Genomic DNA, 262,102 nt, shown 5'->3' with positions numbered 1-262,102 from the left:
CCTCCAGGATGATGTGACCAGCGACGCAGACAGGCCTTGGAGCTCAAGACAGATTCCTGTGGGAGGCAGGAGAAACCCTACCTGGGTTTTGACTTTTGCTTTCTAAACCAGCTCTTACCAGAGTCCTAAACTGTAGAGGACCGATTCAAAAAGGAGCTGCGGTCTCAGACTCCACCGGCTTGGACTGCTTTGTCCCTGCCACACGAAAGAGCGGCAGCACCGTGACCCAGTCCACTCAGCCACACCGGGGCATGTAGCAGAGGTCCTGACGCTTAACTGCCTTGGGGATTTGCTCTTCACCAGCCCCTGGGACAGTGAAGCCACAGCAGGGGCAGAGAGTTGGCAGGGCTGCTGGCCGCCTTGGGACCTTGGGGAGGAAGATGGATGATCATGCTGGAGTCCAGCCACCCCCAGGCTCTTTGGGCCCAGCCCTTTTAGGAGCTTTTGGGAGTGGTGTTGGGAGATGGGGAGACTTCATTTAGGAAGTAGCGCTAAAGCAGGGGCTCTGTCAGCTGGTGTTAAAAAGTGACCTCTCCCAGGGTGGCATGGCAGGAACCAGGGGCCTCCTGCCAGTGACCACTGAGGGAGCCCCAGCCTTCCTTTAACTGACAGGGGTCCTGGCAGATGCCCTGTCCACAGCCCTGTGAACCATTCGGCTGTGCTAATTCCTGACCCTTGGATGGGGGTGAGATGAAGCTGGCTACTAAGTGTAGTGGTGATATGTCACACAGCCATAGTAAACTAACAAAATCACCATGCCTAATCCCCACGCCAACCACTGCAGGAACTCTATTTTATTTATTTAAATCTACCTTTTGTTTTTTGGAGACAAGGTCTCGCTCTGTAGTTCAGGCTGGCCTTGAACTCACTATGTAACCCAGGCTGGCCTTGAACTCGTGGTGATCCTACTGCCTCAGCCTTCTGAGTCTGGGATGACAGGTGTGCACCACCATGCCCGGCTCAGGAACCCTATTTTATAAAGAAATGAATTTGAGGGCTGGGGATTTAGCTCAGTGGTTCCACCGCCTGCCTCACAAGTGCAAGGTCCCAAGTTCGATCCCCGGTACCAAAAAAAAAAAAAAAAGAAAAGAAATGAATTGGAGGAGGTTATATACTTGGTCTAGTCTATGGTAGGCAGCATAATGGTTCCTCAAAGATGCGTACATCCCTGGAATCTCTGAATATGTTAGGCTCCCCGGGGAAGGGTGAGGTCTTAGAAGGAATTACACTTGCTACCCTTGATTTTGAAACAGAAGCTTGGGTTAGCCAGGTGGGCTCAGTATAATCCCAAGAGTACTTAAAGGGAGGTGACCCGGAAGGATGCTGGTGTTGGCTTTGAACTGGGAGGAAAGGGGCCTGGGCTGAGCAGTGGGAATGACCGTTAGAAGCAGGAAAATGGGACAAATGGAGTCTCTGCTTCAGCTTCAGGAAAGGACCTCAGCCCCGCTGACCACCTTTCTTTTAGCTAAGTGAAAGCTGAATTTAACCTACAGATAGATACAGTAACACATTTGCATTGTCTTAAGCCACTGAGGTCAAAGTAATTTGCAGCAATAAGAAACGAATAAAAGTCATACAGCTAGAAAGCGGTAGAGCAAGGCTTCAGCCCAGTCTGACCTAAAGCCCCCACCTCTTCCATCTTCCTCCCACCGCCCTGGCGTCTAGAGCCAGAGACTCTTCCGTTTTCTGATTTATTGGTCATTTGCTCAGCGGTCCCTGTGACGCACCAGCCATTGTCGCCTGTCCTATGAGGGTTCAGCGATGACCCGGAGGAAGCGTCTCGTTCTGGTGGAGGCTGCCCTCTAGTGGGCAGGACAGGCGCAGCCTCACAATATCCCTGCCACCATCACCGTAAGGGTTGCATCCAGGCCACGTCCAAGGCCGGGGGTCGGACCCCACACTCTAATCCCCAATCCATGAGCGGGATCCATGGTGTCACTTGTGCCAACTTGTGTTGCAGAACTGAGACTGGTACCTCCCTGGGTGCCACAAACAGCCGGAACATGGACATCCCTGGTGGTAAAACTAGGAGAGGAAACACTGGGTCTGGGAAAAATAGGAAGCCAGAGAGTTGTACCTACCTCCAGGTGTCTAAACGTCTCACACGAGGAAGGCGTGAGAACCAGAACATAACAGACATCACAGACGGGGTGCCACGAAAGGCTGTGCGGGGGAATGGGGTTAAATGGAACTCAGGCTGCAAAACAGCCCACCTTAGGAGCCCTGCCCCTTTCTTGGGTAAAAAATGTACATACAGGGATATGGAAAAAAAGGCTGTGTCCGTGTTCGCTAAGGTGTAACTAGGTAAAGGGTACAGAGTTGTCAGATTTGCAAGTAAAAATACAGGACAGCCAGTAAAATTGGGATTTTATTATTTTTTCTTTGAGACAGGGTCTTGCTGTGTAGTCCAGGCTGGCCTCAAACTCATGGCAGTCTTCCTGCCTCAGCCTCCCAAGTACTGGGATTACAGGTGTGCAGCCTTAAATTTGGATTTTACATCACCTGCATTTTTTTTTTAATCTCTGATTTTTTTTTGCCATTTTTTTAGAAGAAGCACACCATGCATTATTTGTTGTAGATCTGAGATCCAAATTTAATTGCTTCTCAGCCTTATTGGCTAAGATCAAAGTGTGAAATCCAAATTGAACTAGCTGTCCTGTATTTTTATTCGGCGACTTGATATGAGTTCTCTTTTTACCTTTAAAAAATAATAAATTTACCTTACTTCTTTTGAATTAAAAAAAATTTAAGCTGATACATAAAGACATAAAAATCGTACGAATTGATGAGGTGCTATGTAGTTCATCACTTCTGAGATAGAAAAGGGAAACTGCAGCAAGTGATCCCAACAAGGGAAATATTGTAACTCCCAACCTGCTAGATATCTGGAACACGAGTTCGTGTTCTCTAAAATCAAAGAATGAATTCTAGGAACAACGGAGGCTAAGAGTAAGAATAAATTATTGAAAGAAAGAAAGCTTCTAAGAGAGACAGAAGTGGGACCAGAAAGTGAGTTGCCCGCCCACCCCGATTCTCAAAGGCGTTTCACTGAGCAAAGCCACAAGGTGAGGTCCAAGGAGGGACAAAACTAAAGGTGACTAATAAGACCCAATGGGAGGGGGCCGGGAATTTAGCTCAGTGGTTCCCAGTCTGCCTCGCAAGCACAAGGTCCCGAGTTCGATCTCCGGTACCAAGAAAGAAAGAAAGAAAGAAAAGAAAGAGAAAAATCCAATGGGAAGTCACATGGTGGACATAAGGTGGGACAAAACTATGATCAACCAATAAGATTACAAGTACAGTCAGCCAGGTAATATTGATAAAATGGGAAAGCTAGTCACGTAGCAAGTGTACAAGGAATTTCTGGAAAAAGAATGGGCTAGGGAGATTGATGCGAATATCAATCACTGCTATTTTTCCCCAGGGGAAGTACTTCTCTTTTAATAATCTAACCAGTAGTGAATGTGTCTCAAATTTTTTTTTTTTTTTTTTTTTTTTTGGTACCAGGGATCGAACTTGGGTCCTTGCGCTTGCAAGGCAAGCGACGGAACCACTGAGCTAAATCCCTGGCCCAATGTGTCTCAACTTTTTATGCTGAGGGCCCAGCTTTGTCTAACCGCCTTACAATAATTTCTGACTAACTTAGCTATCTGCAATAAAACGAACTGAAATCGTTCCTTGTGTAGGAGGAAACGGTAAGAGGTGTGCTGGGTGGATTTCTGGATGCCGCCGAGCCAAGGCAGATAACTAGAAAATAATCTTTCCTTCCCTGGCCTCCTGAGGCGATTCCCGGCGCTGGCAGAGCCATATCCACCACCAGAGGCCGCTGCGGGAGCCCAGATCTGCAGACTGGCAAAGACGAACTTCACCTCTGATTGGGGTGGGCGGGGGCGGTCCCCAGGGGCAGGGCCGTTGCAGAGAGCTGGGTGTCACCTTGGAACTCTCTCCCAAACGCTCCTGCTCCCGTTCCCGCTGTAAAACTCGGAACAGCGGTCACTGATGGGAGTTCCTGGCTAAACTCAGGGGCGGATGCAGGACAAATACAGCTTCCGGCCTGTGAGATGGCAAATGTGCCGAGATTGTGGTCGCGAACCGAACGAAGACATTAGGAGAGTTTTATTGGAAATAAGGGGAAGAAGAATAGTTCCTGAATCTCCAAGTGGAGTCCCAAGTGGGTGCCCACGGAGGTCCTCGGTCAGGTAATTTATACAGCAGAGTCACAACATGGGTACAATGTGGGCCAGATTACCATCAACCTGTAGAATTACAAGGATCGCTTAGCTACTATTGACCCAATAGGTTCCAGTGGACCAGGCGGTGCTGATCACAATGCCATCTCAAGCTGCTGTTGATCTCCAGGAGGCTCTAGGCCTGGCCACTGGGTCTCCGTCTTGCGGCCCCAGCCACAGGCTTGACATCTTTATTTTTGGTGCCCCTGGCCCCCTCGACTGTGTATTAATTTCTATCTAACCTAGCTATCGGAGGATCAGCCAGCCCCGACCTCTGCCTGTGTGACCCGTGGCATCCTCCACTCTGACTCTGCTCTCTTTTGCCATGGCTCAGGGGACCCAGGCCCTGTCCTGGGACACAATTCTGGGCATACTCCAGCAGAGTGGAGGGAGAATGACTCCCACTCTCAGGAGCCCCAGGCAGCGAGAAATGAAGGGCATGCACTTGGGGAGAACACCAGCCACTGAGAATCGCCTCAGGGACTGAGCTTGTGTTTGTGTCTACACTGTGTGTGCTGAACAGCAAGCCAGTGTTTCTCATTCAATTAACAAACACTCTGAGGTCCTCCCTGTGCCAGGCCCTGGGCTGGGCTCTGGGCTCTGGCGCTCATATTGTCCTGCACACCCTCAGCTGAGGCTGGCTGTCCTGGCTGGGAAGGGAGGAGCAAAGATGGGACAGACAGAGCCCCTTGCCTCTGAGCATACCCTTCGACCCCCCACCACATGTAGGAGGGGCTGCTTAGGGAAACTGAGGCATCAGGAGCCCTTGAAATGATGGGACCCAGCTCAGAGTGCTCCGAAGCCAGCGGATTCTGTAGGCCTTTTACCATCTTGTCACAACTTTTGAAACTCCTGCTCCCTGACGGAATTCAGGACTTTACAGAACTAGTCCAAGCTGGTGGCCAAATGGGCAGGACTTTCCACACATGCCCGAGGCCTGATGCAGGGTGGGCAGCCAGTGAATGCTTGTCAAGGGATTCGAAGAAGCAAGATCAATGCCCAAGGTCATAAATCTGACAGGGCTTAAAACATTTGGGGCCTGGGATGGCGGCCAAAGCAGGGGTTTTGAGAACAGGCCCAGCCGAGGGGTCATCTGTGTAGTGGGGCAGGAGGTGGTGGTCATCAGCATTTCCCAGAATGCTTTCTGTTTTTCATCTGCACCGCGGGGCAGAGGTGGGCACCCAGCCACATTTCCCAGAATGCTTTCTGGTTTTTTTGGCTGTGAGAGCCCACAGTGGGGCTTGGGTTTCTCAGCGAAGTTGCAGAATGAGTGGCCCTCACCATGAGCCACTAGTGTCCAGTCAGAAGGAAAGCAAGCCTAACCACTGCCGCCCCCTCCACGGTCTGAGAAAGTTGTGTTCTGCAGGGGCTCCAGGGTGGCCCCCCTAAGGCTCTGTCCCCAATATAATTCATGAGGTCTGGAATGTGACTTTATTTGGAAAAAGGGTCTGTCCAGATATAATTAAGCACCTTGAGATGAAATGATTCATGGGCTTGTTGTCTGGACCAGCCCCAAACCCAAGGACCAATGTCCTCCTAAGAGACAGCCGAGAGATGCACAAAGAGGAGGAGGTGGCAGTGAGAAGGGGGAGACAGAGATTAGAAAGTGGCCATCATCTGGAGCCACCAGCCGGGAGAGGGAGAGACAAGGGACAGGCTCCCCAGAGCCTTGGTGGAGTGTGGCCGTGCTGACTCCTGGATTCAGGTTTCTCCCCTTCAGAGGTGTGAGTTCCTGTTGTTTCCAGCCCCAGGTTTGTGGTCCTCTGTCACAGGAGCCCCAGGAAATGAAGCCACCAACTAACCCACATTTTCTAATTCCTGAGGCTGTCCACTTCTGGGCCCCTTGTCCACACACACCGATTTGCCCTTGTGTCCTGTGTCTCCCTGCAAGGGAGACTCCATTCCGGTGATGCACCGCACACACTGTACTCCCACCAAGAATTTCTAATTATTTTGCAGTTGGTGGACGATGGAGTTAGAGGAAGGGTTCCTTCCATCCCTCAGTATAAGCATGGGAGTTTCGCTTGACCAGATTCGGAATAATACAGTGATCTGTACCCTTTACAGAGCTCAGCAGACACCTGTGGGCCGGCAAATCCCGAAGGAAGAAGTGTGCAGATGAGCGCGTGTGATCGCGTGTGCATGTGTCCCCAAACTGCTCCCTCCCTTGCTCCCCCTCCACACACACCTTGCTTTTGGGACACAATGGAAGAGGACCCTCCCTGCTAGCAAGCCAGAGGACCCTTGTCCCCTCAGTGTGCAGGATGCTGCCCAGAATTTGCCCTTGAGAACAGCGGAGAGTGAAGTAAAAGGAAGCTGCCCAGGGCTGGAGGTGTGCTCATTCTCCTTGTTTTCCTGGGAGTGGTGGCAGTTTCTGAAGGAGAGGCAAGGTGGGCCCCTGCCCCACTTAGCTTCCATGGCCACCAGTCCACAGGTAACTTGTACACCCACAGCACGGCCCCTCCTCCACGTGTCCAGGGGCCTGCACCCCCACCTCCATTGCAGGGTTCTTTCAGACATTCCAATGGAGGCCACTGCCACCTACCCAGTTTTTTTTGTTTTTTGTTTTATATCAGGGATCAAACTCAGGACCTTGTGCTTGTGAGGCAGGTGAGGGTGCCACTGGGCCAAATTCCCAGCCCCACCTACCCAGTTTTTAAAGCCAGACCCCTGGGTGTCCCTTAACATTTTCCTTCTCACCATCCCCCAAATCCACCCATCCCCAAACCCAGTTGACTGTGTTCCTGCTTATGTTGGTCCATTTTCTGCTGCTATAGCAAAATACCTGAGCCTGGATACTTACTAAAGAAAAGAAAGTAACTGAGCTCACAGTTCTGCAGATCCAAGAGTATGGCTCCAGTGTCTCATGGCTCCAGTGAGGGTCTTCTGGCCATATCCAACATAGCAGATGATGTCATGGTGGACTCCTGGGAGGAGAGAGAGATCACATGGTGAGACAGAAAGCCAGAGAGATTCAGGGGCCAGGCTTGCTCTTTGATAACAACTTACTCTTGCAGGAACAAACCAGGCTCCCTCCAGCACGACATCAGTCCCTTCTCAGGGTGGCACCTCCGTGATCCCACCGCCTTCCACCAGTCCATGCCTCTTAGAGGTTCCACAACCTCCTCCCACCATGCGAGGCCCAAGCTTCCAGCACACGAGTCTGGGGGGACACACTCCAACCACATCCAAGCCACAGCACTGCCTGTCACGCAAGTGTCACCAGCTTGATGGCGCCTTGTTCCTCCCCTTCGAGCTACTTGTCACAGTTGCGATTTGCCTGTGAGCTCTGTGAGGGCAGAGAGCACAGCTGCTTGTTCATTTTAGTCTTCCTAGTGCCTAAAACAGTGTCATGTGCACTGTTGGTGCTTAAGAAATACTTGTCAAATCCTGGGATAAATGAGTGAATGAATGAACCCGTGTGGTTCTGAGCCAGCGTGGCACAGAGGAGGATGGAGGCCAGGTGTCCTGGATGAGGAGGGAGGAACCCTGGCTTGGTACTGGACTCTCCCCACTCGGCATGGAGCACCGGCCGGGACCAGCCTGAGGCTTGGAGCAGGGTGGTGGTGGCAGTGGGGATCCGCCAGCCGCCAACCATCAGGAAGCTCTTCCCCTCTACCTATTCTGGCTTGCCAGGCGTGTCTTCCATTCCTCAAAGTGGGGTTGTGTTTGGTGTTCACAAGGCCTGGGGATTTTACTGGGTGCTGAATGGGCACAAAGAGTTTGAGGAAAGTGCCAGAGCCCTTGGAAAGGAGCCCCGGTACTCTGACTTAGAGTGCCCTTCTGCACTCGGGTGGGTGGCGGGTTGCTTGGGTTTGGCACCAGCTCTGCTACAATCTCCTCTGCCATCTTGCGCCTCCCACTCCCTCCAATATTTTGTTTTGAAATGTTCAAACCTGCAGAAGAACTGAGAGAGGAGGGCCCTGAACCTGCCCTCCCTCGATCGTCCTGCTCTTAACACTTGGCCATAGTTGCTACGTCTCCCTCTGTGTGTCTCTGTGCACTTGCAAGCACTTTTATTTTGCTGAAGTTTGTGAGCAAGTTGCTGGCACCTTAACACTTCTAAATATCTCAGCATCTCCTAATAAGGACTTTCGCCCTCACAACCACAGCACCATGGGCACCATCAGCGCGGCAGCCAGCGCGCCATTTGTGCTCAGTACTACAGTTCTCCCCCGTTGTCTTCTACAGCTAGATTTTTTTCTCTCTCCAGATTCCGATCAGGATTCATGTGTGGTATTTTGTTGTTATGCCTTTAATCTCCTCTAAGACAGCCTCTGGCCTTTTTGTTCACGGTATTAGTATTTGTCTGTGTTGGTGACATTTACACTTTTGAAGAGCTCAGGTCAGCTGTCTGGTAGAATGTCCTGCATGTAGCATATTCTGCTTGTTAATGCATGATTTGTGCTTAATATTCAACACCACATCAGCAGCGAAAGTTGGGCATGCGTTGTCCATTTCCTCAATTTGTGAGGGTTGATTTGTGGATTCCTCACGCAGGCAGAGATCAACTGAATATCCCGTTTACCCCGCCATTGGACCTTTCGTCAGTGTTTGCCTAAAGATCGGAACCGTGGTGGTTGCAACATGGTGATTTTATATTCTTTTATTCCTCCTGCATCTGCCACGTGGCATTTTTTTCCTCTAAGATTTTCCATTTTGTGGATTAATCATTGTGGATTTATGGGTTTTAAAAAGGTGTTAAAATCAAATAGTACTGTTACTATACTGATGTTCAAATTGTCCTACCTTTGAGAATTAAGAGCCCTTAGGTTGGCTTCTGAATCTCTTTGCCACAGTCACCTTGATATTTAAAAAGAATTTTGTTGTTTTTGTTTTTTTGAGTCAGGGTCTCAAGCTGCAATTCATGCTGGCCTCGAACTCACAGCAATCCTCCTGCCTCAACCTCCTGAGTTCTGGGATTATAGGTGTGAGTCACCATGCCTACCTCATCTTGATGTTTAAGTCCTTTTTTTTTGCTTTGTGATGTGACAAGATATTCCAAGCTCACACTGTACATTTCCAGCCCTGGACCCAGAACCAACCACTCCACGAGGGGTCACCTCAGGGCTCTGATTCCTTTAGTGGCCAGTGGCACAGGGACAGCGGGAGCTTAGGGTTATCTGTACTCAGCGTCACCAGAGCGCTATAGGCCCTGAGCTCTTTAGTGGACAGAACTAAGAAATCCATTTTGAAAAAATCACAAGTTTAAACTGATAGTTCCAACTCAAACTTAACATTACAGGGTTTTTCTGTAGTAACTTTTACTTATTACAGGTATCTTTTTTTCTCTTCCAGTAAAAAAATGCCTTTGCTTATTTGCTTTATACTAATTGTATCATGCATAAGAGTTTCAGAATTACAAGATCAACATTGCTACTAACAGTAAATTTACTAAGTATGAGGGTTTTTTTGTAGTTCTTTAGTTCTCAGAACTTTTCCCACTGTGTTCGGAGGACAGTATTTGAAGCAATCCTTCCTTCCATGATGTTTATGAAATCAGTTGGCTACAATATCAGCGCATTTGCTTCCATTTTCACTCTGTTGTGGGTTTTGCTTTCTCCTATCCTTTACACATTTTAGTTTTTGAATATGTAAACCTTTGCGAGGTTCGGAAGTTGCAATGATGCACAGAGCTGTAGGAGAGAAGCCTCGTGCCATGCCTGTCGCTTCCCGTTTTCACAGTGAACTCCTTCCATTAGTTTCTGTTATAGTTTCTGTATTTTTGTCACAAAAAGTGCACCCATGCATTCTGATTTTCTCTCATTTCTGTATAAACCACGGTAAAGCACACGTGTCCTCCTTTGACGAAGGCCCCTCCCTGGTGCTGACTTCCATCCCTTCCTATGTCAGAAGCTTCTGCCTTCTCACAAAACCATCTGCCACGGAGTTTTGCCTGCTCTGTGGCTGTGGAGTCCTTGGGAGACTGGGACACCATGATGGGGTGCGGGGAACACTCGGGCCCCTCGGGAACCCGACACCCTCCAGATGTTGAGACTGAGAAGACAAAGGGTCCAGCTTCCGGGAGTTCGTACCGGGCTAAGCCCTCCTGCTGGGACTCTCTTGGGTGTCTTGGGAGTTGGGTGGCTTTGGCGCGGGTTTCTGGAGGGGCCCTGACACAGGGGCAGTAGGAACACTGCCAGGAGCGGGTCTGTTCTGTGCCTCACACTTGCCGTAGTCCAAGTACAGTACAGTCAGTAACACCTCGGTAGGAGAACGCTCCTTTTTGCCAACAATTTGGTTCGCAAACAGAAGCGGTCAGCAAAATCTTGCTTCCATTCGTGAACTCCGCTTTGGGAGACATTGAACCTTATAGGGAAATTTGATTTGGTTCTCAACCAATTCAGCTCATGACCAAATTGGTGAAACCAACTAAGTTTGTGAACTGAGGTACCACTGTATCTATTTTTCAAAATTAACCATTTCATGGGCTGGGGGTGTAGCTGTGACACTATGCCTGCCTGGTAAGCAGAAGGCCCTGAATTTGATCCCTGGTACAAAAACAAAAAAACCAAAGAAAACCTTTTTTTGTTTTTGTTTTTGTTTTTGGGTTTTTTTGGTACCAGGCATTGAACTCAGGACCTTGTGCTTATAAGGTAGGCACAGTGCCACTGAGCTAAATCCCTGGCCCCTTAACCATTTCTTTTTTGAGACAAGGTCTCCTCAAGTAGTCCAGGCTGGCCTTGAACTAGCAGCGATCCCTCTGCCTCAGCCTCCTGAGTGCTGGGATTACAGGTGTGCACCACAGTGCCTGGCAAAATTCACCATGTTAATGTATATTCAGCAGCTTTTATACATTCAGCACGTTGTGCCTAGATCACATGTCTGTCACCCCCAAGGGAAACATTACCCTCACTGAGCAGCCCCCCTCAACCCCTGGCCACCACGAATCTACTTTCCATCTCCACAGATTCGCCTGTTTTGGTGTTTCACACATGCACACGGAATCACACCATCGTGTCCTTTTGTGCCCGGTTTCTCTCACTCGGCGTGGTGCTCTAAGCTTCACCCACACGGCCGCTCGTTCTGTCGGGCCCTCCTTGCTGTGACTCCGCACCCCATCCGCTGGCAGCTTCCATAGTTCAGTCTGGTCTTGCTGCGAACAGTGCTGCTCAAACATTCCTAGACAAGTTTCCTAGACAAGTTTTAGTTGGAATGCCAGTTTTCTGTTCTTTTGGGTAAATATCTAGGGATGGGATTGCTGGCAACTCTGCTGAACTTTTGGGCAAAGTGCCAATGTGTCTACATCCACTGCACCTTTTTACATTCCCACCAGCGGAGTATGAGGGTTGCATTTTCTCCACCTGCTCAGCAAAATTTGTCATGTTTTTCTTTTTTTATTATAGCTGTCCTATTGGGTATGAAGTGGGCAACATACCCTACCCCTTTCTTTTCTTTGTTGCAGGATCTTGCTGTGTAGTCCAGGTTGGCCTTGAACTTGTGATCCTCCTGCCTTAGCCTCCTGAGGGCTGGAATTACAGGCAGGTACTACTTTGCCCTGCAAAATATCCCCTTTTTGACATAAACTTGAAATGTCACATTAAAAGCTCTAATGTCCTTTGGCTTCCTGATGCTACCTAACTTTTTCAATTTCTTGTAAATAAAATTAGTCTTTGTTATTATTATATTGACTTGGTGATTCCAGGGCTCACGGTTATAGGAGGGAAATTCTGTTACACACTAAGCAAGGCATTAGCTGAATGTTAGCAAATCCCACTTCATATAGCACCGGCCAGAGGTGGTAGTGTTAAGGGTGGTGGGGGAGGTGTGAAGTGATCCATAGGACAGGTGACCTTTAGGGCTCTTTTTAACAACTATGTGCTCAAGATAGCCTGGCCCCAGGGGCTGGGACTGCAGGCCTCCTGAGGAAACCACATGAATGAGAGTGCAGCCCTTCTCACGATCAGGCCCCCGGGGGAACTGTCAGCCAGGCCTCTTGTGTTGTTCAGGGCTCCCAATGCTAGTGAGCCCAGGCCCTGGGCCGGGGCACCCCCGTGAGTCACAGCTGAGACCAGTGAGGGTGAGAATTACCACTTCCTGTATATGAAAAACTCAGATGAATTGTTGGCTCCCACCACTGCCAAGCAGCAAATCAAATTAATTCTCCATGCCTCGGGCTTAAGTCCACCCACTGAGTGAACTCCTGAAAAAAACGAAAGGCACTGCCCAAGGAGCTTGCAAGGGGAGGTCTGGGTGGCTTCTCTTGCATTGATTAGTGATTTCAATTTTGAGAGTTTTCAGAGTTGCCAGCCAAGCAGATTGTGGTAGCCAGCATTGTGTCACTGTGATTAAATACCTAAGAAACTAAGCTTAAAGGAGACATAGGATTTATCTTGGCTTACGGTTTCTGAGGCTAAGGTCCATGGTTAGCCCAGCCCTTGGAGACTCATGGTTAGACGGGTGCTTTACCAGGAAGCAAAAGAGAGAGGAAGGGCCCGGGGTCCCATGCCCTCCTCCAGGCCCTGCCCCTGTGACGTAACTTCCTTTCACTAGGCTCCACCCACATCCTAGTGTTTCTGCTACCTTCCAACAGCGCCACTGGCTGGTGACCAAGCTTTTAACATATGAGACTTTGGGGGAGCTCCACAGTGTAACACAGATGTTAATTTACATTAAGCAATGAGCCTGGGTCTTAGCCGAGTGCTAGGTTGTGAGGGGTGTCCCCAGAGTCCATGTGTTGGAGACTTAATTCCCAATGCTACTGTGTTGGAAGGTGCAGCCTGGTAAGTGAGGAAGTGCTGAGTGATGCAGTCTATTCAGGTCATCCTAGGGTGGGTTCATTATGCGAGTGAGTTCTGCCCTCTCTTGCTCTTTGGCTCTTACCCTCCCCTCTCTCCCACCTTCTATGGGGCTGACACAGCAGGAAGCCCTGGCCCCGGGCTGGTGGCTTGGATTTCTGCAGCCTTCACAATAGCGAGCCAAACACATCTCAGTTCATTATAGAGACTACCTTGTTGACATAAATTGGACTAAAAGCCCAGAAAGATGCCAGAAAAACTTGGCAGGATAGCCAGGCATGGTGGCACAGGCTTAAAACCCCAGCAGTTGGAAGGTTGAGGCAGGATTGCAAGTTTGAGTCTTGCCTGGGGAACTTAAGGAGACCCTATCTCAAAATAAAAAATTTTATTTTAGCTCATTAGGAAGGCCTTGGGCTCAATCCTCAGTAGTAGAGTAAGAAATTCCACAGGGTTTGTGGTGGATTAGGAAAGGTGAGTGCAGGGCACTTGCCCTAAGCCTAACTTAAGGTTGGATGGGATTGAGGTGGAAGAGGAGTAGGGAGCTAGATTGGGCGAAAGGAGGAAGCTGGGATGCTGCGATGCTGGCCTCCCGCTGACAGCTGAGCTCAGGAACCGAGCATTGGGCGAGGTGGGTTATCCAGGCATAGCATGGACTTCTGAGGTGAAACCATAAATCCAAAAATTACTGAGGTAGTTTTGCTTTTAAACATTTAGTGGCCAGATTTAAAAAGTTCTGGAAGAGAATTACTACTTGGCAGAGTTAATCATGAGTATCTTCCGCTGACTATAAGACACTTTCAACTGAGCTCAGTGGAGAAGCAGGAAATCCTGGGGAGACCTGGGGTATCCTCTTTACCACTGGGGTTCATTGTAGTGTTTAAAAGCATTCACTTTCACCCCAGTAGTGTCCCAGCTTGGACAATATATGGTCACTGTCTTTATCATAGAGATTAAAATTATTTATTTTTTTAATTGTAAAATATACATCACAAAGTTTACCATTTTGACCATTTTAAGTGTACACTTCTGTGTTCATTACTAGTTCATAGGAAAACAATGGACTTTTGAATATCTACTCAGTGGCCTGAAACCTTGTCATGAGTATTTATTAGTTCTAGAGGCTTCTTTGCTGGTTCTTTAGGGTTTTCTACATAAATTACTGTGCCATCTACAAAGATGATTTTATTTCTTACTTCCTTATCTGGGTACCTTTTATTCCTTTTCTTATTGTATTAGCAAAGTGTTCTAGTATGATGGTGAATAAAAATGGTGAAAAAGGACACCCTTGTTTTGTTCCTTTTTATTTTATTTTAGTTTTTGGTACCGGGGATTGAAATTCAGGTCCTTACACTTGCAGGGCAGGTGGCAGAACCACTGAGCTAAATCCCCAACCCTCTTGTTTCTTATTTTAGGGAAAAGTATGTATCTAGGTTTTCACCATTAAGTCTGATGCCAACTGACGTGTTTTTTTTTTTTTTAGATTTTCTTCATCAGGTTAAAGATATTCCTAGTTTGTTTTTTATCATGACTGAATGTTGGATTTTGTCTACTGCTTTCTCTGCATCTATTGATATGGTTATATAACTTTTCTGTTTTAGCCTGTTGGTATGATGAGTTACATAAATTGATTTTCTAATGTTGAACTAGACTTGCATACCTGTAATAAATCCTAATGTTGGACAAATCCAACATTGCTGGATTGTATTTGCTACTATATTGTCTTAGTTACTTTTCTTGTTGCTGAGACAAAATACTTGAGACCCAAGGTTAGAGTGGAAAGATTTATTTTGGCTCACAGTTTGTAGAGGTTTCAGTCCCTAATCAGCTGACTACAAGGCAGAGGGGCATCACAGAGGAGAAACAGTCCATGGCAGGGAAGAAGGCAGCAAAAGGAGCAAGCAGCAAGTGACAAGCAGTAATAACAACAGTCTTCTTTCTGTCCCTTATATTCTATCAAGGCTACCAGCCCTTAAGGTAAGTAGCACTCACACCCAGGGTGGGGCAGCCTTAATCCTAGCATCCTAGCAAGAATCAATCCTAGCATCACATCCTTGATCCCAGCATCACACACACTAGACCCAGCTACCTCTGAAAAACCCTGCGTATGACCACATGAGGCCCCACCTAGGGCCACATGGGACATCTAGAAGCTAGCCATAACACATTCTTCAGGATTTTTGCTTTTGAAATGTATGAATTTTTTTTTTTTTTTGGTACTGGGGATTGAACTCGGGTCCTTGCGCTTGCAAGGCAGGCGGCAGAACCACTGAGCTAAATCCCCGGCCAATTTTTGCTTTTTACATTTCTGAGAGTTTGTAGTTTTTTATTTCTTGTAATGTCTTTTTCTGGTTTGGTTGTAGGGTAATACTGGCCTTATAGAATAATTTAGGAAGGGTTTCCTCTACTTCTTCTTCTGGAAATGAATTTAGAGAATTGATATCATTTTCCTTAAATATTTGGTGAAATTTACCAGCGAAATCATCTGAAATCAATGTTTCTTTCTGAAAAGTTATTTAATTATTGATTCAATATTATTTATAGATACAGGTATTCAGTTTATCAATTTCTCCTTGTTTAGGTTTTGGTAGATTGTATTACTCAAAGATTTTGTCCATTTCATCTAAGTTATCAAATCTGTAGGCAGAGTTTTAAAAAATTTTTTATTTTATTTTATTTATCTATTTTTTCCAGTACTGGGGATCAAACTCAGGACCATGTGCTTGCAAGGCAGGTGCTGCACCACTGAGCTATGTACCCAGCCCTAAAATTTTGTATTTTCTCTTTAGTGACTACCCTTCTACTTTTAAAAATATTTATGTTAGTAATTTGTATCTTCTCTTTTTGATTAGCTAGAGTACACGTTTATCAATTTTATCTTTTCAAGGAACTGTCTTTTGATTTTAATTTTCTGTATTGATTTTCTATTTTGAATTTCATTAATCCTTTTGTTTTAATGTTAACCTCTTTTCTTTTGCTTGGTTTGGGTTAATATTGCTTCTTTTTTCCATAGTTACTTCGGGTGGAAAGTTAGATTGATTTTTAGATCTTTCTTTTTTTTTTCTTCCAGTGTGTGCATTCAATCCTGAAATTTCCCTCTAAGTATTGCTTTTGCTCCATTCTGCAAATTTTTTTCCCTGTACCGGGGATCAAATTCAGGACCTTGCACTTGTCAGACGGGCGCGCCACCACTGAGCCACACCCCTGGCTCTCTATTCTGCAAAGTTTGATAAGTTGCACCTCTCTCACCCATTCTCTCTTTCTCTGTCTCTCTATTTCTCTCTATCTCTGTCTCTCTCTCTTCTCTGAGGCAGGGTCCTGCTGCATTCCCTAGGCTGACCTCAGACTCCTGGGCTCAACTGATTCTGCTGCCTCAGCCTTCAGAGTAGCTGGGACTATAGGCCTTACCCGCTTTCCTGGCTTAATAAATTGAATTTTCATTTTTGTTTAGTTCAAAGTACTTTAAAACATTTTTAGAGATTTTTCCCCCCAGGTTTTATTTAGAAGTGTGTTGTTAAATCTCCAAATATTGTGGGATTTTGCAGCTGTCTTTCTGTTATTAATTTCTGTTAATAATTTCACTGTGGTCTGAGAACATGCTCTGATTTCTGTACTTCTAAATTCATTTAGGTTTCCTGTATGACTCGCAGTGTGATCTGTTTTGGTGACTGTTCCATGTAAGCTTGAGAAGGATGAATTCTGCTGCTTTTAGATGAAAAATTCTATAAATGTCTATTGTATTGATTATGTGGCGCTGCTCAGCTCAATTTTCCTTTCCAACTTCCTGCTGCTGGGTCTGCCAGCCCCTGATGGAGGGCATTAATGCCTCCCAGTTGTGGGTTTATCCATTTCTCCTTGCAGTTCTATTAGTTTTTCCTTCATATTTTGACACTATTAGGTGCACACACATTAGGTTTTTAGGTTTTCTTGGAGAATAGACCCCTTGCTCATGATGCAGTGTCTCTCCTTATTCTTGATCATTTTTCTTGTTCTGATGTCTGCTTTATCTGAAATTAATGTGTCCATCCCAGCTTTTCTTTGATTGGTTTGAATGCACATGCATCTCTTTAATTTCCTCCAATCCTTTAAAACAGAAAATATCTTTATTGTGGTAAAATACCAATAATGTAACTGTGTTCAGGTGCTCGGCTACTCAGCATTCAGAGTGGGCGGCCAGCAGCACCTGGATTCGTGTTGGAATTTCTCAGAACTCTTCTCGCCTTGCAAGATGGAAATGCCATGCCTGCTAAACAAAATTCCTGCACATTCTCTCGCTCCTAGCCCCTGGCAACCACCATCCCACTTTCTGTTCTAGGACTCTGACTGCTCTCGGTGTCCCTTGGAAGTGACTCCCACGTCAAGTGTCCTTCAGCTCATTTACTTGGCGTGACGTCTTCAGGGTTCATCTAGGTGGTAGCAGGTAACACAGTTGCCTTCCTGTTAAAGATTTTCTTCCCTTTATTGTTTAATCTATCTGTACCTTTATGTTAAAGTGGGTTCTTATAAACAACATATTTTTTATCCACTGTTTTCTTTTTAATTGTCCTGTTTTGACCATTTACAGTAATTCTTGGGCTGGGGATTTAGCTCAGTGGTTCCACCGCCTGCCTCACAAGTGGCAAGTGCAAGGTCCCGAGTTCGATCCCTGGGGCACCCCCCCCCCAAAGAAATTCTTGACAAAGTTGCATTCATAGCTACCCCATTTGCCACTGTTTTCTATTTATTGCACTTGTTCTTTGCTTATTTTTCTAAACTTTCCTCCCTTTTTGTACTGTCTCTGCTTTTGACCGAGCATTTTACATGGTTCCATTTTCTCTCCTCTCTTAACACAGCAGTTAGACCTCAAATGCCACTCTGGCATTTGAGAAAACAGCAGAGGAGAGAAGTTCACATTCATGTGCTGCCTGTCTCTTTCTCCCTGACCAAGAGCTAGCAGTTGGTGGGTACAGCTTATCGACCTTTCCTTTCAAACAGCTCCACACTGCTACCCTGGGTGCACAGATAACCTAGGGTGCTCCCGGTTCCTCTCTCCTCTGCCTCCAAACTTTGCTGTCACTCTTTTCACGTATCCACAAGCTATAGCCACCCAGTACATTGTTCCCAATGACTACCATTAGCCCAAGTAAGAGAAAAGGAAAAGATTCCATTTTACCTTCATTTATTCCTTTTCTAAGGCTCTTTTCTTTATGTCAGTCTGAGTCTCTGACCTGTTGTCATTTTCCTTTTCCCTGTAGACCTTCTGCTAAGATTTCTTGTAAGGCAGGTCTACTAATGATAAACTTAGTTTTGTCTGTCTGAGAAAGTCTTCATTCTCCTTCACTTTTGCACTGGATGTCAAATTCACCCAGTGGGCTTTTGTTGGGGAGTTTTGGTTTTGTTTTGTTTGCTTGCCTGGTTTTTTTTTTTGTTTTTTGTTTTTTGTTTTTGGTACTGGGGATCAAACTCTGAACCTTGTGCTTTCCAGGCAGACACCAGAACCACTGAGCTAAATCCCTGGTCCTGCTTGCCTGTGTTTAACTGATGACGTTCAGGACATGTTACCTCACAATATGGCAATGTCTTAGTTTTGGCTGCTAGACCAAAGTACCTCGGGCTGGGTAACATATACACAACAGGAATCTGTTTCTGACAGTACTAGGGGCTGGGCAAACCAAGAGCAAGACAACTTTGCAATGACTTTGGTGTTTGGTGAGGCGGGCTCTCTACTTCAAAAATGGTTCCTCCTAGCCACCCTCTTCCATGACAGAGGGCTCCAGACACTGTGTCTCCATGGAAGGAGGGCTGGACACCTACTTGCTCCGTTTACCCATTTTATCAGGGGGTTGATCCCATAATCTCTTCCCCATTGACCCCACTTCTTGATATTGCCACAGTGGGGACTGGATTTCAGCATGAACTTTGGAGGGACGCACTCAGACCACCTCAGCACTGGAGAAATGGCAGAAGTGAGCAGGGTATTCTGTTCACCTCTCCAAACCCCTCCTTCTCCCTGGAAGCAGGTCCCATAACCTCACCAAGAGAGGCTCTCCCTGCACTCAGAGGAAAGGAGTGCCTGTATTTCCAAGAAGAAACTGAACAGAGGCCTTCCGGGTCGCTCCCATTTACCATTCCATCATACTCTGTCCAGCTGTGTTTCCTCACCACCGTCTGCTCTCCATCAATCCTGGCACTAAACAAACATATTTAACTGTTTCTTCTGTATGGTCTTTATTTTTTTTATGAAGGCTCCTGTGTCATGTAAAATTTATATTAAGTTTGTATGCTTTTCTTTTGTTAATCTATATTTTGTTATAAAGCCCTTAATCACAAACCTATAAAGAGTAGAGGAATGATCTCTTTCTTCCCCTACGCAACATTTTAAATATTTCATATGCTTTTTGCTTGTGTTGTTTACATTGTTTTGGACAAGAAGTCCAATGTCATCTTGTTCTTATTCTTCTCTAGGTAGGGATTGTTCCCTTTGGGTTTTTTTCCTCTGAGATTTTCTCTTTGTCATCGAAGGAAAAAATGGAAACATAGGTTTTGTACAGAAAGGAGGTGGGGAAAGGGGGAAAAAAAGAAGAAGCAAGATATATCATGCACTGGTACAAATTCCCTATAATGAAAGTTATCATTATATATATCTAAAATGTACCGATAAATATTTTGCTAAAAAAACAAACCATATAAAGATATATATATCTTTAAGATTAGAATTTATGGGCTGGGGATTTAGCTCAGTGGTTTCATCACCTGCTGCGCAAGCGCAAGGACCCGAGTTTGATCCCCGGTACCGAAAAAAACAAAAAGATTAGAATTTATATAATATTAAAAACACTTTTTATTTATACACTAAAAAAAAGATTTTCTCTTTGTCTTTGCTTGTCTGCTACTTAGGACATAAAGAGGTGTGGATTTATTTGCTTTTGTATTTCTCTGTGCTCCCCGGATCTGTGGTTTCATGTTTATCATTAATGTGGAAAATCTTCCCTCGTCATTACTTCAAGTACTTCTGCTCTTTTCTCTCTTCTCCTTTGGATAGTTTCATTACACATAGGTTAGATCTTTTAGTTTCTCTTTTGTTCTTGGATATGCTGTTGAGCTTACTTCATTCTCTTCCTTTGCATTTCAGATTTGATTTCTAGCATTTCCTTTTGGTTTCCATCTCTGTTTTCATTACTCATCAATCCTTGCACTTCGTTTTTCCAGTAGCTCCCTTAAGGCATTCATCTACTTACCTTAATCTCCCAGCTGTACCATGTCAGAGTTTAGCTCCAATGCCTGCTGTGTCTCTTCAGATGGAGATTTTAATTGCATGCCTTGTAATTTTTTGTCGAATGCTGGACATATTGCCCAGGTAACGGGACCTGGGCTCATCAAGGCTTTTTTTTTTGGTACCGGGGATCGGGTCCTTGTGCCTGCAGAGCAGGTGGCAGAACCACTAAGCTAAATCCCCGGCCCTCATCAAGGCTTTTAGTACAGGTTTTATGTCAGTTTGACTAGGAGCTGAGCTTTGTTTGATGTCTACTGTAGGTGCCATAGACTTCAGTTTTCTCTGGCTTTAGGTTGTTTTTTTTTTTCCTTCTCTGCTATTTTTGGGTTTTCCTAAGAATATTCTTAAGAGTCTGTGGCTAGTAGCTCTCTTGGTTGTAAGGTGGTTTTATTATACTGGAGTCTGTTGATGTGGTTTTAAGTGTCTTCTCAAAATTCATGTTTACTTGGAACCTTAGAAGTGAGCTTATTTGGAAATAGAGTCTTTGCACATATAATTAGTTAAGAGGAAGTCATACTGGGTTAGGGAAAGTCCTAAATATGATGACATATCTTTATAAGAAGACAAAGTATACAGAGATGAAGACACAGAGGTGAAGGAATTCAGCACCTACCCCCAAACATGCCAAATTGGCATAAGGATTATTTTGAGTTCAGTGCACTTACGAAAACAGCAGCAGAATACTGTAACCATCCCCTCTTTCTTCCTGAAAGCAAGAGATAAAAGCTGTCTTCCCCATGTTAATGCTGTCCTCCCTCCAGGAGGAAAGTAACATTCTTATCATCAAGGACAAAAAATTGAAGTGGAACAAATCTTTACAAACAAGTTGTTTAACTCATCTTCCCAGTTGCTTTTCTATCTAATTAGCTATCCTAGCCCATGCCCCTTTGCCTAGTCACATTTTCACACCTTATTATCTTTACCCACCTGGGTATGTGTTTGATTCTGTTTCTTTGGGTCATTTCTGCTTTGGTCTGAAATCTCCCCCAGAATTCATGTGTTGAAAGCTTAATCCCAAAGGCAGAAGTGTTAGGAGCTGAGGTCTAAGGGGTGATGCACCCTCATGAATGGGTTAGTGCACTTTCAAAATGGAATCTGGTGAAAGGCTTCATCTTCTTTTGCTTTTCTGTCAGCTGAGGACAGGGGATTCAGGGCGCCATCTTGGAAGCAGAGACTGGATGCTCATCTGACAATAAACCAGTCAACACTTTGATCTTGGACTGCCTGGCCTCTAGAACTGTGAGAAACAAATTCTAGTTCTTTATAAATTAGCTAGTCTGTGGTATTTTATTATAGCAACCCAAAGTGAATCTAGACAATTTCCTTATGAAGGCTCCCATGTCCCATAACATTTATATGAAACACATTTATATGTGTTTCTCCTATTAAAGTATCTAGGTGAGTTTAATTCTTAGGTTTAGCTGAAACCCCCAAGAGGGTAGAGGTAATATTTTGTCTCCTTTTACAGAGGAGAGGCCATGTGATGATGGAGGCAGAAGCTGGAACAATGCAAATGCAAGCCAAGGAATGAGTAGATTGCCACCAACCACTGGGAATGGGAAGAGAGAAAGGAAGATCCTTCCTTAGTTAGAGAGAGAGAGAGAGAGAGGGAAGAAGAAGAAGAAGAGGAGGAGGAGGAGGAGGAGGAAGAGGAAGAAGAAGAGGCTGTGGCCCCGACATCTTGGCTTTGGACTTCCAGCCTCCAGAACTGTGGAAGAATACATTTCTATTGTTGAAGCCACCTAGGTTTTGGTGTTTGTAAAGGCAGCCTAAGGAAGCTAATACCATAAGGTACTGGGGAGGGTGGGGTGTTCTATAATCCTACGATAAATCTCACTGGGCCCAAGTCCTTGTACTGTGGCCCTTAAAATCAGATCTTGTCCCTTTTTTCCCTGCCCTGATGTGAGCCTGGTAGGCTAAGAGGGGCTGGAGCTGTCTCCTTGCCCTCTGCTAGGGAAGATAAGGCCCTGATAAAGCAACATCCCTTCCCGGCAGGCCTTGGTCAAGGAGAGTAGAATGTTCTGGACTTTGAAAACGGTTACTTTTCTCTGGGCTTATTACTGTGAAATGGTTACTTTTTCCCTCCCTTGCCTGAAGCCTGGGGATTTTTCTCCCATCTTCAGAGAAGACCTGGTGGGGCACTGGGGAAAACTCCAGGAAAGTGTGGGGACCCGGGGAGTTTGTAACTTCCAGTGTCAGCCTCCAGCAATTCCTCACAGGCCACTTAAGGGCCCTGAGCCTTCCCACTGTCCCAGGTGGCATCTGTACTGGTAAGTCATGATTGTCTGCCTTCTCCCGTCCCGTGTCTCCTGTTTTCAAGGTGGGCAGTTTGCTCCATGACCTTGATTCTCTGAAGGATCTAAGATAACTTTTAGGTTTTCAGTTTGTTTGGATGATGGAAATAATGACTTACAGGCTTTTTATTGTCTTATGGTGGCTTTTTGTCATTTAGAATTATACATGGTTTTGTAAAGGATTTAATCTCCCTGTCAATTCCTATTTTTCCTTTTCAAAGGCTTTTTTTTCATGCTGAGGGCTATAGGGGAACAAACATAGAATAACAAAAATAAGAAACATAGGAACACTCCAAAGGCCAAGAATCTTACAAATCCCTCCGCGTAATAATGGTCTCGTCTGCAATTTTGACTTTCCTTCTAGAAATTTCTTAAATCCTCAGTAACCTCTCCAATGTCTTACCTTGCAGTCCTCTTCTGCTAAAGAGAATTTCTGATCTCATCCTTTCCCACAATTTCTTCCTGTGAAGTTCCTTATCGTGCTCTTACTTTGTAAACAACATGAAGTCCAAGGTTCAGGCTTCTGTGGCCTTGATAACTGTCTGGAGTCTTGCAGAAAGCCAGCTTGTGGTTACGGCTCTGGAAAAGTGGGAAACTGGTTGGTTTGGCGTAGACTGGGCCATATATTGTACATTGCTGTGGTCACTTGCTAGCACCCGAGGCCTAGATGTGCCCAGGGGTCCACCCTCTCTGGTAGTGGCTCTAATAGAGACAGGCAGACCCAGGAAGAGCCTTTCTGAATCTGACATCTAGAAATTTGCTCAATGCCCTTTTCCTTTTTAAAAGCATTATCCACATCTATCACAGCTGTGGTGTATGTTCATTGTAAAAAATTTTGGAAATATAAATAAGTATATTTTAGTATACGTGCTGCCGGAGCAAGCACATAGATAAGTTTAAAGGGAAAGCCCACAACCTCATATTTTATTTTGTTGCAATTTCTCTGACCTTTTAATTATGTACTGCTAATACTCAATTGTTTGACAATCAATAAACGCCAGCGATTGCTGTGGTTGCTGTATATGTCTGTAAAGGAATTCAGTAGTTCAGGAATGTGGCCCAGCAGGAACACGACCTTTGAAGTCCCGGTCCAAATCCCAGGTCTGTCACTGGGTGACCTTGGGTGAGTTGCCTTTCTGGGTGTCATTTTCCTCATCTGGAAAATGGAACTGATGGCACTGAGCTCCCAGCACATGAGTGACTAACTGATCTTGAAGAGCATAGAGCTCTTTAAGTCAGCCTTGGGAGCAGATGTCAAGTTGTGGAGCAGCTGGAAGGAAAGAAGAGTAAGGAGGAGGAGGAAGAGGAGTGAGGACCACAAATATGGCAATTTCCACTGTCTGGAAACTCTCTGGTCCTTTCATATACATAGTACATTGTGCTTACTATTGTATTTACAGTGGAAGATTTTTTTCTGTTTTAAATATAATTAGCAACAGTTTAAAACCCAGATTTCAGCTTGTCTTTACAGAAGAATGCCAGCTAATGAATAAGAAGGAAGGATGAATTTGATAAACAACATTTTGTAAAGACCCTAAAGTAATAGGATGTGAATGCTGTTGTGTGAAAGATTGCTGGGTGTGGGATATAAGCACAGTATCTGATGTCACAGATTTTATATTAACTATAGGGAGGAGATGTATTGGACATCACTTTAGCCAAATGATCAGAATTAGATTTATAAATAATGGGACAAACTAAACATTATGTGCCTCTTGGTTTGATCTATTAGGGGTGATACAACATCCATGTATTATTTTTGCCAAAAATGGTTAATCTGCATTGCCTCAAGAGGAAGCTAATTAGGTAAATAGAGATTAGGGAATAGTCCATAAGACTTCAAATATGTTAATATTATGAAGGACAAAAAGAGATAGGGAGACAGCTCCAAATGAAAATATATCAAATAGTCAAATATAATGTGCCAACCTTGATTGAATACAGGCTAAAGTTTTTTAGGCTGTAAAAGACGTTGGGGAAATTTGAATAAGAACCATCTATTATGTGATATTATTATATCTATGTTAGATTTCTTGGCTGTTTGTTATCTCAACTGTTCAGGAAGCAGAGGCAGAAGAATTGCAAATTTGAGCTCAGCCTGGGCAACTTAGCAAGAACTTGTCTCTAAAAAAGGGGGGTGGGCTGAGAAATGGGGGTACAGCCTGACACTCCTTTGGTGTGATGATAGCATTGTGGTTACAAAAGAGAATGTCCTGTGAAGAAGAGATGCAGGTTAATGATTTAGGCATGAGGTGACCTTTCATCTGCAACTTACTCCAAATGGCTTAGCAAAAAAACGTGCATAGGGCCAGGGATTTAGCTCAGTGGTTCTGCTGCCTGCTTCGAAAGCTCAAGGTCCCAAGTTTGATCCCCGGTACCAAAAAAAAAAAAAAAGGTGCATACACACTTTTCTTCAAGCTTGACATTTAAAAAATAAAAGTTGGGAGAAAAATCCTGCCTTCAGATGAATGCCAGAGCAAGAATTCTCACTGGCCTTACCACTGACAGTCCCTCCTGGCCCCTGGGAGAATTAGGAATCTTCTAATTAAAAAAAAAAAAAAAAAAAAAAGTCAAGACCAGCATGATCTTTTCTATCTACATTTTTTCTATCTGGACATCTGGTCTACCATGGGTAAGTGTAATCATTCCCTACACTTGAATTATATTTGGTTTTGCTTTACAGTTCTAAGAAAATTCCACTGAGCTAATGTTTAATAGCTTCCTGAGTGTCAACACTACTAATGTGCCATTGATTTTAGACACCAGGGCTGTCTTGAATAGGTTGGAGAGAATATGCATGAGAAAGATCTTTCCTGTGATTAGAGTGTAGGAATTTGGCAATTTATAGAAGGAGAGCAAGGCACTTGTATGAAAGCCTCTTTCTTTCCTAAGAACATCTGATCTGTCCTCACACCTGCCCATAAGCAGGACTGGACCTGTTGTCTCATTAAGGAAATATGGAAATCAGGAAATCAAAACCAGACTGTGCAATTCCTGAGAAAAATCACACAAAATCATTAAAAAACTCACAGCATAGAGTTTAAAAAAATTCTCTTACATGGGGCCAGGGATTTAGCTCAGTGGTTTCGCTGCCTGCTGTGCAAGTGCGAGGACCCGAGTTCGATCTCCGGTACCAAAAAAAAAAAAATTCTCTTACATAATCTCAGTAGTGCAGTGTGAATTACTCTTTTAGGTGCTGCTTGGAGCAGATGGAGACATTATTTCACAGAAAGGATGTATGCAGCAGGATGCCAGCTCTCGGTGACAGAGGAAATTACTGTCACAGAGTAAAAGGGAGGAAAATAGGGGGAGGAATTCAGAAGACAGATCCGTCTCTCACTGCAATTGCATCAAGAGATGCCACGTTTCTTTCCACCTGCCAATTCTGATTGTTTCACCGCCACTGCCTAAAGATAGTGTTAAGAAGGACTTACTTCCGGGGTCCTCCAGGTTCAGGGAGAAAGGATGCCGGCCTTGATTAGTGATGTCTGTTATGATTTTTTAAATTTCCCATCTTTGAACTCCCAACCACAAACTAAATCAGATGCTTGAAAAACACTAACGCCTTCAACACAGCATCTATTAAGGTAACGATCATAAGAACAACTTATGTTTATGAAGTGCTTGCTGAGCACAGACAGCTCTCAGTGCACCTTGTGTGTATTGACTCTTTGATCCTCAGAACACCTCAATGAGGTGAGTGGACTGTTACCGTCACCCCCGTGTCACACATAAGGAAGGGCAGGCACCTCATGTCATATGCTTACCTCTGCAGCCTGGCCTTCCTGGTTGGTCCAGCATTTCAGATTTCAAGCCTACTGCCTTTGCTCTCAATCCTCTTTCCCTGCTTTATTTTGTCTTTGACATCTGTCACCAGCTGGCCTTCCATCTGTCTTAGTGATTTGCCAGTTGCCTGTCTCCTCCCACTAGGATGCTAGCACTTGGGGAAGGGATTTGTTTGCTCTGCTTTCTGCTGTATCCCTAGCAGCTTCCCTCAGTCAGTTTAGCACATAATAATTGCTCAGTAAATACTCATAGAATGAAGGAATCGGCCTCAGAGTAGTTCGGGGCTTTGCCAGAAGTCTACTTCTTATGGCTACTTCATGGTGACAGATGGGAGGGGGATTTCATGGTTAGTTTCTGTTGAGAAAGTTCCACGTGTGACAAAAAGAACCCAGAAGCTGCACAGAATATGAAATTTACAGATTTTGAGAGTAAAACAAAATGGGAGCCGAAGAAGCTTCCAGTCTGACAGAGTAGTTGCTCCGGGGATGTGAGATGTTGGGTCTCAACTTTCTTGGGGCCTCCACTGCTGAGAGATGTGGTGTGATTGCAGCCTGCTGGGATGGTGACAAAGCCCAAAACCTCCCACAAGGGACTCAGAGCCACCTGGGGCCTGGACTGGTCGCAGCTAGGCCTTTCTCTCCCAAGATGCTTTGGTTCAGGAACAGGCAAGTGGAGGGGTGCTGTTGGGATGCAGCAACTACTGGGAGGTGTCTGCCAGTGACAGGGAAGGAAGGGAGAAGGACTGTGGTCTAAACACTGAGCTTTGACACCCTTTCAGATGGCAGAGTTGCTCCGGTGTTGCAGGGGTTTGATTGTCATTGTAGAAACTGTCACAGATGGAGCACTGGCCGTACCACCTCCACCCTGCTAGGGGCTGGGGCTTGGGGAGACCAGGCCCAAGGGTGCTTGCAGTCTTCCCGATGCCAGCTGGTACTGTTTGGGCTTGGGGAGGGGACTGGGTAGCAGAGGCTGTGAAACATCCTAGTCACAGAACTTTCTCAGAAGCTTTCTGGTTATGACTTGGCTTCTCGGGTGTCTTGGCTTGAGTGAGACAAGGCCTTATCTATGAAAAGGCAGTGGGCTGCAGCCTTGGAAGCTGTGGTTCTCAGAATGAGCTCAGCTAACGTGACCTGCTCACCAAAGCCCATGAATCAGACCGCTGAACCTCCTCAGCTGAGGACCTGCCTTGGGAATCCCCAGGGAAGGGGGTTCCGGGAGCCCCGGGGCCTCTCCCCCTGATTGCGTACACTGCACAGTCGCACTTCCGAGCCTCATGGTCCTTAGCTAGATCCATATGCTTCTGGCCTCCACAGCTTCCTGGGTTGGTCCTGCCCCTTAGTGCCTGTTACACCCAGCTGAGGCCCATACTAGGAACACAGGATGTTCCCGCAGGACCCCTAGCAGGTCCTCTTCCCCTGAAAAGCTAGCTTAGTTTCCCGTTGCTGCTATAACATTACATTTCCAGTGACTTCGAATGACACAGATTTATTATGCCACAGTTCTGCATGTTGGAAGTCCAACACAGGCCTCCCTGGGTTATATCGGGCACAGGCAGGGCTGAGTCCTTCTGCAGGCTCGAGGGGACACCTGCTTCCTGTTTCTTCCAGCTGCCTTCCCTGCTGTCTTCAGCTCTTTGCCCTGTGACTGTCACTCTCTTCTGCCTCCCTCTCTGCCTCTAAGAACTCTTGTGAGCTGGGTGTTCGGGTACACGCCTATCATCCCAGCACTTGGGCGGCTGAGGCAGGAGGATTGCCATGAGTTCAAGTCCAGCCTGGAATACAGAGTGAGACCTTAACTCAAAAAAAACACAGCAAAACAAACAAACAAACAAACCAAAATAATGAAAGAACTTTTGTGAGTGCATTGGTCCCATCCAGGTAATCTGATTGCCTGTTGGTAACAAAAAGGTTAAAACCCTTAGTGGTCAAAGTCTGCCATGGAAGTCATCCTGCCCTGCGTGCGTGTTCTAAGCAGATATAGGGACACTAACCAAACCACCCAAGATATACACAGATCTCTGGTGCACATAAGACCCATTCATTGCTCCCATGGAGCCCTAACCCACCTCTTCCCAGAGCTAATGGATAGAGATGCCCTATCTAAAGCTAAGAAAGGCCTCTTTGAGGGGCTGGGGATTTAGCTCAGTGGTTCCGCCGCCTGTCTCACAAGTACAAGGTCCTGAGTTCAATCCCCAGTAACCAAAAAAAAAAAAGAAAGAAAGGCCTCTGCGAGGCCCAAACAGCCTCATCAAATTCCAGTTATGAACACGTAACTTCAGACACGATGCAGGTGCTCTCGGAAGACCTGCAAGGAGCTAGATGACCCAGAAAAAGACATCCTTGAGATGATTACATTTGCTGCCTGGACCCCTTTTCCTTGAACCCCTATAAAATCCTCCATCTCTAGCCACAATGGTGTGATTTCTGTCTTGGAAACTTGCCTGCTCTTCCTCTTGACAATATAGTCCTCCAACCTGAATAAACTCTTGTTCTCATTTTGGTAAATTCTTTTTTTTTTTTTTTTTTTTTTTTTCTGGTACTGGGGATCGAACTTGGATCCTTGCGCTTGCGAGGCAGGCAGTGGAACCACTGAGCTAAATCCCCAGCTCCCATTTTTGTTTTTTTTTAGGAGACAAGGTCTATGTAATTCAGGCTGGCCTTGAACTCACTATGTAGTCCAGGTTGGCCTTGAATTGGAGGCAGTCCTCCTGCCTCAGCCTTCCAAGTGCTAAGACTACAGGCAGTGCCAACCACAGCAGACAACCTAGTAAATTCTTTCACCCCCCACATCACTGGCCCTCCATACGCCATCTCGTGTGACATAATCCAGGAAAGTCTCCTAATTGTTAGGTCAATTGTTAGCAGTATAATCCCATCAGCAACTTGAATTTCTGTTTGCCACTTTGTTTATCCTATTCACAGACTATTCACAGATGCCGGGAATTAGTGCCAGGACATACTGTGGTGCAAGCATTGTTCTGCCTCCCTCTAGGCCCTGCAGGAGGTCCCGGATCCACACAAAACCTTCTTAATCGCTGCTGGTCACTGCAGAAAGCCGCTCATCCTGCACCTCTGGCCTCCTCCGGATGGCTTTTCTGGTGTGCACACTCCACTGCACCCCAGGTGGGGAACAAGCATCATCGCAGTTCCCCAAGGCAGAGTTGTAATAGGAGAGAGCCTCACACTGTCCCATGGACACCGGGAAAGTCTCGGGCCCCTGTGGGACACCTGGTAGGGCTGGAAGAGCCTGAACTGCAACTCAGGGCTTCCTTGGCTCTGAGGCAGTGACAGAGAAGGTGGGAGAGGGCAGCAGTGCCAGCAGTTGGCCATGTGTGGCAACCCTGAGGACATCCCTGGGACAGGGCAGCAAGCCGCTGTGGCAAGGGAGAAGCCTGACTGATGATCCTGTGTGTGTCTCTGGGATGTGAAATCCCCATCTCTCTTCGGTCCTCAGACTTTGGAAATGCCCGCAGCATGGTTGGCAGGGGGCAGGGGGTATGGAGGGGCTGGCAGCTGAGCCCTGGGAACTCAGAAAGCCCGGGATGGAACAGGACAGCTCGGGAGGGCAGTGCCAACACAGGGGCCTGGCTCCAGATGAGCCAACCTCATCAGCGTCCGAGGCAGGGCCAGGCTGCAGCTGACTCCCACATGGCACAGCTAAGGCTGGCCGGCATGTCTAAGTCAGACATTGCTGCTATAGACCTGGAGGCGACGAGAGAGCCTGTCTAGGTAGTGAGGAATGCTCCAAAACGCCCACCAGGTTTGCAGCCCCTGGAACCAGGTTGTGCTGCCCACAGGCCCTCCTGTGCCCCTTGGCTCCGCCTGCTGCCCACTGCAGGGCTGCTCAGGTCCCGTGAGCTTCCTGTGACCAGGCCGTGTCTGACCTCAGATGCGACTGCCCTGGGCTCAGTGAAGGAGGCAGAGTGTCCCCTCCTGCTCTCAATTCTCGGGGCCCCGGTGACTGAGCGGCCAGTGGTGCCAAGAGAAACTGTCAGCCTCTCTCGCTTCTCAGGGCCAAAGGCTCTGCTGTTTTCAAGGCCCTCGGTCCACGTTGCCAAACTGCCTGCTGGAAACCACTGGGGACGCCTGCCTCTCCGAGCACTGCCATTTAGGAAATCTCTGCTAGCTTGATGCGAAGAGAACAATTTCATTCTCACTTTCAGTTCTTTGATTACGTGTGAAGCTGTGTTTTTAAAATATGCGCATTACTTATTTTTGAATGGGATTAGTAATAATGAGAAGCCCATTTCAAATGCCATTAAACCTCTGTTTAGATGTGAGAAGAAATTTCATTTCATACGAAGAAAGGAAGGTTTGTTATCTGTATGGCTTTTGCTTTGAGAGTTGAGGTTTGGAGAGGGGAAAGAAAAGAAAAACCAAGGAGAAAATCCAGGAAGAGGGGAAAGAGAAGTGGAGAAGAATACAAGCAGGAAAAAGAGGGAAAAAGGAAAGCAAGCACCTTGCTTTGCACCTTGTCCAGGGGCTATGGTCCAGAGAGCCTTGTGTTTTTGTTTTTCTCTGTAATCATTGAGAACAAAAATAAGGGCCCCCCACAGCACCCCAGCAGTGTGGTGTGGGGTGAATAGAGCTGCTGGGGGCGGGAGTCTGGGGACCGAGGGTGATCTCAGCTCCCAGGATCCTTTGAGAAGCAGCTGTCAGCTGAGGCTGGCGGAGGCGCAGAGCTGGGGTGGAAGCCTGTGCGGGAGGGGAGCGGTCTGGGCAGCCTGGCCCGAGCTGGGGAGGCTGTGTTTGGAGTGAAGGAGGACTTGTTAAACTTGAAAACCAAAGTACTTTGAGAGCAGCACTAAATCAGTCATGAAGTTGAGCAGCAAAGTCAGTTTTATTGGGAAAGGGACAGGAAGTATGGAATGGGTTTGTTCCCTGGAGCTAAAATCCCTTATTACATTTGCAATTTAGATGCAATCTTCTAGATTTTTCGCATGCTCTTTTTTTTTTTTTTTAGTGGTATTGCAATGTCTGTTTCCTTTATTGGTACTTTGGAACTGTGAGGGTTACAATGGACTCTCATGAGGAGTAAAAAGCAGCCAGCTATGCATTACACCATGGTTTCACACAAAGCAGATAAATATCAGAATGCCTGATTTTCTGTTTATAAAATTCCTAAGGGCATATGGCAGAAGAATGCTAGAAAAATCAATGTGGGAAGAATACGCATAAAGATGTGTTTCTTACATCAAGAAAGTCCCAAGAATCACAAAATCTGCAGAAGCTTGGTTAATCAAATACTGCAGGACTGATTTAATCAGTATAAAATTGAAAGAGCTTTAGATCTGTAATAAAAATCCAAATTTGGGGAAGGGCAAACTTTAAAACAGCAGCCAAGTAGGGAGAAAAGGTGGGGTGAGGAGGGTGAGAGAACAGGCCTTCCAGCATGCTCTTTAATTGTACTCTTTCCCTTCACTTGGATCGTGCAGCTGGCTGAGGCCCAGGTGCCGTGGAGTCAGCACACCTGGCGACTTCCGTCTCTGACTCACCTCTGTTAAGGTCATTTGGTGTCCTTGGTAGCAACACTTTCGCCCTCCCCCAACTTCCATTCATGATCATAAAGAGCAAGGACTGCTGGGTGTGGGTGTAGTGGCAAACGCCTTCATCCCAGCATTCTGGGAGGCCAAGGCAGGAGGGTTGCCAAATTCTAGCCCAGCCTGGGCAACTTAGTGAGACCTTCCCTTGAAATTTACAAAAAAAAAAATTTGGGCTGGGGCTGAAGCTCAGTGCAAAGGCCCCAGGTTCAATCCCCAGTAAATTGTGCACACTGAGTTAAACGTAAAATTGACAGTAGGGTTGAGCTGAACCAGGTTCAGCGTGAACCTATGAATAGTCTTATTTAATCCTCGAATAGGATGTGACTACGATGTTCTGCCTTCCACTTTGTGGGAGCACCCGGAAGAGCCACAGTAGAGTCCTAAAGGGCCATGTGAACTGGCCACATCCACAGCTGCCAGCCCGGAGGTCCCTGGGCCCAAGGGCTGGGAGCAGGTGGGTGACACAGCAGGAACCCTGCCCTCCGCATGGGGGCGCCCTGCTCAGGCCCACAGCATCTCCTCCTCCTCCTCCTCTTTCTCCTCCTCCTCCTCCTCTTTCTCCTCTCCCTCCTCTTCCTCCTCCTCCCCCTCCTCCCTCAGCCAACAAAGCTGGGGCATAACTGAAAAAAAGTGCTTGTGTTTTATGATGCACAGTGTTATGTTTTGATACAGGCACCGCTGTGAAATGACCAAATCAAGGTAATCAACATCATCTATTACCTCACCCACTTACTCTTCTTGGTGGGGAAAACATTTAAGATCTGCTATCCTTAGCAATTTTCGAGTCTCCACTACATTATTACTATTATTATTATTTTTTGGTTTCGTTTTGCTTTTTTGAGATAAGATCTTGGAACATAGTTTAGGCTGGCCTTGAACTCACTATGCAGCCCAGGCTGGCCTTGGAGCCCTATCGATCCTCCTGCCTCAGCCTCCCAAGTGCTGGGATTACAGGTGTGTGCCGTCACACCCAGCTCCAAAACATTATTATTAATAATGGTCACCAGGTTGTACAACAGAGCTCCAGAGCTCATACTTTTATCTTCTGAACCCACCCCCAGCCCTCCAGCCCCAAGCCCGGGCAAACACTATTCTGTCCTCTGGCTCTGTGAATTTGACTTCTTTGGAGTCCATGTGTAAGTGCGGGCATGCTGTGTTTGTCTTTCTGTGTGGGGCTTATCTCACTGAGCGCATGTCTTCTGAGTTCACACGTATTGTCTCAAATAAGATTTCCTTTTATAAGGAAGAAAGGTTTTATTTTCTTTATCCATTCAACTGTCAGTGGACACTTGGGTGACTCCAGGTCATGGTTATGAATAAAAATGGCATGTTTTTCTTTTTTTTTGGTGTGGCACTGGGGATTATATCCAAGGCTTTCACACTGCACTACACCCCCTGTACTGTTTTATTTTATTTTATTTTTTGGTACCAGGGATCAAACTCAGGACGCTGCACTTGTGAGGCAGGCATGGTATATACTTTCTAATTTTAATTTTTTATTTTGAGAGAATCTCTCTAACTTGCCCAAACTTGTGCTCCTCCTGCCTCAGAGTGCTGGTATTTACACCACTACACCCAGTTTAAAAAGGACACTTTATTGGGAGGCTGAGGCCGGAGGATGGCCAAGAGTTCGAGGTGAGCCTGGGCTACATAGTGAGTTCAAGGCCAGCCTGAACTACATAGTGAAAGCTGTCTTAAAAAAAAAAAAAAAAGAACACTTTTAAAAAATGCCACTACTGCTCCAGTCTCACAACTAACAAACTTAGAAGACAGTGTTTACACTTTGATAATATAAACATTTATGACCTCTGTAAATCTAGTCAGAAATCACTTTAGGTTTTCTTGGGTAAGTTAATTAGTTTATGGGAAGCAGAGTACTGGGTACTAGTGGTCCAAAGTGCGATAAAAGACTAAAATAAAATGCTAAACCTTGAAAGAAACCAATTTATGCACTAAAAGTTTGGGCTTTGGTCTGATATTGACACAATATCTGTGTAAAATGACAAAGAAACTGTTGAGTCCTGCTGTATTTTTCCTCTTTTGGATCTCTCAACACTAAATGTGTTCTTTCCAGGAAGTTTGATTGAATTACTGTGCACACTCGCTGTGTTACTGACAGACAGGGGAGTCACGTCATTGTTAGCGATTTCAGAAATGAAAATGAGAAACAGAAGCTTCAATTACTTTCCTGTCAAACCGTGTTCCTCGGAGTCACATTTCTGTGCTGGCTCTCTGCTCTTGGATTTGATGTGCTTGGCTGAGCAGTGTGGTGGATCCCTTCCACTTCCGGGCAGGCCCTGCTGTCCCCACACTGTGATCTGCCTGTGACAGCTCTGCACCAGACCCTCTGGTGGCAGCCAGCGGCTCAGCCACACACTGAATTAGTCTTAGTGCCGGTGCTGAAAGCCCTTCAGCGTGATCCTTGAGATTTAAAAGTTGTTTAAAAATTTTGCAAGCGTCAAGTGCCAGATGATACACTAGTGAGTGTTGAATCTCAGGCTGTAGGTATACTTCCTTTGTAGATTTTCCAGTTCTTTGCTAATTTTACTGTAACTGTTTCATTTAAATTTCTTACACACTAACTTCGTCCGTGCAACTGAAATAAATCGTGGTGTAAAACAGTCAGTCGTGGATGTCATCCATATTCAGACCCCTCTGTGTCAGAAGTGTTATTTTATGGCTTTGTTGAAATTCACACCCAAGTAGAGAACTTGTTCCTTCCTTTAACAGTTTCCCTTTCTCTCCCCTCTTCTCCCTTCCCTTTGGGATTCATTTGGTTTTTTGCTTGTTTATTTGCTATTTGTTATGTTTTGTTTTTTTCAGACAGGGTCTCACTATGTAGTTCAGACTGGCCTTGAACTCACTGTGTAGCCCAGGCTGGCCTCAAAGTCATGGCAATCCTCCTGCCTCAGCCTCCTAAATGCTGGGATTACTGGTGTGCTCCACCACGTCTGGCAGGTAGCCACACATTTTTAACACACAGCAAATACCTGCGCCCCTCTACTCCTTCTGTTCTGCCTGCTCTGTCTGTGACCAGGACCTGTAGTCGCAGAGGAGCAACCTGAGCTCAGGACCTGAGCCCACAGAGGATGCTGGGAAGAGAGATGGCAGCTCCCACAGGCACACACAGGCAGGCTGGCGGGGGGGTCCCTGCTTCGTCATCAGGCAGGGACGCCTGTGGTTGGAGTGGTGTTTGGTTCTTTGCTACATCTGCAGGGCCTGGTGCAGGGCCTATCACCTGCAGGAAGAAATCTTGGTCTTCCTGAGGACAGGAAGTGGGGCTTCTATGGGGGTCTTTGTGGCGCAGGCCTGAGGAGTCCTGGTGAACAGGATGTGTACCTGTAACAAGCACTCAGTGATGTTCTTTCCACTCCTCGTATGGCAGCATTTCTGAGTCACTCTTAGGGCTCCACCATGCGGCTCCTCAGTCTCAATCTGACTACCAGTGCGTGCCGGGTCACAGTCATCTCCTCCCTGGGAGCCAGCCAGCCTCGGTTACGGGAATCTCGTCCCCTCCCAGGCCTCTCTGCTGCTCCCTCCCCACCTCGAGCGCATTCTGGGGTTTTCCTGGGGTTCCAAGTCAGCTGGTGCAGACTCCATGCAAAGGACCGGGCCGCTCTAGTTTTCTAGGTCACTGAGCTTGCGACGTCCCTCGGAAGTCCGTCCCGTCACACGGGGGAGGACTGTGGATTTGCTCCTCCCCACACCAGCCTGCCCAGTCCTGTGCCCACAGCTCCTCCAGGCCTTCCTGGGGCCCCGACAGCAGAGCCGGCTGCTGTGAGTGACAGTGCTGACAGGGGCTTCTTGCCTGGCTGTTCTCTCGGCTTCTGATTTGGGGCTCAGGCCGGAGAGAACAGGGCCAGCCTTGGGGACCCCCACGCCATACTCCGGGTGTACCCCTTCCTGGGACAGACCTCAGTAGGAGGCTCTTAGCTCCCCAACTCTTGCTGCCATAGAGTGGGTCACGTCCCTGTGTGGGGGTACCCAGAGACAAGCTCAGGTACCCCTGCTCATTCCAGGGCCCTCTGGGCTCAGGGACTGGCTGGGCCTCAGGAACCTCTGTGGGGGTAGCAGAGGGTGTGACCAGGAGGAGGGCACCAGCTGGCAGTGCCCAGGGAGGCTGCTAGTGGGATGCTGTCTGTGGGCCCAAGCCGGGCCTAATGCAGGCTGCTCAGGCTTCGGAGGGCCCTGCCCTGGCTCTGGGCCCAGCATGGCTTCTGACAGCTCCACCAGGGCCGCAGTTTCCACACCTGTATGATGGGCACGGCTGTACTGCTGCAGGACTGCTGGGGCACGCTGTCTCTCTCATTTACCACTCAGACCTCGCAAGGACAAGTCGGAAGGGACCAGGACTGGGACACACTCAGGTGTCAGAGCCCTGGGGTCCTGCTCCCACCTGACACTGGCAACTATGAAGCAGAAGCAGGTCTGCTCCATCCAGCTGCCCCAGCCCCGCCCTTCCATGCCCTCCCCCTGCCTTCTGCAACCCATCCTGGCCCTCACTTGCAGGTCTCCCCTGACAGGCTCCTGTCTCCTGCCCACTGCCTCCTCCTCCTCCTGCAGGCCCTGCCCTCCCTCTGACTCCTCTGCTCTCCCCTCTTCCTCTGCCCTCCACCTCCCTCTGGGCTCCTCTACCCTCCACCCCTGCAGACTCCTCAGCTACTCCTACCCCTCCTCCTCCTGCCACCCCTGCCCTGGGGCTTCCTGCCACTGCCCAGGCCCGGGTCCCTGCCAGGGTCACCCGGACCTCTGGGAGCTTGGGAGTCAGGAGCCAGCGGCACATGATGAGCAGTCTGGCAGGTCCCCAGGTGCCCCAGGAAGCCCCTCCCACAGTCCTCAGCCGCCTGGGGGTGTGGCCTGGTCCCTGGTGAGTGGCCTCCTTGGATTGACCTGCAGGCCACAGAGAATGGCATGACTTCCTCTTCTGTCCCCTCTCCTGCTGGCCGCTCAGGGCTCCCAGGGCAGCCTGCAAGGCCTGGGCTCCGCAGCCTGGGGCCTCTGCCCTTGCAGCCCCTCCCCTCCTTCCAGCAGGAGCAGCAGCAGCCTGTGCCTGTCCCCTCCTGCTCCCCCAAACAGCTCCCCCACAGCAGCCTACTCCGGGAAGGGGCTCCCTTTGTTGGGCAGCCTGCCAGGTGAAGCCTGGCTGCATGGCGTTGGGGTGCAGCTGGTGCCTGGGTCCCGGCAGAGGCTGTCTGGGATCCTCCCTGCCCCTAAATTGTCTCTTGGCTGAGGTGTCCGGAACTGGAATTCATACTCTCACTCTCTCTCCCCTGCTGGCCTGGTGACACTCCCTGGGGACGGGCCAGGGGGCCAGGCTGAGGTGGAAGGATGCAGAGCCCCTCTGATCTGGCGGCAGTCTCAGAGGGCTGCAGCCCTGGAGTGTGGCCTGACAGGGGGGACCCCTCTGCACAGGGCCATGTCCCCCTAGGTCCCTGCAGGGTCCCTCCTGCCCTGTCTGGTAAGGAGTGGCACCTTCCTCCACTTTGGTCTCTGGGGCTCTCCCAACCCTGGGAAAGGCCATACCAGGCCCACGCCCTTGGGCTACAGACCCATGGGCCATCTGGTTACTCATCTAAATAATCATTAAACAGAGAAGACATGATCCCTTAGAGCTTGTAATTCAGAGAATCAAAAAGCACACAAATCCTCAACATGTTTAAACTATTTAAATATCACAAGTTTTTTTGTCCCGGTACTGGGAATCGAATTCAGGACCTTGCCCTTTCGAGGCAGGCATGGTCCAGCCCTTTTTGTTTTGTATTTTGAGACAGGGCCTTGATAGGTAGCCAGACTGGCTTTGAAATCACAGTGATCCTCCTGCCTCAGCCTCCTGAGTGCTGGGCAGGTGTGTGCCACCACGCCCAGCATAAATACCACAACTTTTGTAGGAAGATAGAGGCATAAACTGGTAACAGAGCCCCCTGGCTCAGGTTGGGGGTCAGGGAGGCGTCCCTGGGGATGTGACATTCAACCTGAGACCTGAAAGACGGGGGAGGCAGCTGCTTGTGACTCAGAGCCAGAGGGGACACTGCCCCCACATTTGTCCCTGAGCTTCCCCAGCCACGGTCAGGGACCTATGAGGAACGAGGGCCCTGTGTTCCCACGAGAAACGGCTGCCATGCAGAGGCAGCCAGGGACACACATGTGATCCAGGCTGCCGTCCTGGTGATGCTGCCCCAGTCCAGGGTCAGATGCTGCGCTCAGGCCCATTTCCGTGGCTCAACACAGCCCGAGCAGGAATGTGGACAAGGTCTCTGTCTGGTGCTGCTCCAAGATCCACGGCATTTGTGTCGGGGAGCCTGGATCGCTCCCATGGATGGTCAGTTTGCCGATGACTCAGAAGTGAATGAAGCTGGTCTGGAATCCCCAACCTGGAGTCTGAATTTTGTTGCTAAGAGTGAGTGCCAGGCAGGAGGTGGGTGGGGTGTAAGGACCTGTCCTGCTGCCAATGAGGCCCCGCTGCACAGGTGCCCTCTTTCTCTTTCCCTTCCTCTGGCCCTGGGCACTGGCCCAGGCAGGAGACAAAGTGAGCAAGAACTGGGTCTGGGTGGCTGCGTCTGCCCCAGGCCATTTGCACCCACTTTTGGGGCCCCAGATTGCAGGGTCCAGAGGGTGCTGTCAGCTGCGGGAGAACAGGCTATCTCTGGAGCCTGATGGGACACTGCGGCCCTGCGCCTGCTGGCCATGGCTTTGTGTGTGTCTCCCAAGCCTGAGGTCTGACCTCACTTTAGGCCTGATCCAGCCCAGGAGCTGCTGCCTGGGAAGGGATTGTGGCGCTGGCTGTCCGCCCTCCTCTGACCCAGTGCCCAGGCCCTGGGTGGCCTATTCACCTTGCACACTCCCCCCTCACCTGCACACACGGGCTCCTCCTTCCTCCCTTTGCACCGTGCGCTGCTCTGCACCTGGCTTCTCCCCTTCTCCCCCGGATAAACCCACATATTTGGGCTGGGGATTTAGCTCAGTGGTTTCGCTGCTTGCTTTGCAAGTGTGAGGACCTGAGTTCAATTCCCGGTACCAACAAAGCAAAACAAAAAACCCACATATTCGGCCCCATTGCTGCTATAGATCTGTGGACACCTGTACCTGGGGTTGCAGGTTCCACCGGCTGCCTGCTCGTGGGTTCTCAAAGATTCTGTATGAGTCAGAGGAGCCTGTGGCCAGCGAATCGGGCAGCCCATGGGACCATCCCGGGGCAGCAGAGTGGACCAGCTCTGTGAGAACACCCCAGGCCACCTTCACCTTTTGATGATTTGGACACTGCCCTGGGAAACATCGGGGCTCCTTATGCCCTGCCTCCAACTTGCCCCACTCCTGAGGGCCCTCTCTTCTCTCTGTGACCCGTAGCTTCTCCCTCCTTCCCTGCGGCCAGCACCTCAGAGTCGACTGAGGCAGGACTGTGCCATGTCTACCCAGAGAGGAAGTTAGTGACCCCGCTCCTGGAGCTGCTGGAAAGGATCTCTGCCTCTCAGGGGCCCCCCAACCCTCCTGGGGATAAGGGTAAGTCCTGGGTTCTCCGAGGCTTGGCCCAGGTCCCAGAGCTATGGGGACAACGGAGAAGTCTGGGGGAGGTTGCTGGGAGTGCTCATTGTCAGCTGTTCAGGCCCATTGGTCGCCATCTTGAAAACTTGCCATCTTTTATTCTGGTACAGGGCATCAAATCCAGGGGTGGTCTACTACTGAGCTACGTCTCCAGCACTGCACCCCTTCCCTTAAATTTTGAGACAGAGCAGCTGTCTAAATTTCCCAGGCTGGTCTCAAACTTTCTACCCTCCTGCCTCAGCGTCCAGAGTAGCTAGAATTACAGGTGTGTGGCACTGTGTCTGGTAAAACTCTTAGTGGAGCCTTCCATGCTACCCTACCCTGCCACCTCCAGGGGAGCTGGCAGAGCCAAGCTGTAGTTGACTTTTCTGAAAGTGCTACATGGGGGCAATGTGGAAAGGCTCTGAAGGATGTGCCAGGCTTCTGGGGGTTGTTTACAAAGACTCCAACAAGACAGAGCTGGAATCAAGGTTTTCATGAACAAATTACTGTATGGAGAGCTTTTCTCCCATCTCAAATGGCATCCTTCAAACGCCCACAGGGAATGGACGAGAAGCACCAGGATGGGTGCTTGGTGCTCCGGAGAGCATCTCATATCTTCCAGAACTTTCCAAATGAGCACCTGGCGTCTTCATTTATTCTCTGAATGCACCCTCCTCAGCCCCAGCTGAGGTACCCTTTCCTGTCCTTCAAGTACAAAGCTGTTGGGAAACAGCAATATTCCTCAAAGCAATAAAATATTTGTTAAAGACATTTCACAGGAAAACAAGGTAAAAGACCAGGTTATGCACGGCTAGCTCAACTTTTTGTGGTCATCTCCTTACAGAAAGAGAACTTTGTACTTCTTACATAGTTTAGGAGTAACAGGCATTGTATGACCTTTAAAGAAAATTGATTCCGCACAAAGCTCACCCTACCAGCTTCAGTTCCTCAATCAGCAGTTGAGGAAGGTCCTTCCCCGCCAGCATCTTTTTATGTGACATTTGACAAAAATTCCAATTCTTAATATGAGAGTGAGTCTAACCAAATTTTAAAATCTTACTGAGTGAATTTTCTCTTTTATTTGGCAGTCCTGACTGCATCTATTTTCATAGTTGACAGAATTCAAGAAATTTGAATTAGTGTTTCTTCTTCTAAATGAGACAAAGGCTTTGTCACGTGGGGTCTTTTTGAATGAACTGGGGCAGGACACTTTTCAGTGGTGACATTTTTATCCAGACTCCACAAAAAACAAATACAGTAATTACATTTTATCATAGAATGCATTCTAATTTAATGTTTCCACCCCAAAAGCCCAATTTAAAATCAGGAACATCTTATGCAAGGAAACTAATTGTGTCTTAAAATTTGTTAATGCAGATATGACTAGGAATGCAAAAAGAAAACTAAGTAGGGAAATGACACTTGGCATAGGAAATCTGGCTCAAGTTGGACTGAAAGAGTCCTCACCAATCCCCTCTACGTATAAGCACAGGAAACAGCGTCATGAATATTAAGTTCTTTCTGCTTGGGTTCCAATCTAACAGCTTCATCAGCCTTTGGTGACCTGACTGATGACCAAATGAGATTCCAGTAATTCATTTCTGCACTATGACTGCCCTCCAGAGGTTTATCTCTGGGATCATCTCCGACTGAGAATCCTTACAGGCAGCTGACTTCCGAGGGATGAAATCCATGTGGTATCTGCTGCTCTCCTTGGTCACCATTGGCCAGCTCCTAAAGGTAGACCGTCTGCAGACCATGCTGCCACCCCTCAGTTTGGTTCCCGTGTCCCCCTCAAGATCCAGGACTGGCCATGGATCACCTTCAGGTCTCCCGAGTCTCCCTCTGGCTTGTCCGGACTCTCCCTTGGGCTCGAGTTGCTTGCAGTTCTTCTACCTCTCACCAACTCTTCAGTCTTCTGGACTCCAGTCTCTGCCAGCCATGTTAATGTTGCTCTTTTCCAGAGTTTGCTCCTTGATTGCTTTCCTACGCTACAAGTAATTTCCTACAGACCCACAAGCTCCCTCCATGCTTGGCAGGGACTGTCCTGATTTAACACTGCACGTCCTGCGTCTCCCTAGGAGTCCTCTCAGTCCTGGACTGACCTGAACAAATGGTCACCCTGGCTTCATCCCAGGTAGCAAATGGGGGCCACACGGAGGAGCCCTGACGCTGAGCCTTCCCGAGTGCAGGCTGGGAAGTGACCTCAAACCTGTGTGTGGTGGGATCCGGGCCGGGGCCCTGGATCTTGCTGACCACCTTGCTTCCAGAGGCTGGCTTTTCCCTGGCTTGTCGGGCCTTTGTCTACCTTTCCCTTGGTATCCAGAGCAGCAGGTTGGGGCTTTCAGCGTGGACTCACTGAAGAGGAAAGAAAGGATGGGAACTCAAGCGTCCAAGCAGGTTTGGTGCTAAACCTGAGAGGGACCTCCCTGTGTGAGCAGAACGAGGTGTCTCTCACAGGCGAAGAGGCTTTTTATAGCATTTCTGGGCGGGCTTTTGAGGGGGTGGGTCAGAGAAACGGCGGGCCTGTGGCTTGCTGATTCCTCTGCAACCTGCTGACGTGTCCTCTGTGCCCTAGGTAAAATGAAACCTACATTCCTCTAAGATGGTGGCTAGGCTCCTTCGAAGTGCTGGTGTCCCTGTCCGGGCTCTGTCACTCACCCTGGCCGCCTCACATTTGGCCTCTGGGGCTGTGTCCCCAAGGGTCAGGGAAAGCTGGGGTTTGGGTTGGGGGCAGAGAGTGGCCAGGAACCCATGACCCACTGACATAGAATTTGGGCCCTTTCCAGTAGTTTCTGTGAGAGGAGTGTGGGAAGTTGACCTTTGTACTCTGAGGATTTGTGATTCCAGAGCCCAGGCTGTCCTGGAAGTCACCTGGCTGTCACAGAGGAGGGAGGCAGTTGGCCTTTTGTGTGTTAGGGTGCAGGTGGAGAAACAGCCAGGGCATCGAGGGGCCCAGAAACAGTGAGCCTCTACACCAAGGCCGGCGGCCCGTGGTGCCAGCCCAGTTTGCCAGCACCAAAGCCGATAAGGTGGGCAGGGACAGTGGTCTGACCCCATGTCGGTACGGGCCGGAGGGACGAGAGGTGGCCAGGTGGAATGACCAAGCCTGACTCCGAACTTCGGGGGTTGCAGGAAGCTTTGAAGTGGCTCAGATGTAACCTCGGAAACCCAGCCCAGACTCTGGAGGCCAAGTTCTGGAGGGCAGGGCCTGGGACCTGCTCCCTTAAGGGACACAGTCCCTGGTCTCCACGTCCAGTGCCCCATGGTGGGGCTTCCCCTGGTCTCTGATATGCAAAGGGACCCCCATCTTTGTCTCCTGGGGAGGCCAGTTTCGGGGAGCAGGTGGATACTGCTACTTTGCTGGAGGGAGGGGGCTTCCAGGGGCACCTGGAGACCTGCCAGACTGCCCACCACGTGCCGTCCCCTGTGCCCAGCAGGCTCCTGACTCCCAAGCTCCCAGAGGTCTGGGTGGCCCTGGCAGGGACCCGGGCCTGGGCAATGGCAGGAAGCCCCAGGGCAGGGGTGGCAGGAGGAGGAGGGGTAGGAGTAGCTGAGGAGTCTGCAGGGGTGGAGGGCAGAGGAGCCCAGAGGGAGGTGGAGGGCAGAGGAAGAGGGGAGAGCAGAGGAGTCAGAGGGAGGGCAGGGCCTGCAGGAGGAGGAGGAGGCAGCGGGCAGGAGACAGGAGCCTGTCAGGGGAGACCTGCAAGTGAGGGCCAGGATGGGTTGCAGAAGGCAGGGGGAGGGCATAGAAGGGGGGGGCTGGGGCAGCTGGATGGAGCAGACCTGCTTCTGCTTCATAGTTGCCAGTGTCAGGTGGGAGCAGGACCCCAGGGTTCTGACACCTGAGTGTGTCCCAGTCCTGGTCCCTTCCAACTTATCCTTGTGACTTCACAAAAAACTGAAGCCTTGGAGGTGCTGTTGGAGGCAGCAGAGTCTGGTCGGGAACTGGCTGTGCTTTGTGGCCCTGGGAGGCCAGGAGGGGACCTTAGGGGAGTGGGGGGAGAGTCTGGACCAGCACAATGGGGGGGGGGGTTCCGCAGCAGGAGGAGTGGCTGGCAGCCAGAGGGTCCCAATTCTCCTTGTCATTCACACCTCCTTCATCTGGAGCACTGGGGTAATCAAGAGGCCTCCAGGGCTTCATCTTATAAATATGCATATCCAGGTTCTTTTCGTTTGGAAGTATGGATCCAATTGCTCTTATGAACATTGAAAACTCTCCCTTCTGTAATAGCTCTGCCTCCATACCCCATTATTCCCATTATGCAACAGAATTTAATGTACTTTCACAGAATCTCTGCAATTTGGACATTATGTAATAGGGAAAGGAAGACTTCCGGTCACCTTAGGTTATAGATGATATCCATCCATTTCGGGAGCCATTTTCTACCTTCAAACGAAGCCATCTGTAGTCTTGCAACATCTTCTCATATTTCCTCTGGCCCAGGCCACCCCTACGCAGCAGCGATACCCAGAAGGTACAGGTTCCCGCCTCTGGGAAGACGTGGGTGTACTGTGGCAAGCGGGCTTCAAAGGGCAGGCACTCAGGAGGACACAGAGAAAGGGGTGTCCCCACCCCAAACCACCATGGTCCGGAATGGCTGTCTTTGTCTAGGTGGCCTGAGAGTTCAGAGGAAGGGTGGTCTGAGCTGGGCAGCGTGGAGGGTGCAGGCCAAGGGGCTCCACCTGTGCCTGGAGGGAGGAAGACGGGAGCTTCTTTCATTTTTAAAAAATGGACACGAAATAAATAATTGTACAAATCATGAGGTTCAATGTGAAGTTTCAATGCACAGGTCAAATCAGGAGGATGAGCACATCCACCGCTTCAAATACTGATTCTTCATGGTGAAACATTCAAAAATTCTCTCTTCTGGCTGTTTTGAGATATTCACTGAGGATAAGGATGTCGCTCAGTGGTAGAGTGCTTGCCTAGAGTATGCCAGGCCCTGGGTTCCACTCCCACCCCACCCCCAAAAAGAAATGAGTCCTTTTTTATTGATCCAGTCACCCTACTGTGCGGCCCAGCACCAGCACGCACTCCTCTTAGCTAACTGCAACTTTTAGACATTGACCAACCTTTCCCTGCCCCCCTCCCCCTCTCCCTCCCAGACCCAGGAACCTCATTTTAGATTCCACGAAGGGTGAGGTCCTGTGGTATTTGTCTCTCTGGGCATGGCTGTTCCACTTAACCGCCAGCTTCCACTTCCACCCATGTTGTCGCAGTGCTAGGACTTCGCTCTTCCTTAAGGTCAAGTGGGTTTCCACTGTGTGTGGGAACCACATTTTCTCATCCATGCATCCACTTCCATGACTTAGAACTGCAGATGTCTCTGTCATCGAATCTTGAGGCCTTTGGGTGCATTCGAAGTCCATGCTTCGCTTCTAATTTTAGTATATGTGCTGCCTAAGCAAGCACCATGCTTCGCTTCTAAGCCAGCACCTCAGGCAAGTTGTTGAGCCTTTCAATGACTGCATTTGTTTTCACACCTGTAAATGGGGGTGCTCATGGCCTTACCTCATTGGGTGGCATGGTGAGGATGCAGTGAGGAGGTGCAGGTGTGTGCTCAGCACCAGGCAACAGATGCAAGTCTACACTGCCATCCGAGCCGGGTCTGAAACCCACCTAGGAGCTGTGAGTGTGGTGCACATCCGGGCACATTACAGGAGTCCTCTGTGTCTCAGTTTCCTCGTGGAGGCCATTACAGTGTGCACCTCCCGGCTGGCGTGAAGGAGGAAGTGCTTTTATTTGGAAAGTCTTTGCCCACTAAGCCTTAGGATGCACCATGCAAGTCACAGAGAGTGTCCCCATACTCATTAATGACAAGCCCTTGAACAGTCAGGATGGCCAGGGTGGAGATGAAGACTGAGCTCTGTGTGGGAGTGGGGTGTGACCAGGAGGAGACTGATAACACTGGGGAGCAGAGCTGGGGGCTCTGGGGGCTCTATACCGGTGCAGAATCTTTAGCCTCCACTGCATGGTTAAAATAACCATCAAAATCCAATCAATGATTTCCAGGAAGGAAGGAAGTACCATAATTACCCTAAGTGTGGAGGCCCGAAGATGTCCTCCTTTGACAGTTACCGCAGTGATTCTGGGGAACAAAAGGACAGCTCATTCTGCCAGAATTAAGAGTTTCCCTGAAGCCAAAGGAAGATAAAAATGTAAATATGCAGGGGAAGACTGGCTGGGATGAAAGCACTAGCAATAACTAAGTAGAAATTTAGGGCAGGGATGTAGCTCAGCTGTAGACTGCTTGCCTAGCATATGCAAGGCTCTGGGTCCAGTTCCAAGCACCAAATTAAAAAAAAAAAAACATTAACAGCCCAAGTGCAAAAGAAAGAAAATAGTTGTCTTGGGCTGGGGATTTAGCTCAGTGGTTCCAGCGCCTGCCTCGAAAGCTCAAAGTCCCAAGTTTGATCCCTGGTATCAAAAAGAAAATAGTCGTCTTTAGGCAACAGGAAACCTAAAGAGAAAATATATCTTTCAAAAAGGCCCATCACCTGTTCACCTGTGCCTCCTGTCCCCAAGAAATTAACAGGAGTAACTTAGAAGCTGTGACCTCAAATACTGTCAAGAAGGGGACAGAGATGGCTTGGACAAAAAGCCACAGGGAGGCCAGGGGTAGAACTCAGAGGAGAAGAAGCCCCCGGGGCCCAGGTAGGAGGAGAGCCAGGGGCTGAGGACAGGCAGGAAGCTCAAAGAGTGCTCGGCCCAGGACCCTGTCCTCACGAGAGCCAGGCCACAAGGGGCCCTGGAGAACCTGGCTGGGGCAAACTCAGCTGTGTCGAAAGAGTCCAGAGGCTCCGTTCAGGGGGCACGGGGAGCCCCGGGACACAGTGGGCTTCCCCGATTCTGTTAACATGGAACACAGAATTCTTCCCTACCCTGAGTTCAGCAGCAGGGCAGCTTGGATGTTCGTCTTTTCCAGAATCTTCACGGGGAAAGGTCCCCTGCCCCATGCTGTGGACTTCCGGTGCTGGCAGAGCCACAGCTTGGAGAGCCAACTCCTGTGCAATCGAGGGACTGCTGGCGCCATGGGGACCTTGCACAGCCACAGGCTGACGGCTGCAGGCAGGAGCGCCAGGCTCTGAGTGATCAGGGTAGGTCAGGACAGGAACAGGAGGCGAGCCCACACATAGAAGGCTCAGCACCAAGGACTTCCTCCTTTGGCCTGATAGTTGCATCTCCAGGGAGCAACGGAGGGGAGTGGCGGCTTCTAGAAGGCTGCAGGCCCCTGGGTGTTTTACTCCTCCCTGCCTTGGCATTCAGCGTCTTGGATTGTGGTGCATGCCAGCACCTGTGAGACCTCCTCCAAGGAGGCTGGGCATCTTTGATCCCTGCCGGTGACAATCAGGGTCCAGATGCCTTGTGGACAATCAGGGCACAGGACAGGGGCTCGGGACTTGCCAAGGGGCCATTCAGGCTCAATGCCAGGCTGGGGCCTGAGGAAGCCCGTGTGGCAGATCCTGCAGGTTTGGAGCAGAGGGTGAGACAAGCAGCTACCATGGGACATAAGTCTGCTTGAGCCATCGTCCTTTCCTTCCTCAGTTTCCCCTGCCCTCCTCTCTCCTCTCTTAGCTGACACCTGTTATGAGTGTTGCTCTTTTCCTGGGGTCTCTCTACTGCAGAGGCCATATCGATGACGAATGAGGTCTCAGGATTCCAAGGGCAGGTACTCGGTGGGTGCTCTGAGCCCCCTCGTCCTGCTGACGACTCCGTGTTTCTGTGGCAGATGCTGCATTTGCCGTGACCACTGCCATCTTCAGAGTAGGTGACCAACCAGCATTTGTTAATGGACGAACTTGTGACCCCAATTTCTAGATGAGGAAGTGGGCTTAGAGAGTCAGAGAAGCAGAGACTCTCCAAGGGCAAGGCCACTGCGGGCCTGCTGGGCTGTCCCCGGGACCAGGTTCCCTCAGCTGACCCAGGACCCCTTTGCTCAGACACCCTGTCACCCCCTTCCTGTCCCGATCCCTTCCTGTTGTGGCTGTTGTCCTCACCTCAACCTGCCCCCTGCTCCCCGCATGGACCTACCCAGTGCTGTCCCTGAGCTGCCCCACCCCACTGTGATGGATTCTGAGTCACACAAGACCAGTGATTTCTCTCGTGGGACAGCTTTCTGCATGACATCCCTGCACAGTGTGTGTGTGCTCCTGGGGATGCTGGAGGGGTCCCTGCCCCTGAGCCTCCACTCACCGTTCCCTGGCTTGTCCCCTGCAGGGACAGGCGGGCAGGTTTCCCCTCTGGAGGGGCTGCACAGCTGGAGGCCCCATGGAGCTGGCGTCAGGAGAGGATGTGGTGAGTCCCCAGGTGTCGAGGAGCCCTCTTTGGCGAGCTCAGTCAGAAGGGCTTGGTCCCCGCCCTCTTGAAAGAGCTGGTTCCTAAGCATCCAGGCTGCCGGTTGGTGACACTGGAGGTATGTGCTCTTGTCCTCTGCTAGGGTCCCCATCTGGAAGGCAGCAGGAGCCTGCCTGGGTTCCCAAAGCCTCTAGTTTGTCCTAGATGGTGATGGGATGGGCAGGAGCCGGTGGCAGTTCCGGGAGGCCAAGGGGAATTTTCTGAGAAGTCTCTTCTATCTGACTGTCCGGTGTTTTGGTGGGGATGGCTGGGAGGGGCTGGATGGAGAGTGTCAAGCTGTGGGGTGAGTGCCCGGGCAGGTCCCTGCCTGGCCACCCTGGAGGCCTCAGGTCTTTGAGACTCCCTGGACCACGGGAAGGAGCTGCATTTAGGGCAGCTGGCCAGACAGTGCACCAAGCCTCTCAGCGCTGGGTGGGTAAAGCCTTCGAGGAGCGGGGCTGAGCTGTGACACTGCTTTCTGCAGGGGGCAGGGGTCCCCACCTGTCCAGGGCCCTGTCTTGATGTCCAGGCTTGAGCGTCACGTCCTGGTGCAAGGAGCAGGCTTGGAGGCACCCACGGGACCAGTTCCCTGTGACCAGAATCCGTGGCAGTGAGGCAGAATAGCTGTCATGGTCTTGTCAACCTCTTCCCCGAACAATGGGAGCCAGCGCTCTGGAGGGCCAGGCAGCTCCCGGCCGTCACCCTCGGGCTGCTCCTCATGCAGGGAGGACCCACGCAGATGCATCAGCCAGGCCCACCTCAGGTAGTTTCTATTTCTGTAGACACTTGAAAGTCACAACACACGTGCCTCATAAAAAACAGCCCATGCCAGGGTCCTCCGCGGGGCCCCCAAGAGCCTCCTGGGCCTGGCCACTGCCCCTGCCAGGCTGAGTCAGCCCAGACTGTCCTCGCTGCCTAGGATCTGTGAGGGTCCCTGCCGAGAGCCACCAGAGCTCTCCGCCCTGGAGATGGGAGACCCCGGGGCTATCTCTGCTGACCATCTACATAGACCTCTGCAGGGCCCACAAATCCCCGGCTGGCTTCTGGGACTTCCCAGCACCCCCTCCTTTCTGTTCCCCATCTCAAACTGCTGAAGTGCTAGGCCTCATGTTGGCCTTTCTCAGATGCTTGCTGTCCCTGAGGGATGCTGCTGTCTCCCTTCTCTTCCAAAGACTTCCAAGGCCTTCACACACAAACACACATACACTTGTGAGCCCGCAGACTTGAGCAGTTTTTGGTTTTTGGCTGGGCAGGTGTGCAACCCTTCCAAGAGACTGCAGAGTGCAGGTCTTCTTGCTGGAAGTGTGCTCCCCACGCCCCACAGTGGGGTCCACCCAGATGGCAGGGACCCCGCTGAGCTCCTCTCTACCCCCAGAAACAGTACCCTCAGCCACACAGGCTGCCGCAGAGCCATTTAGGAGCCTCCGGCCCCACCCCCTCAGTTTACCCGAGGAAGTTCAGTCCCACAGAGGGGAAGTGGCTCTGCCCGACCAGGCAGGTGGCCAGGCCTGGAGGAGAAGTGACATGGCCCAGCTCACTCAGCTGCACTGGATAGTCCACAGGTAATAGCCTAGAGGCCATTTAGGGAAACTGAGGCACGGAGCCTCTGATCTGACCTTGCTCTTGTTAGATAGACACTGGGAGACCTTCCTGAGGTCAGTGGGGCTTTGTGGGGCTCTGTGCCACCTGGCCCGGTTCAGTGGGCTGCTCCCCAGGACGGGACAGTGGCAGTCCCCACCCGCGCTTTGTGACAGCAGACTTGGTTTGTCCCCAATCATGGGTGACATTTTTCTACGAACCCTCAACTTTCTCTTGGTCTGAGTCAGGGTTTCAGCAGGAGTTCAGTAGGGGAGCTCTGGCGGGCAGCCCTGGAACTGTCCCTTGGGGCTGGCTTTTGTGCCAGCACCTTCCCCAGCCCTGCCCCTCCCTCAGCATCTCTTGGGAAATCACCAAGCACCCTCAGGGATCGTCCTGCGGCCCTTGAGCAAGATGCCGGTGGTGTCTCGGGGATGTGTGTGGGAGTCAGGCCCAGCCACTCACCAGCTGTCACTTCCCTAGCCTCAGTTTACCTCTGTGGGGAATGGAATGGTATTGGTTCCTCACAAGGCTCTTGAATTCAGTAAACAAGGGGGCTACTTGTCCCCTGGTGAGCACCTGACCAGCTGTGCTTGCTGTCATCTAGTGATTGCACTTTTTTGTTTTGTTTTTTGAGACAGGGTCTCACCGTATAGTTCAGGCTGTTCTTGAACTCACTGTGTAGCCCAGGCTGGCCTCCAACTCATGGCAATCCTCCTGCCTCAGCCTCCAGAGTGCTTGATTACAGGGGTGGGACACCATGCCTGGCCTAATGATTGCTCTTGAGCCCTAGCACAAGGTGTCTTGGAGATGCTGGGAGGGAAGATGGAGCAGGAGTTAGAACTCGGAAAATTCCAGATTTGTCCTGGACAGTGAGGACACAGTTCAGGAAGCATGTGCTGGGCTGTGCTGGGCTGGGCTTTGTGGGAGTTTTCTCCATGGAGGGAAGATACATGTAAGCGGAAAGAGGAGCGGGTGGTGGGGCCAGGCAGGCCCAGGAGTGAGGAGGACACAGAGCCTTGGGCGCACGGATGCTTTGCCGGTGCTGCTGTAGGAGCTGGGGGCGCTGGCGGAGGACTCAGGACGTGAGTCTCAGCTGGTCCTTCTCCGCCTGTCGGACCTTGGGGAGTCTCTTCAGCATCCCCATCTGTAAAATGGGTGCAACGATAACACCCCAGGAGTGTGCCCTTCCCCTCCACGGCGCACTTAGCATGGAGCCAGTCACGCGTCCAGTCCCCGAGATGCCCTTCACCCTCCCTACGCAACTCCAAACCTGCCATTCTCCCACAGAGGCAGCATCAGGAGCCTCTGTCCCTGTGCTCCATGTCCGTTGAGCCTTGTGCCTCCTTGCGTCGTGGCCCGGATGCCCAGTTTAGGCGCAGACCGATGGGTTATGCCCACAGCCGTGGCAGGTAACTGCAGCCCAGTGGGCATCTGCACCCAGCTTCAGCTTCCCGCACTGCAGCCCCAAGGACAGAGGGAAGAAGACTGGATGGGGCGGCTCCCGCCTGGGGCAGGTTCCAGGCCCCCCAACTGCACACCTGCTTTGCTCTCCCATGGTGGGGCACGACTGTCTCTGAGTGGGTGCCCTGCACAGATGGGGTTCTGCATCCGAGCTGTGCTCTCCTGTGGTCCGGCTTCTCTGGAAAACCCAGGCCCAGGGAAGGGGGTGGAAGGAAGGCTGGGCTGGTGCTGAGCCACACAGCTGGGTTTCGGGGCCTCAGCTGTGCATGAGCAACCCGGCAGCTGTGCCAGATGGGGTCTGCCCAGGTTGGGATGCTCAGGGTACCTGGAGGCACAGGTGCCACAGTGCCTGGAGACTGCACCATCCAGAAGATGGCAGCAGGATTGGCAGCAAGAGCCAGCGTGGCAAGGCCAGCACCAGGTGCCCAGGACACTGCAGATGGGACCCCAGGGACCATGTGAGAGAGCCTGCAAGATAACAAAGCCTTGGAGTCCAGTTCCTTCCATTCACGGGACAGTTCTCTCCTCTTCATGAAAAAGAGCGAAGCAGTGATACTTTGGAAGAAGATTCCATTTCAGGGTTAAAAACAAACTAACAAAAGCCCCCTCCAGGAAGATCCTGCTTCCTATGTGAATTCCCTCTACAACATTCTGGACAAACAGGTCTCCATCATTGCTTGTATACGTCTGGTGACAGGGAGCTCACTACATAGCAAGGCCGCGTTGTCTGATAGAGACATAGGTCTGCTCACGGCAGGACATGGACCATGTGTGTTTCCCTCTGTGGATCATGAGTGCCCCTTGTGTTTTCTGCCTCTTCCTGTGTTGTGGTCCCCGCCAGCTTCTGCACATGCAGTCCCTGCAGCCAGCCGGCCTCAGGGTCAGAGAGATCAGAGCCACACAAGCACTTCTGCCTCTCTGCTAAATTCTCTCAGGGTAGCCTAGGTTCCCCTCATTTCTCACTTTCCTGTTTACAGGAAGCACACACACACAAACACACAAACACACACACACAGAAATTCCTATTTTCATTTCAGCTGTGGCTGCATCTGTATTTTGTGCGTAAATATTTGTTCCTTCCCAATATTTCAGCAATTCCCTTCTGATTTTATCTCTGACTCATACGTTATTTAAGAGGCTGTGGGAGAGATTGCCTAGAAATGTCTGCTATATGTTAGTAATATCAAGAAGCTGCAGCAGAGCGGTTAGGACTGATAAATAGCTGTTTTCTCTGTGGTCTGAGAATGTGGAGTAGAAAATGGCCTTTGCCTTTAACGACTTTGGGCCGGCCCAGAAATGGGATCAGTTTTGTGAAAGACTTTCTATCCTCCTGCAGAGCATGTTCCCTTGATGAATGATTTCACCGTCCACCCCATCTGCTTGTTCTCTTTATTAATTGGACCATCCAGGTGTCTAATTTCTCTCTTTGATCGACAATATGTTAAGAGAGCCGCACTAAGGTTTCTAACTACAATTATTTTTCCACTTCCGCTCACTTCTTTTTGCATTTCTGGCCTGTTACCACCATGTTCAGCTCTGCTGTGCTCATTGGAACATAAATTGCAAGTTCCTATTTTCCTTAACTTTTACAATGGTAGCATCTCTGTAATCATCTCACTTTTCACTACAAAAACCTATATTGTCTTGGGCTGGGGATTTAGCTCAGTGGTTCCACTGCCTGCCTCGCAAGCTCAAGGTCCCGAGTTTGATCCCCACTACCAAAAAAACCCCCTGATATTGTCATATTCCCTTCTTTTCTAGCATAGCATACGCCTGATAAATCATAGATTATTCATCATTTTGCTGTGCTGTTTCATTTTCTCTGTCTTTCTTACTGACAAAAGATGCTTGGATATTTTTAAATGGATGCTCCTTTTATAGGCTCTATTAATATTAAATTTAAAAATAATATGTATATAGACCTCTATGGAGTTGCTCCTCTTTCTATATTGAGATGTTGCAATTTTCACTTTCAGTTTCTATTGTAAATTTTCTCTTCTTTTTGTCCCTTTAAGGTAGGGAAGAGAATTTAACCTAAATATCCAATTTTAAAAATGTTAGTTTCAACTTCTGCATTTATTTATTTCTACTAATAGTTCACTGAGCTTTGGAACAATTATAGTTTACATACTTTATTTTTGCCTCCTCTTCACTGTCAACCTGGCATTTGGTATCTTTTATTTTGTTTTTTATCCATGAAGGCTGACCTTTTAAAAGTTCCTTTTAGGGCCGGGGGTTTAGCTCAGTGGTTTTGCCTCCTGCTGCGCAAGTGCAAGGACCGGAGTTCGATCCCCGGTACCAAAAAAATTAAAAAAATTTAAAAAATTAAAGTTGCGTTTAAGAATCACAGGTGGGGTTCATGCTGCTGCATTCTCGTCTCCTAGCGGGATCTGCTTTCTGTCTTGATGCTTCTAATTCTCTCTGCTCCTTTATGCTTTGCTCCCAAATTCCTCAGCCAGTACGTCTTAAAGGGTTCACTTCTGACCTGGCAGGATTATGTCTCAGCAGCTGGGCTCTGGTTAGCCCAACACATTTCTTTTAATTTTGTGGAAACCTCACACTTCGCCTCAAACCCATACATGACTACGCTTTGTTTCTTTAATATTTAAGGGAAAATCTAAAACGATTCTTATTATTTTCTCCCTGTGTTTGATATATCTTTAAAGAATCTTAAGTTGCTTTTGTATTTCGTGTGTCTGATGATTTAATTAGAAAAATACATAAAAATCAAGACAAAAAGATAAAAGATTCAAAAACCACTCATTATCTAACTATGTTAGAATGCAACATTGTTTGGTGTATGGAAATTTTTTTCTAGGTTTTTTTTCTTCTATGTGTGGGTTTTTTCAATCATAGTTAAAATCATTCCGAATATATAATTCTATAGTTTGTGGGTTTTTACATAACCTAGTCAGCATAAACATAACATAGAAGAATTTTCCATTGAATAGATTTACCCTAGTAAAAGTAACCTCTTGTTGGCATTTAAAAATGTATATGTACTTTTTGGTACCAGAAAAAAGTACCAAAGTAGACATATTTTTATATATGGTTTTCTTTCTTTTGCATATTTGACATAAGATGAAGTCTAAGACTTATTGGATGAAAGGGTAATGTAGTTTTTCTGGTCATTGTTTAAAATGACCCAATCCCAAACACGTTATTCCTTTTGTATACCGATGAGAGCATACACTTATCAGTATACCATGAGACTCTGCCCAGATTCTTTACTAAATTTGAGAAGCAAAAGTTTTTATCTCTTTTTAAATCCTCTTCTGAGAGCTATGTCCTCTGCCTGTTTGTCTATTTTGAATCTCTTCATAGAGAAAGAACGTAATTTATTCAACATTTTGCCAGCGTTTTGCTTCTTCCAGTGTATTATTTGATGCTTAATTTTTTTAAACAACAAAAAAAATCTCTATTTTTGTTTGGTCAAGTCTGTTTCTTTTGCTTTTTAATCATCCTAAGTTAACAAAGAGCTTTTCCCTCCAGTGCCTTTCATAAACAGATTTTCTATTAAATTTTCATCTAGTTGTTTTATTGTTTGATTTTTTTGGAAATGTAATTCCTTAATGAATTTGGAATTTCTCTTGCTGTGTGGTGTGAGATGGAAATCTAAGTTAGTTTTTACCCCAGAACTGTTCAATGATAGTATCATCATAATTTATTGACTAAACCTTCCCTTTATATTATTGATTTTTTTGGGGGGGAGGGGAATGCCTCATTTTTTCTTCTTATTTCTGTTAAATGTCTTAGTGCATTGTTTGGGGCTTCTGAGTGTTAGTGACTGATTTCAACTTCAGTGTCTTCATTATTTTATCATTAAATATGAAGTTACTGTGCTATAAGCAAGTTACTCTTTATCATGTGTAGAAAATAGTTTTCTATTCCTTCATTTAAATACCTTTTGCAAAAAAATGTGTTGATATAATCAGATGGCTTTTCATTTTTTTTTGCTTTAATGATATGATGCATCATATCAATAGATTTCCTAACATTGAAACTATCTTACATTTCTATACTAAACCTGATTTAGTAACAATGTTTTATAATTTTAATGTCCTGAATTCTACCTAGTAATATTTTAGGAAATATATATATATATTCCCAACTGCATTTAAGTAATAGTTTTTCCCCTGTCATGCCTGATATTTGGATAAGTTTGTTTGATGGTAGAAATTCATTAATATTAGCTTATTTTCTGAAATAGTTCACAGAACATGGGAATTATCTATTGCTTAAAAATTTGAAATGAAGGGCTAGGGGTGTAGCTCAGTGTTTCGAATGTACTTAGGGCTCTGTATTTCATCCTCAGGCCCAAAAGGAAAAAGGAAGGGGAGGAGGAGGAAGAGGAGGAGGAGGAGGAGGAGGAGGAGGAGGAGGAGGAGGAGGAGGAGGAGGGCTGTTTTAAGTTTAAGAGTGAAGTAATTATTTGGTAACATTCTCAGCGTCTTTCTTGATTATTGGCGTATTAACACTTTAACTTCCGGTGTCAACTCTTCCTTCAGTTGTGGTAAATTGTGTTTTGCCCCCAAAGCATCGATGATATCAAGGTTTGTAAATGGAGTGGTGCCCAGCATGAGGCAGTTTCTTACTACTCTGGGCCCCTCTCCACGTAAGCTTAGCCTCTTCTTTTGTATTTCTACTTATGACTATTTGCTTCTTTTTCTTGGCCATAGTTAGAGATCTGCATGGTGGACTGTTTCTGTCCACAAGGAACTACCGATTAAATATATTGATTCTGGTAGTTCTTTTTAAGTAATTAATTTATTTCTGATATTATCTTTATATTTTTTGCGTGATTTCCTGAAATGTTTTGGTCCTTCTTTTCCCTTCTCCTAAGTGATCAAGTGGAATGCTTAATTCATTTATTTAGTTTCTCTCCTCCATGCAAAAATAAATTAAAGCAGTTAGAATGCTGTATTTATCCCATAGGACAGTTTCAGCTGCATCCTGGGAATTTTTTAAAAATAGCCAATCCAAAAGTTTCTTGTATTCTTTTTTTTTTTGGTACTGGGGATCAAACTCAGGTCCTTGCACTTTCAAGGCAGGTGGCAGAACCACTGAGCTAAATCCCTGACCCCTGCATTCTTGATTATGTATCAAATTTTGTTTCCTACTTCTTATTTTATTTTAAAATAATCATCTCTATTTTTTTATTTCCTAGGTTTTTGTGTCTGTGGTCAGAGAATAAAGCCAACATATTTTCTGCCTTTTTTTCTTTAATGGGAGGCTCTATTCTTGCTGGTAGAAAATTCATTTTGGCAACTATTTTTTGGTTACATGAGAAAAAAATGAATTCTCTAAACCAAACCCCAAAACTATTAAGTAAATGGTATTAATTATATTATTTATGTAATTATATGTCCTGATTTATATTGTGTCCATCTGATTTATTCTAAGCTATAATATATTAAAGTTGTCCACTATTTTTATTTTGCCAGTTGCTCTATGAATTATATTTTACTTTATATGCCTTTTTTTGGAGGCAGGATCTCACTATGTAGTCCAGGCTGGCCTCAAACTCATAGCGATCCTCCTGCCTCAGCCTCCTGAGCGCTGGAATTATAGGTGTGCACCACCACGCCCAGTTTATATGCCTTTATACAGTGCCATCCAATGGGTAAAATTCCTATACATCATTGACCTTCACAATTTTGTTTTTCTTTCATTAATAGAAAATAACTTTCTTAATCCTGGCGAGCGACTTTATTCCTAAATCTTGCACCACTAGTCCTGTATATTGCCACCTAGGGCTTCAGTTTATATTTGCTTTATCATCTGGGTCTTTTACACTGAAAATTTCTGTGTTGTTTCAGTGAGCCCTTTATAAAAGCAGAGTTAAATTATATTTCTTAATTGAACTGAGTATGTTGGCAAAGGAAGTTTGAATTTTTCATTTATTGTTGTATTTCAGGGCTTAGTTTCTTTTTCTGTGGTCTTTACTCCTTTGTTATCTAGTCCAATGTTTTTACTTATTTCTTTTTGTCTTTGGGGATCTTGAAGACACATCCTTTCCTTTGCAGTCAGTGCTTACTTTAAGGTTTTAAAACAACCTGACCCTTATGTTTCTGTAATCATTAAAGTAAAAACAACAACAAAAGTTCTGGTGTTCTGCAGCATGGCGGGGCAACTGCAGTCCATAATAACCTACTTTCTCTTTTATGAACTCTGCAAGCTGGAAGGCTCCAAACATAAAGAAATGGTGGAGCAGGACATTTAATGACCTGATAAGACCCGTGCTGTCATGTGCGGGTGTTAAACTATCGCACTGTGCCCCATGAATAAGTATGATTATTACATTAACCAAAAGTAAAATTAAATTGAATTTTTAGAGAGTTGGAGATCAAGCGGATTAAAAAAGACCTTGTGATTCTCCTTTATGGGACATTAGCTGTGCAGCCATGTGCTTCGCTCCACGTTCTGTTACGACCCTCATTCCCGCCTCCTGTTACTCAGTACGTTTTTCCTTCTGTGTTATTTATCTACAGTCTTATAGTAGTCCCTTATCCGCAGGGGACACAGTTCCAGCGCCCTGTGGGAGTCAGAAGCCTAGGATGGTATGGAGCCCTACACACGCTATTTTCTCGTACATGGGCCTCTCCGCTCTCCCCGCGGCTCTGGGGCTCTCTCTCACTTGTGTGCTCCCTTTACAATGCTATATTCGTAACTGTATTCGTCTTCCGCGAAGTCTCCCTTCATAGTTTCCTGCTACCAGTGCTCACCTCAACGTCTCCATTCTGCCTTCTGTTGTTATCTCTTGAAGTCTAAAATTTGGACGGAATTTCTTTCTAGAGGCCACACCAATATGAAAATGGGTTTCTGGTTTCCCCTGAGCCATGACCTGGCCAGCTAGGAAATTCTTCTGTCCACGCACCCTCCCTTAGACCTCTTCTGTGTTTTTATTTTTTAGAGAGGTTTCCAAGGAGCTTGGCTGGGCCATTCTCAGATGTTTGTAAGTCGCTACATTAATGGCATTAAAAATGGCAGCAGACATCTGGGATCAGTTTTCTTTCCACAAATTTTGCATGAATCCTGGCACCTCATCTTCTCTATTGTTTTCATTTTCTCAATTCAATTTGTTCAATTCAGCCCTGCCCCTTGGGCTCCAGGCTGCTGGGGACCAGCTGAGGTCGCCTTGGGCTCTTCAGCTGTAACCACTGACCCTGTTTGCTCAGCCCATGACCTTGCCCTACTCAATTCGTTGTTCTTCCGGCTGGGATTGGGCTCCATTCAAATTCTTTAGAAGAAAAATGAGCCCATCCATCCCTTGTGAAGAAAGGTGGCTTGTTGCTGATGGTGCTTTGGGCCTGGCAATTGGGAAGGTCCCTGTTGCTGCCTGTGACAGACACTAAACGGATCCCAGTGTCATGGGAGGAAGCATCTGGGTGGCCTCCGTGGTGGCCAGGCAGGAGAACCTGCTGCTGGGACCAGTGGGGACACACAGTGCCACTCAGCCCCTCCAGGGCCTGAGCCCAGCAGAGCGGCCAGGCCTGGTGACCCTGCTCCATGTGGGACTTCTGGGACAGGCAGCTGAGGCTCAGCGATGACCAGGGCTTGGGCAGGGCGTTCTCAGAGTCAACTGTGAGTGGAAGCTCTTCCTACCCCACCTTCCTTCCCTCTCTCCTTCTGCAGGGACAGGAGTGCAGGTAGGGGCTGAATGTGCAACCTCCCACTTCTGCTCCCCTTCTCCTAGCCAGGCTGTGGGTGTCCAACATCATCTCAGTATCTGCCTCTCAGAGGCTTCCAGGGACTCCGGCACCTGCAGCCTGACTGAGGGATTGGTGTGGACCCCTGGGTCAGCCGGAGCTGGAGCTGCAATGGTTAGGGGCCCTTGTTTGAGTGAAGCAGATGTTGCCCCCACACTGTATGGACTGGTGCTTCTGAGGGGCCCTTCCTGTCCTCACAGGAACACCGGCTTCCCTTCTGACCGCAGCCTGGAGTGCATTTATGCCTCTTCATCTTACCCCGTTTAGTCCCTGGTTTTTATTTTTAAAGAGTCTTTAAAAGATCCTTTCCTAGACCTTCAGAAGGAATTCAGAGGATTAATATTTCAGGCTCTCTGCTCACTCTGCCATTAGCTGGAAGTATTTTTTTTCAACTGAGTTTCCTTTTGCCAGTCCATAGAATGAGTGCTATCTCTGGCTTCAAAGATTACCACATGAGTAGCTTGTTTGAAGTCCGCCAGCGATGCCGGCATGCCCTTTAGGATAGAGCGTCCTCTCAGAGAGGCCTGATGGCCGCAGTGGGTCTGTTTCCCTCACAAACTCCTGCTGTGGTCCAAGTACACACATTCCAGCTCCCTAGGCCATTTGCTTCCGGTCAAGTCATTTTTTTCCCCTTTGTTATTATTCTTTTGTTTTTTCTAATTCAGCCATATTTGGGCTTGGGTTGGTCTTCGAGTATCATTGATTTTATTCATTTATTTTGATATTTTGAGACAGGGTCTCGGTGTGTAGTCCAGGCTGACCTCAAACTCTTGGCGGTCCCCCTGCCTCAGCCTCCCGGTGGTGGGATCACAGGCATGTGCCACCACACCCCTTCATCCACAGGGTTTGCCTGAGCATGACCCAGCCCCAAACAGATGAGCTGAGTTCCCTTTCTGAGGTTTTCTTGGGGCGGGGGTGGGGGTGGGAGGTGTTGTTGTTAAGCATAAACTTTGTGCTTATCTTTCAGTTCTTGGTTTTCTATTGTTGTGACTTTTCTAAGCTTCCTGCTTTTTGATATTGTAACAGTGGTCATTTAGTCCTGTGTTGCACATGGGCCTGCTTTTCTCATCAGATAAAATTTATCTTGTGGGTGCCTGGTTATACTGGCTATTTTTTGAGACAGGCCTGTGGGTATTTTGTTTCATCTAGAGGAAGCAGGCCAGTCATCTGCGTGGACTCTGTCGCCCCCTGTAGAAGCAGTTAACGCAGGGCCCAAGTTTGGGACTTGCCTCACCAGAGATTCCAGCGCACAACCCCAGGGGCACTGTTCCACACCCTGCAGTATCCTAATCTTTAAACACCAGGAGGTATTTTCTCCCAGATTCCTGAGAGAAGTTCACACATAGGAAAGCACAGACTCTTAGAAAGCCACCACATCAAACAATGTACGTGAAATGTTCAGCACGGAGCACTCTATATGTTTACAAACATCAATCTACTATATACGATTTTTTCTTTTTAATTAAGGGTTAAAAGGGTTTGGGAATGGTATTTCTTACAGGACCTTAAAAATGCCAACATTTTCTCTTCTCACTGGCACTCTAGGGAGCTGTAGGGATGAGAAGTAATGGAACAGGAATTCTCTGCAATAACTATGTAGCAAAGATATAAGTCTCAGGGACATTACTGTGGAATTTTTTTGTTTCCTAGTAAAACATTAAGCTTATTAATAAGCTACTATGAGTTATAGTGTCTCCACACAATAGAGTACAATGAAACTATTAGACAGAAAACGTTGCACTGTGTATTGGGCATGGAGGCCCAGGCCTGTAATCCCAGCACTCAGGAAGCTGAGGCAGGAGGATCAGAGTCTAAGGCCAGCCTAGACTACATAGTGAGACCCTGGTGTGTGTGTGTGTGTGTGTGTGTGTGTGTGTGTGTGTGTGTGTAGAACAGGAAGATGGCAGGTTTGAGCCCAGGCTGGGCAGCTTAGTTATTTAGCAAAGACCTTGTCTCAAAATAAAAAATAAAAAAGGACTAGGGGGTGTAGCTCAGTGTGAAAGCCCTGGATTGAATCTCTAGTACAGTAATACCACACACACACACACACACACACACACACACATGGGGGGGGACTGAAATGATATGCAGACATCTCCACCAACTTACAATAGTTTGACTTATACTTTTTCTACTCTAAAATGGTGGGAAAATGCACCCAGACAAACATTGCTCTACACCTTCAGTACTTTATTCAAAAAAGTTGCATGAGATAATCAACACTCACTTATAAAATAAGCTTTGTGTTTGACAGCTTTGCCTGACTACAGGCGAATGTGCATGAGTGTTCCGCACACGTCTAAGGCATCCTTGGTGCTCGTAGGTTAGGTGCATCAAATATATTTTTTAACTTACAATTGTTGTACCTTGTGATGGATTTGTCAGAACATAACACCGTTGTAAATCAAGGACCTCTGCATAAAAAGGTAACGATGTCTCTCCCAGGGCAGCGCGATTAGGAGTCATTTTCCTGTTGTGTTGTCTCATTGTGGTCCAGTGAGCAGGAGCTGTGTGTGACCCAGGGAGGTGTCCATGACCCCTGACCAGGTTGTTTGAGTCCATCACTTCCTGCCCTTGACCTTGCAGGGAAGAACATGAGCCAGCACAACGCAAGCAGGAACTGCTCGTTCAGAGACGTGGATGAGCTGATGCAGACCGTGCAGATGGCGGTCCACATCCCCACTTTCCTCCTGGGCCTGCTCCTCAACCTGCTGGCCATCCGAGGCTTCAGTAGCTTCCTGAAGAAGAGGTGGCCCGACTACGCGGCCACCTCTATCTACATGATCAACCTGGCTGTCTTTGACCTGCTGCTTGTGCTCTCGCTCCCGTTCAAGATGGCTCTGTCACACGTGCGGCCCCCGTCGTCTGCCTTCTGCACGCTGGTGGAGTGCCTCTACTTCATCAGCATGTACGGCAGCGTCTTCACCATCTGCTGCATCAGCCTGGACAGGTTCCTGGCCATCCGGTACCCACTCCTGGCCAGCTACCTCCGCTCCCCTACGAAGACCTTTGGGACCTGCTGCATCATCTGGCTCTTGGTGTGGACCGGGAGCATCCCCGTCTACAGCTTCCATGGGAAGGTGGAGTACAGGTGCTTCCACAACATGTCCGACGGCACCTGGAGTGCCAAGGTCTTCTTCCCCCTTGAGGTGTTTGGCTTCCTCCTGCCCATGGGCATCATGGCCTTCTGCTCCTCCATCAGCATCCACATCCTGCTCGGCCTCCGGGACCGCCGCTACCGAGCCTGCATCTGGACCATCGCGGCCAGCCTGGCCGTCTTCGTGGTCTCCTTTCTTCCGGTCCACCTGGGTTTCTTCCTTCAGTTCCTGGTCAGGAATGGCTTTATCATGGAGTGCAGAGCAAGGCAGGGCATCAGCTTGTTCTTGCAGTTGTCTATGTGTTTCTCCAATATCAACTGCTGCCTGGATGTTTTCTGCTACTACTTTGTTATCAAAGAATTCCGCGCGGACATCGTGGCTCGCCGCTTGTCCCGGGTCCAGCTGGTCCGTCAGGACACCATGATTACCAGGGGCTGAGGGAGGAAGGAAGTCCCATCCCCAAGTTCTCCTAAGAGACATCCTGTTCCAGCTGGTGTCCTTCCCCTTTGCTGCCACTGAACATCATCTTTGCTCTTTGTATCCTAAAGACTTTTCCAACAGTGTCTAGTCAGCTGGAGGTACACCACCCCGCATTCGGGCTTTGCTGAAGAACCTAAGGGCCGGGTGAAATCTTCATTTCTAAGTCCAAAAAAGTAGGAAGCAGAAGACTTGAAAAAAAAAATGCATCTGAAAAAGGCTGTTTCTCAACTCTCCCATCCTTCTGTTTGCTTAGAAGTTTCTGGGAAGACAGAGAGGAGAGAGGAGTTAGGGAAGGAAGAGATGGATGGGAGGGAAGGCCAGTCCTGGGATGGAGGAAACTCGCACTTTCCAGTCCCTTCTCGAGCTCCGCTGGTACCAGTCTCATGGAGACAATGACACACAGGGGCTGGGAGATATTCATGCATAGTCCCATTTCCTTTGGGCCTCAGAAAGGCTCAGGAGGAAGCCGATCCCTCCTACACTCGGAGAAGGACACGGAGAGGCTGAGTGTGGCTGTGTAGACCAGCCCAAGGGGGGAATGTTAGGCACTGATGGGCCAATGGGGACAGAGTGCAAAGGCATTAGTGATACCCTAGAGCCGCCAGGATATCCCTGCGGGAGGAAGGACATGGGGCTGGAAGTGGACTCTCTCATTGCCACTGGGGTGTCTAATACGGGTGTCAGCGCTGGTCTGGAACACACTCAGCTTCCTGTCTTGGACAGAGAGGGAAGTTGTTCCTTAGACCTAGTATGAAGATGGAGAGAAAGAATCAGTCTCGACTAGGGGCAGCCATAGCAGATGAAGGAAGTGTTTGTCGTGCTCCCCTCGGTCCTGTTGGGCAGCTGGCACTGGTGGCAATGCCCAGGAAGCTATCCCTCTCTGGTGGCTGGCAGGGAGGAACTGAGGGAGCTTGCAACAGACAGTGAGGGGGCTTTGGCAGTTCCAGAAGGGGCACGGTTTGGATCCCTCCATGGGCTCCGGTAATGCTCCTCAGAGGGTGCAGGAGGGGACAGCCTAAAGCCTTCTGACGACTCAGCTGTTCCAGGGTGAAGCGATTCAAAGGATAAACTGTGAGGCAGTTTGCAAGAGGGAGGGAGTGGAATGAGAGAAACCACAGGGGCAGTATGAACAAGCCTAAGGTCTGTAGGAGGAGAAGTGACCGAGACCAACCTGGAGGATGAGAGGCTTTGGCTGAGGGCCTGGAGGAGGTACGGCTGTGCGGGGGACCCGCCATGAGGGGAAAGAGGAAGGTCTAGATGAAACCTAGGACCTGCCTAAAACGGGGAGGCGGCAGAGGAGGAGGGGGTTGAGAGATTGCCCTGCTGCTCAGGCTTGAAGGGAGTGGGCGTGCGGTGGGCAGGAAGAGTCCCTGGGAGGGCTGCTTCCTGTCAGACCCCCCCCCAGACTGAGAGCCACTGAAGGATGGGGTCCCCCAGCACTCCCGTGTGGCAATATCCAGTGGCATTTTAGGTGGCTGGCGGGAAAGGTTAGGGAGAAAGCGGCTCAGGAGGGTAGAAGTGGGTGTGGAGGATCATGGGACCAGGACCAGAGCTCCAGACCCGGCACCCACAGCCAGGGCTCTGCAGACCCAGGGGTGAGGCCGTGCCCGCCCTGCTGCCCCAAGCCCCGGACTCCCCTGCCCTGCCTATGGGGTGCACCATCCCAGGGCCATCCTGGACAGAGACACCCACTGTGAGAAGGCCATATCATCACACAGAACAGGGCATCCGGGGCCGGTTTGGGTGAGACTCTGGTGGAGTTGGGGCCACCCCTTGTCCAGTTTCTCTTTGCCTGGGGGGAGCTGGGAGGCCTCCTCATGGCGCTGAGCAGTGTCCCTCATGCATACTTGGGCCTACCACATGTGTAGGGCTGGCAGTTCCCCAAGAGCAAAGGCCCAGCAGCCCGAGCATCCGTCCTCCGTGGCGATGCTCAGGGCTAAAATCTCGTCTGTGTAGTGTGACTCCGTCCACAACAATCAGGGGGCCCTGAGAGCAGAATCATCAAACAGGAAGGGAGTCTAGAGCCATAAACAGTGTAACTGGAAGAGGTTGGTCCTTGGGGGCTCGAACAGCTTGAGCTGGATGTGGTGACCATGGGCCCTGGCCCCATCTCAGTGCAGGGTGGTCCTTCTCTTCCTTCTCGGCATGGGCACTTTTGCCTGAGGGGCTGTGGGAGGGTCAGGTCCAGTGTTACAGGTGTGTGTGGCTACTCTCCTGGAAGGTCCAGATGCTGGGCCCATACCCAGCAGTTGGCTGAGCAGCGCAGGAGGGGACAAGGGCAGGCAGGGTTAGGGTCAGGGCTAGCACTGGGGTGGGGGTAAGGATGAAGATGGATCACAGGGCACCCCCTGCAGCAAATGCCAGCCAGTGAGTCAGGGAAGCAGGAACACAGCAGTGGAAGAGCCTGAAATCCCTACTGCTGAAGCCATGGAGGTTGAAGCTGTCGTTCTGCCATAAATGTGACCTCATTTGTTCTCCCAGCCTGGAAAGCCCCGAGACGTGCCTGCTCTATGTACATCCATGGAACCAGCACAGTGACTGGAAAAGCGATATGATTCATGTGATTTACTAAATAAACAGATTTGTACAACGCAGTGTGGGCTTGTCTTGGGCTACCCTTTGTCTTGGGCTGGCCTCTGATGGCCCCTGCCAGGAGACCCAATGATCCTGGTCCTTTCAGTGGCCTGGATACTAAGTCTGATGCTGCAGCACGCCTGTCTCCGAGCAGGTTAGAGCTGAGCTTTCTCCTGGACTCCTCATATGGGAGTCTCGGAGGTGTGAAACCCTTGGTAGATGGCTTCCAGCCTAGGCCACCCCTTCCTCCTGAGCCGGCCTCCCCCAGTTCTGAACACAGCACAGTCATCCCCTGGCTGCCAGGGCTGATCCTGGACATCCTCCCTCCTTGACAGTCATTTTCTGTTAACCCTCGAGGCATTGAGTGATTCCCAGGGTCTCGGGAGGATTTGTCTTGGAGGAGGACCGTCCACATGCAGGGCTGCATTTGTCAACTCTGTCTCTTGCTCCCTCCTTGGGGACCCTACAGAGCTGAAGTCATTATCTTAATGCTGAGTAGTTGCTACAGGATACTAAGAACTTCCACGTGTCAGATTTCACCCTCGTAGCAAGTTGCCACAAATCAACAGTTGCTGCAAAGATGCTTGAAATGACTGAAACCCACTGGGCAACTGTAGAGGCCTGTGGGGATTCAAAAGGGTTGGTTCAGGGGTCAGTGGGGAGGAAACTGGAGGCTGTCTGCGTGGGTGTGAGGAGAGCACATCGCCCCGCGGGGAGAGAGGGCAACCGCGTGGAGACGCCCCTGATTCATCATCCTCCACACACCTGGAGAGGCGGCCATGCTCCGGGGCCACCGTGAGAACTCAGCTCTGAGGAGGCCTCCGCGGGAGCCCCAGTCTGGGGAAGTTGGCAGCTCAAACACCCACATCAGTGCTGCTTGAGGGATGGCCCTCTCTCACTTTTCCCCTCCAGGGTGGGGGCCCCAACAGAGCCAGGACCGGCATCTGAGGGAGTGGGGACTTCAGAGCAGACAGAGGTGGGCCTGGAGCTGGGAGCTGAGGGACACACTGCGTCGCACCCTGTTTAGTCCGAGTGTCCCTTCCATCAGGAGCCTGAGCAGCGAGGGGCAGGGGTCCCCTGATGGGGAGCCGCAGTCTGGGGGAGGCAGCACCAGCCGCACTGTCACTTCAAAGGGACCTTGGGGCGGAGGCTCTGAGTTCAGAGCCTTTGTTCTGGGGCTGTCACTCATGAGTGCAACCAAAACAGGTCTCTGTGGGTGTAGCACAGCCACACAAAGGCCTACTGAGAAGTGGGTCCCCTCTGAGAAGCCCCTCTTCGCTGAGATGGCTCAGGGCTGTACATCTGTGCAGAGAACCACACACACACACACACACACACACACACACACTTGCGTTTCTCTCCGTCAATCCGTGTCTCACAGATCAAGGAACTTGGGAAGGATGGACCCGACGGGGCTAAACCCAGATGATCCGAGTGGCCAATTCTCACAGAGACGGTGAATTTCGGATGCACTGAACAGTGCTGACCAAGGTGTAGGCCCAGGGGAAGGTGGGTTTCCCCAGAAGGACTGTGGGATGGCCGGCAAGCCAGAGGGCCTGGATGCTTAAGGACAGGTCCAGAGGCCTGGCCTGAGGGTGGGCATGTTGGGGGGGGGGCTCCAGGTAGCCCTTCGTAGTGGGGAGACCTCCTGCCCCTGAGATGGACTGGATATTATGGGGCACTGAACCAAGGTCAGGGACCCGGGAATGCTTGGGGACGGGAACGGGGTGGATACACGGGCGTCCTGCATGGAGAGTGGGCCACAAGTCACCCTTCCTTGAGTAGTAAAGAATCCGGCAGCTGTGACATCTACACGTGGGGACAAATGGAGCTGAGACTTGATGGGTAATGAAGCTGCAAAATGTCCCTGTTTCCTCTCCGGGGTTGCACATTGCAAATCAAATGGAATTGCTTGGGCTCAGCTTCAGATAGACCAGCTCGGGTGGCCCCAGGCCCCTCTGAGTTCTAGCAGGGTGTTGCCATTTGCAGAAATGCCCATTTAGGGTCCCCGCCCTGGTGCCCGTTGACAGCCCCTCCAGTGATGGGGTCCATGTCACCCTCGGGCACAAGTTTCCCTCCTGCTGCCCCAAGCCCTCAGGGTCCCATGCTCTGGCCCCTTCAAGCCCATCTCCCTTCAGCTGAGCCGAGTGCTTGCCTGGGCTCCTCCAGGGACCTCGAGAGCCCTGCCCTTCCCAGGCTGGGGTGCTGCACTCTGAGCCCCCTACTCTGGCCATCTCCCCAGCCAGCACGATGCTCCACCCCTCCAAATCCCGCAGTCTTTCTCTAGCCAGCCTCTTCGGGAAGGGAAGGAGCGATGCTGAAACCATCCAGACTCCACTGATGCACAGTCCTGCCACTGACTGGTCCGGGTGGGCAGTGCCTGCTGCTCCACACACAGAGGAGGGAGCAGGGCCACCGGGTCAGGGTCACCCTCAGTGGAGGAGACAGTTGACACCTTCAGGTCAACTCAGCTGGCATCACAGCCCCTGGGCAATTGCTGTGTGCTCAGTCTCTGTGGGACAAGAAGGGCAGAACAGGGGGCTTCAGCCCTCCGAGAGAACAGTGAGTTCCTGGGAAGGGAAGAACGGGTCAAGTCACCACCTGCGGCACCTGCCATGACCCAGGCTGTCTTTCCTGGAGCTAGTATTCAATAAACTTCCAAATAATCGCCTTGCAGCAGGGCATGGCAGTCTGATACACAAGGATAAAAGAGGAGTTCGGTGGAAGGGGGACCCCAAGCTGCACCCCTACCTGTGGCCACTTGCAGAAGGCCCTCCTGGTCACCAGCTGCAATAATCTGAGTGCCCAGCAGCAGCCTGTGGTGTGAGTGGAGCCATGGGGTCCAGGCTGCAGCCCCAGCCCCTCCTGCGCCCACCCCACCCTGCCTCCCAGAGACCCTGGCTGGAGCACCGAGCTGCTGCAGCAGGCTGGGCTCTTGGAAGGCCCCCTGGAGACAGCGCCAAGCTCCGGAGTCATTGTCTCCCCTCTGCATTGAATGAGAGTCAGGACCTCAGGCCTGAGTATGGCCTGGGGCTAAGAGCAGCAGGTCTGCCCTGAAGGGGGCCCAGGTTGACCTCATGGCGTCCCTGGGGGCAAGTGGCACAGCGTGGGGTCAACAGCTACCGCAACTTGACTGAGTCTATGGGGTGTGATCAAAATTTATGGTGAATGTTTAGATTTAAAAGATTATTATGGTAATAGACACTTTGCCATAGTCACCCTTAAAATCCTCCACCTTGTTTGGAACACTCATCCCACCATTCTTGCCACTTTCTGAAGCAGTTCTGGAGTCCTCTTTCCTGAGTGTCTTTAGGAGTGGTGATCAGAAATCCAGTGAACGCTGCTGCCAAGTGGCATCCAATGGAGAGGCAGCTCATAAAAACAAGACTCTGTCCTCATCCACCTTACTCACTGGTCCTGGCACTGTGTGACTTCTGGCTCTTCCCCAAAGTCAAAATGACCCTGAAAGGTCAACATTTTGAATGGGTTCAGGACATACCGAGGCAGCCGTGGACAGCACAACTAAAGACCCAAAGCAAAGAGGACTTCCAGAGCTGTGGGAGCGGTGACCTCCAATGGCTTCCCAGGGATTTCATTAACTGAATCCAGGGCAGGTGGAGACTGCAGGCTTTGGACACCTGCACCAACATGGTCGCACGCGGTCGCCCTCTTTCTGGCGTAAAGAGAATCACTTACAAACGCTGTCCGGTCAGTGGGCCCAGCGGACTGGGTTCCCGGTACTGTGTGTTCTCTAAGCCCACTGAGTTCCCCTAAAAACCATTAACTGTTCCCCTGAAAATTGCCTACGTTCCCCACTGCGCCCTGTAGAAACAGAGTAGACGATTCTGAACAGTGCTGAGTTCTGGGTCCTCACACTCCTTCGATTCCTCGATCTGCTGGTCTTCCCCTTTCCCATATTGTAAATGTGTTGCCTTATCTCCCATTTCATGTCTTTGCCAGTTTGTCAAGGGCAGAGGGCAGATTGCCCCCGCCCACAGGTTGCCAGGTACATGCAGGGGTGGGGAGGCAGGGAGAGGCAGAATTGTGTGGTTTCCCTGGAGGGTCCTCAGGATTCTTGTGGACGATGTAGCATGAAATCACATACCCTTCTGTTCCAGCAAAGAAAGGGGCCCATGAGCCTGAGGAGCTGGGGGGGGGGAGCAGTAGGTAACGAGACGTTGCTCGGAGGCAGCTGTTGTACAGATGTGAGCCTGAGGTCCACGGGGGTGTGGGCGGCACCAGCTTTCTGATTCCTAAGCGTGATTCTGTGCAATTTCTACTTGGCCCCTGCCTGATTCCTGACATTCCGCTCCTAGAGGCCTTGGGATTCCCATGCTGAGAAGGGTCTCTTCCTGTGGGTGACAGGTGGGAGACGGGCAGCCCTAGGTACTTTGGGAGAGGGGCGGAATGCTGAGTCAGTCACCAGTACTCCATGATTTAATCAATCGTGCCCCCTGAGAACCCCAAAAGGACAGGTTCAGGAGCTTCCAGATGCTGCCCAGGTGGGGGTTCCTGGAGAATGGTGCACCCGTGTGTCCTGTCCTCTGATGTCCACGGTGACCTCTGTAATACCCTTTGTTTGTAGTAACTCTGTAAACCCAAGGAAATGCTCCTGGGTCCTGGGACCTGTTCCAGCAAATGAACTGCGCCTGAGAGGGGCTGTGGAAAGCCTGCTTCACAGCCCACTAAGGGGAGCACAGGTAAGATGCCCAGCAGCGTGCAGCTGGGGTCTGGATGGGGACGGGTTGGGCCATGAGTGTCAACCTGTGGGATCAGACATGGGCTCCCCGTGGGCTGCGTCAGAACTGAGTCGAATCAGAGGATGGCAGGTGGGTGGCGACTTCCACGCGTGGTCCCGGAAGTCTCCATGAAGATTGCTGAGTGACAGCATAGGAGAACCAGGTCTGCAGGGGTTTCCTGCTCTCTAAGTGACATCGCCTGGCCCTGCTGGGTCTCTGTCCCCTGTGTCCTTCCACCGAATGGTCCTCTGAGGCCCTTAGAGGCACCGACCCCAGGTGTGGTCCCCGTTCACTTCTCAGCACTTCCCCCGTGAGGCTCAGTGCCCTCACAGTGGAGCACAGGTACCTGGTGACTAGACTTGGTCCCACCTCCACCTCAGGCCACGCTTTGTTTGAACCAGGGGACAGTTGGAAGCTCAGCTCCTGGATCCGGGCCGGGAACACTGCAGCACCTGCTGAGCCCACATTCCAGTCACCTGGAAAGTCTCATTGTTCGGAAGGCTCAGTGCAGGAAGGGGCTCTGTGGCTCAGGATGAGACTTCCGGTGACAGTGCCATGAGAAGTACTGACTGCAGCTGAGACAAGAGGCAGGCCATGTCCCCGGGAACCCGCAGGTGACCTGAACGGTAGCTCAGGGGCAGTGATGAGACCTAGGCCCACGACGCAGGTGGCAAGGTGAGAGAAATGTTCTGTGACATGTGAAAGTGGAAGGAGTAGAATTTCCAGACTGACATGTTAGTTACCTTCTTTGGAATCAAAAATAGATCTTTCAGACCCATATGCTAACTCTATGCAGCGTTTAAGCCAGTGCACGGACACCCTTAATAGTTTGTATATTCAAGTTGAGTCTTCTCATTGGAAAAAATGTTTCTTTGTGTTTTCTTTCTTTCCTTCTTTCTTCCTTTCTCTCTCTTTTCTTTCTTTCTTTCTTTCTTTCTTTCTTTCTTTCTTTCTTTCTTTCTTTCTCTCTCTTTCTTTCTCTCTGTGTCTTCACACTGAGCTATATCCCCAGCCCTCTCTCTTTTTATTTTAAAACAAGATCTAAGTTGCTAAGCCTCTCCTGCCTCAGCTTCCTGAGTGCTGGGATTACAAACTCCACCACCATGCCTGTGCATCTTCTCAATGGCCAAGTGGGAGATGCCTCATCTTACCCTCAGTGTCTCTGGTGTGTCCTCTGGCCCCTGGAGAGGGTCACATGTGGGTGGGTGGAGAAACCCAGATTCCTCTAGCAGGATGTGGATGCAGAGGGGGTGGCATCTTCCAAAGCAGTGTCTGGCCCCCGGCCCTGTTTCTTGTCACTGAGCGACCAAAGGCTCCAGGCTAAGGACCCTTGCAGCACCCAACTCTGCTGCCTGCTTCTTTCTGCCGGGAGGGAAGTGGGGGAGGCCCGAGGCTGCACTGGTTGCCCAGCAACCCTTTTCCCTGCTCCACAACCCTGGAGGAGCCCGGCTTCCTTGAATCAGCTCTAGCTGGTTTCTCTCACAGGCAACAAAGAACCCTACTGTTAGCAAAGCGATCATTCTGTTCCGCTCCAGAATGAGAGGGCTGGCTGCTGGAGAGGGGGAGCAGGGGCTCGGGTGTGGGTGGACCCTGACAGCCTCTGTTCTGGGAGGTGACAGCCTCATGGCCAGACCTCACCCCAGCACCTCAGAATGACAGCTGTTGGCTTCTGTGATGATCCCATTTGCCTCTGGATTCTTCGGAACCCCGGCTGCCCTAGGGGTCTTCCCTTCCCCCAGCGGGGTACTGGAGGGGCCACGTGCCCTCGCCACAGACCCCAGAGTGGGCCGAGGCTGTGTCTCCGACACAGGAGCGTGGTGGGCCCAGGGGCTGGGAGCTGGGGACAGCCCTGGATGAAGGGTTCTGTCCACACCACGCCTGCAGCATGGAGCACCTGGCAGTTGCCATTTAAAGGTCAAAGGGATGATGGGGCCCCTGCCCCACACCCCAGGATTTCTCACTCAGCCTCACCCTCGGGGCTCCTTGGGAAGCCCTCCCTAGCCCTGGTTAGGGTTCCTGCTCGCGGTCCCCAGGGCATTTTGGCTTCCCATGGGGTATAGGGGTGGATGAGAGTATTTTGATGGCAGGGAACTCATTCTCCCGGGTCCCTTCAAGAAAGGCAGGGCTGTAACAGAGCCTGGGTGGTGATGAGGGTTGCACAGCTTCATAGATTGACTAAAAGTTACTGAAGAAAGCAAGCAAGCAAGCAAGAAAGAAAGAGAAAAAGAGAGAAAAGAGAGAGAAATAAAGAAAAGGAAAGAAAAAAAAGGAAAGAAAGAAAGAAAGAAAGAAAGAAAGAAAGAAAGAAAGAAAGAAAGAAAGAAAGAAAGCGAGCGAGCATTTTTGTTTTGTTTTGTTTGAGACAGAGTCTTGCTATGTGGCCCAGACTGGCCTTGAACTCGTTGCAATCCTCCTGCCTCAGCCTCCCGAGTGCTGGGATTACACACACCTGGCTGGGAAGGGGCTATCTTATGCACAGATATACCCATGAGAGGTTGGCTCCAGGACCCTGAGACACCAAAATCCACAGATGCTCTGGTCCTTTGTGTAAAATGGTGCCGTGTTGGCATAGAGCCTGTGGCCACCCCTGGGTACTTGAAATCGTCCTAGGTGACTCGTGATATACAATATAATCAATGCTATGGAAATGCTGCTGTGCCATAGGATTTAGGGAATGACGACAGGGAAATGTCTGTACATGTGCAGTACGGCCACGACTGCTTCCCCAGGACCAGTTTCTGTTCTGGGTGAATCGTGGATGTGCAGCCTGCAGATGCAGGGCGCTGACTGTACCTGGAAACAAAGAAGACGAGGCGCTCAGGTCCAGGCAAGGCTGCCCAGACCCCAGGCCAGGACAGATCCCCCCAGATCTCCCTAGCTGGGGCTCCTGGGGCTGGGGCACAGCTCCGGGTTGAAGGGCTGCGGCGCCTCAGAAAGCCTGTTGCTCTGCTCTACCCTTCCGGGCTTCAGTTTCTGTCTCTTGCCACCCTTGTTTCAGCCAACAGCCACCTTCTCTACTGGTCTGTTCATGTGTGACGATCGCTGGCAGCCTGAGGACAGGGCGCCCGTGGGTCCAGCCAATTGCCAGTCACCTGTGAGGGAGATGGGCTCCTGCATGGCCGCATGAGGAGAAACCACCTTCTCACAGGTGTCCTGAGGCCTGGAGTCTGGTGCTGCACCTGCTCCAGCACCTGCAGCCCATGAAGTCTCAATGGCACCTGGTCACGCATCCATGCTGTCTGTGACTGCTTTCAGGGGCCATGGCGGAGTCAGGTAACTGAGACAGACTGGTTCCCACAGCCTCACAGACTCATGACCTGGCTGAGGGAGAGACTTCCAGGACCACCGCTCGAATGACCTCTTGTCTCAGTTGTCCCCAGAGTCCCAGCCCTGCAGAGAGCTGACTGGGAGCTCCACGAACTGTGTGAGGTGGGCAGGCGGGTGGGCTCTGGGCAGAGGCTGTAATTCTGTGCCTCTTGCTCCGGAAGGGGGCTTCTCCAACACAGCACCCTCTCCTCATGCTCCTACCCGTGGAACAAGGTGACCAACTGCCCCCATTTGTCCAGGACTGAGGGTTTTCTCAAAAGCGGGACACTCAGTGCTAAGGTTGGGAAGTCCCAGGCAAATGAGGACAGAGTGCTCACCTTGTGAGGGACTTTGGCTTCCCTCGCTACAGAAGCGCCTGCCTCCCCTGTTTAGCCAGTGAATCCACCACAGGTTTCCTGGCAGAACTTATGCCCAGCAGAAATGGGCACACACGTCACAGCTACACAACATGACAGTCTCAGACAGCAGCAAGGCGGTGCTGACAACAGCAAGGGGACCCAGGGGACGGTGGTGCCCGAGACTCCGGAAGTTACCGAATAGCAGCTGAGACTGGTGGAGCTGGGCTGATGGAGAAAGGCCTGCTGGGAGCTGGGGTCCTGGGGTCTTGACTGGCTAAGGACAAATCCATCAGTGGCAGAGAAGGTGCAGCCTGTGGTGCTATTGGTGTAGGAGGCCCCTGGTGTCTGTAAATCGTGACCAACACTAAAGTTGGTCACATGGCCATTCTTGAGCCAAGTGCTTTGGCTGGGGAACAAGGCGTGACCAGGTGGCCTGTGTTGTGCCCATCTCAGAGGGGTCAAGAGGGACTGACTGTGGCACCAAGAGGACCCGTGGGGTGGGAGAGGAACTCTGGGAGGGACTCGAGGTGGCTCAGCTTGGGTCCCCTGAAGGACAGATTGGAAGTGGAGGCTCCCTGGCTCCTCCTTTGTTGGGACAGGTGAGGCAGGGGACAGGGTGAGGGAAAGGCAATGTGGCTGGAAAGGGCCTGTTTTGGAGCTGGCCGTGGCTTGGTAACAATCGCTAGTTGTCAGTCTCACAGGACGTACCTCTGAGAAGCTGCATGAATTTTCTCAGCACAGCCCCTCTGGAGAAAGGGAGAAGAATCTGCCCTCAACTCCCATCTTGCTTTGGCTCACTCACGAGGCATCCATTCCCTGGATGTGCTGGTCATGCATGGGTAGATGCAGCGTCTCACCCCCAAACGGCCAGAGAAGCCCCAAAGGTAAGGGGTGCACCGCCTGGACCCAAGGGCCGGGGGCACTGGGGGCTCCCGAGTGAGGGTGGTCTGAGTCCATAGTTGGTCTCAGCAGTGGCCTCTCTATGGGCTTTGGTGGCCAAGAACAGAAAGACGAGTAAGAAGTTCGGTTCGCCGTCCCTAAGAGGGGTCTGAAGCGGGGAACTAGAGCCTGGGTCAGATAATGCCAGAGGCTCCCCAGCCCTCCTCAGGACTGACTGAGAGGTGCCTGTACGAGGGTCGCCTGGAGAGGTCCCTCCCTGTGGAATCTGGAAAGGTCCCGGGGAAGTGACTCAGCAGATATCTGATGAAGCTGAAGACGAGTGAGACTTGCCAGGCCCTTGTTTTCTTGCTGTAGCCCAGAGGTCCTGCAGCAGTGGAGCAGGCCTTGGTGGTGGCGGGGGACTCAGTAAACCAGCGGGTTTGCACTCAGAGGGTCCAAGAGCGTTTCTCACCCACTCTTTCCCAGTCCATCCGGGTCTGCAGGTGGGGTGACCTACAGGGGGAATTTCTCTCAACAGCTTGGAGACTGAAGATACTAGTGCAGGGCAGAAGTGGGGGTCATGGGTGGGGTCCCTGTATCATTGGCCTCCAAGGGGCAGGCCTGGGGGTTCTCACCTGTGGAATACCTGACTCCCGAGCCAGGACATCGAGGGCGGCCGAAGCCCTGGGGCTTGGCAGAAGTCACCAAGATGCTGTTCTTTCCACCCCGTGTTTGATTCAGTTCTGGTAAATTTGAGTTTTATTACCAGCAACAAAAAGACAAAGTTGGAGAAGCTCCAACTGGAAGCCTTCCTGGCCGCGGAGGCTGGGCCAGGCTCGGCACAGTCTCACCCGGGGAGCCCTGGGGACAGCGGTTTCCTTGGTAACAGTGGACCACACTTGGGAACTCCAGCCCTGCTGTGCGGGCAGCTCTGCTTGCGAGGGGGTCTCCTAGGGTACAAATGACCCGGGTGGGCCGGGGAGGTGAGTGTCAGGGGCCAGGATGCCCTCCGTGATGCCGACAGCAGGGGGCTCCTGGGACAGGACGCGCCGCGCCCCCTCTGGCTCCACTTTCGCAAGACTTCCAATCACCACCGCTCATGAGCACCCAGGGCTGCTCCCCCCTCCCTCAACAGAGCACTCCCGAGCACCCAGAATATCGAGTTTTCCCATCTCTTTCCAAATAGGAAGAAAGGACTTTTGCTCCCCAGACTGGTTAGAGGTGTCCCCTGTCCCCAATTACCCGGTACTCTATCAGAATGCTGTCTAACCTCCCGGATCCTGAGCAGCCCACAGCCGATGCCCCCAGGCTGGTTCACTCCGCCCCAGCCTCCGGCAGACACTGATCGGCGGCCAGGGGGCTGGGCAGCCTGTGGTGAGAGCTCGGCCCTTGTGCCCTGCGCTAAGGAGCGGCCTGCTGCGGCCTCGGGCTGGGCTGGCGCAGGGTGGTCCGCATGTTTCAAAGCCCAAGACTCTCCACTTCTCTCTCGCTTCCCTTCCAGCTAACTTTACCACGAAGGGAAGCCCTGTGGAGGCCCGCGAAGGTCAGCTAGAGGTTTGAAGCCATAAGAGGCCAGCAGGTGGGAGGCGGGAGCTTCCGGAGGAGGTTGTCAGCATTGTCCCACAGGGTGGGGCCAAGTGTCCAGGGGGAGAAGGAGAGGAGAGCCCTAAATATGTTGGGGTGCAGATATCGGGCGTGGGGAGGGGACCAGACTGAGAAGATGGCCGATGCTCAAAGGAGTAATGGAAGTGAAAATTTTCCACCATCTTCTGGGTAGAAAACATCTTGTGTATCTCAGGACTAATATAATTTTGAATTCTTTATATATATATATATATGTGTATGTGTGTATATATATATATATATATTTTTTTTTTGGTACCAGGGATCAAACTCAGGACCTTGTGTTTGCGAGAAGGGTGGTGGAACCACTGAGCTAAATCCCCAGCCCTATTTTTGTGTTTTTGAGACAGGGCTTCACTAGGTAATTCAAGCTGGGCTTGAATTCACTATGTAGCCCAACCTGGCCTCGAACTCATGGCGATCCTTATGCTTCAGCCTCCCCAATCCTGGGATTACAGATGTGCACCACAACACCCATCTGGCTGTACTTATAATACAGGTACATTCTTCTGACTGTTGTGAGCTGAACTTGTAAGGAACAGGGGAAGGGGACGTTACCAGAACCTCTGCAGTGAGTCCTAGTCTCCTGCGAGCCAGGGCAGCACAGGGCGAATTACAGGAAAGGTAGACAAATGAGACTGAGAAGAAGCTGAGCTTTGGGTCTGATCAGTGCTGCTCTGGGCAGCAAAGACAAAGCCCCCTAGCTTGCAGCACCTTTTATTCAGTACGTGGGGAAACAGATGTAACAAGTGCACTGCAGAGTTCAGTACTTCACATTGGGATAAACAAGGTGTAAAAAGACTGGGGGGCAGTGGAAATCTGAGAACAATGAGGAACTACGCAGATGAAGATTTGGTTCCTCCCTGGCATCTCCCGCAGGCGTGGTCTTGTCCTGGAGCATTACAGCATCCGGGGATCACTGAGGTCTCAGTTGTGACCTGAGGCCAAAATGGAATTATGTCTCAGAATGCCACGGCTGGCCTGTAGGTGGAAGAACTAGGCCTAATCAAATGATTTTTCCCTAAAATTATGTAGCATTGCTCCCAACATCAACTGAGATCTTTAGTCCTGCCAACAACCAGTAGATACATTCATCCCTCAGTGTTCTTAGTGGATTGGTTCCAGGAACCCCCGTGGATATCAAAATCTGTGGATGCTTGTCTCTTCTATGAAAGGAGTAGTATTTGCATACAGGTTAGCCAGCTTCCTCTGCTATGATAAAATACCTGAGACAATCAACTTGTAGGGACCAAAGGTTTTCTTAGCTCATGGTTCAGGGGTTTCAGTCCATGGTCTACTGGCTTCCTTGTTTTGGCCCTGTGGCAGCACAATACATCATGATTGAAATGCATGGTAGAGGAGCTGCTCACCTCATGATGACCAGGAAGCAAAGAGAAAGGGGGTGGGGGTGGAGTCCCAGTAAGGCCATGCCCCCAATGACCCAACTCTCTCCCACTAGGCCCCACCTCCTAAAGTTTCCTCCACTTCCCAGTAGCACCACAGGCTGTTGGCCAAGCCTTCAACATGTGGGCGTAACAGCATATAACCTAGGCAGATCCTCCTGTGTTCCTTAAATCATCCATCCCTAGATTACTCAAAACACCTAAGGTAATGTACATCCCATGTGAGTCACTATTATATTATATTGTTTGGGGGGAATAATGACAAGAAAAAAAGTCTATACCTGCAACCATCATAGCCCTAACTACACAGTACATGAAGGAGACAAGAGGTGGACAACAATCAAAAAACAAATGCCAGAGTCAGACGTTCTGGACCTGGTGGTGGCTCCCAAATGGTGTGCCCACCCATCACTACATTCTCCTCAATTCCCAGTGCTTAATGTGCAGCAAATTCAAGGTCTTCAGCAAATACAACTATTTGGATTATTTTTTCTAAATATTTTTGCTCTGAGGTTGGTCAAACCCACGGATATGCAAAGCCAAGTTCATAGACTTGGTGACATCTCATAACTGCCAAGTTTGCTGTGGCAGCTAGTATCCCAAGGGGCCCTGGACAACCTCACCCCTTGCTGTGCAGGTGATCCACCATTTCTTCCCCTGAGGGTGGTGCTGAACTTGGGTTGGACCCATAACTGCTTCAACCAGTAAAACGTAGAAGACACAATGTTCCGGGTTACTTCTGCTTCCCCCTTGGGAACCTAGCCTCCATGTTGGGGGAAAGCTCAATCACCCAAGTAGAGACACCAATCTGAGGAATTGAGGCTCTTGGCTGACAGAACCAACTTAGCCCTGGACTGATGTGAAGATCTTAGAAGCAGATCTTTTTGTTCCCATTGGAAGGGCTCACCCAACATTTGGGAGGCTGAGGCAGGAAGATGGCAAGTTTGAGTCCCACCTGGGCAACTTGGCAAGACTCTGTCTCAAAATAAAAAGTGAAAAGAGCTGGGGAAGTACCCCAGTGCAAAGGCCTTGGGTTCAATCCTCCCAAAAAACAAAACCAAAATTAGATAAACAAAACAATTGCTGGCCAATAAATGGAAGAGGTAGGATTCTGGTCACCCAGAGTCCACTGTCCCAGTGCCATACCCTGGGGACGAACTGTCATCGCTAGTGGGTTAGGGTGTCATCCAAAGGTTGGGCCCTGCACCCTGAAGTGGGGCTGCGTAGCCTTCCTTTCACATCCAACATCCAGGTGAAACCCTCCGTCCCTGGGAGCCCTGGAGCACTCGAATGCCTGGACCCCAGTGCAGCAGTCCGAGGTGTAGAGAGCCAACCCCATGGAGGACTCCCCACTCCAAGCGATCCTTGGCTCTACAACTAGCTGCCTGGATGCCCCTGGGGACCACCTGGCTAGTGAGACTTTTCACCCTTTCCCTTCTTCCCACACCTCCTCCTCCAGGTCTAGATAGGCTTCACAGGTCAAGGGAAAATGAGCCGAGAGGCTGGCAGTGTGGCTGAGGCAGAACCCTGGGTCCTCCTGCCTCCATCTCCCGAGATTGGCTCCAGAGAGATTTTTAGCACCTTAGTCTGTGTTCTGTTGTTATAACAGAATTCCACAGGCTCGATAATGTATAAAGAAAAAAGGTTTATTTAGCTCACAGTTCTCGAAGTTAGGAGCATGGTGTCACATCCGTGTGGCTTCTGGTGGCCTGCTGGGCCATGGTGTGGGGAAAGCATCACACCAAGAGCTGAGCAAGCCACCCCGAAAGGGCTGGTTTTATAACAGAGCCACTCCCTTGCTAACCTATTAATCCATGGGCTGGTTCATCACCCTCAAAGGCCCCACCTCTGTCTCCTCACAGTGGGGATTACATTTCAACATGAGTTTTGGTGGGGACACTCCAACCACAGCAGTATCCTTCGGAGATCTGAGAAAAAGGGGGTGATTATACCCTATAGTCCACAGCAGAGGACTTGCAGAGGGGCCCCAAGCTGATCCTGCCTCTCCCGCCCTCCCTCTCTTCCTGGCTCTCTAGCCGAAGGCTGCTTGGAGAGAACACTTCTACGCAGAGGATGGCCGGACAGTGCCACCTACCCCCTTGTCCCTCATAGAGTGGCCTCAGGGGACAGCCTGTAGGCTGGGTACCTGGCCCCCACCTCTGGGCCCTGTGCACACCTGCGCTTCACAGTCCTGGGGAAGCTAATGTGAGAGGCTGGTCTGTGGCTGCTGCGCAGGGGAGAGGTGTGTGGCCGGAGCAACTGAGCTGCTGCAGTGTTTAGCACCAAGCCTGAGCGAACATCTCAAGCTGCTCTGAGCTACTCAGAAATGGGCCAACAAGAGCCAGGAGCTGAGGCAGTGGCAGAGCCTCAGGAGTAAAATTGGTCACACCAGACAAATTTAACAAAGGAAGTGGGGGAAAACAATTAAGTTGCTTTCTGATTTTACCCAGTAATCAGAATGCCCTGTTGCTCCTTAAAGCAGTTACACAAGCAACAGGAACAATTCTGGCTCACGCAGGCAGAAAGGAAGCTCCCAGAGGAGCCCGGCAGGCTGAGCCCCTGGGTGAGCTGCAGCAGCAGCTGAGGTGGTTTGGAGTGACATCTTCTGCCACCACATGAAGTGGGGATTTGAACACTAGATGGTTCTACAAACTAGATGGTTATGGAAAAATAAAACTTTTTTTTTGGCATACATGAGTTAGTTTTTGGTTATGAAATTAAGACTTGCCCAAGACATTGCATTAAGAAGCAAATGAAATAAAGCAACAAGAGTCCCCCACGGGCATTAACGCGCCAATGTAGCCCTCATGCCAGGAGTGTAGACAAGGATGTTGGTCACCGTCACTGTATTCCCCCTCCACCTCTGGCCTTTATCTCATCGCTGCCCGCTTCCCCTGCAGCAGTTCTCCGTCAGGGCCACACGGGCCACTTAGCTTCCCTGTGTGTCACAGCTGGGGGTGGCCCAGGGACCTTCATCTGCTCCTTCTTCTCTCCCTCTGCACTCTGGAAGCTCCAGGATGCAGTGAGGACCAAGCGATGCCACTGTGGGTGGCAGTGACCCTCCTAGGTGAGTACTGCCTGTCCCCGTTCCTCCCAGCCCTGGCCTCAGTCTCCCTTCCTGTCCCCAAGCCTATGCTCAGGGAGCTGCAGCCCTGGGGGGTGTCTCCTCTCATGCTGACCTTCTCTCCTGCTGCCCCTGGCCATCCCGGGCGAACTCCTCTTCCCATTTCATGCCCCCCACTCCCTGCCAGTCCTCCTCAGCTCCAAAGCCTAAGTGAACCCCAGGACACCCTGGCCACTGTTGATGTCTCCTTTCTCAGAACCCCCCATGTTCAGGCCATAGGCAGACCACACTATGAAAAGACTTTCAGAACGACTTAGTCCAAACTCCCCATTTTATAGAAAGGACAGTGGGTCCAGTTCCCAGGACCTCCAGACAAGGATCCCTTGCTCTACCCTGGGCCGCTGCATACCCTGCCTTGGGTGTGGCTTCCCCTTCCCTCCAAGGCAGGAAGCAGGTGGTGCCCAGAGTCCCTAAGCGGGCATCGTCAGGGTGGGCAGGGGCAAGCCCCCGTCACCCCCTAAACATTTTTGAAGCCCCATGGTCCCTGGATAGCAAGACTCCAGCAAAGGTGGGCAGCAACTCCTCCAGACAGAAGGCTGAAGATGGTTTCCATGGAGACCGCTCTGGCTCTGGTTTCCAAGGCAACACTTGCAGGAGGTTACCAAGCTTCCTATTTATGTCAACTTAACCTTTCCAACTGCTTTATTCTTCTGACCAAACCGGGGGCTAATGGAGGGCTTCCTTTCAGGGACAGCGACAAGCCTCAAGAGCCAGAGGGGAAATAGATGAGACTGAACAGTTAGCAAGAGGGGAGGACACGGCAGCCCACAGCTGCTGCCAGCCCAGCGTTAGAAAGTGCAAAGACAAAGGCCTGCAGTGCCCTGCTATCCTCGCTTCCGGGGGGCCCTGGTGTTCCCCAGCTTTGAAGCTCCTCCCAGAAGCAGTAGATGCTGCTCCATAGAGCTGTCTTTCTAAAAATTCCCCTTTATATATGCCACCTGCTTTAACCTATTTGTAGATTTTGGAGAAATATTATACATCAGCACAAATACAGCTACCTCATTCTTTGTAAGGGGAACAAAATAATTGTACTTATTTTTTAACTAAGTCTCTAATTGAGGGACTTTGTTTTTAGTTTGTTGCTAGCTCAAAAATAAATACCTTTCTAGTACATGTATTTTTGAATACCTGTTTGGGAAGATTCATAGGATAAATTCATAGCAGAGAAATTTCTGGGTCAAAGATTGCATTTTGAAATTTGATACTGTGAAACCAATTGAATACCATTACTAGCACAAGAAAACTTGTAGACTAGGTGAGAAAACTGGGTATTAAACATTAAGAAAAAAAAAACAGGCATGGTGGTGCACTCAGGAGGCTGAAGCAGGAGGATTTCTGTGAGTTCTAGGCTAGCCTGGGCTACATAGTGAAGTTCAAGGCCAGCTCAAACTGGCCTGTCTCAAAACAAGCAAACAAACAACAACAACAAAAACCCCAGAAGATCAATTTTCCAACTTAATCTATGCGACCAAAAAAACTTTAACATAAATTCTTAACAAGGACAGCATGAGAATAGAAAATTATACACCAGAGTTACCAATAAACACATACCCCAAACTCCTACACAAGATATTAACAAATGGGATCCAGTAGCATAGAAACACATTATGACCAAACCAATTATTAATTTTTCACATTAACAGATTAAATCACAGAAAACCATTTGATAAAATGAGCCATCAATTCTTGATTTAAAAAGCATTTGGAAAAGAAGAGAGAACTTCTTTAATCTCAAAAAAGAATCTTCTCCTAACATCTAAAGCCAAAGTACATTCCAGATGAATTTCTCTTAATATCAACAATAAAACAAAATTTGAGGCCATCACCACAGTGTCTGAGCTCCTAGCCAGTGAGATTGGACAAGAAAAAGAAGCTTTAATTATTAGAATGGAACAGGGTTTACACATCATCAATGGAATTGCTTACATAGAAAGCACAAAAGATTCCTCAGTTAACTTCTTGGAATAAGAAAGACAGGAGGATGAATTTGCTGTACTAATGCTAAAAAATAAATCACATTTCTACACACTAACAATAGTCATAATTATTATTATCACAACAAATATAAGAAATTTAAGAATCAATCTAATGAAAGATTTGTCAGACTTCTATTCAAGCAAGTATAAAACTGTATTGGATGACATTAAAGGTCCGATAAATTTTTTGTTGTTTTTTGGACACAAGATCTTGCTATATAGTTCAGGCTGGAGTTAATTCACTTTGTAGCTGAGGCTGGCCTCAAACGTGCAGAAATCTTCCTGCCTCAGCCTCCCGAGTGCTGGGACTACAGCTGTGTGCCACCAAGTCCAGCCCAAATAAATTTTAAAACTACGTTCATGGACTGGAATGCTTGGTATTATGATTTCAATTCTCTTCAAATAGATTTATAGATTTTATATAAGTTTAGTAAGAGCTTCAAGAAAATTTTTCATGAAACTTGTTAACTGTTTCTAAAATGTGGATGAACAAAGGCGAAGAATGGATATGGTCCTGCTAGAGAAACACTGACAGAATATAAAATATAAAATATATAAAGCACACCTAGAAATTAGAGGACAGCAAAAGATCCTGTAGAAAAACAGGCAAAAAAACCACTAAGAGGCGTAGTAAGGACATCTGAAGGTTTGAAATCACATGAAACCTGCCCCACATTCCCGCTAATCCGAGACGAAATTCAAACCATAGTGAAAACCATTTTACTCCTGATTCATTGGCAAAAACTGGTCGGGACAGTCAGCACAGACCGTAGAGCAGATGCGGAGGGAGGAGGGGTCCTGTGCAGTGCGGGCGGAGGTACAGGTGGCTTCAGCTTCCTATAAAAACGAATCGGGCAGAATTTGGTGAGCTGAACATTTGCACGCTGTGTGATCCAGTGGTTCTACCTCAGGGTGTGCGCGGTAAGAGAAACCCTTGCCCAAGTGCACCAGAGGCCCCGTCACAAACGCTTGTGAATAAGATTGTAACTGTAAGAGTTCAGAAAGAACCCAAAGAGTCACTGTCCATCATTGTTCACAGGTAATCGAGGTGTATTTTCATAGGATGGGCTGTTATGCAGCGACAGGGATGGATCTTAGAAATGTAAGATCGAGGGAGAAAAGCAAGTCGGAGAATAAAACATGTACACATTTTCTCACCACTTTAACACTACTTAAATCCAAACAAGACTATATTGGGGCCCCTTATATATGGGGTACACTATGAATTATCTCAGAAAAAGGGTAAGAGTGAATCTGGACTGGCTAGTGGATAGAAGGTTGATCAATAGTGGAAAACTGACATACATATTTTCAAGACTGCCTTGGATCTAAGGATAAGCGGGTCTCTGTACCAGTTCAGGTCTGGACCAGCCTTTCCAGGCCATGGAGGTGGGGAGATGGGGGGCAGAGGCTGGGGTGAAACTGGAGTCTCCAAATAGGCTGCCAACAATTCCTTGCATGCCCGAGCATGGATGACCCACGGCCTCTTCTCAAATCTGAGCTGGTTTTGTGATTTGCTTTGATCAAGAGAATGTGACCAGGTGACATTCTGGGACTTCTGCTCCAGGCCTTAAAGGATTGGTAGCTTCTGCTTCCCCACAATGGAGCTGTTTCAGGGTGCCGGTGGCGACTGTGAGGGACCAGAGGGCACGTGGATCATACCCTGGAAGGCTGAGGCAGCTCCCAGCTGAATGCAAAGCAGGGCACTCAGCCTGCGAGGAGCTGATCCGCCAACCAGAACCAGGACAATCACAAAGTGTTGTTGGGCCACGAAGTTCTGGCCCGGGATCAGCAGGCCTGTCCCACAAGTGGGCTGGTGGGTTTCAGAACTTACCCTACCTTCCCCAAACACGAGTGACTTATAGTGTCATGTGTGATAAATGCCTCACAGCAGAAAATAAGAAAAAAACCCTAACAACCCGAACTTGATGCGTACAGGTCATCTCCCAGGTTTGATTTGTATTTTCTTTTTAACACGACTGAACACCAGTTCAGTGGTAATTATTTATCCACTTCCATTTATCATTCTGTGAATAGTCTCTTCATATTCTTTGCCCATTTATCTATTGGGTTATTTATTTTTCACGATTTATAAAAACTTTCCATTTGGAGGAAAATGGCCTAACTTTCTGCTTGAAAATCATCTCATTTCCTGATCATAAACTTTTTCACCTCATGGTACATTTTGCTATTATAAATTTTAACTTTTCATCTATAAATTCTAACTTGGTATCATGTTCAGAAAGGCTGTTTTTCCTCCAAAACCATTTTAAGTCATCTTTTCTTTCAAATACTTTGTTTTTTTTTTTGAGACTGGGTCTTGCTGTTTCCCACGCTAGGCACGAGCTTCTGGGTTCAAGTGATCCTCTGGCCTCAGCCTTTGAGTGCTGGCCCAGCTTCAAGTGTTTTTATGTTTTCATTTCTTAAAACTTTGTATTCATGTGGAATTCATTTTGTACAAGGAAGAATTCAGGTTTGTTGAAAAGGCTGGTCAGTGGTGCCATTAAAAATAACCCACACAGCCCCCCTGAACTGACATGCCACTCTACCCACAGATCAGATAGCCCTGCAATTTAAATCAATTTCTGGGCGTCCTGTGTCCCATTGACCTCTTCCTTTGCTACTCCAAATTCCTTCCTTATATTGTCTCTGGGAGGCTTGTGCTAGGGAATGACGCTGGGACTTTTGCCTGCCAGGCAAGTGCCTGCTCCACAGAGCTGCGCCCCACCCTCCTTGCTGTAATTCACCTTGTGGTACACCAGAAGGGCACCGCTTTGCCTTACCCGGCTGGTCCCCATGTTTACTTTTCCCAAAGAACTGACTGTATCAAGCTAAAAAGCAAATCCTGTTGGCATCTGAATTGACTGCACTGCATTTAACTCACTATGTAGCCCAAGCTGCCCTCGAACTCACAGCAATCCTCCTGTCGCGGCCTCCTTGCTGCTGGAACTGAGGCTGTGAATGTGAGCTTGGGACCATCACACCCAACCTCAGTTCTGCTCCACCAGGAACGGTGACTAATGGCAGACCATGTGGAGAATTCAACACTGTCCTTGTGCTGAAGGATGCACACTGATGATGTCATCTGCCACACTCGTTTTTGGCATTAAAAGCAGTGTGACCTTGGGCAGGGTGCCCAAGTCCTAGGGGCGCTGCTTTCCTCCCTCCTCACCTGTCACACGTGAGCCCTGCCTGGCTCAGTCCCCAGGAGACCATGCAAGGGACTTGGTGCCCTCTTTGGGGCCCAGGTGCCAAGGTCTGCAGCCCCCTCCCTGCCCTCGCGTCCACCCCCCACTCCGCCCACCAGCCCCTTCCTGCCACACCCGGCTCAGTCAGAAGTAAAAGATTTTTATTTTCTACAGACACTTCTAGAAAGAGATCTAACAGAGAAAATATACAAAGCATCTAAGAGCTTCCCCTCCAGGCAGCACCCAAGTGGGACTGAGGTAACGGACCCCTCCCAGGCTTGGGGCTGAGGACAGTCAGGGGTGGGAACATCAGTAAACACATGCAGAAGTGAGGAGAGCTGAGCAGGCCCCCGGGAGTGGGGGACGGACAGGTTTAGAACAGGGGGAGGGTGTCCGTACCAGGTGGCCTCCCCTCCCCTGCCCCCACTGGTCACAGAGCTCCAGGCTGGAGAAAGCAACTCGCCGCCTGCCCCTCAGAGGCCCCTGCCCCCCAGAGGCCCCTGCCCGTCCCGGCCATGGGGACCGGGTTTGTGCGCTCAGGAGCCAGGGTCGGGCCCTGCTCCGCAGTTCTTTGGCTCCACTCGGAGAAGGAACGTTGTGCTGAACTGATTCCTCCCACCCTGGCCCCGGCGCCTTCTGGGGGAGGGGGGCTGAAGGCACTGACAGGAGTCCTGGGACCCCAGGACAGCCACCTTCCCTTGTGCTCTGGTGGGTGCAGCCCCGGGCACCCCCCATCTTCCGCCCGCGCCTGGCCACGCATCTGTGCGTCCCGGGCAAACACCTCAGCAGACCTTGCCGCCCGTGGGGACGTCTGAACCCTCGGCCGCCCCCACCCAGACTTCTAGCCACGCCCCTCGGCCCGGACTCTGGGACCCAGAGCCCAGCGTGGGGCATCCCCCCCACACCCCGGGAGGTCAGCAGAGGCCGGCCCGGAGAGGTCACAGCCCTGGTACAGGGAGGCAGGGGGCCGGAAGGGAAGGGGACAGGTCACAGCTCAGGGAAGGTGTCCACAGTACAAGCTAAGCGAGGGCAGGGAGGCCAGAGAGCGGCCAGAAGGAGAGAAGCGGGTGGCAGCCTCACACCACCCCGCAGATGAGGGTCTCCACCACGAAGGTGTTCTCGAAGTGGCGGATGGCGTTGCACTTCTGGGCCCCACGCTTATTGATTCCTGGGAGGAAACAAAACAATCCCAGTGAGCCCTGCATTCAGGCCTGAATGCCAAGGTCCTCAAGACCTGGCTAGGGGAGAGGGCAGGCGGGGAAGTGACACGGAGTCACAGCATAGGGGAAGTGGCGAGGGCCCAGAATCCGGAGTCAGAATGCCTGTACCGGCCTCCTCCTTGCTGTGTGTGTGACTTAGGGCTGTTACTTAACCTCTGTGCCTCAGTCTTTAGAGACAACTAGAACAATAATGACTGACGATGACGTTGGTGACTGTAAGGCAGTGCCTGACACACTGTAAGTGCCTGCTTAACGGGAATCTGTTAAGTGCTGCTGTTTGAGCTCTCGGACAGCGGGGCCAGGTACTGCTGGAGAAGGCAGGGGTCTGGTGCCCAGGGCGGGGCCCATCACTCACGCCTCCGGGTGGCCCGGCGCCGCAGCCGGTAGGTGTCCTTGCCATTGCACAGGTGGTAGATGAAGGAGCCCAGGGCCTGCTTGTCGCTGACGTGCTCCGTCACCACCATCTCCTCCTGCATGATGTAGGTCTGTGGGAGGTAGGTTCCTCTCTGCGTGGGGGCGGGGCGGCATAGCACAGGTCAGCACCAGGGCCCCGGCTGCCACTCCCGCTCGCCCCTCTTTCAGCTAAGGACCCCGCGGGCCCTTCTGACGCCCCCAGGTCCCCATCCCCTGCACCAGGCCTGACCTCCGTGGGGAGCCCTGTTCACCTTCACGTTCATGAGGAGCTCCCAGAAGTTGCGTGGGGGCAGCACGATTGTGGTGTTGAGCTCGATGATGTAGCACTTGTCCAGGGAGATGTCGTGGTAGGCGGTGAGGCCCTGCACAGGAGAGACCATGCTGAGCCACAAGAGGCTTTCAGCCAGCAGAGCCCGGACCCCAGGGCTCCGGGAGTAGTGGCCCCCAATTTCCTAGACAACTGCCCCGCTCAGCCTTGGTTTGTGGGAGGGGCCACTTCACAGCTGAACCCCACCTGCCTATCCAGCACCTACAAAGTTCGCAGCACTGGGTGAGGTTTGGGGATGTGGTTTTGTCCCAACTGTGTGTTTCACCCGACTCATCCCAGGGGCAGCCTGGGCTTTGGAGATGCCCTGCCCCAGGCCCCTGTGGGCCTCTGCTGTGGGGCACCCAGGATGTGGGGAGCAGGGTTAGGGGCCCAACCTCTACCAGGCTTTGGGAAGCCATATGGGGAAGAGGGCGGGGACCTGTGCTTTGCTGGCCTCAAAAACAACCGCAGAAGAGGAGTCACCTTGACGGGGAAGGAACCGACTGGGAAGGGCGGAAGGGAACCTTCCAGGGTGCTGGCAACATGCCAGACCTCGGCCTGTGTGGCGCTGCACAAACCCACAGAGCTGCACACTCGGCAGTGGTGCCCCTCTGTCACATGTGAGCAGACACGAGGACCAGCGGCCTCACCACCAGGCACCCCACTCGGGTCAGCCGATGAGGACAGTGTAACCAGAGCCACACAGCACCCCACGGGCGGCCTCACCCTCTGGAAGTCGTGGATGATGTCCGCAGGGTCCCCACCACCAAACTGGGGCACAGGGACGTTGATGCGCTCATAGTTCTCTTCCAGGTAGATTTTCACGTCCTCCTCCAGCTCCATGTGAGTCCGGACCTGCGACAGGGAGTCCTCGTACAGCACGCCACAGTGGAAGAAGTTGTCTCGGGCCAGCTGAGCAAGGCAAGGGGGCGAGGGGGACAGGTGGTGACGCAGGGCACTGGGCACGGCCACGGCCGCCTACCTGTCCACTTCACGGCCAAAGGGCTCTGGCAAAAAGGTGAGCTGAGGCTTCGAGAAGCGATTCACGGCTGCACAGATGGAGGGGAGGACGCTCAGGGCTGCTGGGTCCTAGGGGGAAGCCTCAGTTTCCCCGTCTAAAGCATGATGATGTCTAACATCCTTTCTGGCCTCAAAGTCCCTGAGTCTGTGAAGTGGACCAGCGGGAAGAGGACTGACCACCCCTGTGCCCTTCGTGGAGGAGCCTCCAGGACAAACCTGAGCTGGACAGGCCGGCCAGGAAGGGACCCCTGGGAAGTAGGTGGGGTGCACAGGTGGATGCAGCACAGGTAGACTCTAGTGTCCCCTCCGCATCCGACCTGTAAAGGGCAGCGTCCCCCTCCCGGGTCTTGTGCAGCTCTCCCAGGGGAAGGAGATTCCCCATTAGAAGCACTTAGGCTTATTTATCCTCTTGAGCTACTTCCAGTTTAACAACCTTCCGTTCCCGGGTGTGGTGACACTCTTCCCTCCCCAGGTCTCCTGTGGGCCAGCCACGGCCCCAGGGTGTGTGACCACAGGTGAGGCAGCCACCCCGGCAGCCCACCCTCCTGCCCGGGAGTCCTTCTGCCTCTCTGGGTCTGTGTCCATGTACAGAATGGAGTCAGATCACCTTTACCAGACTCGTGGGTGCAGAGTCCCAGCTCTGGAGGGGACCACAGAGTGCCAACTTCTGTGGGATCTGAGTGACAGTGTGAGAGGGACCCCCAGGCCTGCCGCTGGGCCGGTTACCTGAGCCAGGAAGAAGTATCTGTAGATATAGACGGAGGCAAAGACGAGGCCCATCAGCAGCACGACCATGCCCATCGACAGGTAGCACACACCGCCCACCGAGGCCTTCTTGGAGGGGTGGTAGGGGGGTCGCTCCTCCTGTGGACAGCAGGGCCCGGTCAGCCAGCTGCCCCTGGTGTGGGTCTGTACACTGAAATCCCCCTTTCTCTAAGGGAGGCCACTCTCTGGTTTCAGAGGTGCTGCCCACCGTGCCCAGGCCCCTCTCCATGGTGCCCAGCAGGGCCAGGCAGACAGCAGGAGGGAGTCTGCAAAGAAGGCCAGGCCCGGTGTTTGGTCAGTCAGACCTGGCCAGATGCAGCCACACCCGGTTCCTGGCCTCACATGTCAGGCAGGGGCAGAAAGGTGAGTGTGAAACTCAGGAGAATGCTCTGCCCGGAGCACTGGACCGAGGGGCAGCCGGGTGACCTGCTCAGCTTGGTCTGTCCTCCCCAACCCCGGCCTAAGCCTGCTCAGCTCGCCCTGCTGATGCTGCCTGTCCCTGCCCACAGCGCCTGCCACACCGCCCCTCCTTGGCATCCAGATCTGGTCCCCACAGACCCCCATCTTGAGACATTGAGGCAGCCTGGGGGAAGGGCAGGGGCTCCAGCCCAAGGAACCCGGAGCATCTCACTCCAGCTCTGCCCCTTGTTGGGCCTGTTTCCCCAACTGCAAGGCCAGCAGGTCAGACTGAGCTCTGGATGTTTCCTTTCTCCTGCTGCTCTGGAGAAGCGCTGGGAGGGAGGGTGTCTGACCAGCTCAGGATAAACCCTCATCTCTCAGCAAGGCAGGGGGTCCTGGGCTAATGGGGGCACATGTGGGGTGTGGGCCCTGGCAGGGTGCTGATCCCTCCCTTCATAGTATGTCCCCCAGCCCCCCAGAGAAGGAAGCGCTTCCGGACCGGCACTCGCACCAGCAGGCTGGGCGCCTGGCCCCCATAGTGGGTGACCGGGGAACACCACAGCCAGGCACTGCCGGTGAGTGTCTCAAAGGAGCAGGCCACCAGGGGCTCCGGCAGGCCCGGTGCTGCCCCTTCCGCTCTTCCAGTGGTCTTGAGCAGATTTTAAGGTAGCCGAGCCAGACCAGCCAGGTGCCCACACCAGCCCAGGGGCCACAGTGCCCTCCAAAGGCCAGAATGGATTTAGGGGCCCAGAGCTGAAAAGAGTCTCGGGCGCCCAGCGGGGCACTACAGCTCCCCCTCCTCAGTCTCCTACCTCCCACCAGGGCAGGTTTTGTTGCGATTAAAACAGACAAAGAACCTGAAAGCCCTTCTCAGAGGATAAAGTGCCAGATAAAAACAGCAGCTCCAACGTCAGCCTTTCCTTTTTAGGGTGGGCCCAGACAGCTGTTGGGGCTGCCCAGTGGGCTGTGCCACTGCTGCTGCATTTTGGAAAACCAGAGAAGCTAGCTTGAGAAAACTGCTTAAAAAAAACCAAAACAAACAAAAACAGAAAGGAAGAGATAAAAACTCAAGGGGCTACAAGCATGCGCCTGAGGGCCTGCGCCTCTACAGCCAAATGTGTGGATAGACAAGGGGTCAGGAGACTCCACGCTGAGGGGCTGATCACAGAAGCCCAGAAGGGAGGTGGGGGGAGGAGGTCGGGACCACGGGGCTGGGAGCTGGGAGGAGGTGGCGCTTCGGTGGTCCTGAGACAGGCAGAGGCTCCAGCCAGTCCCTGGACTGTGAAGGCCGGCAACCCCGCCTCGCCCCTCTTCATCCTCTCGCAGCCCAGGAGGATGAGGGACATAAAAACATCCCTCTCAGATCTATTTGGCACATTTCCAGTAGGTTATTCCGAGAGACCGCAGACTTCTGCAGATGCAGGCAAAGCAGGAAAAGCTGCCCTTCCTGAAAAAGAAATCTACACGTGCGCACGAGGAAGGTAAGCAGGATGCAGACAGACCTCCCCGGATCCCGCTCCTGCCTAGGACCTTCCAGGAGGGCTCCAGCAGGGGTCATCTGGGGCCCACAGGACCGCTGTTCCCTGATCCCCTACCAACCCTCCAATCACCTGGCCACATGCCAGGGGCCCCTATGTCTTTCTTGTGTTTTTGAGACAGGGTCTCACGAGGTAGTCCAGGATGGCCTCGAACTCTCCTCCTGCCTCAGTGCTGGAATGACAGGCATGCGCCACCACACTTGGACCCTTATTTCTTTCTTTCCATAGCTCACCATACTGTTTAAGCTTCAGCTCTGTGGTCCTTTCCCTGAGTGCTAAACTTTATATGTGGCTCCCGTGCCAGTGTGCATAGTGAACTTGACTCGTTCCTCTTGCTAAGCTGTTTACTATCAGTTCATCTCAGAGACTGAAACGATCAAAACTTTCAGATGGAAAAAGGCCACGTGAAATCTGACAAAGGGCTCTCTTGCTTCCTGATGCTGACACCCGCCAGCACCCTCTGGGGCCAGGTCCTCCCTGCTGTTGCAGAGCCACACTCAGAAGCCTGAAGGCGGAGCAGCAGGGCTGGCAGTGAAGGGAGGACAAGGCAGGAAAGCTCCGAGGAAAGGCCCAGAGCTGCTGGTGCCTCCAGGACCCAACACTGCAACCACCAAGGTCAAGGGTCAAACACCAAAGCCCCGGGACACTCGTCCTTCTTGGGCCCTGGAGGAAGAGGAGCCTGACAACTGTGAGGCAGCAGGGAGCTGCCAGGAGGCCCCAGGAAATAATGCTCCCCACAGGGAGCAGTTACCAACAGCCCAGCATTTGGGGGCTTCCGGTTAGAAAGAAAATATGCATACTGTTTCCAAGGCGACGGGCTCTCAGACCAAAGTGCCTCATTGCACACTCGTGTTTGGGGGACCCAAGGGGGTGTCCCTGGGGTCCACAATGGGGCTTATGAAATGATTTAGCAAAGCCAGGAGCGAACTGGAGGGGAAGCCACCAACCAGAGGGTTAACTCAGCAGACCCCGAGGCTCGAGGGGGAGCTGCCCGGCTGCTGTCCCTCCAAAACAATGTCCAGATTAGCCTCAAGCAGACTAAACTAAACCGAAGGCTGCTCGGCGAGGCCGAAGGCTGGGGGTCAGGGTGGTCTCATCTCCCCACACCCCAGGCGGGCTGGCTCTTTTCTTTCCTAGGCTGCAGGCCCCAGCTGGGAGGGGAGGTGCCTGACCATCAGTGTGTCTGAGACGGAGGCCTGGCTGGGGTCAGTGGGTGAGCGAATAGCAGGCCCCCTGTGTGTGTGCACAGCACAGTCACTTGCGTGCGTGTGGGGATTCACCATTAGTGGGTCCCCCTCCTGTGCACCCTGCGCTCTGCCCCTGCGAGTTCTCTTCTCTGTCCCTGACCGGCAGGCTGTCTCGAGCTAGCAAAGCTCTGGGCTGGAAGAGCTCTCCAGCTCTCTGGACTTGGGGGGGTGAGCGACGGCAACAGGCTAGACGGTGGTAGAAGGGGGCGCTGCTGGTGCCACTGTGATTTTACCACAAGTACAGGGGAAAACCCATCCTCTCAGCTGTCTGCTGGCAGCCTTGAACCACGCAGGGGTGGGCGAGAGAAGAGAAAAGAGAATCAGAAAAGCCAAGACCCCAGGTCAGGCTGGAGAGTCCCCACCGCCCTGGGGAGACTCAGGAACAGGGGCCCAGAGCAGGCGAAAGAGCTGGCCAGGCCTGCCCTCCAACTGCCAGGGGACCCTCCCCTCCCCGAGCCTCCTGCCAAGGGCTGGAGGCCAGGATGCTGGGAAAGTGAAATCGGATCCGCAGGTATGCAGGTTGGGGGAGGGGGCCACACAGGGGCCATTAATCAAAGGCAAATGTCAAGGAGAAAAATCAGAGCTGAGGCGACGACTGTATTTAGCATGTTTCTCTCCGCATGTAGCCCCCACCCTGTGAGTCTGTACACGCCCACACCCGCCTGTGCACACACACACACACGTGTGCACACGCAGGTAGAATGTGGGGAGAGGACTGGGCTGAGGGACGTGCTGCCATCGCCCCAACACCATGTGGGGAGGTTGGGCCCCACCTGCCCCTTCCCTGGCCCACCAGGGACTTCCTCCCAGCCTCAGGTGCGGGAGGGAATCGCCCTAGCCCGTGTTTGCTCAGAAGCGGTGGGGGGGGGGCAGTCCTTGCTGAATCCGGCACCCTCTCCCAGCCGGTCGCTTCTGCCCACTGGCTCTGCACCCTCTGCTCCTTCAGTGGTCCTTCCAGGGATCACTTTTGAGTCCTTGGCTTCGAGCCCAGTTCAGACATCAAGAAGTGTTCTGGGGTCACCACCGGCCAGAAGAGACTGGAGACCGGGAAGCCATCCTGTGCCTCACCACAGGTATGGGACAAATCCCAGTGCCCTGTCCTGCCCCCTTCAAGCTGTGCCCCAGTCCACCTCTCAGTGCCCAGCAAGGGCTGGCTCTGTCCTGCGCTACAGCTGTGAAATGGGGTTCCTGCCTGCTCACCATTGGGCAGGAGGGCCGGAAGAGCCCCACAGGCACAAACCGACACCCACGTGTTTGGGTCCAGGGGCGATGGCAGGGCCAACATGTGGCACCTACAGGCTCCTGTCCTCCAGCTCAGGGCCTCAGCAAGCCCCAAGAGCTCCCCAATACAGTCTTTCTGTCCTAAGGGTGCTGGACTTTAATTCTCTCTTCTGATAGCGTGGCCTCAAGCTCTCCATGCTAATTAGAAGGGGGCGCACTCAGCTGGGTCCCACTATGATGTTGATATTTCCATTTCATGCTGGGTTGAGGCAGCAAGAGAGGCTGCTCAGTTTCAGAGCCCAATGAAACTGGATGTCAGTCACTGCCCAGGCTGCACGGTAAGGTAGATCAAAACAGACCACCCCTAAACAGGCTGCTTCAGCATATTTCCAAATGGCCATTCAGAGGGGCCTCAGACAAGGACTAGCTCTGAAAAGCTGTCCCTTTGTGGGAAGATTTGCATGTGCAGAGAATTTCAGTCCTGGGCCGGGGATTCAGCTCAGTGGTTCTGCCACCTGCCTCGAAAGCGCAAGGTCCTGAGTTTGAGGCCCAGCACCAAAAAAAAAAAAGAATTTCAGCCCTAAGTGAACAGTGGGCAAATGGATGAAAGCAGGCTTTCTCCAGCCCTTCCACTTGCGTGCGTGCGCGTGGGCGCGCACACACACACACACACATACACACACACACACACACACACACACACACACACACACACACACACACACACACACACACACACACACACACACCCCTGGCTGTCTAGGAAAGATCTTGCCTAATGACACCTGGGGTGGAACTCCTGGCCCACACAGAGATGACCACGTACTGCCTCCAGGGGCCTCTTACCTGGGAAGCTTCCCAACCAGCTCCCTGCTGAGTCTCACACTACATATATGTGCTAACAAATTTGCAGCTTTCTTCCCTGCTAATCTGTATATTGCTAGTTTATTTCATACACTAAAATCATCAAGTATTCGGAGGTTAATGAGAAAACCTGACATCTCCCTCCTGGGGTTCAGCCATCCTTCTAACACCATGGGTAGGCTGCCACCCAAAGGTGCCACCCTTGCAGATTCGGGGGACCTTCGGATGGAGGTGGAGTCATTTAGCCCCCCTATCTGGCTTGGTCCGTTTTCCTCCCCCAAATCCTGTGGCTCTCAGCAGCCAGGGCCTGATTCCCAGTCTTAGCTGGGTGCCTGCTCCTGGGAGAAGCAGCTGGGAAGGGACAAGCTGTCTCTGGCCCTCGGCCCGGGCCCACGTTCTCAGAGGGAGGGGAGGGAGGAGACTGGCTCCCTTTGGGAAAGAGAACCAGGTCTGAAGAGCCCATGGCAAACTTTGAAAGCTGCAGACCAGTGTCTTCCATACAGGGCGCACCCTCTCCAGCCTGGGATGAGGTGGTCGCTGGATTCTGGTCGCCAGAGATGCTGGCTGCGGCTGTGAGCATCACAGGAGGGCAGGAATGCAGCCCAGCGCTGTGGCATTCCTCACCCAGGGTCTCCCCCACCCGTGAGGCCCCTCTCCAGCTCCCCCTCCACACCTCCAGGCAGGACTGAGCCAGCCACGGAATCTGACCTGGGAAGGAGTCCCGCCTCCAGGGGGTGGTAGTGGGGGGTGTGCCCGAGACCTTCGCCCCGGTCCTGGCCCCCCGGGGCCCCTCCGTGGACACTCCATGCAGCGCAGCCAGTTTTCCGCGGCGTAAATGCCTCCACTCCCTCAGGCCAGAGCGCAGACGGGGGCACCGAGGCCCACTCCCGCAAGGCTGGCGGCGGGCGCCTCGGGGTGCCATCCCGAGGGCACTGGGGCGGTGGGGGAGCCCTCTCGGGGAGGGGGCGCCCAGCGTGTGAGCCGAGATAGGAGGCCGCGTGCGGGGGGTGGGGTGGGATAGGAGCTCCTGGCCTCGGACCCGGGATCCCTGGAGGCACAGCCGGGCCGGTCCCGGTTTATTTCCATTCCATCACTTTCTGGCCTGCCAATTTCAGTGAGGAAGAGCAGCACATCCTCCCCCACTTTGGAACGAAATCTCAGTGACCTCTCTCCCTTCGTTGGCAGCCCCCCCCCCCCCATTCGCCAACCAATCGGATCCCACCGCCCTACTCTGGGGTAACTACGTCCAAGCCGCCCCCACCCCCGAGCCGGGGACTGGACTCGGGTCCCTCCCCACTGATTGGAACCAGACGCGAACCCAGACCGGTACTCCTCGCCCTGGCGCGCACCAGCTCCGGTCCCTGGCTCTGAAGCGAGGCGCCCTGGGGCCCCTCCACTTTTAGAAGAGATCTTGCGCGCTTTCCCACGGAAGGACAAGGGACCGAGGACCTTCTGCTTTGGGCAGCCGCTTTAGGACAGAACCCAAACCTGGTCCCCACTTGGGGATGGGTCACCCATCAGAGCCCTCTCTTCCCCGCTCCGCTCGCGGCTCCGGGCTCCCCGTCCCCGAGTTCCTCGCCGCCCACCTCTCTCACCCGGGCTGGCGTCAGCAGGATCTCGGTGGCCGGGCCGGGCGCCGGGGCCTGGGCCGGGGCCGGGGCGGAGGCCGATGCCTTGTCACCCTTGTCGGCCTTGACACCGGCCACAGCGGGCTGGAAGCTGATTTTCACCATGGCTGCGCCGGCCCGCGAGTCCGCCCTGCAGCCTCCGCCGGTGCAACCTCTGAGAGCTGCCGCGGATCAGTGCGCTGCAGGCACCGGAAGTTTGGATCCCGTGTGCTTCCCGGCCTCTAACCCCACCCCCAGCCAGCCCCGCCCCCGGGGGGCCCTGGCGCCCGCCGCGCCTGCGCCCCCTGCCCGCCGCGCGCCAGCGCGACGCTTTCTGCCCGGGGCTCCCTTCGCCGCGCGCGCGCGCGCGCGCTCACCAGCCATGCTGGCATCGCCAAGGGCCCAGTCCCTGGCAGCCTAGTCCCTTCCCGCTTCCCTCCACGACCCGGTCCGCTCGACTGAAGCCTACAACAGCGGGACCAGGTCCCGTCCCCGCCCGCTGCAGACTCCCTCTTTGGAGACGTGAGTCTCGGCCGTACCTGCTCCACTGGCCTCCTCCTCGGACCCGTCCGTGGCGCGGGAGAAGGCCTCGAGGCCATGTGCTGGGTGCGGGCCTCCATCCCGAGCTCTGAATTCATCCCGCCTCCTTCCTTCTCCCCCTGCTTCTCCCTCCGTCTCCTTCCTGCGAAAGCCACCCGAGCGCCCTCGGTCGCACGTGGAGCCGCCAGAAGGCAGGTGCTGCTCGGCTGCCTGTGCCAGCCCTGCTCGGCCGCTGCTGGAGGCAGGTGGTGGGAAGTGAGGGTGGGGAGAAGGAGAGAGCTCTAACTGATGCAAGGCCACTAGCCTGGGGAACTGGGTGCGGGTATGGGCAGGAGGGAAAAGGTTTGGAAGACATGGGGAGGAATTGGGCTTGGACCAGAGCTCGGAAGGAAAGTGGTTTCGACTCTCAAGCTCCCAGGTGAAGCTGGGTGTCTGGTAAGTCGAGTCTGAGACTTCCTGAGTGACCCAGCAGCACCCACCACCTTGTGTTGCCCCACTCTGTTTCCCAAGCGCCCCAGTGTGTGAAGCATTGTGTTAAGCTGTGGCAGGAAACAGAAACACCCAAGACTTAATCCAGCCACCAAGGACCCGATGTTGTTAAGCCTTCGTCTGCTGCGTTACCTCATTCATTCATCACAGCCCCTAAAACCTGCACATTGACCAGGGTAGTAGAGACAATTGTGACTCAACCTAGGGCACTGAGCTGGCAGACGGCGGGCCTCTGGCAGGCGAGCAGGACCACCTGCATGCCAGAGGTTGGCAGGTGTGAGCCCCACTTCCTCTGCAAGGCCTTCCCTGCAGCCCGGGGCAAGTCCCTTTGCCTGGGTGCCTCTCCTGGTGCCTCCCCTTGGCCTTGGCCAAGGCCTCTGCCAGGTGAGTGCTAGGCACACATCCCAGCACAGTGATTTATAAACATTCCAAACAAAGGGCTTAGACATTTACTGTCAGAAATTAAAACTCAGCTGGGTATGGGTGTACACCTGGAATCCCAGCTATTCTGGAGGCAGAGGCAGGAGGATCGAAAGTTCAAGGCCATTCTGGTCAATTTAGCCAGACCCTGTGTAAAAGTATCACAGATAGGTAAGTTAATTAGATATCTTGTAGGCAGTTAGGGCCAGCCCACGCCATGGAGCCAACACGGAGGACAATCAAGACACATTCACTGAAGGCCGGCATTGTAAAGGAGAGAAACTACCACACCCACCTAGGATGAACAGCAGTGACTGATATTCTCAATAGGTACCAATCACCCGGGTGGGGGGCCAAGGCCTTCCAAGATCCCTGACCCACCCCTTTCCACCGAAAATCCTTGCTCATTCCTTGTACGCTTGCTACGTGACTTGTTTCCCCATTGGATCCCCACTTAATCAATATTACCTAAGCAACTATACTTGTCATAATCTTATTGGTTGCTCATAGTTTTGTCCACCTTGTGATTTGTCATTGGATCAATATTACCTAAGCAACTGTACTTGTAATCTTACTAGTTGACTATAGTTTTGTCCCACCTTGAACCTGCCTCACCTCACAGCTTTGTCCCATAAAACACCTTTGAGAAGTTGGGTGAGCAGGCAACTCACTTTCCAGTCCCGCTTCTGTCTCTCTTACAAGCTTTCTTTCTCCCAATAAATTTTTCCTACTCTTTAACCTCTGTTCCTAGAATTCATTCTTCGATTTTAAAGAACACAAACTTGTGTTTCGGTTATCTAGTAGGTTTGGGAGCTACATCTCTTCCCCTGTATCAAAAGGACTGGGAGTGGTGTGGTGTAGCTCAATGGCATTGCATTTGCCTAGCATGCATAGGGTCTTGGGCTCAATTCCCAATGGCCCTCATATGTGAAATTAAAATTCAGAAAAAGGGCCAGGGATTTACCTCAGTGGTTCCAGAGCCGTCCTCGTAAGCACAAGGTCCTGAGTTCGATCCCCGGTACCAAAAAAAAAAAAATTCAGAAAAAATTTAAAACACAAGACTGTACATATTGTTAGGCAGGAGGCGGAACCATTGAGCTAAATCCCTGGCCCTTCCAATGATCTTTAAAACAATGGGACCATATGTGTAGCCCCGGGTGGTGGTGGTGGGGCCATGTTCCACTGTATGCTAATAGATCGAGACCGAAACAGACAAGTAATGTATTAGTGTATTGCTAGCAGTTCTGACCTTGTCGACTTGCTGAATGGACTTGGAGTCTACTAGGGTCTTCAGATTACACTTTCAGCACCACTGCTCAGGTAGATGCTCAAGAATCCATGCGCACGGATTCTTAGATACCCCTCTTGTTTATAGTTTAGCACCTCTGAAATTATTACATCTTTCGCAGTTATAATTAGCACTGATTGTTCTTAATGTACCCACGGTACAGCAGCTTGGATTTGGTGGAAGACAGTGAGTCTGGTCAGTTATCCAAGGAGCTGCAGGGCCATGTGGGGTTCGCCATTGCAGCAAGCTCTGTGGGCTCAGGGAAGGACAGGGCCGAGGGTGAGGAGGGGTCGCAGTGCAGCTGAGGCTCCAGGGAGATGGGTTTTGGGTGGGAACCAGAGACAGGTGTGGCGGGGGACTGGGAGAGGAGAAGGCACCCTGGGAAGCGGGGTGAGTGAGAGCCAGGAGGCCTCTGTCCCATATCAGAGCCCCTCTCTCCAGCCCGCCCACCTGTGTCCCATGTCGCTGTCCCAGGCATACCCAGGGAAACAGACACCATCTGGCCTTCTACAGTTTGGATGAGCATCCCTGAAAGGACCCCGGGGCCTGGTGGCAGGCCCTTAGGTCACAGGGCTGTGCCCTGTAAGGGGATGATGAGACTTCAGGCGCCTCTCTTCCATTCCCATTTTGTATCCTGGCCTCAAAGCCAGGGGCTTTGTCACACATTCCCACTAGTAGGTGTTGCCTGGCCCGGACCCAAAGCAATGGGGCCCATGGGTCACAGAGTGGAAGCTACAAAATGGAGCCAAAATAAACCTTTTCTCTTACTAAGTTAATCGCCTCAGGTATTTCATTGTAGTCACAAAAAGCTGTCCAGTGTAAGGCCCTTTGGGGCCCCTGTGCTTCCTCCTCTTGGGGGCACTCAGTACTCAGAAGAACCCTTCTCATGAGAACTAGCCAGGACCGTGGGAGAAATACCATAATTCCTTCTGAGTGCAGGGTCCCCAATGACCTAAAGACCTCCCGCTGAGCTCCACCTCTAAAGGTGCCACCTCCCAACACTGCCACCCTGAGGATGCAGCTTCACCACATGACATCCGCGGACGCACTTAAGCTACATCCCAACTGTGGCATCCGTTTTCTCATTCATGTAGTCCCTTCTACTTTCAGTTCACTCTGTTCGCTCCCTGGGTTCTTGTTATCAAAACCTGTCATTTATTTTATTTTTAATTACAAATTCTTCCAGCAAGGACCACTAACTGTTTCCTCATATCCATTTCCCCTTTCTTCTTCAGTAATAACAATTCATTTGGCTGAGCTTATTGCTACCTAATTTAAAAGACTACATTTCTTAGCCTTTGCTTCATCTTTTAGAAATCACTAGAATTTTTCCAGTTTGACATCTGCCTCTTCATTTTATTCTTGGTATTTTCAGAGATGTAAATACATCAAATATTTTCTCACGCCTGTATACTTATGAGCTCCCCTTTTAGACTTTATATTACCCAGTTTTCTTCTAGCACTATTATTTCTGTTACATTGCAAGCTGCAGTCATCATTACTTCTTTTCCTTTAAATTCTTGGCAATGGCAATGTATTGGCTTTTGAAGACAAATTTTAGAATTTTTTTTTTTTTTACTTATCTGCAAAAGAAATCTCTTAGGGTTTTGATTGAATTTGATTAAATTTGAGAAGTAATTGACATTTTTATAACCTTCCCTTTCAAGATTATAGTTTTTCTCTCCATCCATTTGTGCTTTAAAAGAACCAGTAGGATTTGAGGCCTTTCTTTCTTTTTCTTTTTTTTCTGGGGATGGAATCCAGGGCTTTATGCATGCTGGAAAAGTGCTTGTTATGGTTTCTATATAGATGTTCCCCCAAGGCCTCATGCACTGCTAGGTGGGGCTTTGGGGAGGTGACTGGGTTGTAGGGTGCTCTATTCGTCAGTGGATTGTCCACTGTGACTGCACAGCTCTATGCGATGTTGGGTGGCGAGGCCTCAGGGGACTGGGGGTTGGACAGTGGTCACACACTGTGTTACTTTCCTCATTGCCGGGATAAAATACCTGATACCCTCAACTTACAGGAGGAAAGGTTTATTTTGGCTCAGTGTGCAGAGGGTTCAGTCCATAGTCAGCTGGCTCCAGGGCAGGGTGGTCTAACAGACGGGCTTGGCAGAGGAGAAACTGCTCATGGCATGGCGGTGGGAAGCACAGACAGAGATCAAAGGAGGACAGGAGGGAGCGAGATCCTTCCAGGCCACATCCCCAGCGACCCACCTCCTCTACCAGGCCTCACCTCCCAACATCAAGTGTAGATTTAAGCAAATTCAAAGGAGTGCGTACTGTAACACTGACTGATTGATGCAGTACTGGGAAGGGGACCTAGTGCTTTCACACTGAGCTACACCCCCAGCCCCTTTTATTTTTTATTTTAAGACAAGGTCTCACAAAGTCACCACATTGCCTAGGCTGGGCTCAAACTTGTGATCTTCCTACCTTTGCCTCCCAGAATGCTACAATTATAGGCATGTCCCACCATGCCCAGCTTATACAGTTTTATTATATGAAATTAAAGAACAGACAGAACTTAATCCATAGAGAGAGAAATCAGAAATGTGGGTGCCAATCAATGGAGGAGGGATAAATTTATCTTAAGGGTTGGAAGGGACTTTTTTGCTTTGTGGAAATGTTCTATATCTTGCTTGGTATGTTAGATATCCATATCTTGGTCAAAATTGGTTTTTAAAAAATTGTACCTAAATTTTTTTTTTGGTACTGGGGATTGAACTTGGGTCCTTGCGATTGTGAGGCAGGTGGCGGAACTGAGCTAAATCCCTGGCCCCTATACCTAAATTTTAAAAAATCACCTCACCTCAAATTATTGAGCACCCAACAGGCTCTTCAATGAAAAAGGGGGTGCTGAGAGGGGCAGATGGAGATGAGAGAGGCAGAGGCACAGCTGGAAGAGGCATCGTTCCCATGCTGGGTAGGGCCAAGCTCTCTGTACCTCTCTGGCTTCTGATTTTTCCAGGTGATCTGTCCTTATCCAGGCACTCCTACAGAGATGGATACAGCCAAGACAGCCCTCACCAGAGCTGAGCTAGTGGCAATGCATGCCCTTGAACCACCAAAACTGTGAGGTAAATAAACCTCTTTTCTTTAAAGTCATCCCACCTCAGGTATTTTGTTACAGTAACAAGGAACAGATTGATACAATGAAAAAAGCAGAAGAGCTGATCAGTATATTAAGAAGTAATTTTTTTTGTTCTGTTTTTTTGTTTGTTTTTGAGACAAGGTCTCACTGTGTAGCTCAGGTGGTCTTGAACTCGTGATGATCCTCCTGCCTCAGCCTCCTGAGTGCTGGGATTACAGGTGTGTACCACCACACCCAGTTAGAGGTAGTTGTTTGAAAGCAACTAAAAAAGACACATTTCTGGAGTACATAATTAATAAGCAAGAGAGAAAATATTAAAATAATAAGAAAGGGTATATAATTAGGTATGGTGAATAAGACAAATTATAAGGCTTTTTAAAAAAAACATAGACTCTTATCTAATAAATATGAATATTCTGGAGTGGGTGATTTTATTGAAAAGTAGAAATGGCCAAAATGATCTGGAGAAGTAGTAGAAAAGCATAATGGCCTATAATCAAGAAAACTGTTGAAAAAGTTCTCAGGCAATTATCTCCAAAAAAATGGTTCAGAACAGCCAGCCCATTTAAATGGATGGTTCTTTCAGATAAAAGAAACAGCTAATTCTATTGATGCTTCAATTAATTTTGGGCATAGACTATATATTCTGACAGCTCTGACAAAAGAGAAAAACATCACTTTAACTATGAATAGACACAGAAATTCAACAGTACATCAAAGAATCGTGAAGTGGCAGTAGAAAGAATGTCTTCAGAAAAAAGACATCGATTCCATATTTGAAAATCTATTTGGGGAGAAATAGCTTTGTAAAATAATGCTGAAAGGTAATTGCTATTCAACTTAGAAGGAATAGAAAAGTATAAAGGAAAAAACAGCTAGGGCAAAGTCTATGATAACCATTATTCATTCTTCATTATTTTTCTTCCAATATTTTCTACTTTACATATATATGAGCGTGTGTGTGTATGTGTGCATGTGTGGGTGTGTGGGTGCGTGCACCTCATTTTTCTCTCAGAATTAGGGCCACACTGTGTGTGTGTAGACTCGCATTCAGGGGTGATTTTGACCTGCTCCAAATGGGACATTTGCCAAAATTGAGAGACACGTCCAGTTGTCTCAACTGTGTTAGTGTGTTACCGGCCTCTTGCTGGTATGGCCAAGGACACTGCTGAATGTCTTACAATGCACAGGACAGCCCCATACAAAAGGCTTGTCCAGTCTAAAATTTCAACAGCGCCCCCGCCAATGTCAGTAGACCCCAGGCTGAGGAACTTTGACCAATGTTATTGTTTCTGTCCCCCAAAGTCTCTGAGCTCATAGGTGGAGCTTTGGGGAGATGACTGGATCCGGGGCGTTACTCGGTGGATTCATGCCTTGATGAGTTCGTAGCTGACATGCTGTGCGGAGGGGGGGCCTGGTGGTGATGAAGCAGTAATGCACCATAGGACCGGCCTTTGCTTGGCCCCTGTGTTTTTTTCCCGTAAGATGTTCTGTACCAGAAATATAACTGTGCTGCCTGGTATTCGCACCCAATGTATCAAAATGTTCTGTGACTGTGCTCCACCATGTACCTGCTCAATATATCAAAGGTGTTTTGTTCAAACAGTGTAACTTTAGTACCTGATGTTTCTACCTAAGTTTCCTGCTTCTAGCTATGTTTCCACTCCAGAAGGTTCTTCTCAACTTCCTTTCCCCAACTGTATAGAAATGGACTCTTACTACTACTCAGAATTCAGAGTGAGCAAACTCCTCTGAGCCAGTGGTCTAATGAAAGGTTTTCTCCATGTCTTCGAGTGCCTTTTGGATTCTCGAGTCTTCAAATGGCTGCAGCTGTAACACTTGGCTGTGACACTTGGCTGTGACACTGAGCTGTACGCTTTGCCACATTATGATCACGGCCTGGAAGTGTTTCTTTCCCCTCCTCCTTTCCCTCTCTCTGCTTCCTGTGGCCCATGCCTTGAGCAGCTCTCTTCTGCTAGGCCCTGACTTTTAGCCATCAACTATGGACTGAAACGTGAGCCAAAATAAACTTCTCCTCCCTTAAATTATAGGTGTTGGGTATTTTGTCCCACCAACTAGGTAAGCAACCAAGATAGTATCCTGCTTTCTGATTTAGGACAATTTCTCCGTTTTCACGTCACATGGTTCAGCCCCAGTGTCTCCCCAGGATGTCCACCTGATCTCCAGAGCCTGTGACTGGGCCACCTTACATGGCGGCAAGGACTTTGCCGATGTAATGAAGGCCATGGAGGTAAACACAGATTGCTCTGCCCCAGATTGCTTCATGGGTCCAGTCTGAGCAGCCCTGCAGGCCTGGAAAGCAGAGACACTTCTCTGGTAGAGGAGTAAGGCAGGAGGAGAACTCTGCAGTACCATGGAGGAGATGGAGGAAGCAGGCCAGGCGACAGGGGACACAGGTCCCAGCTGACACTCGGAAAGAAAACAGAGACCTCTGACCTACACCACATGGGATTGAATTCTGCTGACAACCTGAACAAGGCTGCGGCAGATCCTCACCCCAGAGCCCCCAAATAGGAGCCTGCGTTGGCTGACACCTTGGTCTTGACCTTGTGAGACCAGGGGCACTGGGACAAACAGAGCCACCTATATTGTTTGTTGACCTGAAATAAATTCATGTTGTGGTAATGTTTACAGCAACAAATGCAAAGCTGACTTGATTAAAAATTCTCTCAGAAGGGCCGGGGATTTAGCTCAGTGGTTCTGTCGCTTGCTTCCCAAGCACAAAGTCCCAAGTCTGATCCCCGGTACCAAAAAAAAAGAAAAAAAAAATTCTCCCAGCTGGGCCTGATAGCACACACCTGTAATTTCAGCACTTGGGAGGCTGAGGCAGGAGGGTCACTGCAAATTTGAAGCTAGCCTGGGCTTCATTGTTCAAGACCAGCCTGAACTACATAGTGATACTCTGTCTGAAAACACCAAAATTCTCTAATTTTTTCAAATATCTGTCCCCATGTAAATATCTGGCCTCCTTTCATAGTCCTGCTTATAAACATCACCATGTATTCCAGAAACTTTTTTCAGTTTTTCATCATATTTGAGAGGACTTCTTACATTCAGTATTTTTTTTTCTTTTTTTTTTTTGGTACGGGGGATCGAACTTGGGACCTTGCGATTTCGAGGCAGGTGCTGGAACCACTGAGCTAAATCCCCGGCCCGAGGACTGCTTACAATATGCCCTTATGAACAGGTAGTGAATTTACTTAAAATATAGCCTTTAATATAAGTAAAAACATATATGTTGATAGTGTAATATTTTGTTAATATTTTGTTCCAAGAATTTTGAAGTGTCAGGTATTTGTTAATCATATATTTCAAAGAATGGCCTTTGGGAAGTATTGATTCTGTATTTTTCTGTTTTCTAATTCCTTTATTTTTCCCTTGAAAAACATTCTTTCTTTTGTGTTATGTTCTTTCCTGTGTTTAAAAATTGCTAATGAAGGTGAACTTTTAAAAACAAAATCATGCTAATTATGTCTCTGTACAATTTGGGGAAATATCCATGTGATTAAATAATGATAAAATAATATTAAGATGAAATGAGGAAGTTTGAGAACCCCAATAACTTTGTGCTGCTGGTTTTCTGAAGTGCTTCTGGCTGTCACCATGATAAACAATGGACAGACAGTGGACATCCTCCGTCTTCACTGAGGACACCTGGCCACTCCCAGTAGCACGTCTACTACTGCTACTTCCTGCAGCCTCTCTAGCAGGGCTGTGGATATTTTTCAATTTAAAACATTTCTTTAAAAAATAATATTGCTTGGGCTGAGGATTTAGCTCAGTGGCACATGCCTGCCTGGCATGTACAAGGTCCTGAGTTTGATTCCCGGTACTGAAAAAAAATAATATTGCTGAGTGTGGTGGCTCATGCGTGTAATTCCAGCTCTCTGGAGGCTGAGGCAAGAGGTTTGCCATGAGTTCAAGGCCAGCCTGGACTACATAGTGAGATCTGTCTCCACCAAAAAAAAAATTGTTTTTGTTTTATCTGCATTTTCAGAAGACCACGCAGAAAATAAAAATATCATCAACAGAAATACAAATTTGAAATGCATTTGGAAGCAAGTTGTTTTGGCCCCCTTTAGTGATATCAGAGAGCTTAGTTTTTAATTAGAAATTTTTATGTAAGATGGATGTGAAAAAAAATAAAATGGTTGTGATGTAGGAGACTGGGCCAACCTGCCAACTGAAGAGGCTTGTTAATCACAGGTGCAGAGCGGCAGCTAACGAGCCCTGAACCTGGTTCCAATCTTCTGACACAGCTCAAGTGGAGCCTGGCACCTGATGCAATTTCTAGCAGGTGCTCAGGTGGGACGTCAGCCTGAAGCAACTACCAAAGAAGACAAGGATGGCAGCAGCTCAGTGCGGCTCTGCCCTCTCTGTCCTCTTGTCCGTTCTGCTGGCAGGATGTAGCTTCTCTTTTTGCTACCAAGAGCCCTTTTCTCCCTGAACACATCTTTCCCCTTCCTTCTTATTTTTGAGCTAAATAAATGCTAATCTTTTACATTCACCAGTTGCTCTGACCTAAGAGCCTAGAAAGTGAGGCTGCTCCCTGCAACACCTGATGACAGACTTACTATGTTTCTGTGAGCAAGGGAAATGTATAGATAGATAGTACAGAAATTTCACACCGCGCAGGAAGTCAGCATTGCTGGTAGGGCTGCTTTAACAAAGCAACCTGAATAAAGGAGCTCAGACCACAGAAATTTGTGGTCTAGGCATTCTGGAGCTTGGGGCAGGAGATTGGTTCCTCCCAAGCCTCTCTTGCAGCTTCTGCTGGTTTAAGGGCCACCTCTGCAGTTCCTTGGGTTGGACAAGCATCACCAGACCTCTGCCTTCATCTTTTTTGCTTTTTTTTTTTGGTACCGGGGATCGAACTCAAGTCCTTGGGCTTGCGCAGCAGGTGGTGAAACCACTGAGCTAAATCCCCAGCCCAAAGAATTTTTTTTTTTTTGGTACCGGGGATCGAACTCCGGTCCTTGCACTTGCACAACAGGCAGCGAAACCGCTGAGCTAAATCCCTGGCCCGCTTTTGCGACAGGATCTTGCTATGTAGCCCAGGCTGGCCTCAAACTCATGGCAATCCTCCTGCCTCAGCCTCCCGAGTGCCACCATGCACAGCCTCTGCCTTTATCTCCACACAGTGTTCCCGTGTGTGTCTGTGTCCTAATTTCTCCTTTCATCAGAACATGGTCATATTGGAACAAGGCCTACCCTAATGAACTCATATAAATAAAGTGCAATATAAAAGACAGACAAAGGCCCATAGATTTAACTCAGTGGTTCCATCACCTGCCTAGCAAGCGTAAAGTCCGGAGTTTAATCCCCTGTACCAAAATAAAATAAAATAAAATAAAATAAAATAAAATAAAATACAAGACAGACAATAGGAAAATAAAAGAGAAAAGTTATTGTAATCCAGCGTGGACAATGTATCTAAAAATGTACCTTGATTTAATAGAATTGTCTTATGTGTTTTATGTATTTTTTGCCTGGCTGTTAATCTGTATGTATGATAATTAAGTCTGTAGGACTTAAAGATAAATAAATGAATCCGATGCCGGCCAAAAAAAGGGGACTGGAGGGGAAGGGGTATAAAAGGACTTCAGATGAGTTATGTACTCACGCCAATTCCCTACAATGAACGTAACCGTTATGTTCTTTTGCTAAATTTTTGGACTGCTAAAATTTTGATCTCTAGTTTTCAAGGCTATTTTCCAGCTAGGTCTTATTTTCGGGGAAATAAGGTAAAAAAAACCATTTTGTGTCTTTCTTTACGCAGGTCACACACTTCCCCCTGGCCTGGTATTTGCCGCGTTTCTACCGCCAACCTCTATCCAGGAACTTCGGAGAGGGCCAGGCCCCGTCCTGACTGGGGACCTGGACAGACTTGCAGGCCCGTGCGGTTCGGGATTGGCCCGAGACGAACAGGTGCCGCTTGCGCCCCCTGGTGGCCACCCTGGCTGAGCGTCTGCGCGGACCTCCCCTTCCGGGTGTCCTTGCCTATAGATGCTTGAGTCGCCGCCTGTTTTGGGGGCTCTAAGGGATATATATATTTCTATTGTTATTATTGATGTCTACACAAAAGAGCAAGCCTGGGAATCTGTAACACTTGGCGTTCTGACTACATCATGTCCTTTAAAGGCCCCAGGTCCTGGGTGGATACTTAGTCCCCCAAACCTCAGAATCAACAGGCTGATCTTGAAGTCTGCTTTGAAATGTTCTCCCCTATTGTGACAAGGTAAATTCGCTCCAGGTCTGCTACTTGGTGAACATTAAATTTCTTTTTCTTTGAGACAAGGTCACACTATGTACTTCAGGGTGGCCTTGAACTCACTATGTAGCCTAGGCTGGCCTCGAACTTGCAGTGACCCTCCTGCATCAGCCTCTTGAGTACAACCGTGAGCCACCACGCTCAGCCTTGCAATTTCTTTCTCTGTAATTCAGGAAGAACAGGAAGTTCCTGCTAGAGCCAGTACCCCTCCTACACCCCCTTTCTGGGTTCCCTGATCTCAGAGAAGACGTCTTCGCTTGTAGACGTCATATATGAACACCTGATTTCGCGTCCGTTCAATTTCTTTTAAAGTGTCCTACAGGAACTGAGTTGCGCGTTTTTTCATCTTTTGACTCCTCTCCGGGGAGCCGTCGGTTTTGAACGTGCAAGTCACACCCAGTCCGAGCTCCGGCGCCCAGGCTGGCGTCCCCTCTTCAGGCCCAGGACCCCTCTGCCCGCACTACCAGCTCCGTGCAGCCTCCTAACTGGTGCTCGTGAAAGCAGCTTCGTGCGTCCCTGGAAGGCACCGCTCACCACCAGAGCACCCTGCGGCCCTGTCCGAGGTGATTTTCTTCTTTCTGATGCGGTCCGAATCCCGAAGCCCGTTAGGGCGACAGGTCCTTGACATGGATGGGTTCTGATGCATCTTCCAGAGATCGCCTGTTGAAACACCAGCCATCGGCTCAACTTGTTCTGTTTAGGTTTCTCTTTAAGTCTTTCCCCCAAGCCTCTACTTTAAGCCCCAACGTTGGTGATTCTCAGCTCCTTATCCATGCCCTCTGGTCTTCGCAGTGCCGATCAGTGGTGCGCATGCGCTGAGCCCCAGCAGGCCCTGCGCCCCCGCCAGTTTGTTCTTCAGCCCGGACGCCGTTAAAGTTGCCCTGTCCGGCATCATGTGTCAGGCCCAGTGTGGCACAGAGCGTCACCCCCGTCAGCCGACCCTGCGTGGTGGCCCCGAAACCACTTCAGCGTCCCTCAGGCTGCAGGGACCTGTGGGCACAGCAGACCAAGGAGGAGAAGAAGAATGCGCCGCCCGGGCCGGGCCATCCCAGCAGGCGGGCAGCCTCAGAGCAGGAGGGGCAGAGGACAAGGCCAGTGCGCCTTCCCCTTGATTTTTCTTTTGAGACAGGGCCTCACCGTGTAGTCCAGGGTGGCCTTGAACTCACTACGTGGTCCTTTCCTATTTGTCACGGCCAGATTTGCTGAGAAAGCCCCGCCCACAAGCTCAGCCGCTGCCTGAACACCAAGGGACTCCACTGCCCCCCAGTGGACTTTGAAAATATGACTGCTTTTCCAAAAACATCCTATTTTAGATCCTCAAGCATGCTTAAGTAAATACAAAAAATTAAAACAATCCCCTGCCTATCGTAGCGGAATGAAGGTAGAAATAAACAGCAAAATGGCCGGAGGTTTAGCTCAGTGGTGCCGCCGCCTGCCTCACAAGCACAAGGTCCTTAGTTCGATCCCCAGTACTGGAAAAAAAAATTGAGAAAGATAAGGACATATGTGGCTGCAGGAGAAAGGACGGACTTGGGTGGCCAAGGGGCAGGCCCGGCTCCACACAGACCTAGCTGGCCCTTCCCCAAGGTCCCATTCCCTAATTGTGTTATCACTCGTTAAGGCCATCCTATAGCTTTCAAAAAAGTTCTTTCTGGAAGGGGCAGACTGTGAGAGAACCGGGAGTTTCTCAGCGTTGTTAGCATGTTTGATGACCACGAAGGACAACTGGAGGGAGAGCTGTGGGTAGGTGTGCTCCACCTAGCAGATTCTGAAAGATGAATCCAGGGGCTTCAGCGGACTGGGCCGTGGTGAGGGGCGACCAGCGTGTGTCTGGGCCTCAGGAAGCCCCCTGGGCCAGCAGACTGTGGGCACCAGCAGCCCTGCTATGCAGGGTCACTCACTTCCTGGTGTCAAGCTCTGGTGCTCACAGGGTTGTCAGTCTCCCCTCAATTTGCTGCCCCTTCCTCTTCTAACAGGGAGGACCTGCCCAGCTGGGGTCAGGGCAAGGTGCAGGCCTCCAGCTCGGCAGAAGGAACACTCGGGCCAGGAGCTAGTGTGGGTGTCCCCAGAAGCAGACGCGGAAACAAGGCTTTCAATGCTCATTTGGGACTTGATCTTGGGAAAAGCTGGTAGAGTGGACACGAGCCAGTGAAAGCTCCGTATGGAGCCGGAACTTAGCGCTGCTGCTCCCAACTAGGGAGCAGACACCTGCGAAATCTGGGCAGCCTGAGGTAGTTGGGCTGTCCTCTTCCTTCAAATGCACCTCAGGAGCACTGAGACCTGGGAATGGCTCCAGCCTCGAGGTACCAGCACTGCAGCCTCCCTCAGGTGCCCATGAGGCCACACCTGCCTGGGGCTGGTAGATCAGGAACTCAAGGCTCAAGGGCTGGAGCTCTGCTGCAAGGGGAGGAGGGCGCTGGGCCAGTAGCCGGGAGGAAGGGGGGAGCTGAACTTTAGTGCGGTGCCTTCATAAACGCAGTCACAGGTCACAGCTCATCGAGAGCAGGGAGCCGCGCTGCCCCTCGGAGGAAGTCTGCGGCCAGGGCTTGTCTCCAGCCCTCCCCTACTCACTGACAAGGGGAAGAAGCTGAGTCCAGGTGCGCACAAGGACTGCAGGTGTCCCGGAAGGAAGACACTCACCTGCATAGTCCCGCACCTCCCTTTTCACTTAGCCCAGCAACTTCCCAGTCCTCCTGGCAGCAGTCAGTGAGCCTTGGAAGGAAATGGCAGAGGTCACAGGCCGCTGACGGGGCAACGCTCAACTGTGGAACGAGGTAGGCAATGCGATGGGGCCCGTGTTGTATTGAGATACAGACGTCACGGGGGGAAGGCGAGCAAAAACTGCACTTCTGACGTACAGAATCTCACATGGGCAAAAGAGGTGTGTGTGCTAAACTGTCTCGTTCAGTTTGCGACAAAAGTTGTGGTTGTGCCTCCTGATGGGGCTGTTCACAATGATACAAAAGCAACTGTCTAAAAGACACTATGAAGATGGACACTGGTGTTTCTCCAAAATTTTATTTTAATTTAAATTACAGGGCCAGCCAGATATTCTGATAAATTCACTTTTCCTCAGGAGGAAGGAAATGCTTTCATAAACAATTGTTTACATCTTCACTTTTTTTTCCCCAAGGGTTAAAAAAAATCACATTAAGTAACTTCCTTCAGTAAAATTAAACCTTTGCAACACAGAAACCACGTCCAAATAGTTTTGGTAATATGAAAATATTAAATCATAACTTCAAATGCAAGTTTCAAATTTGAGTATTTTCATATTGCTTTAAAAACAAAAACCCAGAAAATCTAACTACCTTCAGCTTGCACTGCGCTGGTGACACACGAATGTTCACTCTGACACACGGCACCGTCTTCCATGCGAGAGGCTCTAGCGCTACCACGGAGCTGCCCAAGCAGAAGCCGCTCCGTGCAAGGTTCTGAGAACCGGCTCGGCAAAGGACCATCTCTCGGCTCCGTGTAATCACTGCTCTCATGCTGCGGCTGACACACAGCACGAGGCCATGATAACCGCACGTCCCAGGGCGAGTCTGCCTTCCTGACAGCTGAGGGATTTTCTCTTTGAGGCGACCAAATGCTTTCCCTACTTCCGGTAGAGAACATGAATTATTTCACTTAGATATTTGTAAAGACAGCCTCAGAAAAACCAATTACTGAGGACTGCCCCTTAAATTACACAGGATAAAATACATCTGTATTTTCTGGAGAGGTTTTCCTAATTGGTGTTCCTTGAAGATCTTAAAAGCTGCTGGAGCATCAATTGGAAGGCTCATTTTACTGGCCAATAAATAATTCAATTAGTAAGACAGGCTAGCAAAGAATAATGATATAAATTTTTAAATCAGCTACAGCCATGCTGAATTCAAACTGGCAAACTCTGATTCAGAAACTGTTACTTGTGATCTTCGTATAGCTAAGATGAACAGATACCATTCTAATGACACAGTCTAGAAGACATTGTTCTGCCGTGGTCACAGGAACAAAAAAGTGGTGCAAAATCAGGTACTTTATAAATACTGATAATTTGCAGCATTACGGAACAGGACATTAAAAAAAATAAATCTCCCCATAGGACACCTATGACTAGGAACTCTTTCTAAGAGAAGCCAAAGTTTTAATTACTCAGTTCACAACTACTGTACTGGATTACGCACTCCAGGAAGGAAAAGGTGCGTCAGAGGCCCGACCCCGGAGCATCGGGGTCAGTCTAGCGTAACCCGCATCGCCCACCCATCTGGCAAACCTGTGGCTCGGTTTACATGAGGAAGGCCAATGTTACGCAGGAGAGTGGCACGGACTGAGTTTCCGGTCCATGGTGCCGCCTACTAAGGGCACCCATTAGGTGACTGAATACAAAGGATTGGTTTACTTTTTCTTTTAATGCTGTGATCCTTAAATGTTAAATCAGCATTTTCATGTGATCTGAAGTATTTCAATTACATATGAGCATTCATTTTTTTTTGTTGCAAAAACTCAGTATTAGGTAATAGTTACATACTACTACAATAACATTCCTCTGCTGTACAAATTAAACCTTTTAAAAGAAATGAGCATCCTAAGAATTATATACAAAAGAAACCTGTAAGCAGTGTTGAAATGAAATGCCAGGTGTCTTTGCTAGCTCTACTGTTTTAAAATACCTTCAAAAAGTAAAATTAACAAATACCCTTCAACATATCCAGGTTTACAAGTCTCAAGAAAATCAAATGTCAAAAAGTTCTAAAGCCATGAAAAGCATATATACATTTTCCTTATGACCTTATTAAGCTTCACACCTTTGAAAAGTTGCTAAGTTTCAGTATCAATTTATTCACACATCAACTTCCTATCCACCCCCAAAGCTCGCATCTCAGACAGCGCTCCCCCCTGGCGTCCAGCACAGCTCTGCGCACACGCTCTTCCCCTGGAGGCAGCGAAGGATCTGACGAAGGAGCCAGGTGCGCACACCACACAGCGCAGGTCTTCACCAGAGGAGCGAGGCACACAGGTCTAAGCCGACCCTACCCACGTCCTCTTCCCCGCACGCGCTCCCCTTCCAGTCCTTCACAAGCCCCCCATGGTCAGACTCCCCAGCAAGCAGAGTCTCTGAATTCTGAAACAACACAAAGACCAAGAGGAAGCCCACGTGTGCTCTAGTGTGCAAGCGGCAGCAGCTACGTTCTCCAACCTGGACTGAAAAACAAAATGGTAAAATGAAAAACCGTTCACTTAACAGCAGATTAGCAGTAATGTTCCTCATGAATTGAAAAGAGTGCCTGATGCTGAATAGCTAACAGCAAATGCTGAATTTGGATTTAGTATTTTAGATGTTTATTGGAAATTAGGCTTCTTGCTGCGCTGGTCTCTTCAAATCCCTGATCTGTTTGACTAAGTAGGTCTTCTCGTCGTTGAACTGCTCGTCCTCGGTCCTGTCGTTCTGGAACTTGCTGAGGAACTCGATGAGCTTGGCCTGGTTCTTGAGGAGGATGTCGAGGATGGGCTGCGTCTTGTTGGGGTTGGCCACAAACACCTGCGTAGAGAGAGCCACCCGTTAACAGAGGAGAACCCGGTGCCCCACAGGGTCAGGGGACAGCAGGGAAGCCAGGGTAGTTTCAGCTTTAGAAGCGCCTATTTTATACAATATGGAGAAAAACTAGAATGTCTTAACACAAAGAGGACTGCCGGCTCATTCTGCCAGTCTTGAAATACAGTGGTCAGTACTAAATATAGACTGATTTCAGAGTAACGTGGGAGGAAATAATTTCCAGCCACAGCAAGCCTGACTGGATTATAAGAATAAAAGTGCCATGGACAGCATTAAGAAAGACTTTTTACTCAGTGATGAACAATGCTCTGTGCCGAAGATCACTGACACTCTCTACACACTTGCTCCCAATCCAAGCAGTACGCCTGTCTGTTTCCAAGTCCGTCTTTGTTTAAGTGCTGTACCACACAAATACGAAAGGTGACTGAACAATCTGTACTCTACCTTGAATACGTGAAAGGCTTCAAACTGGATGTTGCGGCTTTTGTCCCGCAGAAGGTTCATCATTAATTTCAGGTTCTCAGGTTTACTGATGTATTTTGTCATAATTGTGAAGTTGTGTCTATCTAACAGTAATTCACCAAGAAGCTGAGAAGATATTTAAACAATTAATCTTACATTGCTATTAAGATTTAAAGCAAACCCAAAGTTTAAAAATCAGTGTTAAACATAGCAGCCCCTTGCCGCTCCCTGCAGCTCCTGGCCCAGCCCGGGGTGCGCTGTGTCAGGTGGTGGCCCTGGGTTGGAGACTGTCCAAGCCCACTCCTTAACTGTGCGCTGTGGAAACCCATGAAGAAACTACCTGAGAAAACATGCAAGGGAAGTTATTGGCAATTCCTGTTAACTAGCTTCAGCGTCATTTAAAAAATTTCATTTGTTTTAAATTGTACTTAGCTGGACTTTCAGGGATGAAGGGTTTCGTAGCCACAATTTTCCATACCCTGACCCCTCCACACACCAAAGGTTCTTTTTTTGAGCAGGGTCTTGCTCTGTAGTTCAGCTATCCCTGAGCTCACTATGTAGCCTAGGCTGCCCTCAAACTCAGTTGCAATCCTCCTGCCTCAGCCTCCCCAGTGCTGGGATTATGGCTGTGCACCACCACACCAGCCAAAGGTATCATTTTAACATCTGACTGGGAAAGGCCTATAAAGCTAGGACTCTCCTGTTCTTTAAGCACAGTCTCCACAGATAATCCACATCGCCACTCCTGGTATCACTAAGTTGAAATCCTCTGCCTACTTCAGGGCTGAATGACTTATGTAGAGCTGATTATATCACAGAAACAAACATCGGTAAAATAATGCCAATACAGCTGCCCAAAAGAGTACAAATCATACTTCATCTATGAAGTACCACTGCTCCACATGTTTGTGACATACTCCATGTGGCCTCCCACACTGAATTCACCGCAGGAATGAAAGGTCTGCTTTGTCTCCATTACTAACGGTTTATGAACAGCAGCCCCAAGCTTCCTTTTTATGCTGGTAATTCCGAATGGCAAAAGGGTCTTTTTCTCCCTCCTTATCCAAGCTGTCGAAGGGTCCAAAATTCCTTCAGAGGTTTATTATTTGTCAGTAAATCTCCTCTTCCCAGTGAAGAGGCACTGGCCCTGGGAGCTACTATCCTAGGGTCTCCTGTCTGGCCTTAGGCTCCTCCAAGCTGTGCAGGTTATGTGACCTGGGCAGAGCCGGAGATTATGTGACCTGGGAAGACATGGGGGACTTGCATCCCATCACACTGATCATGCAGAGGAGCAGCAGCTCCAGCAGCTGCCATACTTCCTCATGAACTCTGCAGAAGGAAGTGCCATCCTTAGCAGCCATCAGAGTAACAGACGATGGTCTAATCACAATACTGGAGACTGGGACGAGGGCTAAGGTGAGGATTCTCTGCACCAGGCTAAGAGGGTGCTGGGAGGGTGGCCTTTGTCACGGCAATGAACAGAGCGCTGGGCCTGCCCGGACTATTTCGGTAGTGCTGTGTTCCCAAGCTGGGGCCGTCACTGCTCCCTGACTGCAGCAGTTACAGCCTTAAGGGAAAACAAGGAAGCAGCTGGTCAGATGTAAGGGTTCCAACTGGTATCTGCAGGGCAGAGGGCATTCTTATCAAAGGACACAAAGCATGATAGATGCTCCCTCCTAATGTCCTTTTTGTATCTTTCCACAGATACGGTCTTCAGGTGAGATTTCCCTTCAGGTGAGATTTTCCTTCCATGGCTGGAAGGGGAAGAAAAAAATGGAGTCTTTATCAATATGAATTCAGAGACCTCTGAGGGTAGAACTCAGGGGAGAGCTGAATTTAAAATGGACCCGACAAAACATTCCAATGAAATCACACCCCAATCCTTTGTGACTCTGTCTACACTGTAGTTCTTGTCAGGACCACTTACTGACAGGATGGGGGGTTGCACTATTAACCACTATAGGAATTTTCTGGAGCAGGGGGCAGCAGACTTTCTGTAAGTGGCAAAGAGTAAATGTTTCAGGTTCTGTAGGCCACACAATGTCTGGGACAGCGATTCAGATCTGCTGCCATGGCCTGAATAGCCCTAACTATGTATGTGGGCATAGTCTGTGCCCCTTCAAACCTTTACTTACAAAAACAGGGAGCTGGCTGGGTGTGGCGCATGGATTTGGGCCATTATTTGCCAACCTGTCGTAGAGTCTACATCTTGAGTTGAACATTTTAAGGTTTCCGCTGGCACTGTCTACATCCTGCTCTGATACAAAGCAGCCGGAACTATGGATGGGTCACAGCTTCAGGCCTCGCCTACTGTCCCTTCCCCCGAGGAAGCCTGTGCTGTGCAGGCAGCAGCCAGAGCACACGACTCCTAGATGGCCTTTGTTTAGTTGGCATGACCCTAAATTTTATTTAAAAAAAAAAAAATTTTTTTTTGGTACTGGGGATCGAACTCAGGATTTTGTGCTTTTGAGGCAGGCGCAGTGCCACTGAGCTAAATTCCTGGCCTGTCATGACCCTAAATTTTAAAGACAGGCTTCAAAATCTACACTGTGAAGTCCTCTTCAAATTTCGGTACATTGTCTTTTGGTGTCTCTGCTTACAAGATGGGCAGGTGCCACACACGAACCACTGCTTAACTGCCATGCTTTTCTGCAAAAATCCCGACCATGGGCAAATATATTTTCCTCCAATATTCTACAACTCATATCCACATGTCTTCCTTTCCCCAAATCCAAACTTCAGACACAGGGTGAAGAGATAAATGACGTGAAATAGAGAATCTGTCCGAACTGGGTATGGTGGTCCACACTTAATAATCTCAGATTTTGGTAGGCTGAGGCAGGAGGACTGAGTTTGAGCCAGCCCAGGTTACACAGATTCAAGGCCCTGTTTAAAACCAATCAAAAAAGAATCTGTCATACCTTCAGTGACTGCCTCTTTGTCACATAATTTTCTGAATGAAGGAGCTTCTCGTATTCACTGAAAAACTAAAAGACAAGAAAACGTATCAGGGTTATTTGAGAACAAAGACTGGTAGATGACGTTATAAAGTTCGAGGGCAGAGTCCCACCACCACCAAGGCCAGCAGTCACCTCTACTCTGTGCTGCCACAGACTCCCACAGCTTCCTGATGCCCTGGAGGCCCTGGGGTGACCAGGCCATCAATTCCTCCTGGGACCCATCCATCCCCTACAGCTTCCAGTCAGGCCCCCACCACCAATTCCACATGCACAGAATAGCACCCTGCCCTGATGATTCCCCACAGATGAGTCAGCCTTCATTTATTCTTATTTTTTATGAATGAGAACTCAATTTGTCCAAAGTCAACCACAAAGAGAAAAGTTAGCTGTTCTTTCTCATATTTAATGGAGTGAAATTGAGGATTGCACGGTATGAAATAGGAAGCGCCAGAGAAGGCGAGATTTAGGCTCTACCTTGGAGAAACGAGAGGGAGAAAAGCTCTCCCTGGGGTACACAGGGACCAGCACAGCCTGAGGGCAGACCTGGGAGTGTCCAGTGCTCTGATCGGAGAGCTAAAGAGCCTGAGACCTTCACAGCAGCTGGAATGCTGAGGGTGAGCAGGAGCTCTCGGGGCTGGGCCCGGGGCTGGGCAGAGCAAGAGCTGAGTTAGCATTCAGGAAGCCTGGCTCCATCTCAGCACTTGGGATCCAAAAGAAGGCAGGCAGGGAATGAACTGATGGGCAGAGGGGTCCTTTAAGCACTTGGTGGACAAGGCCATTATATTTTCCTATTTAGCTATGGACAGGTTTCAAACGGTCTAAACATTTGCAGAACTAGCGTAACTCTGTTGCTTCCCTGACTTTTCACTGGTTGTGATACGTGACAGGCGCCAGGGCTGTGGTGGCCAATCCATGACACGCATGTTGTTTTTCTTTTAAGAGGAAAGATGATAATGAGTGAGGTATTTTTTCTAAATTAAAACCTCAGTATTTGGGCTTAATTGCAGTGCTGGCACTTTGCGATAAGTAAGTGGGTTCTGGATTACGGTTTGGGCCCTCGTCCCTAAAATCTTTGCCATCATTGTGCTAGAGGATGCCTGCTTTATCACCTGTCCCCATGTGTACCTTTGCTTTCAGATGGGGCCTCACCAGCTATTCACCTGGTTTACAGCAGGGGTTGGCAAAGGGAGGCCCATGGGCCCAAACCAGCCTGTTAGTTTCTATGTTTTTGTACACAGAATTTTACTGAACCCAGGCACGCTCGTTCGTTTAGTGTGAATTAATTCATGTATGTATTTACGGATGGTTTACAGCAGCTTTTGCAGTACCACAGACAGGACAGTGGACAGGCTGCACGGCCCAAAAAGTCTCAAATATTTATGATCTGGCCCTGTTGGCTCAAGGCTAACGCAGACCCGCCCAAGCCCTTCTATTCTGCTTGCTTTGAGGCAGAGCTAGGGCAGCCATCTAACCTACATGCTGGCAAGGTAGACTGCTCTTCTCAGGAAAAGCCTGGTGACCCACTTTCCTCTCAAATCATCATCAAACTGATGATCAAAACAGCTGGATCTGCCTTTGAATTAGTGACACAAAGTGCGTACACCCCATCTTCATGGAAGAAAATGCAAGTTAAGATTTCCTGCTGGTTGGTTTTCTCTTTTTTTAAGCTGCTGTGGTACAGGAAAGCACTGTGGGTGTTAGGGGATCCCTCTAGCTCTGGCAGAAAGCAGAGCCTGTGCGCAGCGGAAGAGAACATGCAATGCTGCAGCCCAGGGGTGGTTTCACTGGCAGGCAGGAGCGCCGGGTCCTCAGGGCACGCAGATTCATTTACAGGCCTCTGGGGTCCACCATCACCAGGGATGCCCGACTGACTCAGAGCTCCAGAGACTTACTGACGGACTAAGCCAGTGCCCTGGGCTTACAGCAAGGGAGAACTTCTAGGTCCCCCTGTGGCAACTGCTGGCCATAGCTGCAAAGCAGGTAGCAGTGAAGCACGGGACGGAGTTGGGGTTCTGCACCACCCCCCTCAGCGCTGTTCTCATGCCCTCAGCCGTGGCTGGCCCCCTGCTATCCGGACGCAGCCACTGGTGGAAAAGGAAGGAAAAGTTTAAAAGTCAGGTAATAATCCTCCTTTTACATTTGCTGTACTATCACTCAGCAGCAAGTACCCACTTTCATCTTCTAATGTAAGAAAAGACGCAAAGAGCAGTGGGTTAATCAAAAAGACCAAGTTCTGCTTCTGACCAAGTAACTTTCTCTACTGGTTCAGCAGAGGAGCAGCAGCAACATTTATAAATGTTATATTATATATACAGAATAAATATTCTGGCGCAATATTTCATATACTTACTCTATCATAATGCTGTTCCAAAAATTCTGCACTGAGCAACTTATGTCTTGTAAGCAAATCCTAGAAAGAGAAAAAACAATTTAAGTTGTTCATTGAAGTTCAAGAAAAAATTCTAAAACATTTAATTGCATTTTATTGGTTAAAAATTTGTTAAACATTACCATACAAGTACTTAACATTTGTGCATGGATTATAGTAAACATGCTGATTCTATGTAAAAGTAAATAAAATTAATAATTTGAAATCACAAATTAAATGATTATTAGACATGGCTCCATAATTCTTAAAAGGAAACAGTGAAAAATAAAGAGGACATGGAAATATAAACTATAACAAAGGGAGTAAGGCAGTAAAATAAAAGTAAACAGTTGTCATAAAATGTCAAATAAAATTCTGAGCCCATTTAGTGGTCCTAGGAGAGAAAGAGGAAATTTCTTTTATTAGAAAAAGCGCTGGGAGGCCAGGGATTTAGCTTAGTGGTTCTGCTGCCTGCCTTGCAAGTGCAAGGACCCAAGTTTGATCCCCAGTACCAAAAAAAAAAAAAAAAAAAAAAGAAAAAGCGCTGGGGCTGGGGATTTAGCTCAGTGGCGCAGCACCTGCCTGGCAAGTATGAGGCCCTGGGTTCGATTCCTGGTACCAAAAAAGAAAAGTGAAAAAAAGGGACCCCCCCCCACCCCCCAAAAACCAAAAAGCGCTGAAGGTTGTTCTACTCTCTTCCTCCCAAATTCACTTACATTCAGTGTCAAATCTAATGCAATCTTTTTTTCAGATGTGGAATTTTTTTAAAGCTCTATCATTTTATAAATATCACCTCTTAAGGAAGCAGAATAATACTGCAAAAATGTGGACTTAATTCGTGTGACCTATAGTCTGCCTCTGCACTGCTACTCTAACAGTTTACGCCTCTCCCCAAGAAGCAACTCAAGGACCATCGGAAATAATCTACCACGTGCTAGGAAAAATGCTGGGTGCTGGGGCCTCAAAGACAAAAAAACACCACCTGTGCCTTAGGAGCCTGGAAGTTCGCTATGGACTAGCCTTGGTCTCAGCAGGTGGGAGAAAGCGGGCGAGCAAAGCAGATGGCCTAGCTGGTATTTAGCAAGTCAGTGAGTGAAGTTCTTTCAGTACCACCCACTAGACAGGTGAGTGCCGGCAATCCCGTCTGTCTCAACCAACTCGCCTGGCTTCTCTCCCTGTTCAGGACGAAGGCTGCCAGGTTACAATGGTTGCTGCTTCTAAGGTTGGTGCAGGGCCCTCCTGGCCTGAGAACCCTAAGAAGCGTCCCACAGCGATGTGTGTGAATGCTATAGCTCCAGTTCCTGTAGTGACCCGCAAGGTCTCAAGGGTTGAGGGGAGCTCTTCTGTGACGCCCGCCAGGAGCACCTGTCACCCTCTGAGCTGAGACCCGCTTTGTCTAGGGTGGTGCCCCTTATGTATGTTCTGTCACAATCTGCACAGCGACACCACCAAGGGAGAGGCGACCTGAGACACTGGCACTCGAGTGAGCCTGGGTATAGTCTCAGGAATGGACAGGGACAAAACACTCGCTCTCTCCAGCCAAGGGCCTCAAGGTGTAACCACGCTAGGCAACAGTCTTAGTTTTACTGACAGTTTCTAGTAAAGTGACTGTTCCCTTTGAAGGTTGTATGTAAAGCAGGAGCAAGAGGCTCATAGTTGGGCCACACACAAAAGGGGGACCTCCAACATCTCCCCATCTGTCTCTTATCACCTAGGAATGAAGTCTCAATGGCCTTTCGGTAGAGGGATTAAAAGGGGCACTGTGAGAACGGCTGGTGCAGGAGTTGCGGCCAATGCACACCAGGACAAAAGCCCTTTGCTAAGAAGGCTTCCAGAGTCAATACTTCAGTTTCATCCTGTTCTATCCTCGCCTTTCTGAATTTTTAAGAATTTTAGGATCCATTCTTTCCACTCTCTTTCCCTTATGGCTGCACCTACACATTAGGAAAGTATGCCTTGTCATTAGTAAAAATGTTAGCAGGGCCAGGTGAGACAAAGCCCAGTATAGACATGCTCGAAAATTCTCTCCAGAGTGATGACAACTCATTTGCCAACACAGATGCATACAACACTCAGTGGGTTGTGAACCACTGTGCTGAATCTCCACCCATCTCCTTTCTACTCTTTCTAGAGAATGGGTTTGTAGAATTACTCAGTACCTAGCATGCCCTCACTGTCCTGAGTCACCTGACAGACTTGTACACTGCATGCAGACTGTGGAGGGACGAGAACTCTCACGTACGTGCATTATTACATCTTACAGATGTGGAGGTGCAGGGTAAATCCCCAGCAGGTCTGAGACAGGCACGACTGTGCCCCTGAGCCCCGGACCTACTGGCATCTATGAGATCAGCACGACTGCACTTGCTCTTAGTGAATCCATGCTGGGTACATGTTTCCTTTCCAAAATGCTCAGAAATCATCTCTTTAGAAATACTTTCTAGAACCTTACACAGCTTCAAGCTCCAACAGCCTCTCTGGGGGTATCTCTTTTCTTTTATTCTGGAAAACTGGAAATATATTTGTTCGCCTTTTAATGCCCTCCCCCCATCTCAATTCCTCAAAACAAAACAAGGAAAACCACTAACAAATATTTGGCCATCTGGTTTTATTATTTCTGTGTCTATTACTCAAGCTACGAGCCTTGGACACATCTGGAGCAGTTTAACTTCCTTTCAGACTGAGCATCTGTTGCGGGGATTCCACATGCAGGGTGGTGGACAGATACTTGTGTTTCAAACTGTTGTGCATAGAGCGCACTCTCTGAGGGGAGCGCTCTTGTGCATTCTCAAAGGAGAGGACGACAGAGCTACTGTCTTTTTGCACTAGAAAGCTGTCGCCCGCAAGCAACGGCAGCAGAGGCTTCTCCTTCCCTCTGTCAGCATTGCTGCGGAGCTGCCAGCTGCCCCTACCCTAGCCGGAGTCTTCCGCAGGGAGGTGTGGGCGTGTGTGTGTGTGTGGGGGGGGGCAGGACAGCAGGTCTGAGCCTCTCTCCTACATACTGTCTTGGCCAGCGGCCCCGCTTTGTTTCCTGGAGAGGCCTGTGTTCAGGAGCCTGCTGAGCTCTCCCTGACTGTGCGATCAGGAGCACCTGAAACAGATGCCAGGCCAGTTCTGTGACCCTCTTTGCTAGCGCTCACCCTTAGGATCCTAAGTTTGAAGTTTCCCTTCTCCAACTGGAGACCGCCTACCTGGCTCTGCCTAATGTGTCCCTCTCTGGATACCAAGACCTGACATGACTTTGTTACTCACAGGGATTCCATCACCACCATTTTCTCCGTGGTACGAGTTCACGGAAAGAAGCAACCTTAATTGGGATGAAGTCATCAGCCAGGCCAGTCAGGACTCTGTCAGAGGCCACATTTCCAGTGTGCAGCCAGCACCTCTCTCCCACCTTGGAGCCGGTTTGGCCATCTGTGCCAGGAGCCTGTCCTCCACATGGTCAGGGGTCTGGCTGAGTCTCCCACACCACTGCCTCTCCTCAATCCTCTTCTCTCACCCTCATGCGCCCAGTGCTGCCACTCCTGGGATCCTGGCTGTCCTTCCACAAAGAGGACCTTCTCCTTGACACAAGGTGTCACTGTACTTCCTTCATGCCAGGCTGCTGCTTCTGAATGGGGCACTCCCTTCCATCAGTGCATGCTACTCATGAGTCCTAGCCCACCACTGGGGTGACACCTAAGACATCACAGTGACCACTCTAGGTTATAATCTCAAATTCACTTTGTCTTGCTCTGTACACTCACACACTAAGGACTTACCTACAGCTTCTGATACTTTATTTCACAGTTTTTTTTTGTTTTTTTTTTTTTGTACCGGGGATTGAATTCAGGACCTTGCGCTTTCGAGGCAGGCCCCGGAACCACTGAATTCTTCCACAGTTTTAAGAAAATCTCTGGGCACCTTTCTCACTATGACCTTGTGAAATGCCAATGACCAGTCCCCCCGCCTTCCTCCTACCTTGAGGGTGTTCACGCACTCTCAGGTACACATTTCACCCAGAGCCCAAGGTGCGTGCCTATTATCTCATGGGCTCCTTATAATCACAGCTGAGCCCTCATAAGGAAAGAGCATTTCTCATCGTAATAGTGTTCACGTTCTGGGCAAGGTAGTCTAAATGTAAGTGTACTAAATACTGGTTATACTAAAATACTTCTAAGGCTTTTATTGGTGGAAAAAACAAATACAAGGTAATTGCTTTATTTAAACAGCATTGAACCTTGCAGCTCACATTAAAATCTATAGGTTATACAGTGATATCACATCCCATGTGTATTTAATTCACAGAAATCCACAATAAAGGAAGTAAGATGGAGGAGAGGAGGAGGGAAATAATAATTGGAATAGTGCAGGTGATTCGGTCCCCTCCCTGAATTGAATGTGCTTTGGTGTGAAAGAGCACCAGAAAGAGGAATCCACGGTTCCTTTGGGCCTATCAACAGAGTGGCTGTCCCTGCCTGAATGTGGCTCTGATCTGCAGTGATATGCACAGGAACACGGCCCTGCACAGAAGCAGCTGCTTCCTCTGGTGCTAACCAAACAACTGCTCCAGAATGGCCCAGCACAGGAGAAAGCCTGGTTGTCAGATGTATTGTGTATCTGTGTACTGCACTTAATAGGTAATTTAACTGAAATAATTTTAACCACACTTCGACTTTTGCCTTTTTTTTTTTTGGTACTGGGGATCAAACTCAGGAACTTGCACTTCTGAGGCAGGAGTGCTGCCACTGAGCTAAATCCCCAGCCTTAACTTTTGCTTTTTTAATAGACTTTAGAACCTAACTTTTTCATTCCTTTAAATCTAGTCTTACTGCAAATATCTAAAATCACACCAACACATATAAAGTATATCTTCTCTCTTCCCACTAGAGGGCAGCTGTGTGCAGATCAAGAGGGCAGAGATTGGGGAAAAAGAGCACACCTGCTGATCTTGCACGTGTACTTAGTTTTTATGTTACCTTGAATGTGGCAAATGCATCTGAAGCTATGTCAAATGTTGACATTTCGACATATCTGAAGAAATCATAAAACTGTTCCGACCACAAAATGATTTTTGCCAGAGGTTCGTGTCTGATGCATTCTCTTAACATTATTCCACAATTTAGAGCTATTTCTGGAGATTCATACCTGTAAGTACAAAACACACACAAAAAGCCAGACTTGATTTCTTAGAACTTCAACAGTGAACATTTCAAAGTCCGAGAACTGGAAGTTTCAGACATGGGCCCTAAACTAAGTGACAACAGCAGGTTACAAAAGGAGTTTCTCTCAGAGTACAGGCTGGGCCCGGGGGAGCTTGCTCAAGAGCTCACACACACCGGCTGGTGACACTGCCTTCAATCAAGGAAAAACAGTCCCAAGAGTGACTGTGTGAACAGAAGTTCAGTGTTTAAGCTTTAACAAGATCTAGAAGCTTGTATTTAGGGTCACACCATTCCATTTGGGCTTAGCATCTACCTATGATGCTCTCAATATCTGGAAGAACCAAAAGCTGAATCAAAAAACAGTAGAAAGGGCTGGGGATTTAGCTCAGTGGTTCTGTCACTTGCCTTGCGAGTGAAAGGACCTGAGTTCGATCCCTGGTACCAAAACAAAACAAAAAAAACCAGTAGAAAACAAAATACCTTCAAATTCAGAAATTCACAGTATTGAAATAGGTCTATCAAATATATAGTATTTATACTTTCTTTCAATTCAACACTCAAAGCAGGGCTTTAAGACTTTCAGCAACATGCAACACTGTGAAGTGGAAAGCCTAGCCCTGCAGACCTCACAAAGTGCCTCCCTCCATCACAGAAAGCCACGAGGCCACGAGGCACGCAGGGAGGGCCCCAGCTCCAGTGCCTTGACAGCAGCTCTCCAAGCACAGCTCCTCTCACCTCAGCTGGCTCTCACTTCTCCCTTCCCTGCAACTGTAAAGAAATCCCGTCAGCCGACCAGGGAGCCTCTTGCTTCCCACATGCATCACACTCTCTCTCACTGGACCACTTGGCCACGCAGCTTTTTCAAGCTGCACTTGTTGGCTTAATTTCTTTCCCGTTCACATGCTCCTTTGGTTTCTTGCAGTCCAGTTCCACCTCCCAACACTCTAGTGAAACAATTAATTGGCCAGCAAAGACTCCCTCTTGATGAAAACAAGCGATGTATTCTGATAACAAAGGTCCTTCTACTTAGTGTTCTGACAGTGCTGATCTTTGTATATTTCTCTTTTTTTAGTTTTTATTTTGCAATGCAGCTATTAATTCTCTTTCATCTTTGTTTTTTTCTTTTTTTTGGTACCAGGAATCGAACTTGGGACCTGGTGCTTGCGAGGCAGGAGGCGGCACCACTGAGCTAAATTCCCGGCCCTGTATATTTCTCTTAAGAACAGGCAAGAGAAATTCTCCCAGCTCTTTTTCTATTCATCTGACAGTTCCTATTTGTTGCCTGGCTGAGGTCTTGACTTCCTTCCTGCCTCTAACCTGTAAGGAAAGCCATAAAATCTCATGGCTCCCACCACCACTCTATTTTCCCCCTTAAGCCTACACCCAAACTGTAGTTATGCATTTTCTGCTGCTTCTGGACAAGTTCAGTTAAATTATCTACCATAAATACTTTTTTTTTGGTACTGGGGATCGAACTCAGGACCTTTCACTTTCAAGGCAGGTGCAGTGCCACTGAGCTAAAATCCCTGGCCCCTACCATAAATTCACAAAAACCCATCATCTCCCGCCACAAAATAACCCTTCTTCCCGCAATGGCCCTGCTTCCTCACTTCTATTTGGCATCATTATTCTGTTTAGGATACCTGGGTCTAAAGCAGGTCTAACAGAACTGTCTAGGATGGTGGAAACGTTCTGTATCTGTGCTGTCCATTATGGTAGTTACTAGCAACATGTTCCTACTGAGCACTTGAAATCTGCCTGGGATGACTGAGGGACTGACTTTCAAATGTTAATTTAAATTAACTTAAAATTAAGTCATTAACATTCAATCAGCAGCTACTATAACTGGACAGCACAGGTGCAAACCATCCCTTCTTCAGGCCTCTATCTTAATCAAACTACCCAACGCATGGGCTTATCAACAACACTCCAGCTTAGGAGCTTAAAATTACTTCTTGCCAACCAAACCAAGGACAGACTTCTGGGTTGTTAATGTCTAGTCTTCCCCTCAATGGATCTATCACTCTGGTATGAGGCTATCTCCTAAACCTGCCCTAAAACTTTCAGATGTCACTCATACGGCTTATTCCGTATTTCTTATTGCTGCCAATCACATGGTGTTCACTCCTGCCTCTGGGCCTTTGTTCCTAGTGATTTGTTATTCGGTTTTTCCTTTCTTTTTGTGCCTATGCAAATCCTAAAGCACCTGGATCTCCAATCTTAAGTTTACGTTTTTAACCAACCTTTGGTTTATTAACCAAACATGGCTTTATCCTCTGAAATCCTGTGGCACTAATTTGTTACCCAGCAGTGTTATCCTTTTGTTGTATGTATGTTCATCACAGATCCTCAACAAGATCAGAACTCCATTCCTCCTTTGCATCAGTTAGGCCAGTATCCTGACTGGTTCTTGATTAAGATGCCTGCCCACAAAATGGCTGATCGCAATTCATTTCTGCTTATCTTTAATAAGCAGGTGACAAGAGGGACAAGGGTAAGAGTATGGGACAACAAGTTGGGCAGGTTTTGATGGAAGTTTGTCGAGTCTATCTAAGTGACTAAACCATAAACCAAAGAGTACAAGGCAAACAGTTATGCTGTAGAACTTGTTAGCACCGAACTGGAGAGCACATTAACATTTAAATTGCCAGTAAAAACCCAGTGCCTCCAAACTCAGCCCAATGGCAGCAGGAAGATGTGAGATGCACCCCAGCATTAGCAGCACAGCACCCCCACCCGATTATCTAACATCGAGGTACTTACAGCCCAAGAAGACAATTACATTGTAGTTTAAACTAATGAAGTGAAACACAAAAACCCTAAAAGGCAGTTCACAGGGCTCTTCAAAGAAGCAGCCGTTCCCAGTTTTGGCAGGAACCTATGAAGCGAGCAAGGTGGCCATCTCGTGCCAAAAAAGGAAGGGAGTCGTCATGGACTAAGGGTCTTATGAAGAGGACACGGGAGCCAACGGGAAGGAGCACCCACTGGCCTAACATGGGGCAACTTAGGCATAAAAAAGTAGTGACTGCAATGGATTAACAGACATCCAGTATATTTCAAACAAAAACAACACACTCGACATTCATTTAAGGAAATGGTCAGGCCATCAAACAACTGAAATAATAATTGGTCTTTCCCATAAAGATTGCACTTTGGGATAACTAAGTCATCAACGAAGACAGGTTTTTTTTATAGAAGAAACACACTGAATTATATGGAGAAGTAACAGCAGAATCAGGAAACTTCCATTTTGAATTCTCAATAGATACTAAAAGATTAGGTGACAAAGCTGGTGGTGAACTTCATAATGGACGGATTACAGACAACACTGTGTTCATGGTTGATCTAAACATCAGACCAAGCGGGACAACCAGTGTCATCCAACAGAAAATACACTACACATCATCTCTGAAGAACTCATGCTTGCCTCAAAGTGAATCTGAATGCTACCAAGCCCCTCGGATCTAGCCACTAATTTAAGAGGAACAGGGGACAGTAAAACAAAACCACAGGAATGAAAATATGTGACTTTTCTACACAACAAATGACCTGTTGCTTCAATAAATGGCATACATTAGAAAAAGAGGCATTACGATAAGTCTCATCAATCAAACTGTTTGTGGACCTTGTTTAGAAACAGATTTAAAACAGAGTAACCCTAAAGTGTCATTTTTATGAACGTTGAGGAAATCTGAGTATTAGGCATCGGATACAGATAGGCTTGTAAAAGGCATTATGACTATTACACTGCTCTCCTTGTCATGCTGTGTTGCAGATTATGAACTAGAGATGGACAGAGACATGAAATCAGGTGCGGGAGGAAGGGAGGAGGCAAGGACTAGAGCAAGTAGGGACAGCAGAACGTTAGTGTTGTGGTTTAGATCTAAAATGTCCCCCAGAATCTCACAAGCATGGAAGGTCACTGGATCATGAGCAGCTATACTCTGCCAGGTCCTTCCACCAGGCCATTTCTGCTGTACAGCTGGCTGACTTTGGACTGAACCCCTTGGAAACTGTGAGCCAAATCTTGACTTCTCATTTAAGCTGTGTGTCAGGTACTGCATCTCAATGATGGGAACGTAGCTAGTACAGTCTGTGACTGCTGAAGCCGAGTTACAGGAGGAAAGTGCATGCTGTATTATTCTTTGCAGATGTGTGCGTAGTTTCTACAACAAAGGCTGAGGGGCGGGATGGAAGTGGAGATGCCCCAACCCCTGCTGTGTTTATTCTCTATGCTTCTCCTCCTTTCTCACCTGGCTGAGGTTTCCCCTCAGATGAGAGCTTTCACTTTAAATTGCAACTCAAATGTCTTACTTTAGATGATGACTAACGTTTATATCATTCTTCTGGCTACTGTGAAATCACTGGCAGAGTTAACTAACTTATGGATCATAATAACCACTGGTCTCCATGAAAAAGGAAATACTGATGTTAAAAAAACACAAAGGTGGGCTGGGGATTTAGCTCAGTGGTTCTGCCGCCTGCCTCGAAGGAGCAAGGGCCCAAGTTTGATCCCGGTACCAAAAACAAAACAAAACAAAACACAAAGACAACTGGAAGCTGCTCTAAGAACACCAAAATTCCAACCTATTCACTACATGTTTACACAGCAACAGTGGATCCATATGACAACAAATCAGATGTCAAAAGTTGTATGGCAACATCTGAAGAGGCAACATGGATAATTAGAAATAGAAAGGAGGAAATGGAATGCTGGCATGCAACACATGCAATGACTCATGCTTTGTCTAAACAAGTTTGAACTTGGGGGAAGTGTTAAACCAGACAGATACGAATCAGAATGAGGCAAGCTGCAAAGCTGTTGGTAGGAAGCAAGCTGATTCATGCCACCAGTCATGCTGGTAACATGCTTGCCCACCAGCCCAACAACACTGCTGACGTTAGACAGAAAGAGGCACAGCATTCCCAGAGATGGAGGACAACTCTGGTGCCCAACAACAGGAGGCTGGTTACCTTGCTGGTCAGGGAGGCTCTGGGCTGAAGGAGAAGAGGATTTGGTTTTTGTTTTTAAAGTTTCAGTTTTTAGGTTTTTTGTTTTGTTTGTTTCTTACACTGACAGACTACCCAATCACAAATGCTTGCTTAGTCTGGCAGTAACTGGAGGAACATGCACTGACAATTGCCAAATCAAGTGGGTTAGCGAGTGAATACACAGAGGCAGAACTCAAGGGATGCCATGGTGCAATGTCTCTGCTGACCAAACGAAGTGAAGCCACGCAGCATCCAAGCTCCACGTCCAAGATGGCTTCCGCTGCCTTCCAGGGTGTGGAGCAGGTGCACAGGAAACATCTTTAAATATGTGACTGAGCTGATATTTCAACAAAATTCAACTTTGTAAATCTTAGAGTACAGATATAAGACCACCGAGGACTTACTTCTTTGCTTCAGTCATGTTGATTTCTGAATTTAAAGGTTCATACTGTACCCTATTTTAAACTAACAGGCATTTTTTACATTCAATTGTGTTTATCAGTAGGATTTTTTTCCTTTTGGAGATAAGGTCTCACTATGCAGTTCAGGCTGGCCTCAAACTCATCAGTTAGCCCAGGCCGGTCTCAAACTTGCAGCGATCCTCCTGCCTCTGCTCCCCAAATGCTAGGTTTACAGGTGTGTGCTACCACACCTGGCTACAGGTTGGAGTTTTAAGGAGTGAAATATGTTCAAGGTCTATGGAAAAATGAGCTGATTAAAATGCTTCCCACATTCATTCTTCCTGTTTTATCAAGGCAATCTTTCCTTTTTGTTTTTAACTAAGAATATAAATTTTATTACATTGTACATACCCTTTCAATAACATGAACAAAATATTCTGTTGGGTGCAGATGTATTCAACAGTAGGAGTTCTTGTACCAATTTGTCTTCTGAGGATATTGTTGAAAATTTGAGCCACGTCTTTTTTGCCCTATTAGGAATACAATCATTAAATATTTACCTGACTAAACAGGAGAATGCCCATCTACCCTCCCAAATAAATCTAAAGAAAACCATTTTACATTTACAGTTATGACTGAATATGTAACTTTAAAATACTCATAGACATTAATTTTCTTGTTTTTATTTCTTATAATTCCAAATTGTAATAGTACACTATTTTTAACATGAACAATGTTGACAAAATGAAATCTCATTACATCCCACATCTAATTTGCATCATTTCTTACTCTCAGAATCATACCGAGTCAGAAATGGAAAACAAAATGTTGCTATTTGCTAACAATCTGCAGGGCTCTAAAACCCACCCAAGTGGTAAAAGCAGCTTCAGATAAGATGCCTGTGCTATTAACAATACAGGGTTTTCTTTCTTTCTTTTTTTTTGGTACTGGGGATCGAACTTGGGTCCTTGCACTTGCGAGGCAGGTGGTGGAACCACTGAGCTAAATCCCTGGCTGCAGAGTTTTCTTTTATAGTGATGGAAGTGGGGGAAATTATACTCTACCAGTATAATAAAATGAAAGAATTCTGTAAGAAGCTGAGGTTTAATGGCAAGTAGACATTTCAAATAGCTTAATAACGAAGTACTACAACAGTTCAGAGATAGAACTTTGTATGGAATAGATAGGCATTACTATGGTCTGAGAATCTTACAATCAAAAAGCTAAAAAAATTAATAAACAGAGACCCGGACCCAAGAGTAGAGTGTTTCAGAATGGCCCTTGGACCACGGCTGAGAAGCCCACAGAGAGAAGCGAAATGCTAGCTTTCCGGCCTCACTGCACACAGAGACACCATCCAGGGGCTTGTGCCAGCTCAGGTGTAGCAATGGCAACCTTTAAAACCAGTCCCAGCAGTCCCATGCACAAACTTTTTAAAAACTAGTGTCTCTAAAGTCCCAAATGAATATTAAATTCAGTGTCCAGTTAACAGAGTGAGATGGGGTTGGGGAGAGACAATGGAGAAGGAACTGTGTATCATCACCTTTCAGAGGAAATAAAAATTTTTTTGTTGGAATTTGATACACTATTAAAAATACTGTATGAGATCAGCTATATAAATGGGAATATCTTAGTTCTGTTTTATAGCAGGAAAAATAAATATTTATTTTCTTGTACTATCACTATTATCCAAGTGGCCTATGAATCATACCCTCTCATCCTTCTCCAAAATTTAATTTGCTCTCTGTCATTTTTTTTCCCCCTAGAACATGCACCTGTCCTTTAGGCACCTGGTAGACAGCCAAACAAGAGAAAGAGGAGACTGCCTGTGACTATGTTAGAGTGCTTCATTATCTTATGTGCGTTTCACACTAGTTTATTCAGACTAGTGTCAAGGCCCATTATTTGCACTGTTGAATTCACTAAATATTGAACATGGTATGATCCAGCTACACAAGCCTGGACAGCAATCTCAAACGCCTACCAGGGTTGGGCAGAGATGCAAATGGGTAGAGCAAGCTGAGCTGTCTAAACGAAGTCAAGTCTGGAAGTCCTGGGTAGTTGCTGTGCTCTAATGGAAGGAACAAGCGGGACTGGAGGTCCAATAATGCCAGTTCGATTTTCCAAGAGATGCTAAAAATTCTGAATTGTGAATAAAATCTGCAATACTGCACTAATTTAAGAATTTAAAAGCAGCACCAAGCAAATAAATCACATAATGATCTCTGCTATAATGAACTTTCCATAAGATCTTTTTTACCTTTAAATGCTAGTTTTCTTTAGATTGTTCATTCCCTGAGAGCCAAGCTTTAATGAATTATGCACTATAACCTAAATAAAAGGGCGTGTTGAATACCTAAGAAACTGCACATACAATGTGGCAAAACAGAGGCCTGAGACACCTTGGGCTCCTGCCCTGGCTCTGCGGAGGCAAGCTGTCCCGGCATGCTCAGAGGTTAAGAAGCCCTGAGCCGAGCCCAACAGGGATCCTAAGATTCAAAAGAGAACATACAGAAAAGGACTACGAATAGGGTACTGTTTTAGAAAATTAAGAAATTGAAATCTTACCTCAAAGTCAATGAGCTGTAAATCAGCTACCAGGGTGCTAAGGAGCCCACTGTTATACAGTTCTTGAGCTAGCTGGGCCACTGCTTCTGTCTGTGGCTCTTTTTCATTTGTGCCATATAGAATTTCTTTCATGGCAACTAGGTTTTTGGAAACTTCTTCTGTAGCCTGGTTTTGGGGAGAGTTGGGAAAGAAATGAAAAACAATTAATTTTAAGGCAGAACAAACAAGGATGTCAAAACTGCTACCGTAACTACATTCAACATGTTCTAGAAAAATTAAGCATATTATGTAGAGGGACAGAAGATAAAAACTACAGAATAAAAATAAAATACAATAAGATAAAAAATACAATGGATGGGATTAACAGGTTAAGATACTGCAGAAGAAAATATTACTAGACAAACACAGAGCAGTAAAAACTATGCATAATAAAACATGGGCTGTTGGGGGGAGTGTAAGACATCATATCAGTGAGCTATAGGATGACTTTAATCAATCACATATTTGTGTAATTGTAATCCCCAAATGAGGTGGATGGGCAGATAAAATATTTGAAAACATAATCACTGAAAAAATTTTGAATTTAATAAAAACTGTAATCCTGCTAAAAAGTTGAAAAATCCAAAGTACAAGAAAAAAGGCTATACCAAAGTACTGAACAGCCAAACTGCTGAAATTCAGTGATAAAGTCTTAGAAACAGCCAAAGGGATAAAAACATGGACAAAGAATGACAAAGATTTCTTGACAGAAACGATGTGAGTCAAAAGATAGTGGAGGAATACTGTTACACTACTGAAAATGCACAATCAAACTGTCATCTTAAAGTTCTTTTCTTTTTTTTTTTTTTGGTACCAGGCATCAAACTTGGGACCTTGCACTTGCACTTGCAAGGCAGGCGGCAGCACCACTGAGCTACACCCCCAGGCCATACTGGTTTTAAAATACACTATTTCTTCCATATTTCCTGGCTATAAGAAAATGAAATGAAGTTCATTTTGTATGGCTTTTCACTAAGCCTATGCTGATTTCTATGACTTCTTCTGAATGTTTATAAATCCACATTGAGTAATTCCATTATGAGACCTCATTCAGTATCAATGTTAAGCAGAGTATTTCTTTTCCAGCCCACTGTTATTACCTCATTCTCTCTAATACCTCAGAGAGGACAGTAAACAGCATTTCACTATAAAAGCAACTTGTAAGCAACAGAAAATATAATTTTTCTGGGTCAAGAGAAAATCATTTAGCAACACTGTACTTTTATAGTTTACTTACACCTGTTGCTTTTTCAATTCCATTTCATTAATCTTTATTTTTTATATGATTCTGAGAGGGAAGAATGTGACACTTAATAGGTGTTTTGAGCATGGTATCTGTTGGTTTTTCACCAGTGACCCTAAGTGATAGGCCTTAGTCCCCTTTGTTTTTCTCAAGTTTTAAAACTCTTAGCAACTCTTTAGTTTATACTTTTCTTTGAAATTATTATGTGATTTTAAATCTGAATTTGGACCACACTCCTTACCTTCTTCTGGTAACATGTAATTGAGAAAGAAGGGAGGTGGGTGATAGCTAAAGGACACAGGTTTCTTTTTTGAGGTCATGAAATGTTCTAAAATTGACTGTGGTTATGATGATACATATTTATGAATAAATTAAAAACCACAGAATTGTACACTTTAAATAGGTGAACTATATGGTGTGTGAACTCTACCTCAATAAAGCTGTTCTATAAAAGGGATAGGAGAGGTAGGGACATATTTATTATACTTCTGAGTGGAATGCCAATTTGGACTCTGGTGTAAAGCTCCTGTTCCTTTTGGTAGATGTCACCTGTGTTATGCGTGGGGAGAAAACGCCATGGAATCACACTCATTACCTACATTAATGCTCACTGCTTCTGCATCCTGTCCCCTTCCTGTCTTTTCTGGAACTCACTCCAATAGCTCATCTTCTCATACAGCCAATTCTCCCTCTCCACTGGTTTTTCCCTATCAGTGCATACAAACATCAAGACTTTCCCTAACAAAACCAAAAAGGCTCTCCTTGGATGCCATTAGCTCCCTCCCAGCTACACCCGTGTTTGCCACAGTCCACTTCTCTTTCCTCATTCACTCTTCAGCCCAATTCCACATGGCTTCTACACCTAGTATTTTTCAGCTTTTAGCCAGTCACCAGTGACTTATTTGCAGGCCACAGAATGCAATTTTCTATGTTCATTATGCCTGAGCTCTGGGCGGCATTTAGAGTTGATTACACCCTCCTTTTAAAACCGTTCCTCCCTTGTCCTCTGTGACTCATCATTGTCCTAATTTTCCTTCCTAGCTCTCTGGTTTCTCTTTCTTGAAGTTTCTTTTTGGTTCCTCCTCCTTGAATATTAAGCATTCCTCAAAGCAGGGTACTAGGATTCCTCTTCTTATTCTGTGGTTCCTCTTTTAAGTGATCTCATCCACACCCACTGCTTTAATTAACTCCTAAATTCAGATGCCTCACAGACTTCTATCTTGAATCCAGTTCTCTACTCCCTGGCCTTACCAGTACATTCAACAGTCTACTCAAAATGTCTCCCCCTGGATGTCTCATTGGTACCTCAAATGTAACCCATGGAAGTCAGAACTCATGACCTCATTCTAATGCCTGGTTCTTCCCCGTTCCCTATTTTAGGTAGCAATACCACTACTGATGCTACTCTACATGTCAGAAGCTCAGAGACATTCTTAACTCTTCCCTCTGCTCCAATAGCTAAGCCATAACCAGCTCTCCCAAATCCTTTCATATATACCCCCTCTACTATCACCACTCAACTCAAAGTCCCCGAAAATTTTGTCTCGACTACCAAACAGGCTATCAGCTGGTCTCTTGGCATCCCCTTCAGTCCCTTAAAATTCTCCACATCACAACCACAATGATCTTGCCATAACACAAATGATGATTTGGACACTTCCTCTGTTTAAAATGCTCCAGTGATTACTGCTCTCAGGATGTATCAAATTCTTTTTTTTCCCCTCTGGTAGCGGGGATCAAACTTAGGACCTTATGCTTGCGAGGCAGGTGCAGCGCCACTGAGCTAAGTCCCCAGCCCTAAGATGCAGCAAATTCTTAACACGGCCTGTAAAACCTTGCAAAGCTTGGCCTACTATTTAGCCTGACCCTACCCTTCAATTCCTCTCCCACTATCTGTTCTCCAATGCTCTGGCCACACTGGTCTCCTTGCAGAGTTTTTACACATGTGGCTTCTTGTACCTGAAATGTTCTTTGCACCAGCCTCCTGGCCAGCTCCCATTCTTCCTACAGTGTTCAGCTCAATGATCAATCACTTCCTTGGAGAAGTCTTGCTCAATAAATTCTACCACACTTTCCTACTACCAGGTACTTCTTCAGATTGTTCCTCACATTGCACATAATTTTTCTTTTCCTTGTGATTTCTAAACTGATTACTTTCTGTTTCCTGGTGTTCCATCAGGAGCCCAAGGCTTGCAGGTGCTCCATAATACTAGATGAGTGGCTGAACATCAGTATAAATGATCACAGGAATGTAAAATCCTGATTAAAACAGGATAAGGGGAAAGGTGCCGCTATTATGCCATAAAGTCAAGGGATTCCTCAGAATGTAGTGAAGATACAAGGACCTGAAGGAAGGACAACCTGTTACATCTCACCAAGAAAGCTAAGAGAACAGTTCTTAGCAGGATAGAAAGACATTACTACAATCAAGCAGAGACTGTGCAAAATACTCAATTCTAGCTAAAAAAAAAAACAGGGCACAGTCTACCTGGATAACTCCTAGGAACGTCACACACAGGAAAGAAATACACCCAACTCGGGGGGATTTCTAACTCTTTTTTTTTTGGTACCAGGAATCAAACTCAAGACCTTGTTCTTGCCAGGCAGGTGCAATGGCACTGAGTTAAATCCCCAGCTCTGGACTTCCAACTCTATCTTCTCCAGGCAAGATCAAACAAAGCAAGACAGATCACAATTGCACTAACATTGTAACTCTTGAAGAGGAAAAGATATTAGAATTAGGAACAAAAGCTCTGTCTAGTACTGTTGAACAAACTTGCCTCTAAGAACAGGCGAAAAACCCAAATTACCTGAAATATGAAAAAATAAGTGCAGTTCAAAGAAGGGGCAAATGAATAAGTTGCAGCTAATGTCTATTCGACAAAGAATTACAGTGCTGAGTGAGGAAAGAGTCTGGCTGATGAATTCAATAATTCTGGTCATTTAACGACCAAGCACCTATGCTGGGTCTCAGTGTGGATGCATGGCCCCAAGCGTGGACATCTCCACAACCTGAGCTGAATGAAAGCCAACCTTGCACCTGATACTCAAATGAAGAAAGAGCAGTCTCTTTCAGCACTGGAGGAAATACTTGGTATCTTGGAAATCCTGAGCCACTGTACACGCACATTGCACATAATTCTGTATGGACAACTGGTTAAGTTCAAATGTAAGTGTACACTAAAATGTTCACTATGTTGGTACTAATTGGTTTATCTTATTCTATTTCTTCTTCATCCTTCCCACAAAGATATCCCTCCAATTTGAAAATATTTATCTCTAACAAATAATCAAGTACACAGGTTTAACATATGTAGATAGGTCTACTAACTACCTTGAAAAATAGCACCACTGACAATGCCAAATATAAAGCTAAACACTAGAATGATTAAACAGAAAGTGCTCAACTACTGTATTCTGAAGCAGGTAATGAGTAGGGAGAACAAGACTTCAAAACTGGGCCATTTCCACCGATAGTTATCATCTACATAAGAAAATCAGCAGCATGACATGAAAGAAAAATTAACATTATTTAACCCTATTTATTATTTATCAGTAGTCCTGATAATTGAGAGATTTGTTCATATTTCAATTTATCTTTTTTTTCTTTTTTTGGCAGGACCGGGGATCAAACTGAGGACCTTGAGGTTCTGGGGCAGGCCAAATCCCTGGCCCCTATCACTTTTAATTATATGTGTATTTCAATGATTTGTGTGGTTTCTATTCCTCATTACATGAACAATTACCAGATGACTGAACAAAAAATAAATAAACATGTTCAAATATTACTAAAAGAGATCAGAAAAATTTAAGATGTATTTCACAAGAAAAAGAAACTCAGCAAGCATTTCCTGATTTATGATATCACACAGAGAACAAGCTTGGCCGTTCTTGTTGAGATCTGACTTATTCTTTCCGCAGAGTTCTGTTAGCGACTACACCCAGGCCCCATCTCTGGCCTATCTGCATCATGTCAGTATGTTCCTGGTCCCTGACCACATCCTCCTTATCTGTACCTCCCCTTGCGTCACCTCATACCTCCTGAGTAAGCTATTCACATTACAGATCCTTTAGAACTGCTGAAGTTATCGTGTCACCTACTCCACTGGCCCCTTCACAGCTACATTATCTGTCCTGCTAAAACCTCATGTTCAGTGCTGCCCGTGCTAGAAGTTCAGAGTCTCTTGCTCCTTCACACAGTCTTGGATGTACTTTGCTAAACACCTCTCTACTCCAGCTCCCAAAGTTCTGTAGAAAAAGTGATGGAATACTTGGTTCACTAGTAATTCATACTATCCAACTGCCTTTAATATAGCTCAGAAACATTCCTTTCACCTGGAATGATTTCCAAGCAATTCCCAGCAGCACATATTTCAAAATGGTTCCAGTGCTCTCCAGAGAAGCTTTGAGTCTCTCTACTCCATATCTGAATATCTACCTTCATTCTTTCTCTAACTGAAACATTCTCAATTTCCTTATTCCATTTTGATGGTATTTCTGTCATCCTCCAGCTCAACTCTGGCAGCACACTTAGAAACTTTTAGAAAAGATTCTCAGCCCCCCAAAATACTTATTAAAATATAAAAGCAGTAATTATTATAGAGGAGGTACCACCTTAACCAAGCAAGCCAAGCAAACATCACAAATAATGAGTTCACTGATATCAAGTGTCTTCTGACAGGGGTACAACATCAATTCTGTTGTGGTTTTACCCAAAATGCTTAACCTGAGGAGGTCAAGGCAGGAAGATTGAGAGTTCAAGGCCAGCCAGGACTACATAGAAGACCCTGGCTCAAAAAGCCAAAACAAAGCAAACAAGGCATAACCTATAGTGTATCTGGAAGAAACACAGCCACACCCCAAATCAAGGAATATTCTATAAAAATTTTAAGTGCCTGAGTCACAAAAGTTAAAGATTGAGGAACTGTTTCAGATTGAAGGAGAGCAAGGAGATACAACTAAATGCAATGTGTGATCCTCAAATGGATGGTGGTATAGAAAAAGGTCATTAGTAGGACAACTGATAATATCTGGAAAATGTGTGTATAAGTCAATAGTACTGTACGTTACTTTCCTGATTTTGATCACTGTACTGTGGTTGTGTTTAAGATGCTAACATTTGGCGAAGCTGGGTGAAAGATACTCTTTGGGTAACCATTTTGTAAGTCTGGTAGGTTCATCAATCCTTTTACTTTGCCTTTTCTTTACAAATAAGGCTCTGTGCTGTGTGCTGGAGGAGAGGGCCCTAGACAAGGGAATGACCTTTACTGAAGTTTCCTACGCAATTTTTCCAGTTGCGTGGCCTCATGGACACCTGCTGGTCTTACTGGATCATCTGATAACTAGGGAGGCTGGGGCAGATGACATCTGAGATTTTTTTCCGTTTCTTAAGACCCAAAATTCTAAATAAAATTTTTAATTCTTTTGCCTGTCAACTACTTTCATGTTCTTGCCCTGGACATCCTGCTCTGATCCAGCTGAAAGTCTCAAGGTCCACAGCCCTCATTCCACTCTTACCCTGACACATCTCTCTCCCAGGGCTCTGTCCTCTGATGCCTAACGCAGCTGGGACCTTCCTTCAGTTGCTGGCCTTGTGGTGGTCTAATTTCTCACACAGACCTCTCACTTCCTAACACAGTCAAGAGCACTGGAAAGGGTGTACTTACACTCTTCATAACACACCACTTTTGCGTTAATGTCTAAGACAACGACTTAAACATGAGCAACCTCGTTTGTTAACTGAACTCTCTGCAAGTGTCTGTCAGCTGGACATGGTGTTCCCAGACACAAATGCTACTGCCGTACGCAGCAGGGAGCTTGCTATTAGGTTTCACGGGTGGATTGCTTCGTTAACAGCAGCCAACTGTTTTATGACAACATGGTCGAGAAGAAACACGTGAGAGGACAGCCCCCAAGGAAAAGCCAGCTCACGGGACTAGGGAATGATGCGGCTTGTCCCTCACTGCTGACTTCTCTAGGTGAGAGGGTCAGAACTTTTAAGTTCCTCAGTCACTAAGTCTCTTGAGCAGCGATTTGCTTCCTGTGGCTCTACAAAGCAGTAACAGGTAGTGGGGTCTGGAGACATCCTAGCCAAGCAGCACCACAAAGGACAGAGCCTGGGCTTGGCAGAATCTCACAATCAAGACTCTGAGTTGAGAAGTGCAGTCCTAAGTCCCTTGGGGGCCAGGCATGTCAGCTCTAAATTAGGAAGACTCCCTGGTTTCCACAGTCAACCAAATGACAGTAACTTCATTTTCACTTATCTTTAGGGAAACATTTGTAAATTAAAATATTTAAGTTATAGGATCAACTTAAGCATTAGCCAGTATATAAACATTCACCATCTAATGCTCACTTCACTAACAAGAGTACCAGAACTAAACTACTTTTTTTTTTGGTACTGGGGATGGAACTCGGGACCTTGCACTTTCGAGGCAGGCGGCGGAACCACTGAGCTAAATTCCCAGCCCTTAGAGCCAAACTTCTTTCTCACCCAGGTGAGGAGATGGATGACTACTTCAAGTTCTTCCTCAGAGTAACGTTCACCATAACCTGTCCAAGTAGTACTAAGCCATGAGACTCTTCACTGCCTGCTTTCCTATTAAAAAATAAAGTGGCATGGTAGTGCACAGCTGTAATCCTAGCACTCTGGGAGGCAGAAGGATCACAAGTTTGAGCCCAGCCTGGGAAACTTAGCAATATCGCTGGGAAGGAGCTTCCTGGGTTAAATCACCAGTACTGAAAAAAATTTTAAAAATACAAACATGTACTAATGAAAACTTAAAAAATGTGGTGCACACCTGTAGTCCCAGCTACCTGGAAAGTGGAGACAGCAGAATTGCTTGGGCCCTTGAGTTCAACACCAGCCTGGGCAACATAGCAAGACCTCGTGCCAAAAAAAAAAAGGCAAGGCAAGAAAATTAGCAAGCCAAACACTGGTACAACTGGCCTATTTCAAGAATGCCAAAAACTCAGAAGGTTTTATATTAAATCTTTTGCCTTAATAATCCAACATGTCCATCCCCTTGCTGATTTCACCACAGAGGCAACCAGTCAGATACAAAGTAGTGAAGTAAGGGCATTATTTTTTTTTTTTTGGTGCCGGGGACCAGTACCTCCAGACACACCCCTCTTTCAGACCCAACTACTCAGCAGACCCAAACTCACCTTCCCTCAGGAGAGGAAGGGCAACAAGGTGCCTGAAATGACAGAGTTGTATTTGCTAGGATACAAGACTGGGCCTGCCTTCCCCCTTGACTGCAGTTTTTAAAAAAGTTACTAGGCAAATACAAAGATAAACTATGTTATATACAATAGCAAAGAATTAGTAAGGTAAGTTATCCTTTTAAACCAGTTAAATCACAATGTACCCATAAAACTGGAAGAACATGGCAAACTTCAAAAACAACTGCGGTCTACAATGACACAAAAGATGCTAACATTAAGATTAAAAACCCCGCCAGGTTACAGAGGAGCACAACTCACCTGCTTTTATGTGCCCCAGAGGAAGTGACAGAGTATGAGAATAGGAATCTGTAAGGCTTCCTCCTCAAGCTATTGGTGGTCACCTTGTGTGGTAGTAAATTAAAGATAGCATCAGTTTTTGCCTTTACACTTTTTGGTATTTTCTGAAGTTTTTGAATGAACGTGTCTCAAAACACATTACTTTGTATAGACAGATAATATAAATACAGAAATAAATTAAAACTCCTAGCTTAAAGGAAACATCTCTCTTACATGCTACATGCAAAGTGCTGATGAAAAGAGAAAGAGGGAAAAATAAATTTGCCTTGCTCTGCTCTTAATGATTTGTAGTGACTAGGACTTTGGCAAACAGATGCTGGAGCAAGACGAAAGAATCTGAAGCTTCCAAAGTTTTGTTGCCCAAGATACAAAGGCAGCATTTCTCAAAGAAGTCAGCAGCAAAAGAGCCCAAATGTGGGGAAGAGAAAATGTTCAAGTCAAACATGTTCAGTGTGAAGTGATGCTGCATGAGGAATAGTAGCATCTTAAGCATTGACAGAGACATCAGAAGTCTTTCAAGCTAGGCGTGGTGGCATCTTCCTGCAACCTCAGCTATTCAGGAGGCTGAGGCAGGAGGACTATAAATTGGAGCCCAGTCTGTGAAACTTAGCTAGACCTTGTCTCAAAATAAAGAGGGCTGGGGATACAGTTCAGTGGTAGAACATCTGCCAAGCATACACAAGACCCTTGATTTGATCCCCAGTATCATTGGAAAAAAAGGTCATCTCAATCAGCACAGTTTCAACTTTTGGGGCCCACTGATATCCTACCCTGTACTCTTGTCCACTGCCATTTAAAAAAAATTTTTATGTTGCATCCCAATATATGAGTTACTCTAGATAGTCCCTTAAAGGCTCACGCACTCATAGGCGGGGCTTTTCAGAGGTGGCTGAGTCTAGAATGTGTGACCTGGGATCAAGGCTGTGTGATTACTAAATTAGCCGACTGGTTGGTTTGGCACAGTTCTGGGTGTGGATAACAGGAGAGTGCTATCCATTCTAAGGGCATGTAGCCTGGATAGAATGTAAGGGACAGAAGGGGGCTGCTGTGGTCGCTTGATACTTCTTTGCTTTGCTGTCTTCTGCCCACCATGAACTGTTTCTCCTCTGTGATGCCCTTCTACCATGCCACCCTGCCCTACAGCCAGCTGACTATGTACTGAAACCCATACAGACTGTAAGCTACAATAAACCTTTTGCCCTTTTTGGCTGTTGGGTATTTTGTCTCAGCAGAGAAAAGTGAGACAAAAAGCAGTTAAGACAGGATAGAGTAAAACTTGAAAAGCAGATGAAGTAAAAAGGGCACCTGAAGCCACGGCAGATTCACTTCTCATGAGACCTTCTGCCCACTGGTGGAACACCAAATTTAAATGCAAAACACATATGTAACACAAGTTCCCCTTTCCTTGTGCCCCAATTTCTTTTCTTTCTTTTTTTTTTGGTACCGAGGATTGAACTCAGGACCTTGCACTTGTGAGGCAGGCACCAGAACCACTGAACTAAATCCCTGGCCCTATGACCCAGTTTCTAAACAAAGTAAGAATCCCTGCTATAATCCATCGCATTGCAAGTGTGTATTCAGCTTCTCCATATTAAGTGAGTGGTGAACTGCAGGTCACACAGTTCTATCACAATTACTCAACTCAGCTGCAGCACCAGGACAACAGCCATAGACCACATGTAGATGTCAGGCCTGGCTAGGTGGCAAGGCAGCTTGATTTGGAAAATGAGGTAGTGGGCAACTTGGGAAGTAGTCTGTTGACCTGGGCTTTGGAAATATCTGGCGAGTAGAAGATGGGCAAAGGGTATGTGCACCTGCTGCAGAGTGTAGATAACCATTAAATTCTCTCTCAGAAATCTAGTTTCATAACTTACTTCTCCTCACCCCTAATTTTAGTTTCCAGAATTCCTTAACCATGTTCATTTTCTGCATTTATATTTACCTTCCCAAACACACATTCAATCTCACCCATCTCTGCCTTTGACATCTTGCTCAGGAGAATGTAAAATGGCTTAACAGCACTGGAAGAAGGCCTAGCAATTTGTTATAAATATTAAATGTGTTTACCACAAGACCTAGAATTTGTACTCTTTTTAGCTCAGAGGAACGAAAACCTATGTTCACACAAGAACTCATACAGAAATGTGGATAGAAGCTTTGTTTCTAATAGCCAAAACAGAAAATACAAACAACCTAGATGTCCTTCAAAGGGTCAACGGTTAAACAGTGTGGTAGATCCACAGAATGGAATACTACTCAGCAATCAAAAGCAAGGAACTGATGCAACTACTAACGCAGATCTCACAGGAATAATGCAATGCAGAATAATGCAGGAATGATGCATGGAAAAAAAGAACAATCTCAAAAGATCATCTATTGTACAACTCTATTTACATAACACTTTTGAAACAACAAAATCTACAGATTTGCAAAACAGATTACTGGTCAATGGTAGTAATTAGGGGTTGGAGAAAGATAGGTGTGACTCCTCAGGGTAAGGAGAAAAGGCTGTAGTGATAAAACAGATCCACATCATGAATACAGTGGTGGTTACAAAATAATCACATAGTTGCAGATGTGCTAAAACTGCATAGAATATGTTTACACCCACACAAACTGTAAAGCTGCAATAAGGCTTATGGACTGTAACAATGCCAACTTCCTTGTTTTGATACTGTGCATAATTATGTGTGATGTAGCCACTGGGGGAAAGTGAAGGAGGGGAACATGAGATCTATTTTTGTAACTTGTGAATTAATAATTTAAAAACATTTAAAGCAAAGTAAAATGATAACAAAAACTTCTTTAGCTTCCTCACTATATCTTTAGGGTATATGTACCCTATCTACCACAATTTATATCTCTATAGTTACCTTCCACTGATAAACACTCTCAGTCATCTCCACCCCTACAAAGTCACACACTAAACTTGTTGCTGGTTTTGTCTAACATTTTTCTTTTTCTGGTGTGTGTGTGTGGTGTGTCCTTACACCTACTCGTTACAAAAAAATCATTTTAAAATGAGACTCTCCTAATATATACCAGCCTATATTTACTGCCTTAAATATAAATTCAATTGCAAAAAGGGATTAAATCACTTCATTGAATAAAACTATTATACTTAGTATGTGAAGGCAAAGATGTGAAAATGCAATCTAAAAGTAAACTGACAAACACTGTTGGTGCCAAATATTTGATGATGAGAAAAGTCTATTATCACATTAATTCCTGTGCCAAATGCATTAAAAAATTTCAGCCTTCCCGTTCCTCTTTACTAAAGAAAACCACAGCGTATTCTAAACTGAAAGATCATGGACTAAGAAAAATCTATTAATAACCTTCTGGTGTCAAAGATTACTCTAAACAAGTTTAGTAACCATGAGTCACTGTTAAATGTCCATGCTATGAAAAGGCTACACCCTTCCCTCCTTATTTATGCCAGCAAACTGATTCCTCTCACAGAATGAGTGAATAGAGTTATTCAACTCAGTGAACACATGCATTCATGGCAAGGAGGGAACCAAATATAAGCTGAGCAAGGCAGCCATACCTTCTTTATATAGCATGCAGTGGGCACAAAGTGTAAACACCACATCTGTGAGGTTGTCAGTAGTGAGAGAATTAAGTCCCGCCCCACCTGTCTGCTAGTTACCTAAAAAGTGGGATGGTAAGATTAACCATTTTAAAAGGTGTAAGGAAATCAGTTTTGTACAGATTTCTTTAAAAAAGCTGTGGCAGAGTTCCAAAGGGACTAATCTATTTGTATTATACACAATTCTTTTATGGCAACTGTGTACCATATAAAACAAGCAAAAATACTAGTGCATTAAATAAAGGAATAAACACTTAAATGTTATACTCCTCATTTCGTCTAAATAATCACAAGATATGAATGGAAAATTGCCCATGGCTATAATGAATAAAGTATTAGAAGGTATAATTTAACATGGGTTTGGGACTGCTAGGTGTGAAGTCCATCTCAGACTCTTAATGGGTTACCTAGGAAATGAGTTTTCTTCATCTGGACCATGAGAAATGAGAATAATAATAAGAAACCACTGAACTTCAAAAAGGATGCAGGCTTCTCCATAAAGCACCTTGTAAAGTATGGTACTATAGTGAAGTAAGGATGTGCCAACAACACAAGGCTGGATCCTAATCAAGTGGTCACCAGCTTGTGCCTGTACATCTCTAGAGAGGCAGACGTCTGAGGAGGCCAACTTCCTATTATTTTTCTGAGTATCAGGACCAAACTGGACTCCCTGCTGCACTGAGGGGTCTGAATTTTATCTTCCACTACTGTCTGAAATAGGTCTAACCCTTGTTGTAAAGGGGATGGTCACCTAAAAACATTTTATTGGGAGCTATAGTGATTCTCTCCATCCTTCAAAATAGCTCTGCTCAAACCTTTTTCTTCCTCAAGTACACCTTTCATCTCCAGTTCATTCAACTACTCCTCAGGGCAGAGTTTTCAATTTCCATGCCAGCCTGACTACACCTCTCCCAACACACCCCAGCTTCTCTACATTGTTAAGTGAGGACTTGCCCACATGAAGCAGGATTTAAAAAGTATATTTCTATTAATGTAACCTAGCTTTTCAACAGCTTTCCTGGATGTTTGTCTTTTGTATTCTCAAGGCACAGACACATGATGTGTAAGCCCCATAGGTACCAGTGTACACAGACAATCTTTTCTTAATATTCTTTTGAGTTAAATTTGACACATAACGATACCCATATTTAAAGTGTATATTTTGCTGAGTTTGGACTTATCTATACACCCATGAAACTACAAAGAGGGTAAACATATCCCTCACCACCAAAAGTTTTCTTATACTCCTTGCAGTTCCTTCTCTCCACGATCTACCTACCCTACCCTCACAGGTCCCTGCCAATTTCAAAGTAACCACTGACCTGTAATTTGTAATTATGACTAAATTCCAGTCTACAGTTTTAAATAAATAGAATCATAGATCATGTACTCTACTTTTTGGTCTGGGCTCTTTCAGTCAACATAATCATTTTGAAGTTCATTCATGTTGTTATTTGTATCAGTACTTCATCCTTTGTTATTAACGAGTGATATTCTGGTATATGGATGTGCCACCGCTGTGTTACCCATGCAACTGGCTATTTACTGTTCTGGGCAATCATGGGCAAGTCTTAATGTGGACATATACTTCTTCTTCTCATAGGTAAACACTTCGGAGTGGTGTGGCTAGACAATATGGCTTACATTTAACTTACCAGGAAATTGTCAAACTGTTTTCCAAAGTGGTTGTATCATCATATATTCCCAACAGCAGCTCTAGTTCAATAGAATAAACTATAGTTTATTTTTATCTAATATAGTTTATTTTATCTAATAAAACTCTAGTCAATAAAATACTTTAGTCAGTATTTTCAATTGGTAGCCATTCTAATATCCACATGTGGATATCACATTATGATGTTACTTTGTAATTCCCTGTTGTAGATCTACTTTAGTGAAGTGTATATTCAAATCTCTCTGCATTTTTTACTTATTATTATTTTGACTGTTTTTTCTTTTTCCCACTGCCTTTTAAATTGTTTGCTTATTGCTAAGTTTTCAGTTCTTTATATTTTCAGAATGCAATCTTTTATCAGATAAATGGTATAAAAGATTTTCTCCCAGTCTGTGGCTTGGCTTTTCATTCATTTAACAGTGTCTTTTGAGCAACAGACAGTTTTAGTTTTGTTAAACTCCAAATGGTATTTTTTTTTTTTTAATGAATTGTGCTTTTGGTGTCATATCGAAGAACTCTTTGGCTAAACTAAGGTCACAAAGATTTTCTCCTGTTTTCTTCTAAAACTTTATGATTTTAGGTTGTATATTCAGCTATATGATCTGTTTTGAGTTAATTTTCATATTTGGTATAAGGTGTGAATCCAACTCCTTTGTTTTGTACATTTGCCTATTGAATTGTTTCAGTATCAATTGCTCAACTATCCATTCCCTGCAGAATTGCATTTGCATCTTTGTTAAAAATTTATTTTCCATACATGCATGAGCTTATTTCTGAACTTCCTATCCCCCTTCCTTTCTTTCTACTGATACCACTGTTTTGATTAATATAGTTTCACACTTTCCTGAAATCATACTGTTGCCTAATCTACTTTTAATTTTCTTTTGATTATTGTAGCTCCCCTGCACTTCCATACAAATTTCAGAACCAGCTTTTCTTATTTTTGGTAGCGGGGATCAACCTTGGGTCCTTGCACTTGCGGGGCAGGCGGCGGAACCACTGAGGTAAATCCCCGGCCCCCAAGAACCAGCTTTTCTATTTAAGCCTGCTAGAATTGCAATGACTCTGTAGATCTTCCACTTCCTTTGTCAGATTTACCTCTAAGTAGTTCATATTTTTCAATGCTATTTTAAACAGTTCTTTAAAACTTCAATCTCAGGTTGTTCATTGCTACTGTACAGAAATACAATAGATTTTCGTATACTGAGCTTGTAAGCTGTGACCTTGGCTAAACTCACCAGTGAGCTACTTACTAGTTTTGTTCCTTTTTTGTAGACTCCCTCAGCTTTTCTTTATAAATGATCAAGTCATACAAATAAAAGATTTTTACTTGTTTCCAATCAGGAGAAGAAACAGTAAAAGTGATATCTTACCCTTGATCTTAGAAATAAAATAATTTAGTTTTTCACCATATATACAATGCTAGCTGAATTACATACATGGCCTTTTTCTGGTCAAGGAACTTACCTTCTATTTTTGATTTTAACTGAGGGTGTGAGGGTGTGTGTGTGTGTTTAATCAGAAATGGAAGCTTAGTGCTTTTATTTTTCTTTTTATCTACTGATATGCAGTTTGTCAATATAATGAATTATACTGACCGAGTTAGCCTTGCATTTTGGGAATAAACCTCAGTCTCATTTGGTCATGATGTATTATCCCATAGTTATAGTCAATCTGCTGAAATTCAGGTTTTTTTGAGACGGTCTCGGTCTCGCTATGAAGTTCAAGCTGGCCTCAAACTCTTGGCAATCCTCCTGTTTCAGCTTCCCCAAGTGCTGGGATTATAGGCGTGCACCATGCCCTGCAGCACTGCCTCCCCCAGCCCCCCCCCCCCATTGAACCCTAGACTTCTGGACTATGCTAAATCCACAGGTCTTTTAAAAAAGTTACTGACTGGTTAACTGATTGAGGCCAAGGTCTTGCTATTCAAACTGTCCTCTAATTTGAGATCCTCCTCCTCAGCCTGTCAGAATGGAGGGCCAGGGATTTAGCTCAGTGGCACCGTGCCTGCCTTGCAAGCACAAGGTCCTGAGTTCAATCCCTGGTACTGGGGGGAAAAAACAAAAAACAAAACCAGAATGCAGGGATTATAGGCAGGTGCCACCACATCTAGCTTTCCATCCACCTTCATGAGTAATGTTAATTTGTAATTTTTCTGACGGTTTTGGTTTCAAGATAATGCTGGCCTAACAAGAATGTATTAAGAACTATTCCTTTCTCTGAAAACTGCTGGAAAAGTTTGCACAGTAATTCTATTATTTCATCCTTACATTTTGATAGAAATCTCCAGAAATCAGGTGAATCTAAAGTCTCCTTTTCCTTTTTGGTGCAGTGGTGGTTTTTGGACAAGGTCTTCCCATGTATATAGTTCAGGCAGAACTTGATATACAGTCCAAGCTGGCCTCAAACTCCTGATCCTCTTGACTCAGCCTCCCAAGTGCTATGATTACGGGTGTGTATTACGACACCTGGTCCATTGTTTTATTTATGGTAAGGTTATTAACTAAATTTTCAATTATTCTGACACAGGAACTCAGGATACCCCACCCCTACCCCCCAGTAAACTTGGGCAATCTGTCTTTCAAGAAAGTTGTCTATTTAATACAATTTGTCAAATCTGGATTTGACATACTTGGCATAAAGTTGTTCATAATACAGTTGTCCCCACTGCCCTTTTTCAGTATCTGTAGAACCTGTTGTGATGCCAACCTTCTCAATCTATGTATTAGTAATTTTGCCTTTCTCCTTGTTGGTATTACCTAGAGTTTATTGATTTAATTGATTTTTTTCATTTTTCTATTGTTTTTTTAATTAACTGATTTGTTTTGATAGCTGTTTATTTCTCCTATTTATGTTTAATCTGCTCTTCTTTTTCTAATTTCTTAAAGTGGAAGCTCAGACCTTTTTCTTTTCTAATATATTCAGTGCTACAAATTTCCTTAGATAATGCTTTAGCAGCATCCCACTAATTCTCAAATGTTTCTATTTCTATTCCACTCAAGCTACTTTTTGGGGGGGGGAGGGGTACCGGGGATCTAACTTGGGTCCTTGTGCTTGTGCAGCAGGCGGCGAAACCACTGAGCTAAATCCCCGGCCCAAGCTACTTTTAATGTCTTTGATTCATGAGTTATTTTAGGAGTATGATATTTAGTTTCTAAAAATGTTGGAATTTCCCAAGATTCTATTATTGACTTTCCCTCTGCTTCAAGGTACTGGGGACTGAATCCAGGGCCTCTGCACTGAGTTATCCCTGACTCTTTAATTTTTAAATTTTGAGACGTGGCCTAAGTCATTAAGTTGTCCAAGTTGGGTTTGAACTGGCAATCCTCCTGCCTCTGCCTTACATGTGGTGTGTGACACCATGCCAGGCTCCCTTTTTTATTTTAATTCCACTGTAGTCATGAACATACTGCATATAACTTCATTCTTCAAAATATACTATGTGTAGCTTTGTTCTGTTATTGTTTAGTGGAATGTTCTGTTAACTGTTAAATCAGGTCAAGTTGGTTGACAGTACTATTCTGGTCTACTAGAAAATTCTTGCTGACTTCCTGCCTATTTATTCCACCTATTATTGAAAGTGAGGTACTAAGATCTCCAAATATGATTTGATTATTTCTTTTTGCACTTCTTTCAGTTTTTAGTTTTAGGGTTTGTTTTGGTACTGGGGATGGCTTGGGACCTTGTGCTTGCAAGGCAGGCAGTGGCACCACTGAGCTAAATCCCTGGCCGAATTTTATTTTGCTTTTTAAAGGTAGGGATCTCACTACTTATTTCAGGCTGGCCTTGAACTCATGGAGACCCTCCTGCCTCAGCCCTTCCTACCTCCAGCACATGCTGGGATTACAGGCATGCACCTCCCACGCCCAGAGGTATTTTGCTTTATTTGAAGCTCTATTTTAGGTGTACTTAAAAGTTGTTATATCCACTGGATTATCTGATCCCTACTTTATCATGAAATGGGCCTCTTATCCTTGGTAATATTCTTTCCTCTGAAATCTATTTTGTTTTGTTTTAAATACAGCCACTCCAGCCTTCTTTCGACAAGTTTTAACAAGTTATATTTTTCCATTCATCTTCTAACCTACTTGTGTTGTTACCTGTAAAACACATTTCTTATAAGCAGCATACAACTGGGACTTTTTCATCCATTCAGACTGACTATGCCTTTTATTTGGAGGGTTCAGAACATTCACACCAACAACCAGTGTGAATACTGGTACATACTAGAACCTAATCTGTTTTCTATTTGTCCTGTTACTTTCCCCCTCTTTCTTCTTCTGCCTTTTGGATCAATTAACCATTTCTAATGATTCTGTTTTATTTTTGTTGGCGGCATTTAGTCTTTTTTTTTTTTTTAAATCAAACACATGGCCACTCTTTTATCTGTGTTACATTTTATCAGTTAGGATTATAGCCCACCCCCACCTCCCAGCTAACTGATACTGATTTGGTCCTTGATTAAGTCACCCACAAAATTTCTATCTTTCAATTTTTATCATTCACCAACCACTAATCAAGCCCTTTAATTCTCCTCACAGAAGTTAATCACAATAAATGTGATGGTGGAGGTCTATATCTTGCAGGATTATCACTTGAATGGTGCCAGCAAACTCCCGGGATTCAATCATCAAATTCATAAGGTGTAATTATTCATTGATTCTAAACTGTCTTTTGACCTTGCTTAACTATCAGAGAAGATTCTCACACAAAACTACAGAATGACAGGACGACCAAGAGAACAGAACTAGTGAGCAAAGTCATTTATCATACTGCTTCTGTGGGTGGCAGCACTAACAAGGGAATACTACCACACTTAGTCACCATCACCAAATCCAAGGATTATGGTAGCTTCTTGTTACTCACAAGTTCAACATACAAACTGTTGGAATACTCTTGACAATATGGTTTTACCTCATTCAGCAGTCACTGAGAGTTCAGAAGAGGACAAGGTGATGGTGGTTCACATTAACTCTGCTTTTTATTCCATTTTCAATACACACCAGTATTTACTGAGCTATGTTTTTGGAAGGCTTCTCATCTAACAAGGGTTTAAGAAAACATTAAGTATGTATGAGAGAGCAAAATGAAGAGGAAAAGGAATGAGACAGAGAAAGCCAGGGGAAAAGCAACACTGAGGCAAAGAAAAAGGGAGTAAGCCAAGGAAAAGCCAGGAAAGGGAACCAAATGCAAAAGCCTATAAAGGGACACGAGAAAAGAAGGGTAATGTGGGGAAGACTAGTGGAGACCGCAAGGGTCATGAACCTGATGGTCCATGGCATTTATTTTGGTGTAAATGAGCAGACAGTAAATATTTTAGGCTTTGCAGGCCAAAAGTCTCTATTTAACTAATCTTTAAAAAATATAAAAACCATTTTTAGCTCATGAGGCTTGCAAAAATAGGCCTATGCAAGATTTGGCTACAGAAGGTACTTTATGCCCATGTAAGGACTTTGACTCTTATGCAGAGGGAAATACTATTCCATTTTAAAAGAATAACTATCCTGTAGGGAGTTGAGGGAGACTAGTGAAGAGAACACTGCAGTAATCCACAGTAGAGATAATGATAGCTCAGATTAAGGCAGTAACAAGGGAAATGGGAGAAGTGATCAGGTTCTGGATTTACAGGTTTTCCCCTCCAGATAAAGTACACAGATTTGGGGAGTGAGAAAGGAGTGAGGAATGTCTTTTTTGGCACAAAAAAATTAGAACGATGGATTTCAGTTATCACCACTGTGAAGACTGTGAATGAAATAGGTTTTGATGTGTGTTTTGATTCAATATAAGAAGAGATTTGTATTTGTCAAGTCTTAGAAAGATCCTGCTATGATCTGAATGGAACTGCTTTAATTTTAAAAATTAATTTGGGAAGGAATGGCATCTTAACTATATTTCATCTTTCTATCTGTTAACAAGACAAAATATTCTTTTGTGCCTCTGAGTATGGTTCTACAGTTTTCTTCCTATAGATCATCAGCATATTCTGTGATCGATGTATTCCCTGGAACACCTATTTTTTTTTGTTGCTATACTGAATGAGATACTTCAAAAATTAAAAAAATTTTCTAGATGGCTGGGCATGGTGGCATGGGAGGCTGAGGGATGAGGACTGCCGTGAGTTCAAGGGCAGCCTGAACTACATAGCAAGATCTTGTCTCAAAAACAAACAACCACAACAACCAAAAAGTAAAAAACAATTTTTCTAGATGATTATGGCTACATTTAGAGAAGTTATAAATAAATATTCTACTCCTTTAGCTGTCCTAATAAACTCTCATTTTCCATCGGACTCTGCATTTTGAACATCTATGAATATCTCAATACTATAATTTCCCCTCTTTATTTACAATGGCTGTGTTTTTAACTTCTAAATTATTATTTTTTTAACACATTGGTTACAATTTCAAAAACAATGCTAACAGGTCATAGCAAGCAAGTACTCTAGTTTAATGAAACTATGATAAGTTTTCAGAATGATAAACACTGTTTTCCATGGTTTTTAATTTGGTAATTGAACTTTCATCTTTCCATTGTTTTCAGTTTCAGTTCCTTCTTCCTCACTATTTACATTATTACATTTCCTTTTAGATCCTGACAAATCAAGTTTCAGTGGTTTCCTTCCTAGTCTATTTCAGAATAAGTAATTTACATGGACTGTTCTTCCGGGTTGCCTCTTTGACATTTTTGGCCAGATAACTCTGTTGTGGGGAGCTAGTCTACAGTGTCTCTCTGGCCCCCAGCCTCATCCCACCAAACATTACAAACAAAAATGTATTCTCACAGTCCAAGTGTCCCCTTGCAGGATCCCTAGCTGAAAAAAAATCACCGACTTAGTCAAGTAAATACTTTACCTGGGACTTTACTTGCCTCCTATTATTTTACACACATCTCTAATTCCACCCCCTCATGAGACCTTCCCTATATAACTCATCTAAGTTAGGGTATTCCCCATGCCTGCAGCCTCCCTCCTCATACCTTCATTAACTATCACAGTGCATTTCAAGTGTGGACCCTTGGGCTCCTCAAACCTCTCTCAGTCTGTGAAGTTTCTGCATGAGTAGTAAAGTGATTAGTACTGTGTGCTATATTGTGTATTATTTGCCTTTTTCCTTCTGTACTGCAATTTGCACTGACAGTGCTAACACTTTGGCACAAACCAAGACAGTGACAACAAACTGTCCTGGCAGTCTCTGCAGTCTTCATCACCACATGCTTAATTAATAAAGAGCCAGTTTCTTGTAAGAACGCCCAAGAGAAAGCAGTGAAAAGTTATTCTGACCTTCAAGTACACAAATATTTTCAACATTTTGTGTGAGAAACAGGAAGTATGCATTGTATAAAGTACGTTTGGCTTCTAGAATATGACTGTCTTAAGGAAAAGCACTGTATGATTGTTCAAACTGAGTTAAACTAGCTGCTTTTTTGTGGAACATGATTTTTACTTGCAAGAAAAACTGACAAATTATTCAGACATATCTGGCAGACATTTCCTCAAAAATTAATGAAATGTCTGTCGTTTCAAGGAAAACAAGCAGTATTTGTAGCCAAATTTGAATTCTAAAATTTTAATATACCACAAATAAGCATAACCACCTGCTTAGTGCATAAGACTGTCCTGATGTGATCAGTGGTGATATTTAAAAATGTGCATTTTACATAACGGATAGTGTGTCAACATTTGAAAGATCAGTACATGTCAGTGATCCAACATTTCCTAAATGCATGTGATAAACTCATGCATGGTTAAAAGGTCCTTCTAAAGCACAGAGCCTGAAAGTTCATTCATATAGTTTCAAACTTCTGGGTTGTGACCAAGGAACTAACAACTGTCAAATTCTAGTGTTGTATCAAACATTTAAAGTGATTTGAAATGCCTTTAAAATACTCCTCTCTAGCTGGGCTTGGTGGCGCATGCTTGTAATCCCAGCACTCTGGGAGGTGAGGGAGAGGATAGCTGTGAGTTCAAGACCAGTCAGGGCTACAGAGTGAGACCATATCCCAAAAAAACCAAACCAGGCCAGGGATTTAGCTCAGTGGTGCTGCTGCCTGTCTCATAAGCACAAGGTCTTAAACTCAATCCCTGGTACCAAAAACCAAACCAAACCAAATCAAAACAAACAAACAAAAAACCACCAAACCAAATCAAAACAAAGACAAACCTCTTCTCTTTTCCATGATAGGCGGGCTATCCATTTATATCTATACACATCTATCCATTCATTCAACTAGCTATCTATCTGTAAGAGCCCAGATTTTCATTATATATTTAAACCAAAATAATGATAGACTGAATACAAACACAAATGAGAAGCCATCTGTCTTCTATTAAACCAGATATTAAAACTTTTCAAAATTTAAAACAATGTCACTCTTTTCACTACATTTTTAATTGTGGACGACATGATTATTCTTCATAAAAACATAATATTTATGTTAACATGGTGCTATGGTTTAGATCTAAAATGTTCCCCTCAAAGTCACCTGTGGTCAGAGGTGAGGCTTTGGAAGGTGACTGGTTCGTGGTGCACTATGTTCACCAGTGGAATAATCCACTTAGGAGTGCACGGCTGAATGTGCCATTAGGAAGTGGGACCTGATTGAAGGTGGGTCACTGGAGGCGTGGCCTGGAAGAGGGTATTCTTGTCCCTGGCTCCTCCTTTCTCTCACTGCTTCCTGGCTGCCATGAATTAAGCAGCTTTCCTTGTCCATACCATTCTACCACGATGTTTCTGACTTGGAGCTAGTTTACCATGAACTGAACCCCCTAGAAACTGTGGGGCAAGTAAACCTTTCCTCCTCTAAGTTTCTGGTTGTGGGATTTTGTCCCAGCAATAGGAAAGTAACTAATATACATGTACTGGAGCATATTGCTTTTAAATGAATACTTGCAAATTTCTTGGTTTTAATTTCTAATTGAGTAAAATCAATAGATAACCCACTCACATGAAGTTATTTCAGGTCCTTAAAGAGTATAAAAAAGGGATCTTGAGACCAAAAAGTTTAAGAATTGTACTACATCATCACATCAGTCTGTTTTATTATTTTTAAGCATTTATAACTACCTGAAATTCTTGTTATATGTTTAACATCCATCTTTCTCAATTAGCATAGAAACTCTAGATGAGCAGACACCTTTTCTATCTTAGGGAGTACTATATCCCCAGTGCCTAAAATGTGACCCAACACATAGTAAGTGTTCAATATTGGTTTGATGAGGGATGAGGGTGTAGCTCAGTAGTAGAACACTTTCTGGCATGCATGAGGCCCTGGGTTCAATCCCTATTACCTCCCCATCAAAAAAGCATACACAATATTAGCTTGATGAACAGAATGAATTTAATGAGTGGGCAGCACACTGAGGGACAGACGAAAGAAAATATATCATTTTAAATTTATGGAACACACACATCGTCCTTTCAATGATTAGTGGTTTCAGGATAAGGATGAAAGAACAGCCACCATGGGTAGTCCAGCAGGCAGGTATCACTTTCTACTCCGAAAGGCCTGCTCTCCCTCACACTATCTCTCTAGCTCTGTGCCCATCCCAGAAACATCCCAGTCATGGCACCACCTCTGTTTCTTGTGAGCTGTAGCTGCCTCCACCTCCTGCAACCCTGTAGATGGTTGTGACTGCTGGGTCCTCCTATAACTGTAGATGTTCAATGCTGAGACGGAGGCCAGGTTATGTACTTTTACCTTCTGAGATGGCAGATGTTACTGTGGCTCTGTCAAATGTTCCCGTCTACCTTCCAGAGAACACTTATTTCTAGTTTTTTTTTTTTGCGATACCGGGGGTCAAACTCAGGACCTTGCGCTTGTCAGGCAGGCACAGTGCCACTGAGCTACATCCCTAGCAGAGACACTATTTCTAGCTTTTTTGAGACAAGGTCTTACTATATTGCCCAAGATGGCCCGGAACTGGTCATCTTCCTGCCTCAATCTGGCAAGTAGCTGGGATTACAGGCGTGTACCACCACAATGGGTGTGTTTCTAGTTTTTGAAGCTAGACTTTTCATTTTTATTTCCTACTGCACTTCAGTAAGGCAGGAAAAGAACCTGAATTCTGTGCTTACTTACATACAACTTATCTGACTCAGAAGTTCTTATAGAATCTATATTCTTTTTTTTAAAAACAAACTATTTTAATTAACATGGTTTTCTAGTCCAAAGGGCTTTAATATTTGAAAACATTAAATAGAATGGGAAATTAAAGGGAATTTGGAGAATGCTGTGATCGGGCAGCAGCAAATACCAAAAGATTATGATAAAGCTAAGAGGAAAATATAGACAGCAGAAATAATAACTCACACCCACAGAATCTGGGGCCACTTAGAACAGGAATAACCAGTCATACACTCTTCAAACTTACCAAATCACATACATACTACACTGGAATGTAAACATATTTACAGTAAGAATCTCAAATCAAACCATCACAACATTCTATCACTGAACAAAGAAGGTAAGCTATAGTCTTAAAAAGATGGTAATAGGCAAGCAATCTTTCACCTCAAGATGTAGAACCATTTCTTTAATAAAAGACAAAAGTGGAAGATATCATCCTGATCAAACACTCATAAATAGCAGGCATCCAGTCCATGCGAGTCAGGTCCTATGGTGGGCACTGTTGGGTCAGAAATGACATTACTCTTCAAAGAGCTTGCAGACAAGTAAGGGTGGCAAAAATACAAGACAAACACTATCAGGCTGAATATGGTGGTAGTTCTGACATTTCCAAGACTGCTGCCCAAATGGTACAGATTTGTTTTAGTGGATAAGGCTGGGACAGGAAAGGAAGAAGAGGAAAGTAGGGGTTGTTTTAAAAGATGAATGGAGTTGGAAGAAAGAAATGAAGGTAAGGGGAACAAAACTATAGGCAGGAACAACAAAACAAAGGCAGTATACCTGACAGTATACTTGATTATCTGACTTAGTAGAGACTGGTGAAGCCTACAGAATAGGGGAGAAAAAGAAGAGCAACTTGATCACAAAAGGTCTTGTGTTGGCACAGTGAAGATGTAAGTCAGGAGAGATATTTTAAGAAGTGCAGTAAGAAGGTGATCGCTAAGATCTACAAGAAAGATAGATTATGAGGATCTTCTTCAAGAAGGAATGGACCTCAGACTATTCATAAACACTTTAGGAAGCAGAATATACAATATTTACTGAAAATAATGTTGTAGGGAAGAGGGAGCAAGATATTAACAGCATGAAAATGAGGTATGGACTGTAGTGACTGGGTAGATGAAGAGTCGGCACAAGCAGAGAGGACCTGTGAAAAATCAGGAGCAGTGTCCTCCCAGGAAGACTGTGGTTAGAAACACCGCTTTCAAGAATCAGATAAAATACCTGGAGACTGAAACATGGTTTAAATAAACTTGAAAACTTCAACGAAAAATGGACAAAAAAAAGATGGAAATGTGTTTGTGAGATGGAAGTACAGGAGAAAACTTGTGTTCCAGTAGCAGCAGCAAATGCTGCCTTTTAAAGCACAGGGCTAGGGACGTAGCTCAGTGGTAGAGCACTTGCCGAGCATGTGCGAGGCCCTGGGTTCAATGCCCAGCGCCTCAATCAATCAGTATTTTAAAAGGCTCAAGTTGGAATTTATGGGTTTTAAAAAATTACCTCATTGTTTACCTTATATTTGGTTCTAATTAAAAGATTTAAAATATGAATAAAGCCAAATACATACCTTTTCTGCCTTTTTGTCAGAAATGTCCTGCTTTTCCAGAACAGCCATGCTCTCCTTCAGGTTCTTCACGATATCTGCAGGAGATTTGTGAGACTTTCCAAATGGGAACGGCATGACGGCAGCGACAGAGGCCTCTGCTGCACTCTGCCTGCTTGACCTGCAATGCAGCACAAGGCTCATGTGAACAAACAGTGGGGTCAACAGAAGCCACATTCTGTAAATCCCAATCTGGTAAGAACCCGGTATTTACAAAATCCATTTTACATGACTTTCAAAATCAGTAGGAACTGGGAAACCCACCAATATGTTTAAGAAATGAGGACACAGAGAGATGACTTACAATCACAGAACATTATACTTTATTTTTTGCTTAAATTCTTTTATTGGTACATTTTATGTATATAATACATTTACATTCATCATTGGGTGCTTGTACCTGTACATGATGTATCTTGGTTCCTATTTTTTCCCCATTCCTTGTCCTCCCTTCCCTATTTACAAAGACTTTGTTCTCATTTTTTCCTTTTCTCATTATTTTTCCTTTCCCTTCTTTCCCCTTCCCCTACCCCTTTGGACCTTTTCTTCCTATTTCAAATTATCAATTATTCGTTTTAATCCTTATTTACACTTTCAATTTCTCACACTAGAGAAACTATTCAGTATTTACACGTGTGTCCTATTTATTTCACTTAAGAGTATGGCTTCAATATGCATCCATTTAGCTATAAATGTGTCTCGTTTCTTATTCTTTATGGCTTAGTACTCCATTTTATAAAAAAAACCCCACATCTTCTTTATCCAGTTTCCAGTTGATGGGCACTTGGGCTGTTTCCAAGCTTTAGCTATTACAAACTGCCGCTATAAACATGGGTGCACACATATCGCTGTGGTATGATTCTTTTCATTCTTTGGGGAAGATACCCAGTAGGGGAACAGCTGGGTCAAATGGGACCTAGTTCTTTGAGGTATCTCCATACTGATTTCCACAGTGGTTGCACCAGTCTGCACTCCCACCAACAGTGGAGAAGGGTTCCTTTCTCCCCACATCCTTGCCAGCATTTGTTATTGGTTGATTTCTTGAGAGCAGCCATTTTTTCTGCAGTGAGGTGGAATTTCAGTGTTGTTTTTATCTGCATCTCTCAAATGACCAGTGATGTTAAACCTTTTTTCATATGTTTATCTGCTGCTTTTACTTCTTTGTCTGAGAAATGTCCGTTCATTTCAGATGCCCATTTTTGAATTGGGTCTTTAAATTTGGGGGTTCTGATTTTTTTCAGTTCTTTATATATTCTAGATAGTAGTTCTTTGTCTGAGGTATAGGTGCTAAAAATTTCTTCCCACATTGTAGGTCATCTCTTAGCTCTGTGGGTGGTTTCGCTTGCACTGCAGAAGCTTTTTAATAAGATGAGATCCCAGTTGTTGATTCTTGGTGCTAGTTCCCGTGCTACTGAGGTTTTGTTCATAAAGTCTTTTCCTATGCCAGTGTCTTCGAGAGTTCTACCTAACTTATCTTCCAGCAAGTTTAGTGTTTGTTTTAATATTTAGATCTTTAATACACTTAGAACACTTTGTACTTTTAAAAAGACTATTTTCTTTCTCCTCATATAATCTGCTCCCCTAACCACCCATGAGGAAGAGGTTTCTGGTAATACTGAAATAGGGAGCAGCAGCTACCACTCACGGGGCAACTATTATTCCCTGCAAAGTACTTAATTTGTCATCTCATGGAATCCTTTCAAACAACCCCTGAAGGACACTACTGCTGCAATGTACAGGAAAAGTTAAGCAAGGCTGAGAATCTGGCTCAAGGAACTAAGTAGTAAAATAAGCTTGGGTATGTCTGGATCCAAAGTGTCCTCAATCACCACACTATGCCTCAAATTAACAAGGTCTCAATTCTATGGTGAGGATGGAGAGGCAAAAGGCCAGGAAGGCGCTCAGCCCCAAATAGCACCAAGAACAGGCCTCCCGGCCTGGTCTCTGCTGACACTCCCACTCAGTGTCCCAGTGTCTCTGTAGCTCCTCCTGAGCACCCCCGTGGGCTGCACTGACATGCACACCCTTCCTCAGCACATCCGTAGGTCCATTCCAGTGAGCCCAGGATCAGTGTTGGAGAGAACCCTGGATGGCACTCTGTACAAATCTCTTTTTTTTTTTTGGTCCCGAAGATCGAACTCGGGTCCTTGCACTTGCGCAGCAGGCTGAGAAACCACTGAGCTAACTCCCTGGCCCCAACTCTGTACAAATCTCTTCACAGACCCACAAGGCTCTTAAACGCCACTTGCAACATATACTACTATTTCAGCCTGGATGTGACCACCATCGATGAAAGAACACACTGCATAAAATCCTGGAGATAATGAACTTCTGAAAGTTCTCATTTTCTGGGCAGTAGAAAACATTTTAGCCACATAAGCTACACTATTAAATTCTACAAAGGACAAGATACAACTATTCGAAAAATGGATGAACAATGGAAATGACTTGGGAACATGTTGGAAGTTGCAATTCCTTTTGCTTCATAAACTGAGGAACATTAAACTAGACAGGTGTGGAGGTGCATGTCTGTAATTCCAGTTACTCGGAAGCTGAGACAAGGGAATCAAATGAGATCCTGTCACAAATAAAAAAGAAGAGCTGGGGATGTAGCTCAATGTGAAGGCCCTGCGTCCAATCCTCAGTACAACAAAACAAAACAAAGCAAAGCAAAAGCTAAACTCATAGGTATTAAACAGTCTTGTATAAAATACCAAAGATAACACTTTTCAGGAGAAATTTACAGACCACTTAGATAGTGGTTTTCGAACTGTGAATTCCAACCTCATACTGCCCCCAGGTACCTCCTCACCTCCCACCTGTGCACCAAAGTAGGAAGAGGGTCTCAGGTACCCCAACTTTACTTTGTTTTTTTCCCCATGTAAACATATATATCTCTAATACATAGCATCATGACAGGTGTTTGGAACCTGGCCTAAAATTTCATTTGAAGAATTTGATTTTTCCCATTAACATTTGAGATACAGTAACATGCATATCTATTTACAAAGATCAAATATTTAGGGGGAAAGATCACACAAGTGAATGTTAGTGTTAAGCCTATTATTAAATCATAAATCAGCATGTTATTTCTCCACATGTTTTGATATGACCTGTTCTGACCGACCAATCTCTATCCCCAAATATCACCTAACTCTGCTTCTGTCAACCTATAAATCCTTTTCTGGATCAAATTAAAACCGTATCTTCATTAACCAAACAGAGGACTCAAAACTAACAGATGTCTTCCGCCACATGTTCTCAAAATTCAAAGATACTTAAGTCCATTTTTAAATATCTATTCTAGTTGACAAGGAGTTTGGATGGGGAGTCACTCCCCATTTCACTATCTGGCTAGATGGCACACAAATCTTCAGTCTTTTCCATTACGTTTTGAGGGTGGAGGTTTGGGGGACACATGCAGGTTGCTTCTCCATAAACACAACAGGCCATATTCACAATAAGTTCTCTGAAAATATTATCTTTCCTTTCTATAACCTTGCAAATAAAGGCAGTGATGCTATATATGTCAGGGCTGGGTGCAGGGTGGGAATGTTTAATGGTATTTTGCAGGAAGTGTTACGGTGCTATGCAACAGAGATATTTTCAGCTCTGGCTCAATTATGGAAGAGGTGACTTTACAGGGTAAGGAAGGCTTAAAAGGTCCTACCCCACACCAAATGTTGGTCACAGCAGAAAGCACAGCTGCCAAAGAGAAGACACATACAAAATGCTTCTGTGAGGGAAGAGGGAGGCATGACAGAACCATTCCTCTTAATTCAAACACTGAGGAAGCAGCTAAGATTTTATAGAACATGTAAACTTAAAAAACGTACTCCGGGGCCAGGGATTTAGCAGTAGTTTAACTGCCTGCTGCACAAGCACAAGGACCCAAGTTCCATCCCCGGTACCAAAAAACCCAAAACAACAACAACTACAACAACAACAAAAATGTACTCCAAGGAAATAGCAGGAACATGTACACAAAAGGAGAAGTGGACATTCCTCAGCAGAATTAATCATATCAGCAAAAGTATTCATGACAGACTCATACCCAACCCTCACTTCATAAATCCTTTTATTTAGTTGTAAAAAGTATTAAATATTAGGTGAAATTATAGTTATTTTTACAGTACAGTAAATCTCAACAAATTATTTTATTTCACTTATGTCTTCAGATTCACCTCTTAATACAGCTACTCGAAACTGGAACTGGGGGTAAAAACAACTCCTAAAACTTCTGCATTAGAAAATTTGTTTCTTCTGTCTAGGTTTTTTTTTTTAAAATGTCTAGGTTTGTTATGTACTGACCTTAAATATACATTAGAATGATGTATGCACTAAGTGACCAATTTTTAGAATAATTCAAAATATAGAAAAGCTTACAATTTAAGAATGCCCCTAAGTGATGATAAACCACACAGATAATACATGTGCCTAGAACACTATTAAGAGAGTAAGAATAATAATATTTTCAGAAATAGGTTAACATGCATAGAACTACTAAGTATTGATTTTGTGTTGCTGATTTACAATGAACACAAAAAAGAAAACTAAAGTAGCTTCCGAGGAAGAACCATTTGTCTCAACGTACTTTGTCTCATAAGCAATATGGGGAAATTATAGAAATGTTGTATGTTTTAAAGATGTGGAGATTGAGCCCAAAACAGTCAGTCAAAGGAGTTGAAAGGTGTAAAAAGGGTAGGAATCTGGCATCTTTTTTTAGGAGCCTTTTTGGTAACTATTTGACTCCTTTGATCATTCATGTGTGTGTGTGTGTATATATATATATATATATATAACTTTGATAAATATAAACCCTAAATTTAAGGAAAATGGTTGGTAAAATAATTCATCTGTAATACCTAAAAAGTACTATCTGCAAAATATTGAAACTGAAGGCAGACAAAAAAAAGTGGCCTCCCAACTTTCTAATCTTCAAAGTTAGATATTTTCTATTTTATTCAATTCCATTTTTAAAAATACATGGGATTCTATATAAATGAATCACTAATTGGTTTTAGAAGATTTGGAACCTTTCAAAAAACAGGCTTAAAAAGAGTTAAGCTTCATGCTTCAATTCTTGCTCCAATCTCCTTACTCTAATCTATACTCACAAGAAACAGGAGTTAATTCATACACAGAGCAACACATGATCTTCAGACGTGCTCAAGTTACAGCAAAGGCACCTCACTCTAGAGGACACTGCTTTCTCCCCAGAGTAGAGACGGTGCCCCGTTCTGTGACCCTGAAGGATGTGAAACAGACAGGCACAATCTGAGTTTGGAGCTAACAATTCCAAGACAATGGCGATGGCCAAGGGGTTAAAGAAGACAGCTTTCACTGTAACAATCTGTCTGCTTTTCTCATTTATTCCTCATCATCAGCAGTACTTGCTTAGGTAAGAATATGGAGGCATTCTGGGGAACAATCACAGCTCACTCGCTGATCACGGATACCCTTTTAAAATAACTTTTTATTGCCTTAGAATACAATCCAAAGTCCTGGCTAGGGCCCTCTAGGCTTCACCCATCTCCAACTGACAGCTGAGCTCTTCAGTTCCTATCACAGGGGCCCAGCCACGCCGCTGTCCTTTCTGCTTCCCGAATACGCCAGTGTTACAATGCAAGTATCTGGTAAACTGTGATTTTACAATCTAGATGGTAGGCACATGGGTTTTCATTGCTAGTTTAATTTCTTCATGCTCAAAATTTTTCTTAATATTGTTTAAAACAGCTTAAAATTATGTTTCGCTCCTAAGTAGAGAGGGAAATCAGCAGAAATACACATTACGACTGAAAAAATTCATTTAATTTTCAAACATAACTCTTGTCCTTTCAAAATGGTTGGTTCATAACAAATCTCAGCAGGATGCCTTCGGCTGAGCCAAAACTTGTTTATACAGTCTGGACAAAGCCAGTTATTGTCAGAATCCTCAAGGGACCACATCTACACTTCCCAAACTGGAGGTACGCTTGCTCTTGATGGTTATCAGTTGTGTGTGTCTGAATCCCTAAGATAAAGAAGGGTTGGAGGGGAAATTTAACTTGACAATGGGGAGGGGTAATTTAACACATTACTTTGTTAAAAAATGTTGTCTTGGCATTTTATTTTATTCATTTATTTTTGGTGGGGGTTGAGACAAGGTCTCGCTAAGTGCTTCAGGCTGGCCTCAAACTCAGTGATCCTCCTGCCTCAGCCTCCAAAGTGCTAGGACTACAAGCGTGTGCCACCATGCCCAGCTTAATATATTACTTTTATATTAAAATGAACACTTAGGGCACTGCATGCTGAATCTGCATGAAAAGAATCCACTGGACATTTGCCTTGCCCCAGTGTTCATGTATTGCTCCCCACTGGTTGTTTTCCCTTCTCCAAACTTTCTCCATCCATCCATTGTATTTAATTCAATGACTCATCTTTACTTATCTTTAAGTTGATGTCCTTCAAAATTCTGCCCTTGGCTGTCCCACTTATCCTATATTCCCTTTAGGTGATCTCAACCTATGGTTTCAACAAATTGAAATCTACTTCCAGACCCAAGTCTACATTTCCATCTGCTTCTCCCTACAAGTATCCTCCTAGAAATCCAAACTTCATACAATCTGTTCTTTTTTTTTCTATGTTCCCTTTCAGAGGGAATGGACCCACTGTTCACCCAAACACAACACTTGGCTGTCACAATGGACTGCACTGGCTTAACTCTTCATATATAATCAGTTCACAATTTTAGTCAATTCTCTTTTCTAAATCTTCCCCCACAGAAACCAAGTATAGACTCACTATTCTCCACACAGCCGAGAGGTATTCAATGCAGTCAGTAATACCCCTATGGGACTGCTATAAGCTAGATGTCTCTCAAAATTCATGTGCTGGAAACTTAATCCCCAAAGTACAAGTTTGGAGGTATGGCTTAACAGGAGGTGTTTAGGTCATGCAGGCAGAGCCTAATGGACTCATAAGTACTATTATAAAAAGGGCCTCTAAAAGGGGTTTACTCCCTTCTGCCATGTGAGGATACAGGGTTCTTTCCTTTTCAACCTATCTTTCACCATGTGAGGATACAGACCTCATCCAGACACCAAATGCCAATCTTGATTTTAGATTCAGTTTCTAGAATGGTGAGAAATACATTTCTGTTCCTTATGTATATATCACCTACTACTATAGGTACTATAATGCTGCTATAACATCAGGGATGTTCAGAAAATTTGGTGGTCATAATGATAGGGGGATTTATTGACCACTGAAATCATCATCATCAAAAAAAAATTACTTTTTAGGCTGTTGATCACATAAGTATATCTTTCTGCAAGTTTCTGTGTATTTGGGGGTGTGTGTTAGAATAATGACTCTCTGCTCCTTGCTCCTGCTTCTAAGTTCATCACCTAGAGTTAAACTTTCAGCTTTAAAAAAATGGTTACACTGTTCATTTTACAAAATTCAAACATTAAAGGATTACATGAGGTAGAAAGTGACAATCACCTGCAAAGTGTACAGAGATAGCCACTATTAACAGATTGGTATATTCTCCTTTTTATTACTTGTTTTAGATTTGTAAGTTTTTGTGCCGGGAGGCCAGATGGTGCTAGAAATGGTCACTCTGCCAGTCACTGGGACACACTCATTCATGCAAACTCTGCATACTCACTGTACGCCACCAATCTAAAGCATCAAGGCTGCCTGCTGTTAAGACAACCTTCTGCTGCATATGGATGTGGGTGTATGTATTTAGCAAAAACAATGAAAAGCTGCTGAATGACAACACATTCCTAGACAGCTGAGTTCACAAGGCTCTTAACATATTTGTTATATCTGACTCATAAACTTGGTGGTCAAAAGGGAAAAGTACAAACAAATCCACACACAACATTGTGACATATAGGGACCACCAAAATACTTAATTAAGCACCCATGGAAAGTGTGAAATGTTGTATACCTGTGAGCCACCCTCCCCCAAATTAGGTCTAAAACCTAATCCTCTGCTTCCAGGGTTAGTGCTACTTAATTATTGAATATATACAGAAGCTGTGTTAGACTCTCGACTATTTGGTAATACAGGGTTATTACAGAGAGCACAGTAGTTAATTACATGGGCCTTAAAGATAGTCTGTGTTCAAATCCTGCCTCACCAGGCCTTACCTGGTACTTTCTTCAATTTTGATCTGTGAAAAACAATAGTTACCTCACAATGTGGCATAAGAGTTAAATTACTTTAAATGTGTTTAAAGTATTTAGCACAGCACCTGTACATAGTAAAATCTGAATAGTTATAGGAGACGGTTTCCTCTTGCCTCTAAAATCCAATTCATGATTACCAGTTCTGGAACTAAAATGGGTAGACAGGATATCTATCACATAGACTGGATAGCCATATGCAATAGATTAAAAGGAGTGATGCTACCTTTCTTTTTTAAGCCTGCACCTAATGTCTTGATCCAGCTTTTGGAAGGACAAGAAGCACTGCCATCTTAGATACAAATAAGATATGATGATTCAGCTCCATTAAAATAAACCATGAGTAGCTTTAAGAAGCAGCTGAATCTCTGGTTAATTATCAAAAGCTACCAAACACATAGCTCTAAATTAACTATGTCAAAACCAAAATCAAGGGCCAGGGATTTAGCTCAGTGGCACCGCGCCTGGCTCGCAAGCACAAGGTCCTGAGTTCGATCCCTAGTACCAAAAAAAAAAAATAAAAATCAAGCGTTCAAAAGCATATAAGACATTGGAATATATTTTATGATTAACAGATCTTGTCCAGATTTTCAGGGGCCAATGAAATCTAACAGAAGCTATTCTGAAATTCTTTTAGAGGCTAGATATTAAATCAGATGGCTGTAGCGATGGCCACAATATCAGCAATATTTACAGTACTGTGAGATCTCTCACATACAGTTTACAAAGCATTATCACTTCTGTTTAATCTGACCCCCCCCCCCTCCTGACTTCCCATTTCACTCAATAAGATCTACATTCCTAACCAAACTGCAAGGTTCCTTGTGGTCTGTTCCTTTCTGTTCTCACCTCCCTCGCTCCAGGCTTTACCTATACTCTCTTGTTTGATATTTTTGGGTCAGGCCCATGCGTATTTCCCACATTATTCATGGGGAACTATTAGCATAAATCATCACCCCCCCCCATTTCATTCACATTTCTGCTCAAATGACACCCAATCAATATGGCCTTCCCTGACCACTCTTTCTAAAAACAACACCCCTCTCCCACGCTCATCTCATCTTGCTTCATTCTCTTCTAGTACAGTACTTATTACCACAATGTGACATACATTTACCTATCTTCCTTTATTACTGTAAGTCCCATGAAAACATGGACTGTGTTGGTTTCATCCTTCACTGTTTTATCCACAGAAAGTGATGTGTGACATACGAGAGATTTGTAGAAGAAACTGTTTCTTTCATCCTCAATGAAACAGAGTGGGATTCTTCTGACTCTTCATTCCTAAGAGAAGTTCTATTACTTCTGTTCAGTAAATTAGTAAAATAAGGCTCAAAGAAGATTGGATGATTTGTTCTAATACCATGAAGCTAGTTAATAAAGTGGAAAAGCTGGGACTTTAAACCAAATTTTGACCAATTTTTATGCAGGGTTTTATCAGGTCACCTAGTATCTTTCATATTGCAATGAATATATTCATCATGCTCTAAAATATTCCTCTTAAAACTTCAACCACTGGGCTGGGGATTTAGCTCAGTGGTTTTGCTGCCTGGTGCGCAAGCACAAAGACCCGAGTTCGATCCCCGGTACCAAAAAAAAAAAAAAAAAAAAAAAAAAACCCGCAAAAAACCCCACAAACCTTCAACCACACTTCTACAAATATGTCCTAATAACTGCTTCTGTAAAATTCATTTATTTATTTAGGTACTGGGGATCGAAATTGAGTCCTTGCGCTTGCACAGCAGGCAGCGAAACCACTGAGCTAAATCCCCGGCCCCTGCTTCTCTAAAATTTAGGTAAAATATGGCTACTTAATAGTACTTTAAAATAGGAGAAAAAGGAAAAACAATCTGAATCCTCAGAAAATATAGCTAAATACTGTGAAGTCACTTAAAATGATTCTTCTGAAGCTTTCTAGACATGAAAAAGCACCTGCAATTTCTCTTGAATAATATTTCACATATAAAATTGCATATGTATTATAAATCCACCTGTGATCTTTATATGCAGAGGCATATACGGCTTAAGAGAAAAAAATATCAAAGGTTAATATGGGTAATGAAAGTGTAATTTGTATAATTAAGTATTTACAATGTGCATGTAACTTTTCCCCCTGATAACAGAAATAGTATTTAGAAGATTAATTTTAAGATCATTTTCCACAAAAAGGAATGAGAACCCCATGAAAGAGTAGAAAATATACAAGATGGGCCTGGGACATGTTACTCTAGAAAACAAATACTAGTGAGGCTATTCCAAAAGACAGAGAAGCAAAACTGAAAAGGTTTCCAAAGACCTAGGATGGCACAATTTAGGCATAAAATGAAAACGATTGCAGTGGATTGACATTAAAATCAAATATCTGCATATATATTTAATAGTAATATAAGTAAAACATTAAAATCTATTAAAATTAACTGTAAAAATTTTATTAGTTACATGGGAGGCTGTGAGAGCAACAATTTTATACTCTGAAAATTGCTAAATGAAGAGAATGACACATTTATCCCGTCTCTTTTGTACAGTCAGGTTTTCAAGGTAACTGAACAGTTGACACGGAAAAGCTCTTGACAGAAGATTCATAGCTAATGAATACAGAAAAACAGAAATTACCATTCTATAAACCTTGATGAAATAATGAATCTGGCAACAATCATCAATACGCAAGGAACACTATTAGGTGAAAGGTAGATGGGGGATTTTCACAGTGGATACATGACTGATGGCAGGGATCACACTGATCTATGACTAAGAATAGGACAACCATGATACAATGCAATAGAAAGTACAAAGCATCACCTGTACAAAATTTGACCCCCTGCCTTTCCCCCAAACTACTACAACTCTAAATCCAGGCAAGCTTCCAGTTGTATCCATCTGTCCACAGGAAACATGAAGGACCCTGAAGGAAGCTAAACAATGTCACAGGGAAGCAGTAAGACAAATCCAGAAAACAGGAACTTCATAGGACAAATGGTGGGTTCCTCCAACAAATCCAATGGTGAGAGAGAGAAGGAGATGGGAAGAGAATGAGAGAGAGAGAATGAGAGGAAATAGGTGAGTGCTGTGGAGACTGGTAAACAGTCTTCACTGTAGACTCCACTGAAGACTCAGACCTTCTCTGGACCCTGATTCATATAAACCAAATGAAAAGAAAAATGTTGGCAATTAGGGAAATTATACACTGGGTCTGAAGATTAAAAATTTTTTCATTAATTTTGTTAGGTATTATAATAAGTATATAAGAAATATACTTACCAGTTAAGACACAAAAGTCAAAATTAAGTGATCTGAAATTTGCTTTAATATAGTTTACCACTATGTCTCCAAAAAAGCAAGATAGGGGATAGATGCAACAAGGCTAGCAAAGCTGGAAATTCATTATTCTAGAGACTGTTTGTATATACTTGATCATGTTCTTAATTTTAAAAAGTTAGTAATAGGGCAGTTTCTATTTGAAGAACCAGTATGCTTAAGACACTATGAGATGAACTACATCACTGATTGTGTTTTCTTTTAATTTCCCCCCTTATTTTCTAGGGAAAATAAAAATTTAAATTTAGGGGCCAGGGATGGGGCTCAGTGGTAGAGCAGAGCACTTGCCTAACATTCATGAGGCCCTAAGTTCAAATCTCTAGCCCTGAAGGAAAAAAAAAGGTCAAAAGTACGTGTCATTGCAAAATGATCATCTTAATGTTTTGGACATAAAAATAAACCTTTTTCCTCCTTAGAGCCTCAGAGCTCTCTTAACTGTTCCAATCTACGTGTTTCGCTGTCCACTGCAATTCAATTCAACTCACTTCGTTGATGGCACATAAGCACAGAAAGAGCATCTACAAATAAATAGGTGTAAGGCAATGGCTTTAACACTCCCTGAAATAATTCCTGGAAACTGCAGCAATGCTAACTTGGGTAACCCTACTTGGGAATGCCCACTGCATCTTAAAACAGTTGTGAATGTAAGTCCCTCTTCTATTAAGTCTCAGACACATACTGTGTAGAGAACTAGGCAGTACCCTAACCACCTCCTGGTCCCACCAAGTCCCTGGAGCACATGCACAGTGGCCATGGGCTTCTCCATATATTCATTCTTTGGAAAATTCCTTTAGGCATATGCCTGTATTATTTTTTTAAAAAGAGAGATTTCCAAAGGCTTCAAATATTTTTAATCTTTTCAGAATTTAAAGGTGAGGGAAGACCACTGTAAGAGAAGAGTTTCCATGATCTCAAAGCTATCATATACAGCATTATCAAATGGACCAGTTAATTCCATTTTTGTAATCCAAAGTACTAAATAATTATTATGCCAACTCAACATTAATAGTATTCCCACAAGTTTAAGTGTTTGAAAAATATATACCTAGGAAAGGGCTTTGCTTTAGTAGTTGACTTTTAGAGAAAAGTCATTTTACAAAGATTTTAAAAAATCAACATCCCAGGGCCAAGGATTTAGCTTAGTGGTTCCGCTGCCTGCCTCGCAAGTGTAGGGACCAGAGTTCAATCCCTGGTACCAAAAACAAAACAAAACCAAAAAACAAAACCAAAAAAATCAACATCCCTTGTAAAAGGCTATGTGTTAATTTTACAAACAGGAACTCATGTTCAACCTCAAACACTTACTGAGAGAACTGTACCATTGTCAAGTTTTACTGTGGTAATTTTGGTGTAATATGAAGTCATTATGGATTTGCAAGACTAAAGTTATGATAAGTACAACAGAATATTTCAAGCTGCTGTAAACCTTTCTGAAACAAGGTAGGGCAGCATGTATAAACACTGACCTAGGCAGTTCTGGAATTTACTTAACGATATGGCTGGCAGTGTTTTAACCAAGCTGAACACAGCTAAGTAACTCTTAGGAATTTCGAGTGCATCATGGACCCGAGATCTGTGACTTCCTTCTCAGCTCTGACAGTCACACACACACACCCTCTTTGACTGCTGCTCTTTATAAAGTATTTGCTTTTGGCCCCATTTGCTCGGCCCCACTACTAGTTTTCTAATGTCTTGTTATTTGAAACAAGGTAATTTGCTCAGAGGAAAACAGGTGCCATCAAGAAGGGAGTATCGGGCCTGGGATTTAGCTCAGCGGTTCCACTGCCTGTCCAGCAAGCGCAAGGACCCGAGTTCGATCCCTGGTACCAAAAAAAAAAAAAAAAAAAGGGAGTATCTTTAAATGAGCTTCTAGGTGTAACAAAATGACTATCAATTTCTAAATCAGCTTAATAATACCATAAAGGCGAATTTAAAAATTAAGGTCTATGTTCCAATTTTCTGCATGAATGTAACTAGACAAAATTTGGATATTTTTAATGATTCCATACAAAAATACCTTTAACAACTGTCTCAATTATAAAAGTAAATACACTTTCTTCATAGTTGAAACTGACCACTATCAGACTTCCGAGTTAACAGGGGGCCATCATCTCAGTATTTCTCCAAAGGACAGATTGTTTTTAACTACTTCAGCAAAACGACTAAGGTCCAAAATCTGGATTTTTTTTTTGGTAGTGGAGATCGAACCAGGTCCCCGTGCTTGCGAGGCAGGTGGCGGCACCACTGAGCTAAATCCCCGGACCTAGAACTTATTTTTAATAAGTTACTATATATGCCTCTTCCTTTTTCTGCAGACCCACCCAGCCTTACTTAAGATACCAGTGCAGTCATTCCTGAAAGTCATAGAGTGAGTGGGAGAAAAGAAGCTATAATTCTCCACTAACCAGTCTGACTTAGGGTAGCTACTAAACTGAAATGTCAGCTTTCTCATCTTTACACAAACTGAGGAAGTGATTCCTGACCTGCCCACCTTAGACAGCTAAACAAAGGGCTGCTCTGTCCACAAAAAGACCACACAATGTTCTATGCAAGTTTTGTATACCAGACAAGAGACTAAAATGAAGCCAAGCAAGATTTTGAGAATGACTCAGAGAAGGCAGCAGTCTGAGGGTCAACACACGCAGATTCTTAACTCATAGCAAAAGCCCATGCCAATCTGCATAGCCATCAACAAACAATCCACAAGGGCAGCCATTTCCTCACCAGCTAACTAACAGTAGGCACTAGAAATCCTTTTGATTTTTGCCAATCTGCCCAATTAAAAACGCTGTCTTCCTCATCGCTGCCTTTTCCCTTCTGATCCATCTTCTAATCTGAACTGATCACTGATGACAATCAGTGTATTTTCCATTTGTACTTGCCCCTTAATCTACTAGATTTGGGGTCTTTCTCTTACGGATTGTAGAATATTGTATAATTATGAATATTATCCCTTTAGCTTTTTTCCTTTTGCAAATATGTTCTCCTTGCTTGCCAACTGCATTCAACTTTGCCTCTTAAAGTACAAAGTTTTAATTTTCTTACAGCTTTACCTATAAACCTTTTTCTTTAAAAACATTGGATTTCCTACTGTGCTTACAATCGCATGTTGAATATGAATGCAAGATTTCATATTTATATATATATCAAATGTTATTTACACCTAAACAATGCTATCTTTTTCAGAAATAAGCCATTCTAGTAAAATGTAATTTAACAAATCCAAATAAACTATCCAGTTTGAAGGATGGCTACATTCCTTGTAACACTGCTTTGTTTTGGACAAGAACGTCTATCAAGAAATCCACTGTAAGTCGGGGATGTAGCTCAGTGGTGCCGCCACCTGCCTCGCAAGTGTAAGGTCCTGAGTTTGATCCCTGGTACCAAAAAAAAAAAAAAAAAAATCCACTGTAACAAAAGAATTCACAAGTTTTCTCCAGTTAATCACCAACAAATTAAGTTATTTTAGGTTTGCATAGTATATTTTTATATAGGATAGCTATACTTAAACATGTTAAATATAATGTTAAACTTAATTTTAATGAATTTTCAAAATTATAGGCCTAAAAATTGAACAGACATGCCTTTTAGAAATGGATTCCAACTAAGCATGTGACAAAATTCCCATTCCTCAAGCCACAGGTATAAACCCTGGAGGTAGAGGTTGACAAACCATACCATTAAACCTGGGCAGCCATAGATAGCCAGTAGGTATCAGGTAGGAATATTTGAGGTAGACTTGTAACGGAGTAAAAACTGAAAGTGACAGATGTCATGAAGAAAGAAATCCAAGTATTTGAGTGGTCTAATCAGACTTGTTACTATAGTCATTAGTCTATGAGCTGTCTGGGAGCAAGAGCCACGTACTCACGCTCAATCTGGACTAACTTAGCACAGCTAGCAACTATGTTCCTGTAACATTACCTAATGGATAAAGGTGAGGAGCCTTGAGGGCGCTGACTCAACCAGGGGACACTCGAAACTGTTCTCCAGGCACTCCAGTCTGTCACTATTTCCCTCAAACAGCGTGGTATCCCAAAGATCTCATACTCCATATGGGATCTGGCCAGCCAAGACTACCTATCCACAGATTCATAAATGCAGTCTTAAACTCCATTAATCATACCTGTAATCCAGCACTCTGGGAGGCTGAGACAGGAGGACATCAAGTTTGAGCCCAGTTTGGGCAATTCAGCAATTTAGTAAGACCCAGCCTCAAAGTTTAAAAAAAAAAAAAAAAAAAAGGGCTGGCAATGTGCCCCAGTGCAAAGGTCTTGGGTTCAATCCCCAGTCCCGCGTGCGCCCCCAACAACTAGAAAGCTTTCTTGATCTGGTCTTTCATACCCGCTGTGGCAAGCCACATCCTCACTGTTTACTACTGCATTTAGGGACATGCCAATAAGACTGAGCAATTATTCCTACTAAATCCCTTCTGGTTTAGATTCAACATACAGTATGATATCTAAAAATTTTTCTTAGATTATTATTCTGTTATCTAGTGTATTGCTAGTTTTCCCCATCAGATTCTTGTCAAATGCAAATCTGATCAGCAAGTCACAAAGGTCTTCCTTTATTCCCTGTTAAAAAGAACAAAGAGGTCAGGGAAGACACGGTGCTGGAACTTTCCAATTAAAGCTTGCCATCAGTCTCTTTTGTGTATGGTCACTTTAAACAACTGCAAGGCCATCAGGCCACCTAACTGCACCAGGACTACCCATGGTTGCTGACAGATTTCTCGGACCTTATGACACACATTAAAAAAAAAAAAAGTATCACCAAACAGCACTTATGTTAGTAAGTAAAATTACATTATCATTCTCTATTTTATTCTCTTTTGTTCTATTACAGTCCATTAATCTCTCCTGTCCTTTTAAATGCTGGTCATAGCCATTAATAGGATGGTACTATAGTTAGTAAAACAAAGATTTAAAAATCAACCTGAGTAGGTCTTTTACTAATGACAGCTATCTTACCTGAAAAGCTGAACTTTTCAAATTATCACAAAGCACAAAGATTTTATCACATACTTTGAGATTTAAGATTATAGTTACATATTATAAAGCATTATCTAGAAACACCTGTAATACATGACTAACTGGTTTTTGTGATCTTTTATCAATAAGGACCTACTATCTTTAGTTTTATCAATAATGATTCATGCATATATATTAAGGAATTAAGAATTACATTATCATAGTTTTAGAATTAGTTTGAAAATGTGAACATTCAACTACTTCTAGAAAAATTAGCACTGTATTTTAATATGAAAGGTTAATCAATGTCCACATTTTAAAAATGTGAAACTACCAATCTTCAAGGATGAAATTATAATTTTCTCCTGATTAAATTTATTGCTCACTTTGCTACAGGGCTGTGGAAACATAGTTCATATGAGCACTAGTAAGCCTTTTGGTCTCATCTATGTTTCTATAAATAGAAAAGCAAACAGCCAATTTTGTCTTTTAAAAATTATAGCTCCTTAAAAAGCATGTCTAATTCAAAACCTGAACTGCTAACAAGTGAGAAAATTTGAAACAAAAGTTCAAACATGGTAATAAACAAACAAACAAAAAAAACAGGTGCCGTGGCATATGCCATTCAGAAGTCTGAGAAGGGAGGATTGCAAGTCTGAGGGCAGTCTGGGCAACTTAGTGAGAACTTCTTTGCCTCAAAATTAAAAACAAAGGGGCCGAGCATTTAGCTCAGTGGTTCCGCTGCCTGCATCGCAAGCGCAAGGACCTGAGTTTGATCCGAGTACCCCTCCAAAAAAAAAAAAAAAGCACCAAATTAAAAACAAAAAGGGGTGGGGGGTGCAGCTCAGTAGTAGAACCCTATGAACTTGGTTCCCAGTACCATAAGAAAAACAAAAACCCTGCTATTTAGGAAATTATTTTGGAGTCAAAGCATTAAGATGTATAAAAAATGCTGTGATTTCAGAAAGTTACACCCAAGAGTGGTGAAATGATTTTTATTTTTTGCTTTTCAAAATTACACGTTAAAAATAAAAACCCAAATTTCTTCTTAAAGCTTACACCCTTATACTTCTTTCTACAGGATCAGATATAAACCTGGAAAATCACTCTCCTTCAAGGTTCAAGCATTACTATTTCTGTTATGGCCAAATGCCCACAAAAGCACAAACGTACCACAAAAACCAGCTTGAGCAGAACCACCATAGTTGGAGTTTTCTTTTTAAACTGTTCAGAGCTGCCATATGGTGGTATTTAGTGTAAGCAGACATTTTCCCATAGAAGTATTTAGAGTCACAGGATGCACAATTATATGGCCCTTTAGAGGATCATGTGGAACATTCACCAAGGAGCGGATCCTTGAGAATTCTCCTATCAATAATGTATCTTTCCACTATCCAGATCAACAGACTAACTGGCATAAGAAGGCTTGAGCCTGGGCTGAAAAGAGTTCTCAATGAAACAATGAGGCTAAAAATGGTTAAACTTCAGAGGAAGTAACTGAATCTCAGTTGTCAAATGAGCGGAAGAATCACATACAAAAGCTATTGCTTGTGATTTTGGAGGGAAAAACAAAACAATACTCCCCAATCACAAAGCCAAAACTCAGCCCATGGACCAAAAGATGAGAAGTCAATGAAGTACATACAATAAGGAGACAGGTACACAGATGGCTTAAATCTATGAAACACTGCAATGCATGCCGTGTTACCCAAACCTGTATGAAAATAAAAAACCAAACAAGTGATGGGAATAGCAAGTTCAGGGGTAGACAGAGCTCTGCGTGCTGAAGATCACCGGCATCAGTCAAGAAGATGCTTCCTGAACTGCCTCCTAAAGACTGCAATCTTCGGGCAAAAGCAAGAAAACGGATTACAACTGACTGGAGAACTTTATGCCACAAACTGAGCTATGATAAGGAAAACAATTATTTTCTAATTTTGTCAAGCTCTGATGGGTAACAACGTACAAGTGAGAAGGCAGAAGGTGAAAAACTCACTGTAAGACCAAGTGCTGTTTACAGACGACCACATGGCTTCTTCAACTGCTCAAAGAACACTCCACTGTTTATGGTGTGGTGCTTTCCAGTGAAGTGCTGACAGCATAATACAGTCAAACTGGAAAATTTGCTTTTTGATCATGAAGGTATCTAAAATATTTTAGTGAAAAGCACCTAATATCCAAAGGGAGCATAAAATGTTAAGTTCTTAAAGGTCCCCAAGCAGAATGAGCAGCATGTTTACTTACATTGAAAACTTATTTCCGGCCAGGCATGGTGGTGCATCCCTGTAGTCCCAGCACTCAGGAGGCTGAGGCAGGAGGATTGCTATGAGTTCGAGGCCAGCCTGGACTACATAGTGAGTTCAAGGCCAGCCTGAACTACATAGCAAGACCCTGTCTCCACAGGGAGATCTTGTTACAAAACAAAACAAAAATTTCCTAATGTAAGCACTATACACCACAACGCAAGCTAAGACAAATATCAACATGTATGAAAAAGGGGGGTGGAGGGGACAGAGAAAGGAATTTAAAAAAAGGTTGTAGTATGTACATGTAACCACTCCCATGATGACTGTAAACTCCATGAATTGCAAACATGTACTAATAAACAGAAATTTTAAAAATACTTATTTCCCTCTACAAATTTTGAACATAGGAGTTCATTTCCCTTTACTACTTCAGCCAAGGAATGTTATTACTGCAAATTATTGGGATGACTAAATAAACTCAAACATATAGAGAAAAATTTATTTATTTATTTCCCAGTACTGGGGATCAAACTCAGGACCTTGCACTTGCCAGGCTGGCACCAGCACCACTGAGCTAAATCCCTGGCTCAGGATTTATTATTCTTGTGCAGGCTCCAACATGCTTTTCTTGATTTTTTAACTCTCCCAAATGTTGGGGTTCTCATTAACCATACTGTCAACCTTTCAGAATCATAGTGGTTTGAACAGGAACTTATACTGGTTAAAATTTAGGTTTCTATGGATGTTCTGGGAAGTAGGCAGAAAGGGTGAGCTTATTCCACACAAGTGGGAGATTGGTGACCCAGGCAGGGTCTGAAAATACACAATGACATTACTTGTGGGATGTATATGTGTGTGTGTGTGTGTGTGTGTGTGTGTGTGTGTGTGTTACTAGAGGTTGAACCCTTCTGCATGTAAGACAAATGGTCTACTACAGAGCTATATCCCAGTCCTTTTTATTTTCTATTCTAAGACAGGGTCTCACTAAGTTGCGCAAACTGGGTTTGAACTTTGGATCATCCTGCTCCAGCCTTCGAAGTAACTGGGATTATAGGCATGTGTCAGTATGTCCAGCCTGACAGCAGCCTTTGAACCTTGCTCCAGTTAACATCTGGGACAGAGGAATGTCTACTTCTTCTCCAGTTGAAAGACTTCACCTCTATCAGTTTTAAATATCGGCTTTGGGGCATGACTTTAGCAAATATTTAAAAACTACTACTTTGTGACATAAAACAATGTCCATAAAATATATCTGCACGTTGGGCATGGAACTATTTTTTGAAGAAAAGGGCTGGGGATTTAGCTCTGTGGTTCCGCTGCCTGCCTTGCAAGTGCAAGGTACCAAGTTTGAGCCCCGATACCAAAAAAAAAAAAAAAAAAAGGGCCGGGGATTTAGCTCAGTGGCAATGTGACTGCCTCGCAAGTGCAAGGTCCTGAGTTCGATCCCTGGTACCGCAAAAAAAGAAGAAAGAAAGAAAGAAAGAAAGAAGGAGGAAGAAGAAGAAGAGGAAGAGGAAGAGGAAGAGGAAGAAGAAGACGACTACGAAGAAGAAGACGACTACGAAGAAGAAGACGACGATGACAACGATGACAACGAAAACAATGACTTGGCCTTCAGGTCAATTTATACAACTAGATTTGAAATAAAGTCCTGGTTGGGCCAGGGATTTAGCTTAGTGGTTTCAGCGCCTGCCGCGCAAGTGCAAGATCCTGAGTTCCATCCTCAGTACCAAAAAAATAAAAAATAAAAAAAGTAAAGTCCTGGTTCAGCTCCTCAGTTTTCAAAGGCAGAATTAGTGCCGTTCATCAGCTCAAAGCCAAATATGTGGGCTTCATCTCGCTAGTATAAGAGAGAGGCACCTGTTTGTGTATTGACTCTGCCCCAGGAATCACTTTATTTGCCCCCCCCCATCTAATTCTTTAGGGATGAGGAGGAAAATGGGTGGGGGAGAGGTGTAGAGAAAGAGAATGAAAAATATTCCTAACTTTCTCTGTTTCCCTGAAATAGGTAAGAGTATATTAGCTTTTCATCACTTATAACAAAATACAGACATTCCTTGTTTAACAAACAATTACGTTCTTGTTATCAGGATGTTAAATGACCTGGTCACTAAATAAGGAATTGCATGTAGTATGTACATTACAATATTCAGAACAAAGACATGGTCAAAGGAAACTCCATCTTGATGAGCTTGCCTTTATCTGCATAAGCTTCACATGTAGTACTGTAATGTATAACAGAACTTAAAACTACAGTACAATTGGCACAACTTACAGGATTGTAAAAACAATCCTTTTTTTTGTACAAAAAAAGACAAAGGCTCTATAAGTAAGATGTACAGAACTGTACAAAAACAAGACAGGTCATGAGTCTGAGTGGTGGGTCCTATGCCCGAACATTGCACCTTGGTCATAAGTTCATACAAGCCATTAATTGGTAGGTCGTTGAATGAGGAACAACTCTGTTCCAGAGGATAAGTTATGAAAAAAAGAGGTTTATTTAGCTAAGTTTTGGAGGTTCAAGCTCGGTTCTGGCTCCTCTTGATGCGTCTCATTATGGTAGACAGCAATGGCAGTAGTGTGGGAGGAAGCAATTACAGCTCAGGAAGCCACAGAGAAATGGTTGGGTCTTCTCAGGAGGACTACCAGGCGCCCTCAGAACTCTCCCACTCCCTCTGGAAAGCGCACTTCCCAGAACCTAGGGCCCTCCTCCTACTAGGCCCCTCCCTAAGGTCTCACCACCTCAACACCATCACACTGAGGACCAAGCCTCCCACACATGGACACTAAATGAAGTCCAAAGCACAAGAGTAAGGGAAATTAAAAACATCTCATGTTAGTGTGAGGGTGCAGCTTTCCATCACGGCAAGCCTGTTAAATATTGCAAGATCTGGTGTGCCAATTTGCTTGCTGAGGCGGAATGAGGTAGGACATCCTACCTGGGATTTCTAATGGAAGTCAAACCAGGAAAGCATATTAAGGCAATCAACATGTATGGTATACAGCAAAGTGAGGGACGTTCATCATTTTTGACAGCCCAATAATTTCTATCTGTAACAGTGTCCAGTAGTATAAGATGGCTGTCCCACCTCCTCCAAAGATCCTCCCCAGGTGCAACATCTACTCATTTCCTATCTTTCTCCTTTGTGGTTAAGAAAAAAATAAAATTACTCTCAAGCTTATTCAACAATACTGTTCAAGCCTATATGATGTGTGAGGCACTTTAGACATTAAGGTTTAAATGGCTACCTTTATAGAAAAGTATGCTTTTATTAGGTATACAAAATAGAGTCTAACTGGTTTAAGAAATCCAATTCATAAAATAATGGTTCAGCTCTACTTGCAAACCACTATCCTATTTTGTTTCCATCTCTTCAAGGAAATTAAGGAAAACAACAAGAACACAAGTGAAGATGAGGGTGGTGGGGAGAGGTTGACAGGCAAACAGCACAATGTAAAATGAGAAACACGCTGCAAATGACAAGATAAATCAAAATGCTATCCTAACAACAAGTGTTGGTGGTTCAAACTAGAAGATTAATAATGCGGAAAATTGGTCCACCCCAGAGTGGCATACGTTCCAGTCCTTCTGTCACGTCCTGGGAGGGTAGAGTGATTGTAAGTGCAGTGGCTTTTAGTCGGGGTGGAATGTCTTTGGGACTGTACGGTCCAGACCTTTAGACTCCGCGGGGACCCTGAGGATATCTAAGACTAGAGGAGCTAACACAGGGCTTGCTTTTAAGGCTAAAATTAGAGATAAAGTATGAAATAAGAATAGGAACAAGTATGTAGCCTGGGGTGGAAAAATAACCAAGAAATCCATCAAACTTTTTTTTTTTTGGTACCAGGGATCAAACTCGGGACCTTGTGCTTGCAAGGCAGGCGCCGGAACCACTGAGCTAAATCCCCGGCCCCATTAAACTTTTATCTTGGACACCAAAACAAATTGGATAACAAGATGAGATAGCCACGACAATCTCATGCTGCAAAGGCCATGGGATCATTCCATATTACCATTCACACAGCTCCAAATGGCAGCTGCTACAGCCTGTAGGTACCATTCCCTTTCTGGCCCCAGCAAAGAAACCTAAAGAGGAGCTAGACCTTTACCCTGGGAGGACAGTCTTTACCCAGAAGCTGAAGTTTCATGATAGAACATTTTGGAAATACAGGTGGCCAGGTTTTCTAACAGCTAGAGAGAAGGCAGGTCTGCACAGAGAGCAGGGTGAGAAAGCAGAGTGATACCGTGGGAATGGACCATCTTAATGGTGTTTGTAGTTTGTGGGACCCAGGCACATCATTGCCTTTTCCCACACCTTGAGTGTCTTGACTTTCCCCCAAGAAAAAACTACTGAATCCCTGATTTGCTGGAAGACTCGAGTTCCAATTAACACAGAAAACACCTCCTGAGCCTCGCTGATCCAGTCCTCTGCCCTGAGAAGGGAAGCTCCGAGGGCAGGGCTCAGACTTTTCTCCTGGTAACCTCGCAGGGGGCCTGACTGGCCTATGAGCATGAAGGCAGCACTGTCTGACTCTCCACACACTCTGCACACCTACTGGGGTTGGAAATCTGTCTTCAATGTGCCATTAAAGCCCAGAAAATATTTTAAAGTGTCAAAACAGGTTGAGAATACTGTTCAAGATTATGTAAGAAAATGGAAATTAAATGCACCCCCCTAACCATCCTAAACTGAACTCCCAAGATGATCTTGTGAAACACTTGATCTTTCTTTCCCTTGGATATATTTGCTCTCAAACTTGGAAGGCATATGGAAAATCAACTAAAAGTTACATAATATATAGATATATGAATACTGGCACATTGCCTCCTTAACAGTCCTCTCTAAAAGTTACAGGATATCAGTAACAACCATTTAAAAGCCGGAACTCCCTAACTTTTCTTTCAGTAGTTCCGGAGAAGTTACGTTATGTGACAGTGGAGGAAGAAGGAATCTGGACACAAAGGGCTACATTTAGAATCTCTCCTCTCTAGTTTCTTTTATAGAAGTGCTATAACATCCTAGCTCTCATTCAGAAGCAAAGTCAAGGCAATCTTCTGAAAACCCTTTTGGTTCCAAAGAAGGATCAACAGTGCTTTGGTTCCAGAAACAGTGCCTCAGAATCAAGCTACCCTGGGGGAAACATCCGAGGAACTCAGGGACAGCCCTGTACCCTCAGCACTTGTGGGGGAGGAGAGGGTGTCAAGAGACTGTTTTGCAACTGCTAAATGGTAAGATGATAATGTATCTTCCAAATCAGGGCAATTTGGAAAGAAATGAGACAATGAATAATTACGTAAGGACAGGACAACAGGCATAAGTGTGTTCTTTCTCTGGCAAAGTAGCATTTATTTACCACTACTAAACTGTAGTTATCTTGATCAGTAGCCAATCTTTCTTTTCTGTTCTGTTCGTATTCATCTCCCAATCCAGTATGGGCAAATCACCCTCCACTGAGTGCAGCCGGGGTAACGCACACAATTGTTAGTGATGATGAAAAGAAGTCTCTCTCGGCAATATCTGGTATTTCAAATCAATAAGCACCTACACTTACTAGCTTTATGCAGGAATATGACCATATTATGGAGTAATTCTTCAACTTCCAACCAACCGAGGTAATCTAGGACAAGAAGTCAACCAGTTGACATTTCCCCTACATGCACACACTTCATCCCATTCCACTGCTGATGGATCAGAACAGGCTAATTTATGTTGGTTTTTTTTTTTTGGTACCGGGGATCAAACTTGGGATTTGGTGCTTGCACGGCAGGCACCAGAATCACTGAGCTAAATCCCCAGCCCCTGAACAGGCTAATTTAATTGATCAAATTTCCCCAAGCACCCATTATCTTTACATGTGCTCTTCTACTTCTTCCATATCTTTGAACTATTTTACCCTGCCATATGCACCTTTCTATTTTACAAAAATGTATTTTCAGGCATACCCCTAGAGAATAAGGGCCACCTCACATGCTCTTCACAAGGTGAAGTAGTAAATGAAAATCAGCAGCGACAGACTGTCTGCATGCATCCAGGAGTTTTGAATAGAGATGAGGTGGAAGGTGTCGCCTAATACCCAAGCATGTATTCTGAAGACTATTATTCTGAAACTATAAAACTGAGTTCTCCAAGAGAAAACTTCCCGAGGCCAGTAGCTTTCTCTTTTGATCACTAAGATATTCTCAGCATTAACTTCACTTTCTATAGGTTTATGATACTGTACTAGTTAACAAATCCCAATAAAATCACTGCAGCATAAATTGGAAAACTCAACTTGTTCAAACATATTTAGCAATCCAAACATTCAGAGAAGCAAACTATTTTTTCCCATTCAATAACTAAGGTAGCTAGATATTTTGAAATAACAGCTTTTTTGACATACAATCATCTATTGAAATCAATTCACGTATTTAAAGCACAACAGTTTAATAGTTTTCAATTTATAAAATGACAAAATGACTCAAAACTAACATGAGTAAAATGTCCAGGGCAGCATTTAAAGTATTAAGGGAGCTTACTAATAAATGCCAGTTCTCAATTTGTCTCCTGTTTTACCATACTGAGGTAAATATCCATCACCACAAAACTTTTCATATTTATCTTTGCTCCCCTTCAGTCACTTGATAACAATGGAAAGAAGCATACTTCTTCCTTCAAAGATCTGATTGATATTCATATATATTTTCCTCTAATTTGTTTTTATTCATTTTTTCATCAATTATTTTTATATGGCTATCTACATTCTGAAAATTGATTTTCCCAAAAGATGACCCACTATCTAAAAATATTTTGCTCAGTAATCCTTTTTTCTTCTCCACTAATGTGTGGTCTTGCTTTTGTAGAAGGTTTGTAAACACTTTTTGTTACTTTTTTTTCCCTGGTACTGGGGATCGAACTCAGAACCTTACACATGCCAGGCAGGCATAGTACCTCTGAGCTACATCCCTGGCCCATCTTTTATTAAGTTTTATAAATTGACTTTTTAAAAAGTCTGACAGTATTCTCTGGTCAATAATACACTGATTTAACTTGGAAAAAATTTCTTCCTCAATTGTCTCATTAAAGAACAAACATGATTATTCTCCATTCTTATTCAAGTCCTTTTTCACTGAATTAAGCTTACAGTTTTCTTTAGAGATCCCAGGCATTTCCTATGGATCTTCTCACCTTAGGCATTTCATTTTTTATTACTGTATTTTTCATTCAATATTTTTTGCAATTGGATACTGCCAGCAAGAAAAATATACCAATTCTTAAATATCTTTATGTGGTAGACAGCCACAGTACCGAACTCTATTTTTAGCTCTTTGGCCGATGGTCTTGATTTTCCTACATTAAAGATTGTGACCACCTGAAAATATTACTTTCTATCATTGCTTCTAATGGTTATACCTTTTGATGTATTCTTGTTCTTCCCAGGATAACAGCAAACATGAGCAGTGTTACTGGCACCTTTATTTTGTTTTCTGATCAAGAGTTCATGATTCAGGAAAAATTTAATTATCATTGTTATCTTAACACTTATTGGAATGATGTAGCCCAAGGGTTAAAATATAGGCCAGTGTCAGACGCTAAGGCTTAAAACCAAGCTCTGTGCCTTATGGTGCTATTAATTTTGGGGAAGACTCTTGTCCTACATTTCTTGTCCTGAACTTCTCAATCTGTAAAGTAGGAGTAATACCAACCCCTTTCTTAGGGTTGTGAAGATTAACCAAGATAACACAGATAAAGTGACTAGAACAAAACGAGGCACACAGTAAATACCAAGTGCTACCCTCTTTGACAACTTCCTATTTAAACTTGCTAGTGTTTTCTCCGCCACCTTCCTTGCAAGCGCAAGGTCCCAAGTTCGATTCCCAGTACAAAGAAAAAAAACAAAACTTGCTAGTGTTTTACTTAGAATTTTCATAGGTATTCTGATAAATGAAACTGGACTAGAGGCTTTTTTTTTTTTTTGGTACCGGGGATCAAACTCGGGACCTTGCGCTTGTGAGGCAGGTGGCAGAACCACTGAGCTAAATCCCCGGCCCGAGGCTTCTTTCTTTTAACATCTTATGTTTCTGATATTATACTTCATCAGGCTTATTAGGTTAGTTTTATAACATGAATTTTTTATAAGAATGCATAATATCTATACTACTTTGGTCTGGAGCTCTCCCTCCCCTTTGTGCTTGGGAAGCTATGGTGTTTGAGATATAATTTACTCTATGACTATTCACATGCTCTAATTCTTTTTTTTTTTTTTTTTTTTGGTCCTGGGGATCGAACTCAGGACCTTGCACTTGCAAGGCAGGTGCCAGAACCACTGAACTAAATCCCTGGCCCCGCATGCTCTAATTCTTAAGAAAATTCTGAGAGCAATCAGTTCCACTTCCACCATTTCATCTTTCAAAGTTGTGTGTGCCATAGATTCACACCAAGCGTCTAGAGAGATCACTTTCTTCTTGCCTCTGTTTATTCTTTTTTCCTCTTCTCTCCGATAACAAAAGCCCCTGCAAGGTAGCCTGGACCTTTTCAAACAGCTATGACGTGTCTAGGTAGAAAACTGTATCCCATGCGGGGGACACCAATCCCTTTGGTCTTCCTTTCACTACATTTAATTTAAAAGCGCAGGCACTTCTATAAAATCAAAGATGAAAACGCTAACCTTCCCCACCTATTTTGGCTTCTGTGAGGAAGGGTAACCTTCTTTCCATCAACTCAGGGTCCAATCACTCACTGTGTGTGAAGATCAAGACTAGTTCTTGAATAAATGAACGGGTTATGAATACTCTCAAAGCATAGGGATGATTTAATTTTTTTCATTTTGGGTTTGTTTGTTTTTTTTGAGTCAGGGTCTCTCTCTGTAGTTCAGGCTGGCCCTGAACTCACTATGTAGCCCAGGCTGGCCTCAAGCTTGTGGCAATCCTCCTGCCTCAGCCTCCCAAGTGCTGGGATTACAGGTGTGCACCACCTGCCCCGCAAGGTATGATTTTAACAATATAAAACTAGGAAGGATCTGCTTTGCTGTGTACACACCCAGGAAGATGTTACCAGTTTCTACTTCCTTCTTGCATATTTTTTTTCCCCCTCGGGGAAATGTTTTATTTTTAAAAACTGATATAGAAATTGTATATATTTACTGTAAACAACTTGATGTTTTCATATATACACACTATGGTATGGCTAGTCAAGCTAATCAGCATATGCATAACCTTGCATAGTTAACATTCTTTGTGGCAAGAGTAATTATATACTTTCTTGGCAATTTTCAAATATGCAACACATGTTGACATCAACCTATAGTTACTATGTTGTACAACAAAGGAAATTGTATCCTTTGACGAACATTTTACCCATCTCTATTCCTTCTCCATCCCAGTCCCTGGTAACCTACTACTCTATTCAGCTTCTTTGGGTTCAACTTCTTTAGATTCCATATATATGTGAGATTGCATGGTATTTATCTTTTTGTGCTTGATGTATTTCATTTAGCTTAATGGCCTCCAGATTCAGTCTTCTGCTGATTATTTATTTAATGTTTCATTTTGATGTGTATTCAGATTTTTTTGGCGGAAATCTTGGTACTCTGCCACTGAGCTATGGGCCAGCCCATCCTATTTTCTTTTAAGACAGTGTCTTGTTAAGTTGCCCAGGTACTTGTGATCCTCCTGATTTGGTCTCCCAAAGTGCTGGGATTACAGGCATGCACCAGCACACCAAGCTGAGAATTTAACTCTAACCCCTTCACATAAGTGATAGGCTCCAGCCCAAATCCTACCAAAATAATAATAATGATCAAGCTTTTAGATTCCTGAGCAGGTTTTTTCCCCCACCACAATAACCCTGACCATAGCTAATTGTTCTTGAAGTGTAGTTTGCTTTGTCTTTGTTGTTGTTGTTATCCTTTGGAAATTCCTTTTGCAAAAGAAACAGGAGTGTAGCATTGCCTGATCCACTGAACTGACTGCTTCCCAGGGTCGTTGGTCTGGTTTTCCCACTATTAACAGGTGGGGAAAACATCGCACTGAAGTCCAGCAGGTCGCTCAGCTCCTTGTCGGTCCCTATTGCAGCCATGCGCTGTTGTTGGCGGTTCATCTTTGGCCACTTCTCGCAGGTCCAGCCTCTGGCGAAAGTTCCCTTGGGCCGCGTGCGGGCAGGCTGGGCAGGCTGGGCAGGCTGGGCAGGCTCGGCAGGCTCGGCGGCCGCCTTCCTCCGGGCGGGCTGCAGTCCCCCCACAGAACTTGTGGGTCTCCTCAGGGGGACATTTTTTTCGCTGAGGGGCCCCTTCTTGCATATTTTTGAAGGTAAGGCCACACTACCTGCAAATGATCTGCCATGTATGGCTTGGGAAAAACTTACTAGATGCCTACATTCCAATAAAATGAGCATTCTTCACAGCTCCTCCAAGACTGTGATGGCAACTCAGCAATGGAAAGTTCTCTCAGTGTTCTGGGATGTCACACATTGGTGACCAGGAGACTTGGCCTGTTTTTGCATCAGAAACTATCTGTGCTCCAGGATGACTGTACATTCCTGTATCTTACAGTAGAGGCCACAAAACAGGGTAACTACAAGCAAGTGTAGAAATGAGGATAAAACAAGAAATAGCAATTTTTATCTCATTTTTCTTTGTGAATTAAAATTACAAGAATGCTAAATTACTCACTGATATAACTATATATATTAGGTTTTTTGAGACAGGGTCTTATTATGCAGCTCAGGCTGGCCTCAAACTCAGTGATCCTCCTGCTTCAGCCTCTGGAGTGCTGGAATTACAGGCACGCATCACCAGGCCCGGTGATATATTAGTATTTAACTACATGCCTACATTAAATTTAAAATAGTTTAAAAATAATAGTTTTAAAACTTTACAATAATATAGCATAAAACTCAGCAACTATATAAAGCAAAACAGCTTTAAATGAGTCATTTTAGCTACTTAAACTTACTTCAGAGAGCTGACACCACAACAAATGATAAACAGGTCAAGAGTTCAGGTTCAGCTGGGCATGGTAGAACACATTTGAATTCCAGCACTCTGGAGGCTGAGGCAGGAAGATCTCAAGTTCAAGGCCGCGCCTTGACTACATAGTGAGACCCTGTCTCAAATGACCAAAAACCAAACCAAAAGAAAAGTCCAGATTCACTTGCAGCCTACCTACACAAAATTCCCCTCCTTGACAGAATCTAAGGTCAGTTTACCACTGAGCTATATCCCATGTAGTAGTAGTCACTCAGGGCTTATCAGACACACTGTGCACAGTGTTTCTTTACTGTACCCTCAATACTCTATGCATAGGTTCTACCTTTATGCACAGGTCCTACCCTATTTCACAGATGAGAAGGCTAAGGAAGAATGGACATTAAATATCCCACCCAGCAATACACAACTGTGATTGAAATCCAGAATTCTTTTCAAAAAATAAACTTTATTTTATTTTATCTCACCCCCCAGCCCCCTCCCCTCCCTGTGTACAAAAGCTTTGTTTCCATTTTCCCCTTCCATTTTCACTTTTTTCTTGTCCCTTCCTTCCTTTCTCCCTCCCTCCTCCCTTGTTCCCCTTCCCATCTGAACACTTTCTTTCCATTTCCCAACATCCATTATACATCTTAGTCTGTATTTCCACATTCAGTTTCTCACACCAGAGAAACAATGTGGTATTTAAACATGTGTGTCCATCCATTTAGCTATAAATGTCTGAAGCTCATCCTTCTTTATGGTATAGTACTCCATTGTATATTAAAAACCCCACATCTTCTTTATCCACTCATCAGTTGATAGGCATTTAGGCTGTTTCCAAGATTTAGCTATTACAAACTGTGCTGCTATAAACATGGGTGTGCACAGGGCTAGGGATTTAGCTCAGTGGTGCTGAGCCTGCCTCGAAAGCACAAGGTCCTGAGTTCAATCTCTGGTACCAAAAAAACCCAAAAAACAAAATCAAAAAACAAAAACATGGGTGTGCATATATTGCTGTGGTATAATACTTTTTTTTTTTTGGTACCAAGGACCAAACTCGGGTCCTTGTGCTTGCCCAGCAATACTTTTAATTCTTTTGGGAAGAGGTATAGCTGGGTCAAATGGAACCTCTAAGTTTTAGCTTTTTGAGAAATCTCCACACTAATTTCCACAGTGGTTGGACCAGTCTATACTCCCACCAGCAGTGGAGAAAGCTTCCTTTTTCCCCACAGGCCTACCAGCATTTGTTATTGGTTGATTTCTTGATACCAGCTATTTTTTCTGGAGTGAGATGGAATCTCAGCATTGTTTTAATTTGTATCTCTCAAATGACCAGTGATGTTAAACATTATTTCATATATTTATGTCATTTCTAATTCTTTATCTGAGAAGTGTCTTTTTCTTTCAGATGCCCATTTTTGCAATAGGTCTTTAAATTTGAGGGGTCTGTAAATCCGAATTCTAAGAGCTCCTTTGTCATCAATACTGAGTTTTAGTTTTGGTTTTTACTCAAAACAGTCTCTATGGTATATTCTCATTCTTGACATCTTATCAATTTATATGTTCAGGGCCAGGGATTTAGCTCACTGGTTCTGCCACCTGCCTCGCCAGTGCAAGGACCAGAGTTCGATCCCCAGTGCCAAAAAAAAAAAAAAAAAAAAAAAAAAAAATTTATATGTTCATGTAACATAAATGTTCCTCAAATTTTATACTGAATTACTTTTAGCAGCACATAATAGGCATTAAAAAACAGAATAAAAAGTATGAGTGTATATGTTAGGTCACTGATTAAAAATCTAATTTCTTGCCGTGAGTTGAAGTTTTGGGGACAGGTCACGTGGACTTGAAAAGTCACTGATTGAGTGTTCTATTTTTCCTTAACAAGAATTATCTTAACCTTACTTTAATTCCAGTAAGTCATCATCTTAACCAGAAAGCAAATGTTTTGAATGTCACACTAAGTGTGCAAATGACAGCATTTTCCAAACTGCATTCCAAAAGAATCTCTCCTCAAGAACTTTGTGGGTATTTCCTGAGGAAGAGGGTGTTGTGACTAAAAAAGCTGGCCAAGGGCCGGGGGTTTAGCTCAGTGGTGCTGCCACCTGCCTCGGCCAAGGTCCTGAGTTCAATCCCCAGTACTGAAAAAAAAAAAAGAGAAAAGCAAAAAGCTGGCCAAATGGAGAATACTGCACATTATATTTCCTTTGGAAACAAACAAAAACACTCATTATTAAAAACTGACTAGCTCTGCAGGAAATCAATAACACAATACCATCAAAAATAAAAATGGGGAGGGCCTGGGAATGTAGCTCAGTGGTAAAGTACTTGTCTTGTATGCACAAGGCCCTGGGTATAATCCACAGTACAAAAAAACCCCAAAAAACTGAGGGCTAGGAATGTAGCTCCATGGTGAGGCACTCACCTAGCTCACCTAGAAGCCTTATGTTTGAGCCCTAGCACCCCAAAAACAAAATAAAATTCACACACACATCTGAGCTGAGTGTGATGATGCACACCTACTGTATCAGCTACTTGAGAAGCTGAGGCCGGAGGATGGACTGAGACCAAGAGTTTAGGCTAGCCTGGGCAACACAGCAAGAACCTATCTCAAAAACAAAAGAAATAAATAAAAACTTGATTTACTGAGTTTAATTCATTGTTTCCCAAGCTATAATTTTACTCTAGAACCTCTCCTACTGCCAGCTACTCATGTACTAAAAGATAAGTATTCTGTAAAACATAATTTGGAAAACACACCTTTATGTGAACTTACCTGGGAAAATGGGATCCTCAAAAGCTTTAACTATTATCTATTATAGTACATAAATCATTTTCAAATAATCACAGATATATCTGTCACTTGGCTCGCAAGCATAAGGACCCGAGTTCGATCCCTGGTACCAAAAAAAAAAACAAACAAAAAAAAAGCCAAAACAAAAAACCCCATAGATATAGTAGTAAACAGTTAGCTGTATTTTAGTTAAGCATTTGATCTCTACTGACTAGAAGAGAAATTGTATCATGCTATCACATGTGTCACTTTATCATTTAACATGTATAGGCAGTGTATTATTCCCTGAAAACACAAGATGGTGGTGGTGGGGGGGGTACGCTTAAAAAGCTTTTTAAAAAACTTTTAAAAAATCAACCCTCAGTGTAAATTATAATCTAGAGAAGAAATGCTCATAACTTAGAACTCACACAAAGGCTGAAGAGAAGATAAAACTGTACTGTAAAAAAAAGAATGACAGCCCAAAGTAGATTTACATGGAATCATGCGAGGGACCTGAGTTCTTGTCTCCCCGCTAGAGAGTCATAAGTAAATGAACTGGCTGACAATATGTCACCGAATCAGGAAGAAATTGTTCAGACATAATTAGGATTTCTTTTTTTTTTTTTTGGTACTGGCAATCAAACTCAGGACCTTGCGCTTGCAAGGCAGGCAGTGGCACCACCGAGCTAAATCCCCAGCCCTAAAATTAGAATTTCTTGAGAAAGAAAAATCTGTGTAAATGAAACTAATGGTTACTTGAGGGGCTGTAGATGCTTATACTGCTCATCCCCTCTAGGTGACAGAACCTGGGGCTGGCAAGAACCCAAGATCTAAGCTAGTATGCACATTTACACAGTCAGAGGAGCAACAGCAATTACAGCAAAAGAATACTTACTGCCTTAGGGACTGTTCTCTACAACTTCACATTTAATCCTACATTTCTGATCCTGTCTTTCTACTCTTATTGCTTGCAGTTAACGTTTTTCCTTTCTGCAAAACAAGTAGCTCATAGAACTGTGTAACACAATTTTGACAACGAAACTCACGTGAACTTCAGGATTTGTTAATCATTACCTGACTTACTAAGGCTGCACTTTACAATCATATAACATTTAGTTCTTAACTATTTATTCATAAGTACAAAGGTAGAAATACACATTTTGATACTGTTCACTCTTACCCTACACAGAGAACTTCAGTACTGTGAAATAACTCCAGGCATCTGACCAACTGGAAGAAAAAAATACTAAAGCACAGTCACATGCTGTAAAGTTCTCATGAAGAAACAGACTTCAAGGCCACACACAAAACCAGGGGTATCTAGTAGAGGACAAAGTCAAGTCATAAGCCCACACACACAATCACAGAAGAGCAAGAAGGACTTGAGAGGTTCTGAAACTGGGCCCCTTGATATAAGAATGGAATTACTGGGGGCGGAGATTTAGCTCAGTGACACCACACCTGCCTGGCAACCGAAAGGTCCTGAGTTTGATCCTCAGTATGAGGGTGGGGAGTGGAATTACGGAGGCCCAGAGAGGCAAAGTTACTTGTCCCTAGCGATAACATGGTCAGTCATGGGGTCAGGACCCAGCCCAGCCCACGCCCAGGCTTCTGTATTTCCCACTGTAACACAAGCCGCCCATCCTGGCTACAAGACTAACATAAAAAACAAATACTACCTATTGGCTTAACTAAACTATAAACTACTAATCAAATTATGATACTATACAACTGAAGCATAGAACAAACCATCTCATTTTGGACTATAACATGTAGTTACTGTTTGGAAACCTATTAAAATCCTCAATAGCCTCTATTTATAAGCCTTTATTCTAACACACTAAATAAAAAATGCTCAGTGAGAAACCAAGACACTGTGGAAGAAAATAAAATTATTTCCAATGAGGAAGTCATGCCATATATTCCAGGAAGCATGCATTTTTGAAGTGAGGCAGATCTGAGTGCCAACTGTAGCTCAACTGCACAACAGGTACTGAATGTGAACATGGACAGGCCCCACTTTGGTTTCCATTTGTTATGATGCTGGAGACAACACTACCTACCTCTGAGGTGTGCTCAACGTGTAATGGTACCCAAACAGAACTTACAGCATCAATTTACCTGGTTAACTTTTATCTCCCTTGATTCTTAGGGTGTCCATTTCAATTAGCTTCATACAGATGCCCCCCCAAACTTTCCAACTATAGGATCATGAACATTACATTAAACCTTAAAAAAGGATTATGTGTCCAAGGGTATTTATTTAATCATGTGAATGTAATCTTTGTAAATATTAATGGAAAGGCTCAAAGACGACACTACTGCATAAAGTATAAAACTTTCACTTAAGCAACTGGATGAAGAGAAGTGGCTCAAGATCCAGTGCTGTGGCTAATACACTGTAAACCCCAGACAAGCGGCTTCACTCTGCAGAAAACTCCATCCGCAAAGTTAACTAAACACTGCTCCAGGTACAGTAGGCCTCAAAGGACCTACTCAAACTAGACAGTTCCTGTGAAGTTCTAAAGTTTCTTCCACCTAGAATGGTCACTGTTAGCATCACAAAACTTATGATGTCTGTGCATTCGCGATGTGCCAGGCCTTGTTCTAATTCTAAGCATGTCAGATGTAGTAACTCATTTAATCCTACCACGAACCTCTCAGATGTGGTCTATTCTCCCCATCTGAGGAATCTAAATTAGACACAAGTAAAGAAATTGGCCTAAGGCGACTGAACACCCAGGAGAGGTAGGGTTCAAAGGCGGGGGTGGGGGTGGGGGGTGGTGTCGGTCCAGCTGCACTTATGCTTTTAATCACTAGAGTAACACTGTCCCTCCAAAAATCTACAAATCTAGAGTAGGCCTTACAGACATGTAAACAAAATCCTGTTTATGCTATTTCTTCCTTATGCCTGAATGTAGCAGATATATAATCTGGGGAGGGAGCAAACAATGACTAATATGTTAACAGTAGCCTGAGCAAGCTACAGTTCATTACACAAAGTTATAAAGTAGCAACTTAATTAAGATCAAGCTACAAAATGTATATGTTGTTTCTCAAACCTTTTATCAAATTAAAGCGTTGCGATACTTTAACATTAACATACTTTCTTGGTTCTCCACAATTTATCTGCTGGATAATGTCCTAAGGAATAATCACCATATAAAATTAAACTGCCACTAAACATTGGTTAACTATTTTGTCTCTGTAACATGCTTATGAAAATGCATATATACATAAGCAAACATAAACCTACACGTTAAATCATCATATTCTAAGTACCAGAATCTCAAACCAGACACAATGTATTAAGGATCATACAAATAGGTAGCTCTGGACACAGCCAACACAAATGGCAGGGAAGGCTTTACCTCCTTCCTTCCCAGCTACTTCACACCTGACTGACCTCTAATTCTCTGCATACCATTCTCCCTTCCTCTGCAGGCTTAACTTCACACCTGGTATAAACTACAATTCTGTCTTACCTTTTCCCCTTCCATTTCAAAAAGAAAAGCTAAAAACACAGCCGAGAGAAGTAATCTCTGTGAGATAAGGAAGTTCTAAGAGACAGAAATGACACAGTGGAGGACTGTATGGGGGACTATGAGTCACAGTCACACACACACACACACACACACACACACACGCACAGAGGTGTTAACCTTCAATCTATTTTCTGCCATCCACTACCACAGTAACTCTTCTCATGATCCTTGGAGGGCCTGAGAAACAAAAGCACAATATTTATCATTTTACTCGCAGACCAAACTACTCTACAAGTGGAGGTTGTGGGAATATTTGGCTCATCATGTTCTTGCTCCAGATTCTATACTGACACGTGGTTGGGGTCCAGTTCCATAGTCATTAAGAGCACATAAAGAAATTTCACCCAGCTCAATTCCTTCTTTAATTAAGGAAGACTCCAATACCAGTCTTCTCTCCAATAAAAGCCAAAAGATAGACTGACAGACTGATGACTAAATCTTCCAGTTTTTTGGGCTTCATCTATATTCATACAAATACAAGATCTTTACATCTCAATAATTAGTATTTTTGAGGTAAATCTAGCCCCAAAGTTCACAGATATTTCATCTTCTTTTTCACAATTTATCACATGGAAATATTTTTGGTTAAAATCAAAATTTTATCAACCAAAATTGTGCCATTATCCATACTAATCTATCATGTTCCTATTTCTGTACAACCCAAGAAAATCCACAAAATCAAACTCCTAACTAAAATGAGTGATGGCAAAGAGACAAAGTTAACCAAAAGATAATACCTGAAATAAAATTCTGTCCTAATACTGGATCTTATTTTTTTATTTTTAGTTGGCGAGCAGGGACAGAGGTGGTGGGGTGGTGGCAGTGCCTGGATTGTACATGTGACTGTGTGTGTGTCTATATTTTTATGGCATACAGCAAAAAGTGTGAATGACTAGTGATCTACGTCCTGAACAAAACGTTCTTGGGAAAGTATGGCAGTAGCTACAGAAGCCTTTAATCTCCCAAAAGGCGATCAGAAGAAAAACCTTTAATAAATATTCCACAGTTAGGGCCGGAGATTTAGCTCAGTGGTTTCGCCACCTGCAAAGCGCAAGGACCCAAGTTCTATCGCTGGTACGGAGCGGGGGGGGGGGGGGGGGGGGGGGGGGGAGGATCCACAGTAATAAAGATGCTATATGAAATACAGACTTGCAAGCAAATTTCAAGCGAAGACCAAAATATAAAGCCAAACTGCACGCTTAACCTGGACTCTTATTTTTTTTATCTTTATGAAAACTTGTATAGTCTAACTCAGCATTTCACTTTATATGCTATCAGAAACAAAGTTCTTATCAATACATTTTAGAAGGTAAAGCATAAAGAGAAAACTGATTTAATACAAGGACTTGTGGTCTAAAATACTAATGAACTAGAGAGTTGCTTTGAAATACAAAAATAAAAAGCCCCCTTTGTAATTGTAGCAAATCACCTCATAATAAATTCTATATTTTATTAAGAAAGTGGCAATTAAAAAACACATCCCCCAAAAATACCCACATCCAGCTGAGTGTTTATATGGATAACTCTAGTGTAGATACTATGGGGGGGGGGGTTGCTGCTTGGCCAGTGTGTGGAGACTGCACGCCAGCCCTGAAAGTCATCTTTTCACAATGCCCTTCTAAAAATACATCCACTCACACATATATCCAACCTTAGCGTCACATGCATCCCACCAAGTAATGACAAAGTGTTCAAGCCTGGTGCAGTGGCACATGTCTGTAATCTGAGCTACTCAGAAGGCTGAGGCAGGAAAACTGAAAGTTGGAGCCAGCCTGGGCAACTTTAGTGAGAACTTGCCTCAAAATAAAAAAAGGCTGGGGATGTAGCTTAGTGGTAGAGTGCGTAGCTAGCACGTACAAGGCCCTGGGTTCAATCCTAGTACCATAAAAAAAAAAAATTAATGAACAATACGAACTTATACAGAAGTTAATTAATGTTCTTCAAACAAGAAGCCTTTAGAAAAAGTTCTGCGTGTGTACAATCTCACCACTTGGAAGGCTGAGGCAGGAAGATGAAGAGCTCAGAGGTTACAGTGTGTTCAGTGCCAACCCGGACTACGTGATGAGACCCCATATCGACACCAAAATGAAGTTCCACCCAGGCTGAGGATATACCTTAGTGGCACAGTAGTTGTCTAGCATGGCTCTGGGTTCAATCCCCAGTACCAGGGAAAAACAAGGAAAATAGTTTTGTCTTCGTAGCAATTACTAAACATGACTACTACATTTCATTTGAGGTAAATAATGTAATCTTTTCAGACAAAAAACCAAAACAAAAAAATACTTGTAAGAGTTCCCTTGCTTAGGTAAAATTGAAAAAAAAAAAAGTTTACAAAGACATTTAATGACAAAAATGCTTAAGAAAAGAAATATATGTATATAAATGCACATTGTATGTTTATGTATAGAAAATATACATAGAAAAAGACTGGTAAGGAAATCAGCAAAAATGTTAACAGTAACCAAATGATAAGAATAAGAAGGCAATTCTTTAAAAATCTCCAATATTTTGTGTTTTCTAAGCTTTTTACAAAGATCATACTTTGATAAATATTTGAAACTGAAAAAAGTTGACATTCACTTGTCATACACACAAAAATAAGAACGTAAGTGCTTATAAAACCAACACTGGTTCTAAGCTACTTCCACAGCTCATACATTCTAAATTTCAAATACAAGTACTAATTATTTGCTACTAATTTCAAAAAACAACATAGTAGAGCTAAAATCTTTTACTTCTGACTGTCCTTTACAGATACTCAGAATAAAAATTAATATTGTGATATCTTCCTAGAAAAAAAGTTTATGTCCAACTTTCTATCCTAGAGTATTAAGTTTCATTTAAAAATTCAGATTATTTAACACAAATGTCATATCAAAGAAGTAATGTAGGTTTAACTTAGTAATTCCAAAGTGCAGACACCTAATACATTGTACAAGAAGTTTTGATTCATTCTAGGGAACTCCCCAACAGAAAGGCCTCTGGGTACAGATGAGCTATTTTATAGACATTTTCCCATTATCTCTAAAGAGCTTAACGTCTAATGAAGCTCTCGGCAAAAGGCACTTTGCTTGGCTTGGACATAGATTTACTTAAATATCCTGGAAGCTGTCAAAATCGATCTCAAGCTATTATGTTCGAAGGACAGAATATCAGCTCCGGACTGGGGACTCTCTCCTTTCAATATATACCCTAGCCTACATTTCCGGGCTCACGAAGTCACTGAAAAATCAGCTCTGGGTTTCCGTAGAACACCGCTCAACAGTTTTCTCCTAAAGTCTTCAAGGATCTGGTCCCAAAATATCTCTTCAGTCCACCTCATCCCATTCGATCCCGGCCCTCGACAATAAACTGAGTTATCTCTGATATCTATGCTACGTTTTTGTCTGTACCTTTGTCCTCTAGTTTTGCTCCACAGTCTCTTCTGCAACCCTTCTCCTCTCTTAAATCCCCCCAGGCCTTCAAGACCCGGGCGGGCACTGCCTCACCCAGGAAGTCTTCCAGATTTGGGCTAAGGCGGAAGCGATCCACGGCTCAGGTCTTGCCCAGGTACCTTCCTCACACTTTGTAGTTCTTTCACGGGGCCTCTTTCCTGGTATCGTGGCTATTTGTGTACTCGTCTTATCTCTCACAGCACAGGAAGGGTAGGCTCCCGGGAGGAGGGACCTCGGGGCCAGGTTCACCTCTGAGTCCCTGTGGCGCGGACTCCGGCGCCGGCACACAGGCAGCGCTCGGGCTGCTTCCACCGAACTCGGGAACGCGCAGGCCGCACAATCCCTAACCACAGAACAGTCAGGCATTGCCCCGAAATGAGGACCACAAAGGTGGGATCTGCCTCCCGACAACGGGAAGCCCCCCGGGCCCGGGAGCGAGGTGTCCAGAGCCCCAGGCGCAGTGCAGTGACAGAGGCCCGGCCCTCCCGACCCCGGCCCAGGCCGCCCCACGCCGTCAGCCGGTCCCGGGAGCGGGGAGCGGGCGAAGGCTCCGAAGGCGGCGGGGCCCGGCCCTCTCCCTCACCGGCCGCCGTCGCCTCCCGAGAAAATGGAGGCGGCCCGGGGCCCCGACCAGGCGGAAGCCGGCGGGCGTCCACCCCGCCAGCAGGGCCGGGCGTGGGTCACTCACGGGCTGGGCCGGGCCGGACCGGGCGGCTCCCTCTCCGCCTCCGCGTCGTCGCCGTCCCCGTCCTCGGCCGCCGCCGCCTCGGGCTGCTCGCTCGGTCCTCGCGGCGCGGCTCGGGCGCTCGGCCCCTCCGTTGTCTTCCAACCGCGGCTGCTCCCGGCGAAGGCTCCCGCGGCCGCGGCGGCCCAGGGGCTCCCGCGGTGGCCGCCGCGCTGCTGCTGCGTTCGCTCGGGCTGCGGCTGCTACCGCGGGGCTCGCAGCCGCCTTCGCTTTCGTCTCCGCCTTCTCCCGGCTCCTCAAACACCCGACTCTCCCAGGCCGCGCCGCTCCGGGCGCCCCGCTCCCGGCCCGAGCCCGGCTTTGACTTGCGCAGTGCGCAGTCGCCGAGGGCGCGACGTCGGGCGGCGCCGCAACGCCCCCTCCGGTCTCGCGCGCCCCCGGGCGGCCGGGCGGACTCAGGACGCCGGAGTCGCGCGGGACAGGAACGCAGGGGCCTCGGAAAAGCAGGAGCGAGGGGCCAGTTTCTCTTCCTCCATCTGCCACTTACTGTTGCTCAGCTCCTCTGGCCGGCCGGCGTCTACGCACTCTTCCTGGAGCAATTTAAGTCCACTGTCTCAGCTCCTAATAAAGCTTTATTTCTACTAAAGGCCTGGAGCTGACTTTGTGCAGACCAAATCTTTCACACTTGAGAGGAGCACATAGCTTCGTTTTGACATCTCTTGACAGCAAAGCAAGTGAGGGGATGTTCCAGAGCAAGAAGATTCAGCCTGGATTTAAATCCCAGCGCCACCACTCAGCATCCATGGGCTACTTCATGTCCCTGGCCTGGGTTTTCTCACACATTAAAGCAATATAAAATAAAATAAAATAAAATATGAGTTGGACATGGTAGTACACACCTATATCTCAGCATGCTGGGTGGCTAGGGCCGGAGGATTGCAATTTGAGTCCAGCCTGGACAATTTAGTAATTTAGCAGGACCCGGTCTTTAAAAAGAAAATTAAGAAGGGCTAAGAATATAGCTTAATATGAAGGCCCTGTGTTCAGTCCTCAGTACAAAAAAAAAAAAAAAAGAAGAAGAAGTGTTATGATACAGTAGTACCTGCCATAGGCTTATGGGGATGAACAAGATAACAGCTGGCAAGAATCTGGTACATATGTGTTTCTTTGTTTTAAACTTATAGTTGAACAAGATTTCTGAGTGTCTTGTGAGCAATGGTGTGAAGACCAGATTTAAGTGTGGGAGGATTTCAGCCAGAACACTAGTTAGGGACTATGAAATATTGTAGTTGGCTGGAGTGTAGCTCAGTGGTACAGTGCTTGCCTTGTGTGCATGAAGCCCTGGGTTCCATCTCAGCCCTGGGTTCCATCTCAGCCCTGGGTTCCATCTCAGCCCTGCAAAAGAGAGAGGAGAGAAATAATCCAGTCAAAAGAAGACAGCTAGGGCCAGGCTAGTAGCAGTGGAAGAGTAAAGACATGGTTGGGCTGGGGATTTAGCTCAGTGGTTTCCTGCCTGCTGCGCAAGGACCCAAGTTCGATCCCCGGCACCAAAAAAAACAAAAAACAAAAAACAAAACCACAACGAGATATGGTGGGTTTCAAGCACATTTAAAAGGTAAAGTTGCCAAGATTTGGCCGATTTCTAATTTTTTTTTCCTCAAGAAAATTTAAAGCACAATTTGGTGATGTGGGGAGGACTTCAACAGAGACCGATGTGAAAGGAGGAACTCAGGAGGTTATTTTGAGGCATAGTAAGTTTGAGCTGCTTGCTGTACACCCAGAGAGGAGGAAGTTGGACATGGAAATCCAGAGTTAGGGGAGAGGTCCTGGCTGGGATAGAATTGTGGGAGTCATCAGAGTAGGTAAAACAGAAGGGCTCAATGAGATCATTTAGAGATGAGTGTTAGTAAAGGGCAAAGCCAAGGACAGACCCAAGTCCCCCAGTGTCAAGAGGTCAAGAAATGAAAAGGAACAACAAAGTGTTCTGGGAAGAGGAGTCAGAGAGACATCTGGTGGAAGACCAGGGACACCTTTCAGGGAAGAGGATGGGCCGCTCTGGAAAAAGGGAGCCAGTGAAGAGCTCAGTTAGGTTACTAGTGTTGCCCCACAGCCATCAGTGTCAGCACCACAGTGCTGTTTCAATGGGGAGGTGAGTGGAAAGCCTGTTTGGAGTGGGCTGAAGAAAGAATAACACATAGAAAGACTTCCAGAAAGAACGGGGCTCTAGAGAAACCATGAACCATGCTCTAGGCTGATGGGAGGGGAGATTTAGTGAAGGCGGGCATTTTCTGGAGTACCAAGTGGTGTTCACTCAGGGTACCAGGAAAGGAGGGGAAATGTGGGCACGGACGCAGAAACCAGACAGATGAATGCCCACAGTGGGTGGCCAGGCCCTCCTGAGCCTTCTGTCTCTCCGTGAAACAGGAAGCAGGGCCATTGCTCAGAGTGCAAGAGGGCAGAGAGAGAAGAAAGTGAGAAGGACCAGCCAGCAGGGTAATTCTGTGATTTTTACCGTCTGCAATTTGCTGGGAAGGTGCAAGCTCAGGAAGGTGGGAAATGGGATTGCGCCAGGGTTATTTTTGCTGGACAATGCCACGGAGGGAGAGGGGGAAGGGAGGTGAGCGTGTGCACCATATGCGTCAGTGGAGTGGGGAGGAGGGAGGGGAGCAGTGGAGGAAAGAGACCATGTGGAAGGGGTGGGTCGGTGGAGTGCCATGGAGTCCCAGGATGGCTGGGATCAGCAGCACAGGGGAGGGGGACCAAGAAAAAGGGGTGCTAGTTGGAGAGCCAGGTGACTTGACAGCGGGAGTGTGGCTAGCCCCATGTGCAGGGCTTTGACACCTTTGCACTAAGGGTCAGGCAGCATTCTAGATTATTCTCTTCCGTGGGATAAGCCTACCACAGCTGAGAATCGTGGCTGCAGAAGAGTAGAACTTTCTGGAGCAGGACTTGTAGCAAATTCTGAAAGCAAACTGGAAGGAGCCATGTCACTTGACCACTTGAATTTACAGTGGAGATCTCTTTCTACACCCTTCTGTTGAGTTCTCTGGAAAACCATTTCTATAGAAATATTTTTGCCTTCTGCAAAGTTCCTCCATCCCTCCATCTTGAAACCCTCTCAGAGTCCCACTGTTCTCCTGTGCTGTCCCCATGGGGCACAGGGTGTCATTGGTGTTATCCCCTCAAGTCAGTAGGGTCCCGAATAAATCTTCCACCATCCCGTTCCCCCTTCCTCTTCCCTTTGAGACTGGGCCCTAGGATGAAGGTACCTCCCATCCTTAATCAGGTCATCTGTGAAAGGGAGTAGGGGCCTGGCTTATGGCTCCCCTCCCACCCCACCAGGTGCCTGACTTTCCCTGAGGCAGGAAAGTGCCACTTCTCTGATCTACTGGGTCACAGTCCCCTCCTATTCTCTGTCCCAGTGACCTTCACTTCTACTGCAGCCTAACAGCCACTTGGCTGGCCCCACCCCGCACACTGCAGTTACTGGAACTGCTGTGCCCCGGCAGCTTGAACTCTGTATCTCCCCAGTGTACCTGCTTTTCCATCCACACCCCTGCCCACACCCTCATGCTGGCCAAACCTGCTCCTAATCTCATTAGAACTTTGTTTATTCAACAAATGCTTATTGGGAGCAAATAGTTACCGAATGCAGTGGGAACGAGACCTCAAGTCCATGGTTCTGGAGAGCCTTTAGTCCAGCAAAGACTCATAGGTAAACAGTCAATTACAGAAGAGTGAGACATGAAGCATGAATAAGACTTAATCAGTTGATGCTAAATGTTCAAGAGGAAATTATGTGAGTAGCACCCAAAGCATGATGAATTTGAGGAACTGCTTGGTATATAAAGCTTGGAATTTGAGGGGGATTGGGAACAGATACAGTTAGAGAGATAAGCAAAGATCTAATCAGGAGGAGTCATATCATCCATGTTAAGGAGACTGGGTTTCAAAATGCAAGCCCTCCGAGGGTGGTTTAGGTAGGTGGGCATTGAAACTAAGTGCCACTCTCAGATGTGTACTTTGGATTAGAAACTCTGCTTTGGTCCTGGTGTGTGCTGTGGATGAGAGGAGGGCCAGGTGAGAGGCAGTGAGGCCAGTAGAAAGTGATTTTCATCCTGGCAAGGGGTAATGGCGGCTGGAGCTAGGGTGGCGGCAATGGGCAAGATAAATATGGGTTAGCCAGAAGGAAATCTGTGGAAGACAGCACTTGGTGACCTGATGAATGCAAATGGAGAGGGAGGATGAGGACTCTGGGAAGAAAGCCAGGCTTCTGACTTGGGCCTGGATGGACGATAGGGCCGCTTACATAGATAACCCCATCTACGAGCAATCAGAAGATGGAAGGAAAACTAGGAGAACATTACGTCCATCTCCAAAGAGAGAACATTGGGCAGTCAGTGCTGTGAGAAGGTCGAGCTAAATGAAGTCTGAAGAGTGTTGAATGTGGCAACAGGAGGACTTTGATAACTTTGGAGAGAACTCTTGTCAGGCCAGCGAAGAAGCAGGCAGGTGGCTGTGAATTTAAGGGGTCAATGGGAGATGTGGAAATACAAATAGTGAGGTGAGGTAGCACTCTCAGGACAGGAAAGGGGGAACATTGGTGGAGATTAGGCTCTGGCCAGAGAAGGTCTGGAAGAGGGTCCCTCTTTTTTTCTTGGTAATAGCAGAGGAAGAAGAGAACAGAAGTCAAAGGAGAGGGTGACTGATTGAAAAAGAAACGTTCTCAGGAGCTGAAGTTAGGATGTGTTTGTTACGTGAAAAAGTAAAATGAAAAACCAGTCTGGTTGTTCCAGAAAGAGAAAAAAATGGCAAACTGAGTGGATATAGAGAGCAATAGAACATTCCAGAAAAGAAAATTTTGTTATCATCAAATCTGGCTAAGTTTTTGTATTTATAAGATTTATAATCTTATTTATAAGGTTTTTTTTTTTTTTTTTTTTTGGTACCAGGGATCCAACTCGGGTCCTTGCACTTGCGCAGCAGGCGACAAAACCACTGAGCTAAATCCCCGGCCCTATAAGCTTTTAATAAAGAGATTTAATCTCAGATACACTGGTGAAAAACTAGGCCTTGTTTCTCTCTCTGTAAAAATGAGAAATTATTAATCTTCTAATAATGAGCTCCCTCAAAGATGTCCACATCCTGATCCCCAGAACCTGCAGAGTTGTCACCTTACACGGTAAAAAGAACTTTGTAGATGTGATTAAATTAAAGATGTTGAGGCAGGCAGATTACCCTGCATCATCTGATGGGCTCAGCGAACTCTGAAGTTTGCTTATAGGAGAGAGGCTGGAGGCCCTGAATGAGAAATGCTGGTATGGAAAGGGAAGCAGAGGGGAAGAGATACTACTTCGCTGCTGGTTTTGAGGTGGGAGAAGGAGATGAAAGGAGCTGAAAATGGGAAAAGCAAGGAGATGTGTTCTCTCTGGGAGCCTCCAGAAGGAACCAATCTTGCTGACACTTAACTTTAGTCCAGTGGGGCTAAGGTTGGACTTCCTCTCTCCAGGACTATGAGATAATATGTCTACCATTTGAAGACGTTAAGTGTTTGGCGATTGGGTTAGAGCAGCAAGAAGTAAGGATTTTGATAGCTATAGATATCAACTCTTTAAATCTGTAGATCACTTTCGGTAGTATTTCCATCATAACAATATTTAGTATTGAATTTCTGAACATAGGATAGCTTCAAACTTATTTCTGTGTTTAAGTTTTTGCAATGATTTTATATTTTTCTGTGTACAAGACTTGTGTATATTTGTTAAATTTATTCTATGCATTTTGTTGTTTTGATACTACTATGCTTAGAATTTTTCTTCATCTTCTTTTTGAAATGTTTAGTTTTACAGATAAAAATGTACTTAATTTTTCTATGGTGATTTTGTATTTAGTAAGCCTGCTGAACTTATTAGTTTTAATAGTTTTTCCTATGATGAGCATTATCATTATATATGCCTAAAATGTACCCATACATGTTTTGCTATAAAAAAGAAGCAAACTGAAAAAAAATGTGTAGAATTGTATTGAGTTTTCTATATACCGCATCATAGTATCTACAAATACAGGCAGTTTTCTTTCCAAAAAAAAAAAAAGGGAGGAAATGGATACAAGTTTGAGAAAGGTTATTCTTTTCCTTCTGTGTAGGTTGCCCAAAGAACAAAGATCATAGCTGGGCATGGTGGCCCACACCTGTAATCCCGGCTGCTTAGGAAGCTAAGGCAAGAGGACTGCAAGTTCAAGATCAGCCTGGGTAATTTAGCGAGGCCCTGTCTCAAAATAAAAATGTAGAACAAGCGTGAGGATATAATGGTAGAGCATTTGCTTAGCATGTATGAGGCCCTGGGTTCCACGCCCAGCATCCCCATACACCCCAAAAGAAAAAAGATCCTATGTTTTATCAGAATAATGTTGTCTGATTTATGCTGACTTTATGATGTCCTTGATAACTTAACAGAACAAAGTTTCACACACAGGAAAAAAACCTTCATCATCATGTCACTGGCTATGTTTATTTAAAATATTTTATTGTCACTTTAAATCAAGTATTATTTCACAGTAATTTATGATCCTACCCACATGAGATGTTCACATTGCATTATTATTACTACTATTATTATTATTTGCTTCCCCCAAGGTGATTTTTTTTGGAGACAGGGTCTTGCTGTGTAGCCCAGGCTGGCCTTGAACTTGTCCCAGCCTCCCTAGGACTGGGATTACAGGTATGTACCATCAGCCCAAATTGATATTAAATGATATTTTTTTTTGCACCTAACACTGTCTTTGAGATTTGCAGAGGGAAAACTGCAAAGGATTTATCTTTTCATAATGCAAAAAAAGAAGTGATAGAAATAATTAGATTTATTTGATTCTTACTATGAGGGAGCTGCATGGAAAGAGCTGTCAAAGCAGAAGAGATACTTTGTCTTCCCCAGATTAAATTTGTGTGGTAAAGCGTTAAACGCAGATATTTCAGGAATTATATAGTGTATGAAAAAATCCCTAGAGGTTTGTAGATGTCCTCATTGCACATGAAGTTTCTTAATGCTGTTTTTCCTGATATTAGACAATCACAGCATGGTGTTATCATCATAATTTCAGTTATTTCTTAAAATGGTACCTCAATCACAACTTTAATTTGAATGTAGCATCTACTAGGTCGGCAATTTTCAACTGGGGAACTCACATTATTTAATTATAGTTTTATTTAATATGCACATACTTAAGACCTGTTACAGACTTGTCAAATCACTGTACTTGATGTTCTTTATATATCCTTAGTATATTCTAACAATATGTTTTGCATGTTGATGGTATATTATGTCAGTACTATTATATTTTATATGTAAAGATTTTTTTTCTCTGTATGGTACTCCATTTTTATAAATGAGACATAACATCTACTCTTTGGAGGTAGGGCTACTCATTACATTAATAGATATTTTTTCTAAAACATTTCTTATCCTTTATTATTTCAGTTTGTGTGCCAGAGAACAACCAAATTTCCTTGCCCGTTGTTTTGTTCTTGCTATAAACTCCCAGCAGATCTTTCATGTTTGAACACTGTTAGTAATAGGTTAACCACTGCCATTTTATTTGGTCATTACAGATAGATTTTTTCTTACTTGGGTGCTCCCCTGATGTTCCTATAATCAACGACAGACCAAAGTGCCCATCTTCAGCACAGAGTGGCTGTCTCAGAGCCAGGTGCTGTAGGACTGTGCTTGGTATATTTGGGTGTAAGATTCTGACAGCATCATTTAAACATCTTGAGACCATATCAGTGACTGAGTCAGAATTTCTAGAACTCTAATTGGACATTGATGCATTCACAAAACAACTAACTCTAAATCCAGTGGAATAATAATTCATTACCTAATAATTCAGTTACCTAATAAACTGATGAGAGATGATAGTGGGTTTTGTTAGGCATTTTGTTGATGTTATTTTAATGTTCTATTTTCTGGATGTGGAAGGCATCTCCTTCTCTTTTCTCTTAAGCAATCCATAACTCGTAACAATTTGGTATACTATGCTTTGGTGACCCGTGATGAACTATGTGCGAATATCCTTTTTTCCCTCCTTGGTGTCTCCAAAATGTGGAAGCTTTCAATGAGGATTCTTATTTCGTGGCAATATTATTATTTGAATAGGTTCAGTGAGAATGTGTCTTCCTTGTTAATAGAACATAATTGGAAACATTGATCACGCGCCCTATAGTCTGCCTGGAATATCATATTTGAGAATGATGATCATTTAATCAGAAATGACCAGACACTTGGGTTAACTTTATGCTTAAGCTCCCTTGGAAAAACTAGCCTGGTACCTGGCTTACTGAGCCCTCAGCCTTACCTCCGAGGAAAGGAAGTCAATTCATGGCAGGCCCAGGAACTTCAGAATATTTAGGGGACCTCAAGATGAGAAGGATTGGCCCAAATATATAGGCTTTAAAAGTGAAGTTGATGTCCAGTTCTTGGCTTAGCTTCTTAGCCTCAAGAGGCTTTCAAAAATCTAATCTGAGATTCTTTATCAAAACTTCCAGCAAACTTAAGAAAGATTATGATAAATGTTAAATTACCATTCTTGCTGATTCTGTGGAAATAGTGACCAAATCTAAAAGACCACCCTTATTTTGCAATCAAGAAAAACTTCTCTTTCAGATTATCTTTGTCAAAAGAAGAATGACTAAAAAGAGAAGCTTTCATGTTTCTATGTATAGCACATCCTTCCTGGTTATCAGACACCAGCCCTGTTCATTGCCTTTGAGTTTTCCTGTACCTCTTTACACATTGCATGAGCTAATGACTGTGTCAACTAGCTCTGTCTTGTCTGATGAGATTTAATTGCCTTCTTTCTCCCACTCTTTGTGGAAGAATCAGTTTGGCGACCGATCTTCAAACTAGACTGCATCCTATTGCCTTGCCCAAATGGTCAGTCCACACCAAATTTCCAATCCTGCCAGTTTTCTTCAGTATCTCACTACAAGTCCCCAAACTAACTTTTCACATTTCTCTCCCTCTAGCCTGAATCAGCATCACCAAAAATTAAAACCTGAGTGCCCAGATCCCTAGCAAAACTTTAGGTTGCCTTGCAAGTAAGTGGCTTTGTCTCCCAGAATCCGAGGAGCTTCTTCAAGCTGAAGCCCTATGACTTGGTATAAACCTTGACGAGCTCATCACCTCAGCAGGCCATGGACAGGTAGGAGCTCTCTCTGGCCAAGCCACTGACTGCTGGATTGAGGAAGTGCAGCAGAATGCTCAGGTCTGCGTGCCCTTGTATGAGAGGAAGCCATGACTATGGACAATAGCACCAACAGCATCAACATCTTAGCTTCAAGAAACTCAAGGAGTGGTTCTGGGCATTTTTCTCCCTCTGTATTCTTGGAATCCTCTTAGTTGCTAATTCTCACAGTTCAACTGCTGGCTCTTTACTTTAATATAACTTTTATTTCACTTTTCTCTACGTTAGGCATCCCTCCTTTAAAATGCCCGATCTCCAGTTTCCCCAGACAGCTCACCTTTCAACAGATGGTTCAGCTGCTTTTATAGGAACAACACAAGCAAGAGTTACGGAGAGACTGTTTCTTAGGCCCTGCTCCTGCCCACTCAGGAGGTTAGGCTTGCCTGGAGTTGTTCAGTGATGGCTGGAATCCACCGGGGCTGTCACTGCTGAGCTTTATCAGAGCCCTGTGCAACCTCCACAGCTGTGGTTAAGAAATGCCTGCATCCTAGGGATGGGATTTTAGCTCAGTGGTTCCAGTACCTGGCTTGCAAGCACAAGGTCCTGAGTTCGATCCCCGGTACCAAAAAAGAAAAAGAAAAAATGCCCACATCCTTGTGTACTTCAGAAATGGAGAGCCAGCTGACTACAAAAAACCATGGTGCCCACACAATTTCTGACTGAAGACCCATTCCTGTCCTTCCTTATGGCTCCTATAGACTCAGTGATGACTCCTTTACATTATTTGTTTCTCTAAAACCCCTGGCTCCTTTCCTTTTCTTTCTTTCTTTCTTTCTTTCTTTCTTTCTTTCTTTCTTTCTTTCTTTCTTTCTTTCTTTCTTTCTTTCTTTTCTCCCTCTCTCTCTCTTTCTTTTTTTTTTGGTACCGGGGATGGAACCTCCCTTCCTTTTCTTTGAGATGCTCCTCATTAAAGAATGTTCTCCTCATGGCACAGCCTGAAACAGTCACCTCCTTCATTGACAGGCGAATTTTGCCTGTCATGGCACCAGTGAGGTGCTCCTTTGATGGAGCCAGCACATCACCCGGCCTGACCCGCTGGAGTGACAGCCGTCTGTGTCCTGAGGTTCTTTTCCATCCTTCTGTCATTTAACCCTGTGAACAGCCACCCTTTCAACATCTCAGTGGACCTATGGCCCCCAGGTGGCTGTGCAGTTGTGCAAGGGAGCTCTCCCATACTGTCTGGAGTCTCAGATGCTTCTCAGGCAAGACAGTTGTACAACACATCCAGTTTTGGCTTTGTTGGAAGGAGGAAGTAACATTCAGGCAGCGGAGGTCCAGTCTGAACAGGCTTTGGGTGGCAGGCCAGAGCAGAGCTGGACAGGAGCAGGTACTGCTTAGGTCCAGGAAGCTGGCTTAGTGACCAGTATAAAGGCCAAGGGTGAGCCTGTGGGAAGTTTTAAAATCTAGAAGGCTGGGAAGCCCCAAAGAGGTACTATCCAGAGGATAAGACTGGCCAAACAATGAAAGTTCGAGGCTAGCCTGGGCTACATAGTAAGACCCTGTTTAAAAAGAAAGATAAAGCAGAAAAACTGGCCAGAGGCATGGTAGGGGAATGGACAATGCTGACTTTACGGCACGTTGCGGGTGGGTGGTAATTAGTACTGTGTATAGGTACCAATGGTAGGACAGTAGTGATGCATGGGCATCCATTAGGCCTTGGACTGTACTTCCAGAATTAGATGAAAACTGAGGCTCCTGGGTACTCAGTGGAGATGGAACTGAACCTTGGTGAGGAGGGTGTGATGGCTGCAAATGGGGCTCTGCTATGGGAGACGGGGTGCACTGTCTTATTGATGTCATCCAGAGGGCCAGCATTTCAAGGACCTAAGACCATTCTAGAATTCAATTTTTCAGGAGCTTCTGGTATCACAAATGCGTAAAGGACCCTTCAGGATCTTTGTGAGTCTCAACATGACCTGCCAAGGACCTGGAATCTGGGTCCTTCTGGATTGAGATCATGACAGAATGCATACCCGCATTCTGACTTGCCCCATGAAACATTTTAGAGCAGTCGCAGAGGCAGAGCTAGCCTCCCTTGATTCCTGCACTTTGGGATTCCTTACAGAGAGGCTGCAGGACTTTGTCCAGGGGCTGCTGAATGGAGGCACTGGCTTGTAGTGGTAGAAGATAATGCTGGGGCATTCTGATCAAGCTTAGCTAGGATTTTTTTCAGAATGAAGGATCTTCCTCAAGTTAGGGTGGCCGTGGCTGATTACTATTATTCGGGTGTGTATGGCAATTTTAGCCAAGTTGGTGCCTAGAGCCTTGTTGTTTGAAAACTCGAATGACTAAAAGTCAAGTTCATTCCAAGTGTCTGCAGCTGTTTTCCAGTTTCTTAGAGCTGTCTCAAGCTCTGGTAGTCAGAGTTCAAGAACCATGGATGCAAGTTCCATTGAGTTCATCTCTCCATATATTAACATCTATTTTAATGCATTTGTGCACTGGGAGTTGGCTTTGAACAGAACTGGGCTCTTTGTAAAACTGGCAAAAGAAAAAAAGTCTCCAGCAACATGGCGGCCCCATACACATGGGTGGGAGTCTTCCAAGTCAGGCAGAAGTGGCACAGCAGATGTAGGGTGAGTTTGGATGAGGGCAGAAGACAGCAGGTTTTCATGGGAGTTATAGTTTATCTGGGGGCCCAAAGAATATTTCCTTTATTTTGAGGAGGTGATGAAGTTTTTGAGAACCTATGGTAACCAGAGGATTTTGATGTTGTAAGGTCTTGCCACTTGATTGCAGATATCTAATCAAGTCAACTTCAAGTGTTTTGAATACATATTTGAGGGAGGGGGTGCTAGCCCTCACATGTGGTAAAGAGAGGCCCAGGAAATAACTGAGTGAAGATACTAGTCAAGCATGGCTTTGCCCCTGTTCCAGGAGACCCTGGAGGACCTGCGAGTCCTTGGAATCCACACGGGTGGCTCAAACTTCTGAGTACCATCATATTCATGTCCAAGAGTGTCTGGAAGGCATCCCTCTTGGCCCACAGGTACAAACCTAAACTATTTGCTCTCAGAAAGTCCAGCTTTATGAATGGACTGGCTTCTCTGAGTTGACCACATGAGTTGAAAATACTCAAAAGTAAATAGTTATCTTGCTGTGATGTCCCTGATTAGGGCCACCAAGACAAGATCTGGCCCTAGTGAAGAAAAGATAGTAGCTAAAACTATTTACACGGGAGTTGTGTGAGTGTGCAACATAGTTGGAGCTTAGTTTCCCTTCCAAATGGACTTCTCTTGTCTTGGTGGGCCCTTCTCTGATTCTAGGCAGTTCTGTTTTAGATGAAGCTCCTCATTTTCTTTACAAAGACATCACTTCCTGGTGGATGTGACTAAGTACTGGCTAACTCTCCATAGAAAAATTTCTTCCAGATTGTCCTGGATGAGAGACCTGAACTTCAAAAGATGGATATGGCTTTTAAGCTGTGTTTCTGATATAATCTGAATGGAGGACACCTAGCTAGGATAGTTCTGGTTGTAACCAGTTCCACATCCAGGTATCTAAGTGAGAATAGGACCAAGGGCTGCCAGTTAAACAGGGCCAGAGCAGGGATGTGCCCAGCAGGCACTGAGGCAGCGATCAAGGAGCTCAGTGGGGTTTCTCAGAGCAGGAACTCATCTGTGCCGTCTGTACAGGTGTGGCTCAGAGTTCAGGAGGCTCCCAGGTATCCTGCAATCTGTTGTGACAAAGATCATAATTACCTGAAATTCCACATGTAGCCAGATACTTTCTGCCCTTCGACTCGAGGCAAAGTGTTGTAATTCCTGGTGAATGACATTCTTGAGGGCTGGGGCCTGGATAGAGCTGGAAAGAAGCATGCATTAAGCAGGGAATGTGCCACTATTCCCTTGGATGGTTTGACCTCTTGGTGACAGTGTGTGTGTTCAGGGTTGTTTGGGGAAGCATACATGAGTGTGCATGAGAACAAGCCTGTGTATCATTGTGAAGGGCGTGCAGCAAGGGGTGGCCCACTGCCCTTATAGAAGAAGCCCACCAACCCCATTCAGGCAGAGCCTGATGAGCTAGTTATGAAAGCAAGAAGTAGACTCTGCACACCTGCATCTTCCACCACAGTCATTTCCTTCTGAAAGAGAGAAGGGAGTTGAGTCTTCTGGGGGGACATGCTGCAGTACAGGTGTCTGACCTCCCCCTGAAAGGCGACTGGTGACCTCTGCCAGCTCTGGCTCCCTTTCTGGAAGAAGAAGAGATAGCAGGCTCACACACTCAAGGTAGGCCTGGAACCCAGCCTTCTCATGGTTCAGCTGCAGTGGAAAGAGTCCGGGGAAGCTGTCAGCCCCTGTGGTTTAGGCCCACTCTTTCCAGAAGAGATTATTCAGAGCCTCCTGGAAGGGCTGGAGATGAGCTCTTTCTAGTCCAGGCATGGGCTGGGAGACAGCAGGCCATGACTCATGCCCAGACTGGTGCAGGTAAAGATGAAGCCAGTGGCCTTGGCAGTGGGCTTCCGCTTGCCAGCAGGGCCCTGAGAAGGAGCTACAACATCTCCAGCTACTTTAGAACCAGTGCAGAAGATATTTGATTGTCACTGTGTCTGAGGAACAGTTCATAAGGTACATAAAGTATTCTGGAGATAGTCCAGATCGAATCCATCAAACTGGAAGTTGATTTGGTCAGGGCTGAGAATCCATGCGAACAGTCACAATGTCAGCTTGGCTTCTGCAAACCCAGGTGCACCCAGCTGTACCCCTTCCACACCCACTGCATATTCTGCCACCACCCCCAGGATCATTGGAATAAATTTCCAGCCATTTCTAGAACCATCCCAGGGACAGGAACTAATGATCCAACAAAGAAGTTAGAGGTAAAAGAGGTGAAAATTCCTTTTACAACATGTAAAGCACCAACAATGTAATGTCTTCATTACATGTCCTTGCAGTCAGTTTTTGTATCTGAGTTGATCACTGGTGCTCATTGGCCCAGCCCTGTTTTATGGTGATTACCCTACAAACCACCCCATCCATCCCACAAGGGTAGGTTATGAATAGATGAGATACCTCAAGAACCATAAAATCCCAACAAATTCACCAATAATCATTGCATGCCTCTAGTTAAAATTACCAAGCAAATTAACCCTAACAGCATGGAATGTTTCTAATTAATGTTATATTCAAACAACTCAATTTCTAACTCAGCATTTCAAATTAAGTTTCATCACCAACTGCTTTAACAAAAATCGTCTCTAAAGACAACTTAATTGAATTAAACGACAAATTACATCATAGGACATATTTAAGAACATGTGGCTATTTGCCAAGCTATCTTATGATAAAAAATGTTGCTTGGCATTTTGGTATTATCTGTATTTTCTAAATATAAATCTGTCATATGATTTTGTACATTTTTTAGCAGAATTGTCCACACGTAATCACATGTTGAATTATATAAAAAACTGAGCATTTTCAAATTTTATTTATCCTACCATAAAGGTAACATAATAATTGGCAAGTGTACCCCTAAAGTAATTCATTGATAATTTCTTTCCCTTGAAGTAATGAACGTCCAGAGTCAAACTTACATGATTTCTGTGTAAGTGTATTTATCTTGATATTTTATGGCCTTCCTGATTTTTATAGCTTGGCATCTTGTAGAACTGCTCCAAATCAACACATATTGGATCTTGATTTTACTTTGTTTTTTAATTTTACCTTAAATATTACCCCATGTCATTAAACAATTAATGATATATAGAAAGCCTTTTGAAAACCTAATTAAACTTGCAAATAATAACCTCACGTACATATATTAAGATATTTATGAACCAACACAATTTTAACAAAAGTGATACAATTCAAATTGATCAAATGACTTGTGGTGATGATTGAGGGGAATCAGGAAAAGTAGAGGGGGCTGGAGTCTAAGCCCTGAGATAAATTCAGCATTCTTTCCAGATTCCTATATCCAACAATAGTATTCCTTTTTCTTTTAAAAACCAGCAGGGAATTTTGCACAGAACAATAGTCTCTATCTTTCCAATTAAAGAGAAAAGAAAACGGCTTTATATTTATGACTTCCAACTGTACACTGATTGGAGGCCGTGGCTTGTCAGTTCTTTCACGCCTTTGGCGATTTGAGGTTAAGGACAATTTCCTCTTCTGGATGCTCTTCTTTGCTTTTGGCTGAGTCATCCGAGAGGCTGGATCAGTTCACCTGGGCTCATTTGCACTTCCCCTGGTCTTGGGACCAGCGTCTCTGACATTTCAGTCACCACCGTGAAGTTCCAACAGGGTTATGGGTACCTATTTCACCTTTCTGTTTCCTTTTTTTTTTCTCACTGTCTGTCTGTCTGTCTGCCTGCCTCTGGGCCCTCTCTTTGAGCCTTTATTTCAGTCCCACCGCCAAGTCAACATACTCTGCCCAGGTCTCACAAGGCCATTCCTTGGGCCTGGAATAACAGCTGTTCCAAGATCTCAGGGTCAAAACTAAACAACTCTCAATGACTTTGAAGGCTGTGTTTTCTATCTCAAAGTGATCGGGTAAAACAGCAATTTGTTTTTTGGAGTATCTACTCTATGTGGGTCTTGGGCTATGCATTTCACTTGTATTATTTCTGGTCCCCCAAACACAAGGAGTTACCATATTGCATGAGCCCCTCCATCATTTTATGTCACTTCAAGGAAAAAGCCCTACCAAAAATACTGCAGCCTACCACTGATGGCTAACTGCAGTCCAATTTCAGCCTTGTTAAAATATGGAGGAAAAAAGTGCATCTCAGAGTTGATGATACAGAGTTTTACAGAAACTGAGGCCCAGAAAAGCTGGGTAATGTGGCCAGGACTGCATCACCCCAGCGAGGCAGAGCATCTTGAGATTCAGGTTTGGCTTGTCCCACTACCCCATCTTGCTGAAAGTTTGAAAGATTTTTTCCTGAGGGGCTTCATGTTCCCTGCCTGCCTGTTCTCAGGAACCAGCATCCAGCCACCCTGACTGCCACCAGAGCCCAAACAACAACCCTTTTGAGATTGTTTCCCCTCTCTGCGTAGCCTTATTACAGAAATGGTGCTTTCTGCTGTTGCTGCATTATTTGGGGCGGGGTGGGATCAGAGGGGAAGAGGTGCCTGCAATGCCTTCCCCTCTGGCTCTTTGCTCCTCCACACCTGGCCCCTGAGGCTGTGCAGGGACAGACACAGTGCTGGCAGGGACAGGTAGAGAGCTGGTAGTGTCTGGGGAAATCCACCTCCTCTCCTCAGATCTCTGGATCGTCTTTGTTTCCTGCATTTGTTCATCTGTCGATCTAATCAGTACTTTCAGAAAACTGGTGCCTCACTGATAGCCCACGGGACCCATGGCCCAACACACCTGTTCCTGTCCTCGTGGGAGGCACAACCTCCTGAGGGAGACAGGTGTCCTCCAGGAAGCACATAAATAGGTGTAAAATGACAAAAGTGACAAGAGGCTCTCCGGAAACACTGGGGCAGAGACAGGTGGAGCGCCCCTCTATGCTCTCCCCCACACATCAGACCCACTTTACAGCTTAGGTTGAGGCCATGTGATATGCTCCAGCCAAGGATCTTGGGTGGCTGTGATGTGTGTCACCTCCAGGGAGAGACTTGAAGAGTTGACTTCTCTTTCAGACCTTCTCCTACTTTGCCTTGGTGACCTTGGGGACCATGGGATCCAGCATAGCTACATATTGAAAGAGGGCTGCCCAACCATGTTAAGTTGCTTAAGGTAAAATGAATGTGAGCTGTGCTGAATGAGATTTCAGGTTTGATACCGCATTACTTGTTCCTACAAAGGAGAGCAGAAAAAGATAAAGCCAGGCAAAGAGCCAAGAAAGGGATCTTTAGGGAAGTAATGTTTAAGTTGGTTCAAAGGAAGGGAGGACTTGACTTGGAGAACAGTGTGGGGAGGAGCATTCCAGGCAATCTAACAGCATGAGCAAAGGCCCTGTGGTTAGAAGGTGAAGGACTCACCTAATGGATTGGACAAAGGACAGAGAGACAGAAGGGGTACAGCAGGAGAAGCTCACTGGCTGGCTGATCTGGCATCCAGGTCACATGCTGGGAAGCTCTGGTGTACAAGTTCCACTGGGCTTCCATAGGCTGCCTGGTCTGATATGGAGAACTAGCTTTGCCTCCTGCTCCTCAGCCCCTTATGACCACCCAGAAGCCATCTTGGCAGTGCCTTTCCTGTGTCCCCCGCTGTGTTGCCCTGCTGTCTTCTTCCTGGGAAGGAGCAGCATTGGAGGAGAAACCAGGATACCACAAAGGAGCCAGAGGGTAACTGGGCAAGAGGACTGGCATCAGATGCAAGAGTCACAGTGACCTGTGAGGCCGAGGCTGGGGGAGGGCTCTTCTGACCTGAGACCCCTCCCAGGAAGCCACGCCTTACTCTCAGGACTGGAGCAGGAAACACAGCAGCTTGGTTACCCAGTTCTCATTTCTGGAGAGCCCAGAGGCACAAAGTGGGTGCCAGAATCTGAGCAGCCATTTGTCCCCACCTAAACTGCTGATATGTCCTCCTTTGTCCCTGTAGTCTGAGAAGGACTACCTCTTCTCTCTCCATACACACCTCTACCTGCCACACACCTGTGGAAAACCCCACAAGAACTCCTCTCTGAGCATAGAGCAAGCTTGGACCTAGAGTCCAAGGACCCCCAAGCTCTGGCCTCTGAATATCTCATCCACGGTTACCCCTTGGTATCTGTGGGGACTGGATCCAGAAGGCCCCCTTCCCTGCCTGTGGATTCCAGAATCCAAGGACACTCAGATCCCTTAGAATAGTTAATCTTGACTGTCACTAACCTCACCGTTGAATCCACTTATGAGTCCACTGTTGAACAGGCTGTTCAGAGGTGAGGTATATTTGGAAAAAACCAGATCACTGGGGGCTTACCTTCACAGGGTGCAGTGGACTCTTGACTTAGGAACTCACTTCATTTCTGAGGGCTGGTTGTAACTCAAGTCAGTCAATTGAAGGTTCAGGCTCCTCTACACAGCCTCCAGAGTCTCTCTCCTGTGCACAGGCAGATCTCAGTGTCCTTAGAGAGACACTGGTCCAGGATTTCTCAATTAATCCCACACAGGAAAGAATGTTCTAGTTTCTTCCAGAAATCTTTAAGGGTTAAATCTGTATCTGAGACCATCTAGAAGCACAAGTGGCTGGCATTCAGGTTGTAACTCAAGGCTTTGGTCATAAGTTAAAAACAAAATTTTGGTTGTTTGTATGTCAGGCTGGTCATAATTTGAGGATCCACTGTATACCTTGTGTTCTCTCTCTCTCTCTCTCTCTCTCTCTCTCTCTCTCTCTCTCTCTCTCTCTCTCTCTCTCTCCTTCCTGGCTGCTATGAACAGTTGAACAGCTGTCCTTTGCTGTACCTCTCCACCATGATGTTTCTGCCTTGCCACAGACCTAAAGCAATGGAGCCACCAACCATGGACTGAAACCTCTCAAACCGTGAGCCAAAATAAATCTTTCCTCCTTTAAGTTGTTTATGTCAGGTATTTTGGTCACAGTGATGAGATGCTGACCAATACTAATCTTTTGGTAGACTCATATTTCTTTGTGTTCCTCAATCCTAGTGATCCTTTGCTCTACTGCATTCCTGATCTGTATCACGTCCAATGAATGGACTTTGTCTTCACCTAGAACTGCTCTACGCCTGAAGTATCAAATACAAACAGCCCATTCTCTGACCTGAACCCTGATATTCCCTTGTTCTTGGGGATTCATTTGAACTGGAAAGTTATTCTGGACTTTCTCCTCTCTGCCTTTATACACACTCAAGCCTCCCCCACTCCACAATGCTGTCTTTTCATCCTATACTCCCCTCTTGTCTCTTCTTCTCCTTTTTTTTTCAGAGATACTATTTTATTTTAAAAATGTATTTTATTAATGTCTTAATTTGACAAAATTGGGTTTCAATGTGGTATTTTCATACATATGTATACCTTGTCTCCAATTATCCTCTCTTAGAAGCTGCCTCATTTCCTTCCTCTTATCTAATCATATCTTGTCTCCCTTTTACTTTCATGTCATCTTTTTAGAGTCCACATATTAGAGAAAACATGATTTTTGTCCTTCTGTGTCTGGAGCTTCACATGATGATCTTCAGTTTCATTCATTTTTCTGTAAATGACACAATGTCATTATTCATGGCCGAATAGTACTCCATTGTATATATGTACCACATTTTCTTTATGTGTTGATAGGCACCTGGGTTGAATCCATATCTTGGCTATTATAAATTGTTCCACAATAAACATGGAAATGCAGGCATCCCTCCCTATCAGTGGAATTCAATTCTCTCCACAATTCTGGTCAAAATCCAAACTGGACAAGAAATGAATCAAATTTCCCCATAAGGGCAACATTAAATCTAACCACTGAATTTGATTTGGTTCTTGTCCAACTCAGTTTGCAACCAGAATCGTGGAAAATAATACGTTTGCGAACTGAAGGAGCACTGTAGTATGCTGACTTTAATTCCTTTGGGTCTATACCAAGAAGTGTTAAGATGGGCTGTGGTATGTTCTTCTACTTTTAATTTTTTTGAGGAAATTCTGTACCGACTTCCATAGTGGCTATACTAATTTACACTCCCACCAGTAGTATAAACGGGTTCCTTTTTCCTCACATCCTCACCAGCATTTATTATCTTTTATATTCTTTTTTTTTTTTGGTACCGGGGATCAAACTTGGGACCTTGCGCTTGCGAGGCAGGCGCCAGAACCACTGAACTAAGTCCCCGGCTATCTTTTATATTCTTGATGATGGCTATTCTGACTAAGATGAGGTGGGACCTCAATGGTTTGCATTTCTCTAATGGCTAAAGACTGAACATGTTGGCTGGGTATTTAGCTCAGTGGTGGTGTTGCCTGACTCACAAGTGTAAGGTCCCGAGTTTGATCCCTGGTACCAAAAAAAAAAAAAAGACTGAACATGTTTTCATATGCTTACTGGCCATGTTTTGAAAAGTGTTTGTTCAACTCATTTGCCCACTTATTGATTAGGCTATTTGATTTTTTGATGTGTTTTGAGTTATTTATATAGTTAGATATTTGTCCTTTTGTCAGAAGAGTAGTTTCAAAGACTTCTCTCATTCTGTAGGCTGTCTCATCACTCTGTTAGTTGTTTTCCTTTCTGTGAAGAAACTTTTTAATATGCTGTATTCCCATTTGTTGATTCTTGCTATTATTCCCTATGCTATTTGACTCCTATTCAGGAAGTCTTTGCCTTTGCCTTATGGCTTCAAATGTGTCCCCTTATGTTTTCTTCTAAGAGTTTCAATGTTTCAGGTGCTATACCTAGGCCTTTGAAACATTTTGAATTAATTTTTATACAGGAGAAAGATAAGGATCTAGTTTCAATCTTTTACATATAGCTATCTAGTTTTCCCAACACCATTTGTTGAGGTTATCTTTCTACAACATAAGTTTTTGGATCCTTGGTCAAGAATCAGATGGTGTAGTTGTGTAGGTTTGTTTCCGTGTCTTCTGTTCCATTCCACTGGTCTATGTGTCTATTTTGGCTCCAATACCATGCTGTTTTTGTTACGATGGCTTTGTAGTATAAGTTTGAAATTGGACATGGTGATGCTTCTAGCGTTACTCTTTTTGCTTAGGATTGCTTTTGACTATTTTGGGTCTTTTGTGTTTCTATATGAACTTGAGGATTGTTTTTTTAGTTGTCTTAAGACTTAGAATTTTGATGAAGATTGCATCGAATCTGTAGCTCACTTTTGGTAATATGTTCATTTTAACAATATTAGTTCTGTCAATCCATGAACTTGGGAAATCTTCCCATCCTCTATGTCTTCTTTTATTTCTTCTTTCAGTGTTCTGCAGTTTTCATTATTTTATTCTTTTGAAGCTACTGTGAATGGAGTTGTTTTTGTTTCTTTCTTGGCTTCATTATTGATATATAGAAAACCTATTGAATTTTTAATGTTGATTTTGAATCCTGTTACCTCTCCTTTCCTCTCTTTTTGCCCTTAGCTTATTAAAGAGTGACACCTTCATTGGATAATTCCAGCCCTTTCCAATCACTCCCGCTTTGTAACACTCAATCTACCCCTTTCATATCACTCTACTTACCGAAGTCTCCAGTGACTTCCAGATTATCAAACCCACTGGATACATTTCAAAACTTATCTGTCTGAACCTCTTCCTACTCATCAGCCAGTTCTTCCTTGTTGGAGGCTCAGGGTCTTGCTCCTAGTATCTCTGTGCACAGCCTAGTGCCTTCTGTCTGTCTGTCTGTCTGTCTCCCTGCCATTTCTCATCCACATTAGAATCTCTATCACCTCTACAGTGTCAACCCTCTGATAGATATCTTCAGCCCTGCTATTGCATCTAATGTTTAAAAAATTATTCTGTAACCTACAGCTTATGTCTCTCACTGCCCCTCGAATATTGCCATGCAGCCGACCACTCAGTCCACATTCCTCAGGAGGATCTGTGCTTGGGCTTTGGGGTCTGCTCTGCCTTTATTTTCACTCCCTGCCCAGTTGTTCCACACTCACAGGCTGAGTTTTGATACATGCAGCCTGAAACTCCTTCTGCTCTTTCTTCTCTGCCTCATTCTTACTCATGCTCACCCCCCCCAACCCCCCCCAGGGCATAATCTCTGCCTGAAGGTCTCCCTGTCTGTGTCCTCAGGCAGAGCCTTGGGCCCTCTCCTGGACATGCCTCTGTTGCACATGTGTCACAGCCTTATCTCGAAGGCATCTGCTCACATTTCTCCTTGTGGATAGGGACCAAATCCCAGTATCTTGCATCCCCAGCACCGTGTCTGGAGAAGAGGGGACACTACTCCACCTCTAGACTTGTCATGATGATGTGATGTGTCTGTGTTTAGTCAGTTATGAGAAGGTTTTCTATCATTCACAGCCAAAATATCCTCACTGGATTTTTTTTGGTACCAGGGATCGAACTTGGGTCCTTGCGCTTGTGCAGCAGGCGCCGAAACCACTGAGCTAAATTCCCGGCTCCCTCACTGGATATTTAATGAATGGTATTTAGTGAATATGCCTAACCAGAGCTGATCTTCCCTTCATTCTGAGATATTTGAACAGAGTCCTGGCTTTCTGAGTTTCTGTTTCTCCCTGTTGGCTTCCCTCTCCACCCGCCTGCCCAGCTCTTCTTAAAATTCAACTGAACAAATGAATGTTGGTCACATTGAATTAACTCTGTTGGTCTCAGGTGAGAAGACTGAGTCTTCACCTTGTCTGCAAAAGACTCCTTCCTTGAGAACCTTGACCAAGACGAGCTTGGCTGGGAGACGGGCTTGTAGTGTGTTCCCTAAGAGCCATGGGCCCTCATCGCCAGAATCACCTGGCGCTTTTAAAAGTGTGGGTCCCCAGGTCTGTCCCAGAGTACCTGGTTTAGAACCTCTTGTAGCCAGACTGAGTATTCTGCATTTTCACAGACTCAGACGTAGTCCAGGTTCTGAGTGTCTCTGACCTGCTGTGAGCTCTGGATCCTGTGCCGACCTCTGTGTTCTGGTTTCTCTATCTGAGTCATCACATTACTAGAACCTTCTGCCTTAAGCTCCAAGTGGAACAACATGAAGGAGCTTTACAAAGTACCAACTAACCTTTGCATGTCGTCGGTTGGGAATGCTCTAATATGAGCTGTTCATTTTGATCTGTTTTTGTCCAGTAGTGCATTGCTGTAAGAGACCTGAGCTATTCCCAAGACACAGTAGGTGTTCAGCAGATGTTTTTAATGAACAAGGACTGGGAAAGGGGGCACTTGGCGGGCCCAGAGAGCAGCACAGCTGCATGCTGTGGCCTAGAGCTGGGTGAGACATACACAGGTGCCCTCCGCACCACCCCGCATGCCTCACCCTCTCCGCTGCCTTGTCTTCATAGAACCTCAAGACTGACATTTGAAGCAGTTTAATTCAGTTATTATCTGTCCTTCTCCCACACACTCTTGGATATAAATTCCATAAGGCAGGTGGTTCTTTGTTTTGGTCTCTTGTTCATAGCTGCATCCCTAGTTCCCAGGACAAGTGTACAGTAGGTGCTAAAATAGCTGTTGAATAAATTAGTGAATAAATGAAATATTAGGAGCAGGATCCTTGCAGGGTGCTGGAGAAGCTTAGCCCTCACCAGAGATTCAGAGGAGGTTTCTGTAGCCTGTAGGTCTAAGCTGTGACCTTGAGCATCCACTGGGTGAACCCAGGGAGGGGGAGGGAAGAAGGAAGCCAAAGTGAATGCTTGGAAGAAACAAAGAGCTGCTAGTCCCGGCTGCTGCCCTTAGCACACAAAGGCTTCAGGACATGGATTCGGTCTGTTTGAGGCTGCGATTGATTGAGGGTTGGGGAGATGAGGTTGGACAACAAACGGCCCGCTATCCATGTTTGGGGCTTAATGCAGCACTAGGGAGGAGGCAATGGGATGTGGCATCCTCTTCCCGTAACTGGACAGCTAAGCCACTGCAGTCAGTCGCACTGGACACAGAACCTGTGTGGCATGTGGGGACTCTGCAATAAGACAAAGGCGTAGGGTCTTGGTTAGCAGAGGGACAGTTGGGGCTGGGACCTGCAGATGAGCACCCCAGTGGAAGGGGTTCCAGATGCTAGCAGAGTCACTCAGGGGTGGAGGCTCAACCTTGCTCCTCTTTTTGGCTGCCTTCGCTCCCATGCCTGCTACAGGGAGCTGCTGTTGCAGAAGAAGGGCCGCTTGTTCTCTGCTGGGGCGATGCCCTGGCTGCTCGGCTGCTCGCCCGGCCTGCAGAGGAGCCCTGCCCATGGCTTCCCGCACATGAATGCTCAGTTTGCATCTTCAGGCTGGGCTGTGGCCTCTGAGGGCCAGTCCTTGGGGAATGGGGTCCGGGCCCAGGCCAAGCCCATATTCTAAGCCCTGGTGTTGGACATTAGCTCCGAGTCCTGGCCCACCTCTCCTCCTGGGCAGTTTCCCCTGGAGACCTCCCTGCATCAGTCCACACTTGGGACTGTCTCAGCTCGGAGATGTTCGTGTGATGCTGGAGATCCAAAGGGCCAGGGGCTGGGTTGCTTTTGTTCTTGGAAGACCCTTGCCCCTGCCCCCCCCCACCTCTTCCCAGGGCCAGCTCTACGGAGCGAGGGTACAAGGTGGGGACTTTGAACTCTGAGGCTACCAGACCAATGGAGTCCATTCGGTGGCCCTGGCCATGCTTGGCAGGGAGGTCTCACCCTGACTCATCCATCCCAGCTGCAGGGACTGAAGATGCTGCTGAGGTTGGCCTGGAGCTGACCTGTTTGCTTATTCTCTTTTTGTGTGTGTGTGGTTCTGGGGATTGAACCCAGGGCCTTTGCAATGGGCCACATCCTCAGGACCTTGCGCTTTTGAGGCAGGCACTGAGCTAAATCCCCAGCCTGGGAAGAGATATTTAGTTGGATAAATTACAATAGAATATATATGTTTTCATAGCAATAGCCTGGCATGCAAGTCAAATTTTCTCTTTAGGAGCTGAAGAGCACCTAGTTTTTTTTCCTAATTCAACTTGTGTAACAAATTCCTAAAATTTTCCCAAGGCAGATGAAGCACAGACTAAGATAGAGGTTCAAAGTCTCATTCATTTTTCACACCCAATGCAAACTTTTCTACTCATGCAGTCTTTACGTACAGGTGCAAAATTCATGCAACCACAACAACAAAAAAGATTTTCTTTGGCTGAGGAACTGAGTTCTCCTCTTTGTTTCCTTCTTCATATTTTCTGGAGAGTGAGGGATTCACACAGTGAAGGGATTTGTTGAGGGCAGCCCTTTATGTCTTCTTCCATCTCAAATTGCCCATCCCTGTGCCATTTCTGGCCCCCTGGAAGTCCCCCAGCTGTCCTACATATTATGGAAGAATGTGGGGTATCTTCCTCTGGTCATCTGCTATGGAAAAAATGTCCCCCCAGGAGACAATGGCAGAGTCTCAGGACACCACCTGGGCAGCCAGGAGCACACCCCATCCAAGCAGTTGCTCCAATCAGCAGCAGAAGGGTCAACAGGATGTAAATGGGTAGGACTTGGCATTCCCTGGAGACTGCCATAGGCACATGTGTGTCCTGGGATGGATGAGGGAGAAATAAATTACATTTCTTCATACCTGCCTGGCTTCCCTGAGTATTTATGGAGCACCTGTTGTGTGAAATCCGAGGAGAAGGCAGAAGAGAAGACAGAGTCCTCGGCTCTGTGGGCCTCTTTGTGGGAGAATGCAAAGCTTGTATGAAACAAAACCCCAGCATAGCAGGCACAGCCTGCACCATGCCTAGGCGCCTGTGTTGTCTCCTCCTGACCCCCCCACACCCCACCTTGTCTGGGAAACTTCATGTTTCCCTTTTGCCCTACAGCCCATTTCTGGTATCCTGTAGGGCACAGATGCAGGACTTAGCTTGTGGATGAGCTGTTGTTCAAGTCACTACTGAACATTCCTGCCATCGTCTAGTTGTGTGATTTCTGGTCATCTCACCGAGCCTCAATTTCCTTGTCTACAAATCAGGGATCATACTAGTACCCACACCATTGGGTTTATGAAGGTTACATGAGATTGTGTTTGGCATGCCTGGGATAGGGATTCTGTGATAATTCTGATCTTTAGTGGGCTAGAGCAAGCCTACAAATTCTGCCTGCAAGTTAGTTCTGTGGTACTGTAGAAAGAGGAAGAGCATCTTAGGCTGTGGTTGGGGGAATTAGAGTAACCCATGGGGGAAAAATAGAGGACAAATAGGGGCTAAATTATACTACGGGCCACTGTGGTTTGAATATAGTTTGAATGCATCTCCCAGAGGTTCATGTTCTGGAAGCTTGGTTCCCCAGTGTGGCAATAATGTTGGAAAGTGGTAGAAATTTTAAAAGTTGGAACTTTAAAAAACCCGGGTGTGGTGGCACATGCCCGTAATCCCAGCACTCTGGAGGCTGAAGCAGGAGGATTGCTTTGAGCTTGAGGCCAGTCTGGGCTACATAGTGAGTTCAGGGCCAGCCTGAATTACAAAGGGAGACCCTGCCTCAAAAAACCAAAAAAAAAAAAAAAAAAAAAGTTGCTACTTTAGTGAGAGGTGACTAGGTCACTGGAGTACCACCTTTATTAGTCAGCTTTTTTGGAGCCCATACCCAGAGGTTTAATCTGGCTCATGGTTTCTGGGATTTTAGTCCATGGTAAACTGGCTCCAAGGCAGAAACATCATGGCAGAATTGTATTATGGAACAAAGCTGCTCACTTTGTAACATCCGGGAAACAGAGCACAAGGGGAAGAGATATACCCTACCAAGCCACATTCTCAGTGACCCAACTGAGCCCCACCTCCTAACAACACATTTATCTAATGTGGAATGTGGATTAATCCACTGCTAAGTACAGCAACTCCCCAGGAGTCTCTTAATCCAGTCAAATTGACAACTAAGGCACTCCTCCCTCGCATGGGATTGATGGAATCCCGGTTAGTTCCTGTGGGTGCAAGTTGCTCTAGAAAGAGCAAGCCTGGCCCATGAAATCCTCTTTCTTCATTTCTTGCCAATGACTGCTCTCTGCCTCCGGCCTGTGCTCCCACCTTGATGCCATCCACCAGAGTGTGATGCAGCCAGAAGGGCCTCAAGAGAGCTGAGCAGAAGCTGCTGCCATGCTGTTGGACCTCTATAGCTGTGAGTTAAGCAGACTTCTTTTCTTCATAAAATACCCAGCCTTGGATATTTTGTTTTAGCAACAGAAAATGGACTAAAACACTGGCCACAAATAAATGAGCAATTTTATAAGGCAAGCTTGGAGAACTGGTGGCTACAGAGGTCTTTTTGGGACAGATACAGTTGAGGTCTGATGGGACCAAAGGGATCATCTTGTGGGTAGCTAAAGCCATTTTTATAAGGAGTTAGGGCCAATTCAGGCTGAGGCAGCCCCAAGCAGGCCCACATGGTGGATTTTGGAATCTTTCTACTGCCCCAAAGCAAGGTTTGCATTTAGATTTATTAAGCACTTACTATGCGATGATCTTGCATTTATAGAACAGCTCCAGTTACACAAAGCATCATTGTAAATTTATGACTTGAAGACTTGCTGTTAAATATGCATCTAGAGGCTTCCTAGGGAGATGTTTGGCAGAGCTGAAAGCTTGCTTGTTTTTCTGTGATGAGAACTCAATTTAGAAGGATTTCAGAACAAATCAGGCTTGGTTTCATATGTTTTTACTCTGTAATCCCTGACCCTCCCTTATTTTTTTAATCATGCAAAGCTTCTTTATTTAGAAAAAAATATTTCTTACAGTTTTAAAAAAAATTCAAATATCCATTAATCTTGGTTTTGTGGTTATGTAGGGAAACAGGCAGTTCTAGGAGATGCAGCTGAAACTTTCAAGGCTAATGTGTCACCATGTTGACAGCTCTTGAAATCTTCACAAGAATAAGGCAAAATACTAACAGTTGTTGGGTACAGATGGGAGGTTCGTGAGTGTTGTGCAATCCTTTCCTTTTTTCTAATAGTTTGGAAATTTAAATAAAAAGGTGGAGGAAACTGATTGAACTATAGAGGAAAAATAGGGTAAGAGGAACTGGCTTCTCTTCCCGGATGGTTTTTTTTTTTTTTTTTAGGCTACGGCTTAGGTCACTTCCTCTTTTTTTTTTTTTCTTTGCCTGAAGCTGGAGAATTTTTTCCCCACTATCTTGTTATCAAGACACTGAAGGTTCCTCAAAACCTGATCCTTCCAGCTGCCTATTAAGGGCCTCTGATTTCTGCTCTCCACCTTGGGATTCCCTCTCTGCCTCTCCTTAACTTCGTTCTCAACTGGCTGGACTTTCTGAGCCTCCACCAGACCCTGCCCTGGCTGCCATGGCAACAGAAATGCAGCTCCAGGAGGAGGGGATGGAGGAGTGGGGATTTCTAGATGTGGGTTCTTTTGGGAGCCTGATACATAAACATCAAGAACCCCTGAGCCAACACGAATCAGTCCTGAGGGTAGCATGGGGGCTGGGACGGAGGACCAGTGCATCTCTGCAGGCTGCAGCAAGGTGTGAGGACACAGATCTTGTGGAGAAAAAGGGTCATCCTGGACTATTAAGAGACTTACTGTCAATCCTGCTGAGCTGCCTGCCTGATGGCGTTTCAAGGATAATTTAAACTCAGCTCTTTTGACCTTACAGTATTTGCTAACTTTAGACCTAACCTTCAAGTATCATCTGGTGCCACTGTGTTCTCATTCATTCATTCCACCCATATTCAGTGAGTGCTTATTTTGGGTCTAGCCCTGTGCCAGCCTGGGCACACAGCATCACTGTGGCTTCTGACCGGAGTTGCCCCCTGCACTGGGGGAAGGAGAACTCTCTTTGTGAGTTGGTGGTCAGAGCAAGTTTCCTGGGAGGAGTGGGGCTTGACCAGGGAAGAGACCGGACAAAGGGAGGTACTTTGTACATGTGAGGTCCAGGTGGTGGACACCACATATGAACGCACTGACTGATCCCTGTGCCTTTTCTGGAATGGAGGAGATTAGTGCGCCTTCTTCAGGTTGGAAAAAAGCTAAAATTAGCCCAACCAGCTGGCCTGGGCTGGGTGGGACTCCCCCTTACTCCCTTTCCCTCCTTGGGTTTCAGAAAGCACGGGCATGTGCAGCAATGGCCAGCTCTGCCCAGGTCACAGCAGGCAGAGCAGGGCACTCTGGGCCAGGCCAGTCAGGGCTGCAGCTCCCAGCAGGGCCTTGGTCTCCCCTACAGCAGTCTCCCCACTCCTGCAGTGCCTAGCAAGAGGGAAGTGAGGGCCTCTTCCTCTCCTCTTCACACCACTTCCTCTTTGCCATCCTCTTTCCCCTTCCAGATCTGCAGGGCCAGGCTTGCTTGGAGGGAACCAGGAAGGCAGGCAGAGGCCTGGACAGGCAGCTTCCTGGGGCACCAGGGAGGAGCAACCAAAAAGCCTGTCTTCACCCACTTTGCCCTGTGCCAGGCCCCTTTCCTGAAATTCCCTGAGTCACCGATAGGGAAACTGCAGCGCAGCACGGTCATTGAAGATTATGCATTGCCAGAGAAGCTGGTCTTGGTTTAGAAGGAGCCAGGCCTGGATTGAGTGGGTGGGAGCAGTGCATGTACCCTGTGCCAGTGGTGGAAGAGAGATGGCCTGGCTGGTGGTGCTGGCAGTCACAGGGCTGGGGAGTGGGGCCTGCAGCACCCGTCCCTATGTCAGCATCCACAGCTTGCTACTTTTCACCAGAATGCTGCTGTGGCTTGAATACGGAGTCCCCTAAAACTCACCTTGAGGTTTGGTCCTAAGCATAAAAGCATTGAGAGGCAGTGACCTTTAAGAGGTGGTTAGGTCATCAGCAAGGATTCAGGCCTTCCTCCCTTTTCACATTATCACGACAGTGGGTAGTCATTAAGCCTCTCCACAGGCCCTCACCTGCTTCCACTTTATGCCATGAATTGAATAGCACAAGAGCCTCACCAGAAGCCAAGCCAGTGAGCAGCATGCCCTTGGATTTCCCAGCCTCCAGAATCACAGGCCAATAAAAGCCTCTTTTGCTTATGAATCACTCGTTCTCAGGTATTATAGCAGCAGAAGCACGCCTCCACCCCACTCCCAGCGTGCCATGCACTGCCCATCTGGCCTTGGGAGTTGGGCAGAGCCTGGTCTTGGCTCAGTCCTCCACAGGTGACAGCCTGGCGGCTCTCAGGCAGACACATCCAGGTGGGGCCGTATGGGGTTGTTAACCTTGCTGAATTGGTTACACATATGAAAGCCAGCAGATTTCACATAAAATTAGTTTCCGACTCCTCTTGAAACATCAGAAGAGGCCCCCATTTGGAGTGACCAGCCATACTGTGGGGAAGATTTTTTTTTTTACCATTGTTTTTTTAAAGGCTGGATTACAGCAGTGTTGAGTCTGTAGTAAAACATTAACTTTCCATTTGGTAAGCTCTCCACAAAGCCTACACATACATCACTAGATAACCGCTTGTCCTGTCTCCAAGAACACCATTTCTTCCCCTTCCAACTAGAATGGCAAAAGTCCTTTCAAGAACGAACATATGTATTTTACTCAAATCCCCTTAACCACTAACATTAGCCAATCTTTACACATTTGTCAATGACTTTTACCCGGAAGGACTGTTTCTAGCAAAGCTAAGGGCCATGAACCCTGTTGAACAAAAATATTACCATGGTCTTCAAACAATACCTGCTCTGCTCAGAACTGAGATGGGTGGATGGACAGTAGAACCAGCATGATCCAATGAAAGCGTTCCCGGGATGATGTTTCCAGACCTAGTCTCAGGTTAAAATCAAACATAAAAGTCTTGCCTTTCACCCTGATGGTGTGATCCCCCTTTGAACTTGCCCACTGCTCTCTTGCAGAGGATCAATGAGCTCGTAACTTTTCTACCTTCTTCCACCCTGGTGAGTCCTGTTTAGCACTGGTGACACCAGACTCTCACATGCCCCGCCTCAAATGGTACATTCCAGCTTCCTGGGACTCTCCATGGTGTGGGGTGAATTGTGTCCCCCTCCAAATTCATTTGTTAAAACCTGAATCCCTCAGAATAGGATCCTATATGGAAAAAGGGTTATTACAGATCCAATTAGTTAAGAGGTGGTCAGACTGGAGTAGGATAGGCCCCTAACCTGGCTTCTGTCCTTGAAAAGAGGAAATGTGGGCAGCAACGGGGAGAACTCTATGTGACACTAGAGGAAGAGCTTGGAGTACTGTTTCTTTTCTTTTTGGTTTTTTGAGACAGGGTCTCACTATGTATTCCAGGTTGGCTTTGAATAAACTATTTAGCCTAGGGTGGCCTCAAACTCCTTGCAATCCTCTTGGCTCAGCCTCCTAAGTGCTGGGATTATACACATTTGCCAGGCCCAGGATTGCCAGCATACTGCCAGAAACTAGGGGACAGGCTGGGTCCTTCCCACACCTCAGGGAGAGCCGGGCCCTGCAGATGCCTTGATTTCAGAACTGCAGACAACACATCTCTGTTGACCTAAGCCACCTCTCTGCAGTGCTTTGGCCTGGCAGTCCCAGGAGGCTGGAATAGCACCGCCCCCACCCGCCCCCGCCATCAAGGCATTTGCATGCTCACCTGCAGTGAATTTTCTACACCAGATGCTGAGGAGATCCTTCCTAATGTCTTGGGGTGGGTTAGGGGAGGAAGATTGGCTTGGAGAGCAATGACCCCACTCCTGGGACCTGGTGTCTCCATGCTATAAGGACAGCAGGACCCCACAGCATCCAGGAGGTGACCAGAGACCCCAGAGCAGGTACAAGGCAGACACTAGGTGCCCAGCCTTGGCAGCAGTCTCCAAACCATCAAGGGTGTTGGGGAACCGCAGCCAGGAAGCTTGGACTGCAGCACTTGGACAGGGTGACTTTGATGCCCCAGGATCCAGGGCCTTCCTCGTTCAAGGCATATGAGCCTCCTAGGCTCTCCTGGGAGCGTTACCAGGCCATGCAGGCCCAAAGGCTCAGGTTCTTCTGCTCGTCACTGACCACATCAAAGGAGGCCATTTATTCTGGTAGAAAGGAAAAAGGATTTATTCAAAGCTTGCTCTGAGAACAAGGAAGGGCTCATTGGCCTCAAATCCCTATCTTATGTACAGGTGTATTAGGGTCTTTTATAGCAAGGAAAAATGTGAGAGGGAATACAGTGCATCCTGTCCAGACTCACACCTCTCCCTCCCTTGCCTGATGAAATGAAATCGGACCTGAGCTCCTGCTGCCTGCATCTGCACCTCCTGTCTAGTCACTGGGGCCACGGACAGGTGGGCGTAGCCTTTCATGCCCCAGGCCTGAGGAAGTTGGAGAAGCCACTTGTCTCTAAAGGAAAAAATCTAACTAAAGTTCCATTTTTGCAGTGCCAGTTGCAAGAGGAAGAGGGGTTCCTGGTGTGGACAGAAAGAAATGGGCATCTGTGCCAGCCTCGGAGTGCAGTGGGTCTGAGGGCCATGAAGAAAGTATTATTTATCCCCATTAAACAGATGTGAAAATGGAAGGTCAGAGAGGTTAAGGAACCCACGAGCACATGGCTGGGAAGGAACACAGCCAAATCTCCCACAGCTTTGAGCTACTGCAGTGGCGGGGTTCAAGGTCACCCATCCCTCCCTTCGAGCAGCTCTTGCAGTCAACCCGAGCTTGCCCTCAGCACACCCTGCCTTCTAGGGCCACCAGCATCGCTCAGTCCACATTGCACTTGGAAGTTTCTACTCTGGTTGTCCCTAGTTCCCCAAGGTAGTGGAAAAAGAGACTCTGAGGCAGGTGCTATGACCCCTCCTGCAGACAGCGGTCCCTTGCTCATTCCTGTGGCCTCTCTGGGGTCAAGTGACATTCTCATAGTTCCTTTGTTAGTTCACTTACTCATTCAGCACAGGCAGATTGAATACTTGACACACAGTTCCAGCCACTTAGGGTCTAGCAGGGAACGAAGCAGAACTGGCCCTACCCTTAAGAAAATATGACTCGTGTCTGGTGGTGACACTTGCTGTGAAGAAAGGAAAACAGGCAGGGGTGGGGTTGGGGTACACAGCAAGGGGGAGAGCCATTGCCATTAACCCAGTGAAGCTAGGGAAAGCCTCAGATGCCAGCCAAGGTCTGAAGGGTGAGGGAGCTGGGCCAGTGCTCTTGGGCAGAAGACTTGGGAAGTGTAAAGGTCCTGAGGCAGGAGCACACTTCCAAGTGGCTGGAGGGGTCCTAAGGTTGGCCAGGAACCACATGGGTCCTTGTGAGCCATCACAAAGCCTGGATGCCATGTTGAGGGTGGAGGGCAGTGGCCAAGCATGCAGGGGGAAGACCAGCTAGGGGGTCTTGCAGTGATTCAGGTCAGTCTTGAGCACACGGAGATAGTGAGGCCCCGTTGGAGGAAGGAGAAGCCAGACCAGGGATGGATGTCTGAGGAAGATGATGGCTGGGCTGGGAAGAGGAGGGGGAAGAGGGGACTCCTAGAGTTTGGCCTGAGCACCAGGCAGGATAAAGTTTACCCTTTCTGAGGGTGGACAGTTTTCCCTCAGGCAGAATGAAGATTTGGTTTAGGATAAGTGAAATCTGAAATACCCATTAGACTCCTGGAGTGGAGGCTTCCATGAGGAACTAATATGGATAGTACAACTGGGGCTACACATGGGACCACTCACCTGACTTCTGTCCTAATGCCTACTACCTGGAGGCAGAGATAAGAAAAGCAAAGATCCCTAAGCCAGCCCTGGAAAATTCCAAAATTCCAAATCTGGATGATCTTGGAGCCAGACCTGCTGGAATGACCCGCAATACCCTTTCCTCCCCTAGGGCACACGGAAGGTTCGTGCCTATGGACTGCATTTCATACCTCCAGTTACCACAGAGTGAATTATGGGAAAGGACATGCGTGACCGGACGCGGACCTGACTCAGCTGCCTGTCAGTCACGTCTTCAATCACGCCCTGGACGACTCAGTGGGAGGCGCTCTAGACCTGGCCGGACATCTTAAATTGTTAAACCCAACACCTCAGCGCTTGTGACATTTTCCTTTCAGCCACCAGGAGCCGCTCCCTCTGAGCGTACCATCACCTGATTAAAGCTGCTGCTGTTTCTTTACTGTAGTGTGCCACTTGCAGCTCTTTGTTCATCATGCACAAGAACCTAGGAACCCGTCTGCGAGGGACCTTGCCACCCACGGGTACGGAACCAGCCCACTTTAGAGCTTGTGACAGGCAAGGGTGGCTTTTGCTTTGGTCCTCACTTGGCTCGCTCTGGCCCACAGGCTGTGCACAGAGCGCCCACCTCGCTGTGAATCCCGGGGTGGGGAGCAGCAGGCAAGAAAGGGGTGTCCCCCTCACCGCACAGCCCTCCTTCGGAAGAGTGTGGGGCGGCTTCCAGAAGCAGCCATGAGCAGTCCTCCCACCCACACCTGGCTGAGGTCAGTCCCCAGGAGAGCAGCAGGATGTCAGGGAGACGCAATGAGGAGTGTGAGAGAGATCGGACCCGGGCCGTGCAAAGGGAGGCTGCAGAACTCTGGTGCGAGTGAGCCGGAGGGCGCGTGGTTAGGGAAGGGAGAACCTCTTCAGCGCTGCTTCCGGCCTGGCTGCCATATTGTTCCATTCTTAAATGGGCCCCAAAGGCTCAGTGTTGGAGTGCTGCTGGGAAAAGGTGGAACTAGGGGCCTAGTTCTTGGAGGGGTGTGTCCCAGGAGGGGGCGTGTCCTATGGGGGCTTGTCCTTAAAGGGGATGCTGGGACCGCTTCCCTCTTTGCTTCATGTCCGTCATGAAGTGTGCAGTTTCCCCTGCTATGTGCTCTCTGCCGTGTTGCTCTGCCTCTCCACAGGCCCAAAGCTGTGTGTGGCCAAGTGACCAGGGACTGAAACTTATGAAACCCGGAGCCAAAATAAACCTTTCCTCCTTGTGAGTTGATTTTCTCAGGTATTTTGTCACAGTGGTGGAAAGATGACAAAAACACCCCTGGACTCTCCTCACAGTCCAGGGCCGGGCTGCTGATGGGGGTGTTCTTCTGATGGTTCCATGGTCCCTGTCCAGGGCTGAGGGACCACCCACCTCCACTGTCCCAGAGCTCCATGGAGAACAGTGTGGTGGACACCTGCCCCATGTCTGCATTTCTCTTTTTCCTTCCCAATGAGACTCTGCTTTTAGGGGGTGGCATTTGGCTAAGGTACTTGGCTAAGATTCTTCCTAAGATCTTTTGTAGCTGGTGATGGCCATGTTGATTCATCTCTGCCCAGTGGAATAAGAAGGGAAGCCAGTCGAGATATTTGAAAAGAAACTGACTTCAGTGTTACACTTATCAGCCCTTTACCTTTTTTTTTTGGTACCGGGGATCGAACTCAGGACCTTGCGCCTGCAAGGCAGGTGGCAGAACCACTGAGCTAAATCCCTGGCCCCAGCCCTTTACCTTTGATTGCCATTGACTTCCTCTTTGTTCCCTTCTACTTTCAGAGAAGGTCCTTTGGATGGGTGGAGGTACAGCAACCATCCTCAATCATGAGGATGAAAGGCAGGTGCTACACATCGTGCAGGAAGCAGACAGGAGTCTAGATCTTGCTGAAACTCCTAAGCTGAAGCTCCAGCCCCTGGCTGTCAACTCTAAACTTAAGTTTTCTACATAAGACAAAAATAAAGTCCTTGTTTAAGCCTTTGCTCTTCTACTTTTTAATTACTTGGCAACAGAATGCAGTCCTAACTGATAAACAGCCCATCCCATAAAAACCCGGGAACTTATTCAGAAATCCCAGCACCCCTTCCAGCCAGGGCAGCCCAGCCTGGGCCACAGGGTGTAGAGACACAGGCTCAGAGAGGTTAGGTGACTTGCCCAGTGTCACACAGTGGGCACAGAGCAGAGTCTGGTGTCACAGTCAGATCTTCTGACTCAGGGACACTGCCTTTTCTCTGATACCAGAGTGAGTACAGGTGGGCAGAGATGTGGAGGTTCAGAAACCAAAGATTCATGGGGCGGGGATTTAGCTCAGTGGTTTCGCCACCTGCTGTGCAAGCGCAAGAACCCGAGTTTGATCCCCGGTACCAAAAAAAAAAGAAGCCAAAGATTCTGATGTGTTTACTGCAAACAACAACAACAACAACAACAGTAATCACCTCCTGTAAGGCTTTGTCAAGTCTTGCCTAGTGGAGGCCTGCCCTGCCCACCTTATTCAATCAAGACTTCCACCTCTGTTTCCTGTTTCCTCTTACTCTGCTCTATATTGTTGTTGCTGTTGTTGTTGTTTGGTACCAGGGATTGAACTCGGGACCTTGTGCTTGTGAGGCAGGCAGTGGAACCACTGAGCTAAATCCCTGGCCCTCTATTTTTTTTTTAATAGATCTGATCACGTTATAGAACATTGCACAATTTAATTTTTGTTATGTCTCTTGCTCTCCCACTCCCAGGATGAACAAGGATTTTTACCTTCTTTGCTTGTGATGTACCCTAAGTGCCCTAAAGAAGGTATGTGTTGTGTGGTATGTGTGGAACTGAATTAAATACATTGTTTCATGAGTAGCAATTGTTATGGGCTGAATTGCATCACCTCGGAACATGTATGTTGAATTCCCAGCTCCCATTGTCTAGCACCGTGGCGGCGGTGAACCTATGACTGTTTGTATCACTGAAAGCTCTAAAAGGTTTGCCATCACTGGCCTAGAACATGACTGTTTTTGGAGGTAGATCTTTACTGAGGTAATTAAGTTAAAATGGGCAATCAATCGTCCAACTGCCTAGAAAGGGGGATGTCAAGGGCTAAAGAGAAAAAAGACAATAGACACCTTCGTAATTTCAAAGTATATGGAGGCCTGGGAGGTCAGCGCCTCAGAGCAGGGAAAGCCAAAGACTCTCCGAGCTGGCCACTATTTACTGGGTACACACAATAATTGCTGGGAGCATCAGGTGACGTAGGGGGCTGCAGTAATCCTGGTGAGCCTTTATCCATGTGGGATGTGGATCTTATGCTGATGAAGACCCTAGGTCACTGAGGTTCTTATATTGGGGAGGGCTGTAAGGAGAGCATTCTTACAATAGTAGGTGGGATGAGTTAAGTTGACAAGGAATTTGTCCCTCCCCAGGTGATACCTTTCTACTCAGTCTTCAAGGAACCAGGATGTCTTCAGCTGATGCAGTCCTGCCCTGCAGTGTCACAGCATCATGGCACCATTGAAGTCTCAGCTGTGACTGGAGGCAAAAATGGAGTTGTCTCGACATGCCATAGCTAGCTTGTAGTCAGGAAAACTATGCCTGATCATAATTTAATTGTGAAACGATTTTTCCTCTAAATTATGTAGAATTGCTCCTGACACATGAGGATGGGCCATAAGCCAACAGGGCTGAGGTCTGCTTGAGGAGATAAGAATGCAGGCACTCACAGAGGGGTGACCATGTAAGGCGCAGGCAGAAGGTGGCCATCACCAAGCCTTTGATGGGGTCACCGAGGAAGCAACCCGCTGACACCTTGACCTTTGACCCCCAGCCCCCAGAATCACAAGAAAATCGATTTCTGTCATTTAAGGCACCCAGTCTGTACTCCCTGGTTGTGGCAGCCTGAGCAGACTAACACATCATGTCTGTCTAGCTCTGTCTGAAGAGTTTTGTGTAAGTCACTTTGTTTGATCCTAACCACAACCCCAAGAGACAGGTACTCATTTCTGACATGCAGAAACTGGGCTCTCGGAAGTGATGGCAGAGGGCCTAGGGAAGGCTAGATCTTGGGGTCCCCTAGCCCCATGAGGGGCACTGTGGCTGCCTGACATGCCAGCCCCCGCCTCTATCTGTAGCTTGTGGAAAATCAGACCTGTCCTCCATCTGTCCCCCTCCCTCGCCCTTAAGCAAGCCCTAGCTGGACCCCTCTGTTCCCCAGGGACAATGGTGTACCCTACACTTCTGTGCAAATCCCGTGACATGACATGCTGCTTCGCATTACCTGGGGGAACCAATCTCTAATTGCAGACACAGAGGCAAGGGGAATAACAGATGGAGTAAGACATCTTTGGGTGGGAAGCATTCCCTCAGCGTCCCTCAGAGCATTCAGCACCCACGCACTGAGCTGCAGGCTGTGGGAGGCCCTTGGTTCTTCAGCTACCATTGCCAGGCAAGACCACAGTAGTGGCTGATATCTACTGGGGCCCTACTATGTGCCAGGCCCTGCCCCTCGTGCCTCCCACAGTTCTTTGTTTAGTGGTCTCCTCAGCCCTGCAGGATGGTCAGTGATATCATCACCATTTTACAGATGGGGAAACTGAGGCTTAGAGCGCTCCAGGGTGAGGCTGGGGTCCCGTCTCACTCTAGAGCTGGCTCTCTTAACCACCAACTGACTGGTTGCCCACCCCGCCCTGTGCTGCCCTAAGCTGTGGTTGGCAGGCCGGTTCCCCAAACCTGCTGGGCTGGGCAGAGAATCAGGAAGGAAGCTCGGGGGTAAGAGGATGGAAACTGCAAACCAGTGTGATAAAGATGTGAACTGTTGCTCCTGCCTGCCTTCCTCTTGCCACCCACGGCCTCTGCCTCAGAGCTGACAGTGCCCCCTGCATTGGAGTCCTTCCCTGTGGGTCCGGCTGGGGCTCATCAGCCAGTTTCTCTTCACGGCATGGGGAGGGGCCAGTGCCACCAGCTCTGTCATCCTTGGCGGTGCCCACTAGAGGAGGGACAGGCACTCTCCGGGGGCTGGGACTGCCCTCGCCCTCCAGAGAGGATCAAGGGGAGCCTAGGGACAAACCCAAAGCCAGGGCCCGAGGGAGGTCGGTCGGGGCAGGAAGCTGCAGCGGCTCTTCCCTGCAGAGAGCTCTCAGGGGATGGGCCTCACTCATCCTTTGCAGTGACAGTGACAGTGACAGTGACAGCATGGGGCCATTTCCCTTAGTGCTGAGGGAGCCCGCGGACAGCTGTGCACGCTCTGCCTCTGGAGCCCTGCTGGGGCCCCTTTGCTCCCCGAGGCTGCAGGGTGGCTGTGTTTGCAGCTCGCAACCTTGGCGTCCTGTGTGCCCTCTGCGTGGGGTGAGCGGCAGGGGCTGGAGAGCTAAGTCTGCTCAGGGCCTGGCTCTGCTCTGGTCCCCGGGCTGCAGGCCGGAAGTTACTTGATAGCGTGAAGGCGATGGTGTGCCAACTGCCGGGACCCCGAGGCAGAGGCACCAGGGCGCTTGGTGGGAGCCTGGTGGGCAGGGCAAGGCTGCACATGGCCACGCCTGCTTGCCCAGAACTGAGGAAGCAGCTGGGCCCCAGTTCCGGGTGCTCCACACAGATGCCCACATAGGCCACTGCTGACTGCACATCCGGGGCCTCTCAAGCTGTGGTCCCAGGGGCCGGGCAGGGCCCCTGCTGATGGAGGAAGGCCATGGGTGGGGGACATGGCTGAGCCTCCTGGTGATGCTCTTGCCTCCTGACCATGACTTCTCCTACTCGGGAGCTCTTGTTTAGAACTGTTGGCAGAACTGCCTTCCCTTCTGGTCCCCTCATACCCTGCAGCCACCTAAGTGCTTCATGTCTTCACTTATTAGATGCCTATCATTTTCCCACTTCCTATTTTCTAGATGACTCTCCAGTTCTACAAATGAGAACCTGCTGTGTTCTGACAAGATGCTTTTTGACTTCCCCAGAGAGCGGTGACACATTCCTCTGGTCTCAGCAGGCATCTCTGTCCTTACAGCTGAAAGAAAGGCCAGAAGGAAGGGTCTGGGGCTTGACAGGACTTGCCGGTACCAGCATGGCTATGTGCGGCTGCTGGGGTGTGGAAGAGCGGCAGAGAGAGGGGACCCAGGGAGCATGTGGGCAGGGGAGTCCCAGGATGGCAACAGAGGCTGGTGACGCTGGGGACGGCCATGCCAGGGCAGGCAGAGGTGTGCTCAGTGGGAACCGGAGTGACAGTCAGGCTGAGGGGCTTCGGTTACCCGGCCTGTGGTGAGCGTCCCGGCACATAGCTGGGACCCCCTGCACTCAGGCAGAAGGACACTGTTTGCTCCTCTTCAAGACTGTTCCAGGGGCCACAGGGAGCCTGGGAGGAAGCAGGAGGCCTGTGTCTGGGTCAGGGTGAGGCCAGAGACCGGACAGGAGGACAGGGCACCTTCTTCGGGAAGAGCCTGCAGAGGGTACTGGTGTTGCAAGGGTCTCGAGGCTGTGACCGAGGCATGTGGCACATGGAGGGGCTGTGAGTGGAAGAAGGAAAGGATATTTGGATTATCTCCCTATTCTGTCCCCTCTGGACTGTGTGAGATGCCTGCGCGCTCAGACGCAGTGGCTCCTGAGGGGACAGCTGCCCCAGGCTAGAGCAGAGGCTGTCTTTCCTCTGGAGATGAGGGATCCTGCCCTGAGCTAGGTCTGGAAGGCTCACTGGGCCTCATTCCTGGGCAGGAGGTCATGGGAGAGCAAGAGACGATCTGGGAAGAGCCGCAGTAAAAATATCAACAGCTGATGGTAATGAGGTGCTGTGATCGCACCTCCTGCACCTCAAGCATAAGTGAGTTGCTTGGATGGGTTGGCACAGGGCCCAGGCCCAGAGAGACACAGCGAAGAGCAGCTGTTATTGTGGCTGAAGAGACCTGGCAAACTGGGAATTGGGTAGCCAACTTCCCAAAAGGAGCCAAGCTGGGTGCCCTTTAACGCCACTTTGGCCCTTCCCTGACCCCTGGCAGGCTCACCCGTGTGGGCCCGTCTTCCTGGCCAGCCTTCGGCACCAGACGCTGTGCATGGCTCCATCTTCAATGCTCCCAGACCCCACAGTGGGTTAAGATGCACTGTTCTTTCATGTCCACCTGGCCCTTTCTAATAGGGGACAACCAGTGACATTAGCACCGTCCTGTGGAACCAGCAGAGGGTCAGAGATGTCAGGCTCCCTGGGACATGGGAGTTCCATGGAGGCCTCTGGGGAGGTAACTACTTCGTGGTCCTGAAGGGAGGTCATGGGTGTCCTTTCAGCTAGGCGTGGACAGCTCTGAGGCACTCTGGAGAATGCTCCAGAACCCGCAGGAGTCAACTCCACCCAGCCACAGTCCAGGGAAGGCAAGGGCAAGGTTCAGATGACTGTCTGTGCCTGAGAACCCACTCCTTATCTAGAGATGTGTGGGGCCTGGCCAGTTACTAGACCTTGTCCTCAGTAGCTCTCTGCCCCCATGCACAGCTGCACAGCGGCCCGATGGGGTTCTTTAGGGCTTCACAAAGTCTCCCTTCCTCTCCCATCGTTCATCTTCTCCCACCTGTTAGTGCCTCAGGCTCTCTCCCTGGTTGGTTCCCTCCCAGCAACTCCCTTCCTGTTCTCCTTAATGGCTTTTAGTTACCTTCTAGCTAAAACCCAACCAGTCAGCTGGGCACACAGCTCTCATCTTCCCTGGGGGCATTGTCTGCTGCCCTTCGCAGCTGTCCACCTCTCAGTCCCTGGCCTCCAGCCCCATAGATGCCTCCTCCCTGGACCCCCAGACCTCTGCACCCCCTCTCCCCCAACACCTTCCCATCCCACCCTCTTGTCTTTCCCTAACTCCTACTCAACCTGAATTTTATTTTCAGCGTTCATGTCACCATGTTATTTCGGTCATGTTTGCTGGCTCACAGGGGCATGCTGGGTTCCTCTACTCAGGTCCCTTGGGGGGCTTCCCCGCACCCCGGGTGGTGTGGACAGAACTGCTTGTTCATAGCTGTCTCCCACACAGGGCCCTGTGCTTTAGAGGGCAGCTTTTCAAAAGTTTGTCCTCAATACCCAGCACAGTTCCTGAATTATATTAGCTGCTTAAAACAAGGACAACAGCGAATTCTGCTTTGAAGTTCTAGATTCAAGTGTTCAAATGAAATAAGAGCTTCATTCTTCCCCCTTCCTTCACTTTTCCCCTCCTCACTTTTGGGCAGACTCCAAGCTGGGTGCAGCTCTGAGGTGGGCAGGTACTAGTGGGAGCAGGTGGGTCCTCAGGGTATTCTTAAGCCTTGCTGCCATCAGCTCTGTCCTTTGTGTGCAGTTGGTATCTGTCCCACCCCCAGCCTTTGCTGAGATGCGCATTTTGTTGCAGAGGATGGAAAGGAACAACCGCTGGGGCTGGTAGCTTATTTCACAGAAGAGCTCCTTTCTTGACACAGCCGGAGCCTCCGGGCGGAGCTGTGGGGCATGAGTGGAGGGTGGGCAGTGGTATATCCACTCAGCCCACTTCTTTCCCCAGCGTGGGAGGAGCCGGGGCACATTAGTGTCTCTGAATATACAAAAGTATATTTGGGGGCCCAACTTCAGGGTGGGGAGTGAGGTTCAGGAACCACTCTGCGCAATGAAGTGGGAAGGACAGTTTTGAGAATTGGGGGCAGTCGGGCAGCAGCCAAGGGCTGAGCAGGGAGGGTGGAGCCGCTGTGTGGGAGGCTACAGAGAGACCATGGGACTCCGTAAGGACAGAGACGTCTGCTTGGTCACGGTGATGGGGTGGGCCCTGTATATCTGCTCACGCTCTCCTTCTTTTTACCTTTGCCAATTATTATTATTTTTAATTGACACAATACAGTAATTACACATACTCATGGGGCACTGTGTGACCTTTCAACACACACATGTATAATGGACCATGATCAGACCGGGGTAATGAGAATATCCATTACCTTGAACATTTACTATTGCTTTGTGTTGGTTGGTTTAAAGCCATTAAGGGAAACATTCAAAATCCCCCCTTGTAGCTGTTTGAAAATATATAGTAAATGTTGGCTGCACGGGGGTTGGAGCACAGCCCTTGGAAAAAGAAAGGGGGTTCCTTTGTGGGAGGGGCAGGTCTACGTCCCCAGGGACTTTACCTTGGTGTCAGAGACGAAAAGTGGTCAGAGAGGTCCTTGGAGCAGAGCTGGGGAATGGAGGTGTCAGCTCGGCGTCCCTCCTCTGTGACACAGTGGGCTCTTTCAGTGGGTGCTGCACGAGATTTTGGTGTCAACAATCTGTAAAAGAAAAGTCCCCAAATTGGTCTGGAACAAAGCTTTTTGTGTGTGATATGATTTGACAACCTCCTGGGGGAGGGGAGTGTCCACATTCTTGGCAAAATGTTGAAATTTTCTGATGAACTTGAATGAGTTTGAGGTTGAGGGTTGGAAACTGGTGCCTGGCCCACACAGCTGCCTTGACGGGAGGGGTTGGTGGATGTGCCTGTGTATGTATGGAGACCCGGAAATAGCTCTTGCTCATCTGCAAATGCAGACCCTGAAATAATAATACATCGTATGGTGGCAGGCCCACCGAGAGTAAGCTGAGACTGAGGCCGAACTGGGAATTGGTGGGTTCTCGGGGGAAATGCCAACCCTCATGATTCCTGGTTTCCTTCTACACAGGTGACAGCTGCCCTGCTTCCCTGCAGGCCATGAAACAGTAAATGAGGTAAGGATAAGATGGGCACTTGGAGAGGTAGAAGGCTACTTGCAAGTCATTATCTGATTCAGAAGTGATCTGCCTATGTCAGAAAATCTCAGGATGACTTCTCTTACAGAGAGATTTGTACCCAGTGTTTATATTCCCAGCAGCAATATGCACAGTAGTTAAAATGTGGAACCAATCCATGTGTCTCAGTAGATAAGCAACATGTGGCATATTCATGCCATGGAATATTATTTGGCCATAAAAAGGAACACATTTCTGACACACACTGAGTAATTTTAAGCTTTTTCTTCAAAGATCCTGTAATTTGAATCTCTGGAATAAGCCGACAGTGGACAGATTAACAGGAGAAAACCACTTTAATTTTGTGCATATGCATGGAGTCTCCCAAAGTATGAAAGTCTAAAGGGTGCCAGATGATCAAAGTTTATATAGTATTCTGAGCTCCAGGAAGACAGAGGCTTGGGACTTCGGAAGGGAGGTGGCTCTGGGGATGGGAGGGGGAGGGAGGAGGTGCAGGAGAACAAAGATTGCCTTGTGCAGATAAATTCTCTGACAGGTAACAGGCTGTGCCGAAGCCTCTCTGTGCAAGGCTGTGAACTTTAGTGCCTTTTAAGAGTTAGTCTCCCCTGTTGATGATTTAACTAGGGAAGGACTAGATTCGAGCCAGGTAAGGGAAATTCCCAAGTGCCTTCAGTTCAATCAGCACATCACGCGGTGGCATGGATGCCCCTTGAGAATGTGATGGTAAGAGAAATAAGCCAGTCACAAAAGACAAACACTATAAAAGCCCCTACAGATTCCACCTGTAAGAGATGCCCCTGTCATCCAGAGCATAACCACAGAGGGTAGATTGGTGGTGACAGGGACTAGGGGTGGCGGGGAAAATGGGAAACTGTTGTTTAATGGGTACAATTTTGGTTCTGCAAGATGAGAAGAGCTCCGGAGATGGATGCTCATGACGGCTGCCCACCACAGTCAATGCATCCAACACCCTGAAGTGTGTACTGAGAAGCAACTAAGACGGTGAATTTTATCTCATGTGTATTCTACCACCATACATTTGTTTTCTAAACAAAGTAAACTTCAGAATACAGGTTCCATGCTGACCTCAGTGGCACTCGATTCCCGACCACCGCTCTCCTCCGGGACACACCCTGTCCTCTGTCTTCTGCTCCATGTGTCCTGGCTTTGAAGCCCTCCGAAGTACAAAGGCTTCGTCTTCCTGATCTCCTCTGCTCGGGCCACAGCAGTGCTGACCCAGCAAAGCCAAGGCTTTCACCTGCAAGGAAGAGCACTGCAGCCCGGGCCCCTCCCAGCCCCCCAGCCTTCCCGCCCGGAACAGGCAGGATGCCTGTGTCTCCTGATTCTGAGATAGCTCCTGCTGTCAGTCTGCTTGAATGAGCTCTTTTGTCCCTGAGAATTTTCCCATGTCGAACATTTAGTCTGTTGTGTTATGGGTCAGTGAGTGAGGAAATAAGTCTGAATTCTTAAACAACCTTGTGAACGTAAGACATCTGTCTGAAAGGCAGTGCAACCATATCTGTCCAACTGTCCTCGGCTTTCAAGACCCTTTCTTAAAAAGCAGACCAGGGCCGGGGATTTAGCTCAGTGCACCGTGCCTGCCTCGCAAGTGCAAGGTCCTGAGTTCAATCCCTGATATCAAAAAAAACCCCACCCAAAATAAAACAAACAAACAACAACAACAACAATAACAATAAAGCAGACCATTATTTGATGTTTTAGATCCTAAAGAAATATACTTTCTTTAAAAAGTTAAAATATTGCACAAATATTGGAAGATGAAAGTCACCCTGTACAACCAGCATCTAAAATTGTTAACAGTTTTATGTAGATGGCTCAGACATTTTTTCTCTGTACCCAGTAACATAGATATAGTACTGCTATTATCATCAGTATTCTTACTATCATGTTACCATAGATATTGTTTGGCAACTTGGTTTTTGACATATCTTGCACTTCTATCAGTATAAGAACCTTGTTCTTTTATATAGTTTTTTGTTTTTTGGGTTTTTTTGTACCGGGGATCGAACTCGGGATCTTGCTCTTGCAAGACAGGTGGCAGAACCATTGAGCTAAATCCCCGGCCCCAGATCCTTGTTCTTTTAACAGTTGTAAAATATTCCGTTGTGTCTATGGATTATCATTTACGTAATGAGCTTTCTTGTGATAAGCATTTGAAATCCAACCTCCTCCTTCCATTTTTTTCTTTCTATAAACATGACTGCATATGTTCAAACATATTTTTGTTTGCTTGTAAGCATGTTTATATGAGTATAGGATACATTTCTAGATGCAGAAATCCTAGGTCAAAGGCATATGTGTTTAAAATTTAGGAGGCATTACCAAGTTGGCAAGGCAAGCATAATTATAGTTAGTTCAGTATGTGGATTCCTTGAAGGTTGAAAATGCCCCTGAGCACCTAGAAGAGAGGCCAGAACCAGCAATGAATAGAAATGGGGGTGGATTTCATAAGAGCGTTGGGGAACTGGCTGCAAGATTTACTTGTGAGCACCAACCCAGGAGCCGACAGAGGCACAAACTGTTGGTCTGGAAAGGACAGGAGGCACCTGTCGAATTCCAGGTGAGCTCGGGGCCTGAGTGGTATAGATGGCTCTGAGACTGTCAAGCACTCACTTGTCTTGTGAAAACAGCACCTTCCTCAAAAAAATTCCTCTTCTTCCTCAACTCCAACCACAGGGCTTATTGGGAGGTGCCTATGCTATTATTTGGTAATAATCAAGGATTTGTACATATAATCTCTGGCTATTAGAAGGCTTTGCTTGAATTTTTGGGTGGGAAGTAAGGAACGAGAGGCCTTTTTCCAGGTGAGAGGGCTGGAAACGTGTGTATTCAGAGTCTTCTTGGATTCTGCATAGTGGAGGAAGACATTCGTAACTGGAGCTGACATCGAATAGAAGCTGAGACAAGAGGTGGAGAAAATTTGAGAGCCCAGGTAGCAATCGAGGCCTTGGTTCTTGCTGTCCTTCACGGTCAGGGGCACCTAGGGGGGAAATATGGGTTCCTTCCCATATTTTTGGTATGGGTCAAAAGTTAAGTTTCACCTGTTTTTGAGTTTCATAGAAATGGAATCACATGGTTTGTACTTGTTCGTCCTGACTCAACAGTGGGTTAAAGACAGTCATCCATGTTGCACATATCCATGCTTTTATTTGTACTCTAATTGCTCCCTAATGTTCTGACTATCTTGGGTGTGTGCCTAGTAGAATCTTGGGCTGCATGGTTACTCTGTTAACCTTGGAGGAACTGCCAAACTATGTCACTGTTTTAAGCTACTAGCAGCAAAGTTTCAGGATTCTAGTTGCTCCATATCCATGGCAGTACTTGTTGTCTTATCTTACTGACTGTAGTCAAAATGGGGGTGTAGTTTTGATTGGCATTTCCCTCATGACTAACGATGTTGAGCATCTTCTCACATGCTTCTTGGCCTCTGGTCTAGCTTCTTCAGAGAACTGCTATCCAATTCCTTGGCCAACTTTTAAATTGGGTTGTTTAAACTGGATTGTTAATATTTAATATTTAAACTAACTATCCTGGATACAAGGCTCTATCACATACAAGCTGCAGATGTAGTATTTTCTCCCCCTTTGGGCTGACTTTTAAAAGGTCACTTTGGCTACCAGTGTGGCAGTAGACTGAGGGGAGGGGCAGAGCTGGAAGCCGGGAGAACAGCTGGGAGGCTCAGGCAAGAATCCCAACACAAGAAGAGTGACCATGGGCAAACTAAGTTCTGGCTCTCTAAGGAGCAGACAGAGCCTGAGGTCAGCTCGGAAATCTGTGCTGTTCTGGCCCTGGCTCTGGCTTAGACCCTGGCTTCTCCTCACTCCTTGGCTCTGACCCATTTTTATTACCTCTAGTTTTACTCACACCTTGCTTACTTCAGTTTATGTCCACACTTGATTTTCCCTTCTGTTTCCTTATATGCTAATTCCATCTTGCCCAACAGTGGGCAGTTGTGTGAAATGACGCACATTCCCTTTTGTAATGAGTCCAAACATGAGAAAAAAGAGCCGGTAGATGGAGAAATGGGGGGCTGGTGGGGACTTCTGGCCTCCCCGGACTCACAGGAGCTGGGCCAGTGCCCTTCCCCCAGCTCTGATTTAAAACCCAGTCCCTAGGTTCCCAGTTTCCTGTGATGCTTTAGGAACCTGGTAAATGACTCAGAAGTGGCAAGATACAGCAGAGAGCTCCGGGAGAAAATCTACAGACCCCTGACAACACAGACACCCTCTTCTTTTTCAGTCTGTGGGACATCAGCTTCTGCATCTTGAGCTTTGGGCATGAGTCCAACCATGGATGACCCATTCTCCACTAAGGGAGTTGAGAGTCAGGGTTGCTTTGGGTACTAAAAACAAACGGATAGAAATAAACTTCTAAAGGAAGTATCAGGTAGAACATCCAGGGTTGGCACTAGCATCAAGTGGGACTGGCATCTGGAACACAAAGTTGAAGGAGGTATTCACTCACCTCCCCTTCCTTCCTTTACCGTCATCCTTGGCCTTTAAAAAAAAAAAATCACAAAATGCGCAACGGCTGGGATAAATATAATGCAAGATGATCGAGATTTCTACCGTGAAAACATTAACCGTTACTGAGAGACTTTAAAGGAGACCAAAGTAAGTGAAGGTCTATAATATGTACACTTTGACATAAAGTGAAAAACTAAATGTTTCTAAGATGTCAATTCTTCTTAAATTATCCTATAGATTCCTACTGGGTTACTTTGTAGTAAATTGAGAACATGATTCTAAAATCTATTTGGAAATTCAAATGATTTAGAACAGCTCAGGCAACCCTGGATAAATACAAATTTAGAGGACTTATATAACCCTATTGCATGATTTACTATAAAACAAAAGTAATTAAGATAGTCTGAGAGTAATGCAAGAATAAATGAATAAATGGATGGAATAGAAAAGAGACTCAAGAAAGTGTTTTCACGTTTATGGTCACCTGGATTTATGGCAAAGATTCCATGGCAAATCAGTGAGGAAAGGATGCTTTTTTTTAGGTAAGAGATGCTGAATTGATTGAACGTTCATATAGAAAAAATTAACTTTGGTCTCGACCTTACCTAGGACACAATACTTCATTTGAGATGGATCATAGTCCTACATGTGAAAATTAAAACCATGGAATCATAGGAGAGAAAAGATTTTCCCCCCTCACCTGTCACAAGGTTCACAGTGGACAGTCCTGTAGCAAAAGATGGACTAACAAAAGAAAAGCATACAAATTTATTGAGCTAAAATTTTATGTGTCATGGAGGCTTTCAGAAATGAAGACCCACAGATCCAGGGAAAATTGGATTTTTATGCTTGGATTTAATGATGGAAGGAGAGTTGCATAGAAGTATAGTTAGGTGGAAAGGAAGTGTGACCCAATGGTAGTAAGTTGAAGGAATTTAGCAAGGCCTGTTTGTTCAGATTCTTTTTGGCTTTCAGGCATAGGGCAGGACACCTGTCACATGAGGGTTCTATGACCCACTGTTTTGGAAGGTAAGAAAATTTCCCTATGCCCATGTTTCAGGAATTTCTCAATTTGTTTGCTCAGTATACCAAGGTGCCATAGTTTGGATAGATTTTCCTGCAGTCTGTCAGAATTACATCTTGATGGATAATGGTGGTTACACCACTGTATGGACTTGTTAGACATTTGTCCACTTACTGACAATTCATTCGGGTATATGTTTATCTTTTATGCTCTTTCAATTTATGAATTATAACTCACAATAAAAATTTAAAAACTAAAGAAGTGTCAGAACTGTACATGCAAATGATTAACTTTTAACTATATAAAAACTATAATTTAATTAAACAAAGCAGGAGAAGCAAAGTAAATACGGCCACTGAGCGGTCGGCAACTAACTACCCTGACTGAGATCAACTACCGGCCCCAACTTTATGAAGGTGGTATCATGTGGGCTCCGGTTCCCATGTATAATTCACCCCCTTCCTAGGGCATCATGACAGGAAATGGAAAGGTCAAGAGGCAGGAAGAAATCATAAGAGGTGTGTGCCTATCTTCAGTTTCAAGATGCGGTGAACATGCAGAAGGGAATGGAAACCCCCACTGCCTCCTGTCCTCAGGTCTTAGGCAGGAAACTCAGTCATGAGTAAAACCAGAACTTCAGTGTGATGGATTTATTGACTGGACAAGCAGCAAGAAATGTCCCAACACCTGCCACCCCCTCAAATCCGCGGCGTAAATCATCTTGTCTTTTCCTGGTATCTTGGTTTTGGTCCCCCCAGAAACAGACCCTGAGATGTGAATTTAAGTGCAAGTAGTGTGAAATGAGATAGGAAGGAGAATGAGCTAATAAAGGGTGAGTTTTCAGGCCAGAGATCACAAGGTTAGCCCTACTAAGAGGCCAAGAAAATGTAGTACTGACTCAACAACTTCCTGCCCCGCCCTGGTTGACTACTTCCGGGTTCTTGATCACTCCAGCACTTACGGTTTGCCTTGCTTCAGGTTTGGCACCCTCCCTGGCCAGATAATCCAGTGCAGGGCAAGGTTCAGGTCTTGGCAGTGTATAGCCTTCCTGCATAGGGATCATGTCCAGGGATATGGGCACCACAGGGTCTTCTAGATCTAGTTAAAATCTGAGGCTGGTCTATAGTTTTCCTAGGCCCTTTTAGTGATAAGAAAAAACTCCTTTTAAAAAAAGTTTTAAATTTAAATTTTTTATTTTATTTATTTTTTGAGACAGGCTCTCACTATGTAGCTGAGGCTGGCCTCAAACTTGTAGCAGTCCTCCTGATTCAGCCTCCTGAGAGCTGGGATTACAGGCATGTACCACCATGCCCAGCTTTTTAGGAGGTGCTCTTAAAGCCCTCCATTTCTGCTGGAGTAGTACATACTGCCCTGTGGTGTCAGCTTGTCAGCTAGGAAGCTTTGGGTTACAAGGGATGTGAGATCCAGGTCAAATGGTCTTAAGCCATAAAGACATTATGGGGAGACTGTAAGGTCAGTGTGTTTCAGAGCACCTCGGTCTAATGCTTTAAGGTCATCTCCATGGACCCCACCCCTGTGCTTCTCTGCTCCATTGCCTACCTGTTGACTGTACCGGAAGATGATGCAGTCAATGCAATCTCGGCCTTGCCTTTTCTAGTTCATCTCCAGTGGTCCCCATCCTTCTTTGTTGATCCCTCCATCTCCCCATTCCAAGTGACAGTCCTAGGAGTCATTCTGATTGACCCAGTTTAAGATGCAGGTCCAGCCCTGGGCCAGGGATTTGTGGAGAGGCACTCAAAGATACTGATCGACTCAGGCAGTCAGGGTTCAACCTGGCAGTGGGAGTTGGTTGCTTTTTGTGTGGCACTGGACGGTGTGCTGAAGGGGTCAGTGCACGTGTGGAAATCTGGGTGATGTTAGGGAGAGGGAAATGGATGCTGAGTAGACAACTGGATTAGTTTTCTAGCATTGGTGTAACAAACTATTCCAAACTGGTAAAACAACAGAAGTGTATCACCTCTCAGCTCTGGAAGCTAAAGCCTGCAGTCAAAATGCCAGCAGGGCCGTGCTGTCTCTGACAGCTCTAGGGGAGAATGCTTTTCTGTCTCCTCTAGCTTTCAGGTCTGCTGGCCAACATCAGCATTCCTTGGCTTTCAGCCACGTTACTCTGGTCACATGGCTGTGTTCTCCCTTTGCATCTTTGCATTATTTCTTCTTTGCATGCCTCTGTTTTCACCAGGCATTGGATTAGGGGCCTACCTGGCTCAAACATGACCTTGTTTTAACTTCTATGCCTTCTATGCCTTCTATACCTTGTTTTCAAATACGATTTGCACCCCAAACTCCAGGGGATGCATGTCTTTTAGGGAAACACAATTCAACCTACAAGGACAACAAACATATACTTAAAACTAGTCTTGCAGCTTATTTTGCACACAATTGAATCCAGATTTAAATCTGCCTTTTTTTTTTTGAGACAGAGTCTCACTATGCAGTTCAGGCTGGCCTCAAACTCACAGCAATCCTCCTGCCTCAGCCTCCCCAGTGCTGGGATTATAGGTGTATACCACCACACCTGGCTTAAATTTGTCCTTTTAAAATTTTTTTTTTTATTTTGGTACTGGGGATTGAACTCAGGACCTTGCACTTATGAGGCAGGTGGTGGAACCACTGAGCTAAATCCCCAGCTAAATTTGTCTATTTCTTATAATCAGTTTCACTTATGAAAAAAAAAAAGAATAGTGACCCTCTCTGAAGTTATTCAAAAGTATATATTATTTATTCTGAAGAGAGATTCCAAAGAAGAGTATTAAAAGCATTTTTATTCTGGCAGTGTCGTTGGAATATAGGCAAAGTCTCCAGAGGACAGTCCTGTGGACACTCACCTGGGTGATGTCTTCTGGTGAGTTAGGAATTAGTCACTTACCTTCTTCCTGTGTTAGAGGAAGCCAGGAAAAGCTCAGGGGAGCAATCAGAATGGCTTCTCCTAATGGTACTCGGTGTGTCTTGCCTCTCTCCCATTCTTTCTCTCTTATTTATTATCATAGTTTGGATTTTAAATCCGCCCTTAAAGTGCAGGTGTCAAAGGCTTGTTCCTCAGTGTCCCACTATTGGGTGGTTGTGGAAACTTTAAGGGGTGGAGCCTACTGGGGAGGCTTCCATACATGAGGGATATGTCTGTGCAGGGGAGAGTGGAACCCCAGTTTATTCCTGTCTTTTCTATCCCAGCCATGAGTTGAGCAGCTCTGCTCCACTACACACTCCCTACCATGATACACTACTTTACCATAGACTCCCAAATGGTGGTGCTATAGGCCATGGCACTGAAACCTCCATAACCATAGGCCAAACTAAACCTTTTCTCTTTATAAGTTGATTGTCTCAGGAGCTTGACACAGGAAGGGAAAGCTGACTAACAGAATTATACATTATTTATACCATCCATTCACCTGTCTGTCCATCCACCCATCCCCCCACCCACCCACCCATCCACCCATCTATTCATTTGTCCCTCCACCCATCCACCCATCCATCCATCATCCATCTATCCATCCATCCATCCACCACCATCATTTACCTATGTAGTTACCTACCTATCATCTGAATTTCTATCCATTCTATCATTCTGTACATCTTTAACTTTTTCATTGCACAAACACATCATGTTTACTTGTAGACCAGAGGTCAGAGGGGTGTGATCTTGCACCCCAGGTGACGTTGGCAATGTATCTGGGGACATTTTGGTTGTTACAGTGTATGTGTGTGGGGGTGACACTGGCATCTAGTGGGCAGAGGCCAGGGATACTGCTAAACATCCTGTATGACCTAGGACAGCCCTCACAACAAAGGACAATCTGGCCCCCAATTGTTAACAGTGCTGAAGTTGAGAAATCCCGCTGTAGGCAATACAGAGTTCAAAGAAGCAAATGGAAATATAATTACTGCTGGGGATTTCCATAGCTAACAAGTTGGCTAAATCCTTCCATTTTTCTGGGCAGAAAAATGTATATGGAAATTATTACAGATGAGTAATGAAAGAAATGTGGTTACCATATGTATGCTTTGTTGCTGTTCTTTTGAGACAGGGTCTTGTTCTGTAGCTCAGGCTGGTCTTAAACTCAATTTGTGGCCCAGGCAGGCCTCAAAATTGGGGATCCTTCTGCCTCAGCCTCCAGAGTGCTGGGATTACAGGTGTGCACCACTATACCTGGCTCCCATACTTTCAATGACACTTCTTATGATCACAGTCAGCTCCACAGGGCCAGTTTCACAAAGAGCCCCTCTTTATTTTTGTCTCATTGGAGAAACTGTGCCAGTCTCTCATTGCTGCCACGACAAATTACCACAAATTTAGCACTGGGAGAAAAACAGTTCTGTTGATCAAAACTCCCAGCTGAGCTCAGCTGGGTTTTCTGCATAAGGTCTCATGAGGCTGAAATAAAGGTGTTGGTCAGCTGGGGTCTTCCTGGGGGGCTTTGGGAGGAACCTGCTCGGGCCCACTCCAGGGGTTGGCAGAACCCAGCTGGCTGTGGTCTGCAGGGCTGAGAGTCACCCTCACTGCTGTCACCGGAAGTGGCTCTGCTTCGAGGCTGCCTGCCTTCTGCTGTAGGGATCCAGCTTGACATGAGTCTACCCACCAGGTGGCCCTGGCACGCACCCCACACCTTGGAGGGTAAACAAAGGACTGTGACCAAGACAGCTGTGTGTGCTGAGCCCGCCACAGCCATCTAGGCTGTCTCTTGCCTGACACTTCTACGTGTTGATGGCTTCTGAGAAAAGCCCTGGGTGTTAGCCAGCCAAGGTGCCCCTTTGTCCAGCTCAGCAGGTTAATCCCTTCTTCCTGCCTTGGGGTGCAAGGATCCTTCTGTCTTGCTGCTACCCACACATGCTCTGGCCCTAAGTCCCTAATAAACTGCGCTGTGTGCAAGCCTGGATGTATCCACCTCTTTCTTTGGTCTGTTGACAGCTTCTGCCTTTGGGTCCTGGCTTTTGTACACCAAACACCAGCTTTTGCTGAGATACGCGTTGCATTTCTCTGTCTTCCTCTTCTCCTTTCAAGGGTGCATGCAGTGCCCGGGGTCCATCTGGATAATCCACGGGAATCTCTCTATTTTACTGAGCCTTAATTACGTCTGCAACCTGACGTAATGTGACTGTGGTGTGTTGCCAGAGTGAGGATCATGGGGCCCAAAGTTCTGCCCACCCCAGAACCACAGAGAAAGACTGGCCTGGTCTGGGATATTCAGAGCTCCTCTCTGGGAGACAGAGACTGACTGTCGCTTCCGTGAGAACCCTGCCCCAGGTTAGAGGGAGCAAAGCTTGCGGTCTTTGGCCCTTCCCTTGTCTGCAGCGGCTCCTGCAGGAAGCAGGCTCCATCCCAGTGCAGGACACTGGCCAGGCTGGGCGAGAAGCCTCTCTGTGGTGAGCAGGGGCTGGGGCAACAGCAGGGATCAGTGGGGGACTTGGGCCCTGGAGAGAAGACAGAAAACTAAAAAAGACAGTGGGAGTGGCCTGCAGGGGTACAGGGCTTGGAGCTGAAGAAAGTCCCGCAGCTGAGACTAAAGGAGGATCAGGCACAGAGCAAACCATCCTGGAGAACTACAAGGATCAGGGAGAAGAGGAGAGAAGACAGAGAGATGTAGACTTAAAATAGATGGGAGAGAGAGGGCAGTAAAAGAAGCCCTATAGGGCAAAGGCAAATTTATTTCCCATAAATATAATACAGAACATAGAAGGGTTCCATTTAAAGCCATCCAGTGAATCCCACTAGCTTGCTCTGGATTTCACCAATTTCATATGAACGCAAAGTCCTAAAGTGGCCCCTCAACCCCCTCCACGCTCGGTCTGTCTGCCTCCTGTCCTCTACGGCTCTCTGGTGCTTAGAGCCTCCAGCACAGGGCCTTTGCACATGGAGCCCTCATGTTCCTGGGCTTGCTGGCTTCCTTTTTCCCTGGGCTCTGCTCAAATGTTGCCTTGACAGGGAGGACGGCTTTGTGCATTCTCCAAAGCAACCACAACTACTTCTCCTCACCAAGCTTCTCTCTCACGTTCGTTGCTTTTGGAGTCTGCCTCTCCGACCTGGAAGGTGAGCTGTATAGATTTAGGGTTGTTTCTGTTTGTTTATTGCTGCGACTCAGTGTTTAGTGTCTGTCCCATACTAGAAGCTCCCTTAATATTTGTTGCAAAAATGAATAAACAGAACTTCCTGTAAGATGTTACTCAATGAAGACATTGGTATTTGATACCTGTGGTCATAATAATACTTGCATTTGTGCTGCTGACGGCATTAACGTGGTGTTTTCCCAGGCACCCAGCAGCAGGTGACTCCTATTCCCAGACCACAGACACCCCACTCTTCCCCAAGGCGGTACCTGCCCAAAGAGCAACAGTAGAGGAAATAAGGCACCACTTTATGGAGGGCTGGATCCAAACCCCAGCCTGCCATGTGAGCTCAGAGAGGGCGCTGGCCCGTGTGCAGAGCCCTTATCTTCTCACTGACAGGCTTGGAATGAAAGCAGAGTGACATGGTGTCCCCTGCACCCGCCCTGCACTGCCCAGGTACCCAAATGAAGACTCACACCCAACTTTTCTTTGGGTGCCGGGAAGGAAAGGAGAGTGGAGAGTAGAGAATAAAGCAGGACACTGGGCTAATGATCAGGATTCTGTGGACTGCAAATGAAGAAACCAAATCCCAAGCTTGGAAAAGGACGTCTCACCCCATTCCAACCCGAGAAGCCCAAACTGAGGAGCGGCCGTGGCTGACCGGGGGCTCTCACGTTTTCTTTCTCAGGCTCTTTGGCTCTTTCTGGCTTCTGTCCCTTCTGCTTGAGAAGTGAGCTGTTTCTTTAGGCACGGGCGACCTCTAGTGGCCACTTAAGGATGACACTTGGTGAGTCAGAAGGAGGGTCGGGCTTTGGAACTGGCTCCTGCAGGACTTTTTGGTGGTGGTGGTAGTGGGGATTCAGGGCCCTGGTGAGACAGAAGCCTGGCTGGGCTTAGACTGGCTGGGAAGAGAGGCGTGGCAGGACCCCAGGAGCTACACAGCACCCTTCTCAGGCTCCGTGTGTAAAGTTTCCGAAGAAATTCCCGAGTGGTGTGAGCAGCAAAAAGAACACAGGCGTAGGGGCGGGGATTTAGCTCAGTGGTTTCGTCGCCTGCTGCGCAAGCACAAGAACTCGAGTTCGATCCCCAGTACCAAAACAACAACAACAAAAAACAACCCCCCCCCCCAAAAAAAACAAAAAACCACGAAAAGAACACAGGCTCTGTAAAGTTCCCGCTATGGGTCCTCTTCATGATAGCCCGCCCTGTGTCCACCAGGGTGTACTTTTGTTTTTGCTGTTAATTTTTCCTCTCTTTTGTTCTGCCCGAGTTCACCTTGCAGAGCCAGCTTCTCCCTTATCCCCTACCTTCACTTTTCAAACAAATTTTGGCACCATTTTTTTCTCTTTTTGCTCGTCTCGTTCAACTCTTTGTTTTAAACAAGAAGAGCTTGGTAACGTTTATTTGGTGAGCCACTCTAAAGGGAGCTACTGGATAACACCGGCACTGAACTATACCGTCCTCTCCCTTATTGTTTATTTTAAGACAGGGCCTCGCTAAGCTGCTCAGGCTGGGCCTGAACTTGAATTCCTCCTGCCTCAGCCTCCCGGAGTGCTGGGATGACAGGCCTGTGCCACTACACCTACCCAGCAGGACAGCTGTGAGGAGAGGTGATGCTGTGGTCCAGTTCCCACCTGAGAGACCCACCCCTTACGGATCCACAGGGCTATGGGAAGAGGAAACAGGGCCTCCAAAGGGGCAGAAGGAGATGGAGAAGGCAGCAGGGGAAGAAGACAGCTTCCTAAGTGGGCAGAGAGGGAAGATTATGTCCATCATACTGGTTGGCTCTCCTCCCTCTCTTGCTCTCTCTCCCTCTCCCTCTCTCTCTCTGCCTCTGACTGCCCAGATGAACTGTGTTTCTGAGGAGAACAGGAAGGAACCCAGAGACGAACTGCACCAGCCTCAGCTTCCTCTGACGCATTGCTCAAGGCATCTCACGGAGTACCCAGTGTTGCGGGCACCGGAGTGACAGCAGGAGAGGAAGCAGGAAGCTCTTCCCATCCCAGGGCAGAGCCAGGCAGACACAGAGCAGTTGGACACTGGAGGGGTGGTACTGTGTGTGTGTGTGTGTGTTATCGAGGATTGAACCCAGAGCCTTTGCACTGAGCTACAACCCCTCCCCCTTCTTTTAAATTTTTTATTTTTGAGACAGGATCTCGCTAAGTCCCTGTATTGCCCAGGCTTGGCTTAAACTTGAGATCCTCCTGCCTCAGCCTCCCAGAGTGCTGGGATTACAGGCAGGCACCATTTCAGCTGACTGGTGGGACCGGAGGCAGGTCTCAAACTACCAAGACATGACAACAGAAGCCCACATGAGAAAAAACATCTCGGACAAAGACCTGGAAATGGCCATGACTGCAGGAAGACTGGTGTGGTCTTCAGGAGGAGCTGCGGGAGGGTCAACCCCAAAGGAGCTGGAGGAAGAGCAGCTCCCTAGACTCAGGAGGCATCTGTGAGGGGCAGGAGGGCCCAGCCGGACAAAGCAAGAAAACAGGCCTGGGAAGAGACAGCTGGGAAAAGCAAGGAACGGTAGAAAATGTGGACAGAGGAGTTGACAGCCAGAGGAAAAGAACAAGGAGACCACAATGTAAAGACAGAAAAATGCCAGGCACAGTGGCTCATGCTTGTAATCCCAGCACTCTGGGAGGCTGAGGCAGGAGGGTTGCAAATTTGAGCCCAGCTTGGGCAGCTTAGTGGCTTAATGAGACTTTGTTTGAGAATAAAAACTGAAAAGGGTTGGGGATGTAGATCAGTGTAAAGACCCTGGGTTCAGTCCTCAGTCACACACACACACGCACACACACACACACAGAGCTTGGAGCAGAGGGGTGTTGCAAAAAAGAAATTGCTGTGAACTGTATTGAAGTCAAGTGTTCGAATCTTATGGTGATCTCTGAAGCCTCCACCATCGGAGGCAGCTGGGGCTCAGAACCCCTGCTACTCTCAGGGCCAGACCCAGGAGCCTTCCTGTGCTATTATCGTTTAGAATTCTGGGAGGCCAGCCTGGCTCAGCGGGGTTCAGGTGGACCCAGTCCTATGCAAACTGAGCAAAGGCCAGTGTTATGGGGGAAACAGCCATGGGCTCAGAATCTGTAAGTGAGCTTTGACGTTTGTATCAATCACAGTTCTAGAAAGGAGTGGGCTAGAGATGATCCTGCCCCAAGTCATTGACATATCAAATTTACACACTTTATTTTTAAAATTAATTTTATTGGTACATTTTAGATAAACATGATGATCACATTCATCCTAAGGAATTTGTACCTGTACATGATATATCTTGCTTCTTCTCTTTTTCCCCTTTCCCTTCCCTCCCTTCACCCCCTCTTCTCCTGCTTATTTACAAAAGCTTTCCCCCCCATTTTTCCTTCTATTCACTTTTTTCCTTTTCTTTTTCTTCATTCCTCCCCCTCCCTATTTCCTTTTCCTATTTGAACATTTTCTTCCCATTTCCCAATATTTATTATACATTTTGGTCCTTATTTGAACTTTTGGTTTCTCACACCAGAGAAACCATGCAATATTTGAACACGTATATTCAATTTATTTCACTTAAAAGTATGATTTCAAAGTTCATTTATTACCTGGAAACATCTCAAGTTTATCCTTTTTTATGGCAGAGTAGTACTCAATTGCATAAAAACCCCATATCATCTTTATCCATTCATCAGTTGATGGGCATCTGTGCTGTTTCCAAGATTTAGCTGTTATAAATCATGCCACTACAAACATGGGTGTGCATATGTCACTGTGGTAGGATGCTTTTAATTCTTTTGGGAAGATAGCAAGACGCGGAATAGCTGGGTCAAATGGAACCTTTAGGTTTTGTTTTTTTGAGGAACCTCCACACTGATTGCACCAGTCTACACTTTCACCAGCAAAGGAGAAGGATTCCTTTTTCTCCACAGCCCTGCCAATATTTGTTATTTGTTGATATCTTGATAATAGCAATTCTTTCTGGAGTGAGATGGAATTTCAGTGTTGTTTTAATTTGCATCTCTCAAAGGACCAGTGATATAGAACATTTTTTCATATATTTATTTGCCATTTCTCTTTCTTTCTTTCCTTTTTTTTTTTTTTTTTTTTTTTTTGAGGCAGGGTTTCACTGTGTAGCCCAGGTTGGCCTCAAACTCATGGTGATCCTACTGCCTCAGCCTCCTGAGTTCTGGGATTATAGGTGTGTAATCCCAACATGCCTGGCTCCATTTCTATTTCTTCATCTGAGAAATGTCTGCTCATTTCAGATGCCTGTTTTGGGATTGGGCCTTTAAATTTGGGGGGTCTGATTTTTTTGAGTTCTTTATATATGCTAGATATTAGTCCTTTGAGGAACAGCTGGCAAAAATTTCTTCCCACTCTGAGTTGTCTCTTCTCTCTGTTGATGGTTTATTTTGCTATGCAAAAGATTTTTAATAAGATCCCAGTTGTTGATTCTTTGTGATATTTCCCTTCCAATTGGGGTTTTATTCATAAAGTCTTTGCCATATGGAAAGCCAGTTTTTCCAGCACCATTTGTTAAAGAGGCAGTCTTTCTTGTACTGAAGGTGTTTGGCCCCTTTGTCAAAGATGAGGTGGCTGAGTGTGTCTGGAGTTGTTTATGCATCTTCTAGTCTGTTCCATGGATCCTCAGGTGTGTTTTATCTTTTTTCCTTTTCCCAGTACCATGCTGTTTTTATCATAGTAGCTTTGTAATATAATTTCAAGTCAGGAATTATGATGCCTTCTGCCTTGCCTTTGTGGCCCAGAATTGCTTTTTTTTTTTTTTGGTACTAGGGATCGAACTCGGGTCCTTGTGCTTTCAAGGCAGGTGGCGGAACCACTGAGCTAAATCCCTGGTCCCAGAATTGCTTTGCTATTCTAGGTCACTTCTTTTTTCCTATGAATTTTAGGATTTTTTTCTGTACTTCTGTGAGGTATGCTATTGGTATTTTGATTAAGATTGCATTAAATCTGTATAACAGTTTTGGAAGTATGGCCATTTTCACTATATTGACTGTTCCTACCCAAGAACAAGGGATATCTTTCCATTTTCTGATATCCTCTTCAATCTCCTTTTTCAGAGTACTGTAGTTTTCAGTGCAGAGGTCTTTTACTTCCTTTGTTAGATCGAATCCTAAGTATTTCATTGTTTTGGATGCCATTGTGAAAGGTGTGGTTTCTCTAATTTCTCTCTTAGAGAGCTAGTTATTTGTGTACAGGAAGACTATTGATTTTTGAGTGTTGACTTTGTATTCAGCTATGCTACTAGATTTGGTTATTAAATCTAGAAGTCTTTTGGTGGAGTTTTTGGGTAGAGTATCATGTCAGGTGCAGCCATTCTTTCTGGAGTGAAGTGGAATCTCAGTGTTGTTTTCATTTGCATCTCTCGAATGACCAGTGATGCTGAACATTTTTTCATGTATTTATTTGCTATTTCTACTTCTTTGTCTGAGAAATGTCTGTTCATTTCAGATGCCCATTTTCAGATTGGGTCTTTAAATTTGGGAGGTCTGATCTTTTTAAGTTCTTTATAGATTCGAGATAGTAGACCTTTGTCCAAAGAAGAGCAGGTGAAGATTTTTTCCCACATTGTGGGTTGTCTTTTCACACTGCTGGTGGTTTCTCTTGCTGTGCAGAAGCCTTTTAATAAGAAGAGATCCCATTTGTTCATTGTTTGTGCTAGTTCACAGGCAACTGAGGTTTTGTTCATAAAATCTTTTCCTACACCGATGTCTTCAAGGGTTCTACCTAATCTCTGTTCCAACTGGTTCAGAGTTTCTATTTTAATACTTAGATCTTTAATCCATTTCGATTTTAGTTTAGTGCATGGTGAGAGATACAGGTCTAGTGTTAATCTTTGGCAAGGTGAAGCCCAATTTTTCCAGCACCATTTATTAAAGAGGCTATCTTTCCTCCAGTGAGGGTGTTTGGCTCCTTTATCGAAGATGAGATGGCTGAGTGTGTCTGGCATTGTTTCTGCATCTTCTAATCTGTTCCACTGGTCCTCAGGTCTGTTTCTTTGCCAGTACCATGTTGTTTTTATTACAGTAGCTTTGTAGTATAGTTGCAGGTTGGGGAATGTGATACCCCCTACCATGTCTCTGTTACCTAGAATTGCTTTTGCTATTCTGGGTCTCTTCTTGTTCCAAATGAATTTTTGGATTGTTTTCTCGAGGTCTATGAAATATGCTGCTGGGATCTCAATTGGAATTGCATTAAATCTATATAGCAGTTTTGGAAGTATGGCCATTTTCACTATATTAATCCTTCCTACCCAGGAGCAGGGGATGTCTGTCCATTTTCTGATATCATCTTCAATCTCTCTTTTCAGAGTGCCATAGTTTTCAGAGAAGAGGTCTTGGATTTCTTTCATTAGGTTGATTCCTAGGTATTTCAGTTTTTTGGATGCTATTGGGAAAGGAATTATTTGCTCTATTTCTCTCTCAGTGAGTCTGTCATTGGTGTAGAGGAAAGCTATTGATTTTTGTGTGTTGACCTTGTAACCAGCTACTTGACTGAATTTGGTTATTAAGTCTAGAAGACTTTTGGTGGAGTTCTTGGGGTCTTCTATATAGAGTATCATGTCATTTGCAAATAATGACAGTTTGACTTCTTCATTACCTATCTTTATTCCTTTTATTTCTTTCTCTTGTCTAATTGCCATGGCTAATGTTTCCAGAAGTATATTGAACAAGAGTGGTGATAGTGGACATCCTTGTCATGTTCCTGATTTTAGTGTGAAGGATTTCAGTTTTTGCCCATTTAGTATGATATTGGCTGTTAGTTTTTCATAGATGGCTTCTATCAGTTTGAGGTAGAGACCATCTATTCCAATTTTTTTAGGGTTTTTATATAAATGCATGTTGGATTTTGTCAAATGCTTTTTCTGCATCTATGGAGATAATCATATGGTTTTTTGTCCTTGGCTCTATTGATATAGTGTATTACATTGATTGATTTGCGTATATTGAACCATCCCTGCATCCCTGGGTGAATTCCACTTGATCAGGGTGTATGATCTTCTTGAAGATCTTCTGCATTCTGTTTGCCAGTATCTTATTAAGGATTTTTGCATCTATGTTCATTAGTGATATTGGCCTATAGTTCTCTTTTTCGGTTGGGTTTTTCTCTGCTTTGGGGATCAAGGCGATGCTTGATTCCAGGAAGGAATTTGGGAGTATTTGCTTCCCTTTCAATTTCATTGAAGAGTTTAAACAGTAGTGGCAGCAGTTCCTCTCTAAATGTCTTGTAGAATTCAGCAGTGAAGCCATCAGGGCCTGGGCTTTTCTTAGTTGATAAGTTTTAAATTACATTTTTAATTTCATTGGTTGATACTGGGTTGTTCAGAATTTTTAGGTCTTCTTTGTTCAACTTTGGTAATTCATATGTATGTAGGAATCTGTCCATTTCTTCTCTGTTGTCCATCTTATTGGCATATAGGTTCTGGAAGTAGGTATTGATGATCCTCTGGATTTCTGCTGGGTCTGTTGTAATTTCACCCTTTTCATTCCAATTGCATGGATTTGGGCCTTTTCTTTCCTTTTTCTGACAAGGTTGGCTAAAGTTTTGTCAATTTTGTTGATTCTTTCGAAGAACCAACTCTTGGCCGCATTGATTTTTTGTATTGTTCTCTTAGTCTCCATTGCATTGATTTCTCCTCTGATCTTTATAATTTCCTCCCTTGTATGAGCTTTGGGGTTGTCCTGCTCTTCTTTTTCTAGAAGCTTGAGGTTCAGCATCAGGTTGTTTAATTGGGCTCATTCTGTTTTCCTAACATGCGTATTCACTGCTGTGAATTTCCCTCATAAGACTGCTTTCATTGTGTCCCATAGATTCCGATATGTTGTATTGTCATTGTCATTTAATTGAAGGAACTGTCTGATTTCTTCTTTAATTTCCTCTGTGACCCATTGGTTATTCAGAAGTGTGTTGTTCAATTTCCACATGTTTATGAAATTTTTTGAGTTTCTTTTGCTATGGATCTCCAATGTCATCACACTGTGGTCTGATAATATACAGGGGATAACTTCAATTCCTTTGCACTTACTTAAACATGTTCTGTGTGTGAGTAGGTGGTCTATTTTGGAGAAGGACCCATGTGCAGCTGAGAAGAATGTGTATTCTGATTTTGTGGGGTGGAAGACTCTGTAAACATCTCTTAAGTTCATTTGTTCAAGAGTTCGATTGAGTGCTTGTATTTCATTACTTATTTTTTGTCTAGTTGAGCTATCTATTTGTGACAGTGGGGTGTTGAGGTCCCCCACTACAATTGTATTAGTGCATATATGACTTTTCATTTCCGTTAGTATTTGTTTTATATAGTTGGGTGCACTAGTGTTTGGTGCATAGATATTTATGATTGTCTTCTCTTCCTCTTGGATTCTTCCCTTTACAAGGATGTAGTGTCCTTCTTCATCTCTCTTAATCAGTGTTGGTTTGAAATCTACTTGATCTGCCAAGAGGATAGCTACTCCTGCTTTTTTTCGGGTTCCTGTCGCATGCAGTATTGTTTTCCACCCTTTAACTTTCAGTCTATGAGTTTCCTTTTGAATGAAGTGTGTTTCTTGTATGCAGCATATTGTTGGATTTTGCTTCTTGACCCATTCTGCCCATCTATTTCTTTTGATTGGTGAATTGAGACCATTAACATTGATGGTTATAACTGAAACATATTGACTTGTCATTGCCATGACTTTCTCTTTTTGTTGGGTTCTCCCCCTTTCCATTTAATTTCTTGTCATGCCAGATGGGTTCATTCTGCTTTGCTTCCTGGGGTTGTGATCCTCAATATCTGTTCCTAGGATATTGTGTAAAATTCTTTGGAGTGCTGGTTTGGTATTCACGAAGTTCCTAAGGTGCTCTTTGTCATGAAAGTATCTTATTTCTCCATCCATTTGGAAAGATAGTTTTGCAGGGTACATCAATCTGGGTTGGAAGCTGTTTTCTTTTAGGGCTTGGAATATGTCACTCCAAGCTCTTCTTGCCTTGAGGGTTTGTGTTGAGAAGTCTGCTGTGATTCTGATGGGCTTTCCTTTGTATGTGATTTATTTCTTTTCTCTGACTGCTTGTAGAACTTTGTTCTTCTGTTGTGTTTCTGGAATCTTAACAATTATATGCCTATGTGTAGATTTTTTTTGATCAAGGCTATTTAGAGTCCTACATGCCTCACTTATCTGTATGTCAAGCACTTTTGCCCTGCTTGGGAAGTTTTCTGCCATTATTTCTGTGAAGAGATTTTTTTATGTCATCTGCACTCTCTCCTGTTTCTTCATTGAGCCCAGTCAGTCTTATGTTATTCTTCTTTGCATCATCTAGCAGCTGCTGGATTGATTTCTCATGTTCCCTTATAATTTTGAAGCAATTTTTCTTTTC

At 46.1% G+C, this 262,102-nt stretch overlaps 4 protein-coding genes and 3 long non-coding RNA genes across 22 annotated transcripts; 4 read left to right on the top strand and 3 right to left on the bottom strand.

The window, feature by feature from the left end:
- Positions 1–4,095: 4,095 nt before the first annotated feature.
- On the bottom strand, positions 4,096–23,043 carry LOC110346331 (uncharacterized). Of its 2 annotated transcripts, none has more exons than XR_015450572.1 (3): positions 22,911–23,043; positions 7,030–7,153; positions 4,096–4,253 (listed from the first exon to the last, which is right to left on the bottom strand). It is a non-coding gene; the product is annotated as an uncharacterized LOC110346331 (long non-coding RNA). The 2 variants fall into 2 exon arrangements; XR_015450573.1 differs by lacking the exon at positions 4,096–4,253 and adding an exon at positions 5,377–6,307.
- On the top strand, positions 17,129–70,810 carry Gpr55 (G protein-coupled receptor 55). Of its 11 annotated transcripts, none has more exons than XM_087209378.1 (5): positions 37,388–38,232; positions 39,180–39,332; positions 46,286–46,457; positions 47,578–48,457; positions 61,029–64,634. In XM_087209378.1, exons 4-5 carry the CDS (start codon positions 48,352–48,354, stop codon positions 61,976–61,978), a joined length of 1,056 nt encoding a protein of 351 aa, XP_087065504.1. In that variant the 5' UTR covers positions 37,388–38,232; positions 39,180–39,332; positions 46,286–46,457; positions 47,578–48,351; the 3' UTR covers positions 61,979–64,634. The 11 variants fall into 11 exon arrangements, 8 of the variants coding, with proteins under 8 accessions (XP_021102707.1, XP_087065508.1, XP_087065509.1 ...); XM_087209379.1 differs by having other exon boundaries at positions 46,286–47,655; positions 48,179–48,457; XR_015450569.1 differs by lacking the exons at positions 37,388–38,232; positions 39,180–39,332; positions 46,286–46,457; positions 47,578–48,457; positions 61,029–64,634 and adding exons at positions 17,129–17,381; positions 21,682–22,483; positions 69,180–69,294; positions 69,735–70,810.
- A 14,525-nt stretch (positions 70,811–85,335) lies between these two features.
- On the bottom strand, positions 85,336–96,575 carry Itm2c (integral membrane protein 2C). Of its 3 annotated transcripts, none has more exons than XM_087209385.1 (6): positions 96,333–96,575; positions 88,879–89,016; positions 87,859–88,044; positions 87,077–87,187; positions 86,767–86,917; positions 85,336–86,359 (listed from the first exon to the last, which is right to left on the bottom strand). In XM_087209385.1, the coding sequence occupies exons 1-6, from the start codon at positions 96,429–96,431 to the stop codon at positions 86,268–86,270; spliced, it is 777 nt and encodes a 258-aa protein (XP_087065511.1). In that variant the 5' UTR covers positions 96,432–96,575; the 3' UTR covers positions 85,336–86,267. The 3 variants fall into 3 exon arrangements, with proteins under 3 accessions (XP_087065511.1, XP_004868096.1, XP_021102675.1); XM_004868039.3 differs by lacking the exon at positions 96,333–96,575 and adding an exon at positions 95,782–96,044; XM_021247016.2 differs by lacking the exon at positions 96,333–96,575 and adding an exon at positions 95,773–96,019.
- A 74-nt stretch (positions 96,576–96,649) lies between these two features.
- LOC110346324 (uncharacterized) lies at positions 96,650–110,838 on the top strand. Its single transcript, XR_015450571.1, has 3 exons — positions 96,650–104,834; positions 107,427–108,481; positions 108,711–110,838. It is a non-coding gene; the product is annotated as an uncharacterized LOC110346324 (long non-coding RNA).
- Positions 110,839–110,920: 82 nt separating this feature from the next.
- On the bottom strand, positions 110,921–198,377 carry Cab39 (calcium binding protein 39). 2 transcript variants are annotated; one of them, XM_004868038.4, is made up of 9 exons: positions 198,247–198,377; positions 158,118–158,274; positions 132,353–132,517; positions 130,196–130,314; positions 124,206–124,374; positions 119,230–119,289; positions 116,841–116,906; positions 113,902–114,045; positions 110,921–113,442 (listed from the first exon to the last, which is right to left on the bottom strand). In XM_004868038.4, exons 2-9 carry the CDS (start codon positions 158,229–158,231, stop codon positions 113,254–113,256), a joined length of 1,026 nt encoding a protein of 341 aa, XP_004868095.1. In that variant the 5' UTR covers positions 158,232–158,274; positions 198,247–198,377; the 3' UTR covers positions 110,921–113,253. The 2 variants fall into 2 exon arrangements, with proteins under 2 accessions (XP_004868095.1, XP_087065510.1); XM_087209384.1 differs by lacking the exon at positions 198,247–198,377 and adding an exon at positions 197,517–197,737.
- On the top strand, positions 198,092–199,125 carry LOC147828557 (uncharacterized). Its single transcript, XM_087209386.1, is given in 2 exon segments — positions 198,092–198,403; positions 198,406–199,125. Coding segments are annotated over 2 exon segments (735 nt in total). The 5' UTR covers positions 198,092–198,165; the 3' UTR covers positions 198,903–199,125.
- Positions 199,126–200,488: 1,363 nt separating this feature from the next.
- On the top strand, positions 200,489–242,898 carry LOC110346337 (uncharacterized). Of its 2 annotated transcripts, none has more exons than XR_002390316.2 (6): positions 200,489–200,736; positions 231,657–232,026; positions 232,111–234,300; positions 234,915–238,700; positions 241,111–241,156; positions 242,084–242,898. It is a non-coding gene; the product is annotated as an uncharacterized LOC110346337 (long non-coding RNA). The 2 variants fall into 2 exon arrangements; XR_015450566.1 differs by lacking the exon at positions 200,489–200,736 and adding an exon at positions 201,904–202,042.
- The last annotated feature ends 19,204 nt before the right edge of the window (positions 242,899–262,102 follow it).

Source organism: Heterocephalus glaber, unplaced genomic scaffold (genome assembly GCF_053883595.1).
Source record: "Heterocephalus glaber isolate CG9 unplaced genomic scaffold, H.glaber_assembly_v1.0 deba00001004, whole genome shotgun sequence".
Taxonomy (NCBI): Eukaryota; Metazoa; Chordata; class Mammalia; order Rodentia; family Bathyergidae; genus Heterocephalus; species Heterocephalus glaber.
Note: the sequence above shows the minus strand (reverse complement) of the source record. Positions and strands in the feature narration are given on the sequence as shown.

What these genes read in the sequence shown, in the direction of transcription:
- Gpr55 (XM_021247035.2), top strand. Translation starts at nt 38,004, where the DNA reads ATGCTGCCCCAGTCCAGGGTCAGATGCTGCGCTCAGGCCCATTTCCGT. An exon ending in TCTGAATTTTGTTGCTAAGA is followed by an intron (nt 38,233 to 39,179) that starts GTGAGTGCCAGG and finishes TGTGACCCGTAG; the next exon opens with CTTCTCCCTCCTTCCCTGCG. An exon ending in CAACCCTCCTGGGGATAAGG is followed by an intron (nt 39,333 to 61,028) that starts GTAAGTCCTGGG and finishes TTGACCTTGCAG; the next exon opens with GGAAGAACATGAGCCAGCAC.
- Itm2c (XM_021247016.2), bottom strand. Translation starts at nt 95,919, where the DNA reads ATGGTGAAAATCAGCTTCCAGCCCGCTGTGGCCGGTGTCAAGGCCGAC. An exon ending in GATACTTCTTCCTGGCTCAG is followed by an intron (nt 88,045 to 88,878) that starts GTAACCGGCCCA and finishes TGCCTTGCTCAG; the next exon opens with CTGGCCCGAGACAACTTCTT. An exon ending in GCGCCGGGCCACCCGGAGGC is followed by an intron (nt 86,360 to 86,766) that starts GTGAGTGATGGG and finishes GTTTCCTCCCAG; the next exon opens with GAATCAATAAGCGTGGGGCC.
- Cab39 (XM_004868038.4), bottom strand. Translation starts at nt 158,231, where the DNA reads ATGCCGTTCCCATTTGGAAAGTCTCACAAATCTCCTGCAGATATCGTG. An exon ending in TGGAACAGCATTATGATAGA is followed by an intron (nt 116,907 to 119,229) that starts GTAAGTATATGA and finishes CTTGTCTTTTAG; the next exon opens with TTTTTCAGTGAATACGAGAA. An exon ending in CAAAGAGGCAGTCACTGAAG is followed by an intron (nt 114,046 to 116,840) that starts GTATGACAGATT and finishes ATATCTTCTCAG; the next exon opens with CTTCTTGGTGAATTACTGTT.